Source organism: Aplidium turbinatum, chromosome 6 (assembly GCF_918807975.1).
Source record: "Aplidium turbinatum chromosome 6, kaAplTurb1.1, whole genome shotgun sequence".
Taxonomy (NCBI): Eukaryota; Metazoa; Chordata; class Ascidiacea; order Aplousobranchia; family Polyclinidae; genus Aplidium; species Aplidium turbinatum.
This window is the reverse complement of record NC_137477.1, coordinates 5,050,974-5,335,124: the sequence shown is the minus strand read 5'-3', so window position 1 is coordinate 5,335,124 and position 284,151 is coordinate 5,050,974. Positions and strand designations below refer to the sequence as shown.

Here is a 284,151-nt window from a genome sequence, read left to right as displayed (position 1 = left end):
ATTTTTGCACAACAACGCTGCTCTCAGAACCAAGATGGCATACGTTACGTTTTCCGATATGATTTAGTTTTGAATCTTTATCCTCGAACTGACAGAGCCTTGATTGGTTATTCCTGGTAGTTTCGTATACTTGGCTCTTGACCCAAGGTCGGTCACCGAGATTGGCAGAGTGAAGTTTTTCCGATTGTTGAAGAGTTGTTGTCGAGGAATTATTCCATTCACTAGGTGCCACTGATTGGAAAGCAGTCCTGAAATGCGTTGCTCAAGCGCACACCTCGAGAGTCAAACCAGCGCCGCGTAATCTTAAGCTGGCGCGTAACCATTTTTTTTTGTCGTATCCAGGCGTACACCTGGTGGTTGAAGATGTAGATTAAGTGGACGGGAAGGCAAGGAAGCCAATCTTCATGTCCACCTTCAGGCATGCCTTTTAGTGTCCTGCCAAAGACACAGCCGCATGCTCTTGAGCGGTGTCGAACCGGCGCCCATTCGATTGCCGTTTCAGGGCTCTCACCACTCGGCTATGCAGCCGACGCGTAACCATTCAGCTAACGAGGCGGATTGTTTGGCTATCCTCTTGATTTTCCGGAATTGAAGGCACACTATTTCATAAATGAGTTTCGAATTGGATTTGCCTACATTTATGTTTAGTTTATCGAATTACTGTAACTTTGATAACTATCCCATCAGCAAATCCGCTCTATTTACATTAATTCAAAATCTGCAGACGTTAAATCAATTTAAAAAGTTACTGGCTGAGTAAAATCAGCCGTTTGCTTCATGTCCTACTGCCTCGAGGGGTTTTAATGAGATCTGCTTAGCTGACCAAGACAGGTTTGGTATTACGATCAGTTGAGCAAGTTTGATTTGTTGCAAAACAAGTTTTTCAGAGTGACAGACTTAGCCCATGACTATTTTTAGTGAATGTAGGGAAAGGGTGGCAAACGGACATGCTAACTTTGAAGTGCTTTATTTGAGCAAGCATATCAAATATCATGGACCTACAGTATTTCGTTTTTTGAATTAACATGTCACATAGCAAGAACTTCCCATAGTAGGCTATGAAACTTAATGTATTTTTCTTTCTTGGTTTATGTGCAAAATAATTTTTATTCTAGGTGTCTGTTTTGCCTCGACCATGGGGAAAATGCACATACTATGACCGCTTTGCCTAGTAGGCTAGTTCATTTTGCTAATTAGTTGTCAGATTATCAGAAAGCAAATATAAAATATACAGAAAGGTAATCTTGAGTAGCCTCGGATAGTGATCCATTGTCCACTACTGTACAAAACTAAAAAAAAAGCTAAAATTTTCAAAAAACACTCAGCTATCATCACATTCAAGTGGACTAGTCTTTACATCAAACAACTGAGAAAGCAATTTCAACCTCTTGGCCATCGAGTGTGGCACGAGGGTTTCCAATTTTTTGAATTTTTTGTGTAGAATATTTATTGAAGTAGTTTAGAAGATAGAGAATAACATGTGTTATTTTTATCTGTGTTTTTTTTTTAAAGCAAATGTTCGTTTTACCCAGTCCTCCCCTAGCAATGCCAATCAATGGAAAATTGTAATGTAATTATGTTGATAGACATTTCGATTTACTCTATATCAGTAAACAAAAAAATATTTTATTAAAATATCCTGACAAAACTACAGTAGATAATAGAATCACTTCTGAGTAGATTCGGCTCCATGCCTTTGATAGACTCTGGTTCGATTTTAGGTAAAAGCGTGCTAAAAACGTTAAAAAGGCTTTAAAATTGGCAATAAAGTCCTTGAAACACGCTTGTTTTATTTTTTTGATAAAAATAACTTCTCTATTAAAGTAAGGTTTCTACACTATGTACATTATAGCCCAAGAATTCAACCCGGCCAACTGAGAAGCGAATATTATCCTCCTGCAAATTTTGTGTGTGCTACTTCTTCTTCTTTAGTGTTAGACAGGATCAGTTTCAGTTTCAGTTCAGTTTATTTAATTATTTGTCACAAACACAAACATGAAAAGAATACAAAATATGCAATAATCTGCTGTGTGTCATATGACGAGGAGACTGCGAAAAGACCAAGCGGTCATCTAGTCAGCAGCCACCTCAAGCTAGGTGATGTAGGTCTAAATAACATACACAGTAAATACACAAACAATCATACAAAAAATTAAGTATTTGCTGATGTAGATACACATGTTTTTATTAGGCAAAAAAAAACTAAAAAACTAAGCAGGTTTACTACCGTGCTACTGAATGAATTAATTGTGGAGTTTAAGAGATACCAATTGACAATTTCAATCAGTAAAAAATCAAAAGTAACGTATACCAAAGAGGTGAGCATTGAGCAAATAGAATAATGTAATTATATAAACAAAACAGTTATTATTTATGCAGTGTCGTTTAAATCAAGAAGGTAGCGTTTAAATTTTCTTTTAAAAGAAGTTGGAGATAGACCTTTGAAATCGCCTGGAACCTCATGCCATACTTTAGGACCCCTGATTAATTGTTCAAATTTCAAGAGCAGGTGATGGAAAGCCAGGTGTGGCTTCGTCTAGTTCTGCTCTTGGCCTACCATGCATTCCGATTGACGTTTTGCGGATGGAGCATTCAAGAACGACATGGTCAGCAGTTTGTTTCTCCGCGCCGCATTTGCAGGCTACTATTTATGCAAGATGCGGTTTCAGGGTAAATAGCCGAAAGTGATCGATGTTTAGTTTGAGTTTATACTTCCTTCTATTTTCCATATAATTGATTTCTTGGGGCTGTCGCCAATCGATCGAAACAGAGTTCTTGAAAGAAGCTGCATTCATGGACGTCGCTATAATAGCATTTGGACTGGAAGCCAAACCTTGCCACTCCAAGATAAGGCCTAAACAGGATTGCCATATTGGCGGTGCTAACGCCAATTAGACAACTTTGGCGTTTTTAATATGTTTTTAAGATTGGCATTTTGACATATTTTTGGCATTTTTTTTAGCAGTTATAGTTTAAAACAACTTCTGTTTTATCACTTTGCAGTGGCCTATACACAAATACCAGGTTTGAAAAGGTAACTTTTCCCGAATCCTGATGATGTTTTTCATAATGTTGCATTTTGGGCTGATTTTGTCACAGCATGATTATTAACATAGCTTAAGCCCTAAGGTGTTGCGATCGTGCCATATTTTAACCTGAGAATCCAAATTTGGCCTTGAAACCGCAACCCTTCAATTAAAATTTCAAATTAAAACCTGTTTGAGCTTTACTTTAGCCGGCAGCATTTCGCTTCCAGCTCAGATGCTATTATAGCTACGTCCGGCAACTTTACACACTTTCTCCATCTCTAGGCCTATCGACAACTAGAAAAATCTTGTTTGGTGTCAGTTCAGTTCAGTTTGTTTTTGTTTCCGACCATCATAACGAAAAATAAGATAGCCTATGCCAAACATAGCAAAGGTCTAGAAAAAAGTAGAAGTGCCAAAACGAGGACGTTAGCCTATAACGTGCATGATACCAAAGCAGGACAATCAGTTTAAAATGTGACACGGTGGCAACACCTTAATAACACCTTATTTACAAAAAGTGAACCCAAAAGAGTGAACGTTGCTTGATACCCATGTGCGCTTTGTCAGAATATTATCGCATTATTGCAAAAAAAAGTAATTCAGCAGTCAAATCATCCAACAATCAATACAGCGCTTAGTCCCTTCAAGGTTAAATCACCGACGTAGCTGAGAAGACCTATTTAAAATCCTGTTCCTTGACTCTAAGGTGAAATACTCCAGTGAGATCCAGAAAAATTCGTTCTTTTTAAGCTTACATTAATTAAACGTTGCAGACACTGACTCAAAAGCACAATTTTCCTACCTGGGGTTGGTAGTTTAGTCTGCATATGGGCAGTTTGGAGAAGCAATATACGCAAACACTAATTTACTTGTATAGTTCCATTACATGTCGAGTTGTATTTCAAGGGTATCCTGGCCTGGTTAAGAATCCCCGAATCAATGTCATACTACCGGTATGGAGGAAGCGATTTCACCGTTATAACAGGTTTCGAAATCTCTACCGCTTGCAAAAGAAAAAAAAAACACTTCGCTGAGATGTTTTCTTGATGATTTATCAAACTTGCCAAACAACTGTTCTGAGTAATGACAATCTGTAACTTGTTAGTGTTCGCCTATTTCATTTTTGTCGGCTGCGTAGCCGAGTGGTGAGAACATCTGCGAGACTTTCGAAAGGACGTGGGTTCGACACCACTCCAGAGCACGCAACTGTGTCTCGGCAAAGACACTGAATGGCAAGCCAAATTAAGGAGAGCAGCTGACTCGAAGACTATATGTCGCTTCGCTGCTTCCTGTTGTACCGAAGTATGTTGTCGCAATGGGCGCAAATAAAACTTGATTATTCATTAGGTCATGCATTTTTACATTGGTGTTGCATCTTGAGTGAATAAAAGTGGATAAAAGAGACTTGAATTCTTCAACTATTCTTGCAATTTGTGCTTAAAACAAAAATATCTAGAAGGAAAACAAGGGCAGTGCTGCTTTGACGTCACATTTCTTTGTTTATGATCTTGCTTCGAAAATCAACCAGCTTCATTGTGAGCAGAAAATAAAAATGAAACTAACACGATTCTCAGATCACAGACCACAGGCTTACTCACATTCGACACGCCGGCTTAGTGGCCACGTGGTTATCGCCTCCGGCTCTATTGCTGGTTGATCTGAAACAGATTCCATTGCATAACATAACATTGTGTATTGCAGCTTAAGATTCCAAAAAATAATAACCTACTTTTCTTGACAACGTTATGCAGCAGCAATAAGTGTGTTAACGTATTATGCAACTGGAGTATACCATGGCTGGACAAGCGAATGGACCGCTATTGATATGGAGATGGATTCTTATGGCGATATTTACGATATCAATAACGTAAGGCACTTGTTTTAATTATCTGCAGCACTAGTAGTTCTAATCGTTTTTGTTCTTTTTTAATTTTTTCGCTGGTTTTGAAACTTTTCATTTCTCCACTAGGCTAGGCCGACTAAATCAAGTTGGCTGAGCGGCTGGACTAGTGAAGCACTGTACTCAGGAGGACTTATATAGCATATTATTGTAGATTAAACTACCACCCTTGTTTCTCTCCTCCGTTGTGTTGTTGCATCTTTAAAAAAAATTTCTGCAGTTATGGTCTTTCGCACTCTCTCATTGGATGCCCACTTTACGTTTTTGTTTTATGTAGGCTACGTTTTGTTTATCATCCAAACAAACATAAATGATCATCCATCCATAGGCTACTAGGGTTGTCCGAATTAGACTATGCGCCGTTACACAAGGACATGCCATGAAATAAAAAAGTGTGTCACGAAATAAAAAAGTGTTTAATGACCTGATTGAAACCTTATGATAACAATCAAGGATGCTTTTGCACAAGACAATGCAATGTAATTGATGCAAATTGAATAGATCTCTTGGTCAATACTTCGGTTGTTCGAATAAGTAGTAAAGGCGTCAGCTCGACACTTAAAAACACGGTTGGGCGTGACGTACAACCGCTGTGACTCGACTTGTTTCAATAAGTTGGACACGAAGATTGTTCTCTAGTTTATGCAATCTACATTTTCCCACCACCAAGCCTAAGCTTAAATACACAAATAAAACATGCAAAAAGTATTTCCACCAAGTGGGGTCGCCGATGCAGATTACAAATCTATAGCTCTTCTTAAAAACTCCTTAAATTTCCAAAATGACGCTTTTGCTTGATCGATTCTTCAAGGTATATTGATATCGATATATTTGATTATATGGAAACATCAATAATAACAATATCATAATAAATATTAACGGTATATCACATCGAAGACAGTTACCATTCACAAAAAAACTTTAAACTCTGTTTTAGTGAGTAACTGGATTTGATTTAACTCCCTTTGCTTGCCTGCTTTGCTTGGCAATGATTGGTTGGTTTTGAATCTTTATCCACGGACTGGACAGAGCCTTTCCTGATTGTTTCGCATACTTGCAGGGGTTTTGGACGCAGGGCTGGTTACCGAGATTGGTAGAGAGAAGTCTCCCAATAGTTGTAATGTTGTTGCCGAGGAATTATTCTATTCACCATGTGCCGCTGAATGGAGAGCAGTCCTGAAATGCGTTGTTCCAGACAATTGTTCACCTAATCAAACGTCATATAAAAACCGTTCAGGTCTACTGAATCTTAGCGTATTACGTCATGGAATTTTTCCTAAAAATGAGCCAAAATTTCACCATCGTTCGTAAGACTTGTGTCAAACCTGTTTAAACATGAAACATTGGATCACCAGCTTTGAACACCTGTTTGAATTGCGTGACAATGTTTTTCATTATTGCGTCACAGTACTGCGTACGTGAGTTTGAGATATTGCTATCTATTCTTGTCATTCGTGAAATGGTTGCTTGAGAGTTAGTCGCACATTTAACTGTTTGCTTAGTGCTTGCTAGCTGGACAAAAATTCCGTCTTTATCTAAGTAGTTTGTATTGTAGTGACAGTTTTTAGAGGCGTACGGCGTTGCGTCCCATTTTCGATAGCCGCGGGCTAATTTTACAGAAATACACTTTTTGAATAGAAGTTTCAGAAGAGTGTTTCTCTTTCGGTCATTACATACAGACGAACGGATCCGGGAACTTTATGTTACAATTTTCCCACGAAGAGATTATGGTTTACCGCTGTGACCATGCGTTGCTCAAGCTAAGTGTACACCCTGAGAGACGAACCAGCGTCGCTTGATCTTAAGTCGGGCGCGTTACCACTGAACACTGAGCACTTTTGGTAGCAGGGTTTCTCTTTTCCCTTTTATTTTTGACATTTTGTCACTTAGCTCAAAGTTTAAACGTAAGAAATTAATTATTAAAGTGAGTCAAAAGCGTCAAAATGCGTCAATTAGTAAAAATCTGATGCCTGGTAAACAGTCCCATTCTGCATCAAGTTCAATAGGTTGACTTTAGATCAGAAAAGGTGAATTACTGTATAGATAAGATTCTAAACAGCGATCACAGATATTGCTTGTCAATGTTTGAAATAGACTGATTGAGGTTAAATAAATCAATGCATAACTCAAATTGACTGAAGGAGTGGCTTATTTATCTTTGGTTCCTGGTCACTTTGTTTGAAACCTTAACCCACTATCAAAGGCAAAATCAGTGGAAGATCCATGGAGGGCGATTAGGGCGATTCCTCTCCCCTAAAACACAGAAAAAGTAGCTATTCACCATTTATTTCAAAGGTCAGATCCCTACGTCTACTTGCTGGATCCGCGCATGGGCTAAACCCGGTCACTGCAGGTTGAAGGCGTGAAGTTGTTATTTGGCATGATGCTATCTGCAAATAACTTATATGATGCTTATTTCAGCTCATCGGCAGTTGTGCGGTAGTGTATGTGCTATTGAAGTTAAATCTTTCTCTGAACCAAGTTACTCTGTCACACTCGGTAGACGTTGTGGACGATAGTCGCTTCATTGTGTCGTTCTTGCTTAGTGAAGTCCCGTGATAAGTAGAAAGAGCAAAAGCAACAGCTTCCGTATGTTTGTAATATCAACCAGCAGAGTAGTGTGACTAGTATAGACCGTATGGTCGTTTCGTTGTCTCCCTTTCAAAAACAAAACCAAACTTAAACATTATGCGTATTTTTGTTTTATGTCACTTTGGTGTTTTATTTTTTGATAAATGAACAATTGATCGATTGATTGTATTGAATGTTCGCTTTTTTCAGTAAACTTCAGTCTACTTGTAGCCTACTGTATTTAAAAAAGCCTCGAGTGCTGTTCAACTGAGTCAGCTTCACTGTTTGTATTTTGCTTTTAAATACAAGTAGACTATAGGCTTAAAGTTTACTGGAAAAAGGAACGCCCAAAAATACGGTCACGCTACGCCACTGATATCAACAGTCATAGTCAGGGGCGTTAAGAGGATAATTTGGGCCCGGTACCAAATGAGATCTTCGACAACCAGATTAAGACACTTCAAAGAAAATGCACCATATACAAAGAGTATGCGGTGGTTTCTTTTAAGTTCCACGCCCTTTGAAAAGGTTGCAAGCCCCTAAAATTACTCAGGGCCTGGGTCCAAAAGTATCCCCTGGACCCCCCCTTTGCCAACGCTGCTGGTCAAAGTTGCTAGTCAAGTATGCAGATTATAATCGCCAGGGGCATTAGTGTCGACTTGTCTAACTAAGTGTTGTTTACATTTCAGATTCAATGTTTTATTGTGGCAAGAGGCCAAAATAACAGAAATCACGACAAATGTCAAGTTATCTTCAAACGTAACGGCAGTATTTCAACAAAGTAGTCCTCAAAAGGAAAAAGTTGTTCAAATCTTACCAGTTAGTCAAAGCTTTCTTATATTACCCCCAAAAGACATTTGTAAACCAGGTAACTTTTAAGCGTTCAAATAAAATTTGATACGTTGCTTGACATTAATCTCTTCAGAATACTGAATACTTGACTTTACTTTTTGAATGTGGAGAAGTAACTTGAAGACTTTCATATTAGCACCAAGTGCATAACGTACTGCACTGTAAAACGACCGCTCGGTCAAAACAAACTGTATTAACGAAAAACACAATGTAGGCCTACAACAATTTAACAACAAGACGAAACTTCACTCTGTCAATCTCGGTAACCGACTCTGCGTCAGTGGTTCAAAGCCTCTAACAAGTCTGCGAAACTGCCATTTTATCTATCAGAGGCTTTGTCAATCTGAGAATAAATATTCAAATCAACCAACCAATTGTTTCTGGCGTATGGGCGAGGCAGAGCGGCGACTGTCTGTCGGATCGAAAATATCAAAATCCTCGGACTCTTATGCGGAAAAAGAATGATAAGTAGGCTACAACAAACTGTGCTTTATATATTTTTAAAAATTGGAAATTGGAACCAATGGAGATTTTATAAACTGTGTCATAATTTCCAGGCACAAAACTTGTATTTGTCGTGAAGAGCAAAGTTGATCACTTTTTGGACAGGCAAAAAATTCGCTCGACTTGGGGCAAAATCAGATTAAGTAATCCTTCAGTAAGTAGTTTTCCATTCTTTGTTACACTGATAAAACTTTTTTTTTTAAATTTGTCATCATTTACTTAAAATTGGAGGAACTTTGTTTGCTTTGTGATATAACGTAGGCTAATGACCAGCGACCATTATATGTAACGCAGATCTACTTTCTCATATCTTTGCATACTGTAATGTAGTTGAGCAACAAGTAGCCTACCGGTACCTTAAACACAACAGCAGAAAACCGGCACAATGGCCTAGTGATTTTAATGCTTGCCTCTGCGTCGGTAAATGTGGGTTTGATTCCCATAGGGTCAGAACAAAGATCTTTCAAAAATGGTACTAAACTTCATTCCTGCTTGACACTCTGCAGAGGAGTGGGTTATTAGGTGCTTCCCCGACGTCTTTCGCAACCGCTGAGCTCTCTGCTCTCGGTGTAGGGGAATAAGCCCGCTACCCTAAGGGCTCAGTGAATTACGTTCGGACAAAGAGGATTCTTTCAAAAATTCGGCAGTTGGTTGCAATTCAAGAGCTCGAGCTCATTAGTAAGAGCAAGAGCAATTCAACCTGAGAAAGAACCCAAATTGCTCAACAAATAAAACAAACAAACAAACAGCAGCAGCAGCAGCAGCAGCAGCAGAATTGAACCTATTAAACAAGGCAACTCCGGCAATGTGTTTTAGTGCTGTGCAGTGTGCAATGTACATGAAATTAGCTACTCAGCTACTTTTTTACTGATTTACGTAAAATATTGTTTACAAAAGATTCAAACCAACCAACCCTACTAAGACATGGACTGGTTTTCTGTCTTAGAAAATATATTTAGGCCTACTCATTTTTCTTTTTATCAACGTAACAACTTTCTAATTGGTAATAAGTCTCTGATTGGTAGCTAACGTTTGCTTGCAAATAATCTACTGACGACTGTAGCCTATTATTTACATATGTAGCCTGCCCTATACACTTGTTATAAAAGTAGTGATCTATGTTTTGTAAATCTATTTTTTGATCAGCCTTTCTTGAATATGCCGATTTCTACTTGTTGTCTGTATAATTGAAAACTTCCAGTTTCTGACTTCTAAGTGATTAGCTAAAATTGATTTTATTTCAAATAGCTGTTTACATAAGCTACTCGCATATTGATGAAATATAATACAAACCGTATATTCCAGGTGAAAGTAGTGTTTCTTGTTGCGTACCCAGGCCCGGATGCACACAATGTTACCGAGAAACTTCAAGTCGAAGCACGACAAAATAATGATATTGTTCAAGGCTCTTTTATTGAAGCCTATAGAAATCTTACAATGAAAACTCTGATGGGCCTGAGATGGTTCACGCTTTATTGCAGGTAAAGTACGTAGACCCCGCTTATTAGGCCTAAGCCTTTTTTCGGACCGAACGATTTTGGGCTTAATAAGAAAGTGGGTTATTTGAAGTCATTTTGAGAATATGCAAAGCAAATTATTCGTTACAGCAAAGCAAATTAAAGTAAAGTAAAAAAAAATCAGCATTAGGCTATCTAAGATATTATCGTATTAGGCTATATTAAACAACATGATGCGTTCTACTGGTGCAAATTTAGCTGAACTATTACAAGATGTATAAAGCGACAATCTGCTTTTATTCCTTTACACATCTAGTGATAGTTCAGCTCAATTTGCACCAGTAGAACTCATGATGTTATCTAACTAAATGCCTGGTGAACAGCCTCGATATATGTTGAATTACGTTTTATAAATGTTTGGCTACAGTCAGTAGCTGTATTGAAAAAAACTCTTCATTTTAAATATTAAAATATTTGTACCCTCTACCAACAGTTCCTTCTGTCTCTCTACAATTTTCATTCTAGCTACCACAATGCCCTCAGTGCTGAGAAAATGCTCTGGTTACGGCTATCTGTAGATACAACCTGAACTGCTATCTTGTAAGCAGGAAGAAGACGTTTCAAAAATTCAGCTTTCCTGCCAGATTTTAGCCATTCTTGACGTAGGATTTTGTAACAATGAACTTTTGATTACATTTTTCAACTTTCAGAGATGCAAAATACATGATGTCAACAGACGACGACTTCCGTATTGATCTCAATCTTCTATTTTCCGTATACTTGAACTCGTCTCATCCGAAACCGAGCAGGAGACTCTTGCATTGCGGAAAAATATCAAAAAATGCTACGGTAAAAGCCTACTTAAAAGAAATAAGAATAATAAATTTCATCTGTGCCTAGATTGATCTTCAAATGTCATCGATTAAAACGGCTGGTTTATATTTTTGTACATTCGTTTTTTTTGTGCACTGCTACAAAGAAAAAATGATGAGTTTATAATATTTAACTGAATTAAACTGAGTTTTTGAGTTAAAGAAGAACTCACTTAAAGGTTGAAGATGCTGCAGCTCCTCAAAATGTTCTGAATGTTTATACTTGAAAAGTAAAACAAATATTTTGTTTAAACTGGCATTTTGTTATGGCTAATATGAGATGTATATAAATAATATTTTTAGGTCAATAGACCTCCTGCTATGAAGAAGACTAAAACCATTAAGACCCAAATCGAACGAAAATGGAAGACATACCGTACTCGAGTTTCACTCTTGTTTGGTGCATATCGGTGGTGCAGTGGTGGTGGTGGTGCAGTGGTGGTGGTGGTGCATCAGTGCATCATGGTAGTGGTAGTGCATCAGTGGTGCATATCCATGTGTCTTGAGCGGAAATCAAACTTCCAACTTTAATGGGAATTGAGGACATCTCCGGCATGCCTTCTATTTTTGTTCGATCGGGATCTTAATGACTTTACAAACCTTTACATCTTCTTGAGGCCAGAACTTTCCCATTAAAATAGATTGGAAACCCATTCGTAGCAGATGTGTCACGAAGATAAAAGTTTATGGCGGAAAACCGAAGTTTTAATTGTAAAAGTTGCCAGTTAAATTTTTTTCGACATCGGATAAACGCACCAAATTTAATAAGATTTTTCAAATTTTTTTCGTGGGGAATCCCCCAGACCTCCCCGCGAAATTGTTCGCCTTCGGCGAACTCAGAGACGGGCTTTGCCCTCCAAATTATTTATGGCAGCCCCACTGCTCATAAACAGCATCAGCCGCCACTGGTGCAGTCCATGAACAGTCTAACATAAAATAATTAACAGTTTGCTTGCTTTTTTCGCAATTCGGACAAATTGTTGTGTTTTGATAGCTCCATCGATGAAGAGTGGTAGCAGTTTGGGCATGACGGATAAAACTCTATTATAACTGTTTGGTAAATTTTTGTTGTTTTTTATTGATCATTATGTCGTTGATTTTTTACAGGTAAAAAGAGAAGGCAAATGGGCTGTTCCTGTTAGCGCCTACGCAGGCTTCAATTATCCGAACTATTGCTATGGATTCTGCTATATTATGACTCATGACGTCGCTACGGAGTTATATTGGACTTCTTTGACCACCGACACCAGCTTTGACATAGATGATGTTTTGATCACCGGAATTCTGCGCAAACAAGTATTTAATTTTTTGAGTAGATCTGATAAAATTTTTAACACTGACTAGCCTAAACCCAACTTCAGCAGACTGTCTGCCTAAAGCAGTGGATTGATTCACAACAGCAAGCGCATTGCTTACAAAATCAGTAGCGGTACACCACCTAAAACATGCCAATAATAATGCATTTTACTTTTAACGCTTCCATACGGTTTCAACTGTTAACTGAGTGAAAGGAATACATTTTTTAATAAAAGCCAGATCCGAATTGAATTCGGATCCTAAAATTTCCGTAAGTTTTTTTTTTTTTAATTTTGACGACAAAAACTTTTATTTTAAATAAGCTGTTGACAACATTTTCAAGCATAACTTTTGTGTGTGTAGCCTACTGCGTAATGAGTAGCCTTCATGCCATACCTTTACCCCGGCCTTTACCAAGCAAATGTCATGCCTTTAGTGTTATGCAAACCTCTGTTGGCTAACAATATGAATATGTTAACTTGCCATACATTAAAATATTTTTTAATGAATTTCAGAACTAAAATTAATTCCGATCTGTTTCGGGTACGCATTTGAGGTAATTAAACACTGTCGAATATGAATCGGATGTCAAAAAATAAATTCCGGATCGAGCCGATCTTTACTCTTCTGATAGCCTACCTGGCTGTAAAGCAAGCTATGGAAGTGTTCTGATAAATTCGGATTCAATTCACTTTACAAAAGTTACTATTTATAAACCGTGGCTTAAATTAATTAAAATAGGTAGCCGCCTATTGATCATACTCAAACGAAACGCAATTCTTTTTGATAAGTCTGGTGGACCTGCCTGCACGTGTGTAGATTTTATTAGCATCTAGTTTATAGGTTGATCAGTGATCACAAATACAGCACATGAAAGTTCCAAGTTTTATAAAGTAAATTATTAATTATACTTATTAAATTTGTTGTTAAATTTAAAACAGACAAATATTGACTTCATTTTATCATACGCTAACGTTTCTTTCAGAGCAAACCAAACATAACTCTTGCTGAAATGCTCCCTCATACTTGTAATTGTGAGGAGAATTCTGTTGGAGAAATGACCTGTGGAAGAGCAAAGAGGGGAAAATTGCCTGAGCCAAGCAAAAAAGCCAAAAGTCAAAAGCCAAAAGCCAAAAAGAAGAAAAATCATGGTTAAGGCAGTGACTTTATTTAATTGGGAGGAGGGCATATAGGTCATGTCCTCCTTCGGTCTACAATAGTTTATTTTTAGAATTGCAGTTGTCGATGGATTGACCTGTAACTTATTGGATAGCAACAGTCGATAAACATAAACGTAACAATGTGGCCGGAAACATCTTAAAGTTAATATAGTGACTCAATGTCCCTGACGCATAAGCTAGACAATATAAGTTACATGTTGGTTTACAACCGATTTGTGCTAGAGCTGCCAAATTTTTCCTGTTTAATTATGTAACCAAATTGTTCACACAAAAATGGATGTTTAAATTGGTGTAAATATGGCCATTTTTTTCAATTTTAACTACAGTAGAACTCGGTTAATCCGGATTCGATTTGACCGGCAATTCCATCCGGATTAGGCGAAGATCCGGATTAACCGATGACGGTTCTATCAAGCCTGACGTTACCTAGATAGAAGGGAATCGGTAAAAATCACCGAAATTGAACGCATTAGTGTGGTCATCTGCCAATTCCGAGACGCGCGATCACCATATTAGCGATAGAATTCTTTTGAAATGCAGTAGCCTATGCATGTAAAACGATTGTAGGTTTGTAGACTCTTCGTCTAACGCAAGAACACACTGGCAAAAGTTATATCTTCAGACATGCGTGTAGGAATAATCTGTAGTCACTCAAAACTTTTGAAAACAGTTACGGAAGACGAGTTTCTTTGGAAAACTTACAAAAAATCAAACAAAGTCTTCTATTGGAAAAACATCACCGACATAGGCTACCGCCGAAAATTCCACCGACATCTTTTCAAGTTACAGTACGAGTTTGGGCATTTGCGCAGGAATTTTGCGTTAGGAGGGATTACTGTTCATGAAAAGAAGAAATCTGCAATAATTTATTGCGTCACATTAACGGAACAATATATAAGAAATTTCTCGCAATAAGCCACGTTACGTTTTAGCATAAAATGGCAAAACTGTCTGGAAAATTCGGATAAAGCGATAGAGAAAGCGCAACTTTTGTCCGGAATAGGCGAAGATCCGGATTAAATAATCCGGATAATCCGAAGCTGTTTCTTAAGAAAAAGATTACAAATCATTTGTACTTCCAGTTTCATTCGGATTAGGCGAAGATCCGGATTAACCGAATCCGGATTAACCGAGTTCTACTGTATAAAGTTTAGCTCTGTCCATTGCTAAATATTGAATAAACATTCGTCTTATGCTCATGTAGTTCCAAAGCATACAATAATAATTTTCTATATATCTATTTGAAACAATTAGTACTGTCTTTAACTGAGAACGCATTTCAGTAAAATACTGGTTTATTTTGTCACTATTTTACACAAATTTCATGACATTACAGTATATTACCTTGCTCTTTAAAAGACGTTTTAGAATAAAATATCAAAACAAATTAAATCTTGTAGTGTACAATAATTAGCTTTCAGTTTTTAATCCAAGCACAACATGTCGAAATATAGCCTTTGGAATATCTCAATTGAGGGTGATGAAATCAATTCAACATGAACGTTGTGCATATTGCAGGATTCTAGGCCTAAAATACAAGCAAACGTTCATTATAAATCCAGCAGGTTATATTATGATAACATGCATTGCAGCCAGTGGCGTAGCATGACTCATTTGATTGCGGGAAGGGTAACCTACTCCAAAATTGAGATAAATTTTCATATCAAGTCAAATACTTGTGCTTCTGAGTGCCTATCTGTCCAATTAAGTGAGTCATGCAGTTTTTAGGTTATCAAATTCGAAAATTTACCCATTATTCAATCAATGCATTTGTATGAAGCCTGCTATTTGCATCTTTCTAAGCGTGGTAGGCTACTCGATTTCCGACGTTTCTGTCTTGAAGCATTTTGCGCTGACGCTGATTAGGTTACTTTGCTTGCCACGATTGAGTTATGTCTTGCGGAAAACCACAAAAGCAATGCCTTGTGTGCTGAGTTGTAGCGTTAAACTGGTGTTTCTTGTAGAAGTGCAGTTTCTTTTGTTAAGTGTTTTCAATCCTTATATGCAAGTTTTGCTAGCCGACACTATTTTTGTGTCGCCATTAACACCATCACTTTATTTTTCGTCATTTACGTATCTGGAACGAAAAAGATACTACTAGACGTCGGCTGCGTATAGCCGAGTGTTGGGAACGTCTGCGCGACGTTCGAAAGGACGTGGGTTCGACACCGCTCCAGAGCAAGCTACTGTGTCTCGGCGAAAGACACTTAACCTAAGGGAAAGCCAAAATAAGGGGAGCAGCTGACTCGAAGACTATTGCCTTTGTCAATGTCACTTCGCTGCTCTCTGTCGTCTGTCGTATCGCATCTGTGATCGCAATATTATCGCATCTGTTATCGCAATGGGCGCAAATAAAAGCAATATTATTATTATTACTACCAGCCACAATGATCGATATACAAATAAATAAATACCAGCATGTGTCTCAATAGAGTAATTCGTCTTGTAGGTGTAGGCTGCATGTCTGTAGCTAACACCGCCACAAAACCAGAAAAATAAAAGCAAAACTTAAAACAAAATAAAGAGCACGTAGACTATGTAGCCTACTATGCAGCAGTAAATAATAGCCATGTGGAATTGTGGAAAGTACGTGTGCTAGAATCGGAAAATACAACTTGGGTAGGGATGTTCACTTTTTCAACCATAAACAGACATAGCCTAGACATAACTCAACAACAACTCAACATACATTTGTAACAGTATAAAAGCGAAATAGAAACGTTTTCGGCTATGCATCTAGCCCTTATCAAGCCTGTAAAAGAAAACTAATTTTACATGGAATACGAACTTTTAGAGAACGTACACTAGCCTATAACACAGAAATATGGTCTAAACATCTATGCATTTTTCCTGCTTTTCCTTGCACACATACGAAATAACACTGGAAAGATTACGTAGAAACGTACAAGCAACCTATTTGAAAAAAAGACACAATTAATTGTTAAGAGTTAAAGATAAATTGTCCAAGTGTGGCAAACCACACAGCCCCTGTAGCAATGGATATCTCAAGATCAAGCGGCGCTGGTTCGACTCTCGGGGTGTAGGCTACGCTTGAACAACGCATTATAAGGAATGCTTTCCATTCATCAGCAACAAATGGATGGAATAATTCCCCAGCAACAAGACCTCAACAATCGGAAAAGTTCACTTTGTCAATCTTGGTAACCGGGCCTGCATCATCAGTTCAAGCCTCTAGTCCAGTGGTTCCCAACCTTTTTGTTGTCACGGACCCCTTTAGACAAATTATTAATTCTGCGGACCCCTACCTAAATTTTGCCTGAAATTCAATTAACATACTATTGATTTAATTATGCTTCTCAACTACTGTACTGCGTCATATTGCATTGCCGCTATGACTCTTGCGGCAAATATCAGGTTAAAACAGTTGCTTAAATAAGAAAATGAATAAATTGTTCAAGAAATGTCAGCAGTATTTGAATATTAAGGTGACCCAAAGTGCCATGCCGAAACTTTTTCAACGTAAGCAAATTTAATGAGAGGGCTGTTGTTGCCTTTCCTGAACTAAACTGTGGTTGAATTTTTGACAATGCAACACGCATATGTCATCAAGGTCCAGGCAATTTCGATGTTTAGTTTTTATTGTAACAAGAGCAGAGAATCCTGACTCGCGAAGGTAAGTGGTTATGAATTGTAACAAAACAATAATCGCTTGCTTTGCCAAGAATGGGTAGGTTTTCAGTTATGAGCACCAAAATTCTTCCACAGTTTTTGAATGAAACTCAATGTGTAATAACTCTTTTGATCTCAAATCAATTAGGTCAACGTTGCTGAGATCGTCATCGCTAATGTTGTTCGAGTCAAAAAGAAAAGGATTTCGAATCAATGTTTCAACTTTGTTCGGCAGGTGTTTTAAAATAACGTTAATATGAGATTTGCAGGGTTTCCAAGCATGGCAAAAATTTTATCTCATAGAGATCAAAAGAGTGCATTCTCTTTGAGTTTCATCCATCAAGATAAGATCTTCTAACATTGGAAAGTTAGCGTAATTACCTGGTTCCAATCTGCGTTTCCAAACTGACAACTTGGCTAAAAACGCTTTCAGTTTTTCAGCTGCATTTATTATTGTCACACCTGGTCCTTGAATGCCACGATTAACATTGTTAATATGACCGAAAATATCGGCTAAGTAGGCCATGCCGTATAGAAAACTTTTACTCTCAAACAATTTTAAGAGGGGACTTCCTTTTGCTTTCAAAAGAGTTGATACCTCATGTTTTAGCTGCTGCAGTCGTTTTAACTACTTCGTAATCTGACCCTATACTTCTTGACAGAGCGCTTTGAAAGTACGGTGGTTTACAGCTCTGCTTTTGATGAAATTAACGACTTACATGCAATTCGTCAGAATTTCTTTGAGACTTGCTGATAAAGTGTTTGCTGTTAAGACGTACCTGTGCAAGAAGCAATGGGTATGGGTAACAAACACGCGAGGAGCTTCATTTTTTACTAAAGCAGCAAATCAGGATTTATTCCCGAGCAAAGCTGGTGCTCCATCCGTGCATATAGAACAAAGTTTTTTTTTCCAAAATTCATCGGGGTAATCACGCACTCCCAAATGCTTTCTCACGGACCCCCAAGGGGTCCACGAACCCCAGGTTGGGAACCACTGCTCTAGTCTACAAGTACGCTATGTGAAGCTGCCAGGATTAAACTTTCAAAGACACTTTCCCAGTCCGAGGATAGCCTAAAGCAGGGATCAGGGCCTCTGAGAGAACTTTTCACTAGGGGTACGAAGAGTCATTCCGGGCCCCCCTCTCACTCCGGGCCTCCTTTGTCTTGGGCAAAACGTGTGATGTTTGCTTAGGCGTATTGCACACCATACAACATTTTACTGCAGAATTGGACATTTGTGCGCAATAATAGCATCAAGCTGCAATAAAACTATTCTTTAATTTTAATAGGCTATGCACAATAATACTGAATATGAAAGAGGATAAATATGTCATTTCCCTCATATGATATAGGCCTACCTCGTAGCCGGTCGTCATTTGGTCGACAGGATATTTGGTCGACAAGACATTTGGTCGACAGGACATTTGGGTTAAGGTTAGGCTAGGGTTAAGGTTAGTTAACTAACCCTAAAATGAATCGTTCTGTCGACCTGACGTCCTGTCGACCAAATGTCTTGTCGACCAAATATCTGTCGACCAAACGTCCTGTCGACCAAATGACTGGGTACCGGCCTGCCCTGCTGCCAGATAAGATAAGACTGAGCATCATAAAATACAAGTTTATAACAACAGAGAATGGCATTGGCCTACCCTAGATTAAATTCTATCCCATGCATCTGAATAATGACATAATGTAAGGTTTAAGTCACCCCGGTAGCTCAGTTGGTTAGCGCGTGACTTCGTGAACAAAGAAGCTTCAAGATCAAGCGCTGCTGGTTCGACTGTCGGGGTGTGCGCTTGAGCAACGCATTCTAAGGACTGCTCTCCATTCAGTGGCACCTAATGGATGTAATAATTCCCAGGTAACAAGACTTCAACAATCGGAAATTTCACTCTGCCAATCTCCGTAACCGGCCCTGCTTCAAGAGCCTCTACAAGTATGCGAAACAACCAGAAATATCCTATCAAGGCTTTGTCAGTCCGAGGATAAAGATTCAAAACCAAGTTTGCCCCCTTTTTCAAATAGTTTTTAAAAAACACAAAAAAGCCCAAAAACACCCGGGTATTAAAAAAAAATAGCGGTTTGGGATTTTAAAAAAAAATCCCGGGTTTTTCTCAACCCTGCTTTTGCTACACTATGCCCTTCCCCCCAGGACAGGAGAATAACCAACTTTTCTGATTTAATTTAGGGTGCTTTTAACAGAACATGTTTGCACGTAAGGCATTAAGTCACCACTTTAGACACCTAATTTCTTTCCGGGCTCTTTTGCTACATTACGGGCCCCCCAAGGACTAACGAATAACAACATTTATGCTTGAATTTAGTCGTTTAGGATGGTTTTAACCAAACATTTTTGCACGTAAACTATAAACTCACAATTTCGGGCCCCCTAACAACCACAGGCCAGGGCCCTCAAGGGTACGCCGTACCCTTCGTACCCCCCTCTCGTAGGCCCTGGCAGGGATATCTAAAGAATTGAATCTCAATCAATTTTTTCTGATTGAGATAAAAATAAGATCAAGACACATTGTGCCGCAGGCCTACTGTGTAGGGCTACCACATGTCCTCTCTTAAGAGGATTTGTCCTCTTTTTTGAAGAAAAATAAATTGTCCTCCGAGGACACCCAAAAATGCTCAAATGTCCTCTTTTTTTACATTTTCATTTCCTTGTTCATATTTTCTACAGGATTTTATTGTTATGTGACTTTTTTGCAATTTCCAACCATGTCTGTACCACTGTGAAATGAAAAAATTGGAAAATAAAACCTTAGAAGTAGGCTACACAAAAATAACAACTTTGCTAAGTAGTCTACAGCGTAAATACTTGCATGTTTAAAGTATCCACTGGCATAAAAATCAGACTCTGGCTCCACTCGGACTGGGGCAGAAAACCGAGACTCCGCCTCCGGCTCCTAAATATTTCAAAATTCTGGCTCCTGTACCTACACTTCTGCTTGCCACCACTGTTCACAATGTAGCAAAAATAAATTGACGTAAAAAGGCAATGTGCCGCTGTAGCCTAGATTGCGAATGTGCCGCTGTAAATTGCGAAATTCTTTGGTGTATCGTCAATCAAAAAAGTTTGAAAATCGCTGATCTTCACAATGTTAATTTTTCAGATATAAAGTGAAAATGGTTTTAAAAATTTCATTTTTAGCAGCCACTTTAAAAAGAAAAAAATCTGCCACTGCATCTGAAACCTCGAGCCAATAAACCAATCATAAATTACGTTTTCTGGGACGTGAAAAAGACGAAAAGAACATGAAATGAAGGAAATTAAGTGATGGATTCTCTGTCGGCTGGTTAGTTTAGGGGTTAGGGCTAGAACAGGGGCGGGCAACATACGGCCCGCGGGCCGGGTCCGGCTCGCGACGGGATTTTGAGCGGCCCTCACACAGTTTCCGATCTTTACATGATAATGTGGCCGGCGGCCACATTCTGCCGCAATCTCCCACTACTTGCTTACTACGTCAAATAATAGTGACTGTTAGTTATTCTTTAGTTCTTTGATTTCGGCTTTTAGCCAAGTGACAAGCATGTTATGTTCCGTCATAAACGGGCCCTTCCATCCTTTTTCTTTGTCCAAAGTAAGAATCTCCTTCAGTCTCAAGCCTTGCTTCAAGCCGGAAAAATAGATCAAAGTGACATTTGGCTGATTATTGCAATAATTGGGGGACGGATACACGGATACAAATAATAAAGATTGTTGGTTAACGGGGAACGGATACAAATAATAGTGATTGTTGGTTATTCTTTAGTTCTTTGTGTTTTTAGATTCTTTGTTTTCAGTTAAAATTAGATTTTGAATTTACAATAAATATTTTCCCATGGATTTTGCTAAGAAACGTAAAGTTGAAATCAGTGTCTCGATTTTTGGATGCTCAAGTAGTTTTTCACACAAGTCGGCAAGAAAGCAGTATGTTTGCTTTGCAATGAAAGCCCTAGTGTTGCCGTATTTAAAGAGTAGCCTACAACAGTTGCCGCTATTATGCGACAAAACATGCAGACTATGGCAGTACTTTATCAGCAACGGAACGGTAACGCCTAGAACATCACACAACTAAGGCGAAAGAGAAAATTGAAAAAAGAAAACTAGATGCAAAATTAAACATCTCGCTTTTCCTTTCACCACAAGTATAAAAGTAACTACTTTCAATTCTCTCATTTTCGCAAACCATCATTTTTTTCCCGATTAGTTTTCTTTTTTCAATTTCTCTTTCGCCTGAGTTGTGTGATGTTCTAGGTTTTTCCCAACGGAACGGCAAACAAAAGCAACAGAGCCGGACAGAAGACTTGTAAAGCAGCAGAATGTATTTGTAAAAGCCAAAACAGCCCGGAAAACTGCTACTCATGCCAGCTTTGTTGTGGCATACAACATTGCTAAGCATAGCAAACCGTTCTGCGATTAATGTAACGATTCATGAACCCGGCCGCCAAGTAGGCTACTTCATTTTCCCGTATCAGGCCCGCCGACTAGAGAAGTTGCCCGCCCGCTGGGCTAGAAAGTAGTCATTTCCATGACATGGATTCGATTACCACCCCTACCCTTAGTCTACTCTTTTTCTACTAAATAAAGCTCAAACCAAGAATAAACACTCTGACTGCGTGCTAGAAGAGTCACAATTGGACCAGATTAGATGGTAGCCTCTTATAACATTTTCTGATTGGTTGAACGTAGGCTATAGCTTCTGATTGGTTCGAGGTTTCAGTTCCAGTGGCAGAATTTTTTCTGGTTAAACTGGCTACCACCGTTTTTTATCGGGATATTTTCCGTATGGATGTTTTCTGCATGGATTTTTCCGTATTGGTTTTTACTGATAGTGATAACTTAAAGGCTACCATAGCCTACACAAGCCATACCAACGTGCAAGGTTCTAATTTGACTGAAGGTAGAACTGCTACGCTTGATTAGAAACAGAATTGGTTAAACGCTTAACTTTACGAACAAAGAAACTACAAGATCAAGCGACGCTGAGTCGACTCTCGGAGCGTGCGCTTGAGCAACACAACGACCGTTCTTCGTGCAGCGGCTGCTAGTGGATGGAATTGTTCACGGACAACAACACTTCAACAATCGCAAACTTCACTCTGTCAATCTCGGTGACTGGGCCTGCGTCAGCGGGTGATAAGCCTATACAAACATACAAAACTGCTTCCAAGGAAGCTTTTTTAGTCCGTAAAAAAGTCACATAAATCACCAAATCAAATTCGAAGAGCATCTGGCAACTCTAGTAAGATTCGTGTCCTGCGTTATTGGTTTTGTATTCATCTGTTGGTCATACTTTGTTTGTGGCAATGTCTGCGGATTGTAAAAATTTTTATTCAAAAAACTCCTTCTCTTTAACTAACAATATTAATAGGAACCAGCTATCGATTTTACATGTAAACATGAGAAGCCTAGTTGGCAACTTTGAAAAATTAGAATCACTGCTTGTCGAAATGCAAGAAGCACCGGACCTTATTGCTGTGTCAGAAACCTGGCTGAATGAAAATCGATTGCATTTTGTTAGCTTGCAAGGCTATAATTTTGTCCACTTTAATAACAAACAAACTGATGCTAAAATACAAGCAGGTGGTGTCGGGCTATACGTAAGCAGTTCAATAAAGTATAATCAAATTAATAATTTAAGTTTAAACTTACAGGAATGTGAAGATCTCTGGGTGGATATTACTTTATCAAACAATAGACAGTGCACAGTTGGTGTAGTATACAGGCATCCCAAAAATAAGTTAATTGAGTTTCAAACCAAATTCTGTGAGTGCATTGATTCGTTAAATAATTTCAAAAAACAATATTACATTTGTGGTGATTTTAATATTGATATGTTAGCAAAGACAAAAAATTCTGCTGTAAAAAATTACTGTGATACGTTTCTCTCTTTAGGCTGCAATCAATTAGTACAATCCCCAACCCGTGTAACTTCCACAAGTTCAACTTTAATCGATCATGTATACAGCAACGACCAATCAAATAAAATTCAATGCCATGTTCTTATTCACGATGTTTCTGACCACTTTCCTATTGTAGTTGTGATAAACTCTGTAAAACCAAAACAAGAAAAATATACACAAAAAGTAAGGAACATGAAAAACTTTGTTGCTGATGAATTCGTTTGTGATCTGGAAAATAGCTTGACCAACCAATACACAGAAAGGAATGATTCAGTTCATAGCAAATTTAATCATTTCATCGACACTTTTAATGACACTTTAAACAAGCATGCACCTTTACGATTGTTGTCTCGAAGAGAAAGAAAACTCAAGACCAAACCATGGCTAACAAAAGGAATTTTGAACTCCATCAAAACTAAAAACAGACTATATCACTTAAAAATAAAAGACCCAACAAACACTTCTGCACAAGCAACATACAAAAAGTACAGAAATGTACTTACTCATACCAAAGAGCAAGCAAAAAAAATTGCATTACAGTTTTCTTATTACGCAAAGCAAGCACAACACTGGAAAAATATGGAAAACCATAAATGACATCATCAAGTACAAACATAAGCACACAGCTCACATACCAGAAGAAATAATTAGCACTGACAATGAAAAAATATCTGACCCTGCACAAATAAGTAACTGTTTTAATGATTATTTCACAGAAATTGGTCCTTCCATGGCATCTAAAATCCCTCTACCGTCTCCTGGCTCATTATTGAAATTGCAAAGTGTCCCATTCTCCTTTTTCCTAAAACCTGTCAATCAAGAAGAAGTATTAAAACATCTTAATAATCTTTCTGTCTCTAAAAGTACAGGACATGATGGAATACCTATAAGATTTGTCAAACTATCCTCACCAATAATCGCCCCTTTCCTCACCAACTTATTCAATGAGTGTATCGATAAAGGTGTATATCCTGATGTACAAAAGGTCGCTCAAGTTACCCCAATCTTCAAAAGTGGCTCCAGGAAAAATTGTTCCAACTATAGGCCCATATCACTATTGTCCCCCTTCACCAAAATATTCGAAAAATGCCTGTATGAACAAATGTACAATTATCTAACAAAAAAAGACCTGATCACACCACATCAGTATGGATTTAGACCACAATATTCCACTTCGTTAGCTGTGTCAAACGTTTGTGATAACATCTTAACTAACCTAGATAATAAAGATACAACTTGCTCTGTATTTCTTGATTTAGCTAAAGCCTTCGACACAGTTGATTACACTATTCTCATACAGAAACTGCAAACATACGGCTTTCGGATCCTTCCATTACAATTGTTAAAAAGCTATATCAGCAATCGTCTACAGCACACGGTCGTCAATGGAATCTCTTCAAACTCAAGACAGGTTACCTGCGGTGTGCCCCAAGGATCGACATTGGGACCCCTTCTTTTCTTACTGTATATAAATGACTTACCAAATTCAACAAACATGAATGTGAAACTATTTGCTGACGACACCAATCTTACGATGAGCGACAAATGTGAAATAAATTTGCAGAACAATGTGAATGCCGAAATGCAAAAAGTTTACAACTGGTTGAAGCTTAATAGATTATCATTAAATTTCTCAAAAACTGAATACATGCTAATAACAAATAAAAAACACATAAAAAATTTTAACATTAACATTGGTAACACAACCATTCAACAAAAAGATCAAATAAAATACCTTGGCGTTTACATAGATAACAAATTAACATGGAAATATCACATAGATACAATTTGCGGAAAAGTAGCAAAAGGTTCATGGGCGTTGCTTAAACTCAGAAATTATGTCAACACAGACACTTTAAAAGATGTGTATCACGCTTTGATTTACTGTCATTTGCAATATTGTATTTCAAGCTGGGGAAAGGCCTGTGACAGTGCACTGGATCCATTAATAAAATTACAAAAAAAGGTTATAAGAATAATTACGAAACAAAATTACTATGCTCACAATAATTTTTTATTTTTCAAAATGAACATCTTGAAACTAAAAGACATACATAACATTGAAATAAAAAAACATATGTACAAAGTTCATATGAATGAGTATCCGTCTACGTATTGTGATTTATTCACAAATGCTTCATCTATTCATCAGCATAACACAAGATATCAAACAAGCAACAATTATTTTATAAACAGATCAAACACAGAATTTGGCAAGAAGTCCATGCAGGTATTGGGACCAATGCTCTGGTCAGAGGTTCCAAGTAGGCTAAAAAACTTATCATTTCATTGTTTCAAAAAAGAGATCAAAACGTTAATTTTACAAAGCTACAGTGCATCGTAAGTGATATGTTATGGAAACCAACTTGTCAGTTGCTTCGGAAACTTTATTATTCTCTGCTTGCTTCATGGAATTTTGTGTTTTGGCCTACGTTATCATCAATATGTTTTTTTTTTGTGGGTATGCTGTTGTTGAAGCGCGGGAACGTTTCAATTATTATTTTTCTCTTGTAAGCTTATTTTTAATGGCAAAATCGTAATTTCCGTAGGGTGGCAATTGACTAGTAGACCGTATGGTCGTCTCGTTGTCTCCCTGTCGGTATGGGAACTTGTGTAACCTTTGTACGGTACTGTGTATATTGCATATTTCAAACATGTACCTATGTTCCTGTTACTGACAAATAAAACATTGATTGATTGATTGATTGATAATTTTGTCATTTTTTCGTACACAGGCCATGGCAACGTGTAGCTTAAAATTTGACTGAAGGCCGATCTGTTAGTAGCCAAAATTGCGAGTATAAGTTGATAGTTTGAGTATTAGTTGATAAATAGAGTCTTTGTCTATATTTTGTGAGAGTTTGAGTTACTTTTGTGCTGCTTTTACCATTCAAATAACGGAATAGATTTTGGCACTTATACTGGAAATCCAAAAAGTGTCTGGCAACACCAGTATTTCGGAAAATATTGTCATTTTGTCAACGTAATTTTAGGAGTTTTGTAGTGATTTGGGATTCAGTAATCACACTTTGGCAATTTAAATTGTTTAACTTATCATTTAAAAGGAATATAAAGTGAAATTAGCTTAAACTTCAAAATTGAAGATACATCGGCCTTCAGTCAGCCCTCCAGTTCGTACGTTGTCAAGGTCATGACATAAAACTCGACAACTCAAACTCAGCACGTAACCACTGAATGAGGCAGACAATCCGCACACGCTAGATGTTTTGTGTTGAAGTAATTCTAAATTCAGTGATCATACTTTAGCAATTTAGGGTTTCAAACCTACGGTATCATTTCAAAAGAATATAAACTCCATTTAGTCTAGAGTTCAAAATTACATTGGCCTTCAGTCATTATAATACGTTTGCAACTTCGTATGCAGGGCTGCGATTTTTGCCTTTTTCGGTGACGAGGTCACTCGACACGCGCCATCACTATTCGACAAACGCCGTGCCTTACGAAAAAAAAACGAAAATAAAAAGGAAAAAACTGAGAGAGGACTAAACGTCGTCAGGTCGAGGAACAATCGGGGGGGGGGGGGGGGGCATCACGTGATGCAATCATAAAAGTGCTGACTTACGTAAACTTTCTTGCGCCAGGTACTTCAAAGCAAGGTCTAAAAGCGACGCTTCACACGAGAAACTCTCAAGACGTCAGCGCCGCCATTTTGAACACTGCGGGAGAATGCTTTGATCGAAGTTCCAACGCCTGCCATCAAACATTTCGCCACACACGTTTCGTGCTATTCGACACAACGGGTTTCTTTTATAGATAAAATAACCGAAGTAGGCTACTTTTAGTTGTCAACGTGTTTGCAAGTTTGTATTTATGTCTGACTTATGCACTTGTTGTTCCAAAATTGCAGAAATGTTTTGCAATGTGAATAAAGAATAGTAGCCTAGACAGATAAACACGGTTGCAACTCGACTTCCTTCCACTAAAAGAGTTTCTGTGATTACGTAATGGGCGATTTTGCACATTCACAAAAGCACACAACCCAGCTAGCAAAACCCGTCGTTTTGGGAAGTCTGGACATCTGCAGGAAATTTGTCTCGCACCAGGCGAGATGCCATCCTTTGAAAGATTTAACAACGATGGATTTATGAAGCCAGTGATGACGAAAACAAATTTAAGATTTCCTTTCCGTTATATAGCCTAACTTTAAGCAGGTGATTGATACAGGAGAAAATAATCGCAGAAGCACACAATAAAGCCTACTTATTACGCAAGTTTTTTACATCAAGAAAATAGCCTAGGGCCTAGTTTCCGACCAGATGTTCAGAATCAGAAACACAGATAAGAAAGGTCGCTATAGGTATATAAGAGTTCGCTTCTTTAAGAATATTAGGTAGTCACTGGGTGGACAAGGCAAGGTAATAGGCAAGTTGTAAGAACAGCATAGCTTTGCCCAACTAGAGATAGGATAGTCTTCAGTTAGTCAGTATCCTATAATGACTAAAAAACGAAAGAATCCTCCGACAACACGGATGGCAAAAGCTTCGGTCGGTCTTACCGAGAAGCGGTTAAGGTTCAGCAAACACCGAGTGAAGTGCAGGATCTGTTCGAAGGAGCTATTGAGAAAAGCATTGCCACGTCACTTTGGAACTTATCATTCAGGTAAACTTCCGGCTAATAGCGTTTAGTAGCCTAACGTCGCAAAGCATTCTCAATTTTAAACATGTTTAATTTAATAGTGGTAAGCAAAAGCATGCTTAGTAAAATGCGCCTACTACGTTTTCACTTTTCAACAATAAAATTTTATAGATAAACCTGTTCAGTGCATAAGGAACAACGCATCGATACTATTCGATAGCCTACATTCTTTTCTCGACGAGACAGTGATGACGTTTCTGAGTTTGCACAAGCAGTTCGGTCGGTGAGCTACCATCTGCAAATACAAGGTCAGGCCCTATAGCGATAGCACGGCTTCACTAGATGTTCAAGCTCATCAGGAAGTTGAAACGACCTCTCATGTTGAAGTACCACCAACAATCGAAAGATCTGGGTTTCGGTCTAAAGTTGCAATGTTGTACGAAGGCGCTTGTTTGCCATCTCGGCACATCTTAAACGCTGTAACATTACGCCGTTGTTTCGTATTATCGTAGTATTGTTCCGTTTTCTTTTATCCGCAGTTAATTTTTCGCTATATCTTCGCTGTGTTTCTTGGTAAGTTGCATATTTTGCTCCTAACTGTGTTTGCGTGCGGGTACGTGCCTAACCATTTACTGTACGTACTAAGCGAGACTAAAGAGATGCCAAGGAAAAATTCTCACAGTAGGCTATGCTAGGTGTATAGCCTAAGGGATTTTTTCTTTTGCGATCCTCAGTTTTGCGTTTACAACAGTTCTCTTCATGGAGCAAAACAAATAATATACATGTCCGGTAGGTAGGCCTACGTAACTTAACGCTTGATACTCCTTTGCAATCACTCAACCAGCGTACGATTAAAAACTTAAATGACGCTGATACCACACAACTTGTGCGGTAATTCGCGGCCAAACGCTTATAATCTGACTCTTATGACGTCATATTACTATTCGACAAACAAACGCAGAATTTTTGGTCGTTCGACAAGAAAGAAAATATCGCAGCCCTGTTTATGGGTAGTTGAATTAACAAGCAACCATGAGCATGTTGTGAATATCTAGGCCTGATGCTAATAGCGCAATGCAAGTTATCATAACAAGATTTATTGAACTACTATCGGTGCCAATTGTCATTTTACGATAAACACAGATTATTTACGATAAACAAAAGCCCTTCTATTGTCAGACGTAATAAAAGCCTTCGTATCCCCTTCTTTAGATATCCCTGGTTTTGGTTTTGCATTTTTTTGTTTTATTACTGCCGACTGCTGCCTTCACCTTCATACATGCATGATTTGCTTTTTGCAAAAAGATATGAAGTGACATATACAACTTGCCTGAACGCCTATTGTGGTCAAATGTCTTGTTTAAGCGAACACTGAACAGGGAAATGTAGCTTCTGAATTGTTCAGGAGGATCTCTTACGTTGCGATTCTTTGAAGAAGATGCAGAGTTTTTTTTGCATATATGTATTGTAACTTTTTTGGATTAGTTAGAAAATTCTGTGAACACATCAACCTAAGAAGATAATCATTGATAATCCTAAGAAGCTATTGGGTGAAAGCTTTCAAAACGCAACTCTTCCGCAAAAACCTTGCTAAAGCCATAATAAGCGTTTTGAATCATGGTAACAAACAATATTGATTATTATTAAATGGAGTGATTGTGAAACTTTTCTTTTCTGCTAAAAGTTAAAATCGATTTACTTGCTTATATGTTTTTTTAGATATTTTGACTAAATTCACTTCAACTTTTTAGGACATTTTGCTAAAAATTTGGTCCATAACCATCAAATGACCAAAACAAAAAACCTAGAAGTAAAATATCGAGATCAAGCGGCGCTGGTTTGACTCTCAGGGCGTGCGCTTGAGCAACGCACGTTAAGGACTGCTCTCCATTCAGCGGCATTTAATGGATGGAATACCGTAAAACGCCCTAACTTTAGCCGTTTTTTTAACTGCTTTATCAATTATTTCAACAATAGTCCTTGAATAAACAAAAATTCTTTGCTAAAAACATGAGACTGGTTTATTCTTCACAATCATGGTATTTTAAGACTGATCACAGTTTTCCAGGTCCCTTTTTTTTTAAAAAGCCTTGGGTGGCTAAAGTTAGGAATGAAATCCTAACTTTAGCCGCATAAATTAAACTGCTTTCATTAGCCATTTATGGCTGCTATCTTTAACTTTAGCCATCAGCAAAGTTTTAAAAAACATGGAACATGATTTCTACTGACACTTTAGCTGTGTTTTGCATATAATTAAAGGGGGGGAAATTTTTTATTCAAAGTTTACAGCAGCAACACAGAAAATGAATCACAGTTTGTAAATGTACTGAAAACCAATGAACAACAGACAGAAAATCAGCCAACAGTTCGTGTATGTACTTAAAATCAATCAATGGGAAGACCTAATCACCACATCGACAGCATTTCAGATTTAATTTCAAACACTCCCCTATCATAGTACGGTATGGCACATTCGCTTGAGACCTTCCCCATCATCAAATGCTGCATATTTTCTTTTATTAGACATTTTAGTTATGGTACTTACAGGTAATATAGGCATCTGAAATGTCAAGAAAGTATAAATAAAACCTTGGTATACCATCACTGAACCATACGAATATGGATTAAGTGGCGGCTAAAGTTAGGGTATTTCGTCTGAAGTTGAGGTCCTTACTTTGGCCACCCATAATATTTTTAGTTGAAGTTGGAGTAAGTTCATCAAATTTTAACATGGGACTCTCTGCCATATTTCAAATCTTTCTAACTCACTGAATTTTTTCTGGATACTTAGAAAGTACATGAACCGGAGTCAGTTTTCCAGGGTACATTTTTTCCGGTTTTAGCAAGTTTTAAAAATTGTTGATTAGTAGTCCCCCATATAGCTGGAGATTTCACCAAACACCTTTCAACAATTCACATAGTCCCTACTGAAGTGTATATGCAATATGAATGTGATAAGCAAAGCAGTTCTGCTCCAGAACCCTTTGACATCACAAATCCGGTTTCGACTAAAGTTAGGGTCCCGTCTAAAGTTAGGGCGTTTTACGGTAGTTCCCAAGCAAAAGACTTCAACAATCGGAAACTTCACTCTGTCAATCTCGGTGACCGGGCCTGCGTCAGTGATTCAAAGCCTCTACAAGTAGGCGAAACTGCCAGGATTAAGCTCTGCAAGAAGCTTTCCCAGTCCGAGGATAAAGATTCAATCAATATGAATTGCTCACTGTACGGTACTATTAAACAACTTATTTGTTTTTATTCATTGTAATGTTACTGTCCCAATTTAATTTACACAATAGTTTAGTCGATTACATTATTAACCAGGGGTTTATTTTAAAAAGCACCCCTGGCATGATTTTCCATAGTGAAGACTGCCTTATTGTTTTACTTGCATAAGTCTGTGTTTGCTTCTTTCTCAGTATTTCTGATTCTGTTCATGATGACTCTCAGTAGTTGTTTGACTGCATGAGACATTAAAGTAGTTGTTTTATGTTCTTCACATTGTCTTGCATCTGATAGAAAATAGATTTTGTTATTTTATTGGTGTCATATGTAGTAGTAGTAGTTCAGTTTTAATCCGGTGGTGTCCCCGTTACCGAGGGTGGCTTGGCCAGATTCACCTCCAAGTACCGCAATTGCCTTCACAGTTCACACCCTGCCTCCACATCGATCTGTCTAAAGCGTTTTCTCTTGTCAAGCTAACCTTGCTACTTTCCTATTTTATTGAAACGTTTATGAAAGATGTTAATGCCAATGCACTCAAGTGTTTTGATTATTTCAAAATATTTTCTCTGGGCTCAGTGATTTGTTTACTTAAATCAAATCCCGAAGAACAACAAATTACAAAACTGTTCCAATTTTCTGAGTCACTCATAGGCCCTATTATTTTAAAAACAAGCCTTAAAGCAGCCGGCGACCATGGCCGCTAAGTAGTGCTTGAATGACCGCCTGTGCTACCTCCTCCGTCGGCCAAGTTTGGCCGCCGGTTCCTTCTAGCCAATTATTTAATTTCGCAATAGAATGATCGTGGATTAAATGTCGAAAATATGTAGTATCAAAGAGTGACGCAGAATTAGGTCAGCGCATCATAGTCACTACTGTTGTATTGAATATATCCAGCTGCTATCACCAGCGCTGTAAGTCTTGTTTGCAATTCCCGATGTTTATTTTAACAAAGTGTTAATCCGAAGTGCTAATTTACATCGGCTGGCAGTATTGTCGTTTTTATATCGATTCAGTGTTGTCGGATATTGAATCGTTGTTAAAAAGGAGAAATAGGTTAGTTGACATCCATGGGTAAAACAGGTGTCTTCATAGTTGAGAACGCTGTGGGTTAGTGACTTCACACCCTCAATGGTGACATCATAACGGAATAAATGGTTAGGTTTTATGAAAGGCGGTATGCAGTTGAAACAATTTACTGAGCTGCGAGCAGTTAAAACAATTTAGGGTCGTTAGATGGTCCCGCAATACCGGATTACCATCCCGATAAAGCATTTAATGCGTGGTACAACGATTCTATTGCAGGACGTCGCCCAGACTTCAACAACGCTAAGTGATCATTTTAACATTGTTGCAAGTTTAATGCTATTTACATGTGCTATTGTTATTGTATTTTGGCCTCCAAGCACGCAGATTTGGCCGCCAAGAAGAAGCTCTCGGTAGGCCACGATGGCTGCCGGAAAAAAACACGAGTTTTAAGGCCTGTAAAAACCAATATCACATTCATGTGATGATGTGATTTTGTTTGTTTATTGTTCTTCGGGATCCCTATTGAACACTTTGATTTTAATGTGGCAGACAATCAAAACGATAGCAAGGCAACATTCAGACATTGACCAAACTCAATTTTTTCAACACTGGCAAGTTTGCTCAAAATCACCATTCTTGGAAACAATTATATAACCCATGTTGATGCGCAATCTGCTACAAGCGGAGATGATAAATTAATACAGTACAATTCAGTACTTGTATTTCTGAATTTTTTGATATTTCTTTGATTTTCTGATTTCTCTTTCTTAGTCATCACCTCAAAGGCCACATGGTTACTTTATGTCGGAATGGCCCGTTTCGGTGAGTCCCATCCCTATTCGGTGATTTTTTCAATTTTTTTTCTTAAATTATCGAGTACCGTAGCCTAATTATCATTGTCGTTTTAGGGTTAGAGGTTAGGAACTCACCGAATCGGACTCACCGAAAAGTGGCCGGTCGATTGGTCGACGGACATTTGGTCGATAGTCATTTGGTCGACAGACGTTTGGTCGACAGGACGTTTGGTCGACAGACATTTGGTCGACAGACATTTGGTTGACAGGACATTTGGTCGACAAGACATTTGGTCGACAGGACATTAGGGTTTGTTAAGGGTTAGGGTTAGTTAACCCTAACCCTAAAATGAATCGTTCTGTCGACCAAATGTCCTGTCGACCAAATGTCTGTCGACCAAACGTCCTGTCGACCAAATGTCTGTCGACCAAATGACTGTCGACCAAATGACTGTCGACCAAATGACTGTCGACCAAATGACTGTCGACCAATTGACCGGGTACCATAATAGCAGACCCACTTTATGTAGTACGGTAGTCTATAAGCTAGGGTTTGCTTTTTTGCGGTAGTATGCATTGGCTATAAAAGTCGGTAATTAAGAGTACATTGTTTGGTGTATATATATTCATACAAAATATGTCAAACTTTGTAAAACAGTATACAAAACTAGGAAACACAATAAGTTTCATTTCATGCTGTGGCTTTTAATGGTGAGCACATAGATTTCACTGTGTGCCAAGTTCAGCCACAGTCAATATTTAAACCATTTTATGTAAAACAAAAGTGTAGCTGAGTTAATAAATACTACCAAAGAGTAAAAACGCAAGCAAAATGTTCCCACAAGAACTTTTGGTTTCTTTCGTTTACCATGAAAATTACAGCATCTATATCATATATAGAATATGGCCATTGAAACAGTTTTGGCTAGTATGCTTGTTCATTTGGTCAGAGCCTTTCCTTGTCTCTGGTTGCTATGGTATTTGATGACCAGTTAATTTTTTGGGTGACTTTTTGACAGGTTTCACTTTTAGTAGATTGTTGCCAAATCTTTAAACACAGCCATGCTATAGCTAAACTGTGCTTTCAATTCACCTTTACTGAATTAGGTTATAGTCAATACATTGGATTTAAAGCAATGCATTATTGATAAGCTTAAAGAAGAAGCTTTTCCAAAGCCAAAATTCACTTGGGATACTTTGAAATGATTTCTTATGCTTGATGTCAGCAAACCCTGTTAAGATTTTAGCTGAACTTTTAGAAGTGGCTTAGTTGGTAATTGCAAAATTGTATCAATTACTAGGTACAAGTTACTGCATAACTAAAATGTTAATTATATTCTACAAGGTGTTGGCTGTTGGTAGGCAAAATTAACATAGTGCCAAGAAGAATTTTTAATCTTATCTTTATTAGCAATTAGTTGAAACATTCAGCACCAGTGTGTTTCTTTTCTTGTTGCTGCACTTAATCTCTTGGTTTTGACACAATATTGGCAGTAGGCAGGCAAGTTGATAGCAGTGGCTACAGCATATTGTGTATTGCTGCACCGGAAGTGCATCATGCGCACGCATGCGTACTGAAAGGAAGCTTCTGTTTACCATTGAGGTACCACACCTGTATTTAAAAGCTTTTTTTTTCTTCTATATAACCAACTTGGCACAATTAATACTGTTGACAATTTTGATGAATAGTATGAAAAATTTGACAGAGAGCATCTAAGCAATATACAGTATCATACTTTTTTGGTGTGGTGATATGTATGACAGAATATTGAAAAAATCTTAAGTCTCAGGCTACCAACGACATATTTGCACAAAACGTTTAAAAAAAAAAGGTAAGCTGGCATTGCAAAATGTGATTTTTGGGCCTGAAATATCCAAGATAAATTATATACAACAATGCATTTAATAACTGCACACATGCTCTATGAAATTCAATTTTGACAGATTTTTCTTGTTTTGTGTTGTGAGTGAAAACTTCTATATAGTTGGCTTGAAATGTCTGCTGAAGAAGAGCAAGGCTTGAAGGATTGTGAAAGTTATGTACAGGATCATAGAATCCAACAAATTTTGAAAGAATGCATTGTTCAGGTAAGCAGAGTATTACGTTGCCATTTGTTTGGTTCTTAGTTGTTGAATTACTGTAATTAACTCGTTACATAGCGTCTTTGTAAGCAAAAACTTCTGTGGTTTTATGTGCATCATCCATTCATATTGTTTTGTGTTTCAGCTCTGCATTGACAAGCCTGATAAGCCAATGAAGTATCTTAGAGCACATTTTGAAAGTTTGGAAAAGGTATGAGAGCTATGACGTTTGATATCCTGTATTGTTGTGTATTTATAATTGTTTTTTGTTTATACAATTATGAATTAAAGCGCACCGTATGCATGCTGTAAATGGCTTACATTTTTTGTCACACTCAAGTAAGCCAAAGTAGCAAGCAATTCGCTTACTTACAACTTTTCACACTAATATTCAGTACAAAGTTCTTGAAGTTGTTTCCTGCGTTTATGCAGTTGTTTGAATAGTTTGCAAAAATTTTCATGTTAACTTTGTCTGAGTGTTTTACAGCCCTGGCTCAGAGCAGCTCAATTTTCAATGCAATTTTGTGCATAAACGGGTTTTGAAATCACAACCGTAATTTCAAAACCTTTGTGCCAAAATGCTTGTTGTGTTGGGTGTGCGACGTTGAGTAAACAAGCGAAATTTCAATGATGCTTTGACTCGCGATCTAATGAAAATTAATCAAGAACGCCATTCATGAATGGTGTTATTAGAGTTAAATCTTAAGTAAATATATACTTTGTAAATATTGTAATCTGACCTTTCAAAGTCTTAGATTTGTTGTCTAAATTAAAAGTCACTGCTTGGCTTGGATTTGGGCTTTGAACGGCTGAAGGTTAATTTCTGTGAAGAAGTGTTTTAAACAGGGTTGAGAAAAACCGTTTTTTTTTTTAAAAAGCCCAACCCGCCCGGGTTTTTTTGGGTTTTATTGGGTTTTTTTAAAAAAGATGCAAAAAAAGTAGATTCATGCTTATTTCACCTCAAAACTACTTTTTACGAGTGAAGTGCCTTTCACTCACAGTACATGCTGGCATAACTCAATAAAATAATGCACTAGGGCTGTTGTTGCTTGAATGTTGCATCATCCATTAGTTTCAAGATCAAGTTGGATGTTGCATCATCCACTGATTTCTATACCAAGTTGATGCTACTGTGGTAGAAATCACATTATTGCATCATTTGTTTAGATTTGAAGGCAAGGAGCATTTATGCCATCATGTTTAAATATTTTTTATCATTTATATATATATTATATATAGTAATGGATGAGCAATTGAGCGATTGCGTGGCCAATTAGGCAAATGCTCTGAAACAGCCATGCGTTAGAATCCAGAATCTGTAATTGGTAAATAGCCTCCTAAATTGCATTTCACATCATATATACAGACTACAGTAGAGTAGTACTTTCACCAATTTAACTATAAGGCCTTCTTGCATAAATGAGTTTTAGTGTAGTATACACAAAGTGACATTACTTGATTTTTGTGTACTGTGCAATATCCACTACGTTTTCAGTTTATTCTTGGAAATTACTTCACAATCACATCCTTAAGTCCTAATTTAAAGTTTGTTGTAAGTGCCTTGTTGTGTTTTTGTAAATTTTTTTAATTTTCCAATAAAAACTGGACAAATATGATGCTCTGGGTTTTTTTATGGTTTTTTTGGGGTTTTTTTAAGTGGGTTTTATGAAAAAAACCCACCCGGGTTTTTTTGGGTCGGGTAGAATACCAACAACCCTGGTTTTAAACAACCAAGATTGTGGTCAACAACACATTTCTGGGTGGACCCTGCGTCAGTGCATCATTGGCCGCACTTGATACAAGGAGTGGACAAAAGTAAATAATCGGTCACTTAAGAATATTTTTTCTACGAAAAACTTGCAACTGGGATTCTGGGAAGCTGTACTTACACGCACCAATGACTAATTTGTTGCTTCACTAACTCGTCTTTGGAATGTATGACATTGACCTGGTGATCTGGCCGCCATTGAATCTCAAGAAATTGACGATTTGAAAGTTTAATTTGTTTCAGAAAACAGTCTTACTAAATTTTAATGTTTTGACAGGAAGAAGCTGCCGCTGAAACATCTCGTCCTGCTGCTCAAACTACCGGAAAGTCGCCAACAAAAGAAGAAACGGAAGAGGAAGAGATCTCAATGACTCCTCCAACGAACAGGCAAGTGATAAGACGGAGAGGAGCTGTCAGTGCAGAGGTCTACACTGATGATGATGTCAAGAATTACGTCAAAAAGGTAATTTTTTTTTTAATTAACTGCTACGTTCATAAAAGCAAGGGCAAGTAGAGTAGACAGTTTTAATTGCTGTTAAACATGGAAGTACACGCGTCAGCTGCTGATCTGTGCACTGAAAATACTGCACGTACACTGGTGAGCCCACTTGAAGTGGGAATGAAGCCCGAAGAAGATATACGTCATCTGCTTTTACCAGAAGGTGTTAATTTTACCTCTTGAAATAAACGTTGAGTCAATTTTTACCAGGTGATCACGAAGGATTATAAAACAATGGCCGCCTTATCCAAAGCCATTGAAAAGAATGTTTTGTTTTCCCATTTGGACGAGAACGAGCGTTCAGACATCTTCGACGCCATGTTTCCAGTTCAGCATATCGCAGGGGAGTTCATCATCAAGCAAGGAGACGATGGAGACAACTTCTATATCATCGACCAAGGAGAAGTTGATGTGAGAGGCGATTTATGTTTACACATTATATATGTAGAAAGTTTTCTACTCTTTGTAGTTGCATCGAGAAGATAGCTAGAAAGTTGATTGCTTTATATATACGCTGGGTCGTTATTATTTCAAGACGTATTGCGACAAGGTTGAATTTTTGTGTAATTCGTCGTAAGTCACTCTTGTCACTCACTTTGTAATGAGGTAAAGCTGCGTTGCTTGAGTAGGCTTACTTTCAAACCAAAGTTGGGTGTTTTTTAAGTAAATCAATATTTCGATGTTTCAAAGTCGATAATGTAATATCCGCATGAGGCCAGTTATTGAATTGATTAGACTTTGGATCAATACACAACGGAAGGATTTTGCAAATCAAGTTACCATTTTGTCGCTTTTTTGTATCTTGCTGGTTTGTAAAAAGTTTGTTGTGCCATAAGTCTGTTTCTATTTTTTAATTTGTGACGATTAAAACACAAATTTTATGGATAGAATTTTGGTAGACATTTTTAAAATCATGAGCAAACGAAATTGGGCAACAACATGGCATTTAGCATGATTTATATGGCTTGACGAAGGCTAGACGTGTAGCCGAAAATGTTCGCAATTTTGCTTCAATTTATTTTTGCTTGCTTATGATTACAACATTCAAAATCTTAAATGTTTCCTTTTGTAGATTTATGTGGACAATACTTACATCAGTACTTTGGGGGAAGGGGCCAGTTTTGGTGAACTGGCTCTGATTTATGGGACTCCCCGAGCGGCCGATGTTCGGGCCAAATCTATTTTGAAGCTGTGGGCCATAGACCGGGACAGTTACCGCCGTATCCTGATGGGAAGTACGCTGAAAAAACGTAAAATGTACGATGAATTTCTCAGCAAAGTGTCAATATTGGGTAAGTGGATAAAAACTTGTATGACAGTTATAATATAACCCAAGCAGTAAAAGTTACCAGTTATATCATTTCAACGACTAGCAACGTTGCAGTTTTGCAAAAAATGGCATATTTTTTACGTTGATTCAACGGCTGCAATCGTTGATTCAATGTGAAAAACGACTGCTTTGCTATCTGGGTGTAAGCATTCACTGGATTGCCAAAAGCAACGGTTGAGAGCTTGGTGCCATGAATTTGTGGTTGGATACTGATGAGCCCAGCCTCGTGGGCGAAATACGTTTTCGTCGCTATCAATTCTTGCTACGCTCGACTGCGCAGAAACATTATAATTTTTCATTTATTTGCAACTTCGCTGTTTGTGCAAAAGTTTATTCAACCTAATTGTTGAAAGGATTTTGTTGAACGTCGTTCTGTGCCAATGTATTGGAACCATAGCGTCTTCAGTTGGTTCATCTTCATTTATATAAAGAAGGTCATGATTAGAACCCATGTAAAAAAGTGTTCATTTTATTTGTATCGGGCAAGACCTTAAGACACAGCCTGCTTGCTATTATTACCCGATAATGCGATTATGACGTTGCTCTGACTTTAAGCGAATGATTTTCCGACATGAACCAGACACTTATTGACGTTTCCCTTTAAAATATAAACCTTCTTAATACATAGTTTAAATTTAATAGTTCTTGTGCAGAATGAAAATTATCGGATTTTATCTTATTTGTCAATTTCCAGGTTTAAACTCACATTTTGATGAACCAACGTCAAAATACATATCTTCAATGCAAGTTTTGCTGATATGTCTTTGCTCAATATTCGTCTTATGGGACGAGGTCGTTCAAATTAGAAAATTGGTAAAGAACAACTGTCGGAGTCGCGGTGTTCTGCAAAGCAATAACAATTGCTTCTTTCAAGCTGTTTTGTTTGGAAGAAGCGATCTTCCTGGCGCCAGCACAAGCTTGACTCATATAATAATAGAACAAAATAATACGCTCATTGTGGAACAGCGATCATTGCGTTTTGCTAACCACACCGGTGTACGGGTGTAGCCCCCACGCTAGCCATCAAAACTTCCTGAAACGCATATTTCTCGGCATTCTGTCAATGTTACTTCCAGTTCAATGATGTGTAGTTGTGCAGTCATAACTACCACAGCGTATGCTCACTGCTTTACCTGAGCAAGTACATATTCAATAACAGCTGTGCCCAGTCAACAACATCTGCGGACCCCCGTCTGAGCTCTAGAATATAAGATCTTAAAGCTGCGGCTGAATCAATGAAAAAGTATGTGAAAATTGCAATGCGGCCCGCCAGACTCACATCTGACTTCAAAACTTTGAGCACCCTTGCTCTATAACGTTTACGAAAAGGGATCCATTACTGCGGCTATTTAGACTTATCCATCAATGTTGTAACTTGACAGAGTCACTGGACAAGTGGGAGAGGAACACCGTAGCAGACGCTTTGGAACCTGTGTCCTTTGAGCCTCAACAGGAAGTTGTTGTGCAAGGGCAGGCAGGAAACGACTTCTTTATTATTGTTGAGGTAAGCTTGAACAATAGGTTAATTATGTTTGAGTGGCACACGCCAATCAAGGCATACGCTTTAGGCAGCATGTCTGTATTCATATATGCATTTGGCTAGTTATACAAATAATTGCAAATCGAGAATTGCTGTAGAAAATATGAACATACTACGTCGTTGAAACAATGTAGAAACACAACTTTTGCTTGTTTGGTTCTCAGTCTGCAAATCAGTCTTTTGTCATTGATTTAATCTCTGATAAACGTTGAATCAATGTAAAAAAGACATGCGTTGACTAGTGTTAATGTCCAGACAGCAAAATCCGTCATTTTTACACAGACGTTGAATCAATGTAAAAGTGACGGATTCTGTTGTCTGGGCCTCCAGTTTAAAACTTTTGGAACTTAAAAATCCATCGAAGCTTTAACTCTGAGCACACTTTGGTGATATATTTGACTTTCCAACGTGTTTGCTTCTTCTCTTTTCCTGACGTATGAAAGGCTTCTGTTAAGCGTGTGAGTTGATTTTTTAACAATGAATTGCAGAAAGCTCATGCTCTTGGTCCGGAAAGCAAACAAGTAGAATGTTTGATTTCTGGACAACCAGCAACAATCGTCCGTGCTACAGTTTGCCTCCTTGAAATGCCAAAATTTTATAATCATCTAAAACTGCAATATCCTTGCACACACTTTCATAGGATATACGATTGTACGTGCAACAGATACATTGCAAATGTGATAAAAAGATTTTTTATTATTAAAGTGCTACTTTGTCAGGGTACTGCAGCAGTTCTTCAAAGACGTGCGGAGAATGACAAGTACACGCAGGTTGGAACCTTAGGCTCCTCCGACTACTTCGGTAAGTTGCTATTCACGGTTCGATAGGTGTTTAAATGTCATTCAAATGCTATTTTGACACTCAACTCTACGACCTCGGAAAGAAAATTGTTTAATGCTTTTAACTTCGTCCATTATGCTTTTCTTGAAGAGCTTCTCTCCAGACAGCAAATTGGTCATTGATTACATTGATTCAACGTCAAGGAAACAACGTTGAGTCAATATAAAAATCACGAATTTTGCTGTCTGCATAACTTGAAAAATTAAAGCATGGGCCAGCGTGACGCATTATACTTCTATTATTCCATATAATATTAACTAAATTAAAACAGAGAGAGACTGTTCACCAGGCATTTGATTATAAAAGTAATTTGCGTTCTTCTGGTGACTATTTACTAGGTTACCTCCTGATGTTAAAGATGATAACTAGCTTTTGTATTTCCGACGTTTCGTCAGTCAACACGACTGACTTTATCAAGGTGGCTAAAACAGGTTAACACAACCTGTTCAGCAACGATGGCACAACACAAAAACATACTGATAAAATGAATAAAGTAAAGCAGCAAGAATCAGAATTACTTTATTCATTTTATCAGTATGTTTTTGTGTTGTGCCATCGTTGCTGAACAGGTTGTGTTAACCTGTTTTAGCCACCTTGATAAAGTCAGTCGTGCTGACTGACGAAACGTCGGAAATACAAAAGCTAGTTATTATCTTTAACATCAGGAGGTAACCTAGTAAACAGTCACCAGAAGAACGCAAATTACTTTTATTATTAACTAAATAGTTTACGGGAGGTCAAAAGATAAATCCTGGGTTGCCAGAGTGCATCATGCAAAGTTTAAACGAAGAATCACCGAAATAGTAAAATCCATATTTTACATTGATTCGGGGTCTGCAGGCTTTAAATCCATGTAAAGGCGGTGAAGCTTGCAGTAGAGAATCTGCAGCAAAGTAGAGGTTGTCACAATGTCACATCCTTTTCAATCAAATTCTCTTGCTACAAGTCGTTTATCTAGTTGGGATCTAGAAGTTCACCTATCATTCAGTCTCTCTCTCCCTCTATTTTGCTTCAAAGAAGTGTGGTCTTTATCCCGAAACATCAAGGTCAACAGTAGGACAATCGCCCTCAGTCTAATAATATCTGAAATAATAACGTCTGTAGTCATTGAATCAATGTAAAAAGTGACTGATTTGCTGACTGGACAAGAGCATAATTTGTACCGAAGATGCTAAAACTGCTGTGATTATTGACAGACGTCGAATTAGTGTAAAAAAAATAACTGATTTACTGACTGGGAGAGGCGCTGTCCATGATGAAGGTGATAAAACAACACATTCAGTAAAACAGAATATTTTGAAGCGAGTTTTGAATTCGTTTAAATTTCCAGCTTCATTTAAAATGCCAGTCTACTGTCAATTCGTTTCTCAAGTCGTGACAAAGCAGAATAATTTTAATAAACCTCATCACGAATCACTATTGTCTGCAAACAGAGATGGTATCTCTAATACTGCCTCGTTTTAAAAACGTGTTTTAACAAAAGCGTAACGTTAAAACAAATCATTTCTGTTGAATCTAACAATGCTCCACTTACCGTCTTCATTCAGTTTACAGTGATATCACTTTATGTTCGGATCTTTCTCTTTGCTGCACCACAAACATATTTATTTTAATTAAAAATAAGGAAGTAAATGGTACGTTTTCGACGCAACACTCCTCTTTTAGAAATGATAATAATTTAGCTGCATAAGAATATATAAGATAGGGAATAAGTTTCAGCATGGCAAAAAGTTAGTCTCTAACTGCCATAAGTTCAAACGGTGACTGCCAATTACTGTAGTTGTTTTCTTTTTTCTGAGGAATCAGGTAATTTTTATGAGTTTGCGTCAACATCAATTGATCACTTTGCGTCAACGTCAATTTATCAGTTTGCGTCAATGTTTCTTTCTGTTTTGTAATTTCAGGCGAAATTGCACTGCTTCTCGACCGCCCCCGTGCAGCCACCGTTGTAGCAAGAACGGTCCTTAAATGCGTGCGACTGGACCGGCCACGATTCGAAAGGGTTTTGGGAGAGTGCTCGGAAATTCTAAAGCGCAACATTCAGCAATATAACAGCTACGTATCCTTGTCTGTGTGAACGGAAAACGAGGGGAAATGCTCTTCTCAATCATTCTTGTGATCATGAACAATTTTCGACTTATTCCTGAAAACATTTTCGCAAATGGTGACGCTTCAACCAGTAGAATAACGATACATTCACATCGAATCAATGTTATCTTGTAGTGACCAAAATATAACCGGTCATACCCAAACAGCAAATTAAGTGTTTTTTACATGGATTTAACGTCTGCAGACGTTGAATCAGTGAAAAAAACGCTTGATTTTCTTTCTGAGTACCAATCATTCCGTGCATCCGCCAAGAGTTAGAGGCAATGCTGAGTTTCATTCCTATTTGCGCCGCATCTTATCTATCACACACGGTATGCGTTGTAAAATGTTTTATTTACTTGTGACCTATTGAGATTATGCTTTCCGAGTGATGGAAAGTACTTTAGTATTTTCTCTAGGATAAGCTAAATCGTATTTAATATAGTCTGTTCCTTTCGTTCTTTAATATCAACTCTTATTGCTGCCATTTTGCTCATTAAAGCCTACCCAGCCATCTAACCAGTCGTTTTTTATTGATTTATTATCTGAAGACGTTGAATCAATGTAAAAAAACGAATAGTTTTCTGGCTGGGATCTTCTCATGTGTTCTATCATTTCCGTAACGCCAACACAAATTTATTGTGAATATTTGTTTGCAATTATCTTCTTTAAACGTAGGCCGAACGTTACTGACGGGTATACGTAGGCCACCTTGTCCAGAGCCTTATCTAAAGAAAGCTTTTCACTCGTCTTTTTTTTTTTTGAATGCAAAGACCTGCTGTCTTTGTTCATCTTGGAAAACCCCTCTCTTTTTACGTCGATTTAACATCTTCAGACACTGAATTAATGTAAAAAGGAAAGTTCTCATTAGCGGAGTAAAGTTAGAAAGGACCTTTTCTCCAACAACCCAGTCTGTAAATTAGTCATTTTGTGCATTGATTCAACGTCTGCAGACATTGAATCAATGTAAAAAGTGACTGATTTGCTGTCTGGGAATATGTTGCCCTCAAAATCATGCAAAGTATTATGTTTTGTATAGCTAGAGCTCCTATTGAGATTGCAACCGGTATTCCCGGTTCTGTAGCGTTGGTATTCTTCTCCAGCAATCATTCGCTTTCTCTGCATTGGAAGTTTGTTGGCAACAGACAGCCTTTTAGCGCTGATTTAACGTTATTTGGTGATCAGAATAACGTTTTGAATGTTCAATGCAACGTCATTTTAAAAGTCAAAACAATACAGGGCAAAAATTCCAGACTTGAGAAACCCTTTCCAAAAATCACAACTGTTACGTTATTCTCCACCTCTAAGGGAGAGGAGGTGTTTCCAAAAAAATGATAATAATTTGGGGATTTGATTTCGAGGCTTTTCTTTCCAAGTTCACTTCCACCACTGTCTGTGGAGTGGCTGCAAAACTGTTTTCACTTTTAACTAATTTTAATTTCTTCATTGCTGGTCCGAGCTGTCAATGTTTTATTATGATCGAAATTCGACGTAAAAAGTGATGCGACATGCCCCTGACAGCAAATCAATCCATTTTTACATCGAAATAGCGTCTACAGACGTTGAATCAATACAAAAAGAAACTGATTTATTGGCAGGGGTGTCTATGCGTTTATTTTCGTGAAACTGTTCTGTTATCATATGACGCCCTTGAGGGTTGTGCCCTGGCCATCACATCCCAGATGGCAAATCAATCATTTTTTACATTGATTCAACGTCTGCAGATGTTGAATCAATGTACAAAATGTTTGATTTAATGTCTGGCAGGAAAGTGGCGTAATATTTGAACTGCTCATATTGCACTGATGACATTTTCACAAAATCTGACGACACATTTCTTAAGAAAACTTCAATATTGTGTTTCACTGATGTTTTAACAGTCTGGTAACTGTATTTGGCAAAGCGCAATTTTTCACTAACAACCTTAATTTCAAATGGGGCCACGGAACTCTTGTGTAGAGTATTTTAAAGCATTTTTGTATCAAACAGTTCTAATTTGCACACACTAAGCTCCATTGTTAACATGTAGTTGTCTGTTTGTAGTTTGGTGTTATGTTAGTCTGACAATTCTCAATTTTCATCAGCCTTAAAACACTAATCGTTTCACTTCGTGAACAATAGACAAGTGCGAATGCATTCTTTATGACAACAGCAGCGTATCGCTGTGGAATCTGCATTGCAAACATAAAAGCATGTAGCCTACCTTGCATTGCAAACAGAAAAGCAGACGTTGGTGTCTAGGCCTTTAAGCAATAGGGGGTCTAGACAAGTATTTGGGTACAAGCCCCCATCAGTTGAGGGGAAACGCAATATTTTGTGACAACAACCAAGATCTCGTAGGAATGCATCTCCAAGCTCAATACTAGCCTTTCTAGGCTGGCTTTTCGCCTCTCCATTTTTCTTGCAATGCCCATCTTGAAACTAACCTGTTGTGTAACCTCTTTCAATGACATTCGGTAGCCATATTTTGAGTGTTCTTTTTTTTTAGCTGGCTTTAAACACGCACTATGTTTGCAGTTTTCTCAAGAGCTGTTCAATGAACTGATGTGATATAAATAATCGCTGTGCAAGTCAGCCATGTGTTTAAAATCTTCTAGAAAATGTGAACTCCCAAAAAATGGTCATCAAACGCTACTGTCCTCTTTCCATTTGTTCGAATCCGCAACTGCTTGCTAGGCTCAGCTAAAGGCTTTGTCTAGTTCAGAAAGCTGTGAAACGCTTTGAGTTATTGCCCCATTCATGCGAAGTCCAATCTTGCGGTACGTATAGTTTACGATACAATGTATTGAAACTCTGTATTATCCAAGCGTTTTGAGTTTTGACACATGCTCGTTAACGAAATCATTAATGATCCGCAATAAAGTGTAGATGTCTCATAACTCTCTTTTGTATGGGATGTAGCCTAGTTCTTCTTCTTGCGTTTGAGGCCGCCACAGATCACGTTGTTACATCCAGGCGCAGCAGCCAATGGATTGTGTATTCATCGAGCGTTGTTAGGTCCACATGTCTATCTTGTGGTCGGTATACAGGACATTGATAGATAATGTGGTGTGCAGTTTGAAAATCTGAGCCACACGCACAAGATGGTGAATCGGCGAGGCCCCACTGGAACATGTTGCTGCTAAAACGGCCCACTCCAGTCCGCAGGCGATTGAGCTTCACCCATTCCTTCCGGGGTAGTTCTGCTCCAGGTAGGGTGTTGGTATTGGGTAGGACTGTGAATTGAGTTGGTTTCGCAACTTCTCTCCATTCACGGTTCCAAACTTCGGAAATGTGGAAGTTCGATTTGCACATAGCTGCAGCATGTCGGGAGAACGGGCGTCGAGATTTCAAGCGCTGGGGCTTTTGGGAGTGCGAGTTTAGAACAATCTGGTTGAGGAGGTGGTCATCCCTTGACATAAGCCTAGTTGCCTAGTTGAAGCCTAGTAGTAGCCTAGTTGAAGACCTGAATTGAAGAACTACCGGTACTTAAATTCAAAATAAGACTTTTGAGACAAAGCAAGTTAAAGTTTTATCTCTTTCAACAACTTTGAATGTTCTTTCAACGTTGTTTAATCTTTTATTTCTATACAAACACCAGCGTGTGTTATAGCGAAATTAAGTTAAATTTTACGTCTGCATAGGCATTGACCATTGTGCAACATATTTTTGGTGATAACTCAATTTTCACGAGGTTCTACAACTCAAGTCTTCATTATTTTGGTCTTTCCCAATACAGATGGTGCTGGTGACATACAGCTCAGTCGGTCGCCCGACTTTGTGAACGAAGAAACTGCAAGAACAAACAACGGTGGTTCGACTCTCGTGATGTGCGCTTAAACAACTCACTTGGCGGACAACTCTACATTCAGCGGCACCTAGTGGATGACATAATTCACAGTATTTCCTTTGGCAGGCGAAAAAATTCAATCTGCCGACCGGGCTTGCGTCAGCGATTCAAAGTCTTTACATCTCAAGTATGCAAAAGTTTCAGGAATAACTTTTCTAAGGCTTTTCTGCTCGAGGAAATAAATCCAACAGTTCAGTTGGTTAGTGCGTAACTTCGTCAACGAAGAAGCGTCAAGATCAAGCTGCGTATTAGCAACGCATTTTAAGGACAACTCTCCATTCTAATGGATGGGATAATTTCACTCCAACAACGCATCAACAATCGGAAACTTCACTCTGGCAACCTCAGTGACCGGGCCTGCGTCAGTGGTTCAAAGTCTCCACAAGTAGGCTATGTGAAACTGTCAGGATTAAGGTCTCAAAGAAACTTTCCCAGTCCGAGGATAAAGATTCGCCTGACTGGAGTTCCCCTACTGTGAACCACAAGCGGGTCCTGGGTCCTGTTAAGTCCATTGAAAAAAAATTCAGCAGTTTAATTGGATAACTGAAGCTGGTACGAAAAATATCTCTTGTTTTTAAACCATTTTCGACGTTGCGCACTTGTGCTTTTTGTCGTATGGTAGCAATAAAGAGCATTAGCACATAACTACACTATTAAGCTAAACGCTTGATCACAGTGATTTACTGAAATCTGTATTTTTCAATTTGATTTTATAGAGAAAAAAAACAGGTGTAGAAGTTTAGAAAGCACGGCACTATTTTCATGTTGAACTTCATTTTGAGATTTCATAAATTCAGATTCAAACGACCTGTTTTAGCCTGATTCGAGTTCGCTGTGGTAATAACGAATTGCATTTAGCTTACGGAACACAGTTCTCTGGCCATGCGCTATGACGAATGTACAATTGTACATGACTAGAGAACTGTGTTCCAAAAGCTAGTACAAATCGCTGCTACCACAGCAAACCCGCAGCATCAAACTAAACCAGGTAGTTTGTATCTACACTTGTGAAGTACACAACGATCATGCTGCTAAAAGCGACACTCGATCTATTTCTTTTTGAGAAATTTGGGCAAATCTGTCACAAAATGCTTAGATTACTTCCCAATATGAAAGATTTTTGGAAAGTTTTTAAATTTATGCCAGATTAGTTTTTAAATTATTAAATTCAACTTGGGATTTAATAAAACTTCAATTTAAAAATCCTCTAAGAACCTTGTTGAAAACCTACGCAGATTTCACCATTAAAACGGTCGTTGTCGTATCTCGACCTTGTGTGATCAGGCACTTAATTCAGTCAGATTTATAATTTGTGGGGCAGAGCGCACTGAAAATTAAGAAAAAGATTAGTTGCCAATCAGTTACTTTTCGTCAGGCCAAAGTGTCAAATTTACTACTATTTATCTTAATCTCTGCATCCAGAAAAGGAATTGTTGTTGTTTTTTTTTGCGAAGAAATGTATTTTGCATTGTTGCGTAGGCTTGGCCACTAAATACATCAAGAAACTGCAAAATAATCGTTGTCCAAAATGGCAAAAATATCCTCAAATATAGCCAAAATGTTGGGTTCAATATGTGCCAATAAGAAATTAGCCAGATTAGGATTCAGAAGTGAACCCACAGCCACTGCGTCAATTTGTTTGTGCAATTTATCTTGATAAAGAAATACATGTATGCCTTCAGTGGCCAATGTGGACTGCACAAAGTAAAAACAATACGTTTTACTTTATCGTTACCTGGGTATTTCGTCATCCATAGCAGATGATTGATAAAGGACCGATCAATCAATGGTTTATTTGTCTGAAACAAGAACATAGTGGGCTACATGTTTTAGTACGTGTTTGAAACATACACATCACACAATGCAAACGTTGCACTTGTTTCCTTAACGGCAGGAAGACAACGAGACGACCATACGGTCTACCAGTCAATTGCCACCCTACAGAAATGACGACTTTGCCATTAAAATAAAAAGTTACAGAAAAACAAAACGTTTCCACGTTTCAAAATACACACAGAAATAAAACATGTTTAAGATAAGAAGACAGCGTAAACACAAAATTTTAAGAAACAAGCAGAGACTATTCAAGTTTCAGACTAAATCTTTTCAGCTGCACATGAAACTGATAGGTTGATTTCCATAACATAGGCTATTATTTACAATGCGCCGTAGTTTTGTAAAATCAACGGTTGATCTCTGTATTGAAATGGTGAAATAATAATTTTTTCAAACTGCTTGGAACTTCCGACCAGACCACTGGTCCCAGTACCTGCATGTACTTTTTGCCAAATTCTGTGTTTGATTTATTTATAAAATAGTTGCTGCTTGTTTGATATCTTGTGTTATGCTGATGAATGGATAGAACACTTTTGAATACACCACAATACGTAGAGGGATACTGATTCATCTGAACTTTGTACATATGTTCACTTTCACTTTCAAAAGGTTCGTTTTGTAAAATAAAGAGTTTGTGTGAGCATAATAACTTTGTTTTGACATTATTCGTATAACCCTTTTTTGTAATTTTATTAATGGATCCAATACACTGTCACAGGCCTTTCCCCAACTTCATATATAATATTGCAAATGACAGTAAATCAAAGCGTGATACACATCTTTTAAAGTGTCAGTGTTGACATAATTTCTGAGTTTTAGCAACGCCCACGAGCCTTTTGCTACTCTTCCGCAAATTGTATCTATGTGATATTCCATGTTAATTTATTATCCATGTAAATACCAAGATATTTTATTTGAATTGTTTTTTGAATGCATGTGTTACCAGTGTTAATATTGCATTTTTAAGAACCAAAAGTTACAAAAACGCAATAAATTAATTTTAACATTTTCAAGTTTCCTTTAACAGACTTTTTGGTTTCTCCTTTAAATTGATAATTTTTTTTTTTTCAAGCAGTCTGAATGTATTAAGATTTAAAGAAAATGAAGGGGTGTCCCAGCAAAACAAAAGGGCGTATCAAAAGGTTACTGTTATGTTTTATTCACTAGTCTGAATGTACTTTTACTTAATTTGTTTAAAATGGTAAAAAATAGGGCATTTGGGCATTTTTAAACGTTTGCTTGAGACAGAATATTTTTCATCAAAAAAGAGAAGACGTCCTCCAAAAAGAGACATTTAAAAAAACAGACATATAGATATAGCCTACTACATGATTTTCTATTCAGGCACGTTTTAAACCTTTCAAGGTTTTGCCACCTTTTCCCGTTCATTAACGTGCTGGTAGGTCTATATTTAGGCCTACTTGTGTAGTTAATAGTATCTTTTTCGTCCCTGACGCTGACGAAAAATAAAATGATTGATTGATTGAGGACACATTGCGATTCTTATACGCAATTACCCATTAGTTTATTCAACATGGCAAATCATTAGTCAACACTGTACGAAGTTCGATAAGAAAATGTAGCTCCAGGCTAAGATAAAGTTTTTGCTTACGACTTTTCTAACCCGCAAATGACGCAATGGTTGTGCAATCCCCAATCTAGGCGAGTCGGTGATTTCAACAAGTCGTTTTGCTTACGATTTTCTGACCGCAGTCTTAGGCAACAGTTGCGCAATCTTTTCTTCCTGACTCACAAAACCACGTGGTTATGGGCGTAGCCTTGAAAAATGAAAATATCAACGCGAAAACTGCTGCTCGCAACTTTCAATTTCAAAGGTTTGAATTTCAAACCAGTTTTAGTTATTTTCATTCAATTCAACGCTAGTGCTTTGTCTACTTTTGAAATCAACTATAAATTTTCTGACAACAATTGTGAAGACTTGGGATTGGAAATGTTGGCAAATCGCAAGACATTTGGCTATATTCATCTTTTCAAGTGTTTTTACTAAATTTTCTGATATTGTCGTTATTTGTGTTTTAACTATTAAGAACGATATAAATTTTGAACCATGTTTGAACTATTCCGCGCTTTAATGTTTTCATTTGTTTGAGCTTGCATGTAATCCAATCACCAAATATGTTTATGTAGTCTGTGTTAACCACAGTTTTTCACTAGAAATTATGAACTGTTCAACTGTTTATGTCGCCTCCCATAAATCAACGGTTTTTGCAATAAAATGTTTAAAGCGTTCAAGGTTTAAATCTCAAGGAGCAATGAGACCTTTCACTGCAAAATACCAAGTAGGGAGAACCCCTATAAAATTTTATTGGATTGCTTCTCAGAAGAAGGACAAGTGCAAACTTCACATTTATACGCGTGTCTAAGAAGAAATAACCTCGCGTAGACTTCAGTACGTGTGAAAGTTGAGGGCAGGTTTGGACTTGCCCAGAGCAGGCGTCTACACTCGACAGAACGTGTTCAAAACAATGCTGTATTTGTTTTTCTGGAACCTCAGAACGCCGCACGCTGTGAATGTTTTTTTAAGTAGGCTATTCACTTCATGTAATTCACGTCAACGTTTTAGCTAAATGAAATAGCGTTTATTTTGCTTAAGCATGAGAGAAGAATAAAGTTGATGCAGGTGAAAACAGTTTAAAAGCGCTTGGAAACGAGGCAGCTTATTTCAATAACGCTAGATATCAGTTTCATAAAGTTCTGCTTATCAGTTACAAGGTAAAAGCAGACAGAGCAAAGGAGATCTTCACGCTGGTGCTATAGCGTTCAAGGTTTAAATCTCAAGGAGCAATTCCACATCAATAAATATCAAAAAATAATTAGAGAAATTTTACACTACCTGGATTTGGCTTCTGCGGGTTTCTAGTGTGTTTTAAAGATGTGTCTCAAGATGAAAGTGAAACATTGCCAAAGAACGATTCTATCAAAACAAATTCATATTCATCGTAAAAGCACAAGCCCGTGTTAAAAAGTAAACAAAAAAATGGAGGTGAAAAGCTATCAGTTTTGCTTGAAGATTTCCACACTTACTTAGTGAGCCAAGTGGCTCCAGTTTGAAAGCTACTTGGTTAAATCCTTACAGTGGTAGCTATGCTTAGCAATTGGTTCACCAAAGATAAAATTAAAATGTAAACTTACGTTAAAAGACAGTTTGGTTACTTCAGTGAGGGGAACCCTTGCTTGATGGCCATCACTATAGCCTAAAGATATTTTGAGTTTCTCAACTTAAAAGTTACAAAGTTTTAATTGATTCTGTATAATTCTGTAACAATATGGCAGGTCTTCTGAAAGTAAGCTATATTATGCTTGCCGATTCCGTGTCATTGAATTGGTGAGATGTCTAACGTATCTTCTGTTAGGAGCAATTGCCTGCGTAGTATTTAACCATTGAGAACTGCATCCAAATAGATTGATTTGCATATATTTGAGGAGTAAGAACTGCAACGAAGAGAAACTTACACTTGTATAATCGCAATTCTAAGGCGTAATTTCTGCATTCAAATTATAATAAGATAAGAATATACCGGCGGCACATACTGTACCGTACTGTAGTGTTTGACTTGGTCGGCTGCAGACAAGAGCTGTTCGAAACGAAAGAAAGTCTTGGATCGGAATTTAATCCCAAGCCAAATCAAAGTAATGAATTTCCTGTAAAATGGTATATTCTCATGACATTGTTGTTTTGAACAGTCCTTTATATTTCAGATGTACAACATTTTGTATCAATCGCCAGCAGAATTACCTTTGCAACACAATTTCAGTTTCGCGCAAGCAAACTACGACGCGAATCATCGCGATTGAGACGAGTCGACGAAGAGGCGGGACGCCATTTTGTAGAAATCCGTTGCCCTTCAAATATGTTTAAAGATTTTAATAAAATTAATTAAACATTTTAAACATGACGTTTAAAGATATAAATATTAATAACGGCCGTTGTTCAACGATTACAAATAAATCAGATTTAAAAAAATCATTACATGGGTCGCCTCGTGTTTAAAGGAACTTTGACATCGGTGAAAACTTTGTTGATAATTGTGGTGTCACGTTTGTATCCATACAAAAAATGTAAAGATTTAAAAATAACTTTTATAATGTTCTAACTGTTTCTTTTAAATGTAACGATTATTATGTTTAACTGGATTCACAATCAGGTTAAGTAATTTCATACCTCATGATTTTTTTTTGTGAAAATTTAAAAACGATTCAATGTCCGTTAGTTGCTTATGCTCTTTGTGCAATACAGAGTGAAATGTTGCAGACTATACTAGCCTTACAAAATATAACAACAAAACTTGATTTATTTTTTGTAAATTTAAGTTAATATTTATTAAATTAGGCTTTTGTGCATTGATTTTTTATTTTGAAGTGAAATAGGTCTTTACAAATCAAAAAATTAATGATTGAAAGAATAGCTTTGCATTTAACTTCTTTTTATTATTTTAGAATTAGCCTACAATTAAAATTCTTAAAGAGCTATTTTAATATTGGAAGGAATTTGATATTAGAAGAAATGGCAAAGATTGTATTCATCTTAGTTTTGTTGATTGGCGTCCAGGTGAGTGCAAAGATGAAGCATTTTTGGTTAAATTCAAGTTTACATCCAGTTGGGTAGGCTTGGATTGCAGCAGCCCAGATAGCAAATTCCGTTATTTTTACATTGATTTAACATCTGCAGAGGTTGAATCAATGTACAAATGGTGGATTTTGCTGTTTGGGTGGCGGATAAAAAAGCAATGACACTAATCTTCACTGATTTTCTTTCTAACATCGCATTTTTGATAATATAACCATTCCGACAACGTATAGTAAGCCTACAGCTCTTCCTGATTTGTTAAAGGTTTAGCCTACACCCCTTACCACCACTTGATGAGTGAAGCCAATCAACTAATTTTACGTTTATGTAATTTCTTCTATTTTTGCAAAATTTTCTTGCTTCTTCTCGCTCCATCACATTTTATTGACCTAACCAGCAATGTTGGGTGTAGATAGTTTCAAAAGTAGATTAAGGGAGAAAAAAATTTTGCGTCTCACAAAAACCTAACAAAATAATGCAATATTGTGAGGTAAACACTATTCATTCAAATAGCCTATAGTTAATTAACAATTAAAAAAATTCAGTGTAGCCTAAATGGAGATGAGCTATAAAGTAAAATGTGTCGTGAAAGTACCCTCAAATATATTTTCGAAGTTGTAACCTGCTGAAAGGCTGCACCACACTATAGGCTATACAAATTTTTAAGAAATAAATTATTGAAATCCCTCTGTGATTGTAAATGATTTATTTTTAAAATGGTAGGCTAATTTAAATTTCAAACCAAACCTTCTACCCAAATTCAATTTTAGTTTGATGAATTTGGTTACATACAGCTATGGTCATACAAAAATTGCAGCTTGATAAAAAAAAACATAATTGCTCCTAAAAATACCCAAAAAGTGACCAAAACAAAATTAAATTTGTTAAACAAAATTAAATTTGTTAAAAATCTCGTGGGCAAGCCCCAACAATCATCCCCTTTCAGACTGCACTTTTTCGTACAATCAGTTTAACATTTTTCATTTATCTTATAAACTTTGCTTTGTTAAAACTCTGGTCCTTCCCCAACTTTTTTCTAGATCCTTTACTGCATTGTCGGCATAGTCTATAATTATAAAGTTTTTTTTTTTTATAAAAAATCTGAGAGTTGTTTGCTCTTTGCTGAAATGTTGAATGTGAATTTTTTCCTACATTAAAAGAGTTTGCGGCCCTAAACTCTTTCTTGTGCTATTTTTAAACGCTGTCACTAAACATAGGGCCCATTAGTGGATTTCGGGTGGGCCCAAGATGGTACTCACACGGCCCTGGTGGTAGGGATAGCGGTAGCGACACTACGTTTTTAGTGATGCTACTTTTTCCCAATGTAGCGGAGAGGCATTACACTTACTTTAGTCGTGCCATCGCTATTTTACAATTTAAAGTGAAAAAAATGAATCGCTTTTAAAGATTCTGATGGAAACACTGGAGTATAACAATAAAATTTCACCTAGAATTTTTTTTCCATAACGACGTTGAAATGGCAATGTAAACGAATGATTTCATTCGTTTTCAAGGTCATTTTGACTTCACAAGGTAGGCTACAGCTTTCCAGTGACAGATTTAATACTGAAGTAGCGCGCGCTATTTTTGGTCCGCGTAGCGGTAGCACGTTGGCTTTTCATCAACTGATAGCGACTAGCGGATACGTCGCTCTTTTGGCACATTGTAGGGACGCCCACCTCTATACAAAATCCCGAATAAACTTGCATTTCTAAATGGACTTCTTTGCATTATTTTCCGCTGGGTATTATGCTTAGCACATTTGTGTGGCACATTTTCATCTGCCCAGCAAGAATATGAATAAACCTTGTGAAAAACTAAACATGTTGAAAACGATATATTATGAAAGAAAATCTTCAAAACTTTGGTAATAGATTGAAACAAACATCGCTTGCTAGAGGTCGATTGTTATAAGGCAAAATAAAGTTTAGTTGGAGGTTTTATAAAACGTCTGCCACTACTGATTAGTTCGTTTCAAATAGGGCTACCAAACGTCCTCTTTTAAGAGGATTTGTCCTCTTTTTTCAAGAAAAATGACCTGTCTTCCGAGGACACTAAAAATGCTCAAATGTCCTCTTTTTTGACAGTTTAGGTTTTCATGTTTATATTTTCAATGGGATTATATTGCTTGATGACGTTTCAGCGACGGTTTGTAGGCTATTTGTTTTCTAAACATTTTGTATACCAATGAAACATGCTGATTTATAAATTCTACAAGAAATTGGCGCATTTTATGGAATTGTTGTTAAACGCTCATTGCCTGGTTCACTGTAAGATATTAAACGACATTTTAAAGGCAGAGGTGGGCAGTAACTAGTTACAAAAGTAACTAGTTACTGTAACTAGTTACTTTTTGAGTAACTGTAACGGTAACTTCGTTACTATTTTCCAAAAGTAACGAAACGCAGTAACTAGTTCCTATTTTAGCACTTTTTCAGCAGTTACAGTTACAAGTTACTTTTGTATTGAAATTTCTGTTTCTAATTGCCGTCCATTTCTCTGCACATGTTTGTGTCATGCTTTATGCGTGTTTGCTGCGCGTTGCACAATAATGCATTCTTCTGCTGTATCGGAGCAGCACTGCTTATACGCGGCGCTCTTGTTTTGTGATCTTATGGAGCAGGATTGCCATATTGGCGAATTCATCGCCAAAATCCAGAAATCTGGCGATTTTTTAAGACGTTTGGCTTCATATTTATGGTTTGGCGATTTGGCTCTTTTTTGGCGATTTTTGAGAACCGACTTGGCTAAATTAATTGCTTTTGGTGATTGATCAATATGTGACTTTCTATGCAATGTTTAGCAAAAGTGTTTGGCAACACTTGATAGCTCAGTTTATGCTTGTCGTATAGCTGCCAGAGGTGTACAGGAGCCGTAGTTTTGGAGTATTTAGGACCCGGAGTCTCGGTGTTACGTTCACTGTTCGCAACCTTATTACATCATTGCTTTCTCTATTCAAAATCGGAAGTCTATGTCTACGTAACTTCGAGTCATAGCAGGGAAAACAAATATTTCCTTTGTTTCGAGCATTTAAAGAGAATATAGTTTCGGGAGAGAGTTTGCTTTTTTGTACCAAAGACAGGCAAAACACAACAATACCACAGGGTTGAGCATTACAACAAAATATTTTACATATTTACAAGTAGTTTAACAGTCAAACGTTTTCGGCTTAACTTAAGCCCTCATCAGGAATCTGAAAATATGTATAAATTTAAACTTTTTGAAAGTAACTAACTAACTGACTATAAGCATCAAGAAACACGCAACGATTATAAGCAATAGTGTGGAAAACAGACAGACGGAAAACAAATTACATTAGGAAAAGGCAACTGCGTAACTAGAAAAGAATTTGCACCACAGTGTGCGTGATACATCTAATAAATGTTGAGGAGAATGGATGCGCCTCCCGCAAATAATTGTTTGTTTAAATTTGGATTACAGCGTTTATGTTGAGATTTATGAGTAACTGAAAGCAAGCCCGCAATCAGGGGGGCATTGGGGGCATTTGCCCCCCCCCGAAATGGGGGCATTTGCCCACATTAGCCTACAGATGTTGTATTTTATTTGTAATCGACTGAACACATTACTGTATTATCGTAATTTTCTTCCTTGGGTAGTCATAGCTAAATGAGAAAAGGTTACAAAGGCTAGTTTCCTTTAATGCTGTACTAAACAAAAACGTGATTGACATAAGTTATGACCACTGAACCGTAACATGGTAGTGCCACACACTCTTGTCCCTTATCAATGGGCTTGGACATTAACATAAAAATGTCACAATGCATCATTTTAATGTTTGTTCTTTGATAAAAATTAAATGCCCCCCCCGAAAATATTTGCTGGTTGCGGGCCTGACTGAAAGTAACTAGTAACTGTAACTAGTAACTGTAACTAGTTACATTTTTGAAATCGGTAACTGTAACGGTAACTCAGTTACTATTTTGGCCAAGTAACTGTAACTGTAACTCAGTTACTTTTGAAAGTAACTTTGCCCACCTCTGTTTAAAGGCCATGCTCACACTTGTCACACAGGCTTCTTCTTCTTCGTTTGAACCTTCTTCGACCCTTGGAGTGGCGAAGAAGGTTCAAACGAAGAAGAAGAAGCCTACGTTTTATGTTTGTGGACATTGTTGATTACCAACTCAGTTTCGTTCGTTTATTACTTGAAATTTCAGTCACAATAGGCTAACTAAACCACATTTTACTTTTTGCATTTATTCGTTTTCTCAAATGAAAAAACTTCCGTTACTTCCTTACTTTTCAATGGTCAGCTTGAATGAATCAGGAGTTGGCGCCTCAATTAAGAAGCTTAGATTGATTTCGCTCATCTCCACCAATCATAGAAAAGCTTATATCCTAAATTTGTACCACATTAGGATATTCCACTCATTCACACTCTGAAGTAGGTTATACCACGCACGTGAACAGCCACTCAAAAACATCCGTTAAGGAGGCCTTTCAAGTAGTATGTTTAAATTTCCACTTGACTCTTTTGAGAAAAGTCGGTTTAAGTAAATTGTGGGCAATAAATCTAAAACTAGTTGTTGGAAAAGCATGCGAAATTAAAGGTGCTGCTCTTTTGTGTTTAATAAAGGTCTTGCTTTTTTTTTATTAATAAACAACTTGAAATAAAGTAGGCTACACTACAACGTCTACTACAACAACAATTTCATTTGAACGTAGAATTAGATCTATTGGGTTGATTAGGAGGATAACACAAGTCAATAATGGGAAACCAACTTTCTGGTGCATGAACAAAAAAATTGTATTTAGGGTAAACTTTGGTCACTGATTTTGAAAATGAGGTCCGTTTTCCCCGATCAAATCTTTTTTTTTTCACTGCAGTCATCACACGTTGACGTACTGTACGTGTAATGGCTGCAGTGGTTGCAATGCGTCTAATGGCTGCTCTTTTGTTTGGCTTGAGGCTGCTGTCGGTTGAGTTTCTGTGTTGTTAGGGGTTGTTGCTGTGAAATTTTGTTTTCACAGCAATAACGCCTAACAACACAGAAACTCAACTGACAGCATCCTCAAGCCAAACAAAAGAGCCGCATTAAAGATCGACTCACTGACTTCAATACCATTCGTCATAGCACATGACTGAGGAACTGTGTTCCGAAAGCAAAAGTGTAATTCGCTATTACCACAGCGAACTAGCAGCATCAGGCTAAAACAGGTCGTTAATATCTACATTGTGAAGTAAGCGACGATCATGCAGCTAAAAGCGAAACTCAAGCTATTATATTGCAAACACTTTGAAAGCTTTACTGTTTTCATCAATTTCATTTATAGCTTTACTGGCCTATCTACATTTTGGGCTCTTTATTTTTTGATTAGATAAACTCTAACAACACTCAATGTTATGCAGTGCTGCTTAGCCAAGGAATGCGAAGGAGAGCATGACTACAAAGATGAAGATGATAAATGTCACAAATGCGAAACGTGCGGCCCTGGACTTCAACCGTCTCTGGTACGTTGTGTACACATCAAATTTATGATAACTCTTAGATCAGGGCTTGGGAACCCACGGCTCTTTTGATGACGGCATTTAGCTCGTGTAAAGTTTTATTTTAATTTTTCATCACAATTTAGAGCAGAAAATACGCTCAGAATGTACCAAGTTAAATGTTATTCCTCAAATTTTAATTATGTTATTATTATTGTGTAATAGCTTACATTATATTAAACCCGCTAAGGTTGCTTTGTTTTGTTTGTCTATTGTTCAAAAAAACAAACTCTCTACCAAAGCTTTATAATTAAAAATTTTTTTTCGATTAACTTACTTCGCAAGCATGTCTCAAGCTGGTGAGCTTAGAACAGATTAGAATTTAAAACACTCTACATTTTCACAAGTTGTGGTTTCAGTCTAAACTTGAACAACAAAATCTCTCTGTGAGTAAACAATTGATTTAGCCCTCGACGGACAAAATGGCGGACACACCGATTGACCATTTTGACTTATTTTGTAGCATCTTTGTGGATATGGCAAGAAAGCCCCTTTGTATTCGTGTCAACCTTGTCCCAGGGGAAGCTACTCGATCGCAAATGATTACAGCTTCTGCTTAACCTGCAGTGTAAGTTTTCAATGTAACGTGTTCGATTAATTGAAATTTGTTGGTCACGCATTTAGTTTATTTTGCAGCTAGAAAAATAGGAAAGGCGCCAAATAGGATAAGATGATATCTCATAATGAGAAAGATAATGAGCTAATCTACGGTTAAAACTCCCTTCCACTGTGTGAAATGCCATTTCCAATGCGAAAGTGTTGTATTCACCTTAGATTTTACTCTGAACTGAGTGAATATAATTTTTTGAATAGAAGATTTATTACAATTTCCAAGCAAAATCTTACAAAAAAATAATCTTACCGGTGGCGGTATTCGTAACTTTCAACCTACAAGTTCCATCAGTCGAGTCCGGGAAAGTAACTAGCCTATCATATAAATCATAGATTTTTAGGCTATTATTAATTTGAATGACGTTTGAATGCAAAAAGCTATTTTGTTCTGATTAAATCTCGATCGACCAGTATTGCAAATTGGCATTTGGTTTCACAAGAAAAAAAATGTCGTGAAACACATCATTGAAAAATTAATGAAAGCATTCTTTGGCGACATCTGGTGAATAAAATAATACCAGGCTGCAGCAGTGAAAAGAAACCTTTAATAGAAACTTCATATAGGTAATCAATCTCTATCACCAGGCCAGTATAGAAGGTGAAAACCCATTGAAAGTATTTTAAACAGCCACATAGGTTTAAATGTAATACCTTAGTTAATTAATCCATTTAGAGAGGAACCAACTACAAACACCGATTCCATAATGTAATCATAGTTGATGGCTTTGTGACATGAGTTAGTGGTGCGATACTGGTGAGCCCAGCCTCATAGGCGAAGCACCGATGTCTATCGCTATCAATTTATTGCTACATTCGGCTACCGAGGAACACTTGTTAACTAATGACTGGATAGTTTGATTGTTTAATAGTAGCTAATAAAAATATGAGCACCCACGCCGTTGTGGTAACCGAAACGCATTAGTTAGCGCTCGCTGCGTTAGTTAGCGCTTAGTCTTCTGTTGACATCCAGAAAAACGCTGTTACTCTACAATCTCCAAATCACTTTTCTTTTTCCAGCCTTGTGACAAGTTAAACTCTGTCGTCTCCACCAGTTGCACGAGCACATCAGCTGCTGAATGTGGAGAATGCTACATCGGTTTCTTTCGCCCAAAGAAATCAGACGGCAACACTGCTACAGAATGCTTCAAATGCGATCCTCATTCAACCCACCCTGAGTGCTTGAGTAAGCTGACATTGTTATTTTCATTGTATCCAGCGTCGTAGTTATGTGGGACAAAGGGTTGTCTGCCCAAAAGTTAGTAGTAGAGCACTTATTGTTTCATAGTCCGAATGTTTTTGTTTTTTTGGGAAAAGTTGTCTTTAACGTCTTCTTGTGACATTTGTGTTGCAGAATCGCCAGTGTGTATTCTCTATTGTTACAACGCGATCTTGTGTATCTTCTGTGTGCGCATCACTCCTATGCCCTCATTTACAGTTCTTTCATCTTCGCTGTCCCCTTCAATCTTTGCACCATTTCGTACACATATAATCTTCATTCCTTGATTAATATCTTTCTCATATCAAACCACTTTTCTCTAGCCTACGTTCTAGCTGTTTGTTTGTAAAAATCTTAACAATGCTACTAAAGCTTAAGACCTTACTTGTGTCATTTTAGCAAAAAACTGTATTTAGTGAAGCTGATAAAGTTCAAGTTGCAACGTATTCAACACCTGAAGTACACAAATAAAATGCCAACAATTTAACAATTTTTTTCTCGAAGATTTTCGTGTACACAGCAACAAGGTAATTCACGTTGCAGACTGCAGTATTATTTTTTCTTCAAGCTCTTGTTGCAATCGTAGGGCAACCCTTAGATTGGAAGATCATCGGCTTGATTATGTCTGCGTCCGTTGTTGTTCTGGTGGCGCTAGTGATCATTTGTTTCTGTTTGTGGAGGAGAGCAACAAAGCGGAATTCAGGTAGCTTACCTAGGGATTGTAGATCATAGGGATGCGAAACTTCATCCGCTTTTGGCTTATCCGCAACACTAGAAGGGTTACGTTTTTTTGTAATTTACAAAATATTTTACTTTTTATGGATTATATAAGAAGAGTGAAGTTGATTTTAAAGTAATTTAAGGTTTTTAGTTGAAAGCAAGCCAGCAGTCAAGCGTAAAAAAAATCTCAAATTGGAAATTGACCCTTCTAATGTTGAAGGAACAACGGAGTTGCGCGTCCCGTAATGTACCGTCCCTAGCTTACCGTGATTACATTTATTCATTCAGTCGCCATCTCCGTCTGAAGCAGATTTCGCATAACATGGGTCATCTATTTCCACCAGTCACGATTTTGAACTAGCTTGCCCAGTGTTGCTAAATTGAATTTGGTCCATGCCTAGATGTTGTGATTATAATACTGTACCATTATTAGCGGTAGTTAAGGTATATACTGTTTCGAGTGCTTGCTTATTTTACGATTGCGGTTATTTAAAACCTTGCACGCTTGTGACAATAATCGCATAATAAGCAAGCAATGTAGATTTTATTAATTGATTAGGTATTACGTTTAAAACTTGGTATTTTTTGAGAACAGAGTTCTGTTATCCACTCTGGCGAAAATGTACTTAATGTGTGAGTGTGATTGCAATGTTGTTAGAGGTTATAAAGTTTTTGTTTGTTTCAGCAAAAATGAAAAGAGAATTTGTTTTTCTTCATATCGACTTTGTTCTAAGTATTTAACCATTTTGCTTCATGCCTGCACGTGCCCACCTCAGATAAACTTTTAGCCTTTAAGTTCTTTTAAGTCTAAATAAATCCTGTGACTTACTAAATGTAAATATAAGACTTGAATTTGGCAAGAAGATTTACCATTGCTCGAAGCTTCAGTACTTTTGTCTACAGCTGCTATTTCGAACAATGAAAAACCTTCTTTTTATGCTCAAGTTTTGTACCACAAATCAATTCTTCAAATATGAAACTGAAGGTTCGAAACCGCGACGAGACAGAAAGAGACACAAATCTACTCGGGACACCAGAGTGATGACTAGCACTTCACTGGAGCCGCTGACCTCGAATGCGCCTTGCGGAAGGTAAGCTGGTTGGTTTCATTAACATGAGAGAAATATTAGAAATTTAACATTTGTTAACAGAAATTTAACCTTGGCTCCATAAGAGACACTTTTTAATTAATGCAATGGTCAATTGATTTTGTAGTACACTGTCGATCTCATTGAAAATATTAGATTACTTTGATTCGACGCCAGTCCACCTGCCCTCTTTGGTGCCTTAGATTGTAGAGTTAATGATGTGCCCCCCCCAGCCAACAAAAGCCGTTTTTCATGCTCAATCCCCTAACTCCACGAAAGATATCGCGCAGGCCACCAATGTAACAATGACCTTTAGGATTGGCCCAATGAAAACTTTTCGACATGTAGTCAAATATCTAGAAAAATCAAAATTAGTTACTAGTTTACTCAAAACGTTTGATGTAGTTTGTTCTGCTTAGCTTTTCGATTATCACTGACGTTGCAAACGTTGCAAATGTAAAATCAATGTAAAAAGGACTGACTTGCTGACTGGGTAGCGTCGCCCACCACGTATAAGGAAAGTCACTGGACGTTGAAATAGTGTAAAAAGGAAATTTTTCTGGTTGGGTTGTTTGCTTTATCTTGACATTCTTCTATGTTTAAAAATATGTTACTTCCGATTTGTACTTGGTCCATGGCATAATCAAACAATGTGATGGAAGTAGCCTCCTGTAGTAGTAGTAGTTACGTCTTGATTCTATGCCTGGAAACGTTAACTCAAGTTTATCCCCAAACGGCTACTCGTGATTAAAAAATACAGATAAGTTTTTGAAAAATGCGTTGCTAAAGTTTTAGTTAGCGCAAATAGAAAATAGGTTAAAGCAATTTTTTGCTTTTTTGCATGAGTAGTCAGAGGCAGTCGTTGAGCTGAGGTCATGAATATCCGAAATCAGATTAGTTACATAGTTATTTGTCTTTGTTTAACCATTTTTCTTTCTCAAATAAAGTTTGCCGAAGTTTTGCCATTGTTTTTGTGTACCATCATGTTTTCTCTCTACCCGATTGTACAATATACGTATTAGATTAGGCAACAAAAACCACACTTTTGCCAACATTTGTTATAAGTGCAAAGTTGGTAATGTTTTTCTCTATGGAATTTTAGTGGCTAATTGTGACGCGACACAGACAAAAGGACATAACTTTACAGAATTCGATCCTCTGCTTTTCCATCTACCCTGGAAGGTTTAAATTTCACTTCAAAACTTTTAATGCACTTTGTTACAAAGTTGCTATCTACAACAAGAAACCTTAATTTGCCTTAACACGAGTTTAACTGCTCCTACGTGTGGCCAAAAAAGAATGTACTTCCGCATCCCTTAATTTACATTCTCTACGCAGACTCTCCAAGTGTTCATCGCAGTACGATATCCCGACTCCCAATGGTTCGAATACATACAGCAACATGCCGACTGTAGAATACCATTGGGAAAAAGCTTATCATGATCTGCCAACTAGACAGTTCGCAAGCGAAGATTGTAGGTAGGTGTAGACACTAGCTCGGTGACTTAGTGGTTAAAGCACAAGTGGGGTCGAGTCATATAAAAAGCTTTTTTAAAATGGCACTGAATCATACTCCAGCATTGCATTCAGCAAAGGAATGAATCCATGGTAGTATAGGGTAATCGGCTGCGTCCAGGGCCGGATTTAGCTGATGGGGGGCCCGGGGCACTTTTAGATCGGGGGGCCCCCATGCAAAAAAATTTTTCAAGCCTACGGCGCGAAAAACCATCTCTACGTCTACAGTAGCATCAGTCCAGTACTGCACAGCATTTTGCAGAAACTTTAAAGGCCAAAACAAAAAAAATAACACAAAATCACATTTTAACCACATAGGGGGGCCCTTCAAAAGTCGGGGGGCCCGGGGCAACTGCCCCCTCTGCCCCCCCCTAAATCCGGGCCTGGCTGCGTCTGTCCAAGGCTGCACTGACACTGTCTGTTTTGAAAAGCGCTAAGAGCAACGCAATCTCTGATTGATACAGCGTTTTTTTAACAAGCTTATGCTCATGGTAGGCACAAGATGCTGCGATTAACAAGCCTTGCAACTTTTTTTTTGCCATTTTAAACTATCTGTTTTTAAATGAGATAGTTAATGTTTTTATTAAAATTGACAAAAGTTGTGGGGGTAGAGCTAAAAACATATCTCGCCCCCGTTAGCTTCATTCCCGAGCAGAAGACGAGACCTCTGTCACCCATGAATTGACATCTTTACACAAAACACATACGCATATACTGTACAATCTAGACTACCTTACTCTTCTGTATTGTGTGAAAAATGTCTGTTGGACATAATAAAGTGGTTATATGTGTCTCATTTGCACTTGGCCTGATATTGAGTTTAGCAATTGTTTTTGCAGGGGCACTGGGGGATTGAACAAAGTTCAGCAGGATTTTCTTAGTTCTGGTTTCGCACGTAAGGTTTTGTGGTTTAAAAATGTTTACACAGTTTTATAGTGTTAAAACAGGTGTTTGTGGTGTTCATTTTTTTCAGTAAACTTTAGTTTACTTGTATTAAAGCCCTGGATGCTGTTCCACTGTTGTTGTTTTTTTTTTATGCAAGTAGACTATATGTAGGCTTACCATATTTTTGTGACTTCAAAACGGGACGCCTTCAAAGACCAAGACCACTTAGCTGTGATTTTTTAACTTTACATTTTCCGATATTATTACATAGGCCTACATTTAAAGCCATCCCGGCTGTCTTCATTGACCGCATTGTCATCGAGAGTTCATGCGCATATTCTCTGTCTAAATATCGGTTTCAGTTCGAAAAATAGAAAGAAATTGATGTTAACGATACAAAATAATTCGAATTTAGATCTTTTTTGTAAAGTAAAAGGAAGAAAGTATAATAAAATAGCCTGCGGTTTTCAAGTCGATAAATAACTCCCAATTGCACTGAATTTACCCAACACTGCCTACAAGCATTTGCGAATTTACTTATTCGCCCAATCATACTTTCTGTAGATAACACTTTCTTCAAAAAGACATTGTTCAATTTTACATTTTCGTAAAAGTCAGAGCAGGACCAATCAGTATTTTTGATAACGGCTTTCACGTTCTGCTCTAGCATCTTGCTTCTGCTCTCAGACCACATGCTCTTCATGATGGAAAAAATTCTTTCTACGGGTGCGGATGTTCCGGGTAAACAAAATATGAACTTTACCAGCTTTTGAAAGTTTGAAACGCGTAGGCCTATGCATTTTTTTTTTCAAATACTTTGAACATCTCGACCCACTTTTGTTCCAAAGACGCATTTTGCCAGCTCTCTTCCTTACAACGTTCAGACATGTGCCGTTTCACTAGTACTGGTTCGTCGAAAAGAGAGTCGCTGTTGATCACCTGCTTCCCAAACATCATGTTGATCTTTTCCGCAGACTCACACACTCGCACCCAGGATATTTCTTTGTTTAGGTCGATCCAAAAATGAGGAAGCTCATCTTTATAAGAACCGTCAGAAAGATCCAGATACGATAAGCATTTATCGTAAAAATCTCTTGCTTCTTTGTAAAACAAGTTTAAGTTTAATTCGCCTGCTTCTTTTAGCTTGCCTAAGAGAGTCAATGCTGCAGATGGGATGAAGTTGTTTTCTTTCTTTTCAAGTAAGTTTAGCTTTAGCTCTGACAGAACATGTGCCACATCTACGGCACTAGCGTTTTCCTTTTCTAACTTTAGAATAGTCTCGTTAAAGTATTTCAACTGCCATGAACAAATTTCAAATAGAGCTCTTGTGTTGGTTCTTCGAAGCATTTTTTGATGAGAGTTGGACAACCTTCTTGAGAGTTGAAGTAACTTTTCAATTTCTCAAACATTTGAAGTATTCTTTGCAAAGCTGGTAGCAAAGAGAGAAATCTTGTATTGCCATGTTGCAAGATACGCTCATACTCAATATCTACAAAGTCGCAAAAAATTTTCAGCTCAGTAACTCGAACGGTGTAAATGTGAAGAAATTTATAGATTTTCACAAGACTTTCGACACATACAGGGAGAGTATCCACAGCATAATGGAGGCAGTTGTGAACAATATGAGCTGCACATCCGATCCCTGTCAGATCTCTTTCAATCTTTTCTTTCACTTTGAAGAAAACATTATTTTGCCCTCTTCTTTTCACACCTTCAAAATTAGTGTTGCAGTTGTCGGCACAACGAAACAAACAAAATCACACATTCACCTTCAGCAAGTAGGCTACCGGTACGCTACACAGCAACAACAGTAGCGAGAACATGCTAATTGGTAATGTTCGTGTAGCCTATTATGCTGGCTGGCTGAACGCCCAAGCGGGACGTTTGGCTGACCGGTCGCGACGCCGGGACAAGACGTTAAAAAGCGGGACTGTCCCACCTAAAACGGGACGTATGGTAAGCCTAACTATATGCATAAAATTTATGGAAAAAGTGAACATCCCAAAAAATGACCTCGCTGCGCCACTGTGAAAACGTGACTGAGCAAGTCACCAAGTCAAACACTTGAAAGTGAACAGGAAGACTGCTTTTCTTTGCACATAGTTCAACTCTCCGTCCATTCGACATAAACCTAAGCACAACAATCAAAATGTGACTGATCATTTTGTTTAGGTCATGAAGTCGCCCACAATAGCAGGCTAGACGGTGAGTTTCATCCAACATCTGCTTTGTAATCAATCTTAAGGTGTCATTTTATGGTTTTAACGTTTTACTTTATTGTGCATTCCGGTAACCAGGGACTTGGCCACGAGGATGGGGCTTAAAAGGATAATCGTCTCCAAAAAGGTTTTGTCTTGTCCAAAATAGAATACTATTGCAACGTTTTGATACCATTGTAACACTTGTTGACTAATAATTGGACATGAATTCTAGTGCCATGTAAAAAGTGATATTTCTTGTCCACAAAATGCTTCTGTCCATGTTTTTAACGTTCCCGCAATGTTATATTTTGTAGATGCATACCAAATCGATGTGGATGCCTTTGACACAACGTCCGTCCAGAAGGTATTACTCCCCGCCACGGTAACCATTGAGCATTAATTGGGCTATTTCCTTGTTTGTTTGTTTTATTTTCGAAGATTTATAATTTTGTAGTCAATTTTCCACTACGAATTGAGTTTCATTGCTGATCCATTACTATTGTTGGTATTGTTTTTTTTATTTATTGCTTTTTTGATTTATCACCAATCTGGATGTTAAGATTGTAGACTCTTGGATGGAGAAGCTCAAATGAAAGCGAGATGACTAGAGTTGGTAATATTGAGCCTGATGAAAAGTTTCTTTTACCATTATCTTTGTTTTTTACAATAATTGCAAGATAGGACGTCTTTCCCACGTTTGAAAAACATTTCGACATAAATTACTTTGAACTTTTGTTTTTAATAAACCTGTTTACTGCTTGTTGAAAAGCTCCATAATGTGTTGAAAAATAATCGATAACCAAACAATTTAAAACCTTAGGTGACTGATATATTATTTTCTTCTATATCCAATATATCCATTGATGACATTTGAACTCTATGATGAACATTTGAACTCTGTGGCGAGTGGTAACACCACAAGAAGAAACAATCTCTGGAGATTTCACTCCAGAGGAATTCGCCGCCGCCCTCCGCCTTGTGAAACCACACAAGTCTCCAGGGCCGGATAAGATCTCAAGTCCTGGATACGTAGATTCCTCTCTTCCTGCCTGCACCACCTCACAATTCCAAAAATCTAGAGAAGAGCTCTAGTAGTTGCGATCCCTAAGCCTCACAAGCCACCAGAGGACCCAAGGAGTTATCGTCCGATATCCCTCCTCTGCGTTCCTTTCAAAATCCTCGAAAGGCTGATCTATGCCCGCGTGAACCCAATCATCGACCCGCTCCTTCCAAAAGAGCAAGCTGGGTTTCGGCGCGGAAAATCTACTGTAGATCAGGTCACACTGTTGACCCAAGACATCGAGGACTGCTTTGAGGCAAAAGAGAAGGCCGGCGCTGTCTTTCTAGATCTCACAGCTGCCTACGATACTGTATGGCATCGCAGCCTTACTTACAAGCTGCTTCGCCTGCTTCCTGACCGACATATGGTCCATATGATTATGGAACTTGTCAGGAATCGAAACTTCACCCTCACCACAGGCAACCCACGGCGAAGCAGACTGAGACGCCTGAAAAACGGCGTCCCACAGGGATCGGTCCTGGCTCCACTTCTTTTCAACATTTACACCCACGACCTGCCAACCACGGTCTCCACAAAATACGCTTATACGGACGATCTGGCAATTCTCCTTTCCACAAAGTTGTGGGAAAATCTAGAAGACACCTTGAGCCAGGACATGCAAACCATCTCAGCTTATCTCCAGAACTGGCGACTGAAACTCAGCGAAACCAAAACTGTGGCGGCAGCTTTCCACCTACACAATCGGGAAGCTGATCGTGAGCTACATGTCCACAACAACGGAAAACCTCTGTCCTTCTGCCCCGAGCCAAGGTATCTTGGGGTGACACTAGACAGATCGCTCACATACCGCCACCATTTGGTGTCACTGCGCAAGAAACTGACATCCCGCGCTGCACTACTGAAGCGCCTGGCAGGCTCTAGCTGGGGGGCGAGGGCTGACACTTTGCGAATGGCAGCCTTAGCCCTTGTCTACCCTTCTGCAGAGTACCGTGTACCTGTCTGGTGCCGCAGTGCTCACTGCCACAACATCGACACTGCCATAAACAGCGCCCTGCGCACAATGACCGGATGCCTGCGTCCCACACCATTGGACAATCTCCCCATTCTAGCTGGCATCCAACCTGCTGAGCTTCGTCGCGAAGAAGCCACTCTGTCCCTCGGTCGACGGGCACTGGAGCCTAACCATCTTCTCCACCACAAGATCTCTGCCTTCCCAAACGGGCACCCCCGCCGACTTAAATCAAGACACCCATTCGTGCCAGCCGCTCGGCTTCTGATCAACGAAGCTGATGAACAAGACATCTCTGCGGCTACTTGGGCGGACCATAAATGGAATTCTGAATGGAGGTCAAGCACCACCAGACTCCATTCATTCATCCCCGACGCCGACACACGCTCCACTGGCCTGACACTACAGAGACAGGCGTGAGTGCGCCTCAACCGTCTCCGTACGGGTATTGGGCTTTTCCGCTCAACCATGCACCAATGGGGAATGGCTTCTTCCTCCTCCTGTGAATGTGGTGCCGAGGAACAGACCGCAGACCACATCATCAATGACTCAAGCCACCTAACGGAGTGGAAGGTCTGCGCGTCATGGATGATGAAACTAAAGACTGGCTGCTCTCTAGCAGCCTTCCAGTGTAGTCCGGGAACATCGTGAATCTGGGGTGGTAAAAGGATAGACCCTCGGCCCCAGAAGCTCAGACGACGACGACGAACTCTTTTTTCTATCTTCAAAATTTGCGCGCGATAATTTTTGTTTGGCAGTTGAATTGCATTTTACATGTTTGGTCGGTTTACAACAACATAGTCCTGTATTTTGCCATGCTAGACAGGTAGTCACTACCTGACCTAGCCCCCTAAAGAAGTCAGTCGTGTCTGATTGACGAATGGTCGGAATGAAAGCAGATTATCACCTTATACATCTTGTGATAGTTCAGCTTAATTTTCACCGGAAAAAATGTATATTATGTTGTTCATCGATTGTAGCGTTAGCGTTTGTAGCCGGCGTGGCAATGCGTTGTCTTATTTAGTTTAGTCTACTGCTCCAAATATGTTATCATCATGTTTTTATTTCGCACCATGAATACAAAAAAACAATATGACTTGCCATAACATAGCAGAGGTCTAGAAAATGGTAGAAGCGCCAATATGCGAACTGTAAGTGTTAAGACTGCTCTAGAGGGAAATGATTTATTAAATAACAAGGATTTTGACATGGCGCAACAACACCAATATCTGCATTCCAACTTTGATGTGGTGTCTCGCATGTTCCAACTTCTAGGAAAGATATTGCCTAATACTTTGTGTCTCGTCACGCAGGTGCCAAACCAACACTAACCCGACACTGTTTGTTTCAGGAGTCTTCATAGAGACAGCATGAACTTTTAGTCTCTTTGATGCTGAGAGATTGGAATTGCGAAAATTGCTTCTGCATTAAAGCTACAAAGTGGCCAAATTGCAAGCGAACATTGTGTTTGGGGAAGCATGTGTTGTTAATAAGAAAGAATTTCCTGTAAAACTGAAGCAAAATATTGCTGTTGACATTCGCTACTTTGCCTTTGAAATTGTTGTTTTTTACGAATTCGCAATGTGTTTGTTTTGTGTGCAATAACGCTGTCGTTACAACATGACATGACAATGGTCAGTGGTCAATTATACCGCTGATCCAAAAACTTGGTATTGTCTTCACCGTTTGTAGTACGGTTTACTATCAAGGACTGCAACGTTGGACTTCTTAGCTCGTTTGGAACAGTCCTGCATGATGCAATCATATACACTCTTTATACCTTAGTGAAGTTTTGTTGACCTATTTTTGTCCACAAAAGTCATAATTTTAGATATAAATACGAAGCTCAATATCTGAGTATGGGTCCACCTTTACCTTTAGGTACGGCCTAAATTGTGATTACTGACTCGCAATGCATGGTCTTACGTTTACAGTGGCACTTCATGTATTTTTAAGGTAACATTACTGCAAAACATAGAAACAAAATGTGTCACAAGTCACAACAGAAACCTTATTTTTTACAATAACATTTTCTGCAACTGCATGAACTTGAACTTCAACAATCATTTGTCTAGCTCAAATAACTTTTGATGTTTAATGTTTGGAGATGAAGACCGTGCTTCTTTCGAACAAAATCGAGAGAGAGATTAAGCCTCAAATTTTTTTTTTGTTTATTTACTGTAGAAAACTCAAAATTGTATCTTTGGGTCGCCCCGATAGCTCAGCTGGTTAAGCACTGAGTTTGTGTTTGGAAAAACTGCATGATTAACCGTTCGGCTCTTGAGGTGAAATAATTCATAGCAGATAACACTTTTACGTAGCCTACCTATTTAAACAACTGGATGTGTGCCAGGTGTCGAAGCAACAACAAATGAAAGTAACAACCGAAACAAAAAAGAAAAATCAAGACACAAGTCCATATAACTTATGCTTAACTTATTGTCAATATTTTTTTTTCAGACCGGTTGTACAAAATCCAACCTTTTACCAAACAGTTGAATCAATGAAATATGTTTAATGGTTTGGTATAATATTAAGTTATTTATGAAACTATTCACACCTTAGATGACGCCATTGGGACGTGATAATAGGGTGTCGAAATCGCTTTACTGCGTTATGTAACTCGACGACACACGTCATCGTGGGTCTCACTTGGGGAAGATAAAAACAAGAAAATGCTGTAATGTGATATTTGAACAACTCATGATTGGTCGACTTTTTGTATTTAATAAAACTTGCCGTGGCATTTTCATAACTGCGTCTATTTTAACGTTTTCTCATGCTGTTATTATGGCAGGCCAGCGGATAAAATTTACGTCATCAAATTAGTTTGGGGTTCTAACAGCAACAACCAAAATGTGTCTGTATTTGATATTGTTGTAGTATCCAAGCTTACGCGAGTGATTGAAAGTTTAGAGTAGACAGGAAGGCAAGGAAGTCAATCTTGTCCACTTTCAGGCATAGGCTACTTGTCCCGCCATGCACGACGTTGCGATAAAACCGGATGGACCAACCGTTACCCGGCTCAACTAACCAAACCTTCCCCTACGAGCAGTGATGTACGCGCATATAAAAAATATTGACGCCGTCAGCGTAAACGCAAACTTTCGAAAAACCATACGCCGTATGCGTCAACGTAACTTGTAAAAAAGTTGTCAGCGTCAGCGCATACACTAGCGTAAACTAATTTTGTTTGCTAGGTGCCAAACATTTACAAGGTATAAACCACTCGAAACAAACAAGTTTTATTTTGAATTTCCACAAAGAAACACAAGCATCTGAAAGTGTTCATCTGACATTTTGCTGTGTTTTGGTTCCAATATGTCTTTGCCCATTGAAAACATTCTTTCAACTGCAGCGCTGGAAGGTATTGGCGTGTTGTAGCGAAAAAAATACATCAAAAAGTATGCGTTGACGCTATGCGCTAAAAAACCGCGAAAACTTTACGGCGTAGCCTCAAGCGCAAACTATCCAAAAAAATGTTGCCGCAAGCGTTAGCGTAAACAAAAAGTCTACGCCGCAAGTATGCGGCGTAGGCCTATACGTACATCTCTGCCTACGAGTAATCGTTGTTCGAAGACAACCCACCAACGAAGTTTTCGCCCAATGCATTTCAATGGCGAATCGATCGTCTTTCAGGATTCGCCCTGTGTGATCGTAATAATTAATTGTCTCCCATTTATTCATTTCTAGTTTAATTTCAACAGATTTGCTATCGTTGGAAAGCACAAGCATAGATCTAACCAACTAAGTTAATGCTAAGTCCCAAAATACTACTAGCTCCTTTTGGTGGCCACCTAAACTTAAACTGTTGCGAAGGCAGCATTTTTCATCGTTTTGTGAGATCTTGGATATCACCACCAAACGCTCAACCATCACCATCATTATGTTTCGGCCACAGGGGTTCATACGAACCACATTGAAAACCTGTGGTTGAATTGTAAACGGAAATTCAAAAGAATGGGTGGCACCACAAGGCACATGACATGATAAGCTGCCTGGGTATCTTGATGAATTTATGTGGCGACATCAGTTTCCACGGGGACGACATTTTCCGGAAGTTCTCCGCGCCATAAGGGAGTCCTACCCCTAATGTAGTCGCCACATCGTCCATTTGCCAACAAAACAGCCCTTTTCAGGGCTACCTAATGATAACAAAGAGTTGCTTCCCACATACTTTGTGATGTTTATTCTATTACAAAAAAACTAGGCTAACAAAAAGTGCAATGTCACATGAAACAAAATTATTTTTTTAACTTAACAAAAGTTACGTCTGTAACATGATTTTTGTTTGTCAACGTTTAAGGTTTGGGCATACGAATCTTTTGTTTACACACATGGATGCCTTTGGGAAAATGACTTCGAGTAGTTATGAAAGAACACGAGAATGGAAGCCCAAGTCATTTCATTACGGTTTCGTTACTTAGCCTATACCTTTGATCCATATTTAAGCCTAGGTTTGTTAGGCCTATGTGTTGTAAAAAAATTTCTTGGCTAAGCATTGAACAAAACATAAATATCCGCACCCACTGTCTGGCTGGTTGTTGCGTCTTTTTATTATCTGCAGAAGTTTCTCCATCCAAATAGGACCAATTTTCCTGCTCCTGCACTTGGAGCTGACATCACTTGCTTCCTCAGCCGAGCTTTTCCAGTTGATGTCGACTGCGGGCCTAATGACAAGAACTCCTCCACGACCTTCCAAAAGATCAAGGTTCCACACCGCTCTAGAGTCTACTAGAGCACACATCACTTTCCTATTTGATCAGTGTTTGTTGCATTACTTGACTCGGACAAGCCATTACACCACCAATTAGGCTATTTGCATTAGCCTACCTGGTTTACTGCATTGCCAACACTTCATATCAAATAATAACAATCTTTCTTGATGGAGCTGATAGTAGGCCTACCATATGAGATGGAGATGTACCACAGATAATAGCACCAGATGGAGCTAGTGGTGTTTTGGGACTTGGCGTTAACTTAGTTGGTTAGATCTATGCTTGTGCTTTCCAACGATAGCAAATCTATTGAAATTGATCAATAAATAAATAAATGGAAGACAATTATAACTATCGCTCTCACGCAGGGCGAATCACGAAAGACGATCGATTCGCCATTGAAATGCATTGGGCGAAAGCTTTGTTGGGAGGCTGTTTTCGAACAACGATTGCTCGCATATTGAATAAAATATAAACATGACAGTTAGTAGCCTACTTCAATACACAGCAACATCTTCTTTTAATTGGCTGTCGTTTATTGTTTTTATCATTGTAAATAAACTTTTGATAATGGTTTGAATTTGGTCAAGTTTAGGTGGCCACCACAGGGCCGTTGACAAGATTTCTCGGGCCTGGTACCAATTTATTTTTGGGCCCCCTTCATCGGCAATGTTATGAATATAAAGATTGTGTACAAACTTTTTTTGATGTCGTTTAAGCATGGTCATTTAACAAATCTTGTGCAATCTTAAAATTTCTTGAACCGCAAAACTTAGGCTACACTATCTCTATCTCTCTACTAGCACTTCCCGATTCCATTGATGTTTCACTGGTCATTCTAGGCTCACCAGAAGAGAATTTACAGCAAAGGTAGTGCCCAGCCAGCAAGCACATATGGGCCCCACATGGGGACCCATATGGGCTGATGTAGCCTACGGGCCCCATGTGAGCTGCCCATACGGGGCTCATACACGTTGTGTCCGCGGGCATCATATTGAGCCAGTACGGGCTTTCCATATTCATTTATGGATTTCATGTGGGTTGCTCACATGATTCAACCCACATATTAATGTGGGCTGCCCATATGTAGCCCATAAATCTAATATGAGCTGCCCATATGTAACCCATAAATCTAATATGGGCTGCCCATATGCAACCCATAACTCTAATATGGGCTGCCCATATGTAACCCATAAATCTAATATGGGCTGCCGATGTGTAGCTCATAAATCTAATATGGGTTGCCCATATGTAACCCATAAATCTAATATGAGCTGCCCGTATGCAACCCATAAATCTAATATGGGCTGCCCATTTTGATTTGGAAAAGATGTTTATGGGCCTTGTTCTAACATTTGCAGATTGCTGTTATCTGAAAAGAGGTTTAGGTCTAATTTTTAGTGCAGAAATAGGGATACCGTAGCCATCTTCTTACCTGTGCCATTTCAGTTTTTGAGTTTGAACAAATTATTAACCTGTATATTTTGAAATTCGTGTTTCAGGTAATATTCGTGGTTAGGGAAATCACTATACTAGACTAAATTCTTATTTTACTGTTTGGTGGCTGAAGTAGCTATTTTACCACCAGAAAGCTGAAGTGGGCCCGGTAGCCTACCCAGAGGGAGCTCGGTACTTTACCATGTGACGTCTGATATCGCTGTTTTAACCTCTGATGGCAATTCCTTTAGATCTGATTATATTAAGATCTTGATAATGTTTGAAGTCGCGGGGAATTTTTCAAACCAGGGCCCCTTAAATATTTTGGCCCTGGTCCAAAAGTAGCCTACCACCTAGACCCCCTGTCAAAGCCCCTGGGCTACCAGATAGAGCTAGTAGTATTTTGGGACTTGGTATTAACTTAGTTGGTTAGATCTATGCTTGTGCTTTCCAACGATAGCAAATTTGTTGAAATTGATCAACAAATGAATAAATGGGAGACAATTTCCTGCAAGTGTTTTTCAGTGCATTTCCACCCCGTACTTCCTCCTTTACAATTGTCTATTCCAACGTGTGTGACGTATGATTACGTCATCATCTAGTTAAGGCTTTAGAGCAGTGGTTCCCAACTCATGGGTCGCGACCCAAAGTTGGGTCGCCTGATAATTTTTTTGGGTCGCTTGTTTTTCAGGCATATTGTATCTTGGGCGAAAAAATTAACAATAAAAAAAAATTTAAAACGTGATGAGATCGATCACAAAACTGGAAAATATAAACACAAGTCATGAAGCGTTTCATGTCAAGACATCGGAAAGCTTTGTAGCATGATCGTAGTGCAAGAAGTTTTAACAATTTTCGCTTTTAATATTGTTATTATTATTATTAAATGTAAACCCAACAAAAATTTCAGTCTCAAACATAAATTAACTTGACAAAGTTACGGGATATATATTGTAACGTGCACTATATGTCACGAACGCTATGTCGGACAAATTATGACAAAGTTTTCCACACGTTGGACCACGCATAGTCTGGTGTGGTAAAACGCATCAAAGACAAAGCCCCAAGTGCTGTATGGACTTATTGCTTTCTCCACAGAGAGGCATTGCTGCAAAAAAGCTGTCTCAAGAGCGGCACGAAGCGTTGAATGATGTGAAGTGTGTAAACTTCATCAAAACAAGTCCACTAAATCGGCATTTGTTTTCGTCTTTGTGGATTCTGATTATTATCAAGCATTGCTCTTGCACACAGAAGTGCGATAGTTGTCACGAGGTCGTGTCCTGAAGCGAGTTTGTAATTTGCGAGAGGAGATTGCTACCTTCCTGAGGCGACAGAACTTGTGAGATTAGCCGAAAAGTTTTTGCAAGAAGATTTCAACGCAAAAGTTGCTTACCTTGCCGATATATTTGACTCTCTGAATTCTCTAAATTTATCTATGCAAGGCAATGGTTTTACGGTGATTAATCGCGACGCAAAAGTTTCTGCTTACTACAAAAAACTCATATTCTGGAAAAGTTATGTCACCAGAGATGAGTACGATATATTTCCTCAGCTAACGCAATATATCTGTGGCAATGAAGTTGATATTAAGCAAACGATAATTAGACACCTGGAACAGTTTGCCAAAAAGTTTGTGCACTACTATGGAGAATTTCTAACACTTTATAATAACCAAAGTGATTGGATAATTGATCCATTTGTTGGAAAAGATCTGCCTCAACTTTCCATCCATGTTGCAGAACAGTTTATGGACATAACGACAGAAGTAGCAAACCGTATTTCTTTTGCGTCCTTCAAAGACAAATACCCCAAAGATTCTGCAAACATCCACTTTTGGGCTTCCATGTAGCCTACAAAGTGTATCCCACAGTTTCACAATTAGGGATTCAAAATCAGATTCCATTTGCAACAACTTGGCTTTGTAAGATTGGATTTAGCGCCATGTGTGTATTGAAAACTGAACAGCGAAACCGGCTGGAAGTTAAAGCCGACATGCGGCTATGCCTAAGCAAAATAACGCCTCGATTTCAAAAACTCACTGACAGCAAGCCAGCACAGCTATCTCATTAGTGATTTGATAAACATATTATTTTCTGAAAAAGTTACTGCTTTTGTAGTGCTGTTTGTTTGCAACACAATCTTGTATGGCTTTTAAAATATTACGACAATTTGCTTGGGTCGCAAGATTTTACCAAACTGAATTTTTTTTTTAAATGGGTCGCTTTAAAAACGAGTTGGGAACCACTGCTTTAGAGGACCAACAGGGTAAATTGCGAAAGAGCACCGAATCCTGTACATAAGGATAAGACCAAAACATTTTTGCAATTGTTTTAATTTGCTATTTGTTTAATGTGCTGATAGTTCCTTGCTTTTATGCAATGTAAGTTTATTTTTGTATTTAACTAGATGTTTTTTTACTATACTTGTAAAAGTTGTAAACAAAATGTGGATTTTAAGTTAACATCTAGAAGTGGATTTGGATTTTAAAATCTGTATCTACAAGTTTATGTTTATGGTGCATGCACAAATTTATCGTTTTTTAAAAGTATGTGTTTAAGTGCATAATGACATGGTTGAAGGATATAAGGATAACCATAGCCTCATAATAGACCAGCCTACAGTTATAGGCTATATAATATTGCCTAGTTATTACCGGTAAGTTATTTTAACCAGGGATGTTAACTAGGCTACTGTATAACCTTTGCCTTAAATATTGGATGCAACCTAGTTTGTACCCTAAACAGTTCATACCCTCAGTTCGTACCCTTAAAAGATCAAGAAAAAAAAGTCGAAGTCGCTTTTACCTCTGAAAAGATCAAGAGAAAAAACAGCACAAAGCCGAAGTCGGATCGCACTTTTTTTCGCAAACAAACAAAAACTCTCAGACTCATTACGGGAAATTTTAAAATGTTTGCGGGAACTCCGACCTCAACCCTAACCCTTTCAAAATGTTTGCGGAAAGTGCCATCAGCGCCAAGCGACTTCGGCAAACTCTTAGGATCATTACCGGAAATTTTAAAATGTTTGCGGGAAACTGCAGAAAAATGAAAACTGCGATCAGCGACTTAGGCTTTGTTCTATTTTTTCTCTCGATCTTTTCAGTTTGTTTGTTTGTGGAAACTCCGATCAGCGACTTCGACTTTTTTTAATTTTTTCTATCGATCTTTTCCTAACCCTAACTAACCCTTTTAAAATGTTTGCGGAAACTGCCATCAACGAATTCGGCTTTGTTTAATTTTTTTCTCTTAATCTTTTCCTAACCCTAACCCTTTTAAATTGTTTGCGGAAAAACGGAAACTGCAATCAGCAACTTCGGCTTTGTTCTATTTTTTTCTATCTATCTTTTCAGTTTGTTTGTTTACGGAAACTCCGAACAGCGATTTCGGCTTTTTTGAATTTTTTCTCTCGATCTTTTCAGGGTACAAACTGAGGGTATGAACTGTTCAGGGCACAAACTAGGTTGCACCCTTAAAATTTGGTGTCAACATGCATAGCAGTAGTGTACGGTAACATTTTAGCTCTGCAGCACCTAACTTCATCATTTTGATATGTTTGTTTTTTACTTAACTAAAGTCAGATAATCCAGCAAATTCAAATTAAATTTTTAACTGTATTATATAAGATTGAAGGAAGTGGCTATTTTTCCACAATCAGGTGTTGCCAGAGTTAGGATTAAAGTTAGGAAGGGCTAAGGTAAGGGTTAGAGTTAGGAATAAGATTAGGGTTTTGATCTTCTCAGGACTAAAAAAAATTCCAAAATACAGTACAAGTTTTTGTTTTCAACAGCTTTAAACTTTTCTCAAATTAGGGAAGAATTCCTTATCTGGCAACACTATTCAGGCTATTGTTACACTATATGGTGTAAATATAGCCACAGCCATGATTGAAAGGACTCCCAAAAAATACCTTTATTTGTTTCGGATATATATATGTGAAAAAACAATTAATTTAAAGAAATGTATAGTGCAGAATGCAGATTGGACTGTTATTATATGAAAATCCAGGATTATTATTATCAATTCATTACAACTAGTTTTGTGTATCAACACAACATAATATATCCAAATGTTTTATTCAAGTAGGCAGGATAAGTTGTTGTTTCAAAAAATAACATGGCAGTTTCTGGTGAAGATCTTCCTTCCTTTTCAAGCATTCAAGATGAACTGAAACATTGGAAAACTGAAGCTATACGCTACAGAGACATGTAAATATTTTTTGGTTGTGAAAACAGCGTTGAGCTACTACTTCTATTAAAATAAATTTTATTATTTTTATTAGGAGCTTCCTCTGGATTCGGGAGCATATGTTGAATTTTAAATAAATTGGCTACTGTTTGTGATTAAACAGCATTTTTTTTGGCAGGTACCGTATATATATTGCCAGGTTGATGATTAAGGTTAGGCAGTGTTGTAACGAGATCAAGTTTAACATTTTCAATGAAATCATAAATGAAGGTGATATAAATTGCTTTAAAATTCAGAGTTAAATTTTAATCAACTATGAAAGCTTAATGGGAAGAAAGGAGTGTTCTTCCCAGCTATTAGCACAAGGCTGAGCAGTGAGCACTCACTAATACAGCGAGCAGTTGCGATTCGCTAACCATAACGGTGCAGCTTCCACGCTAGCCATTTAGATTTTAGACCATCCAATTGACTATATGTTTGTTGGCAGCCGATTGTAGCAAAAATTGACAGTGATAGACATTGTGTTTCGCCCATGAGGCTAGCTAGGCATGGCAGCTGCTAGGTCAAATACCCTTGTGGCAAGAATTAGTGGTGCAATACTGATGAGCCCAACCTCATGGGCGAAACATGGTGTGTATCGCTGTCAACTATTTCTGCAATTGGCTGTCGAGAAACATATAAAACTTTAACTTTGAAATGCCTTTTTGGACTGGTTATGCAGATGGTGGCGATTGCAAAATAACGGAAGGAGCAAATGAGTAGTTGCGAGGGGGTCTGGGGGCCTAGCCCACAAATTTTTGAAAATAATGCCTTAAAATGCCCATTCCAAGGGTAACTTCAGCCTAAATCAATGGAGAACTATGTTACATAATGCTGTAACAGATAGTGGAAAATATATTTAACAACATAAAACTACAAAATACAACACAGTAGCCTACTTATTTAATCAGATATGGAATTTTAATCAAAAATTGTTTTCCTTGATTAACTTTTTATTAGCTGCATTTTTACAGGGGGGCAAGAATTTTTTCAAGGGGACCCCTTGGTTCCGTCACTGAGGTTAGGGTGAGGGCTTTGCTCTCTGAAACTTGAACTTCAAAGATTTCAAAGCACAAGTTTATGTCTTCAACCGCTTTCAAATTAAGACAGAATTTTTTACATAGCAACACTAGTGCCATAGATATAGCCACATCCAACTTTAAAATACTTTTGGTCCCTGCTCAAAGATTTTCCTACCGAGCTAAATAACACTAAGATGTTCTCCGCTTATTAACTATGCATATAACTTAAATTTGTTTGTTGAAAAATACCACTCAACATTTCCAGGGCGTAATAAAGTAGCTGAATTTAGTTGTTGAAAGAAAGTGGCAGAATGCTCTACTCCCATTAACACCAATGGCTGCATGCTCATAGTAAGAACTTAATTAATTTATCCCCCATGTTGATTGAAATCAATTTATCATTAAAAATGCCAGCAGTTTGATTTTTGAAACCTTTGTCAATAAATTTTGTTTTGACTATTAATAACTTTTTTTGCTGTTAGAACTGGTGAAATACAGCAAGAACTCCATGAGTTCCGTGAGTGCAGTGAAGATATTGAAAGAGAATTGGAAGCTCAATTGGAACAAAATGAAAAACAAACAAAAGAGCTCAAGCAGCAAAATACTTCATTGACGTTTGAATGTGAAACACTGAAGGTTTGAATAAAGTTTTATAAACTTAAGTTTAATGCTAGCAAGTATGTATACAGTATTTTTCGAAGTTTGATGGGAAACTCGCACTCACCTCACAGCTCACAGTCTATGTAGGCTGGAGGAGAGTCAACTGACCTTCTTTGTGCCTTGAAAGTACATGCGCACATTGCGTAATTGTTAACACAACAATGGCAGACTCATGGTTCTCATTTCACACACTATTATAATCCATAGAAAACTATAGAATTTTCAAAATGTTTCAATGAATTACAGGAAATTGCGTTTTTTCAACTCGTTTAGTGCGTATTCAATTCAAAGGCGACTCACAGTCTTTGCAGAGTCTTGGAGAAGTTCTCAGCCGGCAGCACAATAAGCTTTTGTGTTCTTGGCTGGATTGCTCCATTTTGTCATCTTTCAGAGAAATCTTTTGTTAAGCAATTGTTTTCTGACGTAATTGCTTTATTTTGTTAAACTGCGATTGTCATTGTAAATAATGATCCGGTTTTCTTCACACGCTGTAACAGCGCTTGTCAGACGGAAGCGATTAGCGCAAAGCGAAATTAAAAACGCCATGAAAGGCTACGAGCAACAACGGTTATAGCCGTGTTACGCACTGCACTGGGCAGATTGTCAAGAAACCGCCTACCTAAATGATTCCTTCCCTTTCTCTTAGTCAAAAGAAGCAACAGCAAAACGGAATTTGTTAGCACGTCCGCACCGAAACGACGTCTTCGAATTTTTGTAGACCCGGACAAAATATCTGGAAATATAGAGAAGGAAAGACAATATAATGAGATGAAGAAAATGAATTTTCGATTCCTGCTCCATGCTCATCAAAATTTGAATTGAAAAAAGTGGCCATGGAGAGAGATGGAAGACAATGATTCATATAGTCATTCAGAATCGGCCTGGATTGAGTAGGATTCGAAGTTAACTTCTATTCTTCTGCAGCCTTCCAGCCTCAGTACTTACAATGCATCGATTTAGCTTTCTCAGTGGTAGTTTTTTTGCAGGAACGTTACGAAAAGCAGCAAGCTGAAAGTTTTAAGCAAATATCGGAATTGCAAACTGAAATAGCGAAATTTACAGTCACAAACGCAGAATTAACCAAAGATGTCCGAGAGTTGGAACAAAGGAATGATGATTTGGAACGGACGAATCGGTAAGTTATCCATTATGAAATTCTATTCTTGAATTGTTACTATTCGGTCTGAAGACGTTTTGTGAGCTTAGCTCTTCTGGGCATGCACTCCTCAGGTGTTGGTTGACTTGAGATGTTAGACTTGATTCACAGCAGAGCAATTTGAATACCATAAATAGAATTTAAAAAACATTAGTAATATATATTATACAGTAATTAAAAATGCATGTTCACCATGTGTTGCGTGTTTTTGCAATATCACAACAAAATATCCTCGAAGAAAATAGCGTATACATTACAGGCAGTAACAGTAAAATAGCATTGGGTGGAGTAACTCATAGAAAGTTATACATTTTTTCTATAACTGTACATATTTAGGGTGATAATCGTATCTTTGGATGATTTTGAACAACGATTGAACCAAGCGTTGGAGAGAAATGCCTTTCTTGAAAGCGAGCTTGACGAGAAAGATTCCTTAGCCATCACCGTTCAGCGGCTGCGGGATGAAGCCAGGGGTTTGTTACGTCATAGTCTATTTGGATTTGATTGATTTAAAGTTACTGTGCAAGTGCACATTGTTCTACTTTGTTTAAAAATTACTTTACGAAAGCCAGCTGATATATAATACAGTACCCCACTGTATCATAGGCGCCGGGTTTTGAAAATTGCCGGGGGGGCAAACTTTATAGCCGACTGATTGCTTACATTCAAAATGCTGATGTTTGTTTGTCAGCATTGATGTTTGTTTGCGTCTATCTGCCATTGTATATCGCCAAGTTTTATAATGTAGGCTCACGCCTCGAAATTCACGGCGGACATCGCACATGTCCGTCGTCACAGCATGTGATGTAAACGGGAAGTACCATCTAGATCGGTCATATTTGTCCGCCGAGAAATAACACAGGAAGGATCTGCTACTATTCGGTGAGTTCCTAACCTCTAACCCCTAACCCTAAAACGGCAATGATAATTAGGCTACGGTACCCGATACAAGCCTTAAAGCAGCCGGTGGCCATCGCCGCTAAGTAGTGCTTGAATGACCGCCTGTGCTACCTCCTCCGTCGGCCAAGTTTGGCCGCCGGTTTCTTCTAGCCAATTATTTAATTTCGCAATAGAATGATCGTGGATTAAATGTCGAAAATATGTAGTATCAAAGAGCGACGCAGAATTAGGTCAGCGCATCATAGTCACTACTGTTGTATTGAATATATCCAGCTGCGATCACCAGCGCTGTAGCCTAAGTCTTGTTTGCAATTCCCGATGTTTATTTTAACGAAGTGTTAATCCGAAGTGCTAATTTACATCGGCTGGCAATATTGTCGTTTTTATATCGATTCAATGTTGTCGGACATTGAATCGTTGTTAAAAAGGAGAACTAGATTAGTTGACATCCGTGGGTCTTCATAGTTGAGAACGCTGTGGGTTAGTGACTTCACACCCTCAATGGTGACATCATAACGGAATAAATGCTCAAGTTTTATGAAAGGCGGTATGCAGTTGAAACAATTTACTGAGCTGCGAGCAGTTAAAACAATTTAGGGTCGTTAGATGGTCCCGCAATACCGGATTACAATCCCGATAAAGCATTTAATGCGTGGTACAACGATTCTATTGCAGGACGTCGCCCAGACTTCAACAACGCTAAGTGATCATTTTAACATTGTTGCAAGTTTAATGCTATTTACTTGTACTATCGTTATTGTATTTTGGCCTCCAAGCACGCAGATTTGGCCGCCGAGAAGGAGCTCTCGGTAGGCCACGATGGCTGCCGGAAGAAAACACGAGTTTTAAGGCCTGCAATAATTTAAAAAAAAAAATTGAAAATATCACCGAATAGGGATCGGACTCACCAAAACGGGCCATTCCGACACAGGAACTAGCGATACAAATCGTCACTGCATGGCACGAACCATTGTTGCGACTTGCGATAATATATTTCCAGCGCATTCTAGAAAATGTGAATACTGTATCCCTTAGCTTCCATTCAAGGTGGAAAACTTTCGATTTTTACATTGCTTCAACGATTGATGACATTGAATCAGCGTAACAAAGGTGAATTCTTCGCTAAGAATCGATAGGAGTACAGGTACTTCTAGACTAATCATGCAAAATTTAGTTCAAGTTTTACATCACAATGTCTGCCTTTGATCTCCGAGTAATAATTATACAGCAAGGTTGGTTACTAAATTAGATTATACGAGTAGGCTATTACAGCAAGATGCAACAAAATTTGTTAAGTTTGGGTATTACAGTAAGAAGAAAAAAGACCCAAGGTCCAAGGAAAATTCACTTTTGCTCACATGACACGCAAAAATAAACTTAAAAGAAAAAAGCTTGTGAAACTTTGCACAGCAGAAAATAGTAGCGTAGGTGTAGAAATTTTCCGACTCCTGTCCAGAGCATTGTGACGCAATAAGCCACACGACCTCGTTCGGTGGAAGTTAATCAGTTATGTGACGTATTGACCAGCTACACGCGCTTTGACTCTTCAAGCGCAAGTCGTTGGTCTGATGAAAGCCTTTCAGAGTGACTTTACTGATTTTTTAAAAAGCCTTCCAAACCTGTAGTTATAGTTCTGAAATGGCGAAGAACTATTATCAAGATAAAGTGATTAAACATGACGATCGACGGCTAAACTGGTGTGTCCGCCTTGGCCCGTGAGACTTAATTTGTCCGCCGAGATAGCTGCTCCGACCGGACACGTTTGTTCGCCGTCAACAAAAACGAATTTCGAGGCCTGTAGGCTACTTCGAATTATATGCTAGTCACTTTGAACTTTAGCTCTTAATACGCGTAGATACTAAACTGAGCAAACAGCAAACCGCACCTCGTTATTGACACTCCCAAGAAAAAACAAAGCGGAAGAAATCAAGAAAAACGTTTTTCAATCATTGTTACTATGCTTCAACGGCACCATGCTGGCGTTTATCAGCTTTATCAGAAACATTTGATTTAGGATTTTTTTTTAAATAATTTCCGGGGGGGCAGCCACCCCGAGCTAAATTCACGGGGGGGCACCGCCCCCCTGGAGTCGGCGCCTATGCACTGTATAATGATCAAGCTGATCGAATCTAATTTTAACGATTACCCTGCTGTAGATTCCTAGAAACTCTACCGTTTTCTCAAAACTGAGTTTGATATCACGATTTTTAACCGCAGACCTTCACCACGAATTAAATGTAAGACAGCACCATAAACTTGTTGATCACACTAAACCCGTGGAAGTAGAGCACAAGACCACGAGTTCGAAACCAAGAGAAAGCACGGTAAACGTTATTCATTTGTTGTACGCAGTGATTGGTTTGTGCTAGATTGGATACTGAAAGGTTTGGGTGTTCATCCAGATGATTACCTTTTCTAACAGTAATTGCAACGTTTAGATGATGAGGGCGAAGATAAAACCAGAAACATAGGAGTTGTATTATTGCTTTCACTGACTGACGTTTTGCGCACCATGACAACGTGCGTCCTCAAATGGAATAGGCTAAATTAGAACAAATCTTGTTTTGAACAATGTTAACGATAAAAACTATATCACAATCTCAATAAAAAAAGTGTTGCACCACCTTGGTGAGCGTAGTTGCTTTATAGAAAGAGGCCAAAAGAAAAGAACTGGTTACCCCACCCTCTTCATTGTATTTAGGTATTGCACCCAGTTTTCTGTGATTTGAGAAAGATAACACGACCCACTTCGGCTCTTTCCAGCTTATTCTATATTTTTATACCTCTGCTGAAGAACATTCTCCGTTTACCAAACGGAGGGGAAGGTTTGGGTGCTTAGACCAAAAAGTGGCGGATTTCTACCCTTTCAGTGTTGTCTGCGAAACGTTGTCAACCTGGGGTAGTAAAACAATACACCCCGGCCCAGGAATTTCTAAAACAGAGGGGTGCGAAGACTTGCAGCTATTATCGTTGATAGTTGATAGCGCGTTAAACAGGTCGCTCTTTTTTAAATTACAAAAAATTGTGTATTGCTGCTGGTAGGCTACAGTCAGCTATAGAAGACAGTTAGCAAATGTTATTTAGAGCATATTTAAAGAATAGTTATTTGGAAACACAGTTAAAACGTTACCAGTAAGCTATTTTTCTTTGTTGAAAACCTTTGTTTGCAGTAATCTAGGTGTAAAACGCTCTTTTTCGAAGCCAATTTGCCAGTGGTCTTTCAGTCCTTTAGTATGATTGCTAGCTGAGGCTATGGCAAGCTTGTCTTGCTAAATAAGTAGTCCGAGCACCAACGGTTGAGGCCTGCAGTCATGTGCAAAACACTAAGAGCTTCAGAAGCCCTTCTATTGTCAGACGTAATAACAACCTTCGCATCTTTCTCTTTTTGGATATCTCGGTCCCAGACGTTGAATTGAAGATTATACCAGTTTAATTGGCTACATTGCTTTCATTCGGATTTTGTGTTTAAATTTTCAACATCTCGTATTTCCTCGGGACAAATGCATTGTTTGAGTTTTTTATTGTAACAAACTATATTTTGTAGACGGCAAAGACACCGCAAACACCTGTTGGAAAGAAGTTGTTCACAAACGGAACTGTATCAAATTCATCGCCAACTACATTCCAACTGCCAGAGACGCCAAAAATCAATCACAAACATGAGTCAAGTATGTTTGTACAATTGAAATTTGTCTCAAAATTTGTGCAGGAAGATTGAAACCACGCAACTGTTGTTCATCAATTCAAGCAAGATTTATATGCTCGTGGCACTGATATCATTAACCAGCTCAGTGGCCGAGTGGTTTTGCCTTCCGCTCTGTTACTGGTAGATCAGAGATCGATTCCTTGTCGTGTCAGACCGAAGACTTTAAAAACAGCATCGATTGTGTTCTTTCTTGCTTAACACAGTGAGAATAAGTCGGGTAATAACGTAATAACATCGTAAACCTGATATAAAATTTAAAATAAGCCCTGACGCTAAAAGACCTTAGCACTTGTAAAGTGACAATAAAGACAATAAATGAAACCAAAGCATTATTACTTATGTCTAATATCATTTCTGACTGACATTATAGGTGGTACGGAAAAGTTGAGGCATGAGGTAACTTGACTGAAATTACCAGCATCGTAATTAAATTAAATGATATGAGATGTTCTACTGGTGCAAATTAAGCTAAACTATCACAAGATGTATACACTACAGTGACAATCTGCTTTTATTCCGACGTTTCGTCAATCAGAAACGTCGGAATAAAAGTAGATTGTCACTGTATACATCTTGTGATAGTTTAGCTTAATTTGCACCAGTAGAACATCTCATATCATTTAATTTAATGCCTGGTGAACAGCCTCATTCAATTTCATCGTAATTAAATTTACCTTTTAAAACCAACACTTTAAACGACTGGATTTTATGTAAATAAGCTTCATTTTGGAACAAGTTACCTTTTTAAACTTATTGCTTGGAAATGCTAACTTAATACAGCAGCCTGACAATAAACAATGTTCATAATAATCGTCGTGGTCACTTGAAGTTGAAGCTGAGGTTGCTTACTTCAGGTCATTTCTTTTGTTGTTGTTTAAACGGGGCCTAAGGGTAAATCCTTTTACGGCCCTAAATTGGCGATAACTTTTCCGAACTACACCATGTGTCTGCTGGAAAGCACCCAAGGTTTTGGTCCCATCGTCCAAGACACTTTCTGTTCAATTTTAAAAAGATTGACAGACAGATTGTGCAATGGTTGATGGTCCAACAGTCGTACAATATTTGACCGCTATTCGCGTAATAGATTTTGAACTTGAATTAACCCGACAGAATTGAGGTGTTAGCTTTTGTAAAATAAAATCTTTTTTACGATGACAAGGCAAAACAAAACTTTTATTAGCTTAGTTGCTACTTTACATGTGAAGGAAGACCGTTCATAACCAGTTTGACCTGTTTCACTTTCAGCTATTTTATGCAATGGAGTGGATAAAATACCTTTGACCCCATCTGCCAGAGTATCTGCGCTGAACATCGTTGGTGATCTGCTTAGAAAAGTCGGGGTAGGTTAAAGTAAGGCACGTTGGTGCGGCTGCGACAATGAATTCTTAATAAAGTTAATTATTTGCAGAATTGCATTATATTACATTAAATAGATACCTTCTGTTAAACAAGTACTTGAAACTGTGCTTTTGCAAAGAGTTAAAGAAAGGAAGTCTTCGCTCTCGGCAGACAGGCCATATCCTCAACATGAGGATTAATTCATGGCCTGCACATTTACAATCAAAATTTATTGATAATGATGAAAACTAAGTTTTCCAACCTTTGTAGTTGCATTTTAATTCTTGCGTTTTTAGGCGTTGGAATCGAAGTTGGCTTCCTGTCGCAGTTTCGTCCATGAGCAGCCAGCGTGGCATGGCAGGCAATCTTTGAACTTATCTTGGACTTCAGAAAGGTGAGGCATGACTAAACACTAAGCATAAGGCATACAGTTTTTCAACTTTGCTTGTAGAATCAGCCAATTCTTTCTTGCAAGCTTTTCCATGCCCTGCATCAAAAAAGGGTGATTTTAAGACCTAAAGACCAAATGCAAGGAAGGCTATCCAAGTACCCATATTAAATGACAAGAGCACGCTTTTGAATGTGACCAATCCATTTACAAGCATGCACACTCAGAACTTGTTAAATTATTCCGTCAAAATTTGTCGATTTTTCGAGACATTGCGATTATATTATCATCAAAACAAAACGAAGTGATATGGATTTGGAAAAAATCAGATTTGCTCTTTCGTGTCGTATAAGAAAGGAAATTTCTGTTATCTAGGTTCGAATGAATTAGGTCTGACTCTTCATTATAAGGTTGTTTCCCATCTATGGGAATAGAGCAGTATCGTGGTATCACTTGGGACAACATTTGCATAAGTCGCCGTTTTCCTGTGTAGTTTATTCCAAATTATACGTAAAGGCTACTGCATGGGATATTATTCACTACAGCTTGGTCATTTCAATGTAATTGAAGTACTTTGCCAGATGCGGCCGATTATACTTTTCTTTTGCCTACTTTCTGTGTGGCCTTAGTTCATTCAACCCACTGAGTGGAATTCAAAATTTTAAATGTGGTTTGGATCAGAATGGGAAGCCTAATTATAAAAAGAAAAGAATGTTCTAATTTTATGGTACAAAATTATTCAAGAGTAAACTGGTTATCAATGATATCACGCAGCGTTATAGCCTCCTGCATCATAAACTATCACGACCTTACTTCATTGCAGCGACCAATCTGGCAAAGTGGAACGAGCAAATAGACGAAGCACGACAACGAAGATCAAAGTCTGAAGCTGCTTATACGTCAATGCTTTGCTAACAGTAGTCACCTTAGATAGGGACGCTGTTTGGTCGTCGTGTTGGGGTGTGCCATAGAAGTATGCCGTGCGATGTCTGAATGTGCCTGCGCGATTTTGGGATCAGTTCACCTACTCCTCTGTCAAGTTCAATTTTACTGGATTCCTGCATCAATACGATTTTTCAAAGAAACTTGTGATCATGAGCGTAATATCCTCCTAACTGAATGTCGCGTTTTGGTATGATCTTGCCACGTCACGCGTTTCCAAGTTAACCAAGTTGAAGATTCTGGCGTCACGGTGCATACCATTTCATTCGGACAATGCATACGGTTATTTGGTCGGGTACTCAAGTGCGTTGTACTCCATTTGTAAATCGGATGCATGCAGATGCTAAACATCAAACAAGCACTGTCTTGGTACCGTGGCTCAGGATGACGTTTATGTTTGCCCGAACCATGTTATTATTTAACATTTTTTTCATCTCGATTGTGCAAAAAAGGGTGTTATCTGTTTAGTTTGCATTGGTGAGATGTTTAAGGATGCTACGGATGTACGAAACAACTTTACTTCTGCTAGTGAAAGTTGCAAGTGAAACATGCCATTGGAATGTTTGCTTTATAGATGAGAATTGAATGATATTTATCTTCAAACTAACAAAGTCTTTTAAACCTGACAAATTTCGTTTGTCAGGTTAAAACTGTACTAAACTTCAAAAGTCAAACATTGTTATTTTATTAAAATTGAAGGGTATTTGCTTCTCAGTTTGCTGCTGGAACTTACCGTAATATGTTTTGGTATCTAGCTAAAGGGCGTTGAACGAAAACGGTTTTTCATTTCATCAAATACAGTAGAACTCGGTTAATCCGGATTCGATTTGACCGGCGATTCCATCCGGATTAGGCGAAGATCCGGATTAACCGATGACGGTTCTATCAAGCCTGACGTTACCTAGATAGAAGGGTAGGCTATCGGTAAAAATTACCGAAATTGAACGCATTAGTGTGGTCATCTGCCAATTCCGAGACGCGCGATCACCACATTAGCGATAGAATTCTTTTGAAATGCAGTATGCATGTAAAACGAATGTATTTGTAGACTCTGCGTCTAACGCAAGAACACACTAGCAAAAGTTGTATCTTCAGACATGCGTGTCGGAATAATCTGCAGTCACTCAAAACTTTTGAAAACAGTTACGGAAGACGAGTTTCTGTGGAAAACTTACAAAAAATCACGGTCAAACAAAGTGTTCTATTGGAAAAACGTCACCGACATACCGCCGAAAATTCCACCGACATCTTTTCAAGTTACAGTACGAGTTTGGGCATTTGTGCTAGGAGGGATTACTGTTCATGAAAGAAAGAAATCCGTAATAATTTATTGCGTCACATTAACAGAACAATAGATAAGAAATTTCTCGCAATAAGCCACGTTACGTTTTAGCATAAAATGGCAAAACTGTCGGGCAAATCCGGATAAAGCGATAGAGAAAGCGCAACTTTTATCCGGATTAAATAATCCGGATAATCCGAAGTTGTTTCTCGAGAAAAAGATTACAAATCATTTGTACTTCCAGCTTTATCCGGATTAGGCGAAGATCCGGATTAACCGAGTTCTACTGTACTTCCCTTGAAGAAAACCCTGCTTACGTCACTGGTTACACATTGCTGCTGTTTTCCGGATAATCGAAAACAGAAAATTTGAAACAAAACACGCTGACTAATAAGTGAGAATGACCTTCACGTAAATTATCTCCTGCTTATGCCCAGAACAAAGCGTTTAAGCTCCATGTTTTATTTCCCACCATCACAACAACAAAAATAATATCAGGTTTTTGAAAAAAGGAAAGGTCAAAAATACCCTTATTTAAAAGAAAATGCTAAAAAAACACATAATACTGTTGACAGAAGTAAAGGAATTTTTTAATGCAGACTGCATCTATAAGTTCGATTGGACATAAAATAAAAGTCAACCTTTCCACAACTCGCTCGTAAGTGCAAAAATTTTTTCGCAACCGAAGTAAAACTGCCTCGCTTGCTCGCGAAACTGGCAACTTCGAATTTTCATAGATTGGTTAACTCAGCACAGACCATTATCCAGTGTTGTCAGATTGGGCAATTTATCTGCAATTGGGCTACTTTTAGTTGGGCTTGGCGCCAAAAAGTGTTGGTTTGCGACTTGCGCTTTTTTGGGCTACTTTCAGTCTCTGATTTGGCAGAATTTTAAGTTGTTTGACAGTGAGTTTTGAGTTGGCAGAACTGAATAATTGGTAGAATCCGACCAGCTTTTGAAAATGTTGGTAAAGTTTCGGTTTATTACGGAAAAAATGACGTTATTTTTTTGATTCGGCATGAGGATTGATTTTACTGCTGACCATTAACAGCTTTGACTGTTGTTACAGCAATGCTGTATTCATTTTCATCCGGGAGAATGGAAGGACTGACTGGCGAGTGGCGAAAGCGAAATTGCACTTGTATCGAATATCGGAAATTATAGGGTAGTTATGATCTTGGTTTAGTACCGTACCATAATTTTTGAAGCTTTTATTGGTGTGTAAGCTATAAATTAAAGTGGGAAAAATTGAATGTCAGTGGAGAAACTTACTGAATGTAAACTGGTCTTTCTTGTATGATTAAAAAACAATGATAGATTCTTGTATTTTTTGTACCAAGGTGTACGAGTTTAGAAATGCTGCAGGGGAGTATAAATTTAGAGAAGTTGCTCAATTGGCACTAACAATGTAGCCTATACCAATCAGCAATGCATTACGGTAGTTGAGCGAGCCTTTTCGAGAGTTTCTGCAATCAAAACCAAACTGCGAAATCGTATCGGACTTCAACTTTTGTCAGCGATGGTGAGGATCAGAACTTTGCTGCAACAATTGGAAAAATGCTGTTTGATCCCCGGTCATCAATGCGGAAGCATGGCAGCTCTATATATGAAAATGAAGCTTCAGCAGTTGATGATAGAATTTTGTTGGATGTTGGTTCTTGGTAGTTCATCTGAGTTGACGGGCTTATGCTATGCATTAGCATCTACTATAGAACCATTTGTATTTTGAATTTGAAAATAGGAATTTGTATGAAGTCTGTGTCTGTATAGCATTGGCTCGTCTAAGTTTTTTTCTATTGAACAATGCTTGATTCAATATTGAACATTGTACTTATTGTATGTTGTATTTAATGTATGTATTTTGTATCTACACAATCAGCATGATGGACAAAGATGTTGCTTTGTCCATGACTCTTGGGGGCATGCCCAAAAACCCCCCAAGAAAGCCTGCGCCTTCGTTGCTCAACCGTCGAAGTCGCGACGGCAAATTGGGCTACTTTTAAGTTGCTTTGGCGCATTTTTGGGTTCTTTTTAAAAAAAAAATCTGGCAACACTGCCATTATCAAGGGTTGTTAGTCGTTGGAGTAATGGGGTCTTGCCTTATTCTGCAAAACTTATCCAATTGAAAATGGCAACCACGGCAATGAGTATTGAAAAGGGTGAAAGCTAGACATGATCATTGATTTAACAAAGAAAAGCGTAAAACTGTATATACGGTACTTGATAACCGTATTTAAAGGCGTACGATAATTGAACATTACTTACAATTGAAAAAGCATAAACAATTTTCATTCAGAAAGCATAGAAATGATAATTAAAATGACTTTTGTTGCTGCTGTCATGACAAAGTAAAGTACCGTACAATAACAAACATGGTACAAATTTACAAAAGATAGCTGAAAGCAGCAAAAAGTGAGTTTGTTAGTGCTTGATGGTGCAGGATATCACGGATTAAGTGGTGTCAAATTTGAATGAAGTTTGTCAAGAAAGCATTTCCTTGCTTTGTCAAACTGACAGCCTATGAAATGTCACGTTTTTACTGTATGGATAAGTCATGCAAGTTTACACAAAAACTGACCGGTTACGAGTCTGTTAGTGTTACAGCATTTCACAGGCAGTGTAGTACAGGTATCTAAGAGACCCTAGGCTACATTAGTCCATGGGCGTATTAGCAACAATTTTTTTCAAGCATCTCTGAAAATCAGATTTGTTAACTTAAACAGTTTTTTTTTATTAGAAAGGTATTGTCATGCTCTAAAGCATGTAATAATTTGGTGGTATTGTTGTGGGTATTAAAGTTACACTAGCGCATTTTGTGATTGCTGTTTTAATTCCAAAATGCGTCCAAACACCACTGTCATTCTGGCGGAAAATTTTGCACGATCCACCTAATAAAACAATTTGTAAATAACTCACAGTAAATAATAAAATGACAGCAACAACACGCGAACCTTGATAAAAGCAATTCTTGTTGACATATAATATATATCTTTATGCCGCTGGAAAGTGAGAATGCCAAGTTTTTATTTATTTTTATATTATAAAACAGGAGTTTTTTTAAAAACGTAGTTTGAAAACCAAAAAAAAGTCACATAGTTTACGTAAAAAGATTAAACTTACACAAGTTATGATAATATTATTGATAAATAAGCTGTTAAATTTATTCTGTCAAATTATTTTCGATTGCAAAATATTTTGTGAAGTGGACACAATTACCTTAATGATTGCAACTACGCGCATGGACCCTAGCTACCATATATGGTAACTATAGTCATTGTGTTTTTCTTAGTTTATTTATTATCATAGGTCTGATGCCCTCTGTTTGTATATTATTATCTTTATACTACATTTTTTAGATGATCAAAGTTTTACCGTGAGTTTGACTACTGCTTAAGAGTATCGCAATTTTTCTCAATATGTGAGATAAATTGCTGCTTTTAGCACAGAACACTATTTCTTAAGAAATTGTGATTCTAAAGAACTTTGTTCCACATTCGAAGACAGCACTTGTGCTTGCTGAGCGAAATTCTTCATTGAACAATGGCTGCTAAATATCCCATGCATACTACGACTGTACATGGGATCGAGGATCCAAAGTTGGACCCTGATCAAGCAAAGCAAATTTTGTTAAAGCTTTCTAGAGGAAACATGATGACAAAGTTTTCGATGAAGCGAAAGCCAGAGGGAAGAACATTCATGGTAGGCTATAGTTTATATATAATTGTTATTATGCTGTAAATTGTGTAACACTATGTTAGACAGAAATTAACATTATATATATGATTTTTTTTTAATTCCCATTGCTTGTACTAACTAATCAAGTAATCGTATATATGCTAAAAAGTGTCACAAATCATACGTACACTGTCATACAGTGTTTAATAACACTGTCCAAGAAAATAACTTTTTTAAAAGGCACACATTGTAGGAGTCATTTAGGGGTATTTTGAAGTCCCTGATTCTGAAAATGCACCATTTTTTCGAATTGGCTCTAGTTTCGGAGATAGGTACCACATTACCAGCAAAATTATTGTTTTTGATGCTTTGCAATCATCCATTGACTTAAAGGTGCAGGTGCACTACAACAAAAATATATGGTTTTTATATTTGTAAATTTTCAAGAAATAAAGTGTTTTTAACAAAACTTTTTTTTTAATTTGGCATGACTTAAAAAACCAAAAAAATGAGTTTTGTTCAAACGATTTTGATTCCAGGCCAAAAAATTTAATGACATCATTGGGTGGACATCCAGGTCCACTATTTTGCATACAGCAAACAATTTTGTGCTTGGGGAATTTCTTGTATTGCTCCCGGTTGTACTTACCAGAGAATCGGCAAGGAGGTGTACCGTAGCTAAGGAAGGGGTAAAAAAACGATGGCCTACTTTTATGGTTTACCTGTAAAGAACAACTTAGAAAAGGTATGATAATGAATCTCTATGACCTACCTGTTGACAAGTACTGCCATGTGTGCAGCAACCATTTGCTTTCCAGCATGATGGGCAGAGCTTTGTAGCACCAAACCCAGACACCTGCTCAATCCTGAAGCTTCCCCTTCTGTGTTTGATTTTTAAAGATATATGTACGTCACTGCTATTGTAATGCTCACAAAACTTGATTGACGTAGGTCCACATCTCTGAGTAGAAGCGGTGTTTACATCAGATAGCAAAGCGAGAAGTAAACAAGACTTTAAAACAGGTCGATTAAAACAACCAGCAGAGATCAGATGGGTCCCATTATAGCGAGGAAGTCTCAGATCATCTTCAACCTGGACTGCCCATTTTTATTGATATGTCGCTTGATGCAGATTGACTCAATGAGATGTAACGTATGAGCCATCTGTTTGGAGCTGTAACAATGTATGCAATATGAAAAAGATGAAGAAGAGATCGCTTGTTCAGGAAACACTACCAGACTGGCAGTTTTCTAAGATAAATTAGACTGATTATTCAGAAAGTGCCAGGCCATCCCCTCATGCTTATCACTAGTGAATAACATTGTTAGATCATACATACGGTCCATGATCATGGTGACGCCTACATGCAATGAACATTATGCACATACAATCATGGCGATCCCAGGCAGTAGTGAATCAAACCCTGTGGGAAATGTTTTCCTTACAGCCTCCACTTTGGACACAAGCAACACCTACACCACACTAGCTGAAGTTTCAGACTGTTTGAAGCTCAAATATTTATTGCTGCTAAGTTGCCGTCTTTGGTTTAATATGTAAAAATCCTTGTATAATTTCAAACATATTTTAGAGATTTCAAAGTGAATTGCAGTGTCAGTATGTCGTGTTGATCATCTGTTTACAAATGCACAATGAAATATACGACGTTTTCAAGGTAATTGTGCAAAGCTGCCACCTTGGTTTCCACCCAATGGCGTCACAAGGCACATAGCGTCATCTGGTGGCTGATTTTCATTTTGTTATATATACACTGTATACCAAGCATAAGACATGAAAAACACCAGAAAAATTTAACTTTTTTACTTCAGGTCCCCATTCACCCTAACAGCTAACATATTGGTCAAGTGAATAGTAGGGCTTTTTTTTTGCAATATTTTGCACAATTTGCAAGGCCTGAAGTGCACATTGCACAGTTTATGTTTGAGCAACGGATATTGTATTATACTTTAAAGATTTTGGAATAATTTACTTACAAAAATTCATAAATTGCATTGACAGGTAAATCTTGAAACAAGACAAGTAATGTGGACGAGTAAATTTCAAGTGGAGGGAACGTGTAAGTGTAAAACCCATGGGCTCTATCCAAGGGGGGGTGAGGGGGGTGATCACCCCCCCACTAATTGGAGTGGGGGGGTGATCAATGCAAAATCACCCCCCCACTCATTTGGCTTTGAAAAGGTTTTGTGATATTTTATTGATCAAATTTTGAAAAATATATTTTCGCTGTTAGCACATTTTAAATTTTTTATCAATATGAATATATATTTCATTTCAATATGATTTTTTGGTTTGGCAACCCTGAACTACGAGCCAGGCGTTTACACTGTGTTTTAACTTAGTTTGCTTGGTAGCCACTTTAACAAGAAAAAATTCTGCCACTGCAAATGACTGGAATGACACCGCCAACCAATCAGAACATTGTATAAGAGGCTACCGTCCAATTGTGACCTTTCTCGCACTTAGCCAGAGAGTTAATCTTTGTTTTGAACTTTATTTGGTAATTACAGAAGAAAAAAGAGCAATAGCAGTTGTGAGAATCGAACCCACGTCAATCAAATGACTACTTTCTAACCCTAACCCCTAAAAAGCCGACCAGCTGCCAACTTAGTCGGCAGCAGTGGCCGAGTAGTTAGCGCGTTGGGCTTGCAGTCGAGAGCCTGCATGTTCGACTCCACCCCCTCGCACTTGCTGTTGTTTCTCTGGGGAAGAAACTTCACTATAATTGCCTCTACCCAGTGATCGATTTCGTGTAATGAGTAGTACCAAATTTAAGTCATAAGTAGAGTAGACAACCGGAAACAGACATTGCCGTCGGCTGCAGCGTGGGTCAGGTGTACGTCAGAAGGCGTACACCGATGCATAGCGCTCAAGTCCGCTTTCCCGCAATGCAGGGTAAAAATATGAAAAACAAATAAACAAACAAACAAACAGCTGATAGAAAATCCAGCACTTGATTTGCTTTGTATCATCTTCTTTTCGCCCTTTTTCACGTCACGGAAAACGTAGTTTATGATTGGTTCGAGTTCGAGTTTTCATTTGCAGTGCCAGAATTATTTCTTGGTAAGTGACTACCAGTTTGCTTACCCAAAAATGCCCTTTCCGGAACATACTTTATGAAACGACTTGGAAACCCTACGCGTCGATCAGAAAGAAGCTGATGCTGCAATGGGGGGTCTGGGGGGCGTAGCCCCCCAGAAGTTGAAATGACTATAACGATTTTAGCCCACTGTCCAAAAATCACCCCTCCGAATTCTAAAAGTGGATAGAGCCCCTGGTAAAACCAAATGTTTACTGATTTCTAGAAAGCATGTGATTATGCAAAAATGTCTATCATTCATTTACTGAGACGATGTTAACTGTATGTTCAATTTAATAGGGCTTTAGGTCAGCGATCAGCAAGGTTTGGACTTATTAGCAATCTTCAATGAACAGAAATGTATTTTTTTTTTCAGTTTTTAAACTTTTTAGTAATTTTTTAGTTGATACAAGATTAAAAAATTAAGTTGTTGCAACAATTTTCCCAGATTTTGTCACACGCAAATGCAAAATTTATTTTTTCTCCATTTACTGGGTGATTTTAGTCAAAAATACTGGTTCTTACCGACAGTATTATCAGTATCACTATTCACTATCAGACCACCAATAAAACAACATGCTAAAAACTGTGTTAGTTTGCAGCAAGTACTAGCGCAGTAATTACAGTGCTTTGTCCACATAATGTCAAATTCCACAAATCGGTTTATTTGACTTACTGCTTAGCATGTACTCGGGAAGATGCAATTACCTTTTTTCCCTTTTTGTTACCACTGTTTTTACATTACTTTAATGCTTAGTTTGAGATATCTTAATTGAGAAACGATTTCAAGATATGTACTTGATAAAGGTTGGAATGCCTCTTATGCTTAGCAGTTTGTCATTAGTTGAGTTGTGGGAGTGCTGGCACGACGTTTAAAGGGTCGTCGATTCCTCGTTCACGCGGTTGTGTCTTGGCAAGTCACGCCATAACATGCCTCAATGTGAACACGAAGATGGGCTGTCTTGCCTTTTCTTTCATTAATCTAAATCTTCAATCGGTCATTAGTTTGGATACAACAATAAAAATCGGTTGAAATCATAAATTGATCCGTTGCATTGTGTATTAAAATATACAATTGAAATTGGCGTTTTCGATCGATCTTGGCATAGTTCAAGCTTCTCTCGTCTACCTTCACTAACCATAGCTCAGTATTAATGTCCCATCATCAGATTATTTTTAACGTGTTTTTTATAAAACAGTGGATATTCAAGAAATCAAAGAAATTAGGCCAGGAAAAGTATCTCGAGACTTTGATCGTTTACATGAAGAAGCTCGGAAAAAAGATTCGCTCGCTTGCTTTTCCATTTTCTATGGAAATGAATTCAACCTCAAATGCCTCTCCATAGCAGGTACAAGTAAAGAAATATATTCTTGTTACCAGCATAATACAACGCGTAATAATGAGATTAAAACTTTGTCAAAGGGAGTGTTTTTACCTTGGAATTTTTATCCAAATGCCTACTTCCTTGTTCCATAACAGGCCTCGAAATTCACGGCGGACACGGCGGTCATGTCCGCCGTCACAGCATGTGATGTCCGCGGCAAGTACCATCTAGATCGGTCATATTTGTCCGCCGAGAAATAGCGATACAAATCGTCATTGCATAGCACGAATAATTGTTGCAAATATATGTATAATTTCCCGCGCATTCTAGCGCGCAACTAGAAAATGTGAATACTGTATCCCTTAGCTTCTATTCAAGCAGGAAAACTTTCGATTTTTACGTTGCTTCAACGATTGGTGACAATAAAATAGCGTAACAAAGGTGAATTCTTCGCTAAGAACCGATGGGAGTACCGGTACTTTTACACTAATCCCACGCAACCTAGTTCAAGTCTTACGTCACAATGTCTGGCTTTGATCTCCGAGCGATGTTGATAAAGCAAGGTTGGTTACAAAATTAGATTGCACGAGTAGGCTATTATAGCAAGATGCAGCAAAATTTGTTACGTTTTAGTATTACAATAAGAAAGAAAAGACCCAGGGAAAATTCACTTTCGTTCACATGACACGCAAAAATAAACCTAAAGAAAAAAAGCCTAGTGAACTTTGCACAGCAGAAAATAGTGGCGTTCGCGTAGAAGTTTTCCGACTCGTGCCCAGAGGATTGTGATGCAAAAAGCCACGCGACCTCGTTTGGGTGGAAGTTAACCAGTTATACAGCGAATTAAGCAGCCACACGGCGCTTTGACTCTTCAAGCGCACGTCGTTGGTCAGATGAAAGCCTTTCAGACTGACTTCGCTGGATTTAAAAAAAGCCTTCTAAACCGTAGCTATAGTTCTCAAATGCCGAAGAATTATCAAGATTATGTGATTAAGCATGACAATCGACGCTAAAACTGGTGTGTCCGCCGCGAGACTTAATTTGTCCGCCGAGATAGCTGCTCAGACCGGACACGTTTGTCGGCCGTCAACAAAAACGAATTTCGAGGCCTGCATAATTTAATGACTGCCAATTATCCCACGTTAAAATAACTTAACTCTTGTTCTCACCTTGTTCACACCCTTTGTCAAAACAGCACATTCAATCTTTTGCAAATGGTGACCTAATATCACCACTCAACAACCCTGTTTCACAAATCTTGCTTCAAGCACATATCCGATAAAATTATTACGTTTGTCACCATCATAAAGTTTTTGCTTCATTGGTGGACTGTTTTTAATGGTTTCTTCCGCAACTATTTTGATGGATGTTTTGTTAATGTAACTCAGGTAGGCTGTAGCATGGGTATTGGATAGTTATGTGTTGGTATAAAATTTCGACTATATTTAAATTATATGTTTTCTTTTTCTTCACACTTCTGCGTCATTTCAAATATGTGTTCAATTTTGTAATTTTCCGGTCTACAGATTTCAGGGTTGGGCAAAGCCTGACTTTTGTGTTGAATTTCATTTTGAATGCTGTGCTGTAAGTCGTATTATTGTTACTGCGTTATCACAGAAAGCGCTTTTGCTGAGTTTTTTTTTCAAATTAAGGAAAACAGAGAGACAGACGAAAAGCAAATTAAATTACATTGGGGTAGAAGACGCAACTCGCTTCAACGCGGCCGGTCCCCAAATCCGAATTTCACGCAAAAGTTTAGGAAGCTCTGCTATTTAAACGGCACAATCCAAGTTTGAACAAACAATTATTTACGGGTGGAGCATCGTTTCTTCTCAACATATCATGTTACTATGTGGCGCAAATCTATATGTAGTGGCTTGCGTCTGGCCAAACGTAAGTTAGTTTGTTTGTCAAGTTTGTATTTGTGTAACACTGGATTTGTATGATTTACTTCAGCTCAGCAACCAAGCGAAAGCGACACATGGATCCGAGGACTGTCGTATCTCGTCATTGACACACTGAAGGCCCCATACTCACTGCAAGTTAAACGGTATGACTCCAATAAGATAGCGGTTATGATTGTGACGATTTTCGAAGACACGAAACTTTCGTTTTCATTGTGATCATGGGATGCGAATTGTGGTCTACGGGTTGACCTACGGGAATACGGTCCTACGAATTTTTTTAAGCCAACAAAACATTATTTCAACGTCTGCAGATATCATAGAACACAGTTTTGTTTTTAGCATTTATAAAAATTCGTTGCCAATTTGTTTGTACGGTACCATTGAGAGGAGAGCTTATGAGTTGCTAAATGACTGTTGCCAATGTTTCAATGAATGTTATTGTCTCTTTCAAACAATGTCTTTCAAAATTTTTACGTGTTTACCTGACTAGCAAATGGGTTTACGGTTTTTCTTGTTGTTTTGCGGAAAAAAACTTTGCTACGAAGAAGCTGAGTATATAATTTTTACACCAAACATGCTTTCAATGGAAATATTTTGTTTAATTTTTATCATCAACCGTAAACCTCAAAAATTCTTCTTCGCAAAAAGTAGCCTTTTGCATCATCTTGTGACGGTGAAACGATTTGAAAAGAAAGTTTTGCTTGCTAGTTAAGCATTGTGGAGACTTGCATACACAGGCCAGGCCAACGTGCAAGCTTCAAATTTGACTGAAGGCTGATCTGCTACACTTAATAGTAGTCAGAGACTGATAGCAATGTACATTGCTAGCCTAAGTAGTCATTTATAAATATAGTTTTTGTGTAGATTTCATGTAATTTTGAGCTACTTTTGGGCTACTGGTACCACGCAAATGTTGAACTACCGTAGATTTTGAAGCTTATTTGAAAATCCGAAAATAATGTGGAAACTCTGGTAGTAAGGAAGGGTTTGTCATTTTTGAAAATGAAACTTGAAGTTTTTTCAGTGATTTGTGATTCATTGATCATCCCATCTCTGTATTGTTTTCTTATAACTATCAAAGATGTATATATAAAGTACATTTTTTCAAGATTTCCAAACCAAATTTGCATCAGCCTCCAGGCATTATCATAGTCCGCACGTTGGGAAGGCCTGTGTTTCCAGTTCCTTATGGCAAGCATTTAGCAGTAAGTCTGGTTAAAGTAAATAATTTTGACAAAGATCCACACCATCTGTTAACTAATTGTTTTTAAGGTTTCTGCTCAAAGAATTCAACCAAATCTCCAGGAAGAATGTGTGAGTTCATCTTGGCACTGTGCTACTTGAAAACTGAAGTGTTGTATTTACGTGCTTGTGTTTCTGTTCTGTGGCAGACGGCAGTTAGTAGATCCCATAGCGCCCGATTTTTTCAGATCTGGACGTATAATCTGCACGTGGTAGAAGAACGGAATTATTAAATGCTGTGTTTTCGAGCAATTATGAAAAAAAATCGGGCAGTTTTTACTTTGTTCTAAGCTGTTGAGCGTGCATGTGAATTAATTTGAACTTGTATATTGCTGCTTGTGGCAAGACGAGATTCTTAATGAATTGCTCGAAAGTTTTCAAAACAAATTTCTAAAAATACTTGGCTACAGGCAGACAAGCAAATGTAATTATATAATTATTCTTTCTTTAGACACTCTACTATTTTGTAAATATTACCCTACAAAATGAAGAGCAGCTCATGAAAGGCAACAGTAATTAAGCTGTTTTCAGATATCTTGCCCAACTCGAAAAATCCATATTTTTACATTGGGAATTCAAATTAGAAATTGACTTTTTGGACCTGAAATTACATTTTGGAAGTGAGAAATATGGATTTTCCAAGCTGGAAAAATTCCTAATTTTAATTGTTTTCACTTTTATCATGTTTTGCTTTGGTTCAACATATGAGTTTTCACGAGCCATATTGCAAATGAGTTGCCTTTATCACAAGCTACGTACCAATTTCCCAGACAGCAAATCAATTTAAAAAGTGGTTGATTTGCTGTCTGGGTTGCCATCCACCTGTCTGCCATCCACCTTTGCTTGAGTAACTCATCAGCATTATTCATTGCATGGCTGTTTCTCGTTGCTGAAGGAAAAAGAATGGAGATAACGATGAATTGAGGTAATATACGAACGATGTTGTTTGAAATGCGCTGGCGCATAATTGTTTTCAGCTGTTCTGAATACACTAACCAAGGCTGTGAGTGTGGAGTTGGGTAAAAAAGAAAACCGACTTCGGCTTTATACAAACGATGAACGCTAAAGTTTTTGTTTGCAATCTTTTTTTCAAATTATTGTGTCTTCTCCCTGTTGCGCTCTAAAATCTAAATCTTTACCCGGACAATCTTTACCAGAAGTGTTTGTTCTCGTGATATTGTGTGAAAGCCACCGTTTCAATTTACAACCTTAAGTGAAATTAAATTTTAAAAAATAAAAAAGGACAAACTTAAAAAAATCTGGCCACCATCAAAAATCTGGTAACAGTAAAGTCGCAGTCGGTCAATTATTATAAACCGAAGAGTCGTGTGGTAAATTTTTTACCCGACTCCACGGCCCTGTAAGTAACACTAACTGAAAGGTTTTTTAAATTTGCTTTTTCATGGTGCCTGCAAGGGCTCAAAATATGTTGAAAACCGCGCCTCTGTGTTAGCTTAGTCGTTCTGCGCTTGCTTGCTGCATATATTTCCTACCCTGAGGCTCAATCTTTAGAAACCTGCTTTCGGTAAAAGCCATTAAAAGTCTTTTCAAACATTTTAAAATAGACTTTTATTCGTGTTTGAGTCTTCATCAAATGATAATAAACTTTATTTTATTTCCAATTCTAACATTTGTTTTCTAGCAACTAAATGTGCGATGAATCTGGTTAATGAATAACTGAGAGTTGTTATGCGTTTTTTTTTATACAGTTCAATTTATTAGATGTACAAAGCCTTTGATGGCCAAACAAATTTATCAATTTCGAAGTATTGTTAGTAAGTGGACTGCGGATGTCTATTTCGAGTAACAAATACGCAAAGCGAAAGAGATCAGTGTTTGACCCTACAGTCCTACACTACACTGCCATTGTATCAATTCTACAGAGTTTATTTTATGCTTGTGTGTTTTTTGTAGGACAAGAGGAAATGGATTTTAATTTTTGTAGTTTCATCTTAACTATTTTAATTCCTAAGGATCTCGTAACGTCGCTTTCCTACGCCTAATCATTTCGTAGAAACTCCATCTTTGGAATATATCAGAAACACACGTTAGGTTAGACAACAGACTGGTTGTGTTGAAGCGTGACGACCTTTATACACAGGCCATGACAACACGCAGCTTCAAATTTGACAGGAGGCCGATCTATTAATAGCCTAAATCCCTAGCATAAGCTGATTGTTTGAGTATTAGTTAATAAATATAGTCTTTGTGTATATTTTGTGTGATTTTGAGTTATTTTTGTGCTATTGTTACCATTCAAATACTTGATTTGATTTTGGCACTTTGTGCTGGAAATCTAAAAAGCATCTGGCAACATTGGTAATTGCGCAAAATTTGTCGTTTTAAAAAAATTAAATTAGGAGTTTTGCAGTCAGTGATTTGGATTCAGTGATCACATTTTTACAATTTGGATTATCAAAACTATTATTTCAGGGTCTGCTACTATTCGGTGAGTCCGATTCGGTGAGTTCCTAACCTCTAACCCCTAACCCCTAACTCTAAAACGGCAATGATACCCAATAATTTACAAAAAAAATTGAAAAAATCACCGAATAGAGATCGAACTCACCAAATCGGACTCACCGAAACGGACCATTCCGATTATTTCAAAAAGACATACCGTAAAGTAAATCTAGCTTAGATTTCAAAATCAAAATTACATCGGCCATTAATGAGGCCTCCAGTTCGCACGTTGTCGAGGCCTGTGTATACAGATCGCTATGGGTTGAACAATATTATTCAACCCAACGGCAAAGAACGTTTCTCATCTCCAGAGTTACCGATCATTTGATCGACTTGTTGCAAAAATCTAACGGCAAAGAACGTTTCTCATCTCCAGAGTTACCGATCATTTGATCGACTTGTTGCAAAAATCAATTCATCTCCTGAAAGGAATGCAGTGCCATCATCTTTGTTTAAAAGAAATATACAACATAACCACGGTCGGTTTAGATAGCCAGGAATTAAATTTTTCTTTAGTCGCGCTGTAACCAGCCCGCAGAAACCAATCGACGGAGTTACATTTAACTAAAGAAAGACCTATATGCCCTTCAACCTTCATGTCATCTGAGCGCTACCATTCCCATCTAGCAAAATTAGTGCGTTTTTACATTGATTCAACGTCAGCAGATGTTAAATCACTATGAAAAGACAAATTTTGCTTGCTAGTGTGATCCACCGGGCAGTTGTGCTGAATCAATTATGACGCAATTTTGCCGGAAACAGCTGAAACTGGACCAAGGAAACAAAGATGCAAAGTTAAATTAGTGGTTAAGTAACGGAAATTACTATTATTATTTTTATATAGAAGCCTTCACAGTCTGTTTCATTCTAAAATAGGTTTCTTAGAAGGTTGAGAAAACCGTGCCGAAAAAGAAGGAACGGTAATCTTCGATAAAAGTATATAAAAATATAGTAATTACTTTGTCTCTTCTCAACAAAAGAAATGCTTTTCGAAACGAAATAAAAACATTAAAAAAACACCCATTTGCTGACTATAACCAGCAAGTTATATTATATAAGATTAGACTACCATACTCAGCTGCATCTTTTTGTTTTGCATTGCATGAAATATTTTTATTTGAGGCATCTGTTGGTTCAGAGTTTCAATTTTTCAGTTTTACTAGTTCTAATTCCGCAACCATTTAATTGACAACTTATATCATCAAATGTTACCATGCCACCTTTGTTTTATTTTTGTTGCTCGCTCAATAATTATTTCTTCTTCGTGGTTTTATTTCCAAACTCAATTATTTAGTAGCTTCCTGAGCAAGAACCTCATCATGAATGTTAAGCTCACACGACGACCACACAAAATGTTCATATTTTACTGAAGTTACACTCAGTGTGGCTGTGGAGTCGACTCCACTAATCAGGCAAAGATACCAAGCCAAATTGTTCTTAGTAGTGGAGCGGGTGCTTCTCGTAAATGAAAACATTGTACAAATGGATTTCGTGCCAGTGAAAAACGGTTCCAGCAAGCTGGTGGACTATAATGAACTGCTGTTTAAAAATGACGAGGGTTCTTTCTCCAAAGCAGGCACTTCCCAGCTAGCCAAATTGGTTTTTACATTGATTTAACGTACGCTAACGTTTATTTAATATACAAAAAACTTATTTTATTAGATTATGACTTCTTCGTTTTTTTGCTTTACTTCTGTTAATTTGGTTTTCAGTTGGAACTGAAGCATGATCTAACTTACTCTGGCCACAGTGTGCTGCTGAGTGAAATAATTTTTTCACGAATTTTTGCTGCTTGTTAACTTGCAATTACAATACACGTAATTTCAATATTATAAATTTATATTAGTACTCTGTATGTATCGGTGTACTGACATTTAAAAATCATAGATAGTTGACCACATGTGTTGTGGACATAATACCTCCGTCTTCCATATATATGAATATGCTTGGTGTACGGCTTTGGATCATAATCGTTGTGTTAGAGTTATGGCAGCCGGGAGATATGGCCTGGTTTGTCATATTTTGCCGACTGTCGCTAATAGTCTAATTGAGTATCTATCTTTATTTACGGCGCTTCCCAACTGACAGAACGGGCTGTGACATACCCAGGCTTAGAAAGATTCAGGCTGTCTCCAACAACTTCAATAGGCTATCTAAGCAAGTCCCGCAAATATGACCACTCAAGTCACAATCCTTATACAAGAGTTGTAAGCATTTGGGTTAGGATTATGCCAAGAAAATGGGATAATGTGCTCAACTGCTCATCTAATAAGCTGTGTAATGGTCAATAAGGCTTGTAGTTAAATATCACTTAACCAATGTTGCGATGCCTTAAACGTTTTTCAACGGTTTATTTTTCATTTCAGAATTACACTTCGTGCAGCAAAGGCTTGGCTTCCTACTGTTAATACAAAACCTTTGCCAACGTCGCAGCTGAAAGATCTTTTCCAAGTAATCTTGCTTATTAGCATCATACTGCTACAGTTTAATTGGTGTACGGCTTCGGTCGTGTGAGTGTAGGACTGAACTTTGTTTCTCGGCAGTTGAGTGTAGCAAGAATTGACAGCGATAAACACGTGTTTCGCCCATGAGGCTGGGCTCATTGGTGTCGCACCACTAATTCATGTCACATAGTTCTCAACCGCTGCTTTTGTCAGTCAATTGAATCCTTATCTTTGTGGAAAGAAAACAACTAAATTAACTATTTCCAAGAATATGCACTGTAGAGAAGGAGCGATCTTCCTGGCGTCAGCACTACCTGACTACTCACGACAGAATAGCGCGCATTGTGATGGCTAGTGTAGAAGCTAAACCGGTATGGTTAACGAAACACAATGCTCGCTGTTCTATAGTGAGTAGTCAGGTAGTGCTGACGCCAGGTATACCGCTCCTTCTGAACAGTTCATGACAGATTGCCAGTTTAATGCCAAAGATACTTCGGGATAATTAAAACCTCATCAGCTGTTCCTCATTCTGCTGTTTCCGCTTTCAATATTGATAAGAGAATTTACTCTAAGATTTTAAGCGGATCATTTTCTATATATGCCAACGTGTTTTGATGTTGAGCTAATGTTGAAATATTTTCTTTAGGATGTAAATCCCCATCGGTCAAAAGGCGACATCAACTTTGAACAGTTCGTCCGTTTTTACTACTCTTTGATGTATAAAGGTCAAAAGTCAATTTCTTCATTAATTGAACAATATTCATCCGACAAGTGAGTTCTGCAATGTAATTTTGTCGTAACAATACATTTTTTCAGTCGTCACAGGAAAGGTTCTGTATTGAATGAACTTAATTTATTTTCAAGTCAGTTTTAAACTTTTGAACCTACGACCTACGTACAACTCTTTTCACATGGGTACACAATACACATTGATTCAGCGTCAGAGTTTAATTCGATGGAGTAAAGGACTGATTTATCGATTGGGATGAGGCACGGGTGTTGCTTAGGGTGCGGCTGATGCCCCGACCTGAAGCAAAACACTCTAACTTTTTTTTATAGGTGACACTTGATACAAAAACAATATTTCTGAAGTTTAAGACCAATCTATTAATGTTTAGGGGGTCCAGATTTGAATTGAAAATTAGCCACTAAGACCGGATGTATCCCATATGGCATAGTTGTGATTACATTGTATTGACAATGTATTGTAATCACACCACGCTACTGAATGTTAATCTAATAATCCATGACCTGTTTATTGTCTTCGTAGTGAATACCTTTCTGTACTCTTTTGAACTGTTTTGCGTTTCTGTTAGACCGACCCAGACGCAGAATCCGTCATTTTTACATGCAATCGTTTTTGCATCGTCTTCAGCAGAGGTGTACAGAAGCCGGAGTTTTGGAGTATTTAGGAGCCGGAGTCTCGTGTTTTGGCCGGAGTCTGATTTTTTGCCAGTTGATATTATCAGTGTACAAATATATACACTGTAAGGTAAACCGGGGCGTGTTGTCACAGGTTTGGGGTTTTTCGATTCGTGCTTTTGATATATACCATGCAAGTGATTTGGTTATATCATTCGTACGCTGTCACTTACACTTGGACCTTTTGCCATTAGTCAAACTTTTTAACCGCAAAAGGATTTCAAGAAAATCAAATTTTTGTAAAAAAAGAAATTGTTACAACACGCCCCAGCACGGCACAAAGCATGGGGCGTGTTGTTACAATATTTTTTTTTTACAAAAACTTACGAAAGCGTCACACAATTTTGAAAAGTTAGTGAAATTTACATCGATGACCAAATTTTTGATAATAATTTAATTTAAGCTAAACCTGCTGTCTTTTCTTGACTTTGCTAACCTCAAAATGAAGATGACTCTTAACGAAGCGCATGCTACAAATATAGACTCGAAGCAGTCAGTGCAAGTACAAAAAAAATTGCTGTGACCACACGCCCCTTGTGACAACACGCCCCGGTTTGCCTTAAGTGTCATAAAAAATGTTTTGTGAATTTTCCGCTTTTTCTTACTACAAAGTTTTCCGTTCCGCATTTTGCAAGAACGAAGATGAAATTCAGGATTGCCAGTTCTGTAGTTTTTCGAAATGGGGCTTTTTTACTGAGTTTCTGAAAAATTTCAGCGGTTTGAGATTTCGTGCCAGTCGATTTCGTTTGGTTTCGTTTCATTTCAAATAGAATTGAACAAAATGAATCATTTCTAGCTAAAAAATAAATTCTTCTTTAGTTTTGCAATTTTTAAATTTTGGACTAGTTTTGGGCAATTGGTCTCGTTTCAACTTAATTAATTGATTGGGATTCTTTTCAGTGGTAATTAGGTTCGAAATTTAAAAAACATCTGGCAACCTTGATAGAATTTGATTTCAGAAACCAAAGAGAGGCTGTGGCCTACTGCTTCTGTATTATGTAACAAGTATTGGTAATCGCTTATTGCTGAGTTAGTGAAAGTACAGTTAAAGTTTCATGAGTTATGTTAGCCATGAAAATGTATTAATTATTTTGAGAGAAAACAAGGCTGTTAAAAAAGTGAAAAGTGGTGCAATTGATATTTTTCTGTTCTTCTATGATTTTATTTTCCAATCAATAGTTTTTTCTTTTAAAAATTTTCGCTTTTTTTCATGACAGAGGCCAGGGAAAGTATACGTTTTAGAAATTTTTAGAAAATTAGAAATCATGCGTTGTGAATTTTTACGTTTGGAGTCGAATTGGAGTTTGGAGTCAATATCTCCAAAATATTTGGAGCAGAAGTGGAGTTGGAGTCGCAGTGGTGCAGGAGTTCAGAAAACCTGCATCCGTACATCTCTGGTCTGCAGACATTGAATCGATGCAAAAATAACCGATTATGTTGTCTAGGGAGGGTAATTTTTCTTCCATTGATTTTTGTAAAAATCAACTGGAAGAAAATGGTCATGGTTGGTATAATTATTTTCACATCGATTTTTAACAGCATTATGTTTCTTGCTTGAGCGAAGCCATCCGTGAAACTTGGTTGTGGGCTTTAGTTTGTTTCATAGTTATCCAACCGCATTTCAAATACACTCGCATGTAGTTGGTGTTATGTGGGATGATTTTCTATAAATAAACGTTGGATTTTCCAGTCGGGTAATTACAGAGGTTTCATTAGTGTCATCACTTGTTTTATGAATCAAATTTATTTCTATTTTTAAATATTACACTGACTGTGACATGCCAATCCCTTTGTTTCTTTTTACCCCGAGAACAATTCTTTAGTGTTACCTCACCTGCAACCGGTTACAACTGGTTTAGGGTAGACGCTCTGCCTTCTACTCTTTACTTGTATGTAGACGCTCTGCCTTCTACAACTTTCATTCAAAAGTTTTTACTTTGGTTCAAAGCGACTTTAATTTTTTATACTTCATTTGTATTTCTCTTTTGTTCAACTTATTTAGAAGGACACATTCACCAATTATAATTGAATAAATATCGTACTTTTTGGGCTTACAATTTACGAGTTATTCTAATTTATCCCCAGCGACTTGATGATCTTGTTACAACCTTTCAGATAGAACTTGTTTGTCACATATTTTTCGTATACTATCTTGTTTATATTTGCAAACAGTGATGTAGTTTTTATGTAGTTTTAGCATTGGTTTGTTTTCTTGAAAATGTTCTTTTTCAGATTACGATTCTATGCTCACGATTTCCAGAAGTTTTTGAGGGACGAGCAAAAAGTGAGTCGTTGAACACTTCCCCATTTTATGCAACTCTTTTTAAGCTGTGCACAGTGTGCATTAGTGAGCTGTGCACAGTGTGCATTAGTGAGCTGTGCACAGTGTGCATTAGTGTGGTGCATTTGCAACGTTTCAATGGCATAAAGTGGTCGGTGTGTGTGCCATTGAGGCGAGGTTTCACCATTTTCCACCCCAGGACATCGATTTTTGCACTTATCACTAGAAAGTAGCCAATCTTTGCTTCATTGTTGCAGTTATTCCACACACATTTAAAGGAAGATCAATCGAAACTTTGCTTCAAAGTTATTCACAGCTAATGAAACAGTCCTTTTTGCATTGATCTAACGTCTGCATACATTAAAAAAAGGCTGATTTCTTCTCAGGAAGCCTGGGCGAACGATTTGCACATAGTCAAGCAGTTTATGAACGATTACGTTGTCGATCCCACGCGACAAGGTGACGATGTGTGTCTTGATAACAAAGAGGTATGTGTCAGCACCATTAAACAAGTATATCCTGGCATCATGTACATATGGTTGAATATGAATATAAGATAAATACTGAACCAGTGCCAGTGTATCTTTTATTTATGACTAATGAGAAGTTGGGATTACTGAACGTTCGAAAACTCATTAATACGTTTTCAACCAGCTCATTAAGATATGCTTGGCTCATTTAAAAATAATTTTACGTTAAAAATCACAAAGCAGATCTTGCACCCCTCTTACAATGACTAAAAAGTCAGAGCAACCTACAACTCAATATATCGGTTAAAAACCCGATAAAAAAGCTTCTTACGTTATTTCATAACTTAACTTAACAATTTAAAATTAACAATTTCTAACCCATTTAATGATTCAGCATCCACGGACCCCCTGAAGACAGGTCTCGCAAGTCGCAATCCTTAGTAATGCGTGCACCCCCGGTTAAGAACCCCTGCTTCAAACATTACGTGATAGACACCAGACTGTTGATCATATTATTGTGTTGTAGTAATTCTTATGCATGACGCAAAATGCCAAAGCTTGTGATTGAGCACTGAGCAGGCCGCTGCAGGCGTAGTAATTTACACAACGTCTTGTTTAGATGGTAGCTTTCCTGTTTTCCAAAGAAAACTCCATATGGAATGCAGAGATGTTGAAGCCTGCGCCTCCAGAGATGTTTGACCATCCGCTCTCTCATTACTGGATTTCATCATCCCACAATACGTGAGTTGCAAGCCCAAGTTATGATTTCACTTTGTCGTGTTTCTTTTGATTTGCTCTTAATTTTTAACATTTCATTTTGTCTTTGTTTTGCATTTGTTCCTTTTGTCTATTTGCTTTTTTGCGCTACCCCGCATATTTGCGAACATTGAGACTATTTAAGTTGTATTATACATGCCCTGATTCGTCAACGTGAACCACGTGACCCAGGTCTGGACAGGATTGTGATCAGGATGTCACGTGTTGTCATAAATCCCATGGGCTTAGTTTTAGGAGCAAGTTTGAGCACAGCTCAACTCATCTCACTTGACTTGTCATGGCACGGATCGCTAGCTAGACAATAACCGGCAGTTGTTTCTCAAACTTTTGATCGTTTTTAAATTGACTAGCCATTGCATGCATGGGTAGTTTTGACGAACATGGATTCGCTTGGTGCAACGCGTAAAAATTGTATGTCTGCAGAAAACAATTCTTTTGACTTTTGCATCATTGCTGTTGCTATAGGGATTGTAGATCATAGGGATGCGAAACTTCATCCGCTTTTGGCTTATCCGCAACAGTAGAAGGGTTACGTTTTTTTGTAATTTACAAAATATTTTACTTTTTATGGGTTACATAAGAAGAGTGAAATTGGTTTTAAAGTAATTTAGAGTTTTTAGTTGAAAGCAAGCCAGCAGTAAAGCGTAAAAAAAATGTCAAATTGGCAATTGACCCTTCTAATGTTGAAGTAACAACGGAGTTGCGCGTCCCGTAATGTACCGTCCCTATGTTGCTAGCATACAGCTGGTAAACGTAAGAAAAACGGATTTTGCTAGTTGTGATCCTAGTACTTGTCAATGGTTTTTCGACATTATTTCAAGTATTGTAGGAGATTAATATCTTTGTTTTTCTTACAAAAGGTTTTTATGTGTGCATTGTTATACCTACTAAAACAGAAGTTTTCAAGGTGTGCGTCGTTTCAATTTTTCAAGGGCGTCGCACAACGATTTCGTTTCGTATCTTACTCAAATGCAACGCGTGTAATAAAATGCTATCAACTTGACATGAGCATTCGAACTCATAATTACAAACTGTAGCGCTTGATTGATGTAGCAATCACATAGCACAATTCTAATTCACTTCGCCGCGAGACAAACGAAGGCTGGAGAGACAAACAAATAAGTTAACGTTACTGGAATTCCTATCGCTGGTTGCGTCGCAAATCCAGAGCAAACTATTTCAATGGCGTCGCAACGAAAAAGTTCATGAACCGCTCTGGTATTGTGTCTGGTAACCATGCTTTTGTTTGTTGTAGCAAGATTCGACCACTTGCAAGGCCAGCGGTTACCTAGGCAACAAAAGGCTGACATTTTGTATCCCTTTCACAAATCAACTTTTACTGTCTAAGTGGTTTCCAGTTCTCGGATGCGATTTATTTGAACCGGACAAACATCATGAAATATTGATGACCATGAAAGCGATAATTGTCCTTTTGAAACAAGGCCTTAAATCGATGGCAATTATTTTTACCACTGACACATTATCGTCACATTTTCCACAATATATATGGTTTTACCATTAGACATAAAATAAAAGACGTTGGTCGAGGTGCCTTGCGCAATATAATTCGCTCTTCGGCTTAAGGGGTGTTTACAGCACCTCTGGTAGTAAAGTCGTATGGTGCATACATCTTTATACATCGGCATTAGTATCATGTTACAAGTTGCGGTATAGTTGTGTTTTCTACACAATTTTATAGATGCATTTATGCGTCTTGCATGTGCTTGCATATAACACAAGTATCGCATCTCTTACTGTATTCCGGGCCGTGGTATTGTTACGCTGTGCATGGCCTATGTTTGTTCATGTAAATATCATGCCAGTTATTTATAGTTTGCATATGTTCATAATTTGAAGCAAAACCCTTAAATTTAATCACTACATGAATCTCACTATGTGTCAATTATTGTTAGAGATCTGAAACAGATTTTACCATTTCTGCAAGAGCGTTGCCCAAATGTTTATATCGTGGCTAAGTCATGTTTTTACATACCCCAGCCAACACAATTTGTCATCTTTACATCATTTTTACAACGTCTAGCGACGTAAAAAAACGCTTTTTTGCTCCCTGGGTTGGGCATTTGCCCAATGACCGACCGTAGAACGAGCAGTATTTTCTCTAAATTGACAACAATTTCTCTTAGGTTCAAATCCAGATAATGGCACTTGCACAATAACATGAAATATAGTCAAGGAGTTTACAAATTACGGACAAAACAGAAAACAGTCTCTTTACAAGCCTGCATAGACTGAATGCTAACGTACGGGATTGTGGACATATTGAAGTCATATTTTTGGCAGTTCTATTGGAATAAGGACCTTCTGATGATCTCAATACTTCTGAAGCAATCTGTTAATTCTGGTTACTATTGGCTATATTTGATATATATTTCAAAAAAAATTTTTTTTTGCAGATACTTGACTGGTGACCAGGTCAGCAGCAGTTCCTCGTGCGAGGCGTATGCCAGGGCTCTTCGAATGGGCTGCCGATGTATTGAACGTGAGTCTATTGTTTAATTTCTTATTTTCATTATTGTCGATTAAGTCATGAATGAGGAGTGCGTCGTATCGAACTCGTCTTTTAATGGATCGACACTAGATCAATACTGAGCCAAGTAGGACGCTGACGATTGATCCTGACATGTTAGTGGATTTGGAAAACAAAACAGACGACCACGCAACACATTAGTCTCGTGTGTTTAATTCCTGGCACTCAGCAACTAACTGCAGAAGACCTTCTATTTAAACCACCTACCGGAGTTTAACAAACTGAAACCTAATTACAGTTTCATGGAGTGTGTCATAAGCTGATTGACCGCGGATGTTGGTGTCTCAGCCACATTGAAAATGCTTGATCTGGAAAAATTCAACTGGAAAGGCAGTTTTGATTGTATGCAACGATTTATAAGGACATTGACTTTTATATACTGTATCTTGATGACACCACGCATACTCCAGATAACAAAACCAGCCAGCATCAGTTCAATGCATGTAGAGTTGTAGCTGTAGACGTGAAGAGAATACCACTGGTTGGGTTTTATTTAACAATTTTTGCTTTGTATTCAAAGTGACATAAAAGCATTACAACTACGCGCAGCAACGCATACTTTGGCAAGTGCTTAAGTTTTTGAATTTTATAAAAAAAAATTATTGTTTACTCAGCTCAGTTTATATTTACTGGCAGTGAATAAGGGCGAATTTTATGGATGGATTAACAGGATATTTACTACGTTATTGCTTAACCTTTTCTTTGTTTGAGGATAGCCTTTTTATCACTTTCGGGCAATTTCACATCCTTGTTGGCTAACACTACCGTATCTAACGTTGTATTTATCAGGTTTCACAACTCAGTGATTCACAATGTTGCCGAAACAGCATGTAATTCTTTTTTCTTAATCATAATCATTATTGTATTCATCCGCCGGTTGTGACAGCACACAACGCATTGTGATCGTGTGATGGCAACAAACAGGAAGTAATGAAAGACAGCTTCAGTCAAGTGCTGCCATTTTGGCATGTCACAAACTCCCCAGAGAGTAATATCTGTCATTTTTATATTGTTTTGCTGTCTGGGTTTTGTCGTTTTATGGAATTGTCCTTTGTTTTTATTCTTGCAAACAAATGAAACAACCTTTTCAAGTTGAAGTTTATTTCCATCTTCTATGCGTGAAATTAACGCTAGCGATTAGTACTTGTTATGACAGTAGCCCCAGCTTGGAGGTAGTACACACATTACACATACCGCTTGGGAGTGTAGGAAAAGTTTTACAAGGCCTGATAACATCGTGTTTTTTTTGTAAGGAAGTTACTGTAAATAATTAAGTTTTAAACGTCTGTTAATTGATATCTTGGATAATTGCGTTTTCGTACTGCTTCACAGCTGTTTTGTTTGATAAAGCATTTTCCACTGCACGGTGCACATGAAACCATAGCTCAAACACTAATAAAATAGTTTGTTGATTTCCACTAACTTTCTTGGACCAACTTGACGACAACAGGAACGATAGAAATTGCATTTGAAAATGTTCGTGTGATGTAGTCCTTTTCAGAATTTTTGACATGGTTTCATTTAGCGTCACCAAAATGAGAAAATTCTAAAGAAAAGGCAACTTTTGATGTAAAACTCACATACTAGTTGTTTTTTAATTCTTACAATAATTTTTACAGTGGTGCAAATATCTTAATTTTTTATTTTCAAAGTTTACAGAAATTAGTTAAATTTTAATTCTTCGAGTATGTTTTGTGATGAAACTTTGTAACTGTTTGTAAACGTTTTTTTAAGTTGGTAGAAATAAGTTATTTTTTATTTTTGCAATAATTTTTTTTATCTTACGGTTGTCTAAATAAACAACGTAATTTCAATTCGTTCTGCCATGTAGTGAATTTGTCATTGCCTGATCTAGCCCGATGAAAAAGTCTCTGGCATTTGATTGACGAGTCGGAATAAATGCGGATTATGATTTGAAACACCGTACGATAGTTTACCTTAGTTTACATCAGAAGGGCGTGTCATCCCTTAAACTACTTAAGTTTGATAAATGCATTTCCAGTGGATTGTTGGGACGGTACGGATGGAATGCCCTACATCTTCCATGGTTACACTCTAACGTCCAAAATCAAGTTCCTTGACGTTTGCAAGACCATCAGAGAACATGCCTTCGTTGTCTCCGAGTGAGTGACTTGCCCTGCTGGACCAAAACTATTCTTTTCACATTGATTCAGCGTTTGCAAATGTTGAATCAATGTGAACAGGATCGATTTTGGTACCTCACTTGGTTTTCAGGTTTGATTATTGCGATTATTGAAGTGCGCCGGTTGTTAAGTAGACCTTCGCAAGGCATAAATATACGAGGTTTCTTTTTGAAGAAATGTTTTCCCTTCTAACAAAGTAACTGACCCGGCTTGCAAAACCCGTTCTTTTCTTGTACGGACCTAACGTCTGCAGATGTTGACTCACTCTGGATATAATTAGCTGCGGAAACACTGTTTAATTTGTGTCATCTGATTACATTTTAATGACCCAGGCGGCAAATCAGTTCTTCCTCTACATTGATTGAACATCTTTACGCGTTGAATCAGTGCGAATAATGACGATTGACTGAGTGGAGACGAGTAGCTTATCGCTGATAGCATGCTTGAGTTACTTATTGATATCAAGACGAACTGTATCTTAGTACATCACACACAAAGCGAAAGCGATTTTGAAAGCACACTTCGTACTGGCAGAGAGACCAGGTTTTGAGTGCTAGTTGACAAAAAACTTCTTTATTGGGATAGTTTGGGTTATGCGTTTCATGCGGTCGATGTCGTTTTTTCTTTTCTATATTCTTTGCATGGCAGCAATACTTCTTGTGCTAAAAGTATCAAGACTTCAAATCCACAATTCATGTATTCAAATGTACAAAATCTAGGTCGGCTGTAGCTCGTATTTAGTTATGCATCATAATATAGTAATAACCGGATGAAACAGGTTTCGGCTTGATCTACTCACAAATTCCCCTACTTCTTGGGCAAATATCTATGATAGCGTTATCAGAAATCAATACTAACATTGTTGTTGATAATCTTGTTATGTTTCCTGGCATCTGCTCTGACGACAATAACTGACATTATTCGAATTGAAATAAAGAACGTTGGAAATGATGTTTTGAAAAGTAAGACCCGTAAAGCCTCCAGAGTCAATTGAATGGGTTCTGATTCAATTTCATGGTCACGAAACGTTCCATTAAACTTTTCGTTCGGATCAGAATTCCAACGTTGCATTGTCATCTCCGATCAACGCGTGTTTTGGAGTATACCTATGCCGTACTTGATGCGCCATGCCTGATCGTCGTCTAAGCTTTCACACCCACTTGATGCAGTAATCACGCAATTCAACTGGTTTAATTAAACATTTTCTCGATTGCAAGATGAAAGTGTTTTTTATTTTGTATAAAAAATTCTGGCGTTCTCTTCATGGGGCGCATTTTCGTTTTTCAAGTACTGGTTTGTGGAAGTATTTCATCATGTGTCCAAATAACTCTAAAATAGCTGTTACATTTCCTCTTTCCTCAGTAAAATGCTACATTTGACGTACACTGTACTTCATGTTTTCGGTATCGATTTTGTATTACGCAGCTATGTTGATTAAACAAACATCGGTGTTTTGCAAATTTAGTAACGCCACGTGGCAGCTAACTTAGTGTTTCTCGGCAGTCGAGTGTAGCATGAATTCAGCGATAGACACGTGTTTCGCCCATGAGGCTGGGCTCATCAGTACCGCACCACTAATTCATGCCACATAGTTCTTAACCGTTGCCTTTGTCAGTCAATTGAATCTTTACCTTTTGGAAAGAAAACAACTACACTAACTGTCGCCAAGGATATGCACAGTTGAGAAGGAGCGATCGATCTTTCTGTTAGCGAAACACAGTGCTCGCTGTTCTATAGTGAGTAGTAAGGTGGTGCTGACGCCAGGAAGACCGCTCCTACTCAGCAGTGCAGCTAACTTTGTTGCTTACGAACAGTTTTCCCGCTGTTCTACAACAACGCGCTTTTTCGTTGGCGTCCCAGACTGCAAATCGACCGTTTTTTTGCATTGATTTAACGTCTGCAGACGTGGAATTAATGTAAAAAATGTTGATTTGCGGTCTGGTGGCGAGATACACTGACGAAATGTTATACGATTGTAGATTCCAAAACGCGGCAATGTCAATACAGTTTTAAATTTTGAATACTTTTTGGTGACACAAGCGTCTGCTTTACGATCACACTAAATGCAGTGTTTCAAATAAGTGAAAAAAAGTTAAAATAGAGTAATAGAACAACAGTATGCCGAGAAATCGAGAAAGTTTTGTTACACGATCTGATCCATGTTGAGTTTGAAAGGTTTGGTGCAAACTATTGTAGAGCTACAGCTTAGCAGACTTTTTATATCAAATGATTACAATTTGGTTAATCGATGGAACAGCGTGCTAATGGAACAGCGTTCTTTTGTGCGGATGAATACTTATAATGAGCGAGTTTTATTGTAATGCACGATTGCTCAGTACTTGTGTGTTCCAGTCGGGTTATGCAAGGGATTTTATTAAATTAGCTTAAATCCCGCTCCTGCTTAGCATTGGGAGAGTGGGTTTGGTATAATTATGTCCCCGGCTGTGCTTCTATGCGGCTGAAACCATCCGTCTTGGGTGAAACGCTGTGAGCAACGTATATTTGCCATGTGCGATACAGCGCTGTGGAAAACACGCATTATTTTCCTTGAATTTTTTGTTTCTCCACAAAAAATTGAATTTGAATTTTTTGTTTCTCAACAGTCTGCCCGTCATCCTTTCCATCGAAAACCACTGCAGTCTTGTGCAGCAAAAGTGCATGGCCACCACGTTCTGCGACATCTTTGAAGGTTCGAAAGCTGTTTTTTTTTTCACACCATTTGATTTGTTTTTCGTGTTAGTTTACATCTGAAGATAAAGTCTTCACAAACGTCTATGTGTCTTCATGGGTGCCATGCATTATTTGTACTAAACTTTTGTAACATTTTTCCAGAGTTATTATTTGTTACAAGGCTAAATGCGTGTGCTGTGTATGATTACAAGTTATTTAACAACTTATACATAAATACTTTTGTTGGTATTAGACATTAATTATTGTTATGTTTACTATTACGTCGACACAATGTGACATGGAAGACTATACTTATACCAGTATCAAATTGACGTTGTTTTGCATGCTTTTTAACGTAAATTTTGATGTTTTAGACAAGCTTGTTCGAGCGCCTGTGTCTAATGATGATTCCAGCCTTCCCACACCCAACATGCTTCGTGGAAAGATCCTAATTAAGGTACAACGCTAATCTAATGTTATTATACGTCCATTTAATGATGAAGGACAATGTTCTTTGTGGTGTTGCTAACACGCCATTCAGATTGCCGTCTACATTTCCGCATGTACCATTGTACCTACTTAAGCAATACTACTGGCATTACAAAAAGAATGCTCAACGCCAAACATAAAGCAAGCGGAAGAAATAACAGCACTACTTAGACCGAGAGCCTACGACAGAAGATTTCACCCCATAAGGTACAAAAGGTTTGAGCCCTTGAAGTTACTGGGGTCAACCATGTCACTCACAAAAAGTATGGAAGATTGACCGCACCGGGTGGATCTGGACCCTAGAGCCCCCTAAAAAGCCCAAAAAGGGGGTTAATTTCACCCCATAAGGTACATGGACCAAACTTGGTGAAAACGAAGTTCTATGTCAGGACATCACAAAAATATCAAATCTAACAATATTTTCGGGTGGAAAGGTGATGTAAGATGTCATCAAAGTGACCCCCAGAGGGTTTATTTCACCATAGAGTACATGGACCAAACGTGGTCAAAACGAAGTCTTCTAGGGCACCACAAAATATCAAATCTAACAATACTCTCAGTTGGAAAGGTGATAAAAGACCTACCCAAAAGTGAATCTCCTCCTATAGTTTAATTTACTTCATCCCTTTCTCGAACCAACCTTGGTGTAACGAAAGTGCTATGCCAGGACAGTACGAATGGATTAAATTTAAAAATATTTTTATATAGGTTTTGATGAAATACATTCACAAGCTGTCCCATGATGCATGAAATGGAAGTATAGCCTACTTTACAAAAAGTTTTTGTATAAATCATATTAAGTCAATCGAAAAAAGGCAACAGGACATGACAATACATGGCTTTGTAACACCAAAAACAGAAAGTACGTAAGAAGCATATAGGCTACAGTAGCCAGAAAATTGATCCAAGATCTTGATACCACCACTAAATGTGGACTTAATCGAACAACTGACTATCCAAATCAAAACGTTTCGAAATGTATCATTTGGAACGTTAATTTAGGCAGTAATGAACATTTTCCAGCTGCTACAATAAATAACCCAATAAACCCAATGTAGTAAATTTTTGTTTAATGCCATTTGCTTCATGTCTCCAATCAGTTATTGTAACTGTTCATTCATAAACAGAGATTGTTTGTGTAAATGTAAACGGTAACTCAATTGGTTAGCGCGTCACTTCTGGAACGAAGAAGCTTCAAGATCAATAGCGGCGCTGGTTCGACTCTCGGGGTGTGCGCTTGAGCAACGCACGTTAAGGGCTGCTCTCCATTCAGCGGCATCTAATGGATGGAATAATTCCCCGACAACAAGCCTTCAACAATCGGAAACTTCACTCTGTCAATCTCGGTGACCGGGCCTGCGCCAGTGATTCAAAGCCTCTACAAGTATGCGAAACTGCCAGGATTAAGCTCTGCAAGAAGCTTTCCCAGTCCGAGGATAAAGATTCAATCAATCAATCAATCACTGGTGTCGCTTTTACTTTCTTCGTCTTATTCTTCAGATTCATACAATTCTCCTGTTATATACAGAGAAATAAAGACTGTACGAAACAATTGCTATTATGCACTACAGATATGCGTAACATACAATAGTAATTTTATTATCTTTTACAGACGTCTATTTTTCTTCGAATAATGCAACATTGCAACTTACTATTAACTGGAAAAAGTTCAACATTTATTTGTTATTTAGTGCACCCAGGCATTTTTCTCAAGATTGCAGAAACTATTGGTTATAGGTTCCTAAAACGAAACTTTACAGCCAGTTATTGGCTAATGTTTACAGTAAGAAAGTAAACGACTGATAGACCAGGAGAAAGTTTTATATTTATAAAGGGTAACCCAAGCGACATCCAATGCTGTTTACCTTCTTCTTGACTTTCCTGGATGAGATCAGATTCCACGCAGAGACATCTAAAGATGCTTTATACCTTTACCTTCAAACCACACCACTTTATAAGAACCTCCTTCTTCTTTCCAGCCATACTCTAGCAGCAACGTTGCTGCTTGTTCACTTCTAGTTGAAGATAACCACCATCTTGTGATGAGATGTGTGCGCCTTGTCTTCTGGAGAAGTACTCGTAAACAAAGTGGTAGAGTACTACTATCTACAGTAGCTTCTGGTATGCATGATATCCTTTCATTTTCTTTTTTGGGTTTGTAGCCGTCTAAAAACATTTGTAAACGGACTTCGTTGACATAATTAATTTTCTTGTTTTTGTACATGTTACACACAAAGTTCTCTATGGCGATGATAGTGTCTTCACTAATTTCTTTGTCGTGTCCGAGTTGGCTAAAAGCTGCCTGCGCTTCGTGGTTTCCTTGGAGTAATTTCAGCGGCCGCACTTTCCCTTTCCTGCTAAATGACGAGGTGTAATCAGAATCTGTAAAGGCATGATATGCAGGTAAACACTTGCAAATCGTCACTCCAAGTGCGGTAGGCCTATGCAGCTGGTTGATGTTGATGTACCGCTGCGTGTTATTGCTTTGCAAGCCAGCTTCTATCCATATCTTTAATAAAGGATCAAAAGTTCCATAGCAACCTAAGCCAATTACAAGACAGTCAGTGTCAGACGTGCGGATAACCACATTGCTTGGGGCTGGTACATCGCAGACAGCTTGCTTTATCTCTGTATATAACAGGAGAATTGTATGAATCTGAAGAATAAGATGAAGAAAGTGAAAGCGACAGCAGTGACAATGAAGAATAAAGAAACGACCGTTTACATTTACACGAACAATCTCTGTTTATGAATGAACAGTTACGATAACTGATTGGAGACATGAAGCAAATGGCATTAAATAAAAATTTACTGCATTGGGTTTATTAGGTTATTTATTGTAGCAGCTGGAAAATGTTCATTACTGCCTAAATTAACGTTCCAAATGATTCATTTCGAAACGTTTTGATTTGGATAGTCAGTTGTTCGATTAAGTCCACATTTAGTGGTGGTATCAAGATCTTGGATCAATTTTCTGGCTACTGTAGCCTATATGCTTCTTGTGTACTTTCTGTTTTTGGTGTTACAAAGCCATGTATTGTCATGTCCTGTTGCCTTTTTTCGATTGACTTAATATGATTTATACAAAAACTTTTTGTAAAGTAGGCTATAGTTCCATTTCATGCATCATGGGACAGCTTGTGAATGTATTTCATCAAAACCTATATAAAAATATTTTTAAATTTAATCCATTCGTACTGTCCTGGCATAGCACTTTCGTTACACCAAGGTTGGTTCGAGAAAGGGATGAAGTAAATTAAACTATAGGAGGAGATTCACTTTTGGGTAGGTCTTTTATCACCTTTCCAACTGAGAGTATTGTTAGATTTGATATTTTGTGGTGCCCTAGAAGACTTCGTTTTGACCACGTTTGGTCCATGTACTCTATGGTGAAATAAACCCTCTGGGGGTCACTTTGATGACATCTTACATCACCTTTCCACCCGAAAATATTGTTAGATTTGATATTTTTGTGATGTCCTGACATAAGACTTCGTTTTGACCAAGTTTGGTCCATGTACTTTATGGGGTGAAATACACCTTCCGAGGGGGTCACATTAAGGAAAGTCACTTTGAAGTCATCTTACACCACCTTTCCACCCGAAAATATTGTTAGATTTGATATTTTTGTGATGTCCTGACATAAGACTTCATTTTGACCAAGTTTGGTCCATGTACCTTATGGGGTGGAATAAACCTTCCGAGGGGGTCACATTAAGGGAAGTCACTTTGAAGGCATCTTACATCACCTTTCCACCCGAAAATATTGTTAGATTTGATATTTTTGTGATGTCCTGACATAAGACTTCGTTTTGACCAACTTTGGTCCATGTACCTTATGGGGTGAAATTAACCCCCTGGGGGGTCACTTTGGGGGGAGTCTTACATCACCTTTCCACTCGAAAATATTGTTAGATTTGATATTTTTGTGATGTCCTGACATAGAACTTCGTTTTCACCAAGTTTGGTCCATGTACCTTATGGGGTGAAATTAACCCCCTTTTTGGGCTTTTTAGGGGGCTCTAGGGTCCAGATCCACCCGGTGCGGTCAATCTTCCATACTTTTTGTGAGTGACATGGTTGACCCCAGTAACTTCAAGGGCTCAAACCTTTTGTACCTTATGGGGTGAAATCTTCTGTCGTAGGCTCCCAGACTAACTGTTTTAAAAGTTTCTTTGATTCAGCAGGCCACTGCCCCAAGAAGGACCCTAGGTATCTTTCTCTAGAGCAGTGTCTGTTCATAATCATGAGAGCAATCAAGGGCTTAAATCCAAGGGGCCTCACTCCGCGATCGTTGGATGTAAAAAAAGATTGTAAATGAAAAAAAAAACAATGTAAAAAAGATTGATTAGCTGCTTGGTTAGCGAAACGCAATGCTCGCTGTTCTATAGTGAGTAATCAGGCAGTACTGACGCAATCGCAAATCGCTCCTTTTCAATATAGAAGATAAAGTCAACTTTTGTGTGTTTTTAGTTCAAAAAGTTGAGCGATGCGAATCGGACTTCACAGGTCTTCACAGAGACCACCACTGGTGAGTGGTTGATGAGTTAGTGCATATCACCAGCTGTTATAAATATAACAGTGTTTAGAAAAGTTCTATAGATTGAGATGTTTCCTGTATGTTCGTAGCGGTTGGACTTCAAACAAACACCAACAAACATCTTTCCATGTATATTTTTTAAATCCTAAAAAATGTTTTGATATTTTTATTATTGTGAAGTAACTTGAGAAACCCCATTAAAAAGTTGTTTTTGTTGGAAAAAGCGATTTACTTAATGCAGTACAACAAGTATTTTCAGTATTTTGCATGTCAAGTATATTCATGACGTATATCTTGAACTGAAGCATCTAGCCGTCTAAAAGATTGTATTGTTCAGCTTCTATCAAGTATATGATATAGCTTGAGGTTTTTTCTTGCCAACACGCATGCCAAAGTGTGCCACCCCAGACAAAATTTCACATTGATTCAACGACAGAGTAACAGAATGATCATTGATTCAACGTCTGCAGACGTTGAATGAACGTAAAAAACAACTGATTTACTGACTGGGACATCACTTGCCTTAGCATAAAACAAACGAAAAGTTCCCGTTATTGTTCCATTGTTTACGTTATCACTGGTTTGTCACTGTGTTAGATACGTCTTTACTTACTCTGCGGTGTTCTGACTTCCTGGTACTTTACCCGCATGCAAGTTTCCTTTGCGTTGAATTGAGGTCACACAACGTTGCGTCTACGACTCTACGTACATGTTAACATCTATTATGTTCTGCCGATGTATTGTACAACAGAGGTCGTTAGTCATTCTGATTTCTCTCCTAAGCTGGTAATAATACATGCTACAAACCAATGACTACAACCTAAAAGACTGTGGTTTTCAACCTTTTTGTAGCCATTCACCTTTCGAGTTTTAATTTTCTCTTTGTCAGTTCATCCTTGGCATGTCTTCATGTTACTGTCTTTCATGTTTTCTGTAATTGAAGAGTTGATTGGTGGTGCAAAATTTGCGAATAGAATGTTGCTCATGGCAGCTCGAAGCTACAGGTTTTCGTTTTCCATAGTTTTCCTTTTCTCGTATTACCAATCACCATATTCAAAACCAAAACTCTTATCAAAGTATTCTCATCCATTCGTTGAAGATGTCTAACCTATCTCATATGGTGTCAACGCAAGTACTTTTCACCCAGACAGAAAATTCATCATTTTTACATTGATTCAACGTCTGCAGACGTTGAATCAATGTAAAAATGACGAATTTTGCTGTCTGGGCAATGTCCTCAACACTCGTCCACTCTCTCTCGACATCATTTCTAATTTTGCCGAGAAGTGTCTTGCCACGAATCGTTCTCATTTCTTTAGTGCATTTTTCTAAAAGCGGTGGCATTCACAAATGCTCTTAGCATATTCTGCGTATCTTCAAGGCGTCCACAGACTCCAAGTTGGGCACCGGTGCTCTGAAGTAAGACCTCTATAAGGTGGTTTCAAATAAATATTTCTGTTGGAGTGTGTGTACAGAATATGAAAAATAACAGAATATGAAAAATAAACTAAATAAATTAAAATAATAATCTGAATACGAAAAAGCCTTAATCTCATTTGAAATCCTTAAACTGTTACTGTAGTTGGACGTCAATGCTATAAAGAAACGTCAAAGGGCTGCTACTTTTGCTTTGAGATATCTGTTGTAGATACTTCCGGGCTCTCCCTACTATGATTATGCTGTAAATTTCTTTTCTCCGGAGTGTTTCCTGACAGCAAATCCCTCAGTTTTACATTGATTCAACGTCTGCAGACGTTGAATCAATGTAAAACTGACGGATTTTGTTTTTGGGTTGTTTGTGTGCGTCAAAAAGTGGTTTGGGAAAGAAATTGATGTCACTCCGAAAACTACTTTGTTACTTTGCCCATCATCGCGTGCCTTTTTTACATTGGCGCAACGTCTGCGCATGTTGAATCAATGTAAAAATGCGGTTGATTTTCCGGTTGGAAGACATCCCAAGTTACAACACTTAGAGCTTTCGCTTCCCCGACTTCTTCGAAACTAATTTGAAATTATTGATTTTCATTTTCCATTCTCAGTTGTTTAGTTTCATTGTGACTATAAAGTCATTGTATAGCGATTGAATGCATTGATTGTATAGCGATTGAATGCATTCAATCGCTATGCATTGAATGCATAGCGATTGAATGCATAGCTGGCTGTTTGGCCGAGACTTCTATCCCAGCTGGTAAAATTGGCCCTTAATGTCATGTACGTGCGTGCAGTCTTTGAGCCAAAAATAACCTAACGTGCTAGCTGGTATCATTTTAAAGGAAATTGTAACATTATGAGGCTTATATTGCGCGGATGTCGGATTCCACTCTGGTACAATTTATCGATCAGCTATCTTAAAACGTTACAACTTGAATACCAGAAGAATTATATCATGTTTTGGATGTGTTGTCGTAATTTAAGTTTATCTTTTAAAACCTAACGTACAAGTAACGTTTGATGATGTTGAATTTGTAACCGTTTAATTCCATTGCAGATTCAGTGATGGACCTGAGTAACACGGTGAAGAATGGGATGATGTATCTGGAGGATCCCACGTTTAAGGTGAGACAAGCTTGTCTGGCTGCTTTGTCGCAAATATTAGCCTCGGTTTCGTTTTCTTGATGTAGCGGAGGATTATAAGTTATGCAAGTAACCAAGAAATAAGATGCAAGTGAACGATTGATCATAATATACTGTAATAGTAATAAAATCAGCCACTATTAATAATTTGTAGGAATTATTGACAAAACTTTCGTTTAGATTTCGAATAATTAATGAAGGATTTTCTTCAACTCCGATATGAATACTTCCTCAAGCTAAATGACATTTTGTTTTTACTCTCAGGAATGGAATCTTCATTTCTTTGTGTTGCTGGAGGACAACAAGTTGATCTACACGGAGGAGAGGCAGAAGAACGATGAGAATGACGACGAATCCGAAGCCGGAGAAGAAGGAGCTGTAAACGGAAATGGCGTCGCAAACGTTAGTAACGGCTTTTCACGCTGATTCATACAGCTGCTGACTCAAGGAGAGTGATTGTGGCGGACCCCCTCCTTGTCCTCCGTGCCCCCTTTTTTCGTTCCTGGCGAGATTTTATTTGAAAGGTCGAATTACGGCGCGGGCATGTTCATTGTTCATCCATGGTACTACAGTAAGATTGTAATTTCCCAGACAGCAAAATCTGTCATTTTTACATTGATTCAACGTCTGCAGAGTGCAGACGTTGAATCAATGTAAAAATGACGGATTTTGCTGTCTGGGTTGAATACTGGCTGCAAAACAACGCCGTGGGATTGTATTAGAATACACTCTGTCCAAAGTCCAAACCGAAGGCCACCGAAATATGTTGGGAAAGTCTTCAAGTTATCTTTGTAATGTAATGAAAGTTTATACGTTTCCTAACTCTTTGTGTTGTGCCGTGCTTGCGACAGGTTTCGTTGTGTCGTGCTTATTCCAACTTGCATTTTACGATGAACTGTTGCTTCATGTCAGCAATGTCCAACTTTCAATTTGTTGGTTCTACAGAATGTAGGCTACACGCTAGAAACCTATAAGCTGGTCCAATTATTCTGCAGTGCTTGTAATAAACAGACCTAAATTGGTGCATAGTCATATTTTGCATGTTCTGTTTAATTGTCTAAAGTTTTACGTTGATGAGAGTCTTTTTGGCTAATAGTGAAATAATGTTCGTTACAATCTTCATGGAAAATAATGTTGAACCACCACGCACTTTAAAGTTCTTATACGATTATAAAGGACAATGCTGACACTACCGAGCTCCACTACTCCGAGAGGTGGTACCATGGTCCGATGTCCCGGGAAAATGCCGAGCGCTTAGTGAGGGAGTACAGCGGACCAGATGGCTCGTTTCTCGTGCGGGATAGTGGGACCTTTGTAGGGAATTGGACGTTGTCTTTTGTGTACGTATTTTCTTCAATGGAAAGTCTTTTGCAGCCGTTGAAGCCACTGATGTGTTAAACGTGGGCAACCTTCTTTGTTGTGACGATTGTTATGTGATTTTTTTTAGAAGAAAATATGTAGTTTTCTCAGTTTGAACGTATACGGTCCTGTAGTTGTGCTTTAACTTTGGCAACTGTGTTTGCTTTTTGGAGAATACGGAGATCTTCTTCCAAAGCTGAAATACTTCTCAGACATTTTGTATTTTCTCTCTTCTTTTCTACGGCATATTTGTGGTATGGTAAAGCTAACCCACAACCACAGCTAGTTTTAAGCAACTCTTGTTTATCATCTAACAATTCAATCAGGTACCATGGGAAAGTGAACCATTGCCGGATACACTCGCAGCAGGAGAATGGACAGACATACTACTACCTCGTGAAGGCTTTGGTCTTTGACAGCTTGTACGCTCTGATATGGCACTACCAACACTATCCCCTACGCAACGCTCCTGTCCGGTTTGAGTTGCGTTTGACAGAAGCAATACCGCAACCTAACGCTCACGCTAACAAAGAGTAAGTGAAGTAATACACGGATTACACGTCATTGACAATGGATCAACACTCTTCTTATTTAGTGGTTCGCTTATAAGTTAAAGACATGAACACCAACACACAACTGTTAAAAGCAGTGTTATGGATATCAAATGACAGAGTGACTTGGAAGACCATCATTGCCAACGTCTGTATCAGATCAGGCACACCATCATTGTGTTACATGTTATAATTTCTTCTTCCAGATGGTTCCACGAGAACATGACCCGAACAGAAGCGGAAGATGTTCTGATGAGGATTGGAAAAGATGGCTCGTTTCTTGTTAGAAAGTGTAGACCCGACGACACCAACCTAGTCGCCTACGCAATATCGTTCAGGTGGATATGCGCTTTGATGACAAAACTCATGTGATTGCTGTTATCTCTCTCTCTCTCTCTCTCTCTCTCTCTCTCTCTCTCTCTCTCTATTTTGCTTAAAAAAGCCTGGTCTTCATCCCGTATCTTCAGGTCGACTAGTTGTCTGCAGTAACTCCTCCATTTCTCTCTATCGTTGGCATCTTTCGTTTTTGTCGTCATCCACCACTGTGTCTTCCCATGATTTATTTTATTTTTTTATCATTCCCGTTATGTTGTGATAACTGACATTCCATGGATCAGAGTTGTACGGACACACTGCGTAAGGAGGCGCTGGTTCGTTCTACCTCTCCCTCAACAACTACCAAGGCGTAATGTCACAAGAAGCAGAAAAATTAGTTCAACTTCAGCTTTAGTTACTTAAAAGTGTGGCTACAATTTGTTCGGGTTGTGCTAACATTCCTTGACATAAATTTTCTGCAATATTTCATCAGAGCTGAGGGCAGAATCAAGCACTGTCGCGTGAAGCAGGATGATCGATTGTTTATCATCGGCAACGCAACCTTCGAGACTCTTTGCGATGTGATCACTTTCTACGAAAAGAACCCCCTTTACCGAAAGTTAAAATTGCGGCACGCTGCCACTAGAGAAGTGATACGCAATTTGTCACAGGTATCGGTACACTACACTTTTTTGAGAAGCGCCGTCGAGGGCTTATATCTTCTAATAGCTCTGTTTGAAAAATTAAGATTCTTAATCGAAACCGAGATCTTCTCATTCCAAGTATCAAACCTTTGTGCTCAAAAGTTCAATTAAAATTGGCTTGGCTTTCTGATATGGCCCGTCTGCCTTATGTTTGCATGATCACGGAAAACAAGCTTTAAAAAAATCAACGATTGTTAGCTGCCAAAGCTTCTTATTCTCGTGGTAGACCTTTTTTTTAAATTTGGAAATGGAAGCACGGTTATTTACCTCATAAAATCGATTGATTCAAAATGATAATGAATACATTATTCAATTGAAAGTGATAATTTCCACGTCGTAAAAGCAGGGGAATGTAAAGAAGGGGGTACGAAGGCTTTTATTACGCCTGACAATAGAAGAGGTTCTGTTTATCGTAAAATGACACTTGGTACCGATAGTAATTCAATAAACCTTGTTATGATATCCTGCATTGCGCTATTAGCATCAGGTCTAAATATTCACTGCCTGCTCAATGCTCATCATAGTTAATTGTTAATTCAATTACCCGTATCTACCTGCTTTACACCTAGCCTACTGCAAGGGCTTTGTTATGAAAAATAACTTACTGGTAACCTTTTAACTGTGTTTCCAAACAAGTATTCTTTAAATATGCTCTACATTGCATTTGCTAATTGTCTTCTGTAGCTGACTATCAGCAGCACTATAAAATTTTCCTGTACTTTAAAAAAGAGCAGCATGTTTAACGCTGTACCAACTGCCGCCCTTCTAGTGTCGTGAGGAATAAGGCAATTGCTGCGAACCTTCGTATCCCCCTTTTTGGATATCCTGCATGAAAACATACGTAGAACATCATACATAATGTATCTCATTTTTTACCTTTGATAAACGATTTGTAGACGCCTGACTTCACGATGAACAACGCCGACAATGGGGGCGAGATGATCTATGTTCGCCCCGACACACTGACATCTAGCGTCAAAGCTCTATACGACTTCCGCGCCACCAGGGAAGATGAAATGTCGTTTTGTAAGCACGCCATCATCACCAACGTCATCAAACAAGATGAAAGCTGGTGAGAAAGTCAATTTAACGTCCGTTGCCTGTTGAAGTCCCAATAGCTCAGTTGGTTAAGCGCCTGACTTCACAAACGAAGAAACTTCAAGATTATGAGGTGTTGGTTCGACTCTCGGGATGTGCGCTTGAGCAACGTATTTCAAGGACTCAAAGACAACAACACTTCAACAGTCGGTAACCGGCCCTGCGTCAGTGGTTCAAAGCCTCTACAACTGCCAAGATGAAACAAAAGATCAGTCCGAAGATGAGATTCCCGCAATCCATCAAATCAAATTCGAAGATCGTGAACTGTGCATATCTTGAAATGGAGGGCGCAGTGAAGCAAGCAGTGACCACCCGCTCATGAGAATAATTGAACCAAAACTGATAATTTTTTGTATTTTACAGTATTTTCAATAAAACTGACCTTTGACTTTTCATCAGGTGGCGAGGTGATTATGGAGGAAAAGAGGGGCTGTGGTTTCCTAGCAACTATGTTGAAGAGATTGAAAACCCGTCCTCCGGTTCCGCCTCCAACCAGGATGACAGCGTAAGATTTGCATTACTCAATTTTTGCTGAATCATCAAACGAACCAAGTGCTTGGTATCTTCTTTGTGACATTGACGCACAATTCTAGAGTGACAGAACGTTGCAAGAACGTTAAGTTAAAAAGTGATTTTTCTCAGTTCCCGAGCAATTAAATTTATTCAAAACTGGAAACTTAATTCGGCATGGGATGTCACTCACCAGTCTGGTTCAAACCGGATTTAGCCACCACTGGTTGATGACCTTTTTGAAAGAGTTGTATGCCATAAACTTGAATACGCAATGCCATGATGTTTTATTCAGGGTACCACACCGGTTAGTTGTGCTTTCCGCATACTCTGCTTAAGACTCAGGCAGTAAATCCGTCATTTTTACATTGATTCAACGTCTGCAGACTTTGAACCAATGTAAAAAATGACTGATGTACTGTCTGGGGATTAGTCACTTCGCCGATTGGTCATTGCGATTTCCTTTGTCTATAATATTGTGTATGCAGTGTATCTGCGTATATATATGACCGTTAACCCTCACACTTCATGCGATTCTCAGCTAACAAAAGTTGCTTAACGTTGCTAGACGTTGAAGAGATCTCGAAATAACAAATTTTGCCAGCTTAGAATATTCTTAGGGTAGTATTTTTGGATAAAATTTTATAGTTCTTTTTTTGTTTTACAGAAATCCGTTGACAATGTCCTCGGTGAAATCCAGAAAGGAATTATAGATCTCGCCAACTGTAAACTAGGTAAGCTACCTTCTCATGCTATGGACCATTTTCATGTTTTGTTGTGGCAGTCAAGGAAAATACCTCAACTCCAGGGTGATGTAAGAAAACCCTGAAACTAAATTGCAAGAAGAAAATGTTGCAAGTTTGTCAACCAAGCGATGGTGGTTTATCAACCTGTTTATTTCTAGAATCTAGATAAATAATATATCTTATGTTCCATTATATCATATACTATATGTTCCATGATATCTTGAATTTTATATCCCATTGTATCACATGTGATATATTTCATTATATCTCACTTATTTAAGATATTGTTCCCAATGGTTCTGGGCACCACTCCCATGTGTTTATGATTCGAAAACCAAACGGGGAAACACTGCGGCTGGCGTGCGACACTCAGGATGAATGGGCTGACTGGCTGCAGCATCTGCGGAGCGCAATCATGGACCAAGACACTATGGTGAACAACAGTTCTTAAGTTTTTGGAAAATAATTAAAAGTATTTGTTACTTATGATACAAAGTGGCACCTGGATGCACACTGAGCGATTGCTTGATTGAAAACCTATTTTGTTGCATCATAACTCCAGCAAAGAGCAATAGGCCGACAGCATGCCTTCTGTCACGACGGTCTAACTGGCCAAGATTTTTCAAAATTATGAAAGCAAAAAATAGTGTAATAAAAAAATTCTTGCCAAAATTGTGATAGTCTCTATGTCACAAACCCGTGGTTCTTTCTGTACATACTGTTGCTATAGGCGGCACGGTCATCATTCTACGATCTTTCACGCTGTATTAAGCTGAATGAAGCTTATTTCTTCAGCTCTCAGTTTCCGGTTAGTTTTGCGTATTAGCTTTGACTGGCTGACCCCTATCACTAACTATTTCATTCAGTTGGTATAGATTTCTTATATTTGGTATTATATTGGTATCTTATATTTGGTATTATATTTGGTATAATGTAGAAATGGCTGATTTTGCTGTTTCCTTCTATCGTGTTATCGCTATATATAAGGGCACCCGTCGGCTGTATTGTCGTGTGGTGAAAGCCCTAGCTCGGCGTTCGAAAGGGCGCCGGTTCGACACCGCTCAAGAGCATGCGGCTGTGTCTTTATTAAGACACTTAACGACATGCCTGAAGGTGGTCTCGAAGATTGGCTCCTTGCCTTCCCGTCCACTTAATCTAAATCTTCAATCACCGGGTGTAAGCCATACGTAATAATTACCACCACACAAATTAGTAAGAGAAGTCGCTGCATATCACTGACTATCCTTCCCTTCCTTTGTTGCTGCTGTCAATCACCCAGCCACTGCAATCAAAAGAAATATTACCAATGTTTCGCTGGACTCGCTAAGCCAGTAAAGCGGTGCAACTCAACATCATTGTACATTGAATACTGTAGTATGACAGTGTCCACTCTGCATGGGTTGCAATCTTCGTGAAAGAAATTCTTTAACTTTACAATAACTTGCTAACACACAACACACCACACACACACTTAGGTCAACAACTTGCTAACACAACTACACACACACTTTAATCAACAACTTGCTAACACACTACACACACACACTTTAATCAATAACATGCTAACACAGCAACACACACACTTTAATCAACAACTTGCTAACACAGCAATACACTACATACACACTTTAATCAATAACATGCTAACACAACTACACATTACACACACACTTTAATCAATAACATGCTAACACAGCAACACACTACATACACACTTTAATCAATAACATGTTAACACAACTACACATTACACACACACTTTAATCAATAACATGCTAACAAACATTTTTGTATGATTAGGCCAAAAAGTGGAAAGATATCGAGAAAGACCAAAGGATTGCAGTGGAACTTTCAGACCTGGTGATCTACTGCAGGGCTGTCCAGTTCGATGACAGCAAGAATGGTGAGCAGTGGCGCCTGCATCTTCTGGCACGAGAAAAATATTAAATGTTCGAAAAACTTCTTTTAAAATCCCTAAACATTTCATTTTATGCTTCATCATTAATGTTTGCGAAACAAAAGAAAGCGCCATCCACAAATCATAGTTTTGAATTTCCCCCAACATGCTCAATGTTAGACAGAAAAATTGGTTATTTTTGTGAAAATGTAATGTAGAAATGGCTGATTTTGCTGTTTCCTTCTATCGTGTTATCGCTATATATAAGGGCACCCGTCGGCTGTATCGTCGTGTGGTGAAAGCCCTAGCTCAGCGTTCGAAAGGGCGCCGGTTCGACACCGCTCAAGAGCATGGGGCTGTGTCTTTATTAAGGCATTTAAAGACATGCCTGAAGGTGGTCTCGAAGATTGGCTCCTTGCCTTCCCGTCCACTTAATCTAAATCTTCAATCACCGGGTGTAAGCCTGGATACGACAAACAATGGCACCCATCGGTTAGCCACTGCCTGGTGTCATCTTCAATCGAGTCTAAGCCTTCCATACAATGAGGTGGTCTGTACAGCAGACAATTCTTGATTATGGGGGCTGCTGTCTGCATTTCACCACACCCACAGGCAGCACTGTCTGCCAAGCCCAACTGCTTTAACCGTCTCAATGATCCTGTTTAACATCAATGTTAACATATTTTTATTGGTTATACGTCTGCAAATGTCGAATCAACATAAAAAAGACGTTTTATTTGACAGCGTGACCTACGTATAAGTCGTAGTCGTATATCTGACAAATATGATTTACCCGTGGTGGCAACTACCCAGAGAGCAAATCAATTGTTTTTTGCATTGATTCAACGCCTGCAGACGTGTTTAGTGTGTCGACTGTCGATGTTGTAATCGAAATCTTGTTTGCGCTATATAAGTTCAAACCAGCTCAGCCACGTTTCGCACTGATTTTATTACCATCAAACTTGTATAATATCAATGTTTTTTAATATTAGGTCACAGTTTCGAAATGTCATCTTTTGCCGAGCTCAAAGCTGAGAGGATGGCATGCCAAGACAGAGCCAAGCAGTTCCTAGCGTATAATTTTCGTCAGTTTTCAAGAATCTACCCGAAGGTACAGTTGTTGTTTAAAAAAATGATACTTTACTCGAACCCATACCGAAATGTGTCATTTATTAAGTGTAAAAAACACATAGTAAGATAATAATTAGACATTATTTAATTTTCCCCACACAGCGCATCATTCATCATTGCGGCGCTTTTAAACTTACAGGACATGTGAACCTCACAGACCCTAACACTGAGACTAAAACACTAGTTACAACGATTAGAGGGTGCTGTCTGGGTTGCTGCCTCATATGCAAGGGGACGAAGATCTAATGTTTCCCAATGTATTGTTCATTTCTTCATTTTATCAGTCGGCGATACGATATCTGGACTGTGTGAAATACCTGTTAGGATTCTATTTGTGAGAGCCTGTACCCAAGTATGGGGGATTATTCCTTTTTAAACAGGGAAGCTTTATCTTCAACAATCAACTAAGCAAATAACATCATATACGTTTTTCCGGTGCAAACTAAGCTGAACTATCACAAAATGTATAAGTTGATAATCTACGTTTATTTCAACGTTTTGTCAATCAGACACGACTGACTTCTTCATGGTGCTAGGTCAAGTAGTGACTACCTGTTTAGCACCATGAAGAAGTCAGTCAACCTGATACGACTGAGAAAAGTACGAGAGAGCGCTTTGGTTTCATCATCCAAGACACTTGGTGAAGGGTAGCACAGCCATTGATGGTGTAGTCTGCGGTTTGTTCCTCACTGCCATACTCTCAGGGAAGGGGAAGTACCACCCGCTTATCAATCAAAAAGTTCTACCAAGTCGCAGTTAAGATATAACAAGTTGCTTTGTTTATTCCACAGGGCGGCCGATTGGATTCATCCAATTACAATCCATTGCCTTTTTGGAACTGTGGAAGCCAGTTAGTCTCTCTTAACTTTCAAACCGGAGGTGAAACTTAGTTGTGTGTGAACGTTCATGACTTTCCACATTTCCGTTAGCTGGAATGCTAAAATATGTTACGTATTTCAGCACTCCAGCTAAAGGAAATGAAGTCACATTGCCTACATGCATTTACCATAATTTTGCTAATATTATTGCTCAGCAAATTAAGGTTTTTGTGAAATGTATATTGAAGATGTGATTGAAAAATGTATCAAGTGATATATTATGCTTAATCTTGTGTTGAGAGTGGATACTGCAGTTTAATGGACAAAGCATATCGTCCTGTACAACGATATAATCGATTGTGGAATCTTTGTCCTCGGACTGAGGTACCTCTTGGCAAGCTTGATCCTGGTAGTTTCGCATACTTGCCGAGACGTTGAACCACAGACGCAGGCCTGACAACCCAGATTGACAGAGTGAAGTTTCTGAGTAATTGTTGAAGTCTTGTTACCAGGGAATTATTCCTCCACTAGGTGCCACTGAATGAAGAGCCGTCCTAAGAATGCGTTGCTCAAGTACACACTACGAGAGTCGAACCAGTGCCGCTTGGTGTCTTCTTCCATTGCAAACCAATTGATCTTGCGTCATCCTTTCAGATAGGCATTCGCGCTTTGAACATCTGAACGTTTTTTGTTGTCAAGAACTCTATTTATTTATTTATTGATTCTCACTTGCCAGCGAGGGCCTAGACACCATTCCGAATGATCAAGGTCGTCTGGTTGTTTTTTTTATGACGTATTTATTTTTCCCTTTGACAATAAACGCTCTTGTGACGAGTGTTTGTTGTAATCAACTCTTCAATTGTAATAATTGAGCCGAAGCTGTTCGCCTTTCCCCAGACAAAACTATATTTAATTGGAATAGCCTTTGACTATCAACCGTAAGTTAGGTATCTTAATGATTAATCTATGCTCAGCCAAAAACAAATCCATCCTATCGTTGTGCTTGTAGACCGTTCCATGCAATTGAATGAAGGGAGGTTTGCGATGTACAATAGATGCGGCTATGTGCTACAAGATGCTTGTTTCCAACACAAGAACTACAATCCTTACAAGAAAGCGCCAATCCCTGATGTGGATCCACTCATAATGAACATTCAAGTGAGTATTCGCTCTATAGTTCTTCTGAAACCTCTTCCGGGGTTGTAAACTTGCTGCTCTCAAAACCTATTTTAACATATTTCTTTACAACAGGATGGAAACTACTTTTCATGAAAGTTATTCTAGGTTAAGGTTAAGAGTTGAAGCCCTTGCTAAATAAGTTTGTTACTGGAGCTCGAATTTAGTGTTTTTACTTCCATTTATCAAGGGAGCGGCCACCAAAGCAAAGTTCCTCATATCCCTTTATCATGAAGTTGTGTTTTTTTTTATAAGTTTATAAACAGCGACTACTTTATTCTTAGCAAACGCTTATCAAGAATGACGGTAAATATTATTTTGGTCACTGATTCACTTTTAAACCTGTCCTCGAAACCAGCATCAACCTAAACATTTGCCCAGAGTTTTTGAGATGTAAACTGCCGAATCTATGATTCACTTTTAATACCATTGTAAACTACTGCCCAGACACCAAAACGTTAAATCAATGCAAAAATAACATAATTTGTTGTCTGGGTACAGAAGCTTTTTTCTTATGATATTATTTTGCTTTTAGCCATATCTTAAGCTCATTTTAAGGCTAATTAACCTGAATTTTGCAGATTATTGGGGCACGACATCTTCCAAAGTCTGGCAAAGGGATCGCGTGTCCGTTTGTAGAGGTCGAGATACAAGGCTGCGAATATGACGACACAAAAGTAAAGACTCCCAAACGAGGTTGGTGATGCGTTTGCATCGTTTAGTCCAGTTTGCGCAAATTCTGCATACCGTTTGGTCAAACACTAACTCCGCTCATTGAATCAAGGAAACGTGTGAGCACTTGGTAAATCACAATGTTAAAATTCCGCTTGTCTATATTTTTAATATTCTGTAATAAAAAGTTTGGAGATCCTTAGACATTAAAGGTGCATTTCAATCAACCATATGCCGGTGACGTAGCCATCCCCCCAAAAAATTTATCTGCCCTCCTAAAAAAATATGTTTTGATACTCCTACAACGTTTTAATGCCATTTAAATTCATGTTGAATAACTTTTGCCCCCCCAACAATTCATGTTGAATAACGTTTGCCCCCCAACAATTCATGTTTAATAACTTTTGCCCCCCCAACAATTCATGTTGAATAACTTTTGCCCCCCAACAATTCATGTTGAATGACGTTTTCCCCCTCAACAATTCATGTTTAATAACTTTTGCCCCCCCAACATTTCATGTTTAATAACTTTTGCCCCCCCAACAATTCATGTTGAATGACTTTTGCCCCCCCAACAATTCATGTTTAATAACTTTTGCCCCCCAACAATTCATGTTGAATGACGTTTTCCCCCCCAACAATTCATGTTGAATAACTTTTGCCCCCCCAACAATTCATGTTTAATAACTTTTGCCCCCCCAACAATTCATGTTGAATAACTTTTGCCCCCCAACATTTCATGTTTAATAACTTTTGCCCCCCCAACAATTCATGTTGAATGACGTTTGCCCCCCCAACATTTCATGTTTAATAACTTTTGCCCCCCCAACAATTCATGTTTAATAACTTTTGCCCCCCCAACATTTCATGTTTAATAACTTTTGCCCCCCAACAATTCATGTTGAATGACGTTTTCCCCCCCAACAATTCATGTTGAATGACGTTTCCCCCCCAACAATTCATGTTGAATGACGTTTGCCCCCCAACAATTCATGATGAATGACGTTTGCCCCCCCCAACAATTCATGTTGAATGACGTTTGCCCCCTTAACAATTCATGTTTAATAACATTTGCCCCCCCTAAAATTCTCTTACCAATTACGTCACTACCATATGCCAGTGTACAAAATCCTCAATCGCATGGTGGACTGATAGTGTATAGTTTGCTTCCTCATGAGTCCACAGCATTGCAACTGCGTGCAGTTGAATTCTAAGCGTTTGATGCGTTCAAAAATCCAACATATCAATGTAGAAACACGTTTTTTTTATTGCAGAGGAGAACGGTTTGAATCCCATATGGGAAAACAACTCGTCCACTGGTAATGATAACTCATTTGACTTCGACATCCACAAAAAAATTTATCTGCCCCCCTAAAAAAATATGTTTTGATACTCCTACAACGTTTTAATGCCATTTAAATTCATGTTGAATAACGTTTGCCCCCCCAACAATTCATGTTGAATAACGTTTGCCCCCCAACAATTCATGTTGAATGACGTTTGCCCCCCAACAATTCATGTTGAATGACGTTTGCCCCCCAACAATTCATGTTGAATGACGTTTGCCCCCCAACAATTCATGTTGAATGACGTTTGCCCCCCAACAATTCCTGTTGAATGACGTTTGCCCCCCAACAATTCATGTTGAATGACGTTTGCCCCCCAACAATTCATGTTGAATGACGTTTGCCCCCCAACAATTCCTGTTGAATGACGTTTGCCCCCCAACAATTCATGTTGAATGACGTTTGCCCCCCCAACAATTCATGTTGAATAACGTTTTCCCCCCCAACAATTCATGTTGAATGACGTTTGCCCCCTAACAATTCATGTTGAATGACGTTTGCCCCCTAACAATTCATGTTGAATGACGTTTGCCCCTCAACAATTCATGTTGAATGACGTTTGCCCCCTAACAATTCATGTTGAATGACGTTTGCCCCCCAACAATTCATGTTGAATGACGTTTGCCCCCCAACAATTCCTGTTGAATGACGTTTGCCCCCCCAACAATTCATGTTGAATGACGTTTGCCCCTCAACAATTCATGTTGAATGACGTTTGCCCCCCAACAATTCATGTTGAATGACGTTTGCCCCCCAACAATTCATGTTGAATGACGTTTGCCCCCCAACAATTCATGTTGAATGACGTTTGCCCCCCAACAATTCATGTTGAATGACGTTTGCCCCCCAACAATTCATGTTGAATGACGTTTGCCCCCCAACAATTCCTGTTGAATGACGTTTGCCCCCCCAACAATTCATGTTGAATAACGTTTGCCCCCCCAACAATTCATGTTGAATAACGTTTTCCCCCCCAACAATTCATGTTGAATGACGTTTGCCCCCTAACAATTCATGTTGAATGACGTTTGCCCCCTAACAATTCATGTTGAATGACGTTTGCCCCTCAACAATTCATGTTGAATGACGTTTGCCCCCTAACAATTCATGTTGAATGACGTTTGCCCCCCAACAATTCATGTTGAATGACGTTTGCCCCCCAACAATTCCTGTTGAATGACGTTTGCCCCCCCAACAATTCATGTTGAATAACGTTTGCCCCCCCAACAATTCATGTTGAATAACGTTTTCCCCCCCAACAATTCATGTTGAATAACGTTTGCCCCCCCAACAATTCATGTTGAATAACTTTTGTCCCCCAACAATTCATGTTGAATAACGTTTGCCCCCTTAACAATTCATGTTGAATGACGTTTGCCCCCTTAACAATTCATGTTGAATGACGTTTGCCCCCCCAACAATTCATGTTTAATAACTTTTGCCCCCTCAACAATTCATGTTGAATGACGTTTGCCCCCCCAACAATTCATGTTTAATAACTTTTGCCCCCCAACAATTCATGTTGAATACCGTTTGCCCCCCCAACAATTCATGTTGAATAACTTTTGTCCCCCAACAATTCATGTTGAATAACGTTTGCCCCCCCAACAATTCATGTTGAATAACTTTTGTCCCCCAACAATTCATGTTGAATAACGTTTGCCCCCTTAACAATTCATGTTGAATGACGTTTGCCCCCTTAACAATTCATGTTGAATAACGTTTGCCCCCTTAACAATTCATGTTGAATGACGTTTGCCCCCTTAACAATTCATGTTGAATGACGTTTGCCCCCTTAACAATTCATGTTGAATGACGTTTGCCCCCTTAACAATTCATGTTGAATGACGTTTGCCCCCTTAACAATTCATGTTGAATGACGTTTGCCCCCTTAACAATTCATGTTGAATGACGTTTGCCCCCCAACAATTCATGTTGAATGACGTTACCCCCCAACAATTCATGTTGAATGACGTTTGCCCCCTCAACAATTCATGTTGAATGACGTTTGCCCCCCCAACAATTCATGTTTAATAAAATTTGCCCCCCCAACAATTCATGTTTAATAACTTTTGCCCCCCCAACAATTCATGTTTAATAACTTTTGCCCCCCCAACAATTCATGTTTAATAACTTTTGCCCCCCCAACAATTCATGTTGAATGACGTTTTCCCCCCCAACAATTCATGTTGAATGACGTTTTCCCCCCCAACAATTCATGTTGAATGACGTTTGCCCCCTCAACAATTCATGTTGAATGACGTTTGCCCCCTCAACAATTCATGTTGAATGACGTTTGCCCCCCAACAATTCATGTTGAATGACGTTTCCCCCCCAACAATTCATGTTGAATGACGTTTGCCCCCTCAACAATTCATGTTGAATGACGTTTGCCCCCCCAACAATTCATGTTTAATAACTTTTGCCCCCCCAACAATTCATGTTTAATAACTTTTGCCCCCCCAACAATTCATGTTGAATGACGTTTTCCCCCCCAACAATTCATGTATAATAACTTTTGCCCCCCCAACAATTCATGTTTAATAACTTTTGCCCCCCCAACAATTCATGTTTAATAACTTTTGCCCCCCCAACAATTCATGTTGAATGACGTTTTCCCCCAACAATTCATGTTTAATAACTTTTGCCCCCCCAACAATTCATGTTTAATAACTTTTGCCCGCCCAACAATTCATGTTTAATAACTTTTGCCCCCCCAACATTTCATGTTTAATAACTTTTGCCCCCTCAACAATTCATGTTGAATGACGTTTTCCCCCCCAACAATTCATGTTGAATGACGTTTGCCCCCCCAACAATTCATGTTGAATGACGTTTGCCCCCTCATCAATTCATGTTGAATGACGTTTGCCCCCTCAACAATTCATGTTGAATGACGTTTTCCCCCCCAACAATTCATGTTGAATGACGTTTGCCCCCTCAACAATTCATGTTGAATGACGTTTGCCCCCCAACAATTCATGTTGAATGACGTTTGCCCCCCCAACAATTCATGTTGAATGACGTTTGCCCCCTCAACAATTCATGTTGAATGACGTTTGCCCCCCAACAATTCATGTTGAATAACGTTTGCCCCCCAACAATTCATGTTGAATGACGTTTGCCCCCCAACAATTCATGTTGAATGACGTTTGCCCCCTTAACAATTCATGTTGAATGACGTTTTCCCCCCCAACAATTCATGTTGAATAACGTTTGCCCCCCAACAATTCATGATGAATAACGTTTGCCCCCCAACAATTCATGATGAATAACGTTTGCCCCCCCAACAATTCATGTTGAATGACGTTTGCCCCCTTAACAATTCATGTTGAATAACATTTGCCCCCCCTAAAATTCTCTTACCAATTTCGTCACTACCATATGCCAGTGTACAAAATCCTCAATCGCATGGTGGACTGATAGTGTATAGTTTGCTTCCTCATGAGTCCACAGCATTGCAACTGCGTGCAGTTGAATTCTAAGCGTTTGATGCGTTCAAAAATCCAACATATCAATGTAGAAACACGTTTTTTTTATTGCAGAGGAGAACGGTTTGAATCCCATATGGGAAAACAACTCGTCCACTGGTAATGATAACTCATTTGACTTCGACATCCACTGTCCTGCTACAGCTTACCTCCGCTTCACCGTCTATGACCAGGATATGTTCGGTGACCCCAACTTTATTGCCATGTCTGTCATCCCAGTGTCCTGCGTTAAACCAGGTAAGCATCCGATTTAGAGACTTACTGCCCAGTAAACCGGCTTAATGGTTAGTGCGCCCGCCTCTGAATCGGTAGACATGGGTTCGATACCTTGTCGGGTCACAACAAATACTTTTTTAAAAATGATATTGCATCTTATTCCTGCTTGGCACTGAGTAATGGAATGGATTCGGGTAATAATGTAGGCTACTCAGTGGCGCCTCTACACGGCTGCATTGACACTGTCTGCTTTGTAAAGCGCTGAGGAGCAACGCATTCTGCGATGGATACAGCGCTATATAAAAATAAGCATTATTATTATTATAGACAAAAGTTGCCGTTTTTACATCGTTTCAACGTCGCTAGGTGTGAAACGGCAATTTGTTTTTTTCGATTGTTTTTTCATCTTTGAAAGTTAAAATAATGTAAGCAGTAAAACTGAGTTGTCAGTGAAAAGTAAAACAAAATGTCAGTGGTTCTGTCTGTCTGCATGTATGCGAAACTGATAGGATTTAACTTCCAAAGAGGATTCTCACGTCCTTTCCCAGTCTTAGACTCTCAAACTCAGGGGTGGTATCGATTTCTAGCATGTTGTTGTAATCCGTTTAACTTTCCGTTAACCGATTTTCACAAGTCAAGTGTGTTTCATTGAATTCACTCCAGGAGACTTGCACTAACCTATGCAACCAACAGAGTACACTGATATATGCCTTTTTGTCATAGCCAACTGCAGACATGTACTTTAATCAGCGTTACCAAACAAATTGCTAATGATTAAATTGGCGGCGTTATGCACTTGTTCTTACCCAGACAGCAAAACCTGTCATTTTCACATTGATTCAACGTCTGCAGACCTTGAATCAATTTGAAAATGACAGGTTTTGCTGTCTGGGTAGTTCAATTGACCTTATGGCGTAGGTCTTCGTTCTGTTCCGTTGAAGAACACGCACAGTGAAGATTTACCGCTAGCGGCGCTCCTGGTGCACCTCGACATACGACGAGCAAAGGTATGCTAAACAACCGAGTCGATAGACAAGGGTTCGATTCTGGGACGAGTGATAAGTCGCGTACCGTTGGGTATGCGACTAATGAGTGACCGCTTTTTTTTTTCAGCATTAAAAAATAAGCTACTATCAGAACTTTGGTAAAGTGTGACGTTTGCACGAATTATTTCAAAGTGTGACTTACCAATTAATAAATAAAGTGACTTGCGGTTCTTCTGGTGACTATAGGGTACTAGGTTACCTCCTGATGTTAAAGATGGTGCCTAGCTTTTTACCGACGTTGGTATGAAATGTTAAAGTGTCGTTCTTAACATCAAGAGGTAACCTAGTAGCCTACAGTCACCAGAAGAAAGCAAATGTCTGGTGAACAGTTTTACTCTGTTTTTACCAATTAATATTATTTGATTATACGCTTTGATACATCACAGGTATAAATCTACGTTTTTGCTCTCAGGAAGAAGATGAAGGTCTCTACGACGCTATTCAGATGTTGCGGGATCAGACCAAAGATCTGCAGAACAAGCTGAATGGGCCGTCCTTGAACGCTCTTGACATGATGAAATATAATCAGCAATTGAAGGAGACGCAAAAGGCGCTTTTTATTCAAAATGAGCAACGAAAAGAGAGGTTCGTAGGAGTTTTTCGTTTTCTAACTTGACTCTCTCACGAGTTTCAATTATTTTGATACCGTTCTCTTGTGATGTTGTACTGGGGGTGTTCCTCAGGGGTTGCTGATTGCGGATGCAGTCAGGAAAAAAAACGATGTTACATTTACACGGAGGTTTTCCACGTTTGCGAGTGTTGTTTCAGAGCATAAAGTAAGAGCTTGCGGAGTGTTCTGAGCCACAACCATGTGATGCAGCACTGGCGATGTTCTTCAAGAAATCACTAGTTCCGGATGCGATCAGGAAAAAATGATTCAAGAGCTTGTGGGATGCTCTGAGCCACAGCCACGTGATGAAGATTATTTTGTCCAACTCATGCAAATAATCTCAGATATTGTCTGTAGAATGCTGCAACAAACAATTGTTTATAATGCAGCTTGATTTAGAAATTTGAGTTGCGGGTGCAACACGATGTTATTGTTACTGGTTGTTTGGTACAACTAACCCCGCTTTATGTTACAGGAACATTCAAAAGTTTAAGAAAGGTGCAAGCAACCAGGGATTCAACTAGCGATGAGAGAGCAGTGGTTTCCACTCACTAGAGCAAAATTAACGTTTTCTGTCTCGTGTTGTTGGTATTACGTCATATACGGGATAGTATTTTTCTTTGCCACTGTCAGCTGAAGCCAACGAATGGACTTAGTAGATGTTTTCTTTTTGCTTTTATTAACCACGTTCATAATTGTTTTACTCTTTCTGCACTAATTCTTATGCGCTTTTTAATTATTTGAGTCGTAATTCCCCCCCTCCCCCCACTGTCAGGTACCGTTTACGTTTCAACGCAGGCCTCATAAGGTTTCAGGTCTTCATAGACATGTCATTGCCCAGATGGCAACTTTCCACGTGGAAACAAAGTGATCCTATTAAGTGGTGGTCAAAAATAACAAGGTACCGAAGCAAATTCTTGCAGACGTTGTTCTTTGCACAGTCGACTTCCATCCAGAAAAACAATACTTTTTTACATTGATTAAACGTAACAATGTGAAAAGGGACATTTCTTGACATAGCTGCATATATGTATTCTCCGTGGCACAAATGACTAACCTCAAAAGTGATCATATTACCGACTTGCGTAGTTATTCTTCGACGTTGATTGTTGTATTAATCCGATTCTGTATTTCTCCGTCATAAAACGTCATGCCAGATGAAGCCAAGTCGACCAGTCAAATCAAGTTTAGACTGGGCGTCTGGCCTGACCTGCCATTCTGGTAGACCATAGAGCTGTAGGTTGCTTAAGTCATCTCCATAAGCTCCAACCACACAGTTGAAACGCAAGATGGCGTAATGTGCTCCGCCGACAACCTTCAGTTTTAAAGGGTACCGACCAAGGTTGCTTTTCCAGTCCACAAATCATCCCTTTGTCCAATCAATGTAAAAAGGGTCTGATTTGCTGCTTGGGTAAGATTTGACGTTACCGTGCAATTTCGCCCCTATGCAGTGAGTTTCATTACGTCACAGTGTCAATACCCATTGAGTGATGTTTGCTTCAACAATCAATAAGCTGTTAAATGCTTTTGTTTCGTAACATACCATCTTGCATCATCCCACAAGATGCAAACTGTTTGGCTTTTCCGTCCAACGGTATAAATATAATGAAAATATTAAAATATTTTTAATTCGTTACTTGTATGTGCCTTTTGCGTTTTTGCCAAGTTATCAGCAAAGATACTTTCTGTATTCCCACTGATTTTTAGAAGCAAAGGGGACCCCAAAATGTTGTCAGCCTCTCCCTCAGAAAAATACAAAACTTGAAAGTTATTAAGCCAAATGTTCCTGCATCATTATACCGTCACAGATGGTTCCACTCACATTGTTTCAATTCCGTTTGAAGCTGTGTGAAGATTACGGATTTTACTGTCTGCAATCGCACTTAGGTGCAATCACTTACCAGGTACTTTTAGCTGCTGGGCAATCCAACGTGTCATGGCCCGATGAAAGGACCGCTGGTGCGCGCATTGGATTATGTGTATGTTCAAATAAATACGGCATATCACTCGATGTCACAAGACAGCAGTGTACAGTGTGGGTTGTATTGACAAACATACAATGTGTAAGAAAACAGTATAAAATCAGTGATGAGTTATTGCCACTGTATCAATAAAACAAGCTTCTTAAACCGGGGTAAAGCTCAGGTCTTTGTTGGTAACATTACGAAGACAAATCCAGCCGGCTAAAGTTACCATTTTTACAACGTCACCAGCCTTGGAACGATGTAAAAGAAACTTTTGCTAGTTGGCGACAGCGACGAAAAGGAAATAGCCCAAGCAATGGCGGCTTACCGTTTTGGCAAAGGCCTGCTGTGTCAATTTCGTTCAGATGATGCCTATTGCCAACCTATCAAACTCAATATGACCATTATCTGGCAGTTAAAGTCGTCAGTGATTTTTGATTATCTGTGTAGCCAAAATAAATGCCCGCCTGCTGGAGGTAGGCTGTAGTTATACATTTAAAGATCTTCGCCACTAGGTTTGGTCATAAACAGGGTTAAAATTGAGGGTTAGGATTAAAACAAGGATAAAACCCATGTTAGAACCTACCCACACTGCTAAGAGGGGGATGTCAATTGTTTTGAGACTTTCAAGAAATAGTCTTTGGCTGTTGCAGTTCTTACGCCGTAAGCCGCCATTGGACAACAATACACAAGAGATAGTGGTTTGCATAAGGAAAACACTGGGCAACTGCAATGTTCGAAATTAAGACAAACTAAAACATCACAAAGATGGAATGGAAATTTTTTAAAATAATTTGTCAAAACATTTGAGAGGCTACATTGAATAGCTATACAATTTCCGATCATCTTACCTCGCAAAGCAAAAACTACTGCGAATAAATAGTGAAACAACGTCAACAAGTACCGTCCAGAGTTAACAAGCATGCACAATTGCACAGTTATGGACAAGCTTTCCGAAATTCTTCCAAAAATTCACGAATCCATCCAAAAAGTTCTTGCGAGTCTGTGTCAGGAGATTCCCCGAACTTGATTAATATCTTGGCCAAAGTTCGTTTGATTTCGATGCATTTTTCGCTCATTTTCACAATCACTGAGTCCAAGGGACTGAGCGCATTCTGGAGAAAAAGACAAAGAGAAGCTAAAAATAATCAGGCTACTGTTTTAGGGTTAAAAATGATAAGTTAGTAAAACTTCGAATACCTGTGGTGTAGGCCTAACTGTAATTTTAGGAAAATCGCTTTCAAATGTAACTAAGCAAATTAAATCTAAGAATTTATCAATTATTGTCCGATTTAAAAAAAATTAAGTCAATTTAATAAGCATTCTGTGTGATATAAGTTCTGGGTTGACTAACCCATTATTTATAAGTCATGACCATTGACAGTGTGTTTGATTAAAAATCTTTAATGCTTTTGGCTTTCGTTCCTAGCAAAAGTGTAGCTATGATATTTTAGACCTGTGTTTGCCATCACTTAGGCTAGCCCAGCTTTATTTGTGTGTTATTTTCCAAACTGGTCATAAAATCTGTTAGAGTAAACCTCCTTTCCATATCGATGCAATGCAAATACACATTAGGGAACGTTCAAATATTACGTAACGCTTTTTTTCCGAATTTTTGACCCCCCCCTCCCCCATGTAACGCCAACGTAACGCTTTTTTCAATCCCCCCCCTCCCCCATGTAACGCTTTTTCACTACGAATTCAGCACAAAAAACTACCATTCCGTACTCGACAGCGTTACGTAACGTTTTGCTTGAACCCCCTCCCCCCCGATGTGACGCTAACGTAACGCTTTGCATAACCCCCCCCCCCCTCCCCCTCGAAGGCGTTACGTAATATTTGAACGTTCCCTTATATAATATATTTTCTTGCCTGTATTGTAGGGAGCCCAAAATTATTTTGGCCGGGGGCCCACAAAGGACTTAACACAACACTGATTACACCGTAGTCTTCTACAGATGATGTTGTCATAATGAATTCTAAAACAAATGATTATTTTTGTTGTTAATTCTCACCTCAATATCTCCACAGAAAGCGAGGTCCTCTGACGTGGGCTGGTTTTTCTTTCGTCGCAAGAGTTCACAGTTTTTCTTTGCTTTGAACGAACTTTTCCTCATGACTAAAAAACAATGGACAAACGTTACTCACACTTCTTATTATTACGTAGATCTCAACCTGGGACAAATTCAATTGATTAGAAGAGATAGACTGAAGAATGACTGAGTACGTTTCAATCAAAACATGGTGAATCACCAGCAGTGCTGTGTTAAGGGGAGGGCCAAGGGGGGCCCGGCCCCCGGGCCCACCATCTCAGGGGCCCACAAATAACAGACATTTGCGTTTCAGTGAAGTTTTTTTTGATTTTCTAAAGTTTACTGCGTGTACTTGTCCATTATAAAGATGATTTAGGTCTTATTATACTAAAACATCTCAAATTTGGGCCCTTACTACACTGAAACATCTCTAAAAACACCATTACTATCTTAAAAGAAAGTTAAAATACGATAACGTTAGTTCCGGTAACATGATCTGCAGAAATATATTTAACATATATAACAGGTGGGATGCAATTGAATATTGAATTCAAGAAGGGCCCAATTGCCACAAAGTGTTTTTGCACAACCGTTTTAATTACGGTATTTTGGTCATTTACTTTTGTGGTGAAACTTTGATAATGATTTTATGCTTACTGGTAAGAAGCATCATACCTAATAAGTTCACTCGGTGAAGATTCTGTGGAGAAACTATTTAGACATTGAAGTGTAATTGATGTAGTTGGGCCCATTTTAAAATCAATCGACATATTGATAGGGTATTTTTTATGTGTTTACCGATATGTTTGAAAAATTTGGCTGTTTTTTTAGGGTCTGCTACTATTCGGTGAGTCCGATTCGGTGAGTCCGATTCGGTGAGTCCGATTCGGTGAGTCTGATTCGGTGAGTTCCTAACCTCTAACCCCTAACCCTAACCTCTAACCCCTAACCCTAAAACGGCAATGATAATTAGGCTATGGTACCCAATAATTTTAAAAAAAAATTGAAAAAATCCCCCGTTAAGGGATCGGACTCACCGAATCGGACTCACCGAAACGGGCCATTCCGTTTTTTTTAGTATAATATAATTTACAAGACATTGAAACAAATTGGAAAGCACAAATAGTGAAATGAAAAAAATACTAGAGGGCCCTTTTTGAATTCACATACCGGTTTTCAATTTCTTTTGATTGAAAGAAATCGGAAAGCACAAAAAGTGAAATGAAAAAAAATGGAGTTGGGCTTTTTGTGAATTCACATACCTATATATTCAATTTATTTTATGATTTATCATATCATTTTTATTAACATTTACAATATCGTAATTATAAATATCCTTGACTAGTGATGCCACGAGCAGAAAAAACTTGTCCGCTGCCGCACTGCACATGTCTTCCTGTACACTACAACGCAAAACATCTCGAAATGTCATACTGCCTCTGCAGTCTGCACCGTGAAGAATAAGAGTGCACTTGTGCAAGTGCACATCAAATGCAAGGGAATCTATTAAAAAAAGCAAATCTTAGAAAAAATTTAGGGACTATTTAGGCAATTGAGGAACTTGCGCCACTTGTTATCCACCTTTATAGCTCATCTGAGTTGCTTTTTATTGAATGCTGGATACTTTTAGCAGAAACATTCTTTTGTATTTACTTTTTCTGATTATATGCACATGAAATTTCTCTTATCTTCAAATACCTTATAGGCCTGGCATATCACATGTTGTATGGTAGCCCACTGAAATTGCTTTGATCCAAAATAAAAATCATTCTTTCACAAGTGACCTGTTTAAGTGTTTATTCTTGACACTAACCAAGGTTACCATACCCTAAAATCTTTAATTAACTTGAATGCCTGCATAAAATAATGAAAGCTTTGCCTTGGAATGAAATAATGTTAAAAAAAAATAATTAAACACCTGATTCTCAAAACTCTTGACACTGCTTTTGTTTACAAATTAAAATTTACAATCACAATGTTTATGTTTTTACCTTGGTTGACTGAACAAGTAGTGTTGCAAGATAAACCATAAAAATGGTGAAAAACAATAATGTTGCCTGACCAGATGACCAAATCTGAATGAAAATTAATAATTTCTTCAGTTTTGGTTTTATCCTCAGATTTTATCGCGGTACCGCGACGAAAAGTTCAAACAGTGAAAATTCTGCTCGGTACGGTGGTATTACCGCGTCGTGACTATACTCAATTGCCAGTATTTTTTTTATTAGAAATTGTTAACACTTTAGGCTTTCATTCCGAGCAAAGGTGTTGCTAAGAAATGATAGACCTGTGTTTGCGGTTTACTTACACTTGTGTCGTTTTCTAAACTGGTGAGAAAGTCTATTGAAGTGAACCACATTTCCATATCAGTGCAGTGAAAGTACAGTATACACAATACTATAGGTCTGCTTAACGATAGAGGGCCCAAAATTATTCTGGCCCCGGGGCCCACAAAGGGTTTAACACAGCACTGATCACCAGACCTTTGGGAAATTCAAAACTCCTAATCAAGAAGAGACAACACAAAACTGTTCTGATTGAAAGAGTGTATTGAGTGCTAGCGGTAGTAAACTGTGTGGTTGAGGTTGAGCCACTGCGCCGGTTGATATTTAAGTAGCCTAGTTATGTCATCTGTATGGCTGAAAGCACCCATCCGACGCTCGAAATAGCGTTACCTCGGCGCCCACGAACCACGGTTAACATGCAGTTGTGTCTCTCTCAAGGCACTTAATGACGTTCTGAGGTGAACACGAATATTAGCTTCTTTGCCTTGCCCTCCACTTAATTTAAATCTGTAGCTAAGGAGCATAAGCCTGAATACCACAAATGATCAGTTAGATTTTTTTACATAAGTCGAAATACCTAACGTGCTTACAAACTGTGTAAAAGCTAAATTATAACCTACACTTTTCGCTTTTTAAAGTTTTACTTACTATCAATTTCCGCTAGAAGTCCCTTTGTGGAATCTGAAAGATTATGTTGTTTATTAGTTATTTATGCCAGAGCAAGTGTTGGCGATTTGAATACAAATCGGACATGAATATTAACGAGAGTGTTAACTTATCGAGGCCTAGTCTACTACTTCGCCAACTTCGTATGAAATATATTTGTATTGGTATAATTTGTCAGGTTTCCAAACTACATGCAAACTTTAATTAAGTTGTTAATATGATATCATCAGAATTTAAAGAATCGTGAAAGAAATAAAAAATGAGCAATTTCTAAACTTATAACTGCATATTGAAAAACTTACTGAGAAATTTATTACAATAAACAACCAAACTCTTCTTGTTTGCTCTGCCCATATTTAACTTAACCTACATGATTGAGACTTGGACACTGAAGCAAGTTCGTCTCTGAGATTGAGAAGGTTAGGCTGCGATTCCTTCGCCTTTATGAGAACAACTTGAAGCAGGGTTGATTTCCTGTCATTGGTCTTCATCACACTGGTCTAAATTAAGTTTTCACAGGGTTAGTCACCACGAAATTATTGATGCTTTGATATTTTAAACTTATTTTGATGTATAGGCTACTAATTGAAAATAAAGTGCATAAGGTAAAGGTAGTTCCATGCTCAGTGCTAAGGTTCAAGAAATGTGAATGTAATATTTCCGCTGTTGGTCTATTCGGTCTTTTGCTTTAACGGTTTAAAGCGGTAGGCTGCTTGGCTTTTTGTCTACGGCTCTAGGCTGTTCTTTCAGCAGCTACGCCCATCCACCGCATTACTTTACTACCTGTATAGAGGAAAGCGGTGTTTTGTACACGGCCGTCGAACTAACATTGCATGATTAGAAAACAAATGGCTCATTCACTGCTCCATCTCACCGCTAAAATTAGCGCAAGCTATCACGGTTGTTGAAGTGTTGTGGTCTGTCAATTACACCATCCGTAAGGTGTCGCTGAATGGAGAGTTTCCCTTGAAATGTGTTGCTCAAACGCACATCCCGAGATCAGCCATCTTGATCTCCAGTTTCTTCTTTCGCGAGAGCCAAGGGTGCAGGAGGTGCAATCGCAGCCCAAAACTTTTCAATTACTCGAAAATTTGATAAAAACTTGAGCAAGAACTTTCAGCATGTTTCAAAAATTTTATTAAGATTGAAGTTATTTTTATTTTATTTTTTCAAATAATAGTTATGCAAATGTCAAATAAGGTGAAACCACACCCTAAACTATTTAATTATTCAAAAATTTGGCAAAACTTGATAAAAACTTGGGCTAGAACTTATCGCATGTTTCTAAAATTTCATAAGATTGAACTTACTTTTGATTTTTTGCTTAAATAATCAAAATTATATCTTTAGGTTGAATTTAATACATGCAAAAATAAAAAATCCACTGAAATTGAACATGATTTAAGTTGTGAGAGTTAAGAAATAAATGTGTAATTTGTTGAGATTTCGAAAAATTTGAGCAGAAAATATCCAGATGTTTACAAATATTATGAAAAGTATATCTCAATCCAATGGGCTCCAATATTGAAAGTGATGCTTCAAACGTACAACTTACAATATCAACATGCTCAGTGTTGAAACTGTAGCCTACCAGTTTAGTTCATAAGGTTTGAAATAACTTTTCAACTTATTTTCAACATCTGAAAATATCCAAATGCTTAGGCTACAAATTTTATGAAAAATATGTTCTCATTGAGATGTGCCCCAGTATTGAATTTGAAAGTGACTTACACAACTTGCAATATCAAAATGCTCAGCTGAAAATGTAGTCTACAGCAGTACAAGTTTAGTTTATAAAATTTTAGAAATAACTTTTAACTTGTCAAAATTTTAGATCAATATGACAATTTGTATTTTAAAGTGTTGAGTGATTGTTCAAATAAAGTATTGAGTTATTTGTAATGTTATGGTGCCTTCGCATTATTTGGGCAATAATTTACAGTAAGTTATATACCAAACTATTGGCAGCAGTGTAGAATTTTTAATCGGGTGGTCTATGTTTTATCGCAAAAAATATTTAAGCGCATGTAATTATATTTGGGAAAGAATTTTTTCGCCCCCCCCCCCCCTGAAGCTAACTTTCCCTACTCCTATGGGTTTTTTCGTTCGTAAAGTAAAGCGCTTCACCAACTGAGCTATCCTTTACAAGACCATGATCTGACACAAGAAGGCGCACGGTAGCTTTGATACCGACTTAAAAATAATAATAATTATTACCTTTTGTAAGCTTGAAAGCCGAATTCCTTGCGTCGTTCCTTTCGCGTTGGTGGCATTAATTTGGTTTGCAACCGCGAGGACGTAGGCCAGCATCGATTCCAGCAACTTACTGGTGAGGAGTTCCCGACAAGCGTTTACCGCGAGGTCGATCTCCTAAACAACCCACAGAAATCAACAATCGAAGAACAATGTTGTTTCATAAATCAATAACTTCAATCTGATCCGTCTTGGAATAGAACCATGGCTGAATAGAACTCATGTAAACCACAAGCAGAGATGGGCGTGATCTTGATCTTGAAGATCACTTTTTTTTGGTGATCTTGATCTTGATCTAAGATCACTTTTTTTCGTGTGATCTTGATCTTGAAGAACAATAAGATCAAGATCGCTTTAAAATTGAATTTTACTTCCTACATAGAGGCATTTTTTTAGAACTCGTACTGTACAAAGTAGGTAGTGGCAACTACTAACATTAAGCCACTGTTAATATGATATGTGCCCAACAAAAGACGATTTAAAGTCTCCATCTAATCTGATCAGTGTTGCCATTTCAAAATTGAAAAAGTTTTCTGTGTTGGTCATAATAAAGAAGTCAACTTTCGTGTACTTTATGTTGACGTATAATAAAAAATGATTTAATGTGAATTTTAAAGAAATGTTTGCTTTTATTGACCCAATTTTAGATGTTTCAAAAGTCTAGAATGGCGGTGATAAAAAATCTGGATTCTAGCCGACTTTGGTCATGTAAAGTGGTTTATTGCAGCAAATCAACCAGACCAAGACTTGTTTAGGGTCTGAGTATGGAGCGGTTTGTCGGACAGCAAACCTCTGAACTTTTATAATAGCAGACAACAGTATCAAAGTTGCCAGGTGGGTAAATGGTGCAATAAACATTTACATAATGCAGTGAAAGTTAAAACTACTTAGTAACACGAATAAAACTCCCACATGAACCAGACAAAAATTTGGTAAAAAATGATGCGGTTCAAAGTTTATTTTTATTTATTTATTATAAATAAAAAGTGTAAAACTAATTGCAAATTTTACGACTTTTCAGAACTACTGTGATTAACCTCGGCCTTGGGGGTGACGTTGCGATTCTAAGCAAACTACGTCAACAATTGATAGGCCTATAATGGCAACAGTCACTAACTTATTACAGTTCTTAGGCCAGCGATCGAGTGGTTAAAAGTAAAAGTTAGCAATACCACCTATATACCTTTACCCAGATTGCTTATTATAGTTATTATTTTTTGCAACATCATTGATCAAAAACTTCATTTTTTTTTCAAGTACACAAAAAGTGATCTTGAAAGTGATCTTGATCTTCAAGATCAGATAGTTTGGTGATCTTGATTTTGATCTTCAAGATCACCTATTCTTGGTGATCTTGATCTTCAAGATCACCAATACTGGTGATCTTTCCCATCTCTGACCACAAGCAGTGGAGCAGCACATCCGGCCGCTACTAGTTGGTGACAGTTGAAGTAGGCTAACTCCACTGAGTAGCCAATAAAAAAAAACTAGAATATAGCAGCCCTTGCAAAGACTAGGTTACATAAGACCCAGAGCGCTGTGCACACTTAATCTCACACTAAGTTTGCATCAATTGTGCTTTTTTGTGCCTTGATTGACAAATTTGCTTTTCACAGTAGTTTGTTTCAGTTGTTCAATTTCAATTTTAATTTCAGTTTCAATTTCAGTTCAGTTTGTTTTTATTTCTGACCATCACAACGAAAACAACAGATGCCAAACATAGCAGAAGTCCAGAAAAAAGTAAAAGCGACAAAACGCTGACGTCATGACTCGCTCAAGACCGAAATAGGATAATAAGTGAAAAATTTGATACGGTCACAACACCTTTGAAAATAAAATATTTGAATTGCAGTAGGTTGATGTAGAATGTAATAGTAGGATATTGAATATAGGATATGACGATAAGAGGATATATAGATGATTATAGGATATAGATGATAGGATATCGACCAGAGGGGAAGCATGACCGTTTTTGTTGGATAGGCTTATTCACTTTTTCAGTAAACTTTAAGCCTATAGTGTACTGTACTTGCATTTTAAAACACAAAAACAAACAGTAAAACAGTAAAACTGACTCAATTAAACCAAACCCGGAACTTCTTTAAATACAAATAGACTAAAGTTTGCTGGAAAAAGTGAACACTCAAAAAAATGGCCACTCTACGTGCTTGATATTGACAAAACAAGGTGGATGTCGGTTGAAATCTTTATGATTTACAATTAAAAACTAATTATATGCTTATGCAGTTTAGGGTTAATTAATGAGTTGCTTTTTTAAATTGGACTTACCGGCTCCAAGTTCTCAATTTCTTGGGGGAGTTCTCGGACGATTTGAAGGCTCTCTAGACGGACAATTAAACGTGGGATTCGTGAAATCTAAACATGTTAAAACAAATTAAGTAAAATTGACTATGCAGATATTTACTCAGCTAATGTACTAGGCTAGAGTACTAGATAGCTTATAAAAGCGATTTAAACCAAAAGCGCCGTTGTAAAATCTTTCTGATAAATACACCCCTGAATATTACACCCTAAGAATTAAACTGCTGGCTTGTTTTCTCAATCTGCAAAACAAAACATCCTAAAACGTAGAAAAATGTCCATGATTCAACAAATGTTTCAATATCTAAACTGTTTTAATCTAGGCTAACTTCGATTTAAAAAATAACCAACTTTCGTACCAAATAGGCTAGGCCTACTGTTTTTGAAAAAAGAAAATCAAAATTTCCCAAGGCATTGGAAACCTTTGCGTTACGTACAAACGAGCATCATTTTAAAATGATGATGGGCGCAAAAAAATTGATAGTATGCTACTAAACTTATTAATATTGACGATGATACTGGCGATGGGTTAATACTGAAGATAGCGAGATAAAATGAATGATTGGTATAACTTGGTTACGAAAAAACGAGAGGAAGAATGGTATAAAAATGTATGTGCGGTGGCAGGCTGGCAGCAGTGCCAGTCTTTGGGGTGTGCAAACCGTGCGATTGCACAAGGCCCGCAAATTAGGGGGCCCGCAATTTACTCAGAAAATGCAGTAATTTTTGTCATTTCAAATGGAAAAAATTCAATTCGATTCACAAGCAAGTACCGGTATCCTTGAAGTCAGTTGCGGCTTTAGGAATTAGCAACAAGAAAACATGGAGACTCAGCTTTATTTCCGAAAAATGCCAGAGAAAATATGACCTCATCCTTTTGCTATGCCACTGGACAGCACCATTTTACAGTTAATATTCATACCCAAACTTTTGTTAAACATGCGCTCAGAATGCACCAAATTCAAAGTAATTTTTCAAAATGTTCTGAAGGAGGCCCTATAGACCCCACTCCGCTGGGTGTCGCCTTCGGCGAACACGCCGTCAGGCTTCACCCGCAGGCCGTCAAACCCCCCTCCCCTTTAAAAATACTTAGCTACGCTACTGAAATGGATCATTGTCATTGGGGCCCGCAAAGCACATTCCGCACAGGGCCGGAAATACCCTAAGACCGGCACTGCTGGCAGCCTATCGAGAGTGACATGGCCGGCCGATGATGATGATGATGTTGAAAGTCATAGCTCATTTCAGTAAAACGATTTCAAAACCATACTACTTTAACCACCAGTGTTCTGAGTTCAAGAACACCTTGCGTCATATTATTTTAGATTTTAAATTGGTACCGAAACCACCAAAGGAATTTTCCATGTGAAGAATTACAAATTTATTGATCTCTTTGCAAATTCGGTCTTCGGGACGATAGTTTAAAATTGGGTATTTTTATGTTCATGAAACTGCACCAGGAAACCAATCCTACAAGGCAGGCCTGCAGATCAGCCTAACGTTTTCAATGAAACCGCTGAAAACTTGTTATCACCAAGAATTCAAGCAGATTTTCTTACCTCAGCTAGAAATCTATCTTGCTTTGTCAATTCCTCAGCCTCCCTTCCGGCATGTTTGGTGTAGAGAGACTTGAGTTCCGGTTCAGGAGCATACCTTAAACAAAAGCTCACTGCAATAATCTGCTACCAAGGTGCGTTGTAAAGTACGACCTATTGTAATTAGGCTACAAGTGATGCTGAACATGTCGCTGTGCCTGTCCCAACAGGATAAGCTTGGGAGTAAACTAACTAAACACAAAAGTGAAAAACCTGTAACTATCTGACGGTCCAGATGTCATATAATAAAAGATCAAGGACTCGATGAGAACGTAGTCTTACTTCCTCAATCCAATAATGTGCTCAGTAGATATTCCTCCATCCGATTCATTCACAATAGAAATCTTTTTCGATAATTCTTCTCCCCGGAGTTTGAATCCGGCCAAAAAGATTCCAAGATTTTGGGCAGTTTTTTGATCCAAGTAGCTTTCCAAATGTTTCTTCTTTGGAGTAATGTCACTAGGAAGAGATAGCCCTGCAAGGTATACATAAGCGCTTCTTCATTTTGTTCATGGCAGTGGAGCTGAAACAACCTTTATAATTTTCCAAAGTCCGCTAACAAAACAAAACCGGAGTCCCCTAACTTTGGCCTGCATTCACAGCTTAAGCCTTGTAAACAAAATAACAATGCCAACTCTGGGTTTGAGGAGTTGGTGTTTATTAGCCGTGATTTTAGTCCAGCCTAGAGCAATCAACAGGAAATAACATCTTTAGGTTGTCGTAAAAATCAATTCCTGTGATAGCTGAGTTAAATAACCTTTCAAAGGTCGTTAGCTCAAAGCCCGTCCTGAGTGTAATATTGCACAGACTTCGACAACTACAACATGACTCCGACACTAAGTCGATTGAACTTATAATTGTAATAACGTAATAAATGTCAGAATGTAAGAAGAATGGCGCAACACTGTCAAGGAAGCCTATTTAAAGGCGACCAATTATGGCGTCATGAAAAGAGCGTAAAGCAAAATTCGAGACACTGGTACGGGCAAATTCCCACACAAAATTAAGAGTGCAACGGTTCGGTTCCGATACATTACACTGAGCACTCAGTTATGTTTTGGCCAGACAAGGGATGCCATGCATAGATTTAAACATGATGACAATGGTGGGCTCATTTCTCTCTCCATTCACTTAAACATATTATTGAAACTGTAATATTTAAGTCTGATACATTTTTTGACAATATCAAGCAAATTACGAGAATACAAAGTGTGCCAGAAGTACTAGCAAAAACAAAAAAACAGAGCAAAATGGAAGGAGTTTATATGGGAGGCCACAACTGATGAAACATGATTAATCAGTTGAAGAAAAAGATACACTATTTTAAGTGTAGTTCACGTAGCAATGCTGAGAATTGAACCCGGTACCTTTTGCTTGACCATCGTTTGTAGTAACCCCTTTCTTCTTGTCGTTGTTCACTTTGAACATTTCCTCCAGGTCTTCCTTGCTTATGACGTCACTAGGCACTGTCACACTCTTCCACATACTCTTGGAAATCTAGATGCAGAGAATAAGGATACAAAGTAAAAAAATATAAATTTGTACAAATAGTTTTTCTGTAAGAGCCGTCAACTTTATTAAACAATTCTTTGTAATGGATACAAACGTCAGAAAAAAATAGTTTTTTTAAATAAGCATAGTAAGATAAGAAATTTCCCAAACAACCGGCTAGGGGCCCATGTCTGCCTCGGGGCCCACTTATACTTAGTTTGTGCAGCGTTTTTCGGGTTGTAATTTTACCTGCGCCGGTAACATTTAATCCGTTTTTTTTTTCATTTTGGTAAAACTTTTCCCGTTCCCTTTGCTCGCTCAATCACATTTTGTTCATCTAGCCAGCAAAATTAGGCATGTATATTTTCAACAGTGGATTAAGAGAGTAAAAAGTTTTTTGGTGTGCCATAAAAATTGACAAAATGATGTAATATTCCGAAGTAAAGACTGCGTACTCAAATAGTTTAGTTAATTAACAATTAAATTGAAAAATTGCACTGTTAATTGAGATAGATTATGAAGTTAAATGTGCCGTGAAAATGCTATCAGTGAAACGAAAGTCAGGACACCTCAGATAGATTTTCGAAGTTCTAAACTGCTAAAAGGCTACACCACACTGGGCTATAACCTATAAACTTACAAGAAATAAATTATTGAAATCCTTCTGTGATCGTGAATAATTTTTTTTTAATGGTAAGCTAACTTAAAGTTTAAACCAAACATTTGATAAATTTGGTTGCATAGTAACTTAATACATACCAAGGGTGCGTTTTGATAAATAAAAAAAACATTATTGCTCCTAAAAATGCCATAAAAGTGACCAAAACTAGGTTATATTTGTCAAAAGTGTCTAGGGGGCAAGCTCTCCACACCCCCCTTTAATTATTTTCAACTTTGCCGACTTTTTTCTACATCCTCTACTGCATTTTCGCCATAGCTTATTAGGCCCAACTATTTTTTTTTTCTATAAAATGTTAAGAGTAGTTTAGCTTACTCTTTGCTAAAATGGTGAATGTAAATTTTTCCCCACACTGAAAGAGATTATGACCCTAAATGCTTTCTTGACGTATTTTTAAGCGCCACCACTGAACATAGGGACCCATTTGTGGATTTCGAGGGGGGAGATGGTGCCCACGCGGCCCTGTGAAGATGTATGGATGGTTTGATTATAACCTATGGATAGCAATTCAATGCGCGCAGAAAACAAATGAGATATACGCGATACATATTTGGCCCTGTTTGCCGTCATGCAATGCTTTTGGCGAACGCTAATAGCGTATTGCTGAAGACACCTTCATCTTTCTGTTGCGTTACTCACTGCTCTTTCAGTTCCCCTCTACCAAAGTAGACAAGAGTACCAAATATGGTCGTGACAAACCAGAAAGAAGAAAAACACCACGCTTGATTGTTGTATAAGACGTTGAATTAAGTGTAAGCATGCGGCACGGATGAGATCTTATTCAGACAGCAACAGCCGCCTTTTTTATATTGATTTAACGTCCGCAAACGTTTCAGCAATGTAAAAAGAACGAATTTTGTTAGCTGGGCGTCGGAAACATGTATAGTACTGAGTTAGCACAACAACCCCAAACAGCAAAATCTGTCATTTTTACCTTGATTCAACGTCTGCAGACGGTGAAATATTGTAAAACGTGATTAATTTGCTGGCTGAGTCGCTGCAACTTACCATTTGCCTTGGAACCGGAACCCAGTGAAACGGCCTCAGTGGAGTTGCTCCTTTTACCATCGGCCCATTCATTGCAGTTGGGGGAGGAGGAGGTGGGTTAGCCATTAGTGGTGGAGGTGGAGGGGCCGGTACATTTGGAGGAGGACCCGGCACACTTGGAGGAGGAGGAACAGTCGTTGAAGGGGATTTTGGAGAAACATCTGTGTCATTGGATGAATATGAATTTTCTTGCAATAAAGTGGTCGATTTGCTAGGCAAAGCTGAACCGTTGCTATGGAGCGGAAGAAGAGGCAATGGGGCAGATTTTTCGGAGCTTATATCTACGTCTTTTCTGACTTCCAAAATTTGTTTCATGGAGCCAGGTGAGGGTGGTGGAGGAAGATCCTTTAAAAATGGATCTTCCGTTTCCCCATTTTCATTCAAAAAAACTGCGCTGCTACTGTTTACCAACTGTTCAGGTGTTTTGAAATTGATTTCATTGTCTTCACCAGCAATATCGTAGATGTTTTCTTCTACCACAGGCTTAAGGGTAGGGACATCAGAGTACAACGAGTCATTTGCATGATTTAAGTCCCCGTTTGGAATTTTCAATGTCTGTGGAGAGGCACTGACTGCGGGCGAAGAAGTGAGAAAAGATGTGGACTCTTCAGTGTAAGCATTTTTATTTTTCAACCCGTCATCTGCAACATCATATATATTTTCACCGGCAACCGGATCATTTTTAACGGATGTTGGAGTTTTTGGTGTATTAAAATCATCCTGATTTTCAGAAGAATCTTTTTGATTTTCTCTGCCATCCGCTAGACGGTTGTCGTTTGCTTCTATAGACTCTTTCCTTTCTGCTCTCTGATGATCTTTCAAAATGGAAAGAAAGTGTTCAAATTGGCTGGATACATTTTGGTGATCATTATGATCATGGGATAAAACATTTTTTCGTAATTTTTCCAACTCCTAAAACAGATGAAACATGTAGTTAAGGACTACTTCTTTAAAAAGATACCTTAACCAATATAAAGTTCTTCATTAATTACAAACATTTGCGTTTGGTAACTAAAGTCGATTTCTTCGGTCAATTTACTTCCATTTACTAGTTTAGTATCTTCCGACAATTTGTATTTGTGTATAAAGCAAATACATAATAGTGATAATGATGCAAATTATAATATATTTTATATATAAAAACAATAACTGCAAAAGCTGTTATAAAACATTGAATGTATACAATTACAGCGATGCATTTTCTACCGCTACGACCTATTTCTAGAATGTAATATATATAAATAGCATATTTACTCCTTATGAAATTATTTTATAAGCAATATTCATTGAACAACCTGAAAGAGAAGATTGTAACTTTCATTTCTTCTCTTTTCATCAACTGTGTTTCTTTGCTCTGAATCTCCTTTATCTTCTTGAGGATCAGCAACTTCTTCTTCTTCTTGCTGATAGTGTTTGTTACATCCGTCTTGTATAGCCTGAATCCATTCATCTCGGATGAGCTCCTGGGAGCAAGGGAGAATAGCAGTTCCCTCTGGAAGACGAAATCTGAAAAACATTACTTCTTATAATATTTTTATACTAAAATATTTCCTATAATAATGTACAGTAAAATTCGGTTACAATGACTTCGGCTATAGTGGCATTTGTTACAAAGTCCCGTTTTAAAACTACAGTAAAGTAACATTTATTGTGTCTTCAGTAAAAGTGACATTTCTATATAGTAACTTTTTGGAAGGCCCCTTCAGGTTGCACTATAGGCGAATTCTACTGTACATAATAAGAATGTAATATTTTTGCGCTTTCAATGTGAGAGTTATCGCATAAACATACGACCACACTTTGAGAAACCATAATTACGATTTTTCTTTGTTGAAAATGCTAATGAGTTGTTCAAATAACAAATGAGTCTAATGGAAAATGTTAAGAATTGCAACATTTTGTCGAAAAAGTTGGTAAAAATTTCACTTTCGGTGTCTTGTACAGGGATGAAAAAAGCAATAAGATGCCACGATATGATATTTGAGTGGGACCCTGACATGACTTTAACAACGTAGATCAAAACAGCTTATTTTTCAAAAGTCGCCTTCGACTATCAGATATATTTCCGAAGACTGACTCTAACCAATCAACTAATTTACTTGAGGATTTTATTTATTATATATATTGTCTGTGCGCTTTAGTATACTGTACCTATGACTTTCTTTGGTGGTTGCTATTGTGAATGTATTGCTGTCTTCCGGATTGATTGCGACGCTTCCAGGAGATAGGTGAATGATGTTGAGTGCTGCAGATGGTTCTTCCTCATCCACTCTATAATAAGCCAATTCTCCTGCCCGGATGACCACTAATCGTCTGCGTAAAAATAAAAACAAAGTTTAGATTTGATTCAACTAAATTCAGTTTTTGATTGTCAGAACCACAATCGTTGTCTGTCTTCATTTTTCCAACTGAGTTATAGCACTTCATGCTTTGTGATTAGTCAATTCGGTCTGATGATGGCGAACTGATATAGGTTTTACAAATATACTGAGAAATCAAAGAACGGCTGCTCTCCAAGGTCCTTTCAGTAACGAAAGGATATGTATTAACGACGCTCAAAGAACGTCGGTTCGACACCGACAGAGAACACACAGCAATGTCCTAGCAAGACACTTGACGGATATGCTCAAAGGTGGATAAGAAAGCCTTCTCGGGAAACGTGCTCGTGGCAGACAACGAAAAACATTTCCATCTAATTATTAACAAAATACATCGTTTAGCCAACCAAGAACACTTTGGGACACTGGACGACATAGAAAGAGTTGGAAAAATTTACTAACTGAGCATCTAGTTTATCAAAAGTCGCATCGGCTATGATACTGTTAGTAGTAGCAGTAGATACGAAGTGGCTTGTATGACTTCCCGTTCACTGAAACCGGGGACATAGTGAGTACTCACTATATCCCCGACTGAAACCAAGTTTTGAATCCCCAGGAATAAACTTGGATTCGAGAGCGACTGCACACTGCACAGTGCACAATGCTAACACGAGTTGACAGTAAATGTTTACAAAGGAAAATAGAGGACACTCCTCTTGATCTAAAAGCAACACACTTTCAATTTAGGACAGGACATATGATGAAGATGAGGAAGGAAAAAAGAGTTTCAAGCAGGGAAGATACAGCAATGTCAAAGACAAAGTTGGATAGGGAATGCACAAACCAAATAAAAATCCTTCAATTTAATCAAACTATGCCAACACAGATCAATCCAACTTTTGGTGTATATTGCATGGTATATTGTGAAAACAGTTGATCATGTTTTATTTTAGGTTTTAAGCTCTCGATTTAACTTCCCATTTCCATGTCACGAAATACGTGACTCCAGCTGCCAAAGTTGGCAAACTCCAACATGATCTACCCACCCACAAAATCAGTCTTTGAAGCATAACTAACATTTTCAACATCTGTAGACGTCAAAGAAACGCAAAAAAACAACAAATTTGCTTGATGGGTAACAGAAGCTTGTCAAGCCAATGTCACGCAACGTTACTTTTATGTAATGCTTTAAGTTCTGAAATTCAGTAGAAAGCGGAAATCATGGCATTACTACAAAAACAAACTTGAGAGGAAAATGGAACTTTCTATAAATAAGTTGACGTTGATATAGGCTACGGTTACCAAACATTGAAACAATATTACCGAAGAAATTCAATCTCATGTATGAAATTAGTTTTTATTGTGGAACTAATACAGTATAATAGTTTTGTAAAGCTATCCAACCACCAACAAAATACACATCTTTTCAGAGAAAAACAAAAATTGTGTTAAAACCTTGGTGTTGTATAACAACTAACCAGTCTGCCTAGAAAGCCGCATATGGTACTTGAAATTAAGCAAGAAACGCAAAAATTTGCCATCGAATTTTGATCAAGTGTTGCAAATCTGTTTAAAAAGTGTGCAGGCCTACACTGTTCAGTGTGCAGTAGACATTGAAGTTTACAACTACCTCTCAGGCTCCGCATCTGGCTGTATAAAACAAAGAAGTGTAGGTTGGTGTGGATACTTGCTTGTCTCAACCGTGTTTTCTTCGGCACCTACGCCTACCTAATCGTGGTAACGTGGGTGGAGGACTGAAAGTGAATGGTGGTTTTCAACCATTTAGCTTAGCTGGGCAGCATAACCCTACAATAGTCAGAGGCAAGTAGCAAGAGGCTTTCCCCATCTGTCCAGTTCACCAGTTACTTTACTATAGGTTTGCTATGCTAAAGTACGTCACATTACAATACTATGACCATTAGGCAATGGTGAGATGTGCCGGTCAAAAATATATGGAAAGTGTCGCCTACAAGTTGCTTCACTACAAACTCGCAAGTCAGCCTTTAGTTTAGAAAGTTCGTGCTCGGTGTCTAGGCCATCTACTTTATAGGCCGTGGTGGATGGAAAGCCAACTAAAATGCATCAGAACCAATTGGTCGCTGTGCAGCAGATAAACGAAGACGGTTAGTTTTTTTTAGCTAAAAGCAATAAAACTTCAAAGAAAAAAATTACTGCGAATAAAATAACAACGTTACTTCAAAATTAATTTATTGACGGGGGCATTGCAATCAATTAATAAGCTTATAGATCATAACGCAGCTTTTAAAATTGTACCATCGGGGCCCCATTTAAAGAGGTATTCCCTTTGTGGAACCAGTCTAAAAGTGACCTTGAGTAAAGAGTTTGTGAAATACATTTTACAGAATCAATGTATTTCTGGTCCCCCTGAACAGTTTCCATAACATATCAAGGGCCAGCGAACCTCAAATTGGGAGCCAGTGGTTTAATGATTAACGTTGCGTGATTAAATGTCTCGAAGCTATTAATATGCAAAACTAAACGGACATTCAACTTTTAATAATGATATATCTGTGGCACAAAATTCCAAACAGCGGACCATCTTCTTGTGTGCCTTCAGCTTACCACCCAGTGCAGTAACTGAGACCTTTCAATATACAACTCCGTCACAAAAGAATGTGTCAATCTGTCGGTGTATCAACCAAATTTAAAAGACTCGATAAAAGAAAAACTTTTAACAATGATGTATCTGTGGCACCAAGCCCAAACAGCGGACCATTTTTCTGTGTGTCCTCAGTTTACCATCCAGTGCAGTCAGTGGGCCCTTTCAGTATAACCTATGACTCCATCGCAAAAAAATGTGCCAATCTATGATGTAATGGTGGATCAACCAAATTTAGAAGACTCCGTAGAAGAAGAACTTTGAACGATGTTTTATTTACTTACTGATTCCAATGGCTTGCTGTGTAACCACCCTTCTTTTCCAAGTATCCTTCTTTTATGATTTTGAAGCTCAGTTGGAGTTTTCCAATGGGGTCGAAAGCTTGGCCTCTTTCTTCATATTGATTTTGTTCATTTACAACATTGAGCAGACGGATCAGCTGAAACAAATGCAACTGCCATTAGAGTCTAGTCAAGATCAACACTTTATTTTCCTCAATAGGATGATAAAGATTTTTGTATTTACACTTGACATTGAAATGTCTGGATAACATTTCTAAAATGAAATATTTGAGTTCTCTTAATTTTCTACTTGCAAAACATAATTATTTTTGTAGCCTAAACGTTTTTTTCTAACCCTATCTTTTGCGGGGTGTGTGGGGTTTCATGAGAGGTAGCACCTCTGTTTCTACTAGTCCCACATCCCTGATGTAAGTAGAGAGCTTTGTTCCTTCACTGAAATCCTAAGTTTCACTTATGGCTCCTCGTAGTTGGTAATGCACACCAACGGCCGCACCCTGGTAACGGCTCGACTGCCGGATTGCGTTTGGCATGTTTTATTGGCAAGTTAATCCCATGAAGTGCATGAAGACTGGATCGACTGGAGAGGAAAATGAACCCACTAATCAAGTCAACAAAGCGGTGTGACTCGCCAGGGCGTGCTCTTGACAAATTGAGTAAAGGCCAGTCACCTCGAAAGACATCGGAGCCTCTTCGAGTATTTTCTCTATAGTTTACGGTGAGCATCAAAAGTAAAGAAAGTTGGCGCTTCATTGCCTCCAACTATCGACGAGAAGAAAGAACTTCATGATGATGATGATGATCTTTTTACAGTAAAATGTAATGTTGGTAATTATTTAATAAATTAAAACGGAAATAAACCAAAAAAATAAATAAATAAAAGTTAGTTAAAACGTTGACAGTGGACTCACTTCGTTGTATATTCACTTTAAATTTTATGTTCAAGTTTTTATTTTTTTGTGCCACTTCAAGCACAAGGGCACGGTCTCACTCGCTTTTATTGACGCTTAAGAAACTAAGAAAAAGTTGGTTTTGATTCGTAAGTTTAACATTGCAATTAGTTTTCACCTACAGTATGCATTGCATTGATACGTTTTGTCATGTTTCGCCTCCACAAAAACTTGAAAGATATAAAGTGTGTAGGCCAAACGAAGAATGAATGCTTTAAACTAGACTTCCTTCTGGGTGGCAGTAATCTTGCAGCATGCGCTATAGACTTAATAATATATCTGTAGATCTAGTTCTTATGTATAAGTTTGTTATGTAACTGTTTCGTGAACATTTTCATTAACAATTTACAAATTTAAGAACAGGTTCGTTCGAACGATTCTTTTTACGCCGTACGAAAAGGAGGTTGTATCAACATTACAATCTTGTAGCCTACATTGCGCACATACCTTGGTTTTGTCAGCGAGATTTTCGGCATTTATCTCAAGCTCTTGCCCGTCATCAAAGTAGATGAACAACTTTTTCCCTTCCTGTTTTGGATGATAGAAAAGCATTAAAGAAGCTACAAATTTTCTGAGTTTCCAACAACAAAAAATAAAAAGTTTAAATCATCACCAGAAAGGTCATCTGCAATCGAATATCTACTCAAAAGCAAAATTTAATAGAATGTACCACGCCAAACTGTCGGCTGTATAGCCAAGTGATGAGAGCCCTGGTTTGACGTTTGATAGGACACCGGTTCGATACCGCTCAAGAGCATGTGGATGTGTCTTTGCCACTCTTTGGCAAGACGCTTAAAGGCATGCTGCCGAATGCGGAGTGGCGCGCCTTCGACTGCAGCCCCTGATTTCTCTCATGATTATGAACATTACGGTGCTCTGGAGAGAAATACCCACGGCCCTTCTAGGGGATATGATCTGCTGAGTTGAACTCGTACAAAGACATTCAAATTGTAAATTTAACCAAACGTTCAAATTTATGTTTTATCGAAGATACAGTTCAACAATTACAATAAAAAAATAAGTTAACAAACCATATGAGAAATAAGCTCACCTGGCCGTCGATGTTGACGAGCGATGCGAAAGTAGAAGTTTTCAAAATACTTCCTCGATGGATGATTGTGATCTGTCTAGCGTCAAAATCGATCTAAAAACACAATTAAACTCTAAAATTGTTTTGCTCCACAAGCTCTATGAAAAATGTTCATATTTATAGCAACATCAATTTAACTTGAGCGTTTCTGATGTTTTTCGTTCATAAACGAAACCTCACAGAAAGGCAGGCTACGAGGAATCAAAACTGAAACTTTTGTGTGACATTTTATCGTTTGATTTTAAAAACTTTTCTTTTAACAAAAACTTTGTACTTTGCCAAAAACCGTGCACTGATGAATTTGTCACCACCGATGACGATGCAACATTGAGGTTTTGAACATTCAGAAAAGTGCGATGGACAAATTCCTGACTTGCGAGTGTTGCGACTAAGCATTTTCACTGTTGGGACAAGTACCAGCTAAAAAAATGTGTTCTTATTACGTTTACTCAATATCTACAGACGTTTATTAATGAAAAAGAACAGAGTTTTTCTAGAAGGGTATTTCCAAAAAAATTAAAAAAAATTTTTACTTGCTAAAGAATATTTACGCACTTCAAATATTGTAATTTAGAATCAAGAAGCAATCCAAAAATTTAAGGAATCGATTAGCAGATGTAATGGAAGAATTAAGATATACACGAAACTAATATGACTCAATACATTTTATTCAAGTAGAATCAACATATCACGATGGTTATATAACATGAAAAATGATAAGCAGTTTGAATTGTATTATTTATTCATAAGTGTCGCATCGATAGCACAACGGCGGCTTCTGACTAACAATTGACATATGTTTAAAAATATTAAAATTAAATTAAGCCATGCACTTGTGAAAGAAGAATGTTTAAATGGTTTCCGAAGCTTGGCAAAGTAGGCTATGACGTTACTATTGATACAAATGACTTTTTATGTTATATTTTATAATATAACCTAATATCATACTAAGTTTACAGATATCTTTTGCGACCAAACAAAAGCATGTATCCATTGATTCTATTTGAATAAGAGTTTTTTGAAGACCTTGCTTCATGATGAAACAGACTGATTGGTGATTAGGTTATTTTGATCATAGTGATTTCATTCGCTTGTATCATTTAGAAACGTCTTTAAAGACCCTACGACCTTAACAAAGTGACATGCAGCTAACCCCATACTGCAAATTCTCTGAGAAAAAAATCTATACGTCAATAATGATCATTTGATACAAAGGGTTGCGGTTTTGTTTATATAATTTATCTCTGCTTCTTGTCTTTGTAACCGTTTGTTGCAAAGAAAAAGCTAACTTTTTGAAGCAGCTTCATTTTGATTTATGGTTTTTCTATTTTCTGCATCACAAGCCCAACCGCCCAAACAACAAAATTCGTCATTTTCTCATTGACTCAATGCCTGCAATCAATGTAAAAATGACTGATTCTGCTGTCTGGTCAAGAACCAACAAATTGCAAATAAACAGGCTTCCAGAAGGTTCGATTTTGTGAAAGATTAAAGCTCATAGAAGTATCACATCTCGTGTTGTCTAATGCAAAAAAAAAAAAAAAACTGCCAGTACTCAGACAGAAAATCAGCTGTAGGCTATTTTATATTGTTGCAATGTAAGAAAACAGCTAATTTGTTCTTTTGGTACAAACATATCCCCGTAAACAAATAATCATGAATGATTATACAGATGATGATGATTAATAGTGATTACAATTACGTTTACCTGTAAGATCCTCTTTTGTGGAGCTTTATGCTTGGCACATTTGTAGACAGAAAAGTTGTATACTTGTTTGTTTTTCAGATCGTTTGCAAACGTTGAAAAGACGTCGTTGGAGTCACTTTGGCACGAAAGCTTGCGCTTTCCAATCTGTGAAGACAAATTGTAACAAACAGTGCTGGAAAAGATAACAATCCGAATGAACATCTAAACTTTGCAGCATCCATAAACAGGATCTTCCAAATGAGTTTAATCAGAAAAGAAAAATTTAACGTAGCCAGAAGTTGATGCAATGAAAAAAAGGACATTTTGTTGGTACTTAATGTGCAAGTAATGTAACCTTTTTTTAGTGTCAAAACACCTAACTGGTACAAAATAAATTATTGTTATTATTACCCAATAATTTGTATGGTAGTAGTAGAGTCGTTTGGTGTGCACATCTCACATGGGGTGTCTTTGGCTCTTCAACCCTTGTTTAAAAATGTCACCACATGCGTGCACTATACCATTTCCGCCATTGATTTTGGTGGCTAGGCAATTCTTGATGAGGTGATCTACATCCTAGATGCTGGATTTTCGGAGTGGGCATCTAGGGCTGCTGAAAGCACCCCACCTATGTAGTGTTTGGGCAGTGCCACCGTGTTTACTGACGATCCTGTTAGCTGCTACCCATTCTTGTCGATTGGTGTATAGTGAAACGGTGTTGATTTTCAAAGGTTGTAGGTAGATACGTTGGTCAATTCACAAAAAAAAAACATTAAAATTGCACAAACGCTTATGCGTGCGGAAGTGGGATGGTGTCGGTTTTCCAATAATGCAAACCTGGTTCGACACCCGGCTTAAGCTGGTGGTTAAAAACACCGCTCACCTCTGCCTATAGGGTGTTATAAATTGGGTGGGCATAGTTGTTAAAGAAAAGGCTGTCGAGAAAAAGGAACTGTTCACCTTACTTTCGTTAGTGCCAAAGGCTTTGTACAATGAAAACCTTATCTTCTTATCTCCGACACTTGGAATTGAGTATGAGACCATCTTTACCTACTTGTTCGAGCAAGTTTTATACCCGAAGGTTTCATCACTTTGTCTCGTTCATTCGTGTGCTTGAGTTGTCGCTTATTACAACTGTAATGCTATCTTCTCTTTTCCGGAAATGTTGATGACGACAAAGAAAGTGACGTGATGCGGTTTCACAACGAATTTCACTTTCAACGACTTCATAGTCATCACATTGTAGAGCTGTTAATTTGACTAAGCTACTACCATAACGCCATGGCTACTACCTTAGGGGGCGATATTGAAAACTTGTCCAATGCATACAGCTATGTTAGTAGGCTGTATTTAGGGAGGGCAGAAGGTGCAGTTGCCCCGGCCCCCCTTTTGAAGGGCCTCCGACGTAGAAAAATGTGAGTTTGTGATTATTTTCTCTCAGCCTTTGAAGTTTCTGTAAAATGCCTCCTTTTTCTTTCAAGGTTAACTTTTAGCCACAAGGTTGCAACTAGCAACTGAGCTGGGCGTAAAGGCATTAGCAACGGCGTGGGTGACTTTCAAGTTACTTTATTGCACGGGGGCCCCTCGATCAAACACTGCCTCCGGCCCCCTATCAGTTACACTCGCCCCTGTATGTTGGTGTTTGCAAGAACGGTTTATTTGGTGATAACACAACTACATTATTTCGGTGATTACCAAACAATTTTGGGTGACAAGTTGATGACGTGTTACATATATATGTAATTGATTTGCTGTCTAGGTGGCAGGCGCAGCCCAGTTTGAGAAATCATGCACTGACTAGGTAGCTAGACGACCTCGCTGCATTTTCATCATAGTCGTCCATAAAAGATCGGATAATTTTTGCTATCTCAACCTCAAACGTGAATTATCAACTTTGCAATATTATGGGAAAATTAGATGATCAAACAGTTACCTACATTTGAAGTTATTTTATCGTTAAACTAACGTTTCCAAAGTGACTTTTGATATTATCCTTGTAATTATGAGAAACATGTGTAAATAATTGATTGATTTGATCCAATGGAGAATTACATTATACATTCCAGCTAAATATGGTTTAGACACGTTAAAAGAACATTACAAAATCGTCATCGGGCATGTGTAAACATAAACTGATAAATTATTCAATTAATTGACGACGAATAGAGTTGCCAGGTGTGTAATGAGTGAATCGTAATAGTGAGAGTGAATGTAAAGACTCAAGCTGTTGAAAGGTGGCATAGATGTTTTTGTGACGTGACTATGATCGTGTTTGCAAAATAATGAACGAAAACGCAAGAAACAAAACCATTAAACTAAAACAGTTATAAAAAAGTAGGATTCTTTTTGGCTTACTTCTACGTAAAAACCTTCACTAAAACAAAAAGTAAGCTTATTTTAGCCGGTGTGTCTATTTCACCAACTGTGCTTTTTCTAAAAAACGAAAATTGCCGTTTAAAGCGCTACTCTACTCCACTACGTAAAAGTTGCAGTATCCAAATTTTAACTCGGTTAATTTTTGGTTTGTTGCAACAGCCAGTTCCTTTTCACTGGAAACCAACAACTTCTTCAACAACCCTTTGTAAAATTTTCAAGCGAACATACATTGCATTTCTTGAGTAAGCATGGACTACCTGTATAGTAATCGATTTCAAGTCAACAGTTTAATCCAATTGTTAAACTCAAGTAGTGCTTTTTAAAACATCTTACCGGGGGTGTTTCTGGAAGAGGTTGCTTCTTGGTTACTTTCTTGCTGTTCAACATGTTTTTGAACATTCTTGCTGCTCGGAATTGATGCTTGACACTCGCTGTCGGTAATTTTTCCGGCTGCATTACAACAAATTATTAATTCTTTCTTGATGTTCTAAAGTACCAGGGCCCGTTGAGCGGATAACTTAGACCCGGTTCCAATAAAAGGCCCAGGTCCACCAAATAAGACATTTACAAAAAAAATAATAGTACTCCGAAAAGTGCGTGTTGTTTTCGTTGTTTTAGGCCCCCTGGATAAAATACGAACCTTTAAAATAATCCTGGGTCCCGGTTCTATAAGTACCCTCTTGACCCCCTTGTCAACGCTACTGCAAAGCAGGGCAGGATTTGCAAATTCAACGTCTGCTTCATCTAAGGTGGCTTCCACTATGACGTCTATGGCGACTAAAGCTATCTATGTCTCGAAAGCAAAATGAGACGAAAAGACAAAATATGAGAGTTACGCAAAGCAGTCTTGTTTTCTTACATTACCGTACTTGAACAGATAGTTTATTACATTGCAGTTATACATAGTGAGAGCGAATTTTTCAATCAGCTAACCAGTCAATAGTTATACCAGGGCCAGGGGGGGGGTCTAGTAAGTAGTTTTAAAGGGGGGGGGGGTTTCAGCAAAACACAATGATGTGTAGATCTACATTAATCCGACCTTGTAAAAACATTGTAAGTAGAGTTATTCTTCTGTATTTAGATAGGGCGATCGCCTAACCCATGAACGGAAAGGGGTTGCTTGAATTGTGATGCTTTGAAAGCTACAAAATTTATTGTCAACAGTAGCCAACCTTATGACTGCGTCTCACGTGATGTTGAATATTACGTATGCGTTCAAAGAAACTAAGCAATGCTGCAGTTGACGTAGCGTTTCTGCAACCGACTAGCAAGTATCAGTGTCACTGATTCTGGTAAATCCAGATTACTTCCAAACCGGGTCAGGATAAAGATTTTTAAAATTGTGCCGAGTGTGTGATTGTTTGGATAAATCACTAAGAAATCATTACAGCATTGCATTCATATCGTAACTATGATGTAAAAGTTGCGAAAAGTGTAGATATAAAATAGCAACGTAAATACGATGTTTCAAAGCAAGAAAAAAGCAAAATATTGCGTTGCCGTAGTCTACTGTACAAATCGTTGTTGAGGAACATGTCGTTCTGCTGTATCAGCAGAACTGTCTGACCTTTAGAAGAGGAGAGACCTTGCACGCCCTGACGCTGAGACAATACACTACTTGCAACAATTGAAGGGTGTCACCTGAATAGCTGCTTCATCAGCAACACGAACAGCTGACTGATGGGGTAATTATTAAATTACAGACGAAAACTTGCTTGACACATAATAATTTTTAAGGTTCGAAGATTTTACAATTTTTTTTTTTAATACCCGAACCAAATTTTAAAACCAGCCTGCAAACGGTTTAGGTTAAATGCATGTTGTTTAAAAATTAAAAAAATCTTTTGTGACATAGCAAAGATTAAAAATAAAGTTACAATATTGTCATCAGAAAGAATTATTCAAATAAAAAGCTAATAATATTACTTTATGTGTCGGGGAGGTAACTTCATGATCCAGAGAGCGTATTTCGTTCTCGCGTGCTTCGGTCCAGCTAACTGCTTCATCCACAGTCATTATATTCATCTTGACTTGGTGCATCAGCCATAACTGTTCCTCATTGGTGATAGTAGGTCTGTAGGCGGTGGAGCCAGACATTGTGATCCGAGGTCAATCTTGTCTCTTGGGGACGTTTTTATTCCTTGATTTTGTCTCAATTGATTGTGGTCAGTTGGAGCAAAAGTTATGTCAAAATTGATTAAATTCTACAATTAGGCTACTTGTAGCCTGCTTTTACGCACACAGATAAACAGGAACCGTTGGAATGTCTGCAAAGAAATTTAAACTAACAAGCAGGCGATACAACCAATATAGCTATATATGGTGCAGGAAGGTGGTCTGCAACATTTAAGCTAGGGATTAAAAATATTTTTAAGTACTGCCATTAACAAAGACAAAGACGCCTATCAGCATAACTCTATAAGAGACAAGAAAACCAAATATAAACTATGACAAAAACTCATTTGTACGAAGTCGTCAAATGAATGAATGCAGATAGCAGACCGAATTTAGAGACTTTCGTAAAATACAAAACCATGTTAGCGCGACTGGTGTTGACGACTGTTGGAGTGCTTGACCAACCATTCAGTAGCCTATCGCCCGATTTACTAACTGAACTACAACCATTCAAACTAGCTCATTTCGTCACGTTTTTGCTTTGAAATTTTACCCATTCTTCCAAAGGATGTCAGCTGACTCTATTTGTCCCTACATGCTGGAAATCACGTGTAAACGATGCTTTGACTCCAGCAACTCTTTTCACAACACAGCTTTTGCTTTAAATTTAAGGCGATAATGCACCCGACTGTGGATTTGTATCACTGCGCGGACGTCGTCTGCTTTGCAAAGCGCTGAGAGCAACACATATCTGCGATGGGTACTACAACACTACAACATACATTATTATTATTGTTGTTAAACAATGACTAAAAACACATATTATTATTAACGCTAAGAGAGTGCTTACAAATCAGCCTAAAAATTCCACGCTATTTCTTGCAAAAATTCATGAAATCTTGCCAACTAATTCCACCAGTATCGTTTAATTTGTTGACGTCATTACGTAGTGATATGAATACTGTTAAATAAACCAAAACGTTTTATTCGTCATCATAGCTTGTTAAACCAGCTGTTCCAACGGAAAGAATGCTCATAAACTAAAGCAAGCCGACTGAACAACTTAATGCTGCCAAAGACTAGGAATACACAATACAGCAAAAAAAAACACGATTTTATTTAAAATTACTCGAAATGCATCAGCTGATAACTTTGGATCATTCTAAGTAAGGCTACTCGCCAACATAGCAATAGCTGCCCACCCGGAAATAACCGATCAAAGCACTCACTCACTAGTTAATAAAGTAGATAGATTTCTAAAGTTAAGTCATTGTTGTCACGTGTGGAAATTTAATGCCATTTACGACAATCTATGACGTCATAGATGATTGTGACCATGCGCTTTCGTTTGACAGTGGCTGCAAAAACGGAAAAATCATTTCACGCAATCAACAAACGATCTATGTCAGAGGAGTATGAAAGAATGGAACTTTCAAGGACGATTTTTAGGCGTTTTGTTCACCAAAATGAGTCTTTAGCGCGATTGTTTAAAATAAACGAAATAATCCAACGAATGTAATCCTCGGCTACTCAAAAAGTAAAGTAATTTTGATTTAAAACTTCAAATGAAATTTAATTTATGTTATCGGTACTACTATGTCCTTCCAGTCACTACAGCTTTTGCTGCTAATTTTCTTGAAGCACTGTATCAGCTTACTGCTCAGGGTTTAACTCTAAATTGAAGACCTGAGTAAAAGAACTACTTAAGTCCAAAATACGAGTTTTGAGATAAAGCAAATTGAAGTTTTTTTCAACTTTGTTTAATCTATATGCAAATGCCAGAGTGTGTTATAACAAGATGAAGTCATTTTTCAATCAAATTTTGCAAGGGGACAGGCATTGATCATTGTGCAACGTATTTTTGGTGATCACTCAATTTCCAAAAAATGTGACTCAACCTTAAACTAAGGTCTTCAACTATAAAATTTGTTACTCAAACAAATTTTGCTTAAATTTTGTAAACATACTGCATGCACACAGTTATGGTAACCTACGTATGCAGCATTTTTTTTTTTTTCTTTGATTCATTGACGGAAATACATGACAAAGAAAACGTAGGCTGCTGTCTCCAAAACGAACATGCATATTTCTAAAAGTTCCGGTTTCCTCAGCTAACAAGATTAGTTTTTTTTTTATATTGATGCGATACCTGCAGACGTTTAATAAATGTAAAAAGACTATATTTTGCTACCTGGGTTTTTCCAAATCTCCTCAGTACGTGGCGATGACACACAGTCAAGAAGCTATTGGCGAACAAGCACACGGTTGTTTCGAATACAAATGTTTAGGATGTAGCATCTATTTATTCACTTTGCTGCTCCATGTTAAAGCATAGTACGATATTACGCATAGCATCATCACAACATGTTGTAATTGATAATTTGAATTTAACCCCACGTTTTGTTAATCAGAGAACTGTCTTTTTCAAAGTACAAACCTTGGATTAAACGCAAAGTATTGTAAGTATCGTGTAACAATTGAATTCGAAGATTTTCCACTGAAGTGGTGAAATTTTTTCCCTGTAAGTAAATTTCAACGATTTTATTCCTTGATATATGGGGCTTTTTAAGGTTCTCACATCTTCTAGCACTATATATGCAATACACAGCTCTCTTTGACTTTATAACTGATTGCAAATAGGAGCCCCTTACAAGCAACCGCCTCTGCAACAATGACAGACCTTTATGACGTCTGCAATGGTGTGCTTCCATACTTCCCTGCACAATACACTGCTTAAATGTAGGCCTACTCACAAGAACGTATTAACAATTTGTTTTATCTTGCTGGTGAGCTGAAGTAGAAGTTACTAGCAACAGAATGCCTAGACGTTGTAATGCATGTGGAAGCCTATTCTGCTAAGCAGAGTTGTTGTTATTCAAAGCTGTGACGTTTCCTGTATTACGCAAAAATTTAAATAAACCAGCTAGCAAACGATCTTCTTTTCACGTCGTTTCAACGCCGTTTGATAAACGGGACATCAAAGGTACACAGACAGAACAAGTATAGCCTACACGCACAATATCTATGAAATCACTGCTTGGCACCTCAGCCTGAACATACTTTTTACATTCATTCAACGTTGGCAGAAGAATAAATCATTAATTTGAACTAATGTGCTGGCTGTGTCAGCGATTGAGTTTCTCCAACAGCTCTGATACATGCGAAGACGAGCACTAATACAACGAAAAATGTGTCATGGTCGAACCTGGTCTGTCTTGTTTGATATTGACTGTGCTTTTGCATTCTGTTTTACCTAAATTAAGAAAATACGTTATTTGAAAGCATAGTTTGTTAACAAAGCATCCTTTGTTTCCAATAACTCTATTTTCTGCATGGATAAAGTAATTGTCCTTTAAGTTATACCATGGTTATACAAATTTTATATAGCTCTTCAAACATCTTTTCAAATCGTAGCTTGGGTGTATGAAACCGAAACCTGATTTAAGCTGTTACACAAACAGCAAAAGATTACTTTAGCACAGCTCAGAATAAACTACTGCTTGTAACGTCCGCCTAAAGTTTGCTCGCTGACATCCGGTTTCCACACTTCCAGTTTAAAGCACTTGGGACTTCGGGCTTGTTAGATTTGCAACCAACAGAAACTACGTGTGCTGCTACCTGGCAAAAGAAGGTACATGGCGTTTGTAAGACTGTAGGAGGTGTAGCGGTGGAGAGTGAAATGCCTCCAGGAAAGCGAAGACTTCAAGAATCAAGAACCATGGCCTACCTAGAAAATTTATTTCATTAGTTTGTTGAACTGTCTTGGTTGGCATCAGAAACCGTTGAAAATTGAATGAGGCTGTTCAGTGTTCACCAGGCATTTAGTTGAATAACATGATGCTGCAAACTAAGCTAAACTATCACACGATGTATAAAGTGACAATCTGCTTTTATTCCGACGTTTCGTCAATCAGACAAGTCTGACTTCTTCCAGGTGGTAGAACTACCAGAAACCGTTCGTCAAGTTGTTCTTAATGAAGAAACTTGTGTGTAACTAACTTCTAGCATGTTGCGGGCACTGATAAAATTATCCGAATCTTTAACGCTGCAAGGTAAAAATTTTGCATTTGCGCATTGTTCAGTCCTCAATGAACTGAATTAGGCTTCAGAAACGTTTGAACGCACTCTCTAGCTGGGAAAAAATATGGCCTTGCGTAAGTTTTCTCAATGCATTCTACTTTGTTCTTCACTTCAATGTCTTTTTAACTTATTATTACAATGTTTAAAGACATACTGACAATTTTAGATTTGACAGAAAATGTGTGCTGCACAGTGCACACAACATGTCTAGCCCTAGTGTAAAAAAAATTGCACTGATTCAACGTCTGCCGACGTTTTATCAATGTAAGAACGACCGGATTTGCAATCTGGGATTTTTCATGCACATGATGAACTTACTGGCAAGGATGAAAAACCTAAAAGTTGCTAACGAACAAGAAAATTTTACCGCAATGCAACATTGAATGGTGTTGGAGTTGCAAATATACATAAGATTACATCATTATTACATCATTATTACAAAACTAGTGGCAACACGGCTGTTGGAAAATGCTGCTTCAGCAAGAGGAAATCAAAGCAAGAGAAATCTTTCACAACATTTTTGCGTTCATTTTACATTATTTCAACCAGATTCTGTGTGAAAGTGACAAATATTCTATGAGTCTATGAAACGACAATTTACTCCCCAGACAGCAAATCCGTCGTTTTTTACATTGTCTACAGGCATTGAATCAATGTAAAAACGACGGGTTTGGAATCCGATTCCCTCAGGAACAGCAATTCGAAACCGAATGTCTAAAACTAATATCATGGAGGATGTTTGGCCTAAAATTGATGGAGCAATCAATTTGTGACTTGTGTGAATTATAACTGACTAACTTTGCTACCTTTCCAGGCAATTTCAAGTCAGCAAACCAGTTTGTTTTTGCATCAATTCAACGTCTGCAGACGTTGGAATTTTGTTTTGTCTCGTCATGTGAAATGTGAAAGCAAGACTAGGCATACGTGTGTGTGGAATTGCAAGACTTGAAATGAAGCAAATGATACTTTTGCACCTTAATTTTAGTTAAAAAATTCAATAAATCAAGAATTTTCCTGTCATCTTCTGGTGCAGCTGACTGAACAAGTAAAATGAGTTTTAATGCTAAAGCTCAGGTTTGGGCAGCTTGTTGATGTGATCTTTCAAAAGGAGAGATGATGTAAAACTGTGGGCTGACTTGTCAAGCATCGGAGGAGCAAAAAGATTAGTGAAAGAACATGACGTGTGGAAAACAATAGCCAACCTTCTGCTCGGAGGCGGCGCATGACGACGGTAATGATTGCGGCATAGTTGATAGACAATAGGAGGCAAAATGCGCCCGTTTTCGGAGACAACACAAAAGAAGCAACTTAAGGTTGTTTCAATTATGCATCAATAATTCTCAATTTCGGGCCAAGTCTGTTGCAAGCGGTTCAGTTGGAGAATTTCATGCAACATGCAAGGTGAATATGTAAAAAAAAACTAAAATTGCTGCAGGTAAAAGTTAAAAGGCTTAAAAGCTGGAGGTACGGTACCACAATAAATATGGTCACTTTTGAGTTGAAATCGTCATTGGGAAGGAGAAGGGCGTTAATCTTCAAACAAAACAACATAAAACTATGGGAGCAGCTGACCAGAAGAACAAATGGTCTTTCGCTGCTCCTGGCTAATCAGATTGAATTCGTTGCTCCTAGTCCCAACACCGAGCCTACTTCAGTGTTTCTGCAACACTGAGTTACTTTTGTATTATAGAATCCGATTGGCAAATAAAGTTATTCTTCTTTCTCTCCCTCTCGGTTCTTTTCGATAAGTCTCGTTTAGACAAATTTTGAAACAAAAATCCCTTTCGGAAAACTGTAGGCCCACGGAAGCAGCTGCCCGCATAAAGATGAAATACGTTTCGTTCAATATTTTGCTTGTGTCAGAGTCCTTTGTTTATCATGAACGGTAGAAAGCTGGTCCCTCCAGTTTCAAACACTACTGCACTTCAAACACAAGGTGAGAAACCAACAATGGTTGGTTACACTGGGAATCGAACACTGGACCTTTCGATTTCGAGCAAATGCACTACCACTACACCACGCACTCGGCTTAACTGCCAAACATTCTTGGTCTTGAAGCAATGCTCTGTGATTCAACTTGTCTTTTGTTGCTGGCTTAAGAAAATGATGAATGTCATAGAAAGGAAACAGACAAGAGAAGAGTAAACCCACGAATTTGACACTAACAAAAGGAAAGATGGCAAGGCCAAAAAGATTAAAATATGTATTGGAAAGCAGTCTGTAGACATTTGCATTGTTAATCTGCACAGCTACTAAACCTACTCTTCAACTATTATTTATACACAGTATTAAAAATCGGTCCATTTCCTCCCACAATCTGTCACGAAACTGAAGTGATACTACAGTGAACAGTGATGACAAGGGCAAAAAAGAACAACAACAATATGAAACAATACGCGCGCTAATGGACAATACCGATTGATGTCGCAACACTGTCATACAAAATTATGGAATCTCACAAAAAAACTTGCGTCCTTTCACTCACCTCTTCTTAAAATTTTCTTTTAACCAATCTTCTGCTTTTAACAGCTGGCTACAACTGATCTGAGACGCGCAAACCAGTTGTGTCAAAATAATCTTTTTCTCAATCCCCAAAGTACTTACTTTTGCTCTTTAGCGCTTTGAATGGCCATTTCCACTGCCACAATACCCACACGACGTCGTTGTGTAAACTTAGCACGGTAAGAGTTACCACGAAATAAATTAATAATGCTACAGTTACAATGTTAACTTAATTTCTTTCTACAACTGCTAAGATCCTTTAGTAATTTTACTTTCTTTAATTTGAATCCTATTTACGATATAACAACGTTTCTATCCAGCTCATTAACAATATTAGTACTATAGTTGAAGCCTTCGGCATTTCCCGATCTGGAGTCGAACCCAGGCCTACTAGCATTACAACCGTTTGTGCCACTGCACTGGTAAGCTACAAGGCTGTGACACATTTTACTTGTAGAGCCACACTGGGATTGGCTAGTGAAAAAAAAACTAATGGTTAGCCTTTATGATTGGGCAATTTTTTGAATTTAACGATTGGTAGCCTGAGTCTCTTTCATGCTATACTTTGGCTGTGGTGGCTTTGAAAAGCAAGCTCACGTTTGGATAAATGGTGGCAGTTTTGTTGAAGATATTTTGCTTTTTGCAAACTTTGTATGAGTATTTTTTTTATTTGATTTTATTAAAGCTATAAGAGTTAAAAAGTAACTGTCGCTCTACACGTCTACAACTGTTTTGTGGCAACCACCAGGCTAGTTCTAAATTTCAAACTATCAATTCCAAACTCGTTTTACCCTCATCAGGCCGCTGTGTTTCTTAGTCTGTCGCCGTTTCCTTGTTTGTGACCAATTGGATTTTGCAACTAATAATGTTATAGTTTTATTTATTGTGGCTCTACAACAGCTAAGATTTCTTAGCGACAGCACTCATGTTTAATTATATATCAGGTGTACGATGTTATCACATCAGTACCTGACTTATTCTCACTGCGTTATACAAGAAAGAGCACAATCGGTGCTGTTTTTAAAGCCTTCGGTTTGACCCGACCTGGAATCGATCTCAGGTTTACTAGCACCAGAGCCAAAGGCAAAACCCTTAGGCCATTGAGCTGGTAGTTTACAACTCGCGCTGCACTCTGCGAAGATTGCAATCCGATTCAGAAAACTAGGCCTTTTTTACATTAATTCAGCGTTTGCAGATGTTGAATCAATGTAAAAGGACTAAATTGCTGGTTAGGAAAGACCGCGGAGACTGAGGGGCAACCGCAAGTTTAGCCACAACACTTCCTTGCCCGGCAATCAATTACATTAGCTCTCACAAAGTTACTTTGATGTTTTCTTTCTGTCTATGAATCACCTAGAAAGTTATTTTTCAGAAGCTAAACTTACCCTTCAACTATTAAAATGGTTTTAGCGTTGAGGCGACGTTCCGTGATGTTAAAATGACTAGCTCAGTGGCCGAGTGGTTTCGCTCTCGGTTCTGGAGCTGGTAGATTTTATATCGATTCCAAGTTCGGTCCAAGTGAAGACTTTAAAAATGGTATCGATTGTGTTCTTGCATGCATATCGCAATGAGAACAAGTCGGGTAATAATGTGATGATATCGTAAACCTGACATGAACTTAAAAATGAGCCCTGTCAGGCTGTCGCTAAAACAGCTTAGCTTTTTTAGCGGCGACCACGAATGAAAAAAAAAACATAACAGTAGGCCTAATGCTGAAGACCAGCTTAATGGCTATGAGGTTTCGCCTTCGGTCTTGGAGCTGGTAGGTCTGAAATTCGATTCCAGATCAGGTCATACCAATGACTAACCGGTCTCAATTGTATTCTTTCTTTCATTACACAGAGAGTATAAGTCGGGTAATAAAGAGATGACATTTTAAATCTGAAGGTCTGTAGACGGTAAATCAATGTAAAAAGGACTGATTTGCTGACTGGGAAGAACGAAAATGCAAACAAAAGCTCCACATTCAATGAGGTAAGTACATGAAGTCTAGTTTCTGATAATTATTTAAAGACTAAAAATTGTAACATTCTTTCTTCATAAAGTTTTACACAAGCTTAGAGGTTAAGTGGTTATCGCTTTCGGCTCTAGTGCTGGTAGGCCCGAGATTGATTCCAGATCGAGTCATACCAAACACTTTAAAAACGATACCGGTTGTGGTCTTTCTTGCATCACGCAATGAGGATAAGTCGGGAAATAACGTGATGACATCGTAAAAGACCTTAGCACTTTCAGAGCGACAAAAAATAAAACCATAACATTATTATTATTCAGACACTTTTCTCATAGAACAGACAACATGCGTCAATCTGGCTGTGCTTGTAGTGTATTCACATGGCCATTCAAATTAAATCTAAAACATACATGTCAATGCAAATTCCTAACTACAGCACTTCGACTCGATTGGTATAATAAATATACAAACAAATAAATAAAACATTTAAACCATGAAACACACATATTCATAACAGGTGCCTCGGTTTTAGCCTGCAAATGCTCAAACAAAACTTATGCTGTGTAGTGCGCAACCCAAAATAATAAAAATACGTCACACAAACATTCTAAGACTTCGGGTAGAAATTATGAAATAAATTATACAAGAAAAAATTTCAAAACGAATTGTTGCAAACTATGCTTTTTAGCTTAATTCTATGGTGATAATCATGGTCTTATGCGGTCTTCTGCAATCAGGAGTAGTTCCAGAAAGTATCCTTAGGGGCGGATTTCAGCAAAACACGATGATGTGTAGGTTTACATAAATGCGACCATAGAAATACACCATGAATAAAGTTACTTTTCTGTATTTTAGGGGGGGTGATCGCCTCAATTGCCGTTTCCTGGATCATCCGCTGTCTACATGTAGCGACTTATCAGGGCCTCTACATGGCTGCACTGGAGCTCTTTGTGTGTTTTCATAACCAAGGTAATAGAAGTTGGTTGAATGCTCAGATTCAAAGAATAAGAAAGCAAAGAAGCCAATCTTTGGATCCACCTTAAATATGTCATCGGAAAGCGCTCAGCGCAGAACATATCTGCCATAGATATATAGGCTGAAATACACACTGTCAGTGTCATATCAACACCAATCTTAGGAGCAACATGGTTGGGACGCCTGGTTAATCGAATCAAAAAATAAAAAGCCCAAAATGTAGATCTTAACTCATGTTCAGCAAAAGTTTCGAAAACTACTATACTGTCATCATCTTCAGTGCCATGAAAGTTATAATAGCCATCAACAGTGGCCTCACATTACAACAGTGAAGACGAAGACAGTACAATAGAGTTTTCGAAACGTTAGCTGAACATGATTTTAGTATTTACATTTTGGGTTCTTTATTTTTGATAACATCAATCTCTTGTTGTAAGATTCAAATTCTTTCATTTTCAGCCTTTTTAGTTCATTTTGCAAAAGATTTTCTCTTTTGGAGCCCGAAAATCATGTTGCAATTTAACTGGCGCAAGATAACGGTGGGAACTATTTGTAAGTTCACAACAATGTCTCAAAGATTGATCAACCAAGCCTACTTTGTAGGATAACCCGATTAAACTCTCTTTGACATGGTCACTTTGGTGTATGACACAACAATTGTTCACAGGAGACGAATGTTAAAGTTGCTGATGCTGTCGAGTGTTGATGATGTCACCAGTGACGATCGAGTGCTGATAATGTCATTGATTACGTCAGAAACTGAAAAAAAAGCGCCAAAAACCCGACGTTGAGAAGAACGACCAGAATGACCAGGTAGCTTTTGGTCTGAAATAAAAAAACAAGTGCAACTTGTCAGTCGTCCGATCGGAAATCGAGGAAGCTGACTGTGCAAGAAGCAGTCACCAAGCACGAGGAAACTCGAATCACCAAGCAAGAAGAGAAGCGTCAAAACAGACAAGCCCTCCGGGATTCCCCATCACCACCAGCGGCAGGCTTTATATGCTTTACGGTTGCGGCCGCGTCTACCAATCACGCATGGAATTTTTTAGCGACGGAAGAGCTAAAAATGACGTCACTATGACCTACAATCTTCATTACGAAGTACGTAGCCTACTGTCATATGGCGTGACGTTCCTTTTGCTACGACGTAGTTTCAACTACACGGACGAGCATTCATTCTAAATAAAGCAGTATCTTGGCCAGATGGGTTTGTGACTTCAGCCTCCCCCAACTTTAAGTCGTGTGTGATGTCATTATAATTGAATCAAAAATTATAAATTTATTTACTATCGGAGCTTATTATAATTATTGATTAAATTAACGCGATGCAAACATGTTTTAAAAAATGGGGCTAAAACTTTCGGGCAGCGCTACTATTTGAGTAAAGGAAATTTAACACTCCACAAATAAAACTGGAAAACTTTAAAGCAACACTGAGATAAACATACTGCGTCGTTGTCTTGTTTGCCGTCCAAGTTAGCATCTGCTAAGCCAAGTTTTTCGTCTTCGTTGTTGCGTCGTAGTTTCCCAGGCAAAGGAGAATGTGACGAATTTTCTTTTTGTAACAATGGAATACTGAAGTCATCTACTGCATAAGCTGAGTCCTGGACAACAAAGACGAGTTCAAACAAATATGTTTCAGTACGTCAAAAAATCTGGGCATGGACGATTCGTTTTAGCTACATACCTGATAAAATAACTTACTGAAGACCCTTTCCCCGTAGCCTATAGCCGTAAAAAAGCATAAGACGATTATAGGCTTTCTTATTGGGGGCTGGGGCTACAACTAATTAAACGCTTCTTATAATTTTTGCTCTGTTTGTCTACCTCTTTATTCTTAAACATACAGAAGACAATACAATTTCAGTACTGTATAGTGTATATGCAAATTAAAAAATCTCGACTTGGAGTGCGTTCCCCATTTCGCTATTAGATTATACTAGGCGAATTGGCTCTTGTTGTTTCTAAATTCAGTCCAGGTATGATAGCATAATCAATAGCAAGCGCAGAACAAGTCAAGTAGCCTAAGTAATATCACAAATATATTACCAAAGAAAACCTTAAAATTAGTAGACATATCACTTACGTCTTAGATCTTCCAAAGGTTCATATTTAAATAGAATAATACCAATAGCAATAGCTATTTTTCATTAGTTTACATTCACATTTAAACAAAGCGTGAATAAAAATGAGTGTCACAACTTACTTCAGAAAGAAATTGAGATTCTGATGCATTTTGCACTCCAGCAAAAATGCCCACTTTTGGTTTAGATCCAGAAACATTAAATTCTTCAGAACTCACAGGAACAGAATAGTTAGCAAAGGCTGGAGTAGGCTGTACGTTGACAGGATGTGGAGATTTTTCTGCGTTGCGCAGTTGCAATGGTGTCATGTTTCGCAGCGGGTTATGTGCCCCCATTTCAGTAGCAGATTTAGATATCCGCCTTTGGCGGAGAGGAGAATTTTCTGGAAGTTGAAGAAAGTTTTCAACATGGTTTGCAGCATTGCCATGCTTGATCGCAACTTCTGGTTGTGATACATGCTCAGCTGATATGTACCGCGAAATCCCCGAGCTAGAAGTTGGCTCTGAAGATGTTACATACTCACACGAGTTAACACCTGGGCTGAGCGTTTCTTGAAGCATTGTTCTATTTTCAAGATCGTTTTCTCTCATTTCTGTTTCGTAGTTGGCTAAATATCTATCTTGATTGTTCTCATACTCAAACGATCCCAGGTCAAATGACTTATTACTCGGGCTATAGGCATGTTTTGGGCGTTCTGGCATTGTGTTAGCCTTTTGAAACATTGTTCTTTTCTGATCCGCACTCTCACTTGTCCATAAAGTGTCTTTTGCATTTTGAACATGATTCGGCTTTTCTTTGCTGATACTGGACGATGTGGACTCTCCCAAGCCCGAATCTTTGGTGCTCGATAGCTTTCTACTGCGCATGCGCAAAGTCTGTAAGAAGCTCTTTTTATGACGAGGAGTGGTCTTCTCAATACTGCAAGTGCTGGATACTTCACTTTTTGTCTCATTTGTTGCAATATTTGATTTCGATAAAGAACTTTGTTTCTTTGCGGCCGAAATGTCGTTAGCAAAATTACTGGATGCTTCGATGGACTTTTGATGAGGAAGCTCGTGAAAAGAAGATGCAGTACTATCTGGAGAAAGATATTGTACGTTCTTCGATGCTGGAGACGATTCGTTTCCATCACTTGGCTCTTTGACTTGAACGGTTGGGACTTTAGTGGTGGACTTAGAATAAGAAGGAATCCTAAGCGCAAAATACAAAGAAGTAATAGTGATGCTGTAGCATAAGTGTTGAAATTAAAGCAGATGTCTCTCAACCTCAATTCTGGTTCCTCGATTTTATTGAAGATAAAAAGTTATACTTAATAATAAGTTGAATCAACTATGGCTGGCTAGATATTAGGCTAGATTTTCCACATTTTTCAGACTGTTGTTTGCCATTTGATTAATGTTTTCTAAAAATCACATTGTTTCATGTTTATTTCTTTCCAGGAGGCATACAAAATTATACTATTATCAAGCAGTAAGTGGTGAAAACATATAGCCGATATAGTTTTCGCGGCGAGATATGGGCATATAGGTACCGACTAGTATTTCTATTCAGCCCATGCTGAAAAACACGCATATTTAGAGTTTAGATTAACAGCCTTTTTCAAGTCTAAACAGCTCAATCAACGCACACGTGGCTTCATAAACAGCAAAATGTCAATATCAATCAACTATGATTCAAAGCTCAGCCTCTTCTCTTGAGCTGCATAGTGCACACTTCAAAAAAAGTTCTCTGACACCCATTCATTGCAATGTAAACCAGTTTATAGATGTAAGGGCTGGACGAGTAGACGCAAACGTTGGGGTTCTTTTGAATCATTTTATCGCCTACGCCTTGCTTTTGTTGGAAGTCATGGGTGTAAGATTCAATAACTTAATCTTATACCAAAACTGTAGCCTACTGTAAAAAACTTATCTTTGAATCTACGTTGCCTAAATAACAAACATGTAACATGTAGCCAAAACCATACAAACCCATTAAAATCTTTGTCGTTTTTTCCTTGGAGAGGTTTAGATAGGGTTGCATTGTTTGTAGGTAAACTTGCGTCTTTGCGTTCATTTTCATGATCATTTGAAAGGCCTTGGTGGCTACGATCTTTATTGCTGGCACTGAAAAGCAAATAAAGTAAGCATTTGAAAAAAATATACAGAGAAGGATCATCAGTTAAACTTTCTCTTGTGTTTGTGGTAAAAATTTTTAGTAAAGCAAAAACTTAAATTTAAATTTTTAATTGCGACTCTCCATATGAGGATATAGATTTTGATTTTAAGACTGCAGGGTTTGACTTAAAGTCATCTTATTACACAGGATCCTCCACATAGGCTTTGGTCATGTTCTGAACGTTAACTATGAGTCTATGACAAATCAAATAACACTTCAACAGCAACAACAATAAGTCAAAAATTCACTCGCTCAGATTCGGCGATCAAGCCTGCGTCAGTGGTTAAAAGTCTCTAAAAGAATGTGAAACCGCCAGGATTAAGCTCCCAAAAAAACATTCTCAGTCCAAAGATAAACATTTTCAAACTGAAACAAATGAATCACCAGAGGGAAGTGCCAGTAATAAACCAATAACAATGTATTAAAATTTAAATAAATAGCGTTTCATAACTGCTACTTTTACCTGTACTGATGATAGCTTTCAGGACCCTTCATCTCGGTCCTTTCACACTCCATAAAATAAGATTGGCCCGCATCTGCTTCCTTAAAGGGGTCTTCACCCCGGCGACGAAGGTATTCCAAACCTAAAAAATTCCGCAATTTACTCAGTAAAGACACCAAGTTGTTAGGAAACGAACTAGAAAGGGCTGGTGTGGTTTGAAATGATAAGCATGTTTCTTTATCTTAGCCGGATTTGAAAAACGTGGAAACAAAATGGTGTTGTTTCAGTACCCTTGAGTATACTTTACAGTAGCAAAAGTAAAAGTGGTAATTTTAATCATAGTTGTATCTAGTTTTTAGTCAGGAATTACAGTACATTTACAGAAAAGCTTTAAACTTTATCATAACAGTGAATCTTTGTCAATTCTTCTATTTTCACTTGACCATTAAAGGCTTTTATGGAAAACTGCAGATCAGTTATTTCGCTACTACACTACTTGGTAAGGGCTGACATGTGTATGGCTGAAAACGCCTGTAATTTATGGTTTATAATATTGTCGCTTTACTGTGTTATATTAAAAGTTTCGGTTGTATCGAAAGATCCGGCCCAGAAATAGTAAGGAAAAAAGAAAATGTTAAAAATCGCAAAATCATAATGTTATGGTGATCTTAGAAAGCTTATTGACCCAGAAATAAAATTTGGCGAAAACAATAAGAACAGTGACATAAGCGATAATTCCTTCTTTTCCTTTTAGCAGCACTGGACGATGCTACACCTCCCGGCTTTCAATTACCTGCTCTGAGATTTGAACAATCCTGTCTCATACGAAAGAAAAAGAAGCTATACATTAGACCCATTGGGGGTCTGACCAAATGTGGGTAAAACACAAGTGGATCGCACCTGGTTGATGGAAATTGGGGTCCTGATCTCGCGCCACACATCGCGCTATTTTCGCTTCATCTCGGGCGTTCTGTGCCACCAAATCAGCTTGACCAGCTTTTGCAATGCTGTGGGATGTCCTTGTGACAAAATGTTATTATGGAGTTGCAAATTTATTATTTAAACCATTTTTATAAAAAAAAGAAGCACTAATCCATCGTTTGGCATACTTGGATTGTTTCCAGAAGAGTTTAACTAAGAAAGGACAGGTGAATGTCAAACTAGAACTTTCACATTCCACATTTTTTGCGTAAGAAATACGTCATTTGTATGCAAAAATAACGAGAAATGTATGACAAGTAAAATTAGCGACGGAGTGCTTGTTTGTCTCTGATCCTTGCATCAACTTCACACTCCTATATACATTTCACATCATAGCAAATAATGTCTACGCTACGCACAGAAGCATTTCGAACTGTAACAACAAACAAGCAACAAAATCAAGCGACGCTTGTCCATCTCTCGGGGTGTTTGGTTGAACAACACATTTCAAAGACAGCTCTCTGTTTGGCGGCACCTAGCGGATGAAATAATTCATATACAAGATTTCAACAACAAGCGGAAACTTCCTTCTGTGTATCTCGAGCCTGCGTCAGTAGTTCAAAGCCTCTACATCCACTCCCGGCGGCACTAATGGTTGGAATAGGTCACAGACAACAACCCTTTAGCAATTGGAAACTTCACTCTGCCAATCTTGGTAACCGGTGCTGCGTCAAAAGCCTCAAGTATGAGAAACTGCCAGGATTATCCCATCATAGGCTTTTTCAGTCCGAAAATAAAGATTCAAAACCAACCAAGTATGCAATACTGTCAGGATTAAGCTTTAAAAGAAACTTTCTCAGTCCGAAATTAAAGATTCTCATTATCAATCAATCGAAACGACCTTTAGATATATTTTTAATTCTTTTGAGCCCTTTGCGTGGTAACCATATAAAGATTTGACAAAGCTTGATGTTAGCTTTCCGAATAAAGAATTCAAATACCTTGATAAAGCTATGTCTGATTTTTGTAAGGCACTTTCTTTTGCTCTTCTGGCTCTTTCCACCGCATAAAGTATTTTAGTTCGTATCTTTCCGGATTTCAAAGGGAAATTATTCTTCTTCACGCCACTGGTGATCACATTGTATTTATATTTTCCTTCCTCTTTTGTTCCATCCGGGAACGTTGTGGAGCCGTAACCATGGCGATAGTTTTCAAACCATTCTCCTTCATACTCAAACCCGTCGGACCTCTTGCATACTCCATAGCCTGGTCAAAATAGTGGTAGCCACTTTAACAAGTCGAAATTCTGCCACTAAACTTGACTAGAATGAAACCGCCAACCAATCATAAGCTACGGTTTAAGTGACGTATAAAATGGTGAAAAGAAGATGATAGAAAGCAAGTTAAGTGATGGATTTTTTGTCAGCTGGTTGGCTTAGGGGTTAGGGCTAGAAAGTAGTCATTTCATTGACGCGAGTTCGATTCCCACCACTGCTATTGCTCTTTTTCTTCTGTAATTACCAAATAAAGTTCAAAACAAGCATTAACTCTCTGGATGAGTGCTAGAAGGGTCACAATTGGACGGTAGCCTCTTATAACATGTTCTGATTGGTTGGCAGTTGCATTGTAGTCATTCGCAGTGGCAGAATTTCGACTTGTTAAAGTGGCTACCCAAAATAGTTATCATCAGCAGTGTTCCCAAAAAAAACAACAATACATTGCTTTAAAAAGATGGTTAAAAAAAAAGAACAAAACAACTTGATTTCAGACAAAACCAAGGAAAAGGAATTCATTTTGAAAACAAAATATACTTTAATACTTTAGTTTTGATGTATTTTTGCTTTCGATGAGGCCAAGATATATTGTTACTCGGCAGGCGGCTTTGTGTACCGGCATCAACAAATCAATTGAATTACATCACACACATAATTCACGTCACCTGTTCTGGTGTCATTTTTCCACTCCCCGTGGTATGTTTCTATAGCATTTTGGTCTATCTCATCTTCAATGGTACCCAAGCTGGACGGTAAATCGCTCCTTTCGTACAGAGAAGTGTAGTCACTAGTGGCACTAGCGAGCGAGTCGGTTGTTGCGACACTGAGAGAAAGATTTTATTTCAAGTCATTAGAAATAACTTTTTATACATCATAATAAACTTACACACAGAAAATGAAGATCTGAATTGAAGAACTACTTGTCCAAAACATGACTTTTTAGATGAAGCAAGTTAAAGTTCTGTCAACGTTGTTTAATCGTTTATTTCAATGATTAAATGTTATTGCAAATGCTCGGCAAAGGTTAGAATAGCGTTACCAGTAGCAGCGTTCCGCCAGAAAGAACCAAGCCTGGAGTTCCATTAGCCATATCTCTGATTTAAATGTTGATAAAAACAAGGGTAGCCGGTTTTAACTTTTAGCTTGTAAGGGGCGAATTACTTCGTAGTCCCTTATGTTATTTAGTTAAACTCCTATTGTTTCAATGCCGCAGCGCCCAATAGAAAAAGCATCCCACCAGTGCTATTCCATAGGATCACAAATGTCGTTGGTAGATTTAAGAAGAAAAAAGTTAAGCTGTTCTTGGAGTCGAACTAGCGTCACCCGCATCTCATGGCCAAATGTAAGAACGCTTTCGATTTTACCTTTTGAAGGATTTTGTGCTCGTTGCACTTGCTATGGAACTGCTGGACTTCGAGCGTGCCTTCAGTCCTCCAAGGATTGATTTTCTAATGCTTATCGATCCACTTCGGAATAATCGATTCTTTTTTGGGGCAGGAGGAAGCCGTGCTGGCGCCACCGCGTGTCGAGAAAGAACAAAACCAGCCCTTAAACCAGTCCGAGATTCAAACACACCTGAAAAAGTTAAGGATTTTTTATGCCGAAAGCATTTTATAGAATCTTAAATATGTTCTACAAGAAAAATAAATTCGTTTTGTTTTGTAGAAGCACATAACTTACAATATTTTTTCATGTTTTTAAATTTTTCATTTTTGGGAGATTGGCATTGACATGCTAATTTCCATCGTCTTCAAGGTTTAGCTCATGGAATTGTCAAACAAAATGTTTCATCAACCCACGTCGACAGAAAATAATATAATAATTGAGCTGTTCATCACCTTTTGTCGTCAAATGGTTTGGTTTTGGTTTGGTTTTTGAATCTTTATCCTCGGACTGACAAAGCCTTGATTGGTTATTCCTGGTAGTTTCGCATACTTGTAGAGGCATTTGACGCAAGGCCGATTACGGAGATTGGCACAGTGAAGTTTTCCGATTATTGAAGTGTTGTTGCCGGGGAATAAAGAAAATTAACTGTTCGCAAAACCAGTCTTACTTATACTTCTCCGTTTCTCCGTAGCAATCAAAAACGTGAAATAGCGGTTTATAGACCTTATTACAGTAGATTGGTAGTATTACAGTAGATATTGTTTGGAAAATAAATTATTTTCAGTTGTTTCAACGACTACTTTATCAGCTGTAACAGAAACTGTTGTTATCTATCAGACTACTCGTCTTTGGATATTTATAGTTCTCTGAAGTCTAAACGACTCCAGTTTGAACCCGAAAGCTTTCATCATGTTACTGCTTCGCGTCGTGGCCGTGTTTGCAGCGGTATCTTCAAGAAGTGATAGTGACATCACAACAAAACAGTGCGATGCTTAATTATGACGTCATAAGTTGCTCACGGTACCCTGCTCAATAGTAGAAAGTTACCTAATTTGATCATTGGAAGCTAAAATTTGAATGAGGCTGTTCACCAGGCATTTAGTAAAATAACATGGCATATGTTCTTCTGGTGCAAACTAAGCTGAACTATCACAAGATGTATAAGGTGATAATCTGCTTTTATTACGACGTTTCGTCAATCAGACACGACTGACTTTTTCAGGGAGCTAGGTCAGCTGGTGACTACCTGTCTAGGATGGCAAAACACAGAACCATGTTGCTGTAAACCAGCCAAACATATACTATACACCTTATACAGTACATCTTGTGATAGTTCGCTTAGTTTGCTTCAGAAGAACGCATATCTTGTTATTTGATCATTGGATGTTATTGGTTCTAGAATAAAGCAAGTCACTCCTAACCTGGATCATTGCTGGATAGCGTTGCGTGGCTTTGCTCGCTTCTCAGTGATGTCATAGACACCCGAAAGGATCCTCCAACTACAGATGCGAGTTGGTAGAGAGCGCTTTCTCGAATTCCTAATCCTTGCCGCATACCTTCTACCCATTGGCCTTGGTACGTCCCTGTTGTTGATACAAAAAGTCATCCTTTGCTTGAAATATTTTGTTTAATTGATTTAATCCTTATCCGCGGTATGGTAAAGCTTGTTTGAGAGCTTTATCCTGGCAGTTTCGCATACTTGTAGAGGCTTTGAACCACTGACTCAGCCCCGGTCACCGAGATTGACAGAGTGAAGTTTCCAATTGTTAAAGTGTTATTGCCGGGGAATTATTCCATCCATTAGATGCTGCTGAATGGAGAGCAGTCCATAGATTGCGCTGCTCAAGCGCACACCCCAAGAGTTGAACCAGGGCCGCTTGATCCTGAAGCTCCTTCATTTACAAAGTTACGCGCTATCCAACTGAGTTACCGGGGCAAACAAAATACAGATAATTGTAACTAAATATTAAAAGGTAAAGACGAAGCTATTTTGTCGGGAAAAATCTTACCGATCTTCTATAGTTTGGTGGCAAAACACCTTTCCTGTACACTAATGAGTGACAAGAAAATATGACCAAGGTTCAAATATCGGTGAGTGAAGTTTACTAGTAAATTACAGCGACAACTCGTCATTCGGCGACACTTGGTAGATAAGGTGTTCCATGGCCACCTGGAGATGCGGCCTGATTTGTCACATTTTGCAGATTTTGACTACAGCTACCGCTAGTGTTTGACTGACATTTTCTGAGATTTTTTTACTTTTTGTTGTCTCCTAATGATATAAAAACTTTTTTGTTGCCTTGGGAAAGCAGTAGAAAATAAGAAAAGTATGTTGAAAAACGCTGAATCAAACTGTTATTGAAAAATTAACAGTCTGATTAAAATCTTCAAAATCAAATTTTCTTTGTTTTTCAACATCTGAGGATGTTAAAACCTATTGTGTCATCTGGGAAAAACAGTACAGAAAGCGTAAAAATCTAATTTTTAGAAACATTTAATAAAACATTCGCAAAAAGTTAGCAAAATCTGGAAATTTATGCAAAATGTGACAAACCAGGCCGTATCTTTAGGAAGCCATGGGTGTTCTCATGCAACATTACTTTAAAAAGACAAACTGAAACTTCCACGCATAATGCCTTTAGCTAATGTAAAAGTTGAATTGGCGCTCTAACTCTGTTTCACTTTAATTATGTTGAGGTGCGGTTCAGGTAAGTCTAATTTGTCCGAGGTAATTCATTTGTTTATATTTATTTTAAATGTTCCTTTTCAGTTTGTTAAAGGTAATCAACTATGTATTAGATCACGACACCGCAACATGTTTGTGTTTATAGGGCTTGGTCATGCTAACGATACCATGTGAGACACTCCGCCTTTTTTGTCAGCAAGTCACATTAAATTGTGTCAAATTCAGGAACAAAGTGAAGCTTGAACATGTTCGTCAATCAACAAACATAAGCCTGGTCACGGCAAAAACAGTAAAGTTGAACTTTTGGCGCCCTTGTTTTCAGACAGTTTTACAAAAAAAATGGAGGAATTTGAATTGAAAACTCACTGTTCCACAGTTATCAGCCCTTGTCTTCTGCTCAACCTTTCCGCGAAGTTACTTTTAATCCAATTATTTTACTTTGAAGTCACACACGAATTGATTTCGTACCGACTGTGGCAAAGCAAGGCAGTGACAATTACTTTACGCGATCTCCGCCATCTCAAGGGGAATCTTTTGACGTTGAAAACTATATTGAAGAATTAAACTTCCTCTGGTCTCAAGCATAATTTCCTAAACTCACCAGATTAACCTTTTAAGGAAAATTAACTATTGAAGTCTTGCTAAGCAATTTTTTACCCCAATTTAATGCCTATACCAAAAGAACTGGATTGAGTTGACCACAGCTGTACGGGACCAAACATTTTGGGGGGCAGAATAAAAATGTACCTAAATCTGCATGATTTTATTGAAATTGCCCAAATATACGTACCAACTGTGTTTAGCTTGAAAAAAATACATTCAGAACTGCAAAAAAGGTCTCTGTTTCAATCCGTCAAACAAGATAAACGCTTTTCATTACATGGAATAGTTCAGTTTGATAATTATCTCTTTATGGTAGGTCTACGTAAGTGATAACCACAACCAGTACATATTTGGTACGGTACTCAACTGCAGGAGCAGTGAGCGAAGGGCATTACACAAGTGCAGATAAGTTACTATTTTGACATAAGCTTACCGTATCTATTCTAGTATAAGACGCAGAATTTTATACCAAATGTTCACTCACAAAGTCTGGGTCGCGACTTACACATAAATGAATTCAAAAACGGGTCTGAAAAGTAGCTGTTGCATCTGTTTTAAAAAGCAGCATTAGCCAATAAGCTGGTGCTATAAGCTTCGCTGGTGTTTTGTGATGTGCATTTTTTGAGACTGCCATTGTAAGACCGCCATTGTAATGCGCATTTTTTCGGCAGTAAGAATAAGATGTCACAACAAATATAAAGTAACTGATGTCAAATCAAGGGCTTCTATTGATATATTGTTATTAAATTAATCCTTTAAAAACATATTTAAATGTCATTAAAAGAACATCGTTTAACATTAAAACAGCGTCATGTTGCAAAACACATCAGTCGGACTTGTTGAAAAAATAACAGTGAAAAAGATGCAGCTTATAATGATTTAGAAGTGTTGATAATCCTTTCAACAGGATTACAGCTGCCATTAAGTTCATTCATAAATAATCACAGTCATTTATGTTATGCAGGCTGTTCTCAATGCAAATAGCTTCGAAAAGAGTTTCTTCAGTAGAATGGATGTTTAAAAACGTTTTAGCAACGTGTGAGTTCTGATACCTGGCCTATCTGCACCGCCTGGGTCTAGCTGACTGGCCTTCCGAAGAATGCCTCATAAATAATGCAAGGCTTTAAAAAGGCAAGAACTGACATGCGAGAATATAAAGATGAGATAGTGAAGATGCACTTTTAAAAACCAACAGCACGCTCTTAGCACCTTTGCCATTTTATCGATTCAAAGAGAAGTCGATGAACACTTAACAGCAAAACAAAAATATATTAAATTTAACCCTCTGTGAGCAATAATCTCGGTTCTTCATGTAAAGGTCCCATACTCAGTTATTGAAGTTTGGGAGCTTTGGGGAATAATAGATTTTCATTATACTCAGCGTTCGACCCTAACGAGAGTAGTGTGGCCAGTTCAGCAACTATGCTCACCTTTAATATATTGCACCCTGGGTAGAGATAAGCAATGTTTTTTTTAACAACCAGCTTAGGCCGGGTGTCGAACCTGGTTCGCATGATTGGAAAGCGAGCGTGTTAATTTCTGCGCCATTACGCCAATTGTAAGTTCTGTAATATACAGCACTGTCTTGTCCAAACAGAACACTGTAACTCTACAAACAATGACCATTATGTTATTGTAACAGTGGTAGAAATTAATGAAGGGGAACATCTCAAACATTCATATGTACTGTAAGTTGGTTTTGCAAAAGCGTTGGTGATGCACGTATACAAATATGTGGGAATTAATTCAGAGATGTGCCAGTTGCTTTGTACAAAAGACTTTCCATGTTCATTAGCCTATATCAATTACATCTTTAACTTCCCATAATCGAATAATACTTCCTTGATATGCAGGAAGTGATTAGTTTTTACCTTTCTGATCAACTGACCAAACCGTCAGTGTAATTTAATTATGTCAACCAGTGTTAAAAATAAATATCAAGTTTGTAGCCAAAATTTCGTTTTCACGGGTAGGTTTAACGTTGGGAAACGTCAGTAAAAACGTTTTTAATAAAGGCATAAACGAAAGTGATCCTTCGGGTATTGAGTTTTTGATTAAGGCCAGCGCTCAACGCAGCGTTGAAAGAAGCGAATCTTCCGCGTTTTAGGAACAATCAAGTAAGCGGAAGATGCGCGGTTAAATTCAGGCTATTCTAAGAAGAAGCACGTCATCTTGATGTTAGTAAGTTGTGTCTTTAGAAAATATGTGCAGTGATTTAATCAGCCTTGACGTATAGATGAGAGCATGTCCCAAGTAGCTCAAGAGGCTATCTTTATTTTCGTTATATTCGAAATATTGCTGTAAAACGTAACCGGTTTGATAATATTTTAAAATCAGATTATTCAAATGAACCTAAAAAAAATGACCTTAATATTATTTTGTTTTAAAATTAAACGCTCATCAGAAAACACGCCCTAGTTGCAAACATGAAAAACACTGGAATGTCGACCATAAATGCACACACTGAGCATGCAACATTCCAAATGTTGACCACTCAATTAATAAATGATCAATATCAACTGCTCGGTTTCAAAATACGGTTCGGTCTACATATGCCACAATGCATCTAACTTCTATCTGGAACATATAAGAGATCAGCTGTCAAAAACATAACCTATATATGTACATTTCGAATATTTTACCATAACTATGGTAGACCCTGGCTTTGTAAAAGTATAGCAGTATGGTAGGGAGACATGGTTGCAGGTAAAATACTCTGTACGCATAAAATCAAGTAGGCCTACCTCCGCGGAAGTAAAGTCAGTATCACGGCCTACTAGAACACGGCCAAATATGTTGCTATTTTGGAAAATTTCTAAGAGTCTTAATCGTTGCAATCACAGCCATGACAAACCTGTCATTTTCCCACTTAAAGAAGTATGTAAACTAAGAAATATTTGCATCTAGACATATTTTTGCCGGAGATTAGATATGTATGTTAAGCACAATTTATGCAATAATAATGTAAAAAATGTAAGACTTTCCAACTGCATCCTGGCGATAGTCTCATCAAACAGTCGTTAGGTTTTTTGTATAGCAGTATCTTTCGGCAAGAGTAATATTTTACTTGCAAAACTAACTGGCGAAAAACAAAACAAACTAAAATTTAAATTGGCACGTCAAATGAACAGCTTACAACATAGAATCCACAAAAAATCCTTGATATTTTAAATGGAACATTCAATTGCACCAAAAGCGAGACACCAAATGATACTAGCCTACCTCCAGGGTGCAGTTGGAAAGGCTTACATATTACATTATTATTGTGTAAAGTGTGCTCAACGACCAACGTACATATCTAATCTTCGGTTAAACAAGCCAAAAATATGTCTAGTTGCAAATATTGCTTGTTTTACTTACTTTTGGAAATGGGAAGATGACAGGTTTGTCACAGCTAGGATTGTAACAATTCAGACTCTTAGAAATTGCCTCAAATAGCAGCATATTTGGCCGTGTTCTATAGTAGGTCATGTAAGTATTATTTTAGTTCAGCATGCAAATGTGCTCAACCAAAAATGCTTTAAATCGACATCAGTGCAACCTCCATCAGTATATACTTACCTCCATCAGTGTAAGTTTCAGTCCCGTAGCCATCTTGTAACCCGTTACTCCACGTACCCTCATACTTAGCGGTGCTTTTTGTGCTGCACCGAATTCCGTATCTGCCTCTGTACCCGTGGGTCCATTCGCCTTTATACTCCCACCGGGCTTTTGTTTCGACTCCAAGGTTGTGCCTCTTACCATTGGACCAGTTTCCCTCGTAGGTGTTTCCACTTGGCCACGTGTATACCCCAAGAATCTCAAAACCATGATTCCAGGATCCAGCGTACTCCCCTTGCCCCTTCGGCCCAGTACAAACACCTTGGCCATGAGCTTTTCCATCCTCCCACGCCCCACAATACACGCCCCCATCGTCAAAATCAAACCTGCCCCCACTCTGAGCCATTATCAACCGACGAGTGGCAATGTCGAGATATGTCCAAACACGTCATGAATGCAAAGCAAGTTCCCGGATGTAAAAGTTCAACATTAAGTAAGATCATGCTCCAAAGCTGAAAAGTAATAACCTTTGGCCGTTATGCTACGGTGTTCAGACTAGTTGTATATTTGGTCTGTTGACGTATCTATAATAGCATCTGGAATAGAACCCAAACACTACCGTGCAAGATGAGGCCTGAAAAGGATTGCCATATTGGCAGTTTTAATTTAACACCAAATTTAAGAAATTTATTGCTGGATTCTCAGGTTAAAATATGGCATGGTCGCAACACCTTATGTCATGGCAATAATCATGCTGTTCAAAAAATCAATCCAAAATGCAATATTATAAATAGCATCCTCAGGATTTTAAAAAACTTCTAATTTTCTCCTGTCGGCTACAATATTTTGTTTGAAATGCAGTATAAGGACGCCCTAACTTGCTGCCTAGAAGGATGCTAATACACAGTATCTGTCATACCCCAGTCCCCAACATACATGTCAGTAACACGTCTGCAGACGTTGAATCAGTATAAAAAACGACTGATTTGCTATCTGAGACATTGCATGATTGGATCTCTTTATAAATAAACTTGATTCTTCATGAACTTACAAGTGCTTTGTCGTATTCTGATGCCCACGTAGGGCTACTTTTCTCTTTGACATTATTGTTAAAACAAAAAAAATTGCTGAAAAACTTTTTGCTCTGTAAGTACTGTACTCTGTACAGTTGAACAACTACATTATTTATGTTTGTTGGTGTAGGAAATGCAATTGTGCAGTTCCAAAAACGACAACATTTTAAAATCAAATTCTGTTCAATAACTCTACACTTGTTTGCTTTTAAAAATGTCTATTCTGCTTTGAAACTCTTTATTTAGCTGAAAATTAAATAACTCCGCTTTACAACGTTAATAACCTAAAACATAATAAGAATTGTTGAATTCTTTGATTTTAAACCAACCTTTAACATGACTGCATTTTGAAACTTGTATATTTTGTGAAAAACATTATTATATTTTCCTTTTATTACTCGAACCATTTACTCTGTCGGGTTATCAAAGCGTAACATAAAATTTACACAAGGTATTAAATTTATACTCCCTTCACACTCAAGGGAGTAGCAGTAGGCTTACGTTTAGCTGAGACGTTGCTTCGGTGGATATTTAAACGTAATGCGAAAGATAGCGGTTGACAGGCAATCGCTTAGGTTCTATTTAAGGATCTGCTTATATCATTCCAACTCTACTTGGTTGTCAGTGGCTTCAGCGATAACAGGACTCACATCCCGGCTTTGCGACGACCTACTGATTAGCAATGTAAGGACAAGTCTGCGTTCAAAACAGTCTTTTAACTTTTGCGTTGATTAACAACCAAAATTACGTTTGTGTGATGCAAAAACAAGATATGTACAAATTGCTCCAACGCTGTCTCCAAACGCATTAAAAGAAAACACTGATTAAAAAATATTCAGTTGTTAAAGTTGACATATCTCATCTGTCTTGGCATCAGCGGAAGAAACTGATGTTAATTTCACATTGATTTTGGCCTGAAAAAACTACGATTTTAACTTTTAGCTTTACTGTACTGTTTTTATCAACTACCTTAACAATAACGCTTTCTGTATCTCAACTCGACATACTAATACCGGTACCAAATAATCGATGTCAAGTGACAATTAGCTAGAAAGGCTACGAGAAAATCTTCAAATAAATTTCAGATGATCGGGAATACTATGCTGTTTCAAGAAGGTCTTGCTAGTCCAAACCAATCAAATGTCTTGTTCAACCAGAAAAGGAATTTTTAATTCTTTTGTTGCAACGCTTTCAAAACGAATGATTGAACAGAAAAAATTTTTGCAAACAAATTAAAATAACAGGAAATATTTTTGGTATGAACAGCTCCGTTTACTTGTCAGCATAGAGCTAAATCATGTTTTTTGGTTGGTTGAAAGGTGGTAAGGTTTTCACAACGATAAGCTGTACTTTCTCAAAGCACATTTAACTTATTTAGTCCGGTATCACTGTCATTGAAAATACGATAAACCTATTAAGATTAGATCACTAGCTTGGTGAAATGCGATTTGAAAATCAAGCCGTTTTTTGTAAATTTGTGTTCTGACAGCGTACTCTTCTGACAAGTGTGAATTTGAAGTTATTTGGAGATATTTTGGTTAGATCAAAAACCGTAATATCAAAACACAGCCTATTTCAACACATGTCACATTTTAGCAACTCGACTACACAGTAAACAGAGAGCAGGCTATTTCATTTTAAATTCAATTATTTTTAACGAGGTCATAAAAAGTATAAATAATATCTTGCGCTGAAAATGATATTGTCGAAAGATGTTATTCCGTAATCAAATACCTGGTGAACAGTCTTATTCCGTATTTAGAAGTCATAAAAGTGTACTGATTAGTGATTACTATATTAACACATTTGGGGACTGCATAGTATTAGTAACTGCCAGATTTCATCTTCGTAGGCTACCACAACCATATAGCCACATTTTTCCCATGTGTACCGATTTCTGTTTGTTGCACAAGATTTATAGCAGACTACCACAACAAAAATAATCAAGTCTGCTTGTCACGAGCTAGCATTCCCTGTTCTGTCAAAAGTAAAAGCAGAAACCTTAACCACTGAACTGGTGCTGGAATAAATGAGCAACCTCTGAGCTGTCATCAATTGCATAAACTCCATTGGGCTGTATCGATTACTTTCGCAGCTGAAGAGAGAGAACGATTTTCAACACTTTAACAAAGATTTTACGTCTGTCAACGCTGTTAAGATGTTGCACAATGCACTATGTTTTTGCCAAGCGTTTGTGTGAAACCAGTTTGCGTCTCCGCTTCTTGTAACCCGAGGTTCGATGAGTTGGGTCAGTTTTTATGACCTCATAGTCAAACGGAGGTGAATTGCGCAAATTGTTAAAAAGCCATATGTCCATAAAAGTGAGGTTTCAAATAAAATTTTAGCTGACACGTCAAACAAGCGCAACAGATGTCCGATGGTGGAAACAATTTAAAAGCAATTTTAACAATAAACATGGGTGTAAGAGTTGGTAAACAAACTAACCAGGGTTGGGTTGTTGAAATGTTTCAAGTTTTACAAACAGTATTGTGGTTGTCCCATTCATAATTATTTAAGATGTCATCACATTTAAACGTTATATATATTTTCTGTGAATTTGTATCATTAGGCTGTCATCATATTTATGTGGCGGCCGTTGAGAAGATAATTTGGCCTGGTACCAATGAGACCCTCGGGTCCCAAATCAAGATATTTCTAGAAAAAAAAACGCACTATATTCAAAGAATATGCGGTAGTTTCTTTAAGTTCCAGGTTCCCCTGGAAAGGTTACGGGTTCCTAAAATGATCCCGACCCGGGTCTAAAAGTAACCTCTGGAGCCCCCCTGTAAACGCTATAAGCTACTGGTGGCAGCATCCAGAGCGCTTTAAAAACCTAAGCGCTAACTCTGATATCGTCAATCAATCAAGTATATTTCAGTAGGCCTATAGTTTTACATGCGGTATCCATATGGCAGCTACACCGTGGAGACACCAAAACAAACCATGCAGTTATCTAAGTCAAGATGCAGCAACAACTTTAAATAAAACTTCAGAGATAGAGAGAAAGTAAGCTTGCCTCGCCGCAAATTTCAAACACACACCGGATAGAAATCACAGCGACAACAAAAGAAACAAAAGCCGCCGCTCCTACGCTCTACCTAAGGACGTAGTCGGAGGGAGAGGGTAAAGAGGGCAATTGCCCTCCTCCGGAAATATTTAATATGCTTAAATCACTTTCAGATTGAGAAAAATTTAAAGGTATTGCTTTCAAATTTTTCTGAGGGAAGCTCCCCACACCCTCCCTGCCGGTGCTCCTTGTTTGGTGCCTCGTTTCTGGTCTCACTAACACAGGCAAAAATGCTTATTTGTCCCCTCACCCCCGAAATTTTGTACTGGCTTTATCAACCCGCAAAAACGTGTTGACAATAGTTATCAAAAAAAAAAACACCTGGAGGCATCGAAAATAACAAACCTTTATCCTAATGAGATATCCACGATGTTTCACATAAATTGGCAAAACACTGCAAAAAGCCACTCCAACGCATTTCACCTGGCTGCGCTAAGTTGTACCGAAACAAGACCACAGACATATATCTTCTAGTCCTGACTCCAGACGATAAGAAATCTTTATAAAATACTGCTGTTAAATCTTTTGCTGAAATCAGGGCTGAAATTTAGCCACAAAATTTGCAGATCGAAGAAATTTATGTGATGGAATGGAATAAAATTTTCAAGAGGAAAAAGCGTCTTCAATTCCATGGTTTTGACGTGGACGACGGCACGTCGCTCGTGTGAACAAGCTTCGAGGATAAATATTTATTACGCTTTATCTCCACCTGCCGGAACTAACCGGTGCTTATGATAGTCCGGTAAGATATGAATTTCAGCTGAATGGGACTAGTCCAAGCGGTGGGATGGCGCAGCGGGTAAGGCGTTTGCTTTCCAATTACGCAATCCTGGTTCGACTCCCGGCTTATGCTTGTTGTTGACAAACACCGCTCACCTCTACCCAGGGTGTAATAAATTGGGTGGGCGTAGTTGCTGAAGGAAAAGCGGCCGAGAGAAAGGAACTGGCCACCCTACTCTCGTTAGTGCCCATGGCTTAGTAGGAAACCTAAACTTTTCATCCCCCAATGCTTGGATTCAAATATGGGACTATAGTCCTGTATCATGAAGACCGAGATAGTCTGCCTGTTTTATGGTAGGCTACATATTTGAAAGTTGTGCTCGGATTGAGGAAACCTTTTCAAAGCCTAGCCAGATTTTGATAGGATACTTGCAGAGGTTTTGAACCACTGACACAAGCCTGGCCACCAAAATTGACAATGCAATTTTTTTTTGCTTGGGATCTGTAGCCCACAAGCTATTATTCTACCATAGCCAAAGTGTTGTGGAATGGAGATGAAGAGCTGTATGTTTTTGGAAGTCTTAATAGCAAGCTTGGAGACAACACTGGCAGCAGGCAGCGTATTTGTGCTCTGCAGCAGATGAGGTTTATTAACCCATCAGAACGCAAGATTAATCTCAGATTGCAGATTAAAGTGATCTCAGGTTGCAGATTGATGATCATCAGATTGCACGTGATATTGATGTGGCTCATGCACGTGATGTTGTGAACAGTCTTCTTGGAAAATTTCTGATAGAAAGTAAATTAAGTGAACGTTTTGCTGTGGGCAGTGTGGACTAGCGGTTAGAGGGTTACGGAAGCAGTCATTTCGATGACGTGGGTTTGATTCCCACCGCCACCATATTTCCATGAAGCTGTGGCCATGTTCTCCAGACAGTTATTTTATATCAACATCTTGGACTAGATCGTCATGTCATTGTCTGCTACTTTTTTCAATATAATGTGCCGAATTGGATTTTGGTCTAACTAACACCTGCCTACTAGGCCTACATCCCAGCTAGCGGGGCCTGTCATTTTTTTATATTGATTTAACGTCTGCAAACGTTGGCTCGGTGTAGAAGTGACAATCTTTGCTGGTTGGGGTAGGCCTACTATAATTGTAGCTCTATCGACGTAATTTTATACCAAAGTACTCTTGATATCTGTCAGTCAGGCATAACTTCCCTGGGTATAATTGGATTTCCGCAAGATGATGTTGTTTCGTATGGTCACGTTGAATCTATTTTGTAAGTCGTGCAACGACTGGCGCGTTGCGCTTAAAATGGCTTTGCCGGGGTAGAATTTTTTTGCTATGCGCAATGCATCAAGATGTGTTCTCCTCAGAACCATCCGCACACGTGATAAGGCCCCATGACCGATCTTCATAGTAAGTGTTTATTTATACAAATCTTGAAAATATCAGCTAAAGCTATTACTTGAATATATGTTGTTTTTATTTGTAACTTTTTCTATTTCTCCTTCATCTTAATCTAAATTTTTTTGAAGGTGTTGCGACCGTGTCAATTTTCTTTCAACTTAATAACTTACTTCGGTCTCAAGCACGTTTTAACGTGTCGCAAGAAGGGTCACAATGCTGCAGTCAACTGGTCAATAGGGAAAATTGTCCTATGCTGAAGTGTCTACTGTCTAGCCTACCGGTCAAAACACCCCATCTCCTACAGCGACCTACAGATTACAAATACGCACAGCGGTTAATAGTATGCGAAACGCTGTGCTCGCTGTTCTATAGGGAGTAGTAAGCCTTATGCTGACGCTGGACAGAACTCTCTTTCTAAACAGTTTCAACTGTCTTGCGTTAAAATTAGCAGAATAATGAGGCCTACTACAGCCACAGGAAAAAACGATCATGCTGGTTTTGAACGGGAGTTAGTTAGTAGAATCACCAAAAACAAAGATGAATTGGAGAAATGTATTTTGCACATTAATTCCAATGAAATTACAATCGAAAATATTTTATCCTAGAACCTGGGTCATACGTGGTGACCATAGGCTACATTGGACATCCTGACTGTGCCTTCTATTAAGCAACGCATTGTTTTATTCGCTATACCAGCTATCCCAGACAGCAAAATACATCGTTTTTACGTTGATTTAACGCCTGCACACGTTGAATCAATGTAAAAATGAAGGATTTTGCTATCAGGCTATGGCACCATTGCAACAAAACAAATAACGTTGACAATCAACAGCAAGCTTTCTAATGCAGTTCCACTCTTCGGTTGGCTTCAATGATCAAAATGCACTTTCAAGCTTGTCAAGTTCGGGCTATGCGTTTTAACTACAAGCCGACTAGGGGATAATCTGGAGTGGGTTTGTTTGTACCAGCGAGGGGCATACCACATGACGCCTCAAAGGAAAGAGACAGTGTCGGAACAGTTATGCTACGATTTATAGGTAGCGAAAAATGTTATATAAAGTGTCACATACAGAAATGCAAAACAACGCTACATAAAGTTTGAACAGCATCTAACAATTTTTCGTGTGTGAAGTCGAATTCGATTAAGGATGGACTCCCAAACGAGGTTTGCCTTTTCTTGCATTGACAATTGAAAACAAAGCTTAACAAATCAAAATCTTTTCGAAATAAAGTGGGTACATGCCTCTTGCGTTAGATCAAATATATCAGCAGTTAAAAACAGTGGTTCTCGAAGCCAGTGGCATACGCCAAACGCCCGGACAGCAAATCAGTTGTTTTTTTTACATTGCTTCAACGTCTGCAGAAAAAAACGCATGATTTTCTCCTGGGCGCAAATGACAGGCAAAGCAGATATGAAAGGAGCCTGGTCACATTTTTATCAGAAAAAAGTGCAGTTTTTACATTCAGCTTGCAACGTGGAAACAATTTGACCCATGGCTTCAGCCTTGGTATAGCATGCTGCAACCAATCAAAATGAACACACCCTTGCAAGCCAAAAGTTAAAATTGCCCTCTTATTGCGTATAGTCAGCATCAAACACACATCTACACCAGACAGCAAAATCCATCATTTTACGTTGAACTAATGTACAAATGAGGATTTTGTTGTCTGGGGCAGTTGTGCCCACCCAGCTAGCAATCTTATCAAGTTTTACATTGATTCGATGTCTACAGGCGTTGAATCAACGTAAAAAGACTGGGAAACAGACCCAGTTTACTCCTGAAATTAACCTCTAGTTATGCTGCAGGTGTTTCACGCAGTTGGTGGGCAAAAAATAAAAGTTTAAAATTTGACGTTTAAAACTGATGTTTTTATCGTTTCTGAATACTTTCAACTCTTCCAACGCTCATTGTATGTAAATTTGTAACAGTAGATATTTGGTGAGTTCTCAAACTGACGACGTCTAAGTGGCTCTCTGTGACCTTTGTGCATATGCAGTTTGTGTATTATTTCGTTGTTTTGGATATGGACAGCTTTGTCTGACGCAAATAAATATTAATAATAACCTTCAAAACACCTCTGGAATGGCTAGTTGGTTACAGGTATCGAGTGAAAAGAGCAGTTGAAGAACCAATTCACAAACCAGAAAATTTGTAAAAAATCCATGTGAGAAACTGTAATGCACAAATTTGCACCACGTATATTGAATTAAAACGCCAATGATTAATGTAAACTGGTATTGCGGTTAAACTGTAATATTTTACTTGAGTTCAATAGTTACCTTCGTAAAAACAGAATTGTAATTGCTTATATGAAAGTGATAACAAAGTCCTTGATACAGTATAACAGTTGTGATGTGGGTTACAGGGGCGTAGCCAGCACAAAATTTTGGAAGGAGCAAATATGTACTATTGCAGATATTAGTAAGCCCAGCGGCGAGTTAGGAAAAGCGAAGCACGCAAATGAGGGCCCTCCCCAGAAAATTTTGAACAATGAAACTTAAAATGGCACAATTTGGGAGTATTTTTAGCCTAAATTCATATTAAAATTCTGTCAAACGATGCCGTAACAGAAAGCGAAATTTCTATTCAAAATATTTCTAGGGGGCATTGCCCTCTCTTGACTACGCCTCTGTGTGGGCATAAAGTTCGTATTGAATTCCATAAACTCATTCATTGACGATGTCACAGAATGATAATTCTTCCTATTGCAATCTTCATCAAAAAACTATACACTTGTTCCAACTAAGTCCCCTCTGTTGCATCTAATTCCAACAATCAGTCAGCATTCCACTTTCCTTCCATTCAGAAGTGAAGCCATAGGATATATCTCAGTCTTGTGTAATACGCCTTACAGGTGTGAAAATTAAAGAATCAGCTTTTGGTCAACAAGAATTCAAACAACAAAACTTCAACTTTTGCATGAGATACAGCTCCACATTTCATGGCTCAGCCTAGCAAACTTGAACAGTACATGATTCAGTCATACGGGGATATGTACATCATAGCCAGCACAAACAACAGTCACACTTGCTGACGTTTATTTCTAATATTGGTTAAAACAAAGCTTGTGAATTGTCTAGTGCTTTGTGTCCATGCTACACACGAGGCTTTTGACAAGATAATTGTGTTGTGTAAACTTGCTGCAAGCCAAAATGAAACCTATGAAAGTTCAACCACCTTTGTCAGAGGTACATGGAATAAAACAGGTTCTTTCCTGTTGGATGTTTTTTATCAGAATTTGCAAAAAATCTAAGGTTTTCTCACTGTCAAGTGAGGCAATAGAGAAGTTATTCATCAAGCATGTTCTTACAATGATTGATAAAGCACCCTGAAAAAGGATTGGTTTATTAATGTAACTTTTGTGCTGTCTGGAATAAAGCCTTTGTACATACCATTGCTTACATATACCATAATGTACGTAGTATTTCCAGGCTTAACTTTTGAGTTTCAGCCCTACAGTCAAACAAAAATATTTTGGTAAATTTATAACATACCTTCGTTTTCAATGTCATGCAATCACTATTTTAAGCTGGATTTTTGATTAATTGTTATCACATATCAATGCATTCAACCAACACAAAAATCCATAGTAGAGCAGGCAATATTGCTAACAGATGTGTCAGCTGCCGAACAAAAAAAACTGTCAAGTACGATTGTTATCATCATTAATTTAATTTAGAAATTCATCAAACAACTGTGCTGTGCTAATGAACAAAATATACAGTTGGGCTTGCAAAATAAAATTTAGGCTGTTTGAAACAAAACTATTTTGATATAGGCTGCCGGTATTTTGACCTAAAATTCTTGATCTTGACTGCATCAGTTTTCAGAGTTTGGCAATCATATTTTGTCACGAATATGAAACAATTTGCCAATTTTATTCATGGTTACACCACAAAGTTTTTGATGAAAACACTGGAGCACAAGAATAAAATTTCACCTTGAACTTGTTTTCCACGACATTGAAATGGCAGTGTGAACGAATGTGGTATTGAACGGTCATATTATTTGTTTTCAAGATCATTTTGACTTCACAAAGTATATACTTGAATAGGTAAAGCTTTTCAGAGTCAGTTTTAGATTAGAAGTCATGGTAGCACGTGCTACTTTTGGTCTGAGCAGCGGTAACACGTGTTTTCATCGATTGGTAGCGATAGTGGAGCTCTTTTGACTTAATGTACGGTAGCGGTTTTGAAAGTAGCGACTAGCGAATGCCCAACTCTGCTTGTATATAAAAAAAACTATTGTACTGTAACTTACATTCTGTAAAATTGGTTCAAACTACAAGAAATTGCTGCTCGCCTCATGATAATCCGAGCACTGCGGTCAATATAATATATGCTTCTAGTACTGAAATATTTTAAGTAAAAATAGGCTATATTTTTACCTGAAATTGCCACTGTTAAATGCACGCTCAGCAGTAAAAGAAAACCTGCTTCTACAAGTACTGTATTATTTCAAATTTGTCTTTAAATAGTATTACCATTTTGTGCAATGGAAGATTAAATTGATGCCCAAACACTATTTTTCCTGAAAAAATTCATTTTTTACGGTTTCATGAGTTATACTCACTTTATGGGACAAGTGCAGATGTAAGCTAGAAAGGTAACAACGAAATAACCTCAACGTTATTTTTAATTAGCACCACTACATTCAAATAACTGGAAAAAACTGTAATACCAGTAAAGTGTTGTTAACTGCAGGCGTCTGTTGGTTGGACCACACAAGCTACAACCATAAACTACCAGGCCCAATACCATACGCGGGTCTGCTACTATTCGGTGAGTTCCTAACCTCTAACCCTAAAACGACAATGATAATTAGGCTACGGTACCCAATAACTTTTAAAAAAAAATAAAAAAATCACCGAATAGGGCCATCGGACTCACCGAAACGGGCCATTCCGACTATGCGCAGCATTGAATACTGAAAAGTTTGGGTGTTGATTGGGACAATTGTCGTTTCTAGCACTGGTTACAATGTTTATCTGATGTAATGAAAACAACAACAACAACCAGGTTGATTTATTGCTTCACTGACGTTTCGCGCATCATGTCATGAGCTCCTCAAGAGCGTTGTTCGCTCGGAGGATGCGCATTGTCATTGTGCGCAAAACGTCAGTGAAGCAATATATTAACAAGTTTGTTGTTGCTTTTACTTTCATCAGATGAACGTTACAACTAGTGGTAGAAACGATGTGCATTGTGCAGCATGTTTACCAGACAAATGGCAGACATGATGCGCCTTATTGAAGTCAAACCAAGAAAGCTAGAAAAAAAAAGTTAATCCTCATCCTCAGGCTGAGAGAGCTTTCTTAGAAGCTTAAACAATTTTTCATAGAATAATTGTAGAGGCCAATAAAATTACACAAATCATCTTGTGTTAAACAATGCATGGTACTTACCTCTCCAGTGAAACTGTGATGATACATTTCCGAGATCATTCAAGTGCATTATAGTTGACAATATCAAACGCTCTGGTTTATAAATATACAATTATACATACCCTTGAATAGCAATTGAATGTAGCCAGGTCTTGCTCCAGTGCCCTGTGGCAGCTTGCGCGTTTACTATGTCATCACACAAACATTACCTGTTACATTGTTGATGTCATACAAAAGCACAAGTAATATGACAATTAATGATAAAGTAACGCAAAACTACTTAACATCGTAAGTTTGCGAGTTCACCTCAAGTCCAGATTCAATCCACTAGTTTGGTCTTCTATTGTTGGAGTAAAGGTCTTCAATAAACATAAAGTTTTGTAATATTTTTTTTTTCTAAAATGCAAGAAATATTAACATAGTTCATAGTCCATATGGTGTTCATACAGTTTTTATGTCTTGCCCCATGCAAGATGACCAATCATTCTAGATTCGCCCCACTTGACAGAAAGATTTGAAACAGTTTTTTTGGTAGTTAGAGGGAGCGTAGCAAAGTTTTTTGACAGTGGTTGAACTTTTCAATAAAAATTTCATTTGATATAACCCCGTCTCTTTCAGAAACAGGACTTCTGTTTGAAATTCCTTGGATTAAAAGCCTGATGTGTAGCCACCATTGCAAGACTTTGGTAAAAAAATCCATAACGCGTCGCGGTTTAAATGTTTATCTAAATAGTTCAACATCATGCCACAACAAACCCTTTGTTTGTTGATGAACCTTTATCATGTGCAATAGCTGATATTTGCAGAAGAATTGATACTGTTTGTCAACATTCTGCAAGTCCACAACTTTCGATAAGTCAATTTACATCCAGTTTGGTACGGTATCTGTACAATTGACGGTTTATAGTAGATCAGGTCCTGAACAAATGGCAGAACAGGTCAAGATTAGTTCATCGCCTATACCGACTACTCCTCTCAGAGTGGCGGCTATCTGAGGGGGACCGTTGACTTGAACGAGAATACGAACTCTTTGATGACCGTCCACTTCGATCTGTCACAGAAGACGAAACAATGCTCTTTCCTGCAACCCTTCGTACAAAATCGTCGCATGCTGCAGCATGAGACCGAGAATCATATATGCGTGAAGACGTCGATCCGCTGCCATCATATGATCGACTTGATCCACTTGCACGAGAACCACGGCTTCGAGATGAATTAAACTTACTGTTCCCGGAGTTATACTTGTCTGTTGAAACAACTGCGGAAGATACTTGGGTTGGAGCAGGCATTGCATGATATGGATCTGGATACGGATTATATGGCACATAAGCCTGATATGTCGAGTAAGAAGGTTCAGGTGGATAAACATTGGCCGGAGGTCGCGACGGGGGAAGCTGAGAGCTCACATTTTGATAGCTGCTTTGATAATGAGAATATGCTCCGTTCACAGGAGGACCTTGATCATGTTTTGACGAGTAAATATTTCTTGATCTATCATTTCGTATAAATCTTGAATTACCAGCGGAATTTCGTCCTTGATAATTCTGGTCTCTACCCCTGGTGTTATTTTGAGAAGAACCATAGTGAGGTCGACCCCTTGGCTTGTAGCTTTGATGGCTTCTTTGGTCTACAGACTGCGGTTTATATGGTGGTGGACCACCTGATGCCTTTTGATGTTTACGTACATTCTGTATTATTCCTTCTAGGTCAACCTTGTCATCATGAGGAAACTCAAGACATAACATCTTTCCAGCATTAGGTTCAATCTCTTGTCCATCGCGACCAATCTTTATAGGTTTGTTGTTATTAAATGTATTGTAAATATCACTGGTTTTCAGAAATGAGAGTTCTCTACGACACAGCCATGCTAGCTTGAAAACACCACCAAGAGCTTTTGCACTAAGACCCGGTGGTAACACCCAATGAACTGGAGATAAGTCATGTCGTGATTCAGACATAACTCGAGCAAAACCTTGAAATGCTCCACTTTCTCGAACAGAAAATATCAGGATGACATTGCGAGATTCTTTAAATGATCTATTCAGCTTTGATTCATTGCTGGGTGGAGTAGACCACACTCCTTTAGCTTTAGCTAGTGCAACATTTTCATGATTGTTGCTTTTAATAAGATAAAAGTGAGCTTCACGAAAGAGGTATTTAAGCATCTTAGCATGTCTTTCTCTCCGCTCAGCGCGTACTTCTGAAGGGGGTAAGATTATCTCTTTTTTTGGAATCACAATGTCTGACTCCCCAGGTGGTCTTACAGGACTGTCCCCATCCTGACCTTCATCATCTTCACTAGAAGATTCTTCTCTGTCAAAAACAATTGGTGAGATAGCCCTGACACGTGGAGAAGAATTATCATCAGAAGTTGCATTCTCCTGTTCTTCATTTTTGTCAGTACTTGCTTCACTTCTTGTGTCAAATATTTCATTGTCAACTACCTTTTCAGGATCATTGCCAGGCACAATATCAAATTCATCTCCTCGGCCTTCCTCTTCTTCTAAAAAATCTTGGTCTTTATTGGAACCTTCGCCTTCATTAGATACATCTTCTTCATATTCAGGAACTTGTCCTTCTTCAACATCCTCTTCCATCAAATGAAGATCATCTTCTTCATCTGTCTCCTGCAACAAATCTTGTTCAGGAGTAATTTCAGTCTGGAGTAAGCTGTCATTAATTTCCTCCTGATCAACTGGCTCTTCTAATTCAATATCATCTTTGGAATCAAAGGAATCCTTCGAAATCCGTTTTGCTCTCTTGGCAGCAGCAGGTCTCTGTGAAGATGAAGTTCTTTTTGTTCGGCGAGGCATCTTTTTTTCACTTAGGTCAAATGGAATTGTATTTATCAGTTAAAATTTATAAATATATATATAATACCTGATGCTTTGAAGATGAAATAGAAGGTTAAATCTTTTATGATGCTATACAATCTACAATGGGTTAATTGGATGTCCAAAACAATGAAAAAACTCACCACTTTGTCACATCATGAGAAGCATGACCAACAAAAGGCCACTTGACTACACAAAAATAGAAGACTTACATTAACTAACTGTATAAAGAAGCTACAACCAATTGCAGCAACAATAAAATCAAAATTCTAAAACTGTTCGGCCATACTAAAAGACCAAAACATTGAGTCAGTAATATCTGCATGAAAGGTAAGGTCAAGGGAAAAAACAATGCAGACTATCAAGACAATGGCATCACAACATCCAGGCATGGACCATTGGACTAAACTCAATTTAGCAACACTGGGCGAGCTAAATCAAAACCGTGACTCGTAGAGGCAAATGACCCATTGTTATAGGCGTAGAGTTTTAGAAATTACCAGGGGTGCAGTTATATCTAAATATCACATGCATAAACATCAAATAACAACAAATGACAACCAACGAAAGACTGGAAACAAGCGAAACAAACTAACATACAACAATTTTGCGATCAGCTTTTCTCTGTCGAGACGACCGACTTTTTCTTTGTGTACGTTAAGCGTACGTTTTACGTCGCATGCACGCTGGTGCGTATTTTTTCTTCTTTCTCGAAATAACAAATGAAAAAAAGTGCATATATAACTTCTAAATAGGAGTGTTCAATTTCGATTCGATTAAGGTGATATTCAAAATTCGTTTTTCGTATCGGACATATTCGAAATTATAGCCGCCCTTTCGGCTGAACGCGGTTGAAAGTAACTCGAGTGGTGCGAAATCTGTCTTGTCACATTTTGCAAGCGAAAAAGACTTCGACGCATGCGCATCGTCGATCACGTGACTATCACACGCTCTCACGGGTCCAACGGCCAGTCCTGCACCAGGGATGCCAGGTTGGCATTTTTAATGCCAAATTTCACAAATTTCTCTCAAGAATGAAGATAGCTAGGTTGTGCAATAGCAGAAAGTGTAAGCTGAGCTTTGTCGCAGTTTTATCCATTTTTTACCGAATCCATAGGCGCCTAAGCCGTGGGGGCAGGGCCGTAGCCAGACCGCAGAGCAAGGAGGGGTCAACTTTTTTTTAGGGGGGGCCGAAAAAATTTAAATGTGCAAAATCATTATAATTGTAGCTGTTGCTCGAAAATGTTGAGATTTTGCCAAGGGGGGAGGGTGGGCGAAATTTTTTTCAGGGGGGGCAAGGTTCACACTGGCCCCCGGCTGGCTACGGGCCTGCGTGGGGGCAACTTTTTATGCTGTATTGATACATAAAACAATACATGAACTAGCGATCGGCAGCAGGAAAACACTTTTTGAATGCAAACCGCAACAGCTTCGCAATAAATAATCACTAGAACGAGTTACGATGCTTCAATCCAACAACAGACAACAAAATCTGTCACTTTTACATTGATTTAATGTCTGCAGACGTTGAATCAATGTAAAAATGACTGATTTTGCTGCCTGGGACATAGCAAAAATCTACCATTTCGTGTCGATTCAATGTCATCAGATGTTGAATACACCCAAAAACATAATTTGCTACGTAGACGGAGTGTGCGTTTAGCTTTATGCGCTTGAAAACATACTCGATGTCGCTTTCGAGTCGAAACCTCTGCAGTGAAATGTCGCGCCAGTGAATCGCTCGCTGTGAAAATGAACTTGAAGTGTTTGGGATCCCAGCGACCTCGGCTTCAGCGGAGCGATCGTTTTCAAAAGCTGGCCTGACCGTCACGAAGCTGAGAGCCCGACTGATGGATGACCATGTCGCTTGCGTTCTTAAACACCAACATGGGCCTGGAGCTGTAGACGTTATTTTGTGTTCTTTTTTTGCAAATTTTCATCGCTTTTTTTCGCGTTTTCTAGCGAATTTTCATGTTGTTTCTTTCAATAAAATCACATTTTGCAGTGTGGTAAATAGTTGTGATATTCGAAATCGAAATTCAAAAATCGAAAAAAAATTGAATTTCGAATATTCAAATAATCGAAATTGAACACCCCTACTTCTAAATTCAACCGCTTTTGCCAAGTGAATCTGTGGCGCGTGCAATCTTTGTCTGGCTCTTACTCCCAAGGATATGAGTTCGATACCACCAAGAGGTGTTTCTTTTTTTAAAGTAAATTCGAACCTAAAGTGACTCAATCGTTAGGCTACGCATTTTTGTGGCCGTTCAGTTTAGTTTGTTTTTAGTTCTGACCATCACAACAAAAAAACAGTATATGACAAACACAGCAGAGGTCTAGAAAAAGGTAGAAGCGACAAAACGCGGACGTTATAGCGTGCATGATAGCAAAGCTGGACAATCAGTTTAAAATATGGCACGGTCGAAACACATAAAATTTTATGAATTTAGAATTTTTTTTTACTCATATTGATTGTTAAAGAAAAAACTCACTAGCCTTTTTTTTCTCTTTGTTCTCAATTTATAAAATTTTTATTAAAGGTGTTGCGACCGTGCCATATTTTGAACTGATTGTCCAGCTTTGGTATCATGCACGCTAGCCCATAACGACAACGTCCGTGTTTTGTCGCTTCTACCTTACTCTGCTATGTTTGTCATATATATATTGTTTTTTCGTTGTGATGGTCAGAACTAAAAACAAACTAAACTGAACGGCCACAAAAATGCGTAGCCTAACGATTGAGTCACTTTGGGTTCGAATTTAGTTTAAAAAAAGAAACACTTCTTGGTGGTATCAAACTCATATCCTTGGGAGTAAGAGCTAGACAAAGATTGCACGGGCCACAGATTCACTTGGCAAAAGCGGTTGAATTTAGAAGTTATATATGCACTTTTTTTCAATTGTTATTTCGAGAAATGTTTGCGGAAACTGCAATCAGCAACTTCGGCTTTTTTTAATTTTTTCTCTTGATCTTTTCAGGGTACGAACTATGTAGCACCTGTCCACAAGAAGTCTTAAATTGTGACTGCTACGGTACTCGATACTGTTTTTTTTCTCTACTATTGAGTTTTTTCTTCACTCACATTTCCAACTTTTTACACAAACAAGCCAAAGTTTGTCACATACTGAAAAAATATTGCCGAGCTGTTTTGTTATCCTTGGCAAAAGGCTGAGTGTGGACCTATTTTGGCAACCTAAATATATTTTTTTTTTTGCTTCTACAACTCTTTGTAGGCTATTCCTGCGCAACTAAAAATTTTATGAGGCTATCTATAATTTCTTGTAAACTCTGTTACTTCCTTCTTCATATTGTTTTACAGTCAAATTTGAAATTTCCTAACGAACAAGCAAGTTCTCAATCCCATCTAACAAAACAACCACATGACCACGCGAATGAAGGTGAGAGTGAGACCTTTCTCTTGCTGCAAATGACGGAATCCGCGATCCGAGGAAACCAGATTGTTAGAGCGAAAACTATATGCAAAAACATTTTATAAGATGAAAGGAATTTTTTTGACAACAGAAAATTCTGTTGTCAATAAAAGTATAGCAATGGGTTAGAGTTACATTCAAAAAAACAAAATACATGACTGTGTCAAAAAATAAACTTATCGAAAATTCAACCTGACACTCAACGGTGTTACAGTAAAACAAGTTGACAAATTCAAATATCTTGGACACATTATAACTTCTGATGGCAAAAGTGACGCAGAAATTTAAAAGAGAATCGCTATAGCAAAGAACAAATTTAGTAAAATGAGCACAGTCTTCTAAAATCGCAACGCAACATAACAATAAAAACCAAAATTAAGGTTTTAAAATCATATATAGAATCAAGTTTAACCTACAGATGCGAATGCTGGTCGATAAGTGATGAAATGAAGAAAAAATTAGAGGCTGCCGAGATGTGGTTTCTCAGAAGATTGTTGAAGATCACTTGGACAGAAATAAAAAGTAATGAAAAAGTTCTGGAATTGGCAAAAACAGAAAAGAGATTAATAACAACAGTTAGAAATTAATTTTAGGGGTTAGCCACTCATAGTCTTGGCAATTGGCCACTAGATAATATTACGTGCATGTGGCACTCCGTCTCCTGCGGCGGCCTATGGACTGCACATACGTCCATGATTACGACTAATCCGGATGCAATTAACTGACTACCAGTATTATCTACGTGTCCTGAAAAGAAAAAAGTCATCAACCAATTGTTTATATTTCTATTGTTTTAATAATATCTACTGTATCTTTTTTGTTATTCTTGCAAGACCTGGTTCGTTGCGTTCTGAAATGGCTTTGCCCGTGGTTAGTGGTAGGATTTCTTTCAGGGATTTTCTTTGCCTACATACCTTGCTATACGTGATGAGCTAATGCATCAAGAGTGTTTCCCACAAGACCATTAACACTTTTGATAACCCACCAAGGTCGATCAACATAGCAACTGTCTTTTTGTCTTGTTTTTTTGTTTTGTTTATTTTGCTTATTTTTTTACTCATGTAAATGGTTTAAAAAAAAATTCTTTAGTCCATTTTTTTCTTCTTTTTTTCGAAATTTATAAAAATAAATTATTAAGGTTTTGCGACCCTGCTATATTTTAAACTGATTGTCCTGCTTTGGTAAGCCTATTCATGCACGCTATAACGCCCGCGTGTTGTCGCTTCTACCTTTTTCTGGACCTCTGCTATGCTTGTCATAGCCTATAGCCTATTGTTTTTTTTTTGTTGTGATGGTCAGAAATAAAAACAAACTGAACTTAGATGGTCGGAGAGGCCCCAATTCCTAAAAATAGTCATAACTTCTAAACCGATCATTCTAGAAACACGTGATTGATCTTAAATAATGCAGAACTATCAAGTTTCAGTTTCTATAGGCCTATGTCCTAAAAGAAGTTTTTAGACTAAAGTCAACAAGAAAAAAGTTATCTGAAAAAATGTAACTTATTGCAGGCTACACTTCTCCCAGAACGAGTAAAAACATAAAGCAAAAATAAATTTAGGAGCAACATGCGAGGAGCGTTTAGTTAATCGACGCTAAAATATAAAAATCAATAGATTAGCAAATAGACTCATATCTATAGCCTATAACACATTTTGGATAAAAAGTATATCCAATTGTCCATCATCTGTGTTAATTTGCCTGTAAGTTAAATTATTGCGTTGACAAAATAGAGTCATTGAGGCATAGCCGTACGAGACCAAACCATTGTCGGCTGCATAGCCGAGTGGTGAGAACACTGGAACGGCAATCGAAAGGGCGCCGGTTCGACACCGCTCAAGAGCATACAGCTGTGTCTGTGGCAAGACACTTAAAGGCATGCCTGAAGGTGGACACGAAAATTGGCTTCCTTGCCTTCCCGTCCAATTAATCTAAATCTTCAACCACCGGGTGCAAGCCTGGATGCGACAAACCAAACCATTTTGGGGGGGCAGAACGTAAATTTTTCCAAATCTGCACGCTTTTATAGAAATTGCCCTAATATAATGTATGCGGTGCATGATAACAGTGAAAAACTAACATAACAAGATCCCCAGCTAGCTAGAATTTCTTACCCAAGTAATCAAGATAGAACAACTGAATTCATCTTTGAATATACCTTGCTTGTACATTGCTCGATGCTTCTGCACAGAAATGATAGGCCAATGTGTGTAGATTTATTAGCAAAATAGTAGGTTAAGGTTGTAAGTACTCCTACTGGCCTTCTGGTTCTTGTGTTTTTTTGTCCACAGAAGTTCTACAGAGTCTGCAGAAGTTTTTCCATCCTCTTCGACCAATCACCATCTTTCGATGAAGCGGTGGCCATGTGCTCCAACCAGTTGTTTTATAAGCTTATCAATATCTTGGACTGGATCGTCATGCTATTGTCTGATTGTTTATCTATTTTTCTAACATGCCGAATTGGATTTTTTTTTTTTTTTTTCTTTTACTTTTGTTATGGTTTAACGTGTAAAACATACGGTAGCCTAACCCAAATTTATCATATTACTGTGACATGCCACTACTACATCCCAGCTGGCGATGCCTGTCGTTTTTGCATTAATTCATCGTTTGCTAACATTGGATCAGTGTGGAGGTGACGAGTTTAGCTGACTGGGGTCCAAAATTATCGCTTTATCAACGCAAGTTTTATCAAAGCACGCTTGATATCTTCAAGATATAACTTCCTGGGTATAATTGAATTTCCGCAAGATGATGATGTTGTTTTTGCTAGTTTGTTTTATTTGTTTTTGTCATTGTTTTCCTGTCGTCAAGTTATAGCCTATCTATTTTGTGAGTCGTGCAAGGCCTATGGTGCGTTGCGCTTGAAATGGCTTTGCCCGCGATAGGATTTCTTTGTGGGGTTTTCTTTGCCTGCCTTGCTCTTATTTGCTATGAGCTAAACGCATCAAGACGTGTTCCCCTTACGACCATCAGCACTCTTGATAACGCACCATGGCCGATCTTCATAGCAACTGTCCATACAAATCTTAAATATATCAGCTAAAGCTATGTGGGCTAATAAAGCTATAAGCATCTGCAGCTAATAAGGCCCGCTAATTTTCAAACCTCAATATTTTTGTAAATACTGCATAATTTTGAACGAAACTTGGAATAAGGATACTTTGGGTCTATCTAAACAACATATCTATGAAACAAGTTTCTAAGTAAAAGGGGTTGTAAAACATTAAAAAAATTAAAAAAATCTCTAGCGGGCCTTATTAGATGCACGTGTTGTGAATAAGGCCCGGTTTGAATTAGCACCAAAAGTGATGGAAAAGGTGTATTTTCACAATAACAACACTACAAAACAAATTCTAATCGACAACACAGGCACATAAGTAATAATTAAATACACAGAGACAACTATTCCCTACCCCGCCCCATGCTCCATTTTTTAAAAAGCGACATGGTGTTTTTAGATATCGTAGGGATGATAAAGTATTTTGATTCTGAAATTATGATATTTCCATTACAATAACAAATTGGATTAATGGTGTAACAAGAATTGTTTAGGTCACTCAAGTCTTTAACCTTCACTTTCTTAACCAGGGGTGCACAACGTTACCCCAGGTGCCCATGGGCCTCATTACCAAAATTAGCCTAGTTTGATCATCATTATCAGTCTTGCTTAAATTAGAAAAAAAGTTCAAATTTATTGGTTTTACTGCATCTGCATGCACATATCTTTCTCATAAAATGCAAAAAAACGAAAGTCAAAGCGGTTTGTTTACTGCAGAACAGTCTAAAATATGTGAAAATTAATAAAACCACTCAATTTCAGTCCCCCCAAACTTCAACTTTCCGTAACTCAAAAAGTTCTCAACTTTAGGCTGTGAAACTTTACCAGTTAGTCTCAATTTACCATAGCAGCAATGGGAGCTTCCAATTTTGTTTAAAAGATTTGTAACAACGGATCGAGATCCAGGGGGTGGGCCTTATTACTGGCCGGGCCTTATTAGCTGCAGATGCCCTTAGCCTAAATATATGTTGTTTAATTGTTTTTTTGTAACATTTTCTTTTTTTATTTTCCCTTTATATCTTAAATTTTTCTGAAGGTGTTGCGACCGTGCCAAATTTCTTTCAAATCAATAACTTACTTCGGTCTCAAGCACGTTTTAACGTTCGCGTTTTGTCGCTTCTACCCTTTTCTCGACCTTTGCTATGTTGACGTGTATTGTTTTGATATGATGGTCAGAAATAAAAACAACTGAACCGAACTGAACTTTGGCATGGTAGGTAGGAGTAACATTTAGGAGTATTATATAGGCCTACTAAGCTTACAGCAGTAGCATTTTAAATGTTGGTGAAATTAACATGACACAGTTGCATATATACAAACTAAATATTTATTTTTTATTTTGGGGCGCAACTGTATCATTTTAATTTGGGTAGTTTTATAAAAGTAACCAACAAAGCTAAGCAACACCACAACATTAACATTACATTTAACAGGTAGCCTACAATTTTACATTTTTTTGTTAAATGTTGTGGTGTTGCTTGACTATGTCCGTTTATAGTTGAAAAAGTACTGTAACCTCTCCACCCGAATTGTTTTATAAAAGTATTCGCCAGATTTATATAAATTCATATTTTGTAGTTGCCCAAATCAAGATGATGCATTTACTGATATTTTTTGCATTTACTATGAAAAAAATTAAAGACTTTGTAAATTTTGATGACGAGGCAACTGCATCATGCCAATTTGGGCAGTTTTATAAATAGACTATGATCAGATAATTTCATATTTTTTTGTTGCCCAAATCTAAACTATACAGCTATGTAAATGAAAAAAATTAATGAATTTGTTCATTTTGGGGAAACTGCTGGTCACAGCGGTAAACCATAATCTCTTCGTGGGAAAATTGTAACATAAAGTTCCCGGATCCGTTCGTCTGTATGTAATGACCGAAAAATACAAAAAGAATTTAAATGCACGATACCGTAGCTGTACGGGTATATGAAGTCCTAAAGTCCACAAAACTTGCTTGGATTCGTTCACTTGAGTCTTCAAGCACAGATCGATTGTCTTTAATCTTTTTTCTTCAAATGAATGTCAATATGTTGTTTTTTTTCTTCAGAACCAACAAAGAAACGCCTTTAATTTTTAACTTGAAGTTCTTCAGTACCAACTGAAAAGAAAAGTCTTTAATTTTCATTTGCTTCTGTAGACTACCAACCAACAAGATCTTCTTTTATTATTTCTTTGCTTCTGTAGCCTACCAACCAACAACTTCGTCTTTTATTATTTCTTTGCTTCAGTACCAAACACTAGACAGAGCCACGTCTTTTATTATTTTGCTTTACTTTCTTCTTGACCTACCAACTGACAAGAACTCGTCTTTTATTATTTATGGTCACAGCGGTAAACCATAATCTCTTCGTGGGAAAATTGTAACATAAAGTTCCCGGATCCGTTCGTCTGTATGTAATGACCGAAAAAGAAACACTCCTTCGAAACGTCTATTCAAAATTGTATTTCTGTAAAAATAGCCTCAAAGCTGTCGAAATTGGATGCAACGCCGTACACCACTAAAACTTGTCACTACAGAACAGATTACTTAGATAAAAGACGGAAAATTTGTCCAGCTAGCAAGCACCAAGCAAACAGTTAAACTTGCGACTGACTTCCAACAAACAATTTTACGAATGACCAGAATAGATAGCAATATCTCAAATGCACGTACGCAGTACTGTGACGCAATAGTGAAAGACATTGTCACGCAATTCAAACCGGTGTTCAAAGGTAGTGATGCAATATTTCATCAGGTCTTACGACCGATGGTGCAATATTTGGACATTTTCTAGCAATTTCCATGACGTAAGATGCCAGCTAGGTTAAGTAGACCATAACGGTTTTTATATGACGTTTGATTTGGTGAACAAAATTGTCGGGAACAACTGCATCACGCTAATTTGGGCAGTTGCATAAACAGACTACGGTAATCAGATAATGTCATGTTTTCAGCTGCCCAAATCAGCACGATGCATTTGTGAAAATTAATAAAATTAGCTATAAGTTTATAGCAAATTTTGTGTTTTGATTTGGGCAGATTCACAAAAGTATTAGAGACATATTTTGGTGGCTGCCCAAATTGGCATGATGCAGTTGGTTAAATGCATTTCGTACTACAGTTTGATCACCATACAATACATCAATACGGATGTGCCAAATGAAAATTTTGCGGCATATTTCATGTGCGAATAAGAGGCTGTACCGTAGCCTATTAAATTTGATAGGTAAAAGATATTAATTTGTAGTTTTTCTTAATTCATGCAATTTTGAAGCTTTTCATATAGCAATTTTGCCCTAATAATTGCAAGATTTTGCCCGAATTCGCGACGTTCGTACGGCTATGCATTGAGGTTCAATACAAAATACACATTACAGATCTGTTTATGCAAATTGCTTCTTGGTATCAAATCGTTTCATCAGTCTCCTGGATTAATTCTTTGACAAATCACACCATCTCTTCGATCATGTCCTATTATAGCAGAGGAAGCTTCCGACATTAATTTGACATACCGGTACCTTTCTATGGCTTGGTTGTGGGAGGGTTGTTTAAATGTTAAGGATTTCATCTTCGGTTCTTCAATGAGCGAGTCAGTAAGATTTCGAATTGCTGGAGCTTCTTCGATGTCAACTGCATCGAGATCAACAAATCTGTGGTAAGACTTGGCATTGAGGTTGAGACGGATAATAGAAATCGCCATTAGTATTGGAATCGTCCTTCTCATCATCACGTTCAACATAACCTCCTTTAAAGTTATATTTCCAGGTTTTTTAACTTTGGGCGAACGTTTAAATACATTTTTCTAAAAATTAGATTTTTACGCTTTCTTTCTTCTTTTCCCCAGATGACACAATAGGTTTTAACATCCTCACATGTTGAAAAACAAAGAAAATTTGATTTTGTAAATTTTAGTTAGACTGTTAATTTTCAATAACAGTCTGATTTTGCGTTTTTCAACTTACTTTTTCTCATTTGCTACTGCTTCCCCAAGGCAACAAAAAAGTTTTTTGTCATTAGGAAACCGCAAAAAGTAAAAACATCTCAAAAAATGTCAGTCAAGCACTAGCAGTAGCTGTAATCAAAATCTGCAAAATGTGACAAATCAGGCCGCATCTCCAGGTGGCCATGTCACCACCTATTACGAAAGAATGTTGTTTACCACTTAATGCTTAGACTTTGTTGACTGCTAATCTGCGGATACTTTCACCCTCATCGGCAAGCATCCCAAGAAGAATATTGTCAGGGAAGGCAAAGAATGCATTTGCACAACTTTCAGTGAAACACCTCGAATTTTTTGTTGTTGTGAAATTGAAGAATTCTCTGCATATGATTGAACAAATTCTTAGATCCATCAGTGATGGTGTTTTTTAATTTTATTTGAAACCAACTAACTTAGGAAAATAGATATAAACACAGAACTCAGCCAGAAGAATTAAATTTGTAATGGTTTTCTTGTTGAGGTATAATATCGGAGGACTCGGCAAGCAATAGGCAGCAGTGGCCGAGTGGTTAGCGCGTTGGGCTCGCAGTCGAGTGCCTGCAAGTTCGACTCCAACTACCCGCACTTGCTGTTGTTTCTCTGGGCAAGAAACTTAAGATAATTGCCTCTACCCAGTGATCGATTTTGAGTAATGGGTAGTACCAAATTTAAGTCATAAGTAGAGTAGACAACAGGAAACAGACATTGCCGTCGGCTGCAGCGTGGGTCAGGTGTATGTCGGAAAGCGTACACCGATGCATAGCGCTCAAGTCCGCTTTCCCGCAATGCAGGATAAAGATATGAAAAACAAACAAACAAACAATAGTAGGCCAAGCCACGTGGAATGAGCAATTGGACCTATCTCCAACAATTTTAAATCCGTGTCTACTGTACCAAGAATGCCCTGCAAGAATGATTGCCAGCATATTCTGTAGCCATAATAGGCTATTGATCATGGCTCAAGTCATCGATAATTTTATTTGAAAGTGTTTGGAAATTTTGGTTTGGTATCCGCTTGAAGTTTTCCACTGGCCAGTCTGAAGCAACCTCAACCAACATTAAAGCTCAAATGCACCGAGTTTTTGCACCAGTCATAGATGCAATGCCATCTGTCCCGGCAATAACCAACGTTTCCTCTAAATCAGTATCTTTGATTGTGTTGTTACTGTTGTAGGCTATATCTTCTGCTATCATCATCATCATTAAGTTCCTTCCTCTCGTCGAGGGTTGGAGGCAATGAGGCGCCAAGTTTCTTTGTTGTGAGATTTTTCTACTGCAGTTTTGTAAGTCCTGACCAATCTTCAATATCATTAGTCCAAATTCTTGGTGGTCTGCCCCTATTTCGTTTGCCGTTCATTTTTCCTTCTAGTAGTTGTCTTTGAATAGAATTATTGCGAATCATGTGACCAAAATATTTCAATTTTTGTAATTCAATTGTTTGTAGAATTTCCATGTTGGTTTGTATTTTAGATAGTAGCCTACGTCTTTGTGATTTTATCCTTCCATGAAATTTTAAGCATTCTTTTATAAATCCACATTTCAAATGTCTCAAGTCGTTTAACCATTAGTGATGATAGTGTCTATGTACGACCTTTACCGGGAGACAGGCCCGTAGTTATACATTTTAGCTTGGGGGGGCTCAAAAGCTGTAGCGAAGTAAAAGGCTATGCACCAGTGGCGGCTCGTGACTTTTGGTCATGGGGGTGCTGTAAATGGTGATGTTAAATATGACGTCATAAAGTGACAGGAACGGACAAGCGCCGAAGGCGCGAGCCTCCTAGGGGGGTCTCACTATAGAACAATGAGCATTTTAAAAATTTTGCATTTTTATATGCTCTAAAATGCCATTCCTGGTGTTTTCAGGACAAAAAAATAAAAATTTTAAGCAGTTGAAAATGTGGATTTTTAGAACTTTGAAACAAAGAGCACGAGGGATCAGTATCGAGCACGACGGATCAGAGAGAGAAAGCGAAAAATTAATGAATGTCATCACGGAGATTGAGAATACTTTATTTCAAGACCTCTGTGCCCCTGAAAAGAGCGATGTTGGTGCAGTGGACCTCACTAAAAGATTTAGGCTATATATGCTAAACCATCACAGCACGCTTAGAATAGTGATACCTTTCAGAGTAAACGTTTTCAAGGCATGTTTTTGAAATACAACACACCAATACCATCCAGCGCGGAACGCATGTTTTCGCTTGGAAAGGGAACGTTCAAATATTACGTAACGCCTTTTTTCCGAATTTTTGACCCCCCCCCTCCCCCATGTAACGCCAACGTAACGCTTTTTTCAATCCCCCCCTCCCTCATGTAACGCTTTTTCACTACGAATTCAGCACAAAAAACTACCATTCCGTACTCGAAAGCGTTACGTAACGTTTTGCCTGAACCCCCTCCCCCCCTATGTGACGCTAACGTAACGCTTTGCATAAACCCCCCCCTCCCCCCCGAAGGCGTTACGTAATATTTGAACGTTCCCAAAGGACATTATGCGTCCCAAACGCAGCAGATTGTCAGACAAACGTTTTAAAAATGCTTATGTTTCTACAAGGAAATAAATAAAAGCTTTGAGCTTGGGGGGGGGGCATTGCCCCCCCGTCAACTACGGGCCCGCCGGGAGATGTATGTGTGAGATAAAAATCTCTAGGCTCGCCAACTATAGCATAATGCTCTTGTAACTGTGTCGATATACAGTATACAATTTTTCATTGTCCCCCAAAAGCAGAACCAGAGCGGCATCCTTTTTTCCTTCAAAATACAAACTATCGACCAAACCAAAGTAGGCTACTTCTTCTCTCCTTCCTGCACTGCAGCATACATCTGTATTTATTTCGCTCCCTTCTCAACTTGTTTGTGTCTATCACATGATTTATCTGCATCAGTTATTACACCAGAATCTTTTAAAGCACTATTTGTGGCAGAAAAACTTAATTGTTTTGCATCTTTTAAGACCAACCACGTGTTTCTAGAAGGATCGTTTCAAGAATTAAGGCCATTTTCAGGAATCGGGGCCTCTTCGACCATCTAATGGCCGGATGCCAGACGATGAAAGTAGCAAACTCCTAAATTCAATTATTATGGTGGTTTTACTGTAGATCATTTGTTGGATTTTAATTAAGAACTACACTTTTTTGATTTATGGATTTCACTCCACCCTATGATATACAACACCTCTTTATAACGTCATTATGCTTGTTTTCACTAACCTTTTTTACTGAGGGCGTCCAGTACTATTTTAACACTTATCTTTAAGTCTGCTGCCGTACTTCTGTACCGTAACACTGGATACGCACGATTTGTATTCTTTCACTTTATGATGATTATTTTAAATTTTTCAACTCAGTGAGTGCTTTCTGATATCAGTGCAGTTTGTTTTTATTTTTGAACATCACAACGAAAAACAATATATGCCGATCATAAAGGTCTAGAAAAAGGTAGAAGCGACAAAATTTTTGCGTTGCCAACCCTAACGAAACAGATTGAGTTTCGGAAACCGGCTTTTTGTATTTTGAACAGCTCTAGTGCGAAGTGCTACGCAAGAAGCTTGGGAATTACTGTACAAGATGGTTGGTGGTAACACAGCCCTGCCAGATAGAAACCGTCATTCAATTCAATTTTATTGCTTCACTTCAGCTCGTAATATGCTTTGCCCCTTTCCTAGATATTATAAGTCGAATGTAGATAGTCGGTTTATTGCAAAGGACCTCGTAAACTAACAAAACAAATACAGTATGCTTTTTGTCATTTTTGGTTATGAGAACATTAAAACATGCCAGGGTAAGTTTTCTGTGAGCACAATAAAAAACTAAACGATTGTTGCCGAACATATGGGCAACTTCACATGGACACCAGAAAATGGTCAGTTTTGTGTGAGCACAATAAAAAACTAAACGATTGTTGCCGAACATATGGGCAACTTCACATGGACACCAGAAAATGGTCAGATCTAACAAAATCATTTATCAGGCACATCACTGCAGATTTGATAAGACTTATAACTTAACATTTATGGCAGAAGGAAAACGCAGCTAAAATGAGTAGGCCGTGCACGAAGCAAATCAGAAATTGCCACAAAGATACGTTCCAGGTTTCTCGTACGTTACGTTTCTGGCACCGTCCAATGTTAAACTCACCTCACCGCAAACCAGTCTGAGTAATGAGTATACAATATTTATGTCCATAAGACAACAACACTTCGCACGTCAATCATCTTGCTTTGCTTTAACCTCTATCGACGTTAATTCGATGCATAAAAGATCTCATTTGCAAATTGGATTTAAAACATCAAGCAGTTCCAACAATCCAAGACCTCATTACATCACTGCTGCATGGGTTGTTCGGGGGCTGGCGGGGCCCCGGGTTGACCCTCCTGCTGTTCTTGTGTAGGCTGAGGTGGAGGAAACGCGCCACCTGACGGGAATTGTGATGAGGCCCCTTGCGGAGTGGGCTGTTGTGGGTACGGTTGTTGGTTACCATAGTATCCGGGTTGCGGGGGGTACATGGGGCGAGGGGGTGGAGCCCCAGGATCTAAACAAGATCATAGATTACATTGACAATTGGACTAACAAATTTAAGCAAAACATGTCACAAAAATGTTAGAAGCAACCACTAGTCCAGCTGATGAATTTCAGGTGAATTCTTTTTAGAAAAGAAATTAAACGAAAAGTTGGTTGGAATTTAATTTGTTGGAATGATTGTCTACTTCAGGGGTCACCAAGTGGCGGCCCGCGGGCCGCATGCGGCCCGCCACGCTCTATCGCTGCGGCCCACGGAAGGTATCAGCGTACAAGTATAACTAAAAATACTTTTCTTGAGGAGTTAAAGAGCACGAAGGCAAAAAATAATTTCCGGGAAGCGTATTTTCGCTTTGCATACGATTCCACCGATCGACCAATCAGATTATAGTTCTAGGTGGGGGTTGCTTAAAGTTATTCCAATGCGATGTCCAGCCACACTGTCCCAGTGGTTGATTAAAACGTCTGTTTTCGAATTTCGAAATTGTCTGTGAGCATAGGGTTGCTTATTTTAAGTTTGCAAATGTCATGTAAACACTAGTGTGCGTTTCAACGTTATGGTGTTTCACGAGCAGTGTTATCTTATCTTTATGCAAGTTTTTGTTGGCAAAATAGGTCGGTGTGCCAATTCAATTTATAATAAATTGGCAAAATATTATATATAAATTTAAAGACATTTTCTGATTGTATTATGAAAATATTTAGCTTAGTAACTTGCTGCAAAATGTTTTTTTGTTTTTTTTAAAGAGATATGGAACGCTTCACGATTTTGCGTGTCATCCTTGCGCAGGGGCCCATGCTAATCTTTTCTATATCGTTCCAATTTTAGTATATGTACTGCCGAAGCAAGTAGGCTACTGCAAAATGTTGTTAATCAACAAATTCTTGCCATGCTGATAAGCATCGCAAGTGACAGTTGTCTATAATAAAAGAAAGACGGTTTTATAGACTCTCACAAAAAGGATGAAAAACTAACTCATTGCTTTTTTAGAGGGAAGACTGTTCATGAATTACGATAGAATTACGATTTTTCGGTGATTTCCACAAGCGTTTGTTTCATAGTGCCTGGTTTCTTTTTCCCTGTTATTGGAGCCTATTTTTCGCTGATATGTTTGCAGGTAACTATTGTTGCCTGTATTGCGATGTGTCAAACATTTCCTTGTTTACTGAAATTGTTAATTGCAAGATTTTTTTGTGTGAAGCGGAGTGACAACACCACTCTTGCTTGGCGATGAATATTTTGATGAAACCGCTCGCCTCGCTATAAGCGCGCAAAACAAGTGGCCTCGTTTATTAGGCATTGTTAAAAAAGTCAAAAGTGTTGTAAAAAGAGCTTGGCCTGGCAGTAGCGTTGTTCGATTAATTTTGTTGCTGCGGTATTCCAACATAAATATGAACAACATGTAACGCTCGATACTGGGTACGAAATGCGTTCTTTTCTAGCATAAGAGTCAACCTACCGAACATTTTATTAGTGCGGCCCGCCACAGCTCTCCTTGGTGCCAAAGTGGCCCGCATGCAAAAAAGGTTGGTGACCCCTGGTCTACTTCGTTGGAATTCAAACTACAAACTTTAAATAGTCAAACACTAGCAAGAAAACTTGTATGGCATACCATGGTACTGCGGCACGCCCGCCTGCCCGGCCTGCGGATACTGCTGGTTGTAATTTGACATAGCTGGGTTGTACGGAGTTTGCATCGGAGGCATGGCGGTGCTGGGAGCTGAGCTGCTGGAAAGACTCTGCGGAGGACCTGGATGCTGGGGCGGCATCTGCTGAGGTGGAGCTGGATGGCCTTGTGTTGGTTGAAGAGCTTGTCCTGGTGGTGGAAGAGCTTGTCCTGGTGGTGGAAGAGCTTGTCCTGTAGGTGGAGGACCTTGTGGTGGTGGAAGAGCTTGTCCTGTAGGTGGAGGACCTTGTGGAAGAGCTTGTCCTGGTGGTGGAGGAGCTTGTGGAAGAGCTTGTACTGGTGGAGGAGGTTGTGCTTGAGCTGGTGGAGGACCTTGTGGAAGAGCTTCTGATGTCACTATATGTGGAGCCATTTGCATGGATGCAGTTGGTTTAGAAACAGTGTGGGAAGCCCCAGAAGCTGTAGGAAGGATTTGAGCAGCCGGTGGCGGTTGAGGAGGCAGTGGTTGCTGTGGGAAGGTGTGCTGAATAGGGGGCTGCACTGGAGGGAGCTGCTGCTGTGGTGGGGGACCTGGCTGTGGGTAAGAAAGTTGAGAGGATACAGGGACTTGATTTTGTGCAAGTGGCTGATATTGCTGGGGGGGTACAGGGGGTTGGGTCTGTCCCGTCATGGTTGGCAAAGCTTGCGACAAAGGAGCCTGCAAAAAAAATGCTACTATTAGTTATATGCTTTTTAACATATACATCAGGTCAATGTACAATTACTTACTTGCTGCAGTGACCTGCTAGCTGCTGCGTGAATGGCAGGAGCACCGGGCTGTTGAGTCACTGAACCACTAGGCACAGGGACATTTTGAGGACCTGGGGCAGAATGTGGCAGAGGCTGTGAAGTAGATGGAAAATTAGGATGACCAACTGTTCCTGGGGCTTGAGGAGCCACTCCATGAGGAGACGCCATTTGTTGTTGCATCATCAAGTGCTTAGCCTGCCGTGCCCTGGCATCAGCATACTTCAGTTGTTCATGCAAGAAAGACTGACGCTCCTGTTGAAGTTGCTGCCGCTGGTATTCCAGCTGTTCTTTCTCCCTCTCCATTATTGTTTCCAGTTCTTCGAAATGTCTGCAACATCGTCATAATACTAAATATAATGATGATTGTTACATAAGTATAACAATCGTAATATAATGTAACGTTTTGATCAAAAAGAACTGCACAAATCACAAAGCTATTCACTAATTGAACAGGCAACTAAAGAGAAATAGAAAAATGTCTCACTTAGATGCTTTTATTAGAAAATTCTGCCTGTCAGAAATAAGCTGGCATATCTCTCTGGACGCCATTGCGTGTTCGTAGTCTAATATTGTTCCAAGCTCTTCAAAATGCCTAAACAATGTAAGGCGTGAGCTTCCTTGGTGGCTTGTGATATCACACACTAACCTTTGTGGATAAGTTATAACTTTAAATTGCTGCTACTATATATAATCATTCGCTACCTTCGCTTGCAGCAGATTACGCATCAATATGGGTTACTTGACAGCTGCTACTATAACTTACTGTAACTAAAATGACATTTTCCTTATCAATGTAACTCGTAGAATCAAATCCTTTGAAGTGTCAACTTTAAACACTGATGTAACTTGAAAATGTATTGGTTTTGTCTAACTTGACTAAACTAGGCTCATCCTTTAAGCTACAATACTACACTGTTGCTGAAGCCTTGCAATTGACCTGCGACATAATTGCCCTCATTTAGGGTTATGATGACAAGAATTATACCTCAATTTTATTTCAAGTTTCTTCATCTGTGTTTCCACAAGCAGCGCAACCAAACTCTTTATCTTCCGTTCTTCAATCTGAGATAAATACTTCGCTTTCACAGCGGCCGCGGACAGAGCTGCAGCGGCGGCAGTAGCAAGGTTGCCCTCGGGAATCCTTTGGTCGAGAAGTTTCTTCGTTTTCTCGCTAGCCTGAAATTAAATTGATTTTTACTCGCCAAATGTCTCGCAAAGTGCATCGCGAAAAATATGCTTTTTCGAAGGACTCTCAGAATTGTGATAAAAAATCAATGCAACATTGCTGGGCATAAAAACACAAAAAACATGTGAATATATGACACAATGTTAGCAATTCATCCCAAATGCCTAAACACATCATAGAGTCCGAAGAAACAATTTCAAGCACAGTTGTGCGAATAAAGTAGAAATTTCAGTTATGACGGTTGAATAATCGAACAAGGCACTCTTTTCCTACCAGAACAAGCCGAAAAATGAAAAACGACCACAAAAGTGGTTAACTAGAAATTGTTTTGTAGAAACGTTAAAATAATCCAGAGCAATCTGATGTGATACTAGGAATAGTAAACGGTAAAGCCTGCGCAAAACAATCGCAAGTAACAAAACCTCCACTCTTTCCGATTCCTTTTCCTCGTCTTTATCCATTTTCTTTTCGACTTCACCGCTCTCCTCTTTCTCATCTTCTTCCTCTTTCATATCAATGTCTTCGCTTTTTACTTCATCTTTCTTCTGGGATGTTCCAGCAATTCCACTGACGTTAAGACCAAATTCAGGATCCACGTTTCCTTCCTTAGCTTGTTCTTCCACCTGAATGAGCAAAAAAAGATGTCCCAAATAAAAATCTGAAAAAATCTTTTCAGTTATATTAATATAGGTCTATTTAATTATATTATTTAACGTAGTAAGAGGGAAGGTCCATCCCAAAACAAGATGGTTCGACAGTAAGACGAGCATGGAAGAGCTGAAGGAGGTTTTGAGGAATCGAAAGCTGTGGAGAGAGATTTATAGAGTGATCGAGACTTGAAAAAATACCAAACGGGTGGTAATAATGAAACATACTATGTCTTGTGTTTAATCTTAAACTTTGTCGTGATTTTTGAGTTACTATGCACAAAGCACAATGTACCTTCTTGACATGAGCAGCGACTAAGTGATGAGGAACTTCATCTTTCATTGAGGAAAACTCTTCAATCGCCGCTTGAGCAGCAGCTGATGCCACGCGTGGGCTGACTACAGAGGCCAAGAAAGCAACGGTGGTCATTACAGGGTTGCCAGATTTGGAAAACGGAATGGGCTGTTCCAACTTAATTTTGTTTTCACCATCGCCCAATTCTGCAGCATTTGCAGCAGCAGCCAATGTCCCTGCAAAAATCGCAGGATGGTGGTTAATGTATGTCCCTGCAAAAATCGCAGCATGGTGGTTAACGAACGCAGCATTGTGTTTTGTAGTGAACCAAAGCATGATTGATGTGTTCGATCTTACCTTCTAGATAAGGGTCTTCAATGGGAAGTCGAAGAAACTGCAGAATACATTCATCCTGAGTTCGACTGCCGACGTGCTCCGACACCTTATTCCAGTCATCCTGATTTTTAAATAACGTGAATATCAAAACTTGAAGACAGAAACCTGTACGAATCCTTTTTTTTTCGCTGAGATTTTTTGGGTCATTTGTCCGAAACCATTTCAAAAAATTAGGTCATTTTAATTCAACTTGGTCAAATTTTTGTGATGAAAATATTTTCTTTCTGTCCTACTTTTGTATTTGCAGTTAGCACATGTAATAAGACATTGAATCAACGTTCAAACACTAAGTCTACGGCTTGTATTTCCGATCAACAAAACACAATATTGTTTTCTTTGCAATCACTAAAATCGATTTAATGACGTATATACTGTATTTTGTCGGACATTTTTATTAAATTCACTTTAATTTTTTAGGATATTTTGCTAAAAATTTGGTCAATAGCCCAAACAAAAACAACCAGGGAACGAATTATATTGGATTTGGAACAATTGTTTTTTCGATGAAAACACCGCATGGCCTCTGATTGCTGACTTTGGTGGTTTAACCATCACTGCAAGTTCGGAAGTACCACATGCTGTAGCTGATATTGTTTTACACAAACATGCATAAGTACTAAGTATATGAGCTGTGAGAAAAAATAAATATTAAAAACAGAACCTTATAAAGTTCCAATCCTTCCAGAAGTAAAAGTATCTCTTGATCAGTCCAAGGCTTAGCAACCGCTTGGGCAGCAACAGTCTTCGCTTTACCCATCTGTCCTTTATGCTGTGCTGCATACACATCAGTCCGTAACCCCATGTTGTTGCCAATGCCACTGTCCAAGCTTTGAGGGATTTCTTCTTTGGGTTTGACCTGAAACGGTATTTCAAATAAGGTATCAGTAAAAAAGAGGAAACCTAAATAAATAATAAAGCAAATATAATTACATTTCGAATAGTAGTGAGTCTTCAATTCAGTCTGTTTGACTTTGCCTTGAATGCCTTGTGGTGAGTAGGACAAATTATTCCACATCAACATACCTTATCAAGCTTGACAATGGATTGGGAAGGAGTAGCAGGCTTTGCTGGGGCTATAGGATGCAACCCCGATGGGGTGTCCGCTATGACATGGAAGTGTGATGTGGGTGGTGGCCCCATCACGGATGGCTTTGAATCAGAGTCAACTTGGTAGTTTATGAGCCCCCATTGTTCCAGAAAAGCATGTACCCTAGAATTTAAACAAAGGGAAATTGGTGATACACACTCTAGAACTCTAGACTTTAAAACTCTAGACAAGAATATAATTTTATATTTAAAATGGTACAGATAAAATTGACATGCAATGAATAATTCTTATTATCATTGGCTAACTGTTTTCAATGGCATGCCACTTTTTTAATTGTTCGTAAAACAGACATGGGGCAATCTCGGTCTGCTACTATTCGGAAAAAATCCCAATTCGGAGACAGCCTTTATTGGAGAAAGCTTTTTTGGAGATTTCTAAAATCTCACAGCGACATGTTTTTAAAGAAATTAGCTTATAATGCAGGTTAATCAAATGTCTCAGCGACGAAATAAAATAGTTGTCAAACGGCGTTTCGTGATTAATTAATTTACATCTACCTCACTGAAACAATAACTTAATCTCGTTTGCATGGGAAGGTATGGGTATGAGAAAGTAAACACAAAAACCGCCTATCTAAATGATCCTCACAAATTCTCTAAACAAACAAAAGTCATCCAATCGGTATTCTCCAAAAAAGGCTGTCTCCAAATTGGGATTTCTCAAAAACGGGTCATTCCAGGTAATCTAATAATGAAGATTTGAAAATGTAAATACAAAACTCATGTGTCCACATTTTGAGCTCTTTTTTTTGCTTAAATCGACCAGGTGTTACAACCATTTTGTTCCTAGTTATGAAATAGCAATAAACATAATAGTATCAGAATCAGTGAAGAAATCTTAAACAAAGACATACCGAAGAATAGAGCATACATCTCCAGCCAAGTTTCTTCTGCATCCAGTGGCACTCAAGTATTCCACAGGATTAAGACGATAAGTATCCACCATAAAATTACGATACGCCAAATATATCTCTGGTGTTTTTGACTTGTTCTTTCCATTAAAGAACTCTGGCATTGCCCTGTAAACACAACATACTTGAATGCAGCTGAAAGTACCATTCATCCAACTTAAACTACGTTAATTTTTCTGAATGTAAAAATGTCAGGTATTTTAGAAAACTAAACTTTCTGATGGGATAGATTAGTGTTGGGCGATATATCGAATTTTCGATACGATACGATATCTTTTCAATATCGATATTTATTTCAATATCGTTCGATATTTTAACTATTACAGCCCTAGCTCGTAATTGCAAACCCCTACAAAAACGTTGCCGAGGCCAAACGGAAAAAGTTGAAATTGCATCGTCAATTGCTGTGAACGTTTATTACAAAAAAATTGTTCCAAATTATGTAAAACGAGAAGCGAAAAATATACTAGAGTAGTCTATCCCGACCGCACGGTTTGATTTGTTGTGACGTAATAATACCAAAAGTAGCGATAAAGCGAACAACGCGATACGCACGCTGTTATGGTAATTCTAATTGAATAACTCACCGGGAGGAAAAGTAAGTTAATTTTGGGTTGATTCAACGTTAGAGTCAGCACAAATCGATTTCATTTTCCCTGCGGGTTATATTGCGTAACAACGATGCCCAATAAGAAATTTACGTTTGTTTTACATTAATTCGACATCTAGCGACGTTGAATTATCATAAAATTACGTTAATTGCTCAACCAAGTACCGGTAACAAATTAATAGCTCCCTGCGAGAAGATTGCCTCAATTTACGTGTGCACTAACATAATTTCGGCACAATTGGGATACTGCGAGCAACACAAAGTCTGTTTGATGAAGAACTAGATGTCAGAATCGGAATCATCATATGCTGTATCGGAGGATGAGGTTGTCGTGTCATCACTGGAATCGGACACATCAAGAGGCTCATCGCTTGGCTGTAAATCTACACTGTCTTCGCCGTTGTAGCGTGTAATGAAGCGTCCACGTTTTGCCGCTTTCGTGCTTTGATACCCATCCACACACCTCTTTCGCAGAGCTCCATCAGGGAGTTGACTTAGGAGCAAATGTATGGCTGTGGCATAACGACTGGGAGGAATGTCTAACCCTAACCTTGCAAGCGCTCGTGTGGCCTCAGCATTTTTATTGCCGACACTAATGCGCTATTCATGCATCTGCGTCGGCAATCACCTCAGCAATTGCCGACACTAATTTCGAAGATTGAGAAACTCTTTTCTTAGTTAGAACAAAAATGTCGAAAAGTATCGAAATATCGAGTATTTTTTCAAATATCGTATCGTTTTGTTTTTTTCAATATCGCCCAACACTAGGATAGATGCATAACATGACTAGCATATAAGATAAAAATGTGTTTGGTAGATATGGAATAATGAACATGTCCTTGGCTTCTGGTGAAAATTGAATCATTGCTTTTCAATTACTTACCTTCGCTCAATAGCATGTATTGAGTTATAATCAAACCAGGCTGAATAGCTGGGCACAATGATGTGTCGGGTCTGTTCAGTGACAGCTTCTTCTGTAGAAGTTGCTGCAATAATAATAATCTTGGTTCTATTTTCTGTATTATCTGTGGTATAACAGTAGTTGTTAAGCAAACGCCTTATATTATCAAAAGATATTGCTGAAGAGCAGATTGCATCAAAAACTATTAACATAAATTTCACAACTGTGTAGCCTACATAACAAACATATTTTTGAAAAACTATCAACCGATCACTGCAAATAAAAATGTGGTAAACAAACCAGCAACATTGCCAGACTCCATTTCAACGTCATTATTATCTTCAATTTCACCAATCTCTTGTAGTGTCCCACCTTTAATGGGCTGTGTTTCTGTGTCTTTCTTTGAAGAACCCTGTTGATCAGCAACATTATTTTTGCTTCATAGTTTTTAATGTGAAAAAGCTATAAAATTTCAACAAAAATTGCTTGTATGGCGCTAGCATTCGATTTAATAATGGGTGTTTTTATATGTTGTTGTACCTATCACAGTTTGCAAAGACATCGACAATTTACATGGCAAAAAAGCCAACACAAGTGAATTGGAGCTTAGTAAATTATTACCCTAAGAATCAATGAAGTGCTAAGTAGTAAAAAATTTACTGACAATTTTAAAAGCTTTGCCATGAGCTGACAGGGTATTAAACCAATATTTACCGACTCCAGAGACTACATTTGTATTATATGCACTAAGCTGGTCCCATGAAACGCTACTTAGCAAAAATGTCTCAACCATTGTCACAATCAATGTGCAAGGCCTCGCGTCGGGCTGCTTTGCGTCTGGACAGAATGTGCTGTTTTCATTATGGAATTTTGAGCGGTGTGTTATTATCGGGTATTGACCTGAAGTAACCTTTGAATGAGAAATCTGTATAATGTAACGCATTTTCAGAATCGTCTGTAATCATGCAAATCTGGAATGTTCTGTTGTTTTTCATAATTTCTGAGCGTCGTTTGTCATAAGGGTGTTTACCAGTTGATGTCCGATTGCGAAATATTTATTATGTAAGAATCTTCTACTCCTACGTGACATTCTTTATACTTCTTTGGGCTTCTGCTTGTTTACATTAATGCAACTTGACAGAACATTAACAATGTGACATTACGTAACCTTCTCGAAGTTACTAGACCGAAACAACCTTCTATAAATAGTGGTGTAATTTGTGTAATCATATTATAATTATTATTATTAAGTTGATTATGTGATTATGGGAGTTGTATTATGACGAGTTGATTATGAGAGTTGTGTTATGAGTTGTGGATTGGTAGTTGGTGCAGAAATTATTGTTGATTGAGAGTTGAAGAAATCGAATACAAGTAGATGAGAATTGGTGCTGATATAAATTGTGTTCAAAATTAGAGTTATTTGAAAAGCCGTTCGTTGGAGTCCTTCAAGCGTTTTTATATATCATCTCACCAGTAGAACTATCCGTGAATTTAATTGATTGCTTTTCGGTTATAACCCATTAAACTACGTCATTGAACCTTTCTAAGTCTTTTTCCTGGTAAGAGATAGAAAGAAATCGTGACATTCTGGGGGCTCGTCCGGGAATTAACCGAAAAACCGAAGAATACCGAAGGACTTATTGAAAGAATAATAAATTAACAACAATAATAAATTAACTTAGTTTTTACAAATTCAATTTATTATCAACAAAGGCATACACTTCGTGTCACTTGAACTTCTTCAATGCTCGGAACCGGTACAGGTTCCTCCATGTCTTTTGTTAGATCTTCTTCATCTTCCTTTTTCTTTTTTCCTGTTGTTGATGGTGTGCTGGGTCGAGCACCTAAATTTTTACAGTTTAATCCAAATGTTAACAAAAAAATTGGTTAAAAAGAGCATTAGGTTCTATGTTTTCATCAGACTGAAAAAAATTGAATATTTTTATAACAATTCAATGTGATTGTGACTCTCAGTAAGTAAATTCAAAATCAAATTTGTAAAACAGATTGTTACTCAATTCACAAAAGACTTGTGACGAACAAACACTGGTTACTATCAGTCCAAATGCCTGAAACATCATCGAGTCACATAGTCACAACAATAAATAAAGAAATGCTGCAAATTTCTCTAAAAAAGTCACTGAAAAACGTAGTCATAAAAGTCAGACTTACGAAAGTGTTCAGAAGAAAATCAAAAAAGCTCAATAATTCATTCAGCCGTGATGACTAAACTTTTTACAATTCAAATTAAAAGCACTTTTAACAAATACACACAAGTTATCACAAAATTCACCTTTCTTGTTTTTCTTTTTAGCTGGTTCTGGGGAAGGTGATCGTTGCTTTGATCGCTTTTTGGTCAAAGTTTTTTTACGATCAGTGTCTGATGAGCTCAATGGACTATCAGCCTTTGCAGTCTTGCTTACATGACCTGAAAAATGCAGAACTTTGATGTTGATAAAGAATTTATAATATGTAAGTTTTTATATATGGTGGACGGTGATGTTGTATCCTTCATAGAACAACGCTCTCTGTCTTTCACAAAGCACTGTTTAAGAAGTGCACAAGCAAAATTGATTACATTATGAAATTTATAAACTTAAAAAAAAAACTAACAATCCTTAGAAAAAACAAGATTAAATAAATATGCAAGGTAAAAAAGCCAAAAAAATATGCCAGAGATGAAAAAGAGCATAGATTAAATTGTCAGAATAAGGTATTCTGGGCATATGCTAAAGAGAAAGGATATTTTACAACCAACACTGGTTGGAAGACGTATGGAAATGTGAATGTCTAAAAATACAGGCAGACAGGATCATGATCTATCATACATGAACAAGGCATACCATACTCGAATGGAATACCATACTTGAATTTGCTCGATATGACTATGTGTTACATACTTTTATGTTTAAAATAGCCTACTTCTGATTAACATCATAAGATTTATGCTTTTTTAAAAGGAAGTGGCTGCGTTTACGGCGCCGTAAATACAGACGTTCCATGCCTTTTTTCTAGTCTTTACGTCGCTTTTAGTGCGCATGCGCGCTGATGCTGATAAAAGATGGATATATAACTAAATTCAATTGTTTTCACCAAGTGATTCAGTGGCGCATGCGGTCTGCGTCAGATTCGTACTCCCAAGGATATGAGTCGATACTTCCAAGAGGTGTGCTTTTTTTTAAGCTAAATTCTCACCTGAAGTGACTCAATCGTTAGGCTGCGCATCACAACAAAAAAACAGTATATGACAAACATAGCAGAGATCGAGAAAAAGGTAGAAGCGACAAAACGCGGACGTTATACCGTGCATGATACGTTGATACCAGATAGCCGAGTGGTGAGAACGTCTGCGCGGCGTTTGAAAGAACGCGGCTGTGTCTCGGTAAAGACACTTAATGGCAAGCCAAAATAAGGGGAACAGCTGACTCGAAGACTAAATATCACTTCGCTGCTTCCTGTTGTATCGCATCTGTGATCGCAGTGTAGGCTACTGTATGTTATCGCAATGGGCGCAAATGAAAACCCGATTATTATTATAAAGCAGGACAATCAGTTTAAAATATGGTGTCGTCGTCGTGTGAGCCTCTGGGGCCGAGGGTCTATCCTTTTACCACCCCAGATTCACGATGTTCCCGGACTACACTGGAAGGCTACTAGAGAGCAGCCAGTCTTTGGTTTCGTCATCCATGACACGCAGACCTTAGTTCAACTCTCCGTTAGGTGGCTTGAAGATGGAACAGTCATTGATGATGTGGTCTGCGGTCTGTTCCTCGTCACCACATTCACAGAAGAAGGAAGAGGCCATTCCCCATTGGTGCATGGTTGAGCGGAAAAGCCCGACGTCCTGTCCTGGTATAGTGTTAGGCCGATTGGGCATGTGTCGGCGTCGGGGATGAACGAATAGAGTTTGGCGGCGCTTAACTTCCATTCAGAACTCCATTTATGGTCCGCCCAAGCAGCCGCAGAGACGTCTTGTTCTCAAACCTTTAGTTAGGCTACGTTACGATTCAATCGTTAGGCTACCGGTACGCATTTTTATGGCCGTTCAGTTTAGTTTGTTTTTAGTTCTGACCATCACAACGAAAAATCAGTTTAAAATATGGCACGGTCGTAAACACCTAAAAATTTTATGAATAAGTTATAGAATTTTAAAGAAAAAAAAACTCACTAGCCTTTTTTTTTCTTTCTAAATTTATAAAAAAAATTATTAAGGTGTTCGACCGTGCCATATTTTAAACTGATTTTTCGTTGTGATGGTCAGAACTAAAAACAAACTAAACTGTTTCTGTTTTTGTTTTATTTTTTTGCTATTTGTTTTTTGGGTTTTGTGGCCGTGCTAACTACTGATATAGCCTACTACATAATTTTTCATTCAGGCACGTTTTAAACCTTTCAAGGTTTTGCCACCTTTTCCCGTTCGTTAACGTGCTGGTAGGTTTATATCGATTTTTGTAGTTAGTATCTTTTTCGTCCCGGACGCAGTAATGACGAAAAATAAAATGATTGATTGATTGAACGGCCACAAAAATGCGTAGCCTAACGATTGAATCGTAAAGTAGCCTAACTAAAGGTTTGAGAACAAGACGTCTCTGCGGCTGCTTGGGCGGACCATAAATGGAGTTCTGAATGGAAGTCAAGCGCCACCAAACTCTATTCGTTCATCCCCGACGCCGACACACGCCCAATCGGCCTAACACTATACCAGGACAGGACGTCGGGCTTTTCCACTCAACCATGCACCAATGGGGAATGGCCTCTTCCTCCTTCTGTGAATGTGGTGCCGAGGAACAGACCGCAGACCACATCATCAATGACTGTTCCATCTTCAAGCCACCTAACGGAGTGGAAGGTCTGTGTGTCATGGATGACGAAACCAAAGACTGGCTGCTCTCTAGCCTTCCAGTGTAGTCCGGGAACATCGTGAATCTGGGGTGGTAAAAGGATAGACCCTCGGCCCCAGAGGCTCACACGACGACGACGTCATATTTTAAACTGATTGTCCTGCTTTATAATAATAATCGTGTTTTTATTTGCGCCCATTGCGATAACATACAGTAGCCTACACTGCGATCACAGATGCGATACAACAGACAACAGGAAGCAGCGAAGTGACATTTAGTCTTCGAGTCAGCTGTTCCCCTTATTTTGGCTTGCCATTAAGTGTCGTTACCGAGACACAGCCGCGTTCTTTCGAACGCCGCGCAGACGTTCTCGACTATCTGGTATCATGCACGGTATAACGTCCGCGTTTTGTCGCTTCTACCTTTTTCTCGATCTCTGCTATGTTTGTCATATACTGTTTTTTCGTTGTGATGTTCAGAATTAAAAACAAACTAAACGGCCACAAAAATGCGCAGCCTAACGATTGAGTCACTTCAGGTGAGAATTTAGCTTAACCCTTTGAAGGTTGGGGGGGGGGGCTGTCAATTCAACTTTTTTGTATCAACAGTTGTATCTCTAAAACCACTGAGGCTGCGAATACGAGATTTCTTGACTTTTCCTAACTTTTATTCACCTCTATTGAGCTGAAATTTTGAGAGAATAAAGGTTATAAATTGAGAGATATAGGGCATTTCTCAGCACATCCTCTGAAATATTTCATATTCTATTGTTCAAAATTTTCCCACCAGCTGGATGAAAGCAATTAATTTGGCCCATGTCTCGTTAATCAAATGATTTAAATTGAGATTATGTAAAAAAAATTTAATCACAACATTGCAATGCATATTTTTCATTACTCTATCAAAAAATACCAAGTAATTCAAACGTCATAAGTCACATCAACATTTCAACGTATATAAGCAGTTCTAAAATTTACATAGTTTTAATTTTCGGATATGCTCTGCGTGAATAGTTTTATAAAGTGAATCCCAAATTTTGAAACCGTACCTTAAAAAATAACAGAGATATCACTCCTAAAGCATAAGAAGAATCGACAGCCCCCCCAAACTGAACAAGACTCCAGGAGCCCAACCGCCTAAGGGTTAAAAAAAAGCACACCTCTTGGAAGTATCGAACTCATATCCTTGTAAGAATCAGACGCAAACCGCATGCGCCACTGAATCACTTGGTGAAAACAATTGAATTTAGTTATATATCCAGCTTTTTTCAGCAACAGCGCGCATGCGCACTAAAAGCGACGTAAAGACTAGAAAAAAGGCATGGAACGTCTGTATTTACGGCGCCGTAAACGCAGCCACTTCCTTTTTAAAACAACCTTTTCTACAGTACCGGTACTAGCTTACGAGTGCAACCTAGTTCGTACCCTAAAAAGATCGATAAAAAAAAGTAAAAAAGCCGAAGTCGCTGATCGCAGTTTAATAGCACAAAGCCGAACTCGCTGATCGGAGTTTCCGCAAACAAACTCGAGGGTTAGGGTTAGCGAAAAAATATTTGCAGAAACTGCGATCAGCGAGGGTTAGGGCATAGATTACTCTATGGTTAGAGTAAGAGTTACCGGAAACTATGGTTGGCGGAAACTGCGAAAAAATGTTTGCGGAAACTGCGATCAGCAAGGGTTAGAGCATAGATTACTCTATGGTTGGAGTTAGGGTAAAGGTTAGCGGAAACTGCGGAAAAATGTTTGCGGAAACTGCGATCAGAGACTTTGTGCTAACTTTCTCTCGATCTTTTCAGGGGAAAAATTTTAAAACGTTTGCAGAAACTGCGATCAGCGACCTTACGCTTTTTTTAATTTTTTCTCTCGATTTTTTCAGGGTACGAACTAGGTTGCATCCCTAGCTTACTATGGACTGTACAATTGGTAGAAATTTCACACCTGTTTCTTAAGAATAAATTTAGAAGATCTTCTCGTCCCGTTTAAGTGTTTTTAATGGTGCAACCTAATTTGTACCTTGAACAATCCATACCCTCAAAAGATCGAGAGAAAAAAGCACAAAGCCGAAGTCACTAATCAGAGTTTCCACAAACATTTTAAAGTTAGGGTTAAGGGAACGTTCAAATATTACGTAACGCTTTTTTCAATCCCCCCCTCCTCCATGTAACGTTTTTTCACTACAAATTCAGCACTAAAAACTACCATTCCGTACTCAAAAGCGTTACATAACGTTTTGCTTAAACCCCCTCCCCCCCCCGATGTGACGCTAACGTAACGCTTTGCATAAACCCCCTCGAAGGCGTTACGTAATATTTGAACGTTCCCTAAGTGGAAACTCTGATCCATGTGCTATTTTGGCTTTTTTTTCTCGATTTTTTCAGGATAGTTGAGTCAATTTATTTTGTTTTAACAAGTTTTTTTGGTACGAATTAGGTTGCATATATTTTTATCTAGAGCTACCAAAACTGCAAATCTAGTGAAGTGCAAAAATGCTTTGTTGTAACAAAAACTTATGCCAATTATATCTTTACCAAGTCATGAATACTATAATACCGGTAGGCCTACTAAAAAAAGTAGGCTATGGTATGCAAATCAATGCTAAAATTAAATACGTACAGGTGCCATTCACTAAATAATTTAACAGCCTGTTTTAAGCTGATTGGGATCATCAGAAGGCTCTTACATTCTTAACTTAAACCAACGCAATTGAAACTAGACTGCTTAGAAAAACATATTGTAAGTTACCATCACAAATATGCCTTACTCATTTTCTTTCTTGAAACCAGGATTCAGTTCAAGCAATGCCTGGATGGAAGCTTAGCAACTTAATCTCACAAAAGAAAGCACCAGTTGTCTAATTCGCAAGCAATTTACCAAGTTTCCTGTTTTGCAGCTGAAGACAAAGTCGCCTGACAAGCTGAATTGCCACATACGAGCTCGTGTTCTTTTTTGGACAAAAGTGGCTGCGCCATATTGGCAAGTGCTTGCACACACGTGCTTGATTAATCTATTGCCACGCGTCCTTTTCTCCGATTAGTCATGCGTGACGGTGCGCTTTTGTCAGACAAATAAATTGAAGCGTGACGAGAGTTTACCAAGTATATTTAAGAAAGTAGATCAATGCAAAGGACATTTACGTCGGAAGAGGTGATCCTCTGAAATTTGGCACTACAATAAAGTTACTGTATATCGCTTCAGTACACATTAACGCATAAGTCAAGTTAATTTATTTGATTTCGTGATGTTCTGATCATGACAAAAACAAAACATGGATTCATGGTCTTGGAAACCCAATGTGAGAGAAATACTTTATTTGCCAATCACACTCTATAATAATACACAATTCCAAACATACAGACACGCTTGATTATGCTCAGTGTTGAACAATTCAGTTGTTGTTTTTATTTTTGTATGTAACCTTTTCTTGATTACTTCCTTTTCATTTTAAATTTCTTCAAAGGTGTCACGACCGTGCCAATTATCTTTCAACTTAATAACGTATTTCGGTCTAAAGCACGTTTTAACGTTCGCGTTTTGTCACTTATACCTTTTTCTAGACCTGTTATGTTGACATGTATTGTATTCGCTGTGATGGTCAGAAATAAAAACAACTGAACTAATTAGCCAAAAGCAGCAAAAGGGCATTACAACCGTGCCACATTTTAAACTGACCGTCCAGTTTCGGTGTTAAGCACCAGGTTGTAATGTTCGCGTTTTGTCGCTTCTACTTTTTTTAAACCACTGCTATGTTTGGCATATATTGATTTTCGTTATGATGGTCAGAAATAAAAACAAACTGAACTGAGTCCGCTGCTATGTAAAAATGCTGAATCAAAAGCTTTTAATTCTTTTTCCAGGTCTAAGAAAATTTTTGTAAGCTTACTTTATTTTCCTATCGTAGGCTACAAGTCTACCGAAATTATGACCTAATGAATTTCCTCTTACATTTTGCGGATAGTGGTGGTCGGCTATTCATTTTTTTCATTGCACAGCACAGTAGCGTAACCAGAAATTTTGAATGGGGGGGTTTTGACAACCCAGCAGCGGGGGGTCTGGAGGGCCTCCCCCAGAAAATTTTGAAAAATTACTTTAAATTTGGTGCATTCTGAAAGCATTTTCAACAAAAATGTGGTTACGAATATTCCTGTAAAATGGTGGTGTCCGGTGGCATAGCAAAAGGATAAGATCATGTTTTCTTCGGCATTTTTCAGAAATAAAGCTAAGTCTCTGTTTTCTTGTTGCTAATTCCTGGCTGAGATGTTTGGTATTGGCAAAACTTGCTCTTTTAATGCAATTTTGTTTAAAATAAGGCAATTTTTTTTATCTTATAAGGCAATTTTTAGTTCTCTAGCACGAACCTTTGTTTGTTTGTTTAACTTTATCCTGCATTGCGGGAAAGCGGACTTGAGCGCTATGCATCGGTGTACGCCTTCCGACGTACACCTGACCCACGCTGCAGCCGACGGCAATGTTTGTTTCCGGTTGTCTACTCTGCTTATGACTTAAATTTGGTACTACCCATTACTCGAAATCGACCACTGGGTGGCTGGCTGGAGTCGAACATGCAGGCTCTCGACTGCGAGCCCAACGCGCTAACCACTCGGCCACTGCTGCCGATTAACCTTCTTTCACTTTGTACGCCTACGCTGTAATGACATCATAACAATGTTTACGCGTTACGAAATTTGATCAGAAGAATGAGTTCTTGTGTGATTGGAGTCGGTTGTAAAGTAAGGTAGTGATTTTAAAACCTGTTGTAGTTGTTGTTGATTAAGTTGCAATCGCAATCAGAGTGTATCTATCCCGAAGTCGACAAAGAAATTATCGCTGTTTAGAGTGCCATTGGATTACCTGCTGGAAATGCTGAATCTTTCGTTAATTCTTTAAGGATTTCTATCTACAATGTCAAAAGTAAAACTATTCGATCATTCAGTTGACGTTTGATAATTCATTAAACTATTCATCAATCTTTCAAAGTCTCCTTACGTGTAAGAAATAGTGGGAATCGTGACAATGCGTTATGAAAAAAGCCTAAAATTCGCTCAGAGACTTGCTGCAAACACACAAACAAATTGTGTCGAATGCACGCTCTAATAGACGTACCTGAAAGCTAACAGCAGTAGAAGGAATTTCGTGCGTTTTTAAGAAAAATTTTCACTTTATTTCATTCACTGGAAGTAGGCCAGCTTATACGTAGCATTTTTCTTGAGTTGACCTTGGCGTTTTTGATGAAAATATTGGGTCACTTTGTATTTGTAGTTTTGTATTACCCGGAACCAGGGCCTCCAAGAGCACTGCCGAGCCCCGGTGCAGATGTTGCTGCCGGGCCCCCCAGCGCGACATGTCGCGTGATATCTCACCAATCACAAGCAAAATTTGCGGTGCGCATTCTTACAAAGGATAAATTAGGTTAAAGTATTAACACTCCATTATTTCACAAACAATGCACTATTGTAAATATACCTTTAAATTCACAGATACACACTAGTAATACACAAAGATAAAATGCTGTAAAATGCTAAAACACTACATAGTGTAAATATAACCTCAATAACGTTGTCAGATATGGAATTCTGCCCTAATTCGAGGAAAAGTTTATAGCTGTTGAAAACAAAAACTTGTATGTTGGAAAATTTTTTTAGTCCTGGGCAAAGATCAAAACCATAACCTTTCCTAACTTTAATCCTAACTCTGGCAACACCTGATTGTAACCATGGCAACAAGTGGGTAAAATCAGCCATTTCGAAGATAAAAAATTGCAATACTATCCGACATGGCTGACATAGCATTGCATATGTGTGCTATTGTGCATACAGCTTTACATTAACATACAATACCATTTCTGACCTTGAAATCTGCAGAGACTAGGGGAGCAAACTTAGGATGAATGCATTGCTGTTGTTCATGACATTAAGAAATACCAACTTCAAAATATAAAAAACAATATTTTATGCAAAATCGACCTTAACACGCAAATTTAAACATTTTATCGGCCCCCCTAAACTCAAAAAATTGAAAATTCTGTAATTTTAAAAAAGGGCATAGCCTAGGCTACCCATACGGGGGCCCCATTCGACATACGGAACTAATATAAAAACAATATTTTATGCAAAATCGTTGAAATCAATATTTTTATCGTGTGAATTTAGACATTTTGTCGGGCCCCCTTGAACTCACCGGGCCCCCCTCTTGTGGGCCCTGCCGGTAACTATACTTTTGTATTTGAACCCAGTGCGCCTTCATTCACATCTTGGTTTTGTGATAGACAGTTATAAATTGGTTAGAAAAATTGCATAGACGGAAGTCAATGTTTAAATTGCGCTTTCTCCTGGATTAATTTCAGCATTGCCTGATTATATCTTTGCTTTTACAAAATGACATCAACCGATTTCTCGACAAGTGAGTGCAGTAAAATTGGCAGCCACAGATACCAGTTTTTCGTTGTCAATTGAATAGCTGCATAACCGTGACATCGTGTTAAGTTCACGTGCATTTCTTTTGAAAATAAGATGACCATTTAGTGTAAGCAAAAAAAAAGATAATTCTTAGATAAGAATCAGTAATTTCTTTGATAAGAATTTAGTGAATAACGTAATTTAGCAAAGACGTTTAGAAAAAACTAAGTAGGGGCAGAGCTGAGGTTTCCAGCGACAGGGGACAGTAACTCTTTAGCGCCATCTGATGACAATGTCCCCCTCTGAGATACTGCACGTGGAGACAAATGTCCCCTTAAGTCCTTCATGGCTAAGCTCTAGATGGCATGCATAGTTTTTTAGAACTGTTTGTCAATATTTTGTTTAAATGACATAATCTTTGTGTTAACAAAATGTTGATGGTGCTTAAGAACTGTTTTCAAAACCTTACTTCCAAATACCAACCTTTTCGTTTGGCTAGTGATGGAGGTATCCATTCGCCGTAGCTTGACACCTAAACGTTATAACAATGCAAGTTTTAATATTGCGCTGTGTCCATCGCAAGTTCATTGCTCTTAGCGCACCCACACAATCCAACATTACCACCAACCTATCTTCTTGAACTAATCTTCCACGTAAGTTGTCTACTGGAAAGGTCGGGTCAAACCGAAGACTTTAAAAACTGTACTGAACAGTACCGATTGTGTTCTTTCTTGCATAACGCAGTGAGAATAAGTCTGGTAGTAATGTGATGACATCGTAAACCTGGCACTAAATTAAAAATGAGCCCTGTCGCTAAAAGACCTTAGCTGTTGTGAAACGACAATAACTGAAATCATATTATTATCATTTTTGAAGAGCTTAAGCCAATACAAGACATAACAAGACTTGGTCCGGCGAATCCTTGTTGGAAAAGCCGACACCTTTGACACAAAGTTAACCTTCATCAGATGATAGAGACATCAAAATTTATGGTGAATTGCAATACAAAAGTCTGACCCTCTTGCTCTGTTGGTTACCTGATAATCGAGTTCGTTCATCCATTCATTGTAAACATCGAGGTCGTGCAGCCAGCCAGTGTGTACGTGATGCACATGTTGGTTGTTTCGATGGCTGTCGTATATCTCATTGACAGTGCATTCTGACGCTATGATGTGAAGACAATTTTAAAATATAAAGCCAAGCTAAAAATGAACGAGACTGCTGTACTACCCCGGGTGTCTGTGAATGTTTTTCTGTAAAATGCAGGTAAAAAGATAATTTATTCCAATGTTTCGTTTCAACTTAACGAATCGATAAATGCAGATATCTTTGTGATGACTTTACAAAACACATACGCCCGCTCATGCTCGTCGTTGAACCGACGTATCTTTGAGAGGCGACGATCTTACCGCTCGGTTTTGCAGATTTATCTATCGATTGGGGGAATTTGTATTCTCGGACTGAGAAAGCTTCTTCGAGAGCTTCATCCTGGCAGTTTTGCACACTTGAACCACTGTCTCAGGCCGAGTCAACGAAATTTACAGAAGGAAGTTTTCGATTGTTGAAGTGTTGTGTCTATGGATTCATTTACTAGGTGCCGCTAAACGGAGAACAGTCCTAAAAGTGCGGAGCTCAAGCGCACACTCCGAGAGCTGAACCAGCGCCACTTGATCTTGCACTTTCTTTGTGCACAAAGGCAAAAAAGTGTGGCTGTCGCTGATGTAGGCTACTATGTTAGCACTCGTAATGCTTTTTGCACTATTCTGCCACAACCACATCTTCACACCACACAAAAGGAATTTGTTCTGGTTATTCTCCTACCTGAAACCCATGAGTCATATGAGTCTGGATATTTCCAAAAGTGAATGAGACATTTATTGTCCTGTCGTTTGATTGGTGTGAACCATTGGCGTGGTTCTGTGGTAGGTTCAGGATGAACTATGTGTGTCGCGACAGAGAGGTCAGAGGTCACAGTGCCTTGGTGGTTTCGTACAATATCAGAAAGTTTCACTAAAAGTTTTGTGTCAACTTCTGCAAAAATGAAACAACTTTTTCAAAGAAAATGCCATGTGACATGAAACTTAAAAAAGTTACACGTGTATTATGGTATTCATTCGATAAAAAATATATATAAAGCCTACGGCCCCGGGCTGTAAATTCATGTGCCCGATATTGAGCCAAGTGACCAAAGATTTGATTACGTGCTTCCACGAGGTGGAGTATTTCTGCTGCCATTTACATGGCTTCAGATCAACATGACAGATTCTTCGACAACTGTATGGTCTTACAATAACGTAAAATTTGTAAATCATAAAAACTAATTTTAAATAGCCTAGTCAAATTTCAACACAAAACAGACTTACCTTCTTTAAAACACACAGTGGGACGGCTTAACAAACCAGTTTGAATTAAAACTTTTTCAAGCATCATTAAGATTTCAACATTTTGATCAAGACGTGAAGGGCTTAAAAAATCAAATCTCCGCAGTCCTTGTTCATGCTTATACTTCAACAGAGCTCCAAGAACATGGCAAAGTCCGCCTCCTAATGCAAAAATCATACATATTTTTGGGGCAAAATAAATGAGGAAAAAAATGTGTATACGGCACAAGCACAAGAGTCAGACTTCAAGAGACCCCTGTCAACTGATGCAATCTGCAAAAGCTTTTTTTCAATACATTTCATTCCTTTGCTGGTATTCTACGATTTTAGTGCTTTTTTATAATTATAATCAAAGAAATGTTTTGCATTAAACCCTAAGAAAATTACATACAGAAAAAGACCATAGAATTTGGAAACATTGGTATGAGGCCTGAAATTATATTGGTTGAAACCAAACATTTTTTTTAACCCTAAGTTTAGTTGTGATTTTGTTAAACACCGATCAAAACTGACCACAATGTTTTGATAGAAACAAAGGGAATTTTTATTTTGTATGAAATGCACCAAAAAAAAGAAGTAAAACTTATCATTAAAAGAAGAATGAAGTGAACGAATTTTTGAGTAAATAAAAATTTTCTGAAAATATCAAATGTCTGAAAATATTTCATTTTTCAACTTTTTAAATCAACATTTTTATGGAATCTGGAATCACTAAGTTTACCTATGTCAATAGTATGTACCTACCTACCTATGTAAATTCTTCACAATATGTATATAGAATTGTCTAAATATAAATTTTCTTTTACAAGTTACTTTCACTTACCTGATTTAAAATCATTGAAGAATTTCATGGGTAATTTTGTAAGAACAGATGACTTCATATTTTTACCAAATGCATCTTCTTGAAATTGAAGTAATTGGAAAGATAAATTTGAAAGATATTTGTTAGAAGGCTGTTCCCCCTGAAATGTAAACAATTTTTTTTAGGATTAATGCAGAGACAAAATAAAGCAAAGCATCAACCAGAAAAACTACTTCATTCAAGAAAAATAAAGACAACTTTTACATGTCGTTTGAAAATGTAATATATCGCTCACCTAGAACCGAACTATGTTATGTCCATTTTTTCAAGTTTTGAGAAAAACAGAAAAATAGCTTTTGAATTGGGTTTTTGTAAATTATCTCCCGCTATATATGCAATATTTTATACCAGTGTGACTAGTAATATCTTGCTGGTTGTTGGGGATCATTTATGATACTTTTTAACCACTAGGGTGAGCAATATAGTGTTTTTTTTAAGTATCGGACGAACTTAACATTGTTTGGTTTTGAAATTTCTAACTGGTAATTTTATAAAATAACGGACATAGCATATTTATAAAATCGATTGAAGTATTGTAACCACTGTTTTTACATTGAAACAATTTTAGATGGAGCTATAAATTGAGATGGAAGCATCCAGGTAGCAGTTGTAAACTTTTTTACAGTGTAGAACCATGATATCCTGTTTTGGTACTACACAATCTTTTCACTTGTGTGATATTATGTTCAATTGTTTCTTTGCCATACTCTTACACATCTTCTGCAATAGTGCTATAAAACGTGCCAGGTCTTATTTGGACTTTTGGTACATGGCCTCCTCAAAAAACCTAGCTAGTAAATAGCTGAAAGGTTTATTGCTCAATGCTGCAATCACGTTTGTTAGATAGAACCATAACTGAGATTTCTGAATATCAAATTTACCTGCCTAATCACCAACTTTCATCAGACTTTGAAATAATCTTCAACAGCTCAACTAAATTAACATCTGGACATTAAAAAACATCCCAATCATAACACTGTAAGTTATTTAACAATACTGTGTTTACTAAATTAGTTGATCTGACAACCTTAATCATTGTCACAAACCAGTGATGCATTTATGAAACTAGAATTCAAGGAATGGTTAAATAAAATCTCTATGCTAATTTCTAACAGTGTCTACAGAACAAACAAACAACCTAATGAATTTACAAAGAAAGATAATAACTCTGCAACCTAAATATCAGCAAAATTGATACTTAGTATCTCAGAATTTTTAACAGTTCTTTTGAGTACTGTAGTCAAGATGAGTCCGGCTGAAACAAAAGCAAAACTAGCATTGGTGTTCACTGTTCAGCTACTTCTGGAATGTCTGCATAAAAGTGGTGGTGGTGTGGAAGAATGAGGTTTTTTTGCATAATTTCATCAAATCGGCTTTTTTATCCTTTTTTACTGCCAGCTGTGATTTGTAACATTTGGGTAGTTCCATAACTAACGGCAATGAAAATTCAGTTGCAAGTCGTCTGCTGCTCTGTTGACTTGATTTTATGAAGTCTATCTCACTGAAAGACGGCTCTGAATATTTGTACTTGAAGTATAGCTTGACTGGATTTACCTAGCAAAACTTTAATTGCATAATCTTGGTCTACAGTATTTTTCACTGTCAGAATCAGTGAGCAAGTCTTTTAGGCGCAGACAGTTAGGCGTTGGACCGTTGGTCAAATAGGCGGCAACACTGGCGTCAAGATATTTAGGTGCGGAGCACTGTGGCACCCGTTCATTTACATGCTATTCTTAGTAAAGTCTGCAGATTGTATCAGCTTGGCAGGTAGGGCAATGCTTTTCACACAAAATGTTATATTGAAAAAAAAAATATGTTGTATTGTTAATGCGCGTGCATTTACTTGTGGTTAGTCATGGCATCAGTGAGTGAAGCTGCTGTATCTGGCAATGCTTTAGTAAAAAATATACCGTGGGCTATATTCAAGCGGTGGTAGGCTTGAGTGAAGAATAACTTAGTTTTCCGTCAAAACTCCGACTAGGTTTTGCCAAACCTCAGCTGATACAATCTGCAGACTTTACTAGGAATAGCACCTAAATGAGTGGACGCCACAGTGCTGTGCACCTAAATATCCTGATGCCACAGTGTGCGCACCTATTTGACCGGCGTTTAACTGTCTGCGCCTAAAAGCCTTGGACCCCAGAATCAAAAGTTGAGCCTCGAATGATATGTGAGTATTGTGGTGAATCATTCACAAATTTTTTGAAGTTAACAACTTGGCTAAAATCAGTGATTGTCACTATGGTAGGATTGGTTTTAAATGACCCATAGCAACCAGCCTTACACAGCCTGTGTCATCCCTGAGTGACACAATGTCAAAAATGTGCTGAGAATTTACCATCAATACATCAACCAGAAGATCACCTTTTCACAACATGTATTATGTCCAGCATTTTCAATCAGTCAAAAGTAGCAACTAGTTTAAGTCCAACATACTATGTTATGTCCAGACACAGTTAATAGGTTGACATTATGTTAAGTCCAGGGAAGGACATAGCACAGTTCTGTTTGAAAATTTTGAAATTTCTGCAGGACTTAACATAGGCTAAAAGCTAAAATAATTGACATAAAAGAAATCTGAGCATGCCATCAGATAGAGCTATGTCCAGAACCCAAGAAAAGTTGAAAGTGATTTTTGCAAAAATTGGACATAACATAGTTCGGTTCTAGGTGAGCGATATATGTTATGAAAAAAAAAACATTTCAAAATCGAAAAAAAAGTTGAGTTTCAAAATAAATTATGCATAAAATTTTGTGCAAAAAGGACATTTTGCTTGGTTTTAAACATGATTTTATTTTGACTAAGGTAAGAATCAATGCATAGCAAATCCTCAATAAACAAAACAAAAAGCTGTGTGCTTCAAATTTCTAATTGCCTTTTGCAACACTGTACGATCCGATCAATCCAACTCTTTTAGCTAGTTTTTTTTCTGCCAATGTTAACTGATCTTACAATAAACGATGAAAAACTTTTTGACATCTAAGTTTAGTTTACTCAGGACTTTAAATTGCACAAATCAAAATTGCTTAAAATTAGGATAAGATTCCTTATAATAACTAGGGCCAGAAAAATCGTTAAAGTCTTTTTTTTTGGTGGTACAGAAAGCTGTAAAACTGATAACTGTGACACAACTGCATTTTAAAGAGCTCAGCTTAAAAAGTTACAAAGTCATAAAAGGTCATATTTGCTGCTTTAAGTCATAAAAAGTCATCTTTTCTGTTTTAAGTGATAAAATACGGTATATTATACAGTAACTTTCAGTTTTTTTTTTAAATGCAAAAACTGAACCCTAGTAACTTTGTAGATGCAGGCCTCGAAATTCCGGCGGTCATGGCGGACATGACCTCCGGAATGACCTCGAATGTCTGCCGAAGCCGACTCATTGGTCGGTCATAAATGACCGCCGCAAAATTCTTTACAAAAATAGAGCTAATGCAGCAAAAATATATTTTAAATTTGAATTGTTACAATTGTTTGTTTAACGCGAACAAATACGGAGCTGAAACAATAATAGTACAGGCAATTGCTTTAAAGATCACATCAGAGTGGCGTAGATAACGAGCTGATGGTAAAAGTAGCCATTTTTACATCATTTCAACGCCTTGCAATGTTGCCTTTAAATAAAGTTGTCTGAACTTTTCGGCAGGATATTATGTATTCTAATTTTAACAATGCGGATTATTGCGTTACATTGATCGTTTGTTAAAAAAAAATGTCACAGAGAAGCAAGTCTCAGCTGGGTTCCGCACGTGCTTAGGCGAATGTGGCGACCTTATTCACGCTGATACTGATAGAAATAGAATTTCTGCACATAAGGGAGGGTGTTAGACTAACACTATTGTGTTAGTTAGTTAACACTAACACTATTGAAGGCTAACACTATTGAGTCACTAATGCGCATTTGTCTGGACAGTCCTGACATGGAGATTTACGACCCCGCGTCGGCAGTAATCGCATGGCACAACGATTCTATAACGCGAAAACCACCGAATAAATGATCGGAGTTGCTTTTGTAATAAGGAAATTTGGATTGTTTCTTTTAATTGTGTTTATTGCGTCATTACACGACTGTCATTAACGCACTGATTTATTTGCAAGCAAAAAATATGTCCGGTTAAGATATCAAATGTCCGCTGAAAGGGCCAGTCCGGTAGGACATGCTTGACCGCCGGAAAAAAGTACAAATTTCGAGGCCTGAGATGTAGTTCATGCATTTCCTATATATACACATTGAAATTTAATAATTTGTGAATAAAGAAGGCAGTGAGAGTTCTCGTGCTGAAATTCACGAAGTATCAGAAGCAACATTGTTAGCCTATTATTTTCTGCCAATAAAATACTTGCTCCAATAATAACACAAATTTGTGAATGAGGGAGGCAGTGAGAGTTCTCGTGCTGAAATTCACAAAGTATTGGAAGCAACATTTTTCGGAATGGCCCGTTTCGGTGAGTCCGATTCGGTGAGTCCAATCCCTTAACGGGGGATTTTTACAATTATTTTTTTTAAATTATTGAGTACCGTAGCCTAATTATCATTGCCGTTTTAGGGTTAGGGGTTAGAGGTTAGGAACTCACCGAATCGTACTCACCGAATAGTAGCAGACCCACATTTTTAGCCTATTGTTTTCTGCCAATAAAATACTTGCTCCAATAATAACATAAAAATAACGTAGCTTTGATAACATAAACTACAATTAAAAAAATGACACAAACGACAGGTAAAAGCAGTGAAAAAATGCAGTCATCAAATGAGCTTTGAACTTGAATCACCAAGTTTGCCTCAAAATAAAGTACTTCAACTGTGTCAAACCAAGGTACCTTGAAGCTTTGCACAAACACTTTGCATACCAATGCTAGATAAGTTCACACATAAAAAAAGATAAAGTATATATGATGTTTTTAAACCAGCTTTTGTATATTGTGAAAAAACTGCAGTTAAGAGGGGTCCACGTCTATTAGGCGCAGACAGTTAGGCGCTGGTCAAATAGGCGCACACACTGTGGCGTCAGGATATTTAGGTGCACAGCACTGTGGCGCCCGTTCATTTAGGTGCTATTCCTAGTAAAGTCTGCAGATTGTGTCAGCTCAGCTTTGGCAAAACCTAGTACCGTAGGGGTTTTAATAGAAAACTAAGTTACTTTTCACTCAAGCCTACCACCGCTTGAATATAGCCTACGGTATACTTTTTACTGATGTTTAGTGTAGTTATTATTTGACTTATATAACTAAAAGTGAACTCAGTCATGTTCGGAAACTTGAATAATTTATTGATAAAGCTTTCGCCAACGCAAACCTGGACTAACAACAAATAAATGCCCAATTCGCCCATTAAAAAATCAATATATTTTTTTGTTCAATATAAGATTTTGTGTGAAAAGCATTGCCAGTTTAAGCAGCTTCACTCACCGAAGCCATGACATATTTTTCTGTTCAATACAACATTTTGTGTGAAAAGCATTGCCGGATAAAGCAGCTTCACTCACTGAAGCCATGACTAACAACAAATAAACAGAAGCTCTAACAAATAAATGCACGCGCATTAACAAAACAACATATTTTTCTGTTCAATATAACATTTTGTGAAAAGCATTGCCCTACCTGCCAAGCTTATACAATCTGCAGACTTTACTACGAATAGCACATAAGTGAACGGGCGCCACAATGCTCTGCACCTAAATATCCAGACGCCACAGTCTGCGCGCCTATTTGACCGGCGCCTAACTGTCTGCGCCTAAAAGACTTGCTCCCGTTAAGAGGGCAAGCTTTATGCTGAAGTAATGAGGGGACCATATGTATAGCCATTGCATATGGTACCGTAAGTTTTACCATACCTGTGGATACTTCTTTGTATTTCTGTTTAACCATAGCCGAACTGTGTCATACATTTCAATAGTTGTAGTTGATTCATAATATTTTGCACAAGGAGCCCCATTCTTTTTACATAACATTGAAGACATGGTGGCATAAAAAAAATAAACTAAAACAATCTAAACAATAACTACACATCACTTTTAAAGGCCAAAAATGTACTAAGCTACAGGTTTTATTATTAACCTAGGCTTTGCATAAACTAATAAATCCATCTAGCATCAAGAACAAGCCTATAATAAAAACAGAGAGAGACTGTTCACCAGGCATTTGGTAATAAAAGTAATTTGCGTTCTTCTGGTCACTATTTACTAGGTTACCTCCTGATGTTAAAGATGATAACTAGCTTTTGTATTTCCGACGTTTTGTCAGTCAGCACGACTGTGTCAGTCAGCACGACAGCACGACTGTGTTCGACAGTCAGCACAGTGTTAACCTGTTTTAGCCACCTTGATAAAGTCAGTCGTGCTGACGAAACGTCGGAAATACAAATACTAGTTATCATCTTTAACATCAGGAGGTAACCTAGTAAATAGTCACCAGAAGAACGCAAATTACTTTTATTAACAAGCCTATAACTTACTTTTCAGCAAGACTTACTTTGAGATATGTAGCCTAAAATATAAAACAACAAAACTTAATTACTGATATTTTACAAATTAAATTTTAGGCAGTGGCTATTTGACCGGCGCCGGTCTTTGAATCTGAAACACTATTTGACCGTCACTCATTACGTCATTGTCCAGTCACTTTTTTTCTTTTTCTCTTTCAAAGCAAAAGATGAGAAGCGCGCATATAAGTTCTGAATCCAACCATTTTATTCAACTCGTTATGTGGCGCGTGTGGTACGTCGCCGCTTCCTATTCTAGAGGGACTGAGTTACCCAGAAGCGTTCTTTTTTTTAAACTAAATTTTGACCCAAAGTGCATTTTGTTGAGAGCAAAAATGTATTGCTTCGTTCGGCAAACACGGTCACATCAATCAATCATTTTATTTTTCGTCATTAACGCGTCCGGGACGAAAAAGATACTAACTACAAAAATCGATACATATAGACCTCCCAGCACGTTAATGAACGGGAAGACGTGGCAAAACCTTGAAAAGTTTAAAACGTGCCTGAATTGAAAAATTATGTAGGCTACCGTATATACCGTATCAGTAGTTAGCACGGCCACAATCGGAAAATTACCCAGAGAAATTCTCAAATTCCAGCAAATTAAAAAAACTTTAACTTTATTACTCACATTTGAAAAGACATAAAAAATAATTAAAAACTGACTAAAAAATGCACTTCGTGTCAAAATTTAGTTAAAAAAAATAAATAAAAAAAAATAACGCTTCCGGGTAGTATCGAACTCAGTCCCTCTAGAGTCGGAGGCGGCGACGTATCGCATGCGCCACGTTACGAGTTGAGTGAGATGGTTGGATTTAGAACTTATATGCGCTTCTCGTCTTTTGCTTTGAAAGAGAAAAAGAAAAAAGTGACTGTATAGTGACGTCATGACCGGTCAAATAGTGTTTCAGATTCAAAGACCGGCGCCGGTCAAATAGCCACTGCCTAAATTTTAAATTCTATAATTGGTTTATGCTACTATAGGTAAAATATGACAACTGTGCCATCACTGAATTGGAAGCAAAGGAACAAAAGAATTGATGGAAATTTGATTAAATCTTTAACCTCGGATTGACAAAGCTTTTTTGAGAGCTTAATCCTGGCAGTTTCGCATACTTGTAGAGACTTCGAAGTTGAACCACTGACACAGGCTGCCTGGTCACCGAGATAGACAAAGTGAAGTTTCCCATTACTGAAGTGTTGTTACCAGGGAATTCATTCCATCCATTAGATGCCGCTGAATAAAGAGCAGTCCTTAGTATGAGTTGCTCAAGTGCACACACTGAGAGTCGAACCAGCGCTGCTTGATCTTGAAGCTTCTTCATACACGAATTCACAGGCTAATCAACTAAGTGATCTTATAATGGTACTCCGATACCAACATCAAATAAATCAAAGTTTTTTAAACTGAAATACACTGCTCAATTTTTTAAAAATTGTACCTAAAGTTTTGAATAGTAAGTGTGAACTTTGTAAAGACAATGCTATTTTTTGCAACTCACAAACTTCTGGTAACTTTTGTCTAAGTCTATTGAATGTTTAAAATCAATAACATCAAAATGAAAGCTTTATTCTCGAGCTCCCAGTCCCATGTTGGGTTACTAGACCTAAAATTTTAGCAGCAGAAATTTAAAATTTGTGGTCTGCATACGGTACTCAATAATTGTAAAGAAATTCAGCACGAGGTAATTCCCCTGTTTCAGCTTCTAGAGTTGCCGAGTAAATTTTCTATCATGTTTGAATTTTAAAGTATTTATCTTCTTTTTTTTTTTCAGATCCGATAGAACAGCCATAAAAGTTGTCCGTTTATTTTTATTTGCTTTTGTCGCAGCATAATAACGCGCTTTTTTTTAATAATAACGCGCTTTTTTTTCAATTTTAACTTCAACTTTTTTGTTGTATTCCGACAAAAAAAATTAATTGAATTGAATGTTTTTGGCGCAGCACTTTGCCTCGTTGGGAATGTGGAATTTACAAGGTGTTGCGACCGTGCCATTTTTTAAACTGATTGTTCTGCTTTGCTCTTGCAGTGCCGGTCTTAGGGTATTACGGGCCCTGTGCGGAATATGATTTGCGGGACTCAATGACAATGATCCAATTCAGTAGCGTAGCTAGGTATTTTGAACGGGGAGAGGGTTTTTTGAGGGCCGGCAGGGCGGCAGCAGTGGAGCAGCCAGAAGAAAATGTGGGGGGGGCAAATATTTGATGAATTGAAGAGAATGACAAGGTGTTTGATTTAAGACATCGCCACCTGATGTGCAGTGGTGTATCTTGGTGGGTTAAGCAAGGAAAGCAATAAAAGTGGTGGGGGGTTAGAGCAGGGCCGGATTAAGGGTTTATGGGGCCCTGGGCTGAGTTGAAAGTGGGGGCCCTTATCAAGTGAAATTTTTCGCTAAAAAGGTTTATCGATCAATGACGCTAAAAGCATTTCACAGAAGCAGGTGGCTCCGCCTCCAAACCCTGAGTTGTGTGTAGGCTATTGTGTAGTTGGTAGGCTACTTTGCTTTTGCTGCGATTGGGATCGAAAAAAGCGATTAAAGAGGAACATTATTTTTAGACCAACAAAATTACATAATTCGTTTAATGCTGACTTTATTAGAGGGGCGCAAACTCTCAAACTTACCCGAGCGACGCCACTATTCTCTAGGTCAGGGTTTCCCAAACTTTTTGGGCGATGGACCCCTATTTGTCAAAGTGTTTTTTCGCGGACCCCAATCTTATGTCGCATCAATTTTCCGCCTAACCAGCGATAAATGTTAATACAAATAAAAATAAGTAACACTGAATCATGTTTATTAATCGAAATGACAACATCAATGGGATGGATGTGATTGCTTCTTACTGCACAACTTGTCAATTCTTGGAGCAATTTGTGACAAGCAAACTCGCAATTCAGAGTCTACGATAAGTCTGGACCGGTATTTTGTCTTCATATTTGTAAGAGCTGAAAATGCTGTCTCACACATGTAGGTAGTGGCAAAAGGTAATAACATTTGGGTAGCCTTTTGTGAGAGCAGTGGATATTCGTTCTCAACACTTAACCAGAAAGATGCAAGAGGTTTTTGATTGAAAGTAATCATTAAAGTTCGGTCAGATGACAATTCAGCCAATTCTTCTTCTTTGCGTCCTGACAGATCAGTTTTTGCAACAACAAAAGGGTTTAAAATCCAGTCAAAATTCTCATATGTCTCTTTTAAAAAGTACTTCGTAAAATGTACAGAAAGCAATTCCAAATGTTGTTGAATGTCAGAGAAAATCAAATCTGTATTTATTAAAGGTTTGTTGGCAATGTAGTCACACAGAACAGGAAACATATCCACAACATTTTCATTTATTCTCGTTTTCCATATGTTGAGTTTCTTTGTGAATGCTGTTATTTTGTTTTGACTGAGTAAAATGTTCGCATCTCTTCCCTGAAGTGACAAGTTCAGTTGATTAAGAAGGTTAAAAATATCTGCCAGATATGCAAGTTTCCCAAGCCAAATTTCATCGGCTACTAGTGAAGCTAAGTCCGCATTGTGCGCTCGCAAGAAAATTAAAACCTCATCTCGCAGTTCAAACAGGCCTTCTACAATCTTTCCTCGCGACAGCCATCTAACTTCCGTATGGAGCAAAAGGCTTGAATGTTCTGAGCCTAGTTCATCGCAAAGTTTCGAAAACATTCGGGACTGCAGTGGGCGAGCTTTGATAGAGTTGATAACTTTGACACATAAAGATAAGACTTCAGACAAAGATTTTCCTAAATGTTTCGCAACAAGCGCTTCGCGATGAATCATGCAGTGCGTTCGTATAATGTTCGGTACTTTTTCCCTGATACGAGCTACAGCCCCGGAGTGCTTGCCGGTCATTGAAGCTGCACCATCGGTACATATAGCCACACATCGTTCCCACGACAGTTCTGATTGTGAAAAGAAATCACAAAGTACGTTGAAAACGTCTAAACCGGTTGTTCTGCATTGCATTTGATGACAAAACATGAAATCTTCTATCATTTCGTCTCCCCATGAATATCTAACATAAACCAAGAGATGTGCTTGGCTGGCAATGTCCGTACTTTCATCCAATTGGATTGCAAAATTAGTTTGACTCAGTCTTTCAAGCAGCTGTGCTTTTATGTCATTCGAAAGTTCATCGATTCTTCTTGAAATCGTGTTGTTCGACAATGGAATTTCTTTAAGCTTGGCTGCACATTTGCCGTCCAAAACTACTTCACACATGTCAATTGCTGCTGGAAGAATTAAATTTTCCGCAATTGTGTGAGCTTTCTTGGCTCGAGCCACCCTTAGCGCCACCAAATAAGATGCTTTCATTAATTTTTCATTCGACACCAAAGATTGTGTAAAAGTTTCTTTTTGCTTTAAATATTCTTTCTTCTTTCTGTTAAAAAAAGCCTGTGGCTTTCCAGCTAGCTCAGGATGTTGAGCCATCAAATGCCGCTTTAACTTGGCTGGTTTCATACATTCATTCGACAATGTTTTGTAGCATATTAAACACTGAGGCTTAGTAACATCTGAAGGACATTCAATAAACCCGAGCTTAAGATACTCCTCATCGTATGTTCGAACTTTTGTCTCTTCGTCTTCCGGGATGAAACATCCTGAGATTGCTGGGCTTCACATTCCGAATCATTCGACTTATCCTTTCGCTTCAAAAATTTATCCATAAGATTTGAACCATAACACTAAAATTTAAAAACAGAAAAAAAATATCCGTGTCAGTCAGGATATTAGAAAAATTGCAGAGGTGGCACTGCAGCTGACTACCGGTACATGTTTGACAAATTTATTTCTGCACAAACTTTTGCAACAGGCTATCGCTTAGCCTCAATTGTTGTAGGCCTACTGACTTTGTAGACTACCGGAGAAAAAGCTGCGCAGAAACGTATTTGTAAAAAATGTTGTCAGCTGCATTGCCACCTTTGCCATTCTACTAAAAGTTAACACAAATGAATTATCTGATAACTTCGATTCGTTACTATTCTATCGTCCTTTCGCTACTGCTACTCTTATACCTAAACACCGCCCCTTCGCATTGAGTTATTTCTATGTTTTTATCTATTATTTTTTTATTATTTTGAATTATTAAGCTAGGCCTAAGGCCAATTCGAACAAAAATTGAAACTTCAGAACTTCATAACCTTACCACCTATGGGGTTATCTATTTTAATGCTCGGACTGCATAGACCTACAGGTAGCTAACCGAAAAACAGTTTAGCCTTGTAGCTATATAGCAAACATTCCCGACTGCTATACACCGTACGTTTAATTGTTGCATCATAGACGCCGAATGCAATTTTTAAGGTAGAGCAATTACCAAGACGTAGGCCTACTAATTCATTTCAAATATTTAAGATTGACACGGCCTAACATTCATTAAATAATTCGTTTTAGTTACAAATCACGGCGGCATTCATCTGCGACAATGGAAGTACGGTACCGTACAATGTCAAGCCTGTTTTCGCCATTTTGTCATATCGTCAGGGACCCCCTGTGCAGTCTTTGCGGACCCCCAGGGGTCCGCGGACCCCACTTTGGGAAACCCTGCTCTAGGTACGCCACTGTTCTCTAGTTGTCTTTTTGAAAGCAAAACCAATCATTTTAGAGCACATCAACAAACGTATCCGTTTGTGAGATAGGCTATCACTGTTCAAAGTGAACTCGATCCTTTCTCAACAATTTTTAGAGGCAACACTTTCAATACAAATTGCTTGTGGGCGATTATTGATATACTGTACGATAACATATCCGTTATGTGCAATACTGTAGGCTACTGTTCAAAACAAACAATTTTGCCCCAAGTAAATTGTGAGGAAAAACCTGGCTAATTTTCAACAGTATTTCTTCGGAAGAGATTCGTTTTCTGGTTGAAAAGCAAATTTAGCAATGACAATAAACTTTTAATGCTTGGTGTGAATGATGTCGAATACTTAAACACAAAACTGTTGAGATATAGAGCGTTCAAAGTAGGCTAAGCTTAATCGTTTCACAAAAAAACTAAACGTTTGTTTTTGGCCGCAACTTTATGTATGAGCTGTAAATTGTTTGTCAGCTTCACACGATAGAAACAGAATCATATTCATAGGAGTAGCCATTAGGCCATAAATCAAAAATGAAACTGCAAACTGGTAGGCGGTACCGGTAGGCCTACGTAGTTATATCGTTTACTGCCCTAGAAAATTGTTCATATCAACTCAAAATGAATGCTGTCTTGCTTTTCTCGTGGCAAAATCGCTGATCAATTCTTCAAAATTCAATGAATCCAAAATATCGTGTTCAATGCTTAGAAGCGAAAGATTCGAAACTCGCTCTTGCCGCGAAGAATTTCGAACTTCGTTTTTGATTCTCTTTAATTTTGAAAAAGATCTTTCTCCACTGCAGTTGGAGATCATCACACACAAATACATTCGCAGAGCAAAGAAGACATTGGGAATGGTTTCAACCATGGTTTCAACGCACCTTTTTTCGCTTGGAAGTAACAACATGTTGAGGTCAACACTGTCATTTTCCACTTTGTGTTTATCAGGATTTTCTGAGGCTTCTTTTCCACCATCAGCAGTTTTCACTTTGAAAAATTCTGCAAAATGAACTGTTTCAGTTGGAAAATTGGCTTCGAAATCCATGGGATATTCCTTCATCAATGCAACAGTAGCTTGATCAATCTCGTTAGGGCTAAGATCCGTCAGTTTTGAAATGAAACCAAACTTACTTTCGACGTCACGGTATGCTTTCAAACGCTTATCCAATTCTGCAGATAGTTTGTCAATTGTGGCAAGATACACTTTAACTCTAAATTTATCTCTTGGAAAAAAATTGTTGGCTCTGTAGAGGGCCCATCAAAATGCCTATAACGTTGGATTTAAATTCATTTTGAAGAACATGCATAGGTGTTGGATCCACATTTCTTCTTACCCTTTTTTTCATACGTTTCAAAGTTGGATCTTTCGCTTTTGACAAAGCTCATGAGACTTTGTAACAACTGTAGTACCGTAGCCTACTGCATTATTCAAACACAATCCACTTTTTTTGAAGGGACAGGTTTGTTTTTGAAATCTTTCCAAAATTGCACGCCACATTTCAAGCAAAATAACTGTCTCCAGTTGTTTCAACTTTTTTACAAATCGTTTGACTTTGCTCTTTCGAGAGTGAGCATCATCAGAGGCCAATTCTTCAAGCGCTAAAATAGTCTCACTGTATCCTTTGTTTAATGCACAAACTGCATCATATCTAGCTGACCATCTTGTATCAGATAATGTCTTTAAAACAGGCAAACCATCTACGAATTTTCGATGGACTTGCCAACGGTGAGTAAACGAGACGAGCCTTGAATAAAGGCTTTGCAACGATTCAAAAAGCGCAGCGGCAGAACGGCATGTTTCTGCAGCACATTTACCGATTAAATTAAGTGAATATGCTGTGCAAGGCACATAATGAGCTACCCTACATTTCTCGCGCAGAAGAGCTTGAAGACCATTAGCCTATACTTGCCACTCATATTGGCAGCATTATCATAACTTTGACCGCGGCAGTCTTCAATGTTGGTATTAAGCTTTTCCAAAAACTCCAAACAATTTTGGCTATTATTGCTCCTGTATGAGAGTGCATTGGTACAAATTTTAAAAATCGCCCTACCCAACTACCTAGCCTAGCTTATCAACATACCCAACCGACGCGTGGCGAAATAAAAAAACAGCGCAAGCCGTGTTTCCAATATTGAAATGTTTTTTCAAAAAAACTCCGTACCATTTCCGGATATGAAAGAAGCAAATAAATATGTTTTTTGTTAAAAAAAAATGAATAACTGGGGTAGGGCAGGGGTGCTCTAGCACAGTGGCGTAGCCAGAAAAAAATTTGGGGGGGGGGCCAAATATTTAATGAATTGAAGAGAACAGCAAAGTGTTTGATTTAAGACATCGCCACCTGATGTGCAATGGCGTATCCTGGTGGGTTAAGCAAGGGAAGCAATAAAGCTGGCGGGGAGTTAGAGCGTGCCGAAGGCACGCGTATTCTAGGGGGGTCCGGGGGCATGCTTCCCCGGAAAATTTTTGCAAATTACACTCAAATAATGGATTATAGCGCTTTCTGGAAACACTTTCAGGGTAATATTTGTATGAAATTTATAGGCAGATAAACAGCTAGATTATTAACTTATTAAAGGTAGCTGTTACACACGAACGGGCAAAAACTGCGGCTAAAATTAGAGAACACAAAAAACTCAGCTAGCCTACACTAAAACCCAACAGAGTAAGCGATTCTGAAATTGCTTCCACAGATTAGTTAAAAGAAGCGTAAATCGCGTAAACTTTGCACGATTTACGATTTGCAAAATTTATTGGTGTCTTTCTGTGCATCTAAAACAAGTCCTGGGGGGTGTTAATAGCCAGATATCATGGAAATTGATATAAATCTATACAAATTATATTATATTTTCAACAAATGGTTCAACTTCGGAATCCAAACTTTGAAAATTTGGGGGGGGGGGGGGCCATGGCCCCTTTCGCCCCCTCCTGGCTACGCTTATGCTCTAGCACCGCAGCACATATAGGCGAGCCGCCCCTGCTTGTTTGAGATACGAATTAAAGCAGCAATCTCCAGCTATGCAACTAAACAACTTAATGGATTTTCTTCTTTGAGGTGGGGGCCCCCAAAAGTGGGGGCCCTGGGCTTCAGCCCAGTCAGCAACCCCCTTAATCCGGCACAGGGTTAGAGCGTGCCGAAGGCACGTGTATTCTAGGGGGGTCCGGGGCATGCTCCCCAGGATTTTTTTTACAAAATTACACTCAAATAATGGATTATAGCGCTTTCTGGAAACACTTTGATATTTGTATGAAATTTATTAGCAGATAAACAGCTATTAACTTAAAGGTAGCTCTTATACACACGAACGGGCAAAAACTGCGGCTAAAATTAGAGAACACCATAAACTCAGCTACACAAAAACCAAAGGTGGGCAGTAACTAGTTACAAAAGTAACTAATTACTGTAACTAGTTACTTTTTGAGTAACTGTAACGGTAACTTCGTTACTATTTTCTAAAAGTAACGAAACACGGTAACTAGTTCCTATTTTAGCACTTTTTCAACAGTTACAAGTTACTTTTGCATTGAAGTTTCAGTTTCTAATTGCCGTTTATTTCTCTGCACGTGTTTGTGTCTTGCTTTGTGCGTGTTTGCTGCGCTTTGCGCAATAATGCATTTTTCTCGCAGCTGTAGGCTATCGGCGCAGCACTGCGCATGTGCGGTTCTACTTTTGTTTTGTGGTCTTGTGGAGAAGGGTTGCCATATTGGCGAATTTATTGCCAAAATCTAGAAATCTGGCGATTTTTTAAGACCTTTGGCTTCATGTTTATGATTTGTCTTTTTTTTGGCAATTTTTGATAACTGATTTGGCTAAATTAATTGTTTTTGGCGATTAATCAATATGTCCTAAAGACAGGCAATGACACAACAATACAACAGGGTTGAGCATTATAACAATATGTTTTACATATTTACAAATAGTTTAACAGTCAACGTTTTCGGTTTAACTTAAGCCCTCATCAGAAACCTAAAAATATTTATAAAAATGCAGTAAATTTCAACTTCTTGAAGGTAACTATACTAGCTGATCATAAGCATCAAGAAACACGCAGCGATTAAAAGCAATTTCTTGATGCTTATAGTCAGTTAGTTAGTTACCTTCAAGAAGTTGAAATTTATTGAATTTAGTGTAACGCTTTGCAATGTCTCTAAAAAGATTGTCTGACTTCAAAACCAACAACAGCATTGCTGTTTGCTTGCCGTTGGTGGACGTTCTTGTGGAAGCAATACAAACCAGATTTGGTCATTGGTTCGAGGACAGCGAGTTTCAGCTTGCGACAACATTCCACCCACAATTTAGACTTACCTGTGTTTAATGGCTGACAATTAAGCGACAACTGCTGAATTGAAGACCAAAATAAAATAGAACATGCTTCAAGCAATTGAAGAAGCAAACTGCTCTGCTGAAGAGGGGAGTAGCAGCGACACTGCAGTGGATGGTGGTAGAGCCACAGAGGACTTTTCTGCACCACTTTACGCAAAAACCAAGAAAAGAAAGCTATGCGCGTTGAATCTGTAACAGGAGTATTTGGAGCAGACCCTGAGCCCAAGTTAAGCGGATCCAGATTCACAAGCGGACCGATGAAAAAACTGTTTTAAAAATATATACTTCCATTCCGTCAAGTGCTGCAGTGGAAATATTGTTTTCATTGCAACACTTGTTCATCACCAGACTTTATTCGTTCTTCCCGACGTCGACACACGCCCCATCGGCCTGACAATACCAAGACAGGCATAGGTGCGCCTCAACCGTCTCCGTACGGGCGATGGGCTTTTCCACTCAACCATGCACCAATAGGAAATGGCCTCTTCCTCCTGTGAATGTGGTGCCGAGGAACAGACCGCAGACCACATCATTGATTGATTAATTTAATCTTTATCTTCGGACTGGGAAGGCTTCTTGCAGAGCTTAATCCTGGTAGTTTCGCATACTCGTAGAGGCTTTGAATCACTGACGCAGGCCCGGTCAACGAGATTGACAGAGTAAAGTTTCCGATTGTTGAAGTCTTGTTGCCGGGGAATTATTCCATCTATTAGATGCCGCTAAATGGAGAGCAGTCCTTAACGTGCGTTGCTCAAGCGCACGCCCTGAGAGTTGAACCAGCGCCGCTTGATCTTGAAGCTTCTTAGTTCCAGAACTGACGCGCTAACCAATTGAACTATCGGGGCGGACATTATCAATGACTGTACCATCTTTAAGCCACCTAACGGAGTGGAAGGTCTGCGTGTCAGGGATGATGAAACCAAAGACTGGCTGCTCTCTGGTAGCCTTCCAGTGTAGTCGGGAACATCGTGAATCTGGGGCAGTAAAAAGATAGACCCTCGTCCCTCGGACCCAGAGGCTCACACGACGATTGGGCAAGGACATTTTAAAGCCCAAAAGGGCAGGCCTAAGTGACGAGCACATTGAAATGCTCGTATTTCTTAAAGGAAATAAACTAAACATATAAAGCCACTGAGTAATTTTTTTTAAATAAAACCTTGTTGGTTTTGTACTTGTGCAGTTATGTTAGCATGGATGGCTCTAACACTATATACAAAACATTGCGGTTAAACTAGACTTGCATGCAGAGCTGGCCAGGTGCAGAATTTTATGTTCAGATTTGTGAGTAGCCTAACTGCAGTAACTAGTAGCTAACTGTAACTAGTAACGGTAACTAGTTACTTTTTAAAATCGGAAACTGTAACGGTAACTCAGTTACTATTTTGGCCAAGTAACTGTAATTAACTGTAACTCAGTTACTTTTGAAAGTAACTTTGCCCACCTTTGACAAAAACTCAACAGAGTAAGCTATTCTGAAATTGCTTACACAGATTAGTTGAAACAAGCGTAAACTTTGCGCGATTTACAATTTGCAAAATTTATTGGTGTCTTTCTGTGTGTCTAAAACAAGTCCTGGGGGTGTTAATTGCAAATAAATAAAGTAAATAAATAGCCAGATGTCTTGGAAAACGATATAAATTTTATTATATTTTCAACAAAGGACTCAACTTTGGAATTCAAACTTTGAAAATTGGGGGGAGGGGGCATGGCTCCTTTCGCCCCCCTGGCTACGCCTATGGCCGGCAGGGTCTTGGGGGCCGCCACCAGAACTTTTTGAAAAATTACTTTGAATTTGGTGCATTCTGAGAGCATGTTCAACAGAAGCGTTTAGAACGAAAAGTGACTAAGTCACATTTTCACTCGAATTGAGTTAAGTACAAAAACGTATTGCTTTCATTGTCCTTTGTCACCAGACACAAAAATATTTTGGTATAAACAGTGGCGGCTCGTGGCCTTTGGTGATGGGGGTGCTGCAAATGTTGATGGTAAGTATGACGTCATAATGTGGCACGAACAGTCGAGCGCCGAAGGCGCGAGCTTCCTAGGGGGGTCTGGGGGCATGCCCCCCAGAAAATTTTGCACTTTTATATGCTCTAAAATGCCATTGCTGGTGTTTTCAAGACAAAAAATAAAAATTTTGAGCAGTTGAAAATGTGGACTTTTAGAACTTTGAAACAAAAAAATTGCTTTTTCTGAAAGGTTGGTACAAAATAGGAAATCTGAAGTAGGCCTAATAGATGGGAACATTTTGCTCATAATATGAATATCAATCAATCATTTTATTTTTTGTCATTAACACGTCCGGGACGAAAAAGATACTACTAACTACAATAGTCGATATAGACCTACCAGCACGTTAACGAACGGGAAAAGATGGCAAAACCTTGAAAGGTTTAAAACGTGCCTGAATGAAAAATTATGTAGTAGGCTATATATCAGTAGTTAGCACGGCCACAAAACCCAAAAAACAAATAGCAAAAAATAAAACAAAAACAGAGAGAAGCACACATGTAGTAACAACCTAATGAAAAGTGTTGTGGATTGAATTTGTCAGTTCTAAGATTGATGTGGATGAGCAATGAGCAGTAATCATAATAATAATAGGATGGAGAAAGAAAACCGAACATAAAAGAAACCCATCCTCACTCCTCAGGCAAAAGCTCATTTCGATGTGGCCCAGGAGAGCAGGTGTTGAGCTCTTTCTATGGTCAGACTGCACATCACACAGTAACCTATGGTGATTAAGGTTTGAGATCCAGTTTAAGTTATTGTTTCTTGTCCTGGTGGGTGAAGATGGAATGGATGAGCTGCTGGTAGATAAGATGATGATGTCCTGATGGTGTTGATGAAGCTCTCATCCCCTTTTGCGACGTGTCGTGTTGATTATGGAGTGTTGCGTTTGCTGTTAATATCTACAAACATAAAAGTACAGCACAAGCAGTAGACACTATTGTTAGGTAGGCCTAATCTTTTGTAAATTATTTCGAATTTCCACTAAAATCTTCACAAGAATGCAAGAAAGTCTTTCTACATTGTCTTTCTATTGCGTATCCGTTTTGTTTGCTTAAATTTTGTTTTAAATTGTGGACAAAAAGTGACTTTGTATCACTCTTTCTAATTGAAGAAGGAAATTCGTTCCATGTTTTCGCACCTGTGAATTCTATTGAATGCTGAGTTACAAGCGTTTTTGAGAAGTATGGAATGTTTAGAGAATCATTATCATGGTTTCTTGTACACAGGCAGTGAACCTCTTTGACACATTTAAAACGATTGGAGAAGCAATCTGGTAGTAAATTGTTGTGAAATTTAAACACGAAAACACTAATTTCCAGTTTGAACAATTGCTCAATTGATATCGGATCTTGCTACAGCTACCATTGTTGGGACAAAAAATACGATGAATTTAAAGCAGATTTTTTCTCCTAATTTACAAGTAAAAAGGAAGTGTCCAACAGGAGAGTGACAATCTAGCCTATATATAATATACATTGGTTAAAATTATTTGCAATATCATATATATAATATGCATATAAGCACTGTTTTGTAAATAGTTACCAGTTTTAACAAATTAGATAGGCATAGGCTATTATAGGCCTAACCCAAAACATAAAAAGATTAATTAATCAGTACGATACTTAACTTTAGGATGGCTTCTGAAGATTTGATTATGTGTGTCTGTGAATAAATAAATACAAAACTGTTGCCATTGATTGTTCAGACATTTCTTTTCCCAAATTGGTGTTTTGCATCGTTGACGAGTTGAACACTCCGTTTAGTGAGGGACTCAGTCAAGGCCATGGATGATCCAGCAAAGTTTTTCTTTTGCTGAAATACAAGATTTCTTGTGGTTTGTCTGACAAATTATTTTATGATGGGTTATTTTATTACTATGAATAACAAATAAACAAAAGACACAAAGTTCCTACAGTGCATGCTGCACATGCACTATGCAGGCTATAATTAGGGTGCATACAAAGGTAAACAGTGGGATAAACTACAAAACATAAGTTACTTACAAATAAACTGCTCCATGTCAACTGGAACCAAGCTTATTTATAGACAAAATCCATTCTTCTTGTTTACTTTTGAGCAAAATGATGACTTTGTCGTTAATGTCTGGGTAACGAAGAATTTTTTCTCTGTTGAAATGACGGCAAGAGCATTTAATGATTGGAGCCTTTCTTGATTGATGGTACTCAGAAAAGTTTTGATTCTTTTTAATGTCGAAAAGCAGCGTTCAGGCTCTGCTGTGGTCATAGGAATAATTAGTAGGATTTTTAACAGTTTGGAAATTTCACTGAGAGCATCTCTGAATAAATGTCAACAATTCAAATAACGCGGAATATTCATGCATGTCCAATCTGCTGTAGAATACTGCAAGTTCAGTTTCAAACTTTTCTTTTTCTATGATGGAATATGCTTCCACAGTTACTGCCACCTCATGTATGGGCAGTTTATTTTTAAAGCTATTGAAGCTTCTCTTGTTGAACAATTTTGCAGTTACTAATTGTTTGGTGAAGCAATATCTGGGTCCACGTCTTTTAGGCGCTGACAGTTAGGCGCTGGTCTAATAGGCGCTGGTCTAATAGGCGCGCACACTGTGGCGTCCGGATATTTAGGTGCGGAGCACTGTGGCGCCCGTTCATTTAGGTGCTATTCCTAGTAAAGTCTGTAGATTGTATCAGCTTGGCAGGTAGAGGCGTAGGGCAATGCTTTTCACACAAAATATTATATTGAACAGGAAAATATATTGTTTTGTTAATGCGTGTGCGTTGTTGGTCATGGCTTCAGTGAGTGAAGTTGCTTAAACTGGCAATGCTTTTTCACACAAAATGTTATATTAGGCTACACAGAAAAATATATGGGTGAAGCTGCTTGAACCGGATATGCTTTTCACACAAAATGTTATATTGAACACAAAAATATGTTATGGCTTCCGTGAGTGAAGCTGCTTAAACCGGCAATGATTTTCACATAAAATGTTATATTGAACAAAAAAATATGTTGTTTTTTTAATGCGCGTGTTCAGCATTTATTTGTTGTTAGTCCAGGTTTGCGTCGGCGAAAGCTTATCAATAAATTATTCAAGTTTCCGAACATGTATGAGTTCACTTTTAGTTAGGTCAAATAATAACTAAACATCAGTAAAAAATGTACCGTAGACTGTACTCAAGCGGGCGGTAGGCTTTAGTGAAGAGTAACTTAGTTTTCCGTCAAAACCCGGACTAGGTTTAATAACGAGCGAAGTCTCACCATTATGCTTGCAACTTGTAGCCAAGGTGTAGCCTATATGCCCTGTAGAAATGTATTCATGTGAACAGTAGTAGAGCATCTTACGCGTTCTCGTCACATGGCCAATCCATCCCGAACAGAAGTAATTTATATTTAATCTAAATTACCAGACATTTTTCACACAAAACTGTTGTATTTACGCGGTAAAAACATGTCATGTGATCGACGTAGACGCACAATCTTGACATCAAATGAAAGCATACATCTTCAGCTATCCGAAAATGCAAAGCTTTGCAATAAAATTTAAAACATTCTATGTACAACTAGCAACTCCAAACGGTATTTTTTCTAATTTCTAAAAAAATTAAAAATTGGCAGAAAAGTGTACTTCATATTATAATTTTTACTACCCAAGCATGATACAATAATATGAAAACATATGTAGTTTAATCGAATGCCAAAACAATTCTGCACATGAGAAAAAATTTACTTCGTTTCTGCGCGCAATGCTTTAGGAGGTACAGCAGAATGGTTATGGAGAAATTTGGAAAATTTTACGCAAAAAGTTTACCTAATTTAGCCTACAGTCTTTTTGATCGAGAAATTCCAAAGTAAGGGGTTGCCTAGCCAATTCCAATAAGTGAAAGAAAAAAAATCCACTGTTTCCCCATCTTTAAGAAGTTCTCATCTGATAACTGCACCGCCAAAATATTTTTTTTTAATTAGCCAAAAAAGGACAGGCAAAGACTATGGATCTGCCATCATTTACATTATTTTTTTGCTTGAAATAAGCTACCTTTTAACCTTGGACGTAGGGATACTTCCTTGGTCATCATGGCAAAAATCCCAAGACGTGTGTATACGTCCGTGGTCGCGAAAGAGTTAACTAAAAATGAACTCATACATGTTCGGAAGCTTCAATAATTTATTGACAAAGCTTTCACTAACGCAAACCTGGACTAACAACAAATAAAACAATAATAAATCAATAAAACAACAATATATTTTTCTGTTCAATGTAACATTTTGTGTGAAAAGCATTGCCGGTTTTAGCAGCTTCACTCACTGAAGCCATGATATAATTTTCTGGCAAGCTGCCAAGCTGATACAATCTACAGACTTTACTAGGAATAGCACCTAAATGACCGGGCGCCACAGTGCTCCGCACCTAAATATCCAGACGCCACAGTGTGCGCGCCTATTAGACCAGCGCCTAACTGTCAGCGCCTAAAAGACTTGCTCCCCAATATCTAGCCATTATGTCAACACATATGCAGTCACACACCTCCTTCGCTTCAGCCATAAGTGTTTTTGAAAAATTCTCACAGTACGGTACTTTTGAGTTTCTTATCACGGAAATTGCACTTTTGAAATTGCTTATATACCGTATTCATGTACTTTGAACACATCAATATCTCGAGATTGCATTTGGTTGAAAATCACTTCAACATGAGACATTATTTGATAAAAAAGCTGCAACCAAAAGAGGAATTTTTTGTTGGTAAGGTAATGCAAAATACCTGTTGCTTCTGAAATGGTATGATCAGTAGTTGATGTAGACTGTAGTGTATTTCATCAAGGCAGGATTTTAAGGGTTTCAAATGTTCATGAACTTTATTAACTGTTCGTAGGATGAAAGTTCACATTGACAGCACCACGTTGCAGCCTCCCATGTCATAACCTATCCTTCTACCAGTCTACAGCTTGCTGCACAAGTAGACTAGCACTTATAAACCATCAACACACAGCCTGAAAATAACAACGCTATGTGGAATTAATGTAAATATGGCAGACCCTGCTCAGCAAAATGCTGATAAAAAATCTAGCCAATTAAGAAGTTGCGTTGTTCTTACAGTTACACCCCTAGATCTTTGACCTTAACTTATTATCGCAAGTAAACAAAGAACCTAGCTTAAATTTAATTAAGTAAGAACAATAATGATAACCTAGTGACTAGGTCCTAGTCTAAGCTCAATCAAGATAACCTAGTCTAAGCTTTATCTTTTTGTGCAGAAAGCAAAGCATATTAGTCTAACCATGTAACAGCATCAGTGACAGCCACCTAACATTGTGCTTGAAAACGATGAAGTATACTTGCAACAATAGTTAGCCTGACCAGCAACTGCAAAATTTGCACTTCGGTATCGTCGAGTTTCAAAGCAACCTCAGCCAAAAATGACGTCACGATTCCTGTTTGTTCTTCTTTTATAAAATCACATCTGCAGAGCTTGCAGTTCAGAGCTTCCAAATATAAAACTTGAAAAATCATAATACTTTTTAAAATCCAGAAATTATGAAACTTCTAGTCGATAGGATCTATAGAGAAAATGAAAAAAAAAAACGTGAAATTAATAAAAAAAATAAAATTCTGAAATGTGCAGGGGGTGCTGCAGTTTTGCAGTTTCTATAGACGAGCCGCCACTGGGTATAAAGGTTGCTAAGCCATCATTTTCGAATACAGGTTTTGAGCGGAAAGGTAATTTTTTCTTCTAAAAGTAGCTAAGTCCGTTCTGACCAATAGCGTCGAGTCATTTAACCACGTGACATGATTTTTATTTTGCTTTTTGATCGGGTTCCATTTCAGAGGATAAAAAGTCATTAGCTGGTTACCGGTTATTTAGACTAGGACACTGCCTCCGGTTTAGGTAGGGTAGGTGAATGATTAGGATCATTGGTAGTGTTTTTATCAGCTTGTAATTGTAGATATTTTACAAATAAGTGATCAAATACCGGTAGTATTTATAGGCCTACTGCTTTCGAATCAAATTCAGCAGTCCAGTTTGCAAGAAGTTTAGCAGTGCAGACTTCAATATTCATGGGACATGATTAGGCTATTCGATGGAGTGTTGGTGCCAGCAGATAACGAAATGAAGTACACTTAACCTAAGATTAAGTAGCCTATTAGATTGGACTATTGTTTTTATAACTTATTTTGTAAAGGTCCTAGCCTATCTACCAGTCTTCTTTACTTCTATACTACACTACTAATGAAGGGAAGAAGGTTTTGAGAGTGTACCCAATTATTATTATGTAGTCTAGTAGGCCTAACCCAATTATTATTCTACTGTAGGCTACATTGCCAATGAAGGTGGGAAAGTCTCTGTACTTTATCTGTTTGTTACCCCATTAATTACCAGTAACAGTTATTATGTGCTACCAGCCTAATTTTTTCAAGATATTTCTAACTCAAAATAATTCTTTGCAGATTATTCCAATGTCATATTAGTGCGAGGTTTAAAGAAATATATTTAAATAGCTTACTTTACAGTAGTATCTGGAGTAGGGGAGAGTGGGGTTAGTTGGAAGGAGGGGTTAGTTGAAAAATGGTCATTTTTTTAACTCTCGATAACTTTTTTAAATATTTATTGCCAACATGTGAAGTAGTTTATAAAAACACATAATCCATGTTAGTTTCGATTTGTTGAGTCAAGGTATACCTGTTTGGCTGACAATTTTGTATTTTCTTACTTTCGAAGTAAAATTTTTGGCGTATTGAAAAACATCTTATGCGTCGATATCGTTAAAGATAGGCAGAAGTTTTTTGGTGTGTGTCAGCTGTAGGTGTTCTACAACACTAAGAAATAAGCAAATTTTAGTCCAACGCACCATGCTTCAATATTTTAAGAAAATAGTTTGTCATATGTTAATGGGGCTAGTTGGAAAATAGTGGGTGGGGTTAGTTGGAAAACGTTTTGATAACGGTATGACTATGTAGCATGATACGAGTATATCACTACACTATACTACACTATTATCTTTATACTAATTTATACTTTATACTTTATACACTATACTAAAATTATCTTTATTAGTTGTTTACTGTACGTGATTGAAAGATGAATAAGCACTCTGCTTTACAACATCTCATATATTATTATTATTATTATTATATATCGTCGTGGTATGATAATAAGTAGTATAAGCGCCAATGTACTTGTTTTAAGCAGACATACATTGTAAAATTTTAATTTGAATAACTTGGAAAGTGCTATATATGCGACATCACAAGTTTTAACAATGCGTTTATTAAAAAATGTTTTACGATGATTTGATGTAGAATTCATTGCATTTTGATTTTAAAGCAAGTTAACATATTTGCTTACAACCCCATGTAAATGTTTGTTGGTTGAAAAAATAGTATCCAGTTCATTGGTGGGCATCAAACTGACGTTTTTCAACTAACCCCAGGCATAGGGTTAGTTGAAAAATCAATTGTATGTTTGTTTATTTTAAATTTTTATTAAAAGCTTAATTGACTCAATACTTATTTTTGGTTGTATGATAGAGGACACCATAGGTGATAATTTAAGCCACTTCAAGTTGTCAGGTTACGCACCAATTGTTTTAAATTTCACTTTAAAAAAAAATCTTTCCGACTAACCCCACTCTCCCCTAAGAGATGGCAAATTCTGTTAGGCCTATAGAACACTTAAAAGTGCTTAAGTCCATCATTTGTGTCTAAAAGTGCCTAAGTCCAGCAATTTTGAAGAAATTGTACACTTATAAATATAGGCTAAGTCCAAAAAACAATATTATCAATATTTTTTTGAAGTTCAACTAAATAATCAATTAGGCCTAATAGTGCAATCAGAACTAGGTTGGGATTGTAGACACTGACATATGGTAAAAACAACAAAATCTTTTAAATCTTGGTTTTACGATGCAATTGAAAACTGTACATGTCAATATCTCCTTAGTAGTATTTTGTGACTTAGTCACTCTTCGTTCTAAACGCTTATTTGTGTATGAACATAATATGTGATTTCCCTAACCACGAATATTTAGTGAAATAACCCGAAACACAAATTTCAAAATAAAAAGGCTAATGTTTGTTTGAACTCAAAAGCTGAAATGACACAGGTAAGAAAATTGCTATCACTATTTCTGCACTAAAAATTAAACCAAAATTGCTTATTAGACCAGATTTCAACAATCAGCAAATGTTTGACTTATGGGCCAAAAAAACTTTCCCAAATCAAATTGAAAACTTTCTGACCGTCTGCACTATAACTTTGCTTTAAATTCTCTTCTGGTGAGCCTAGAATGACCAGTAAAACATCAATGGTATCGGGAAGTAATAATCTAGCGCCATGTGATACATAAAAGTTTAAAAAAGCAACTGCTAGATGGAGACAGTAAGTTTGGCGGGTTGGGAAACTTTAAGATTGCCCAAGACAACCATGCCTTTAGCATATCGGGTTTGATCTGGTCATGGAAAAGGTAAGGAAGTGTAATGAAGAGTAGCCTTTGTGTAGGATGCAGATATAATTCAGATATATGCATTGGAGAATGTATAGAAACTTATTTAAACATGTATCAATATTATACAGGCTAGTGTGGGGGTGTTCAGAGCCTGAGGCAAATTTACAAATGTCTGAATTTTGCAAGCTGGTGTAAATTGGTTAGCAAAAAAAGTAGGCGAGTGGTTACTGGTTAGCTTGTTTTAAATTTGGCATGCAAGACCTGACTTTTCATCTATGGTTGTTTAAGCCTGATAAATTTAGTTAGTTTGTTAGAGTTTTAGCCACGCAGAGCGAATCAAGATATTTGAAGATCTTTTCAGTGTTGTTTTGTTGTTTCTTCTGCTGTGTTGTTGATTTTAATTTGATTAATAAATTTCGTATGTCGACTAGTGTGTTCCCAAGTCTTTGAAATGTTTGGATTTTTCCGTAAACCGCGAAATCCTTGCTCTCAATCACAATTTTTGTCGGTATGTTTACAGTTGTTGCAGGTTTCAGCTGAAATTAATTTTTTGTAAAGTAGACGCAAGTATAGCTAGAAGTGATTACGACCAAAAATATATATATTCAGAATTAAAGAGTGGGTGAAGAAAAATATTTCGTGTTTATGAAAAAAAACTCGTGGTTAGGGAAATCACTAATACGGCAAAGTGGGGCGTGTTGTCACAGGGGCGTGTTGTCACAGCACGATTTCCATGTGATAACCTAAGCGTAGGCTATAACTACGAGTTTTCAATGGAAGGCATAGTTTTCAGTTCTCTTTCGTACAAGCAGTGAAGGTTAATAAATTTGTCACCACAGCAGACATTATGAGGAGTGCCATTGAATTTTGAGCAAAATCAGGCTTTACAACTAAAAAATGGTCTGGCAAACTAAGGTATGATAATAACTGATCAGGAAAGATACCATTCGTTTGCTTTAAGCCTGCTCTTTTCATCATACCAAACAGATAAGACATGCAAGTAGAGATGTACATATGGTTGTTGAAACCACGTGATTTCATACCACGGGGCGTGTTGTCACAGCTGTGACAACACGCCCTATGGTGTGCATTTTTGATGTTAAGAAACATAAAAAAATATTTTTGCTTATACAACGAGATAATATGCGTATTTGTTAAAATACAACGCTTTTTTAAAGAAAAAAATTAATATTAGATCAATTACACACACATATATTCGATAGTGACACATAATTCTCAAGATGACATTTTTATTGCTTTTGACAATTGGCATAAAATTTTTACCAATATGTTGTAAATTAATTTCTTTGCATTTCGCATATTTGTTTATTCGTTCAGCCTGTATTAAAACCATTTTTTATTGGTTTCTGTCATATTTTAATCATAAAGCATGTGCAGAAATTTTGTGACAACACGCCCCATGCTCTGTGACAACACGCCCCGGGTGGGGCATGTTGTCACAGCCCATTTACTTGCATTAAACATGCATTTATGTAAAAACGAAATAATCTAGAAAAACTTTAGCTGTAGCTAAATGAAGTCGAATGATACCTTTTTCAATTGCACTATCTAGCATCTCGATACCATTGGCACAGAACGAGATATATGCTAATTTGTAAAAATTGTGACAAAACGCCCCACTTTGCCCTACTGTAAAATGGTGCTGTCCGGTGGCATAGCAAAAGGATAAGATCATGTTTTCTTCGGCATTTTTCGGATTACTGCATTTTCTGAGTAAATTGCGGGTCACCTAATTTGCGGGCCCTGTGCGATCGCACGGTTTGCACACCCTAAAGACCGGCACTGGCTCTTGCTACGTGAAATCGTCCGCGTTTTGTCGCTTCTAGCTACCTTTTTCTAGACCTTTGCTATGTTTGGCATATATTGTTTTTTTCATTGTGATGGTCAGAAATTAAAAACAAATTGAAACTACATTGCTTAAAATTGCTTATTTTCAAGATGATGACACAGTGTAAACTTACAGAAATTTAATTTGTTGATGTTGGATTTGTCACTCATGAAGAATTCTGGACCTGTAGAGGTCTAGAAAAAAGTAAATGCTTTTACGTATTGATTCCTATCTCAGTTTGTTGCAAGACAATTTTGGTAACTATAAGTTTATTTCCACACAAAACAGAATGTCACACTTAATGCTTATTCTTGGTTGTTAAAACCTATTGGTGATGATAGACTTGCTACAGAACTTGAAAGTTTAATTGATCGCCAGTCAGATTTTAGCATGATAACATTATAGAGACAAAATGCATTGACTTTTGCTTGCACTTTCTAAATTGATTGATTGGTTTATTTTGTTGTGCAACATCATAACAGCAAAATCATTAAATGATGCAGCACGCTTAACGAACACATCTGAAACAAAGAAAAATAACAAATGTATAGCCTACACTGCATCGTTGAAGTAAGTAAATCACAACGAGAAGCTGCAAAGTGATCATGACGGTCTTCGAGTCAAGCAGCCACCCTCAGCCAAGTCGATGATAAACATTTATTAAACATTACACTAAAATATTTACACTAGCAAAGAGTCAAGACAGAAACAAACTTGCATCCATAATAATTATGTCAAAATTACAAGTTCCAACATTAGGTGTTGTGTTGATAGTCAACGATTAAAAGCTTAAAGAGTATCGGTCCTCTTTAGTAAATTACACTGCAATCAACTTTAATATTCTGCAATTAGATAGTTTTTGTAAAGTTTTTTAAATGAGTCAAAAGATTTTTTTTAATACAGTATCTAGTTGGATTGAGTTCCATATTTTTACTCCACTATAGCCTACTTGATGCTTCGTTGAAGTTTTGAAGTAGCATACAGAGGAACAAAGTAATTATCATTTTTGATTGAACATCTAGTTGAGCGATTATGAACGTTTGATGTTTTTTTGAAGTAATTCGAAAAAGTACAGGGTAAAGAATTATGGTTATATTTAAACATTAATGTGCCAGAATACAAAAGTATAGCTGAAAAGGTAATTTATATGCTTATTCAAATGCCAACAACGTCTTTATGCAAAAGTGTTGTATTTTTGCTAGTGTAAAATAAAGTCTCGAAAAGAAATTTAATCACGCACATTGATATGTGAAGCAATAGAAAAAGATTCCTCGGTTGGATTTCTTGATTTATAACATGCAAAAACATTTAGTCCGTCCCGTTATCTCAGTGGTGAAGCGCCCGACTCAAGATCAAGGGGCGCTGGTTCAGCTCTCGGGCAGGGAATGGGATGAGATGGAATGGAAGATGGAAAGGAATGGAAGACAGATTTTGGGATGGAAAATGTCAAGGATGGAAAAGAATGTAAGATCTTGATGATTGGATGGAGGACAATCTTCCACCATTCCATCCCAATTCCATCATTAACTTGCTAGCGCTTTATCAAGACATGCAAAATGTTATGTTGCTTGCTGAAATAATTCGATTTTCGGTTCGTATTAAACCAACGGGCTGTTGCCTGACGCGTATTTGTCAAACCTACTGTCGTTAGGCAGAATTGACCAATCAAAAAGCAATAAACGATTCACACTTTTCCCAAGAGGAGGAAACTTCTTGACGTTTGACAGCATTCCATCATACGACACTTGTGTTCTATGTTTGGAGATTCTTGTGGGTTTTGTTTCGAGAAGGCAGTTAAACGAAATAGATTTTTGTACATTTTGAAACGAAAAGCTACAATGGCAAAGTCCATAGAAAACAGAAGGAAACAAAACAAAAATGTCCCAAAAGTAAACGGTTGAAAGTATTTGCAACCTGAACAAAAGTAATGTTGCTTTTCAAGTATTTTCGTTACTTTTTTATCTTCTCCAACGTAGACTACTACTACAGTTTCTTTAACTTTGCTACGTGTTATTTCGTTCTGTAATAAATTTTATAGAAGCAATCTACGCTTCTAGTTCTAACACCAAACGGTACAGGGGCGCAGGAACGATGTTTGACTGGGGGAGGGGGGGGCAAGATTATGAAAAAAGGGCACTTTTGTTGCTGAAAGGCCAATTTTTTTTTTAAGTTTTAAGATAAGATATAGCGATAATGCTCATCTATCAGCTCACTATCGAGTAATGATACAAGTGTCCGGTATACAAAGAAGGGCACCATGCTATGCTATAATGTTATAGCCTAACCTACTGTGTTGCAGAATTCTATGCACTGAATATTATTTTGAGGGAAAATTGAAAGATTGTAATTAGGCTAAAAGCGAAAAGCAGAAATTGTTATATTGCAAAATGTGCAGTAGCTTACATGACCTTAAAAGGGCACCTTTGCCTCCCCTGCCCCTTCACTCACAGAAAAGATGAGGACAGGGGGCATCCACCCCTTTGCCCCCCGCTTCCGGCGCCCCTGAAACGGTACGCAATCCTTAGGAAAATACTGCTGTTAAATTTTTAGCTTATGGCTTTTAGGTTTATTTGTGGCATATTCAACGCGGAGATCACAAAATGTGAAGATGGAAGAGATTTCTGAGATGGAACGGAAGATTTCTAAGATGGAATGGAAGAAAATCTCAGGATAGAAGATGGAAAAACGTCTTCTATTTCATTCCATCCCGTACCCTGCTCTCGGGGTGTAGGCCTACGCTTGAGCTACGCATTTTAGGACTGCTCTTTATTCAGCAGCACCTGTTGGATGGAATAATTTGCCAGAAAAATTTAACAATTGGAAACTTCATTCTGTCAATCTCGCTAACCGGCCCCGAGTCAAAAGCTTTTACAAGTATTGCAAAACTACCAGGAATAACCTATCAGGGGTTTTATCAGTCCGAGGATATAGATGCTAAAACCAAGCAACAGCAAAGTCATTAAACGTTATTTCCTCAATTTTGTTTGCATATTTATATGCAATAGGCTACCGTTAGGCGTATTAGGCTACCGTTGTGTAGTAGTAGGCTATCTTTGCAAGATGATTTTCATGTCCCTTTTTACATTTGAAGTAAATAGGGTGCATGAGTTTGTTACAACATTTTTAAGGGTGCACCATTACAAAAATTTTGAAGAGCACTGGGCTAGGCTGTGTTTCTTGTGCCTTGTTTTTATAGTTTCAAAAAAAGATCAAGATCAAAAAAAACGATGTAGGCTACATAGGCTATGCCAAGGCTTAGAATGAAAGTATAAGCCTAACCAACTCCCAGCATTGACAGGGATGTAGGGGGCACATTTAGACCAGGGCCTAGAATAACTTTAGGGGTTCGAAATATTTATAGGAGGGAGAACAAAGAAAACACCACTATTCTCTAGTCCAGTGGTTCTTAACCTTTTTTTCCCCAGCGCCCCTTTTCAGAGATTTCCATAGTCTGGCGCCCACTATAATATAAGGGCTGTAGCCTACTAATGACATTTTCTTCCAAGACTGTAAGGCTAGCCTACAGCCAGTAGTAATTAGTTATTAGTTAGTAAGAAAAAACTAGTTTAAGCCGATGTTAGTTTTAATACTAAAAAATCAGCACAGATGTGCCTTAAGGCTCTAACTTAAAAGTCTTAAGGCACATCTCTGCTGATTTTTTAGTAGTTAGTAAGAGTTACACTAATAACCATTATTGAATGACTATTATTATGACCAGTCCTTATGGTTTGCTTGCACTGCCTGCCCGCTGTCCCTGCCAAAAGCTGACCACAAAATGCCATTTACTTACTACAAGGAAAGGGAAACAATGCCCATTATCAACAACAAAGGCCATGCACAACACCATCCGACGTCCACGCTTGTCGGATGGTGTTGTGCATTGTGCTGTATAGGCCAACATAGAATGCTCTGAGAGAGAATCACTACTTCCCTTGTTAAACACAATCTCTATACTGTATATAGCTCCTCATCCTCGGTGGATTCTCGTACCCCCAGCAGAACTACTAAAGCAAATTTGCAGTGAGAAAAATATCGTTACACCTTCTGAATGTAGCGCCCCCTATAACGCCCCCTGAATATTTCTGCCCCTCTAAAAGTTAACAGCGCCCACTAGGGGGCGGTAGCGCCCAGGTTAAGAACCACTGCTCT

The 284,151-nt window shown here is 38.1% G+C and overlaps 9 protein-coding genes, 1 long non-coding RNA gene and 1 other non-coding gene across 14 annotated transcripts; 5 read left to right on the top strand and 6 right to left on the bottom strand.

Annotated features, from left to right (window-relative positions):
* The first annotated feature begins 4,782 nt into the window (after positions 1 to 4,782).
* Positions 4,783 to 14,959, top strand: LOC145772745 (beta-1,3-galactosyltransferase 5-like). Its single transcript, XM_082584622.1, has 7 exons — positions 4,783 to 4,896; positions 8,190 to 8,368; positions 8,910 to 9,010; positions 10,162 to 10,337; positions 11,024 to 11,162; positions 12,293 to 12,481; positions 13,467 to 14,959. The coding sequence occupies exons 1-7, from the start codon at positions 4,805 to 4,807 to the stop codon at positions 13,635 to 13,637; spliced, it is 1,047 nt and encodes a 348-aa protein (XP_082440748.1). The 5' UTR covers positions 4,783 to 4,804; the 3' UTR covers positions 13,638 to 14,959.
* Positions 14,960 to 34,775: 19,816 nt separating this feature from the next.
* LOC145771619 (cAMP-dependent protein kinase type I-alpha regulatory subunit-like) lies at positions 34,776 to 45,842 on the top strand. The gene is made up of 8 exons (XM_082583334.1): positions 34,776 to 34,910; positions 35,050 to 35,115; positions 36,950 to 37,135; positions 37,382 to 37,582; positions 38,244 to 38,463; positions 39,884 to 40,005; positions 40,761 to 40,842; positions 42,786 to 45,842. Exons 1-8 carry the CDS (start codon positions 34,818 to 34,820, stop codon positions 42,956 to 42,958), a joined length of 1,143 nt encoding a protein of 380 aa, XP_082439460.1. The 5' UTR covers positions 34,776 to 34,817; the 3' UTR covers positions 42,959 to 45,842.
* A 7,254-nt stretch (positions 45,843 to 53,096) lies between these two features.
* On the top strand, positions 53,097 to 71,744 carry LOC145772263 (tumor necrosis factor receptor superfamily member 19-like). Of its 2 annotated transcripts, none has more exons than XM_082584128.1 (11): positions 53,097 to 53,204; positions 58,591 to 58,692; positions 59,192 to 59,296; positions 60,358 to 60,523; positions 61,143 to 61,259; positions 62,262 to 62,367; positions 63,703 to 63,843; positions 64,719 to 64,774; positions 66,937 to 66,969; positions 67,280 to 67,329; positions 70,347 to 71,744. In XM_082584128.1, the coding sequence occupies exons 1-11, from the start codon at positions 53,160 to 53,162 to the stop codon at positions 70,356 to 70,358; spliced, it is 933 nt and encodes a 310-aa protein (XP_082440254.1). In that variant the 5' UTR covers positions 53,097 to 53,159; the 3' UTR covers positions 70,359 to 71,744. The 2 variants fall into 2 exon arrangements, with proteins under 2 accessions (XP_082440254.1, XP_082440253.1); XM_082584127.1 differs by having other exon boundaries at positions 67,280 to 67,347.
* A 7,473-nt stretch (positions 71,745 to 79,217) lies between these two features.
* Positions 79,218 to 90,188, top strand: LOC145771939 (nuclear distribution protein nudE-like 1). 2 transcript variants are annotated; one of them, XM_082583710.1, is made up of 10 exons: positions 79,218 to 79,354; positions 80,878 to 81,031; positions 82,042 to 82,190; positions 82,548 to 82,684; positions 85,329 to 85,441; positions 85,813 to 85,824; positions 86,656 to 86,768; positions 88,067 to 88,157; positions 88,452 to 88,549; positions 89,367 to 90,188. In XM_082583710.1, the coding sequence occupies exons 1-10, from the start codon at positions 79,263 to 79,265 to the stop codon at positions 89,428 to 89,430; spliced, it is 1,023 nt and encodes a 340-aa protein (XP_082439836.1). In that variant the 5' UTR covers positions 79,218 to 79,262; the 3' UTR covers positions 89,431 to 90,188. The 2 variants fall into 2 exon arrangements, with proteins under 2 accessions (XP_082439836.1, XP_082439835.1); XM_082583709.1 differs by lacking the exon at positions 85,813 to 85,824 and having other exon boundaries at positions 85,329 to 85,435; positions 86,656 to 86,779; positions 88,063 to 88,157.
* A 3,947-nt stretch (positions 90,189 to 94,135) lies between these two features.
* On the top strand, positions 94,136 to 146,155 carry LOC145771506 (1-phosphatidylinositol 4,5-bisphosphate phosphodiesterase gamma-1-like). 2 transcript variants are annotated; one of them, XM_082583201.1, is made up of 35 exons: positions 94,136 to 94,466; positions 96,460 to 96,517; positions 98,737 to 98,886; positions 100,819 to 100,912; positions 102,042 to 102,083; positions 102,907 to 102,936; positions 106,841 to 106,925; positions 107,565 to 107,689; positions 110,573 to 110,624; positions 111,008 to 111,109; positions 111,711 to 111,832; positions 114,283 to 114,368; positions 116,419 to 116,539; positions 119,164 to 119,249; positions 119,605 to 119,687; positions 124,193 to 124,250; positions 126,748 to 126,815; positions 127,098 to 127,235; positions 128,010 to 128,173; positions 128,519 to 128,725; positions 128,950 to 129,081; positions 129,552 to 129,729; positions 130,659 to 130,834; positions 131,260 to 131,365; positions 132,038 to 132,104; positions 132,398 to 132,549; positions 133,917 to 134,019; positions 135,006 to 135,124; positions 135,936 to 136,023; positions 136,972 to 137,120; positions 137,720 to 137,834; positions 142,702 to 142,884; positions 143,782 to 143,870; positions 144,322 to 144,494; positions 144,995 to 146,155. In XM_082583201.1, exons 1-35 carry the CDS (start codon positions 94,308 to 94,310, stop codon positions 145,041 to 145,043), a joined length of 3,909 nt encoding a protein of 1,302 aa, XP_082439327.1. In that variant the 5' UTR covers positions 94,136 to 94,307; the 3' UTR covers positions 145,044 to 146,155. The 2 variants fall into 2 exon arrangements, with proteins under 2 accessions (XP_082439327.1, XP_082439328.1); XM_082583202.1 differs by lacking the exon at positions 102,907 to 102,936.
* Positions 146,156 to 146,548: 393 nt separating this feature from the next.
* On the bottom strand, positions 146,549 to 172,636 carry LOC145771509 (uncharacterized). Its single transcript, XM_082583204.1, has 17 exons — positions 172,528 to 172,636; positions 169,840 to 169,983; positions 168,093 to 168,185; positions 167,489 to 167,569; positions 166,077 to 166,231; positions 163,006 to 163,167; positions 162,150 to 162,360; positions 160,816 to 161,766; positions 159,005 to 159,134; positions 157,920 to 158,112; positions 157,602 to 157,695; positions 156,010 to 156,096; positions 153,685 to 153,837; positions 151,838 to 151,967; positions 151,450 to 151,482; positions 148,499 to 148,602; positions 146,549 to 147,598 (listed from the first exon to the last, which is right to left on the bottom strand). Exons 1-17 carry the CDS (start codon positions 172,591 to 172,593, stop codon positions 147,422 to 147,424), a joined length of 2,964 nt encoding a protein of 987 aa, XP_082439330.1. The 5' UTR covers positions 172,594 to 172,636; the 3' UTR covers positions 146,549 to 147,421.
* Positions 172,637 to 183,209: 10,573 nt separating this feature from the next.
* LOC145772085 (uncharacterized) lies at positions 183,210 to 199,319 on the bottom strand. The gene is made up of 11 exons (XM_082583906.1): positions 198,935 to 199,319; positions 193,506 to 193,667; positions 192,063 to 192,273; positions 191,364 to 191,521; positions 190,426 to 190,690; positions 189,404 to 189,522; positions 188,525 to 188,645; positions 187,875 to 188,009; positions 186,027 to 187,095; positions 185,269 to 185,424; positions 183,210 to 184,645 (listed from the first exon to the last, which is right to left on the bottom strand). Exons 1-11 carry the CDS (start codon positions 199,317 to 199,319, stop codon positions 184,568 to 184,570), a joined length of 2,859 nt encoding a protein of 952 aa, XP_082440032.1. The 3' UTR covers positions 183,210 to 184,567.
* A 6,408-nt stretch (positions 199,320 to 205,727) lies between these two features.
* Positions 205,728 to 213,388, bottom strand: LOC145772154 (uncharacterized). Its single transcript, XM_082583995.1, has one exon. The coding sequence runs from the start codon at positions 213,386 to 213,388 to the stop codon at positions 211,526 to 211,528; it is 1,863 nt and encodes a 620-aa protein (XP_082440121.1). The 3' UTR covers positions 205,728 to 211,525.
* Positions 213,389 to 227,235: 13,847 nt separating this feature from the next.
* On the bottom strand, positions 227,236 to 257,317 carry LOC145772786 (SWI/SNF complex subunit SMARCC2-like). Its single transcript, XM_082584661.1, has 21 exons — positions 257,171 to 257,317; positions 251,300 to 251,438; positions 250,459 to 250,638; positions 249,917 to 250,126; positions 249,133 to 249,260; positions 248,579 to 248,627; positions 239,157 to 239,291; positions 238,583 to 238,707; positions 237,161 to 237,272; positions 236,843 to 236,945; positions 235,293 to 235,457; positions 234,355 to 234,541; positions 233,993 to 234,187; positions 233,293 to 233,392; positions 232,936 to 233,171; positions 232,416 to 232,616; positions 231,793 to 231,983; positions 231,292 to 231,399; positions 230,787 to 231,135; positions 230,004 to 230,715; positions 227,236 to 228,403 (listed from the first exon to the last, which is right to left on the bottom strand). The coding sequence occupies exons 1-21, from the start codon at positions 257,294 to 257,296 to the stop codon at positions 228,195 to 228,197; spliced, it is 3,960 nt and encodes a 1,319-aa protein (XP_082440787.1). The 5' UTR covers positions 257,297 to 257,317; the 3' UTR covers positions 227,236 to 228,194.
* On the bottom strand, positions 229,136 to 229,243 carry LOC145773082 (U6 spliceosomal RNA). The gene has a single exon (XR_014289493.1). It is a non-coding gene; the product is annotated as a U6 spliceosomal RNA (small nuclear RNA).
* A 12,662-nt stretch (positions 257,318 to 269,979) lies between the features above and the next one.
* LOC145772810 (uncharacterized) lies at positions 269,980 to 274,681 on the bottom strand. The gene is made up of 3 exons (XR_014289334.1): positions 274,472 to 274,681; positions 271,736 to 271,966; positions 269,980 to 271,544 (listed from the first exon to the last, which is right to left on the bottom strand). It is a non-coding gene; the product is annotated as an uncharacterized LOC145772810 (long non-coding RNA).
* Positions 274,682 to 284,151: the final 9,470 nt, after the last annotated feature.

What these genes read in the sequence shown, in the direction of transcription:
- LOC145772745 (XM_082584622.1), top strand. Translation starts at nt 4,805, where the DNA reads ATGCAACTGGAGTATACCATGGCTGGACAAGCGAATGGACCGCTATTG. An exon ending in AAAAGACATTTGTAAACCAG is followed by an intron (nt 8,369 to 8,909) that starts GTAACTTTTAAG and finishes CATAATTTCCAG; the next exon opens with GCACAAAACTTGTATTTGTC. An exon ending in CCGGAATTCTGCGCAAACAA is followed by an intron (nt 12,482 to 13,466) that starts GTATTTAATTTT and finishes CGTTTCTTTCAG; the next exon opens with AGCAAACCAAACATAACTCT.
- LOC145771619 (XM_082583334.1), top strand. Translation starts at nt 34,818, where the DNA reads ATGTCTGCTGAAGAAGAGCAAGGCTTGAAGGATTGTGAAAGTTATGTA. An exon ending in TCGACCAAGGAGAAGTTGAT is followed by an intron (nt 37,583 to 38,243) that starts GTGAGAGGCGAT and finishes TTCCTTTTGTAG; the next exon opens with ATTTATGTGGACAATACTTA. An exon ending in CAGCAAAGTGTCAATATTGG is followed by an intron (nt 38,464 to 39,883) that starts GTAAGTGGATAA and finishes GTAACTTGACAG; the next exon opens with AGTCACTGGACAAGTGGGAG.
- LOC145772263 (XM_082584127.1), top strand. Translation starts at nt 53,160, where the DNA reads ATGGCAAAGATTGTATTCATCTTAGTTTTGTTGATTGGCGTCCAG. An exon ending in TTTTGTTGATTGGCGTCCAG is followed by an intron (nt 53,205 to 58,590) that starts GTGAGTGCAAAG and finishes AATGTTATGCAG; the next exon opens with TGCTGCTTAGCCAAGGAATG. An exon ending in TCTTAGTTCTGGTTTCGCAC is followed by an intron (nt 64,775 to 66,936) that starts GTAAGGTTTTGT and finishes CATTTTGTTTAG; the next exon opens with GTCATGAAGTCGCCCACAAT.
- LOC145771939 (XM_082583710.1), top strand. Translation starts at nt 79,263, where the DNA reads ATGGCAGTTTCTGGTGAAGATCTTCCTTCCTTTTCAAGCATTCAAGAT. An exon ending in GATTTGGAACGGACGAATCG is followed by an intron (nt 82,191 to 82,547) that starts GTAAGTTATCCA and finishes GTACATATTTAG; the next exon opens with GGTGATAATCGTATCTTTGG. An exon ending in GCTGCGGGATGAAGCCAGGG is followed by an intron (nt 82,685 to 85,328) that starts GTTTGTTACGTC and finishes TTTTAACCGCAG; the next exon opens with ACCTTCACCACGAATTAAAT.
- LOC145771506 (XM_082583201.1), top strand. Translation starts at nt 94,308, where the DNA reads ATGGCTGCTAAATATCCCATGCATACTACGACTGTACATGGGATCGAG. An exon ending in CTTCACAGAGACCACCACTG is followed by an intron (nt 124,251 to 126,747) that starts GTGAGTGGTTGA and finishes ATTCCATTGCAG; the next exon opens with ATTCAGTGATGGACCTGAGT. An exon ending in TCTCGCCAACTGTAAACTAG is followed by an intron (nt 132,105 to 132,397) that starts GTAAGCTACCTT and finishes CACTTATTTAAG; the next exon opens with ATATTGTTCCCAATGGTTCT.
- LOC145771509 (XM_082583204.1), bottom strand. Translation starts at nt 172,593, where the DNA reads ATGTTCAAAAACATGTTGAACAGCAAGAAAGTAACCAAGAAGCAACCT. An exon ending in GTTACAATCTTCTCTTTCAG is followed by an intron (nt 161,767 to 162,149) that starts GTTGTTCAATGA and finishes CATCTGTTTTAG; the next exon opens with GAGTTGGAAAAATTACGAAA. An exon ending in CACATTATTGGATTGAGGAA is followed by an intron (nt 157,696 to 157,919) that starts GTAAGACTACGT and finishes CTTTTGTTTAAG; the next exon opens with GTATGCTCCTGAACCGGAAC.
- LOC145772085 (XM_082583906.1), bottom strand. Translation starts at nt 199,319, where the DNA reads ATGGCTCAGAGTGGGGGCAGGTTTGATTTTGACGATGGGGGCGTGTAT. An exon ending in TGAAACTTACACTGATGGAG is followed by an intron (nt 193,668 to 198,934) that starts GTAAGTATATAC and finishes TATCAACAACAG; the next exon opens with GGACGTACCAAGGCCAATGG. An exon ending in AGCACAAAATCCTTCAAAAG is followed by an intron (nt 191,522 to 192,062) that starts GTAAAATCGAAA and finishes TCTTTCTCTCAG; the next exon opens with TGTCGCAACAACCGACTCGC.
- LOC145772154 (XM_082583995.1), bottom strand. Translation starts at nt 213,388, where the DNA reads ATGCCTCGCCGAACAAAAAGAACTTCATCTTCACAGAGACCTGCTGCT.
- LOC145772786 (XM_082584661.1), bottom strand. Translation starts at nt 257,296, where the DNA reads ATGTCTTCAATGTTATGTAAAAAGAATGGGGCTCCTTGTGCAAAATAT. An exon ending in AAGTTCAAGTGACACGAAGT is followed by an intron (nt 237,273 to 238,582) that starts GTATGCCTTTGT and finishes GCTGATCAACAG; the next exon opens with GGTTCTTCAAAGAAAGACAC. An exon ending in CTAGCAGGTCACTGCAGCAA is followed by an intron (nt 230,716 to 230,786) that starts GTAAGTAATTGT and finishes TTTTTTTTGCAG; the next exon opens with GCTCCTTTGTCGCAAGCTTT.